Source organism: Pseudorasbora parva, chromosome 9, assembly GCF_024679245.1.
Source record: "Pseudorasbora parva isolate DD20220531a chromosome 9, ASM2467924v1, whole genome shotgun sequence".
In the NCBI taxonomy this organism is placed as follows: Eukaryota; Metazoa; Chordata; class Actinopteri; order Cypriniformes; family Gobionidae; genus Pseudorasbora; species Pseudorasbora parva.
In genome coordinates this window covers 35,391,384-35,670,748 of record NC_090180.1, presented here as the reverse complement: position 1 = coordinate 35,670,748, position 279,365 = coordinate 35,391,384, and the positions used below count along the sequence as shown (strand labels likewise).

The window sequence follows — 279,365 nt, the reverse complement described above, 5'->3', positions numbered from 1 at the left end:
TAGATAGATCTTTGTGAAAAGAAGTTAACTTAAATGTGCACTTGAACATTTTGAAGGGTTGACTAACATTCTGATTATACTTTTAAGTGTATAGTGTGTTAGTTGATATTATATTTAAAGTTAACATATTTTAAATATACTAAACAGCAACTCCATAATTACAAATGTGTAATCCAAACAATACGTTTAAAATGACTTGTGATTTTGCATTCACATTTAATCTGCTTTGAATCTTTTAAAGGTTATTATTTCCGTAGAAAGTACTCTGTAACACTTTACAATACAGGTTTTCTAATATGCATTAATTCATGCTTAACTAATGCACATTTACACACACCGCTAGTTACAGTTAATGTATGACCCATGAAGAAGAGTCCAGCGTGTTAGAGATATGTTCTGTTAGACACGTACACATAATCAAAATTATCTAAATGCAATACTATTACATATAAAAAAACACATTTTACTCAACTAATGTGCTGCACCATTCCTGTCGGATCAATATAGAAGAAACAGCGTTGAGTTTGAAAGTCCTCATGAAATCCTAATTGACCATATTTACTTTGTTAGCGCAAATTGCTAGTTTTGTGGTGAACAGTCCATCCGTGCAAGTCAATCCGCATCAAAACATTATTAGGCTTCGTTATCTATAATCAAAATCTGAAAATGCTCCTCCCCTTTAGCCTGATAAGTCAGACTCACATCAAGATGTTAGGTCTGGAAACTCACCATTGACAGGGCTCAATCCGAGGGGCGGGATAAACGGTTGTCTTTCAAACTCCCTCTGCACACAATAGGATAGAGCTACAACCAACCAGAGCAACGTGAAGCGGAGTTGACAGATTAAACTTTCTCCGTATCCGGTTGGCAAAACTCCGAACACATCTTCCCTTCTTAAGAATGACGTTCTTTGTTCTTTTCTCAGAGAAAAGCTTAACTCCAAGTCCTCCAGAGTCACGGTCAAAGCCGATTCGAAAGACCGCCGTTCGCCAGCTTCTGTTTAGTAACATGCAAGCGCAACTCTGCTGTCATTATGTTAAGCCCCGCCCACCGATTCTATACACAATGGCCCTCATTTATCAATCTTGCGTAGAAACGGGTGTATATGTTGGCGTAAGATTATGCTTACACTCCTCTCACCGCCTGATTTATGAAACTGTGCGCACCTCTGCAATTCAGGTGTACGCAATACTTGCCCTTGATAAATCCCGCGGCTGAAAACGATTGTCATTAGAATAACACGCCCCTATATATTCAAGTCTCTGCCTCCCGCACGCCCTCATTTTACGCCATTGACAAACAGAAGACGGCAAAGAAACGAAACTTCTCCGACGTGGAGATCGGGCGCGTCTCAATCATCTCACTAGTCCACTAGTCAGGGCACTGATTAGGACATAAGTCAATGGGCTGACTCCCTGATCAGTGCTCTGACTACTGAACTTTTGAGATGATTGAGACGCGCCCATCGAGATCACCAGGGAAGTGGAAAAAAAAAACCCGAAATTGTTTTATTTGGGAGTTTAAAGAGTGGGATTAAAGGCGCTCACAAAAACAAAATATGGACCCAAATTACGAGTAGCTACTGTTAGTGTGGGGGTTGAGAAGCGCACTCCAGCAGTTTAAATAGCTGTTTGGATGATAAATTACCATCACACTGCATTATTTTACAGCACGTTTTGAAACAATTAGCATTTAATTTCGTATCACGGCACATGTATTGGGGTGTACAATAGTGATGATGTATTGTGGAGTAAGATTCATTCACATTAATAATTACATGACAATTTGTAAGATTCTTCTTATTATTATTATGATTATTATTCTTAATGACGCTTGTTATTTAGAATAAGAATGCCGTTTTTATTGATTTTATTATTATTTAAAAGAAGAAGGCCATTTTTATTATTTTGTCAGTCTGAATTATTTTAGTCCCAGTCCGTGCGCAGCTGCTGGGCCAGGCGCGGGCCTGAACCGTCAGGTAAAGCGCACAGGCTCGCGACTGGAGGAATACATATGCCTAAAAATCAAACGCTTTGGTAAAGTCACACAAATTAAACATTGACGTTCATGTTGCACAAAAATAAACACTAAATGTTGTTGTTGTGGTTTTTAACAGTGGGTCATAATATAGCATATCTTGTCAGTGCGTTTTGTGGTGTTAGGAATTGTTTTTCTGCGCATTTTCCCACTAACTCAAACGTGCGTACACCACCTCCTGAGCTGGCGTAGGATTTGAGCGTGCCGTACGCCAACGTCCATATTGATAAATCTCAAAGTCACCGTGGGTTTGGGTGTACGCAAGGTGTACGCTGGAAATTTGGTGTACGCACTTTTGATAAATGAGGGCCATTGTGATTGGCCTGACCAGAGTTTGGTTTTTACAGTTTAGAAGTATATTGAGAGTTGCTTGAGGACACTCGCGGCAAATTAGATTTGCTGCCGCTAGGGTGCGTCTAGATTTCTAGGCTACCTCCCCTCTACATTGGTAGCCCTTTTCTGATGACGCCTGTTTGAACGCTTAGGCTTTCGACATGCCATCATTAAACACGCCCATCCAACTGACAGTCTGCTGCCCGAAACACTTTTTCCAATCCCGAAATAACCCTAGGTCGCGGTTGCATTCTAAGCACTTCACTCGAGAATCCTTCAGAAACTGGACTCAGCACGAGATGGGATTTGTGCGATATCTGTCGTTAACAGATACGGCAGATATTAACAAATCCCATCAGTGTACACTGGTGGCACATCTAATAACACACCACAAAGTTGGATGGTAAGTGGAACTAGCTACAACCAACAAGCTCTTTAGACGTTGGATATGTCAAATCACTGAAATAAAGTCGGTTGCAACTTCCGGTTCACTGGGACTTTAATCTCAATGGCCCTCATTTATCAAAAGTGCGTACACCAAATTTCCAGCGTACACCTTGCGTACACCCAAACCCACGGTGACTTTGAGATTTATCAATATGGACGTTGGCGTACGGCACGCTCAAATCCTACGCCAGCTCAGGAGGTGGTGTACGCACGTTTTGAGTTAGAGCGAAAATGCGCAGAAAAGCAATTCCTAACACCACAAAACGCACTGACAAGATATGCTATATTATGACCCACTGTTAAAAACCACAACAACAACATTTAGTGTTTATTTTTGTGCAACATGAACGTCAATGTTTAATTTGTGTGACTTTACCAAAGCGTTTGATCTTTAGGCATATGTATTCCTCCAGTCGCGAGCCTGTGCGCTTTATCTGACGTTTCAGGCCCGCCTGGCTCAGCAGCTGCGCACGGACTGGGACGAAAATAATTCAGACTGACAAAATAATAAAAATGGCCTTCTTCTTTTAAATAATAATAAAATCAATAAAAACAACATTCTTCTTCTAAATAACAAGCGTCATTAAGAATAATAATCATAATAATAAGAAGAAGAATCTTACAAATTGTCATGTAATTATTAATGTGAATGAATCTTACTCCACAATACATCATCACTATTGTACACCCCAATACATGTGCCGTGATACGAAATTAAATGCTAATTGTTTCAAAACGTGCTGTAAAATAATGCATTGTGATGGTAATTTATCATCCAAACAGCTATTTAAACTGCTGGAGTGCGCGTCTCAACCCCCACACTAACAGTAGCTACTCGTAATTTGGGTCCATATTTTGTTTTTGTGAGCGCCTTTAATCTCACTCTTTAAACTCCCAAATAAAACAATTTCGGGTTTTTTTTTCAACTTCCCTGGTGATGGTCTCGATGGGCTCGTCTCAATCATCTCAATAGTTCAGTAGTCAGAGCACTGATCAGGGAGTCAGCCCATTGACTTATGTCCTAATCAGTGCCCTGACTAGTGGACTAGTGAGATGATTGAGCGCGCCCGATCTCCACGTCGGAGAAGTTTCGTTTCTTTGCCGTCTTCTGTTTGTCCATGGCGTAAAATGAGGGCGTGCGGGAGGCGGAGACTTGAATATATAGGGGCGTGTTATTCTAATGACGATCGTTTTCAGCCGTGGGATTTATCAAGGGCAAGTATTGCGTACACCTGGATTGCAGAGGTGCGCACAGTTTCATAAATCAGGCGGTGAGAGGAGTGTAAGCATAATCTTACGCCAACATATACGCCTGTTTCTACGCAAGATTGATAAATGAGGGCCAATATGTCTGAAAATCCAGCATCGACCTGAGAATAGTTTACAAATGATTCCGCAGTGAAATGAAGCGAACACACGAGTGACTTCCCCACATGAGCTGGAACTTCACTAAAAATAAAGTTCAACCACAGATTCCTAATTTTAGAATCCAAAAGAAGCTTATGCAGTAACCAGGAACAGAGCAATATCTTGCTATCTTCTTCAGCATGTTTATTGCTGCTGTATATCGCGATCCGAACAGCTCCATGAATCAGTGGGCGGGGCTACTGAATTAGACGTGCTTATTATTCTGTAGAGGCGGTGTTTCGCCACACGATGACATAAGGATGAAGGCCACGATCGTTTTCTGATCCTGGTGTCTATAAAAGCTTTTCTTTGACTAACAAGGAAGTTTTAATTTCTGAAACTTACAGGATATTCTTATATTACCATGACCTTTTATATATCAAAAGCTCAGGGAAAAGTTGATTTCTCAATTCGTCACCCCTTTAAGCATGAATGAATCATATTAGTGCACCTGTATTGAAAAGTTTTACCAAGTGCTCTTTTTTAACTATGGTAAAGTGCACTTTTTGCACATGGTGATGGTGTTTTTAAATGTTAAAACAAAATTCACTTGTAGCAGACATACTGAATGCATTTCAAATTTACAGTCTTTCTCTGTCCAAAAATATTAATGATTCATCCTGCAATATGCAAATTTTTGTCCTGACAAATGCCATCTAGAACATGTAGGTCCTTCCTCCAAGACCATCTGCAAAGACTAGCAACAAAATAAGTCTATTAAAACAAAAAACAACGCCAAGCCATTTAATATATCCTGCCCAAACTTCTCATTTCAATAGGAAATGCATTTATGCTAGAAATAGAACTCATGTGTATTCAACAACAACTTACTCTAAGAGAGAGTCACCTTTTTAGCAGTAAGAGTGACAGACCTTGGCATCAGCCTGCTGGGTAATGGAAGGAGTTTGTGACTAGTGTTTTTAGTCTATATGACTCAGTATTTAAGAACGGGTATTTATAGAGACTAGTGTCAGTGTCCTTGGCAGTGAGAGAAATGGATTCTTTCATTATAGAGTATTTTAAAATCCCTGTCACTCATAAAAGGATAAAAAGGCAGCAAATGATGTCTATGATTGGACAGAATTGTAAGCGGTTTCCCTGAAGACCATGGCACACGCACTCTCTCTCTATGATGTTCTCTATTAGTGCCTATCCTTCCCTCTACACACATTTCCTGTGCTTCACTGTTGCTCTGGCATTGCTTGCTCTGTTGAAACCGTGTCTGCCCTGCACTTACCCCTAGGCTGATTCTGTGTTTGGAAGGGTGGGTAGCAGGGGGGAGGGCAGGAGGCGACTGGGTTTAGTGTTGTCCCTTGTACCAACCCTCCGGGCCTCATATCTACTCAATGAGATGATGCAAGTGTGTGTGAGTATTTGCATTAGTGTGGTTTAAGGGAGAAAAGGAGACCATGTATTTGTTGGGACAGTGAAAGAATGCACCCTGAAGGAAACATGACAGGAGTGACGGACTAATGCATGAAGAAGGCAAGAATGTAAGGACAGTGATAACAGGAATAGACTGCTTATGTGGATGTGGTTGAAGGATTGGAGTCTGTTTACACAACATCGTGTTCAACTAAAAATGGAAAACTTTTTATGCATTTTGGCCATTAATTCTCACAACAACGGCATTTTGGGGGTGTGAAAATGTGAATTTTTGAAAATGGGTTTCAAAGTGCAAATTTTTAGAAACAAAACTGTTATTGTCTCCGTTAAAAATTACAAAAATAAGAATTTGTGAAAATCTCGATTTAATGTATATTACGTGTTCAGTCTCATAGTTTTACTTTACAAAGTTACCTCGCCAACTACTAACCTGGCATGCATGATACAGCATTTTTAATTGTTATTGCAGGTCCGCATGAACAAGGATCATTTTGACATTGTTGTGCCAAGTGTGCCGCACAAGTCTTGCCTGGTCCTACCAGACTCGTACATTTCATTTGTACAGAGTCTGGCCACTCTCAGTTGACAAACGTTAACTTCCTTGAAGGCGAGAAGGCCTACTCTGTTGAAGATTTAAACTATTGGATCTGCCCAGAGCCACTTTGGATCTGCCATAACCAATAGTCATAACGTATGTCATCTCCAACTAGCGCACAACATTAATGTCATGGTTCTCAGCCCAATATCATCCAACTGTGGCCACAAATGGGCGTTATCGTGCTGGTGGGGGTTACCGTTTTCGCAGACTGAAACGCCCCCTTCTTCTTCTGCTGAACTGCTAGCTGTCCATCCGGATTAACATGTTCAACATTCACCTCTAGTTAATTTTTCTCAAACAGAAGCTTCAAAATAAGATCTAGAATCTTGCAACATGACATCATGACTTTGCGTAAACATACACGCCACTTTCTAAAGCCAAGTGGCGTGTTATATGTACACATTTTGAGCTATCCGTGTGATGCCGTGTGAATGTCTACGCCTAAATGAACCATCATCCCCGCATGTGATTCCGCGTGAATGTCTACACCTAAACGGACCATCATCCATGTGATGACCATGTGACCATGTGATTCTGCGGGAATGTCTACACCTAAATCGACCATCATCCCCGCATGTGATTCTGCAGGGAATGTCTACACCTAAACGGACCATCATCCATGTGATGACCATGTGACCATGTGATTCTGCGGGAATGTCTACACCTAAATCGACCATCATCCCCGCATGTGATTCTGCAGGGATGTCTACACCTAAACGGACCATCATCCCTGCATGTGATTCTGCGGGAATGTCTATACCTAAACGGACCATCATCCCCGCATGTGATTCTGCAGGGATGTCTACACCTAAACGGACCATCATCCCTGCATGTGATTCTGCGGGAATGTCTATACCTAAACGGACCATCATCCCCGCATGTGATTCTGCGGGGATGTCTACACCTAAATGGACCATCATCCCTGCATGTGATTCTGCGTGTATGCCCTACGCCGAAATAAACCATTTTGTGTGTGTGTGTGTGTGTGTGTGCATGTTTTTGTGAAATATGAGGACTCAAATGTGTACAATGACATGGGTATGACACAGGTATTAAAAGGAGAGGTTGAAATATGTGGACATTGGCCATCTTCCCATTCAAAATGCTTAGAAATCATACAGGATGAGGTTTTTTTTAGAAAATTAAAATGCAGAATGTTTCCTGTGATGGGTAGGTTTGTGTGTGTGTGTGTGTGTGTGTGTGTGTGTGTGTGTGTGTGTGTGTGTGTGTGTGTGTGTGTGTGTGTGTGTGTGTGTGTGTGTGTGAGCCTGTTTATGTGGTTTATGAGGACACAAATTTGTATAACTACATGGGTATTACACTGGTATTACACTATAAATGTGGTTTATGAGGACATATCAAATGTCCTCATAATTCAAATGGCCTTAAAAACATACTAAATGATGTTTTTTTGAGAAAGTAAAAATGCAGAATGTTTCCTGTGATGGGTAGGTTTAGGGGTAGGGGCAGTGTAAGGGGATAGAAAATTCGGTTTGTACAGTATAAAAACCATTACGCCTATGGAGAGCCCCTGTAGACCACATAGACCAACATGTGTGTGTGTGTGTGTGTGTGTGTGTGTGTGTGTGTGTGTGTGTGTGTGTGTGTGTGTGTGTGTGTGTGTGTGTGTGTGTGTGTGTGTGTGTGTGTGTGTGTGTGTGCTTGTTTTTGTGACATATCAGGACAAAAATGTGTATAATAACATGTGTATGACACAGGTATTACAGAAAATGGTGACATATCAGGACATTACCCCATGTCCCCACTTTTCAAAATGCTTATAAATCACACAGGAGGAGTTTTTTTGAAAAAGTAAAAATGCAGAATGTTTCCTGTGATGGGTAGGTTTAGGGATAGGGGCAGTGTAAGGGGATAGACAATATGGTTTGTACAGTATAAAACCCATTACGCCTATGGAATGTCCCCACAATTCACAAAAACAAACATGTGTGTGTGTGTGTGTGTCCACAATGTAAAAGGATTTATAAACGTACTAAATGATTTTTTTGAAAATGTAAAAATGCAGAATGTTTCTTGTGATGGGTAGGTTTAGGGATCAGGGTTGGGTGTAGCCAATCGTTATTGTGATTGACATGTGATTGATTATTTGGGGGAAAAATCATGCATATGGAAGGGGAAATTACATCAAAACCAGTGTGCCTTGAGAAACTCATCGCGATTGGTCAATGAAATCAGGAACACCAAATAGGCGTTCTTGTTTCATGATGGGAATGCCCAAGCCGCAGCTGGACCCTTCTCTCTCAGCCACTCCCTCTTTTCACTGTTTGGACTGGTTAAAATTTGATTTGAGAAAACCAGAGAATATACTGCACTCCCAGACGGAGGACTTAAGGAAAATGAAAATTTAGCGGATGTATGTAGGAGGGCGGAGCCAGGCTAATACAAGCTAAAAAAAGTGAAGCCAAAAAAATCACCCAGTATAGGTCATAAACCCCGGCCTTTCCATGTAATCTAATGGGACGTGAGACAAACTAAATCAGATTTCACCTCAAATACATTTTTTCCAAAGATAGTTTCTGTCATTTTAGGTAGTTTTATAATGCTGATGTTAGTTCAAGTGTTAGTTTTTATTATATATATATATATATATATATATTTTTTTTTTTTTAAATCGGGACTGTGACATCATGATTGACAGCTTCTTTGAGCTAAGTAGTCACCAACTGATTTTTTTCCTTTTTTTGGGGAGGAGATTAAAGCTTTAAAGGTAGGTAGAACTTTGAGCGTTATAATTTTACAGGTATTATTTATGCTCCAACAGCAACATTTCACACTAAATGATGTTTCTTAAAAAACTAAGTTCGGGAGAAGCACGTTCAAATGATCTACCTAATCATGATGTCATTCCAACCAGCTGTCAACAATCAGTAATCAACATGTCTACCAATCAGCTCAAGTGGAGGATCACATAAATACCCAGTCAACTCACCAATGTTCCTTGACAAAGTTTGCAGCATCCCTCCACCACCCCTTCTACCTCACACGCACCTGGTTACTTTCCTAACCAGAAATACGGGGGGAGTACTCTGGGTTCGGGCCAAATACCGAGCTCGGAGCCCTCTCCTCGGACAGCACGCCAAATACGCATACCATTTATTCTATCTGAATTATTTGTACGTGTGAACTCGTGAACTAAAGTTTGAAAGATGGAATCGCGAAGAACAGGACCTTTAACTTTTAATTTCTACATGTCCATAACTGTTTATTTCACAACGATATAATGAGTTTATTTAGCAGTGAACTGTACTAACCGATTCTGCAGGAGTGTGGGCGGGGCCTCAATACCACGGCTCCACTTCACAAACTCTGTTTTGGGCTACGTTCCAATCCACATTTTTTATGCCCTTTACTCACTAACCTCTATCCATCTCGTGGACTCGGATGTGCGTCATTGCTTATATTGCATGAGTTCCCACTACTAGCGTAACTCATGCATAAGGTTTAAATTAAATGCACTAAGACCTTGATCACTTGAGCTGATTTATTATTTAAACCCTTTTTTAACAAATGAAATTGTTTTATGTACCATTCTATATGCATAGTTGTTTGAGAAAATATAAAAAAATCTATATATATGTATATGAGCTGTTGGAGAAAAATAAAACAAATTCACACACACACACACACACACACACACACACACACACACACACACACACACACACACACACACACACACACACACACACACACACACACACACACACACACACACACACACACACAAATGAATAGTATAAACGTTGACTGTGAACATGAGGGAATTATTAATTATGCAATTCATTCTCAAAATCATTCGTATATCATACACTTCAGTTAAGTGTGATCTGCTGTGACAAGTTGAATTGTGGGATAGAGCTGCTTAAAGTGTACATCGAAGTAGTATCGCTCCCTCGGTCCAAATCGGGGGGCAGACGAGGGTTTGTCCTTACAAACTTTCCGCCGTCCACTTCACGAAGTGGAACGCACTTCAATATGGTGGCGGAGTGCTTAAGGAAGTTTGCGAGTGCGTGTCTGAAAGTGGAGTGGAATGCAGCCTTGGGTCCCATATTGGGACTTTGGTGGCTTCAATAAGACATCCGTTCATTTTTGGAACACAAATATGATATTTTTGTTGAAATACGATGGCTCAGACGGGCCTTCATTGACACCAATGTAATTTCCTCTCTCAAGACCCATAAAAGGCACTTAAGATGTCGTTACAAAGCCCATCTCACTACAGTGGTTCTACAATCATTTTATGAAGCGAAAATAATTGTTTTTGTGCACAATAAAAAATAAATCATGAAATAACGTCTTTTGAGGCAATTTCAAAAGAAAGCTTCCCGAAGCTTCAAACCGTCATGAATCAGTGTATCAATTCATGATTCGGATCGCCAAAGTCACGTGATTTCAGCAGTTTGGCAGGTGATCGGAATCATGAATTGATACACTGATTCATAAAGCTCTGAGGCTTCGGGAAGCAGTTTTTTTAAATCGGCCATCACTATATAAGTTGTTATTTAGTTGTTTTTTTGCGCGCAAAAACTATTTTTGCCGCTTCATAAAATTATTGTAGAGCCACTGTAGTGAGATGGGCTTTGTAACGACATCTTTAGTGCCTTTATGGGTCTCGAGAGAGGAAATGACATTGGTGTCAATGAAGGGCTGTCTGAGCCATCGGTTTTCAACAAAAATATCTTCATTTGTGTTCCGAAGATGAACAGAGGTCTCACAGGTGTCGAACGACATGAGGGTGAATAATTAAAGGAAGTGTATGTAAGATTGTGGCCCAAACTGGTACTGCAGTCACTTTCAAATGACTGTAGACCGGTGTATCCCCCTCCCCCCGGATGCCGAATCACCACTGACTTCGTGATTGGTAGATAGGTGGAGGGTGGAGCTTAAGCGTAAACACAACATGACAACATCTACATCAGTGTAGGGCTGCAACAACAACTTTTAAATGGCAATATCCTGGCCAGACTACTGTTGTCAGTGATATAAGTATTTGAAATGAACATGATGAACATGCATTGAAATACATTTCTTACATACAGTACCTAAAATGACAGAATTTTCATTTTTGGGCGAACTAACCCTTTAAGTGAAGTGAAGTCGTCCTGTTTTTACAGTCTGTGCATTATCCTCTGTACGCAAAAAAAAAAAAAAAAAAAAAAAAAATGTTTGGGTTGTTGTTACCTCAACCCGAGAACTACAAAAACTACCCAAAGGAAAACCGCAGACTTTGCAACACTAAATAGACCCTAAACAGACACACAATGGATTACTAGAAAGCTACAGGCAGGGATGGAGATAAACTCTGCAGGACAGTGGATTATAGAGTGGTGCACTGTGTTTAAAAAATATTCAATAATCATGCAATAATTCATAAAATACAAAACGTTTTTTTTTTTTCACTCGAAACACAAACCATCCTCTGTTATTCTTGACTAAACTTGTGTTGTCCCTATAACAGATGCTGAGAAAAAAGATTGATTTTAAAACTTATCTAGTGCTGCCACCAAGTGTCTACATGCAAAAAAGGCATTCTTCCTTTGAATCCCGATTAATTATTACAAATAACCAAATTCAGGTTTTACAGACAGGGCTTAGATGAAGCCAGGAATAGGCTTTAGTTCAATTAGGGCATTTAAGTAACTTTAACTTTATAACATGCCTAAAAAAAATATATATTACTGGTGTGCATCTTGAGACAAAACAATGGCACTGATAAATTTTAAGATATGTCAGTTAAAACAGCTTAACATACATTTTAGTCTGGGACTAGTGTAAACCTTGTCTGTGAAACTAGGGGTTAAATTTGCAAACTGGCAAACTTAAATGGAGAAGAAAGGGGCATCTTAGTCTCATTATTCACTGGATCACAAAGTCTCACATAGGAACCTTTCCCAGCCAGTCCGAACCCAGGATAAACAGGCTCTCTAAAAACAGATTGGTGCTTATAAATGAGACTCATGTTGTCGGAAACATTGTAAAACGACAAGATTCCAGCCCTGTAGTTCAAATACACTCCTATTTTGGAGCACTGCGATTGATACTTCGAAAATGTTGTCTTATTGTCGTGCCAAAATTCAAAATGGACACGGTTACAGCGTAGTCCCCATGAGTGTGAGTTTCTCCCAAACAGAGTACGCTGCTTGCCTTTCCTACGGATCCCTTGGTATGACACAGCAATGCAGACCCAGGTGCCTCCGCCAAACTCCACCTCCCAATATTTAGGGTTCCCTCTAAGACCTTCATTGCAAAGGATCTGTGCCCTGCAGTTAAACCTCTGAGTCTGTTCGGGATAGTCCTGGATCTGGTGCGAGGCCATCACCTCTCTGTCGTCATTTCTCAAGACGAGACTTCCATGTGCTGTGTTGGTATTAAAAGTGAGCTTTGACGCATCTGAGGTGAACGGATGGACAGATGAAAAGATGCAATATTAGGGGATGCATTGCATATCTTTTCCAATTGCCAAAATATAAGACAAAACATTTGCTGCACATTCAGATCAATACTAGAAACTTACACTGTAGAAACTCCTCTCGGGTCTTTGGTGGCGGGGATGTTACGATTCTAGTGTTTTTCACTGCAAAGAAAAATAGTTAAGGTGAATTGAAGGCATATTATAATCATACAATATGTATTTAAATAAAAATTTCTGACCTTTTCTGGAAATGGTGATTAAACTCAACTTGCTGGTCATGCTTAGCTTTTCTGTGAGTTCATTAACTGCCATGGAGTCACGCTCAAAAGAATTGTATGGATGCACGTGGAAGACGAATGGTTTTTTATACTCGGGCAGCAAAGGCAGAGACACAGCGCTCTAGAGAGTAGAAAATACTTTAAATGCACTTGAGAAGTGAATGATCATTTTGCAAGGCAATCCAGCAAGCATCCAATTCTCTTTCACAGCCATTTCCACTTGCCTGTACCTCAAGAAATCGAACATTATTGTTTGCATGAGAGAGCAGCTCCAGGTGTTGTAGATCAGCACCTAAGGTCTTCATGTTACTGATCTCCTGGTGTAGAGTCTTTATGAATCCATCTGCCTGCTTCACTGCAATTTGCGTCTGACCTTGGATCAGCTCTGTCACTTTGGTTTGATTGTCCTTCAAAAACTGGATCAGCTCAGTGAACTCTCTCTTATTCTTCTCCAGCGCCCTACTTGCTGAAGCCTAATAACGAAGAGGGAGCAGAGTGGATGTCTTAAAATTTTCTACACTGTAAAAAAAATTGATTGTTTTTTGTTGGCTTAACTTAAAAAAAGTAAGTAACCTGGTTGCCTTAAAATTGTGAGTTTATTGAAATTAAAACTTTGAGTTGATACAATAAAGAAAATTTGTTTAATAAATAGAAACTCAAAATATTATTGACTCGAACCACATAAAAAAATTAATAAATCATGAAAATAGCACTATTTAGCATGTTTCACTGCATCATCAGAAATAAAACACACACAAAACCCAATATGCTTACAAAATCTTTTAATAATATTTTAATAAAGGTTGTCGAATCTCAAAAAATTTCTTTAACTCAAAATTTTAATTTCAATGAACTCAAAATTTTAAGGCAAACAGGTAACTTTTTTTCTAAATAATTTTTTACAGTGTACACAAGCAATACCACACCATAAAAAATGAAGAGAGTTACGGGTTCAAAGTTAAGTTGAATGCCTTCTAACCCTGAAATTCTCAACAGCTTGTCTCAGCTCTTCCACATCTTTCTCCTTTGCTTCAATTATGCCAAGGGTCTGCTTCTGCAACTCCCCCAACTTAACCTTAAAACGAAACAGGATTGCAATTAAATTCAGTAGAACCCATTCCTTTTATCACTTTTATAGGCACTGATAGTACAAAAAAACTACATGGGCCAGACTCAAATTCATTCCACCCACATAAGCAATGTGTTGAGCTTGTGTTAAAGGGTTACTTCACTGCTTTTTCGTATTAAACTATGTTATTCCCTTAACTAAAACGAGTTGATACATACCTCTCTCGTCTGAGTGCATGGACTTAATCTCTTTGACTTCTGAGAGTATTTCGACTCGGCGCAGTAAAAAGTAAAAAGGACTTTTTACTGTGAAACAGGATTATTATTAAAGTATGTTGAAATAGTGCTCACAGATGGTTTCAACAAAAGCAAATACCGTGAATTAACAAACTCTGAGCTCATAGTATGTCTGTCTTTAAACAATTCCAAGTACTTGTTAAAAATCTATTTCCCCATGCAGATAATTAATATGAGATTTTGTAAAGAGTTTTTTACTTGACTGTTGCACTTTTCTGCCTTTTTGGGTGTGACTTTAAGGTGGGATAAGTGATATCTGGTCACCGTTGTTGATATTTCAAATCACCAAAACAAACACGCCCCTACCCCCAAAAAGGGTCTCGGCCCTATTTTAATAGCTCCGCCCCACACATACGAAACCCAGGCAATGACTATGGCAGAATCTGTGTGTAACTAATCCAGGTTGAATATTCAATGAAAAAGTCACGCCTTCCATCACAAAAACACAAACCGTTCTCATGAACAACTTGATAGAACACGAGCCGACGGTCCAACTAACAACATATTACAATTATGACAAGATTAGAGTTATAGCGATCACAAAACACAAACCGTTCTCATGAACAACTCGATAGAACATGAGCCGACAGTCCAGCTAACGACATATTACAATTATGACAAGATTAGAGTTATAGCGATCATAAAACACAAACCGTTCTCATGAACAACTCGATAGAGCATGAGCCGACAGTCCAGCTAACGACATATTACAATTATGACAAGATTAGAGTTATAGCGATCACAAAACACAAACAGTTCTCATGAACAACTTGAAAACGTTAGTATTCAAGCTTGATAGTCCAGCTAACAACATTTAGATGCTTCTTATGATGTGGAAATGAATGGGTTTTTATCATCGTTGAAGTGAGTGACAATACGATCGCAAATGGACAAACAAGCGAACATGATACACGTGCATATTCAAGTAAAAGCCAGCATATTTTAGTTCTTTCTTGACTTTTCTTGTGTGACTCGTTTGTTTTGAATAATGTTGTGCACTGAGCCTCTCTTCTCACCATAGACACGCCCCTTACCTGCTGATTGGCTACAAGTTGGTTATTCCACTCGGCTCGAGTCCTTTTTCGAAAACAGTTTTGAAATAACACTTACCCCACCTTTAATGAACGGGGGCAGGGAATCCTAGTTCCCTTAGTGACCTTTCATTAAGGTGAAAGTTAAGAGAAATATTCAAAGGATTTTGCTTTATTTTGGGAAAGGGGTTAATGCCCTTTTGTTAGGGACACTGGGCCTGCACCTCCCATCACAAAAATATCATATTATAGTGCACACATCGCTCAAGTATCGTTTATTACATAACCAACATTAGCATACTAAACACCAAGTCCTGGCTAAGAATTCTATTCTGCATTGTAAGTCACATTTCTGACCTGTTTATTGGCCACCTCCACTTCTATTGCAATGACATTATGACCCCTGTGCTGATCAATAATGCACAGGTGACAGATGCAGCGTTGGTCCGTGTGGCAGTACACCTCCAGCATCCTGCCATGATCGGGGCAGATGTTCTCTTGCAACGTTGCACTCGGCTCCACCAATCTGTGCCTCTTTCCCGCATGCAAAGTGTTATGCAAGTCTAGATGAATATCACAGTATGATGCCACACACTCCAGGCAGGCCTGTTCAGCTTTTCGCTTCCTCCCAACGCACGCATTGCACTCCACATCTGCGGATCCACTTGAATGAAGAGCTGGAGCTGTTTCCTCCATGATTGTTGATGTGCTGGCACTGGCAGTACTTGACTGAGTTTCGTTTCTGTGGAAGTATGATTATGGCACTGGCAATGCAGAATTCAAATGTCAAGGATAAGGGTGTGGTTTCAGCCCCGGAGCTAGGGCAATGAGTCAGAGGACTGCTATTGACAAAACTACTGAAAGGAGCTGAGCCATATATCCTTTCACAATTAATAAATATAATAGTCTAACAGAGAAAGCAACAACTCTACAACACTATATATACCTTTTCCCCCATGCTCAGGGCATGAAAGCAACACGGCAATATTAATATGAGCTTCCGTTTTAGGAATATGTAATGTATTTGTGTCGTTTGCTTTGGCTGAACCCTTAGGACAATATTGGATTACAGGACTTCAAACAACGATTCTGTGTTGCAGACTTCACAACGCTGTTACTCTAACACAGGACACAAATATATTGATGTCAGTGTATGACAACTCATGAGCTGTGTGCAAAATCAAATACTAACTTATATGTATGATACTATCTAATTCATCCTGTTTTTTTTAACAGAATTAAATGGAACTATAAAAGTTCATCAGTACATTGTTCTCACATGAGCTTGCAGGTTATGTGGTGGGAGTCTATGGCTTGTTGTGTGGGACATGTGTCAACTGTTGCTAGGGCGGTTTTGTCCCTTCTACTTGAAACAGTTTCTGGCAAAGAATAGTGAAATGAGAAGTAGTTGAAGCTGTAGTAAAATGAGTGCTGGAATCTGTTTTTTTTTATGTTTTGCTGTGTGATTGTTATGGCTGCCGCAATTGACCTATCGGTAAGCCCCTCCCCCCTTAGTTACTGTTGCTAACTCGGACAAACAAATGGATTTGCTATGTCTTACAATGGCAGCTGTCAGTGTGAAAAGCTCATCCCAAGATATTTTTGGACAGAAAATGTAGTTTACCCAATGATGACTTAACTTTACTGATGGTTTATGAAGTTTATTTCATATTTTTAACTCCGAAAAAAAATCACAGTAAGAGTGAAAAATCTGCGTTCGAGGGGAGGGGCTTACCGATAGGTCAATTGGTGGAGCGCAACGGAAGGTGTTAAGTTCTCTCACGTACAGATGGATTCTTCATTCTAGTGAAATTACAAAATAAATGGTAGCAAACTGGTGCTTCTCAAACGGAGCGCTGCCACATCAACAAACTTTGTCAAAGGCCATCCCAGTTTGAAAGATCTTTGGAAGGCTGACTTTGTTTTGCATCCTTCATTCAGCTCATTTTGAAGGATGCATCATGTATATCCTTCACGACCTTCAGTTCTTTTAGATCCACAATCCTTTGCACACCAATTCACAAAAAAGAACTGACGGAAAACAAGTTGGCACTGGGGAGTTCAGTTTGCCTCCATTACATCTATTTTTCACTATCCTTGCAAAGCCTTGCTTGAGTGTCACTGCAATTCTAAGCAGTCTTCGTTGTCATTGTTTGCCCTGGTTTTGAACTGTCAGCGTTTTTTTCTTGGATCATGGAATTAGATTTTTTGCTGGATCTTATCTAGTCTGACTCTGACTCCAGGCACTTGTCTCTATGAATTTTAACGACTTCCTTCATCATGGCCTATAGTGGTTTTAGAACTGTACCAGATGCTTTACAACAAGTTCTGACCGAGCAAATTTCACAAATGAGTCACAAATTATGTTTTATTTAGTGTTTTGTCCAAAGAGAACCCATTAAAAAAATGACTGAAATTACTATTATTATCAATAATTATTATTTTAATAAAAAGTTGCAATTCCTTATCAAATAATGTATTTTATATCTATTCCTTATGTACTACACTTGTCATATGTCAGCCTTTATTAATATCCTTTAATCTTACATCCCTGTTCTCTTATCTTTAGTTTCATTTTCCCGTTATTTCATTTTCATTTTATGGCTTATCATTTCACATCTCTGCTTCTGCTCAATTCCATAAACAGATTTGCTCATATGGCCTGCTGTAAATCAGTTCAAGGTTCATTAATGTGTCTTTCTTCTTTTGACTTAAATTGGTGAATTTGTAGATGAGCTGCTGAAGCAGTATAATCAGAGGTTTTTGAAGTGTTTTCATCAATCACAGCGAAAGCTAGTTTTTCAGTTTCCTCATCCAACATCAATCCTAATGTGAAACCTGTAGACACCTAGAACAAAATCATGTTGACACCTGGTTAAAAATCATTGCAAAAATGTCTCATAACAGTAAAGCATCATTTGTTTTGCAGATGGCCTTGCTTTGCCATCTAACATTCATACATTTTAAATCTGTTTTTTCCACATACTTTTTAGGCCATTCTGCTATATTTCACTTCCAATAAAGAATGGGACAATTATAAAGTAAGAAGGGTTGGTGGCTTAGAGCAATAATGTATAACCTCATGACTGACTGTTTCATCTGTAACATCATGACTGACTGACACATATTTACTGTAACGTTACCTGACAAATCCCTTCCTTGTGTTTAAAATAGCCAGCTGGAATTCAGTGCAGAGTTGAACTGATAAGCCTATAAGGAAAGTCTTTCTCAAAACACACAGGCCTACAACAGTGAAATAAATCAACCAATCAAACAAACAAACAAACAAGTCAGCTAAATAACATGTAATTCCTACCTATATCCTAGCTTTTATCTCTGTTTCCGGTATTTGTACATCGGAACTTCTCAGTATATAGTTCTGGCCATACCCTATTTGACGCTGTGGAATAAAAGTGAAACTATCTATACAATTTGTCATCTTCTGCTACACTGCCGTGGAGGTAGGTTGGTTATTTTGTTATGCTTAAATCCGCCTTATTATTGTAAAGGTGATATATATTGTCAGAACACACACACACACACACACACACACACACACACACACACACACACACACACACACACACACACACACACACACACACACAGTATATATAATATTATAAGACAATAATACTCAAAATATCAAAGGTAGTTTTTTTAGTTTCACTTTAGTAAAGCTATTTTTACATGTTCTGAAGTCTCTGTAAAAGTGTTCTTTCAAATACAGATATTTACTATAGGAAAATTGCTAATTATGGGGAAATCAAATAGAACAATGTGTTAAAATGATATGGACTGTGTTGTGTTTAACAAATTCAGTCTACATACTTTTCCTCGTGACTTGCTTCCAGTCTCCAGTGGAACAAATCAATCAATCAATCAATCAATCAATCAATCAATCTATCTATCTATCTATCTATCTATCTATCTATCTATCTATCTATCTATCTATCTATCTATCTATCTATCTATCTATCTATCTATCTATCTATCTATCTATCTCTCTCTCTCTCTCTCTCTCTCTCTCTCTCTCTCTCTCTCTCTCTCTCTCTTTCTTTCTTTCTTTCTTTCTTTCTTTCATGGCATATTTTAGACCCCACTAAATTGCACTGTATGCAGAAAATCAGTATATGCATTCTTTAAAAATATATTAATTTGTGTTCCACAGTAAAAGATAAAAATACAGGTTTCAATTGACATACAATTGAATGACAGAATTTTTATTTTGGAAGTATCCCTTTAAGCCAGGGGTGTTCATTCCTTCATTGTCCTGAAGAGTTCAGCTCCAGCCCTAATTAAACACACCTGAACCAGCTAATCAATGGCTGCATCTGAAATCACGTACTTCCCTACTATATATATTAAGCAAAAAACAGTACAGTTCATATTTTAATGATCTGAGCGCATGGTCTGAAGTGTAAGGCACAGGTGCACTTAGGGCGTGTCCGAATCCACTTTTACTAGTTTAACAATGGAAAAAAAATGTACCTGGTTGCTGTGCCAGGTACATGGTCCAAAAGTTTGTACCTAGTCATAGGTGTGTTTAAGCCATCTTCCCATTCCCTTTAAAAGCCAGTTGCGCTTGCACCATGGTGGATTCGTTATTTACATGGTGGAATTTGCCAGCCTAAAGACTGAACGCTTTTCCAAAGCAGAATCCCTTTATATTTTCTATATAATGATGTTTGTATGCTGCTGCGCAACGTTGTGTGTGTAATAAGCAGTAGGCCCTACGAGCATTGTGCACCCGCCTATAGGTGCATATTTCTAACAAGCCCTTTAAATAACACAAAAATACTGCGCTATTGACTTTAGACCAGGCACGAGTGCATTAGCTATTTAAACAACATGCTATACATGAAAATGATAACTGCGCTAGGCTGAAACTAACAAAGCACAGTTGCGTCGTGCCTGATGTCACATTGGGCCGTATGATAGGTATGTGACAAAGAAGTCTGAATTCACAGTATACTCAGATAAAGAGTATAGGGAAAATTACCTGCATTACCTACTGCTTCCAGCGAGATTCTGAAGTGTGCATATGGACACTTTACCATCCCGTGAGGCCACGGGAGGATAAGTGAATGGCAGTGGAGACACGCAACTGGGTAGGATAATGACAATATGTAGTACATCCAGATTACATTCACTACACACAATCAGACTACAGAGAATGCACTATTTTAGTGGTTGCAAAGTAATTACTTGTTCAAAATAAGTACCTAGAGAATATGCAATTTCGGACGTCACCAAGCCAAGGTCTTACAAGCATACTAGAAACTTCCTAAAAATTCCAGGCAGGTTTGCTGAAGCAAGTTGGAGCTGAATTCTCCAGGACCGAGTTTGGACACCCCTGCTTTGAGCAAACCACAAAAATAACTAACGTATTTCAACATTTATCTGAAGGTTTGTTTACCAGACGTCTGTACTGTCGTGGGAATACAGCAGCAAGATGTTTCGGACATCTGTGTTTGTAAACTCTTCTTATTCTTGTTGTATGTGCCCTGAGTGCTTCTTTCTTGACACTCAACCAAATTGGCACAGAGGCAAACGATCCTACATAATGTATCATGGCACTACAATGTTGAATGCGATGAGGATCATGAGCGAGGGCTTCTCTCCTTCCGCTGATGGCATGCTGGGTCCCGGAGTCTATGTCACTAGAAGCTTTGAAAAAGCCTCCCGTTACCCTCTGCGTTCAAATGGGGAGAGGCTTGCTGTTCTCAGACTCAGCGTAAGAGTGGGCATGGTGAAGAGGATCCACTACCAGGGTCATCCTTTACAGAAGACCTGGTATGAACATGGATATGACAGCGTGGGTTCCTCCTTACTGTGGCATGGTGAACAGTGGCCTAGAGGAGAACTGTGTGTATGATCCAAGCCGAATCACAGTGCTGGATGTCATTCCAAACCTCAGATTCTGCTAGATTTTCTGAAACATAATGAACACTTCTATATGAAATGACTGGAAAATTAATTTATGGTTACAATGAAATTATGGTTACAATGAATTTATGATAACCGAATATACTTACCTTTTGTTTAATTTTTACATAACGCATAATCAATTATTGGCAATTTTAACAATAGTTTATTTAAAAAAAAAAAATTTTTTTTACACATTCATAATGTGCATTAGAGCTTTTGAGCTAAATCTCAAGAATGGGCCATAAAATGGTCATAAAATCCCAGAATGCACCAGCAGCAGCAAACTGGCTGCTTACCACTGGATCATCATTGTCACTGATCGAGAGCACCTGTTAAGACATGGAGGTTCTCAGTAAGTCACTCAGACACAGAAACTTCAAAGAGAAAACACTCCAAGTTCACTGAAAGGTTCAGTCCAAAGACTCCAATGGTCGATGAAATGTTTTATTAAGTTTCATGGTGCTTGAAATGCTGCATTTTGTTAAATCAGTTTGTGCTAAATGTTAGATAACCACCTGTCTAGGGCCGGTAGTCAGTAACAATAAAACAAAAATAAAAGTAAAAGTTAAATAATGAAAAGAAATCTTGGAGAGAAAACTAAGATTATTCAACCTCCTGTCCCAGAATCAACACAACCAGTTCAAATCTCTTAATTTGAAAAGATAAAAAGTAATAATGAATCCCATCAAAGGGGTCCAGAAACACAACTCAACGAATATCAGATACAGGGGATAATACTTCAGGGGAGAGCTAGGCCAAAATAACAAAACGTAAGATAACTAACCCAATAATATCAATAAGTACCCAAGAAAAAGATCATAGAGATAAAAGACATCAAACTTCCCTTACTCCCTACCTACCCATGAACAGGAGAAAAAAAGAGAAGTACAAACATAAATGGCACCCTACCCCTACAATTCCCAAATTACAAATGAATTAAAGAGACAAACATACTTAATATAAGACATAAAATATTTAAGTCAACAATAACACTTTAGTTCTCTTTCCACTAAAGAACTCACAACAAGATCCTGAGTAGTGATGTTACGTCTGACACCTATGCTCCGAAGCTTGCTTCAAACTCGAACGGTCCTTGAAATGAACCACTGCTTCGGAGCTTGTATCATTACGTGAAAATGCCTTCTGAAGCAAACAAACTGCTTCACTCCTGTAGTGAACCACCTGACTGCTTTCACAGCCCAATCAGTGTTGACAGGTTTGAAACCTGACGGCTGTATTTCTTATGTGCTTTCACACATGATACTGCCATGCTAAAAAAATATATAAATAAATAAAACAAAAAATAAATTAATTAAAAACACTTTTACTGAAATTATATTGCATTTAATGGTTTTCATGGGAATTTTATTGGTTGTAATGGGAATTATTGTGGTCTCTGCGGGTCTCTTCTAATATGTGTTGGGTTCTATTGGTGGGGGCGTCACATCCTAATGGAATATGTCCCACACACAAAGAAAAAAAAATCTGTAGTGGTTTAAATTGTAAAAGCCAACGGTTCCTATTGGTATTTTAATAGAAACCAATAGAATTTCTGTGATGGTTTCCAGCTTTTTAAAGCTGGTCTGATCTTCTGTCCTTGTCTAAAGAAATAATTACACACGCACACATCATTAATGTCTTATTATCAATGTGAACACATGAAATTCCTCAGTATCTGTAAAAAGTACCTACATAAATGAGTTTCACAGCACTAACACTGTTTCAGCTTCGATCGCCTCGGTAATCACGTAATAAACGGGGCGTGAACATAAGCCTACTTGCATTTTATGGTTGTCAGCTTTGTTGCATTACATTTACTTCACCAGGAGATGGTGCTGCAATTTCTATCTGAATGAAGCTTCGAGTAACGAACCATTTTCGACACAATTGTATCAGAAAGCAATAATGCTTTGAAACGCTTCATTTGGCCATCACTAATCCTGAGCTCACTCAATCAGAATCAAAGCAATAACAGAGTCTGGGCAGACAGGAGGAAGAATTCATCCTGGCAAAAGGAAGTCTCTCCTTCTCAGTCCAGCCACTTCTGGTTATATCTCGGCTCCTCCCCTTCATTCTCCAATCACGGCAAGCATCATTAGATTGAATGCAGCTGGTCATTATACCTGTTGGAATGACGAGAGAGAGAACACCCAAGCACATACACAAATGCATGACACACTGGAATAAATAAAGATTTCATTTTGAGTTTAATTTTTTTAATTTTTATTAATTAATAAATGTATAAGGTACAAAAGGACAGTACAAGTTTAAATGTTAAAATTCTGTTAAATGTTAAAACTTTACTAAAACATTTGAAAATGTTTCATTAAGATGTTAGTTAAAATTTTAACTTTTTTGTTTTTCTGTCTTTAAAGGTTTACAACCTAATTTACTTAGCCAACTGACAAAGGAAAAAAGAAAAGTTGATTGAGTCAGAAATTTGAGTTGTCCTTGTGTCCTTTGGATGTTGAACAAGGGGAGGACTTAAATAACCTATATATAAGTCCTATATAAAGTGTTTTTGTTTTGTTTTTTCCGCAAATAAAGCACTTTCATCACTTCATTAAAATTGTGGTTAAAAATCTGGAGTCACATGGATAACTTTAATGATGTCTTTTCTACCTTTCTGGGGCTTGGTAGTTTTATGGACTGTCAATAGAAGGACAGAAAGCTCTCAGATTTCATTATAAAGATCTTAATTGTGTTCAACCAAAGTCTTACGAGTTTGTAATGACACAAGGGTGAGTAATTAATGGCATCATTTTCATTCTTGGGTGAACTAACCCTTAAAATGTTCATTTTTGACTTCCTAATTTGTCAGTCAGTTCAACCTGATCAACACCAGAGGTCACCATTACTTGTTTTATGGCATGGACTTCATTTCAGGGGTTTTCTAAGATTCACACAGTGGATTTCCCCTCTGACAAAACTTACAGACACTTCAGTGCTGCATTCCAGTTTGTTTCCCCAATGGACTGAACTGGAACGTCCTAAGCCCTTGAACACTTGGAATCCACTATGGCGATGATTTATTGTTTCCTTTAAAAAATTGTTTAATGCAGCTTTCTATATGTACAGGTGCTGGTCCTATATAGATAGAATATCATCCAAAAGTTGATTTTTTTCAGTAATTCCATTTAAGAATCTAAAGTTTATTAGTATTAGTTTATTAATCTAACTATTATTTTTATTCATACACATAGACTGATATTTCAAATGTGTAATTATTTTAATTCCCAAATAACAGTGTATTAGAATATTGCGAAAAGGTTACAATATTGAAGACCCCTGGTGCAACACTCTAATCAGCCAATTAACAAAAAAAAAAAAAAAAAGGCCTTTAAATGGTCTCTCAGACTAGTTCTCTGGGATACACAATCATGGGGAAGACTGCTGACTTGACAGTTGTCCAAAAGACGACCATTGATACCTTGCAGTAGGAGGGCAAGACACAAAAGGTCATTGCAAACGAGGCTGGCTATTCACAGAGCTCTGTGTCCAAGCACATTAATAGAGAGGTAAAGGGAAGGAAGATGTGATAGAAAAAAACTGTACAAGTCATAGGGATTACCACGCCCTGGAGAGGATTGTGAAACAAAACCCATTCAAAAATGTGTGGGAGATTAACAAAGAGCGGGCTGCAGCTGGAGTCAGTGCTTCAAGAACCACTACACACAGATGTACGCAAGTCATGGGTTTCAGCTGTCGCATTCCTTGTGTCAAGCCACTCTTGAACAACAGACAGCATCAGAAGCATGTTGCCTGGGCTAAAGAAAAATAGGATTGGACTGCTACTGAGTGGTCCAAGTTATGTTCTCTGATGAAAGTAAATTTTGCATTTCCTTTGAAATTCAGGGTCCCGGAGTCTGGGGGAAGAGAGGAGAGACACACAATCCACGTTGCTTGAGGTCCAGTGTAATGTTTCCACAGTCAGTGATGGTTTGGGATGCCATGTCATTTGCTGGTGTTGGTCCACTGTGTTTTCTGAGGTCTAAGGTCAAGGCAGCCGTATACCAGGAAGTTTTAGAGCACTTCATGCTTCTGCTGCTGATCAACTTCATGGAGATGCAGATTTAATTTCCCAACAGGACTTGGCACCTGCACACAGTGCCAAAGCAATCTGCGACGATCGTTTCCGCACCGGAAGCATTGTTTGCAATAAAATAAACATGTATTGAAGTGAAAATCTGGTTATTTCACCACAAATGCATATAATTTAAAGTCTAATCTGTTTAAAGTCAACACATGACTTTTTGCCTCAGAGAAATACACATTTAGGTAAATAGGGAGGCATAATGGAGAGCACTCAACCTTTCTTGAAGGTGGAGAAACAAAGTTCTTTATGACCTACAGGATTTCTTAAAAGATTAAAACATTTAAGAAATTAAAGACTAGATTTTTTTCTATTGTAAGTTTTAATGTAAATTATTTTTGATTTTAACATAGGCCTGTTTAAATGTTTTGCCACTTGCGTGAGCAACATAATATATAATAAATATAAAGTAAATATAAAGTGATTAATTGGATAAAACATTTAAATGTAGGCCTAGTGTGTTTAAACGTGACATTTTTGAAAGGGTGTATTGCAATGCTAACAATAATCTGTAGGGGGGGGGGGGGGATTGACGAGAAGGGAGGGGGGAGAGGAAGGGAGCATCTAAATTTATCCCAGGCAGGGACGTGCACAGGATTTTTGAGGGGCAGTTGCTCTGACCTAAAAAAGGGAATTCAAAATGCAACAGTGTAAAAATTGCCACACCGAATAAAGTAACTGTTCAAGATCCATTGGTAACTTATAAAAATAATATCATATTTGCATAAACTGTTACTACCAAATATCCCGACACTAGCACATTAAGATAAGCTATGAAAAAAATCATGTTCCTCTGCCTCTTTCTGGTTAAATAATGTTTATAATAATAGTTAATGCTATATTAACTATTCCAGGTTATTTATGCATAGCATAAAAATAGTTAGTATAGCATGAGAGAGTTATACCCTGGACATCCTGTCACTTTGATTTATGACCCCCCAATAAAACAGTGTTTTATTGCCCTTAATGAGCATATCAGATGTTTTGACGTTTATGACCGGAAGTCCCAAACTTTTACAGCCATTTTATGAGAACAGGAAGGGAATCTGTTTACTTAGGGGTTCATGTGTTTTTATGAGAACAGGAAGGGAATCTGTTCACTTAGGTGGTTATATGTTTTTATGTGATCAGGAAGTAATGTGCTGGACTGTTTTGATCTTTGTCACTGTAGATTCAAGCTCTGATTTCAGGACTCTAGCTGGTTCAAGCACAGCAGATCCTTGGGGTTTTGAGCATTTTGTCTGTGAATGAGACAAATCGGTTTAAGAAAAGCAGTAATAAAACATTGAGGATGAAATAAGCTTAAATAATATTTTAATATAGTGTCAAGAGAGCATACATGTCCTTAAAAAGGTGATTGAACTCAGTTGATTTCCCAATTCCCCAAAACGTGCATATATAAGTTCACTTGGCGTGATGCTAACTAGGGCTGGACAATAATTCAATATCAATATATATCGCGATATAATTTTTTTCAATAACGGTGATATGATTTTTAAACACATTTCCGATATTTCGATATGACTGACGTTCAGGGCGCATGCCATCAGAAAGAGCAGAACACGATTGGCTTCTTGCGTGATGACGTACACCACGGACACGCAGCCAGTGCTCTGCTCAGCAGTAGTAGGCTGATAGATCCAACGCAGCACGTTTTAGCTACAAAAAGAGTTTCCCTGACCGCAACACAAATGTGACTGAACGAGCTTCCACAAGTAAGGAGAAATAAATAGTTGATAAGAGAAGAAAGACTAACTTTCTTTAGTGGCGTGGAAGTGGTTCGTCTATCTAAAGCACGTATTCGCACGGGATTAGTATTATCTAGGGACCTCTGTGATTTAGAAATGACTCCTCCACATCTGAGTTTTGCGTGGCGCATTCGCATGGGATAAGCAAAGCCTGTGATTTTACTCGAATTTACTGACTTCTCCCGGATATCATGTCAAGTCTTCGTTATAGATAGGTGTATGAAATCATAAACAGGCATCGATATCGTTTTGATTATTTTACAGTAGCCTAATAAATAAATATAATTTCGTTCAGTCGGCAGGAATCAGATTTCATTTATCACGAGGAGAAGCTGACAATATACGGCGGAAGATTCAGTTTCAAAACTAAATGTAAAAGCGCCTATTTAAACAAGATTGTCATTGTACTGTTCTGTTATGTTTTTCATTAAGAACAGTATTGATGTTAATATTAAACACACCATTCAATCAGATTACTCTCAAATTGATACTCATTCTAAAGTGAAAGTATAATCCGTGTGGGCGCGGCTGCACGGGAATGACTGACGGTGCGCATTATGAATGCAGACTTTATTCTTCGTGAAAGATAAAGATAGAAATGCTCACAGGAAGAAAAAAAGCTTGCAAAAAGTATATACAATCCGCCTAATCCTGGCCAAATCACAGATGTCGATTCGCACGGGACTAATGTTATCACAGGACCTCGGTGTTCGCCGAAATATGGTAGGTAGGCTAATTTGCGGGGGAGTTTTTACTTTACAAATTACAGACATGGCTGATTCGCACAGGATTAAGATCACAGACATTCTCTGCAATTATTACAAATCACCAGAGGTCCCCAGATAATACGAATCCCGTGCGAATGGGGCTGATATTAAACTTCAGGTTTCAGTGTGCTGCAAAATGTGCCGGAGAGGTGCCGACTAGGGGTGTAACAATCGACATAGATGCATCAATCTAATGTCTAACAATACGATGCCAAGCGTTAAAAATAATCCATGTAGACTATTTATGTAAGAGGCAAGTGGCACATTTGTTTTAATACTTTCCACATTTGTACACAATGTCATGTATTAACACCAATGCATTTATTCTCGTTTAAATTACCTTTCAAAGCTTGTGAAAGACGGTCAGACATGGCTTCACGAAAATGTATCATTTGCTCCTGTTAAAGCCTTGCAAAAAGCAGCGTGCACTCATCTCAAACAGAGCACAAATAGGCCACTGAATTGAGTCTTCTTTTATTTATTTTGTGTGCATCAGTAGATAAAGGAGAATATAGCGCTATGAATCCTTCTTCACTGAAATTTAAAACTTAAAAGAAAATGCTCAATAAACTGCGTCTGCGAATTAAGTGAGAGTCTTATGTTTATTTGAAGGTGATTTCACATTTCTTGTTCGTATAAAGGCTAAATACAAATAAAAGGTGAACATTAACTTATTTGTACCGTTTTTATTTCTAAAATATTATATAGTTTTATAGGAGGAGGTTTCATAGACTTGGCAAATTCATTTTTCAGAAGTTTGTAGGTACAGACATCCTTTGTGGCAGTTCTTGTTAGTTTTTCTAAAGCTTTTATATAGTTCATATCGATATCGAAATTATATCGTATCGACCAAAATTAAGAAATATATCGTGATATAAATTTTGGCCATATCGTCCAGCCCTAATGCTAACGTTGACTGTACTTAAACTATTAGGTTCACCAAACATGGTGTTTATATACTTTACTTAAACTATTAAGTTCACCAAACTTGGTGTTTATATCCTTTACTTAAACTATTAAGTTCACCAAACTTGGTGTTTATATCCTTTACTTAAACTATTAAGTTCACCAAACTTGGTGTTTATATACTTTACTTAAACTATTAAGATCACCAAACTTGGTGTTTATATACTTTACTTAAACTATTAAGATCACCAAACTTGGTGTTTATATCCTTAACTTAAACTATTAGGTTCACCAAACTTGGTGTTTATATACTTTACTTAAACTATTAAGATCACCAAACTTGGTGTTTATATACTTTACTTAAACTATTAAGATCACCAAACTTGGTGTTTATATACTTTACTTAAACTATTAAGATCACCAAACTTGGTGTTTATATACTTTACTTAAACTATTAAGTTCACCAAACTTGGTGTTTATATACTTTACTTAAACTATTAAGTTTGATTTACTTAACTTTTTACATCAACAGGTTCCGCCAGTTTGCAGATATATAACCGTGAGACTCAGACCTTTCCGACGATATGTGTTTTGTCAAGATTAGAAAAGGGTTTTATTATAAAGTAGTTAAATAAATATGAAACATGACGACGCCACTTGGGGAGGAGCCCGCTGGAATAATTTAGGGCACCGTTACTATGGTAACCCAAGGTCCGATATCAAAACGGTTTTCACAGGATGAATCTTGAGTTCGTAAGCTTTCGAATGATATATAGTTTGTCAACATTAGATCAGGATAAATATAGGATATAATTGTTTTAAACATGCAGTGGCAAATGGGGCCCACCGGTGGGCCAGTGACAGTTAACAGGTTAAACTATTAAGTTCACCAAACTTGGTGTTATATACTTTACTTAAACTATTAAGTTTGATTTACTTAACTTTTTATTTATTTTATTTTATTTTATTTTTTTATACATAACCAACGATTAATTCAATACCGTTAAGTTAAATCAGGTTAACATTCTTAATTTTGTACAAACCTATTAAGCTCAATTATTCTAATAAGATTAAATTATATTTTAATGTTAGGTTTAAGAGAGCATGCATGTCCTTACTAAGTCGATTGAACTCAAATAATTTAAGTAAACTTGTATATTTATACTTGTTCATGTTTCCCAAAACTTGTATATTTAAATTCACCAAAAAATTGGCATTTATATAACGTACTTAAATTAAGTTCACCAAACTATCTCTTTATATACTGTACTTAAACTATTTAGTTGGTTTTACTTCTAACTGGGTTATGTTGAAATTAATTAACATGGTTTGTTTCAGTAAACTTAAACTCCAGTAAGTTAAATCAGGTTAACATTCTTAATGTTATACAAAACTATTAAGTTCAATTATTCAAAAATGAATATCAAACAAAAACCAAAACAAGTAATCTGGTTTAATTTATTTTATTTTTTTAGTGAAATACAATTTTTGCAAATGAAATCTAACATTAAAACCTGTTACAAAATCGTATTGGCTAGCCAGGATATAGTCACATGCCCCAAAGTAGATGTTTTTATTATTAAAACAACTTTATTTGTTATTAGCAGGTCCTTACTCTAAGCGCATCCTCTACACTTCACCACGACGGTAACCTGCAAAACATTAACATAATACAACCTTTTAAATAACATAACAAAACATTAAAATCTCCATTTTCTCAGTGTGTTAAAAAATGTATAAATAACACAAAACTCACCAAACTCAGTCCCTCTGCTGTGCGTAATGAACAGCATCAGCATCTTTAGTATACTTACATATTTAACTCAACATGGAAATTAAACTGAAATTAGAAATTATTGAGAATTACAAAGTGCTTATTTTTGAATGTAATTTTTTTTTGCAAACATACCAACCAGAAAGGGGAAAAACCCACTTAACAGCATATTGAATGTCTTTATACACACTGCTGTAATGGAATTGAGTCACAACCACACTGTACAGCACTGTAAAGGTAGTATAGCAATATCCCAGCGTCAACTAATGCATTGCATAAATTGTGGATCTCTGGGCACTTTATTTAAATATTACACCTTTAGCTTGACAATTATGCTAATATAGTAAGCATTTAAATGCAATGATAACTATGTTTGACTGTTTAAGCTTTGTGGAGCCATACTGGGCTGAAATAAAACATACTGAACAACATATTCTATGTCTCTGATAAAAAAATTCCCAATACTAATGAAATAACAGTGACTTACACACTATACTGTAATGGCAATGTAACTCTGTTACAACCACAACAACCAGCCTACCTATGTCAATTGTACACTTAATTTAAACATGCGTTTATCCTTTATTAATGACTGCAAGTCTGCAACAATTTGTCTAGGCCAAAAAGCTGGTTTGCCAAAGACTGTAGCTTCGTTTCTAGGGCATTCTGCCCTATTGACATCAAGGCTACACACTGAGTTCTCAATCACACGGTCAGCAAATTTATGAAAATATTGTTATTGAAGTGAAGGGACAACATCCCTAACTGGCCTCAGAAATAGTTGAATGTTGTTTTGTTTTGTTTTCACACAGAAACGCCCGATTACACTATCTTTAAGTGTATTAACTATTATGTTACAAAATCAAATAAAGAATAATTTGCTCAGTTATCCTACCATCACAACCCTTCAATATTTTACTATAGCAACGTACCATTAGGATTTAAAAAAAAAAAAAAAAAAATCGCACCAACATAACTTTATATCTACAGATTTTTACTTACCGAGTTTAAGATGCACTCGATGGAAAAGCCCCGTACTAGTTTGAATTAGCCGCAGCAGCAGAGGAGGAGGCGACAAGACAGCCTTTTGCAAATATCCACCAATCAGTGCAATGGTTTTCTTGTCGCCAGGCAGAACGCCTTGCACGGCCAATCACATCAAAGGAAGGCCAGAGTGTCAGAAAGTGTATTTTGTTTTATGGGGAGTTGGCGCATATCAAACAATTAAAAGTTAGCCATATGTCCTCCTCTTTTATTATCATGTAATCAGAGCTAAAAAGCTTCCTTCCTTCCTTCCTTCCTTCCTTCCTTCCTTCCTTCCTTCCTTCCTTCCTTTCTGCCTTCCTTCCATCCTTCATGTATTCCTTCCTGTCTTTCTGTGAGGAAGGTTGTGATAGACCTATTCATTGTTTTCAGGGGAAATTACGTCTGTATTATATTGTAGGGCCAACACCTCTACACTGCCTGTACTTGTAAAAGATCAATTGGCTACGCGTTAGTCTCCCAGTCTTGAGTAAGCGGAAACTGTCTGTGACCCGTGCTGCAAAACTACAAAATAGTTTTCTACATCACTCAAAGCTATAGCAGCAGCACTTGACGTTCATTTAGAAAACAGCCCTTTAAATTCCACAATCTTTTACTGATTACTGTTTTAGAAAACACTTTTAGATTACATGACCACTCAGAAAATAAAAACTCTGTGTTTACAGAAAGAAATACATTTATTTTTAACCCTCTTGCATTTCTGTTTATAGTATCAATACCTAATTTGATGACTTGGAAATCAAAAGCCAATGTTTTGAGGAACAAATGCAATTTTCACCCATGCCTTTCTGTTTAGTTCTGTAAATATATACTGGACATACATAAGCCGTCACCTTTATTCCTGTAACATTTATATAATACAACTAGTTGAGCATATTCAATTTCTGCTCTAATGCCGCTCTAACATTTTTCAGCTCAAGTCAGTTCAGTCTGCGTTGATAACTGTAAAGTACATCAATTGGCCATGCATACTGCACTCACTGTATTTGTGTGCACATACATGTACACCATGCACTCAACAAACAAAAGACACAATAATGTTGTACATTTTCCACATCCCTGGGCTTTATCGTGTATTTGACTAATCATTTGAGGTTTATGTCTAGTCACAAAAACAATTTTACAAGAGTTTTGAATGAAGCGGTTGCATTTGTATGAAATGTTGACTTTTGTCTTTAGACAAAACTTTTGTTTTATTCTTTAATTTATTTAAAACAGCCTGGTAACTAATTTTGGTGTATTTTTCTCACCTGAAACAACATCTAGGCTACTCATACCAAACACATTTGGGCTATTTGACTATTTTTCTAGAAGGATTTACTCAAATAATAAATGCACCAGAATCACAATGGTTATGATTTATTCATATTTAGTCAGATTTCTTATGGCCATTTTGTCTGTTGGATTTTTTTTTTTTTTTTTTTTTGACAGATTCTTCTTTGAGAGCTATCAACATTATAGGAATAAATTAAGAAATCAAGTGATAGTCTTTCTATTTGACAGTGTTTGACTAAATTGATATTTCTTTTAGATTAAAGTTCCATCTGTATATGAAAAAACATTCAACAGCAATTGTGAAAGTATGTCAAATTTGGACTTCTTAGTACAATTGTACTAAGAAAAGGCCCTGGTGTACATCACACCAGTTGTAATAAACATTTTACAAAGCTATAATCATAATAAGCACAACATCAGTCTGATGTGACCATACATTAACACAATCAGAGCGTTGCGTGTTCACACAATATGCAGTCTGTTAAAACGATTCTAAAATGCGTTGTTTTTCTTTTCATTCAGGCTTATCCAATGCCAAAATCATGGATTCTTATCTACAAATGCTTAAACACAGTATGTCACAAATGAAGACCTAATGTTCCTTTCTTTTAATATAGTATAAAGCCTCTACTTCCGCAACATCCCCAGCAGCTCAAACTTGTTGAACAATATATATAAAAGAAAGACTGAAACAACGAATAAGCATTTCAAGTAGTAGATCTCTGAAATATTTGATACTTATTTAAAATAAATATTTTAACATATTTTTATTTTATTGTTTTTACTTGCTTTTGCAACTGGAGAACTGTAACCTTGAGAAACGTCCAAAATGTTCATTATGTGCAGCCTTATTTGCATCATGCGCATCTCATATTAAAACAACAGAGAGGATAATGAAGGTCATAATCATATGAGGAATGTTTTGAAAAATATGTTACATTTAGAAATTTCAGAATTTGTATTCCACGTTTTTGATGGTTTAAAAGGCTTTCCAAATGAATTGATACTGAGATTAAGCTATCCATGCATATAACTGTTCATTTAGAGTTCTGCAATGCGTTTAATATTGAACAGGGCTGTTTATCATAGCTTCAAGCTCCTTAAACCTTTAAAGTGATTATAGGATTCTGTAATTTATTTATAACAGCAACATTTAATTATATACCAGCGCTGCATAAAACAAGTAAAATGTATTTAAAAGATCAAATGATTTTACGTAATTATATTAATTACATCAGATTTGTAAGTAAAATTACTCAATATACAAAAAAATTATAAAACAAAAACTGAAACAACATGGAATATTTTATCTTGTAAAACGTGTGTGGTGTTGGAAATCATTGTTGATTTTCTTGGACATACATTAAATTGGGTTACTGTTTCTTTAAATATTTAAGAACATATTTCTTTAAATTTTAGAAGAAAATGAGCTGAATCTTTTATAGCTTTAAAAAGTTGAAAATTGCTTAACTTATTTTGACGAGTTAAAGCAGTGTAAAACATATGATGTCATAACATATTGATCATATAATTTGTTACAGTGTACACTCGAGAAGAGTAGTTAGATCAGGGCAATGGGAGAAGGGGGTGGTAATGTGTGCATTATTGGCCACGCTGCAAACATCTAAAAGTGAACGAGTCATTGAACACATTCGACAAAATTGTAGAATGGCTTACAGTAATACTCACATTGTCTACATGTATACGGACTATGTGTTCTGTCTGCAGTTTTTCATAATGCCATCAATTGTTAGTATTTTGCTAGAGTTTTGACAGGATGATTACATTTTGAATCGGGTTTGCTGTGTTTTAATTACATTGGTTACATTTAGTTTTTAACAAAATATGCAAATATGACTTTGGACAGAGGCTTAACTATGATGTATAATTGTGTTGCGGTGTTAAGAGTTTAGAAAAGGTACTTTAAAGGGTTAGTTCCCCCCAAAAATCAAGATTCTGTCACACCCCGCAAGACTTCCGTTCATCTTCGGAACACAAATTAAGATATTTTTGTTGAAATCCGATGGCTCAGAATTGTTTGTATGAAAATTTGTGTATGAGAATTGTCTTGTTATGAAATGATAACTGATAACTTGAAAAATGATAACTTCTCTCTGGTGACATATGTAGGGCTTTTGCATACGGATACTTCCGTCACATCGTGACTTTAAAGTTCGTTTTTGCTATCATCCCTTTGTCCAATCTGTAGTTACATTTTCAAAAAGCACTATACACAATAAACACAACTTTTGTCTGTTGTGTATAAAAGAAGACAGAAACAATCAGTAAGCGTTTTTAAGTAGCAAATCTCTGAAATAGCTTGCAGTGCTTGAAAGCATTTAAGATTATTGTACTATTGTTATTTACCTCCTAAAGTATCAGAGTTGCAAGCCGTGTATTACTGTTTGTAGACATGTCCATAAAATAACAAATGATTCAACAAGTGATTTACATATATTTATTTATTTCAACAATGTATTGTTGTATATACAATCATTAATTGAAGTATTGAAGAAGTGTATTGCATTACATACATAAAGTAATACATTAATAATGACATTAGAGGTGATCTAGCCAGAAAAGAAAATCTCTGCACACTATCATGTTTTGCTCTAGGGTATAGTTGACCAGCGTTTCCACTATTTCATCAATGTCGGTTTTCTCATTTTTTGACATCAGTGACACACACAGATCTGTTACAAATGTATACATACAAAGAACCTCAGTAACTCCTAACTCATCGCTACAATCAGCCAACACATTCAGAACTGTTCTGAGGATCTCCGAGATAGGCTCTTTGGTGTAAATAAACAAACTTGTAACGTCAGGCCATGAATTTTTCAGATCTCTTACGACATCCATTTCATTTTTTAGATTTTTCACACGTATGGGATCCCCAGCACAATCATCATTTGAATCACATGCATCGTCGATGATTTTACGCATCAAGCGGACCATCTGGCCTCTAAAATAATCTTTAAACATGCCGCCTAACATAGCTTTTACATGACACTCGTTCCCAATGGCACATTCGCACTCCTCAGGTTGCTTGTGCACGGCATCGTCAGAACTCAGCAGGCAGTCGCTCTCCATCAGCTTCTGTGTAGCCATTCCAGAAATATGTAGCGTTGAAGATGTCTTCTTCTTCAGAACTCAAATTTGTGCACGGTAAAAACGTTCTTCCAGTCCAGAAAGACTATAATAGCTCCTGGCATAAGAGTCCTTTTGTCCTGGCATAAGTTAGGGTCAATCCCCCAAAGTGTGCGTCGCAGAAGAGATGTCAGGCTCAGACAAACAGGTATGCTAAAGCTGGCTTTGAGGGTCCGCACGACAACCGTACAATGCTCTGACTCGAGGCCTTCAACTTTTTGATCAATGAGTTGTTGTACAGCAGTCTTTGCGTTGAAGCGGATGTCAAATCCAGTACTGTTTCGTTAGTAGAGTTAGGAAACCCCAGTTTGCAAAGCAAGAACTGAGTGAGCACTGTAGAGTTTATCAGGATCGACAGATTGGGGACGCCCTCACCCCCTGTTGTGATGGGTTGTCGCCAGGAAGTCATAAAAAACTATTATGTAATTTATTATTTAGCAAAGCTGATTGGACCATTAGGTCTTTATTTGTGACATACTGTCTTTAAGCATTTGTAAATGAGAATCCATGATTTTCATACGAGATCTCGTATGAAAAGAAAAATGCAGGCATTTTTGATTAATTTTAACCGACTGCATATTGTGTAAAACAGCATGTATGGTAACAACAGACAAAAGTTGTGTTTATTGTGTATAGTGCTTTTTGAAAATGTAACTACAGATTGGACAAAGGGATGATAGCAAAAACGAACTTTAAAGTCACGATGTGACGGAAGTATCCGTATGCAAAAGCCCTACATATGTCACCAGAGAGAAGTTATCATTTTTCAAGTTATCAGTTATCATTTCATAACAAGACAATTCTCATACACAAATTTTCATACAAACAATTCTGAGCCATCGGATTTCAACAAAAATATCTTAATTTGTGTTCCGAAGATGAACGGAAGTCTTGCGGGGTGTGACAGAATCTTGATTTTTTGGGGGAACTAACCCTTTAAAGTACCTTTTCTAAACTCTTAACACCGCAACACAATTATACATCATAGTTAAGCCTCTGTCCAAAGTCATATTTGCATATTTTGTTAAAAACTAAATGTAACCAATGTAATTAAAACACAGCAAACCCGATTCAAAATGTAATCATCCTGTCAAAACTCTAGCAAAATACTAACAATTGATGGCATTATGAAAAACTGCAGACAGAACACATAGTCCGTATACATGTAGACAATGTGAGTATTACTGTAAGCCATTCTACAATTTTGTCGAATGTGTTCAATGACTCGTTCACTTTTAGATGTTTGCAGCGTGGCCAATAATGCACACATTACCACCCCCTTCTCCCATTGCCCTGATCTAACTACTCTTCTCTAGTGTACACTGTAACAAATTATATGATCAATATGTTATGACATCATATGTTTTACACTGCTTTAACTCGTCAAAATAAGTTAAGCAATTTTCAACTTTTTAAAGCTATAAAAGATTCAGCTCATTTTCTTCTAAAATTTAAAGAAATATGTTCTTAAATATTTAAAGAAACAGTAACCCAATTTAATGTATGTCCAAGAAAATCAACAATGATTTCCAACACCACACACGTTTTACAAGATAAAATATTCCATGTTGTTTCAGTTTTTGTTTTATAATTTTTTTTGTATATTGAGTAATTTTACTTACAAATCTGATGTAATTAATATAATTACGTAAAATCATTTGATCTTTTAAATACATTTTACTTGTTTTATGCAGCGCTGGTATATAATTAAATGTTGCTGTTATAAATAAATTACAGAATCCTATAATCACTTTAAAGGTTTAAGGAGCTTGAAGCTATGATAAACAGCCCTGTTCAATATTAAACGCATTGCAGAACTCTAAATGAACAGTTATATGCATGGATAGCTTAATCTCAGTATCAATTCATTTGGAAAGCCTTTTAAACCATCAAAAACGTGGAATACAAATTCTGAAATTTCTAAATGTAACATATTTTTCAAAACATTCCTCATATGATTATGACCTTCATTATCCTCTCTGTTGTTTTAATATGAGATGCGCATGATGCAAATAAGGCTGCACATAATGAACATTTTGGACGTTTCTCAAGGTTACAGTTCTCCAGTTGCAAAAGCAAGTAAAAACAATAAAATAAAAATATGTTAAAATATTTATTTTAAATAAGTATCAAATATTTCAGAGATCTACTACTTGAAATGCTTATTCGTTGTTTCAGTCTTTCTTTTATATATATTGTTCAACAAGTTTGAGCTGCTGGGGATGTTGCGGAAGTAGAGGCTTTATACTATATTAAAAGAAAGGAACATTAGGTCTTCATTTGTGACATACTGTGTTTAAGCATTTGTAGATAAGAATCCATGATTTTGGCATTGGATAAGCCTGAATGAAAAGAAAAACAACGCATTTTAGAATCGTTTTAACAGACTGCATATTGTGTGAACACGCAACGCTCTGATTGTGTTAATGTATGGTCACATCAGACTGATGTTGTGCTTATTATGATTATAGCTTTGTAAAATGTTTATTACAACTGGTGTGATGTACACCAGGGCCTTTTCTTAGTACAATTGTACTAAGAAGTCCAAATTTGACATACTTTCACAATTGCTGTTGAATGTTTTTTCATATACAGATGGAACTTTAATCTAAAAGAAATATCAATTTAGTCAAACACTGTCAAATAGAAAGACTATCACTTGATTTCTTAATTTATTCCTATAATGTTGATAGCTCTCAAAGAAGAATCTGTCAAAAAAAAAAAAAAAAAAAAAATCCAACAGACAAAATGGCCATAAGAAATCTGACTAAATATGAATAAATCATAACCATTGTGATTCTGGTGCATTTATTATTTGAGTAAATCCTTCTAGAAAAATAGTCAAATAGCCCAAATGTGTTTGGTATGAGTAGCCTAGATGTTGTTTCAGGTGAGAAAAATACACCAAAATTAGTTACCAGGCTGTTTTAAATAAATTAAAGAATAAAACAAAAGTTTTGTCTAAAGACAAAAGTCAACATTTCATACAAATGCAACCGCTTCATTCAAAACTCTTGTAAAATTGTTTTTGTGACTAGACATAAACCTCAAATGATTAGTCAAATACACGATAAAGCCCAGGGATGTGGAAAATGTACAACATTATTGTGTCTTTTGTTTGTTGAGTGCATGGTGTACATGTATGTGCACACAAATACAGTGAGTGCAGTATGCATGGCCAATTGATGTACTTTACAGTTATCAACGCAGACTGAACTGACTTGAGCTGAAAAATGTTAGAGCGGCATTAGAGCAGAAATTGAATATGCTCAACTAGTTGTATTATATAAATGTTACAGGAATAAAGGTGACGGCTTATGTATGTCCAGTATATATTTACAGAACTAAACAGAAAGGCATGGGTGAAAATTGCATTTGTTCCTCAAAACATTGGCTTTTGATTTCCAAGTCATCAAATTAGGTATTGATACTATAAACAGAAATGCAAGAGGGTTAAAAATAAATGTATTTCTTTCTGTAAACACAGAGTTTTTATTTTCTGAGTGGTCATGTAATCTAAAAGTGTTTTCTAAAACAGTAATCAGTAAAAGATTGTGGAATTTAAAGGGCTGTTTTCTAAATGAACGTCAAGTGCTGCTGCTATAGCTTTGAGTGATGTAGAAAACTATTTTGTAGTTTTGCAGCACGGGTCACAGACAGTTTCCGCTTACTCAAGACTGGGAGACTAACGCGTAGCCAATTGATCTTTTACAAGTACAGGCAGTGTAGAGGTGTTGGCCCTACAATATAATACAGACGTAATTTCCCCTGAAAACAATGAATAGGTCTATCACAACCTTCCTCACAGAAAGACAGGAAGGAATACATGAAGGATGGAAGGAAGGCAGAAAGGAAGGAAGGAAGGAAGGAAGGAAGGAAGGAAGGAAGGAAGGAAGGAAGGAAGGAAGGAAGGAAGGAAGGAAGGAAGCTTTTTAGCTCTGATTACATGATAATAAAAGAGGAGGACATATGGCTAACTTTTAATTGTTTGATATGCGCCAACTCCCCATAAAACAAAATACACTTTCTGACACTCTGGCCTTCCTTTGATGTGATTGGCCGTGCAAGGCGTTCTGCCTGGCGACAAGAAAACCATTGCACTGATTGGTGGATATTTGCAAAAGGCTGTCTTGTCGCCTCCTCCTCTGCTGCTGCGGCTAATTCAAACTAGTACGGGGCTTTTCCATCGAGTGCATCTTAAACTCGGTAAGTAAAAATCTGTAGATATAAAGTTATGTTGGTGCGATTTTTTTTTTTTTTTTTTTAAATCCTAATGGTACGTTGCTATAGTAAAATATTGAAGGGTTGTGATGGTAGGATAACTGAGCAAATTATTCTTTATTTGATTTTGTAACATAATAGTTAATACACTTAAAGATAGTGTAATCGGGCGTTTCTGTGTGAAAACAAAACAAAACAACATTCAACTATTTCTGAGGCCAGTTAGGGATGTTGTCCCTTCACTTCAATAACAATATTTTCATAAATTTGCTGACCGTGTGATTGAGAACTCAGTGTGTAGCCTTGATGTCAATAGGGCAGAATGCCCTAGAAACGAAGCTACAGTCTTTGGCAAACCAGCTTTTTGGCCTAGACAAATTGTTGCAGACTTGCAGTCATTAATAAAGGATAAACGCATGTTTAAATTAAGTGTACAATTGACATAGGTAGGCTGGTTGTTGTGGTTGTAACAGAGTTACATTGCCATTACAGTATAGTGTGTAAGTCACTGTTATTTCATTAGTATTGGGAATTTTTTTATCAGAGACATAGAATATGTTGTTCAGTATGTTTTATTTCAGCCCAGTATGGCTCCACAAAGCTTAAACAGTCAAACATAGTTATCATTGCATTTAAATGCTTACTATATTAGCATAATTGTCAAGCTAAAGGTGTAATATTTAAATAAAGTGCCCAGAGATCCACAATTTATGCAATGCATTAGTTGACGCTGGGATATTGCTATACTACCTTTACAGTGCTGTACAGTGTGGTTGTGACTCAATTCCATTACAGCAGTGTGTATAAAGACATTCAATATGCTGTTAAGTGGGTTTTTCCCCTTTCTGGTTGGTATGTTTGCAAAAAAAAATTACATTCAAAAATAAGCACTTTGTAATTCTCAATAATTTCTAATTTCAGTTTAATTTCCATGTTGAGTTAAATATGTAAGTATACTAAAGATGCTGATGCTGTTCATTACGCACAGCAGAGGGACTGAGTTTGGTGAGTTTTGTGTTATTTATACATTTTTTAACACACTGAGAAAATGGAGATTTTAATGTTTTGTTATGTTATTTAAAAGGTTGTATTATGTTAATGTTTTGCAGGTTACCGTCGTGGTGAAGTGTAGAGGATGCGCTTAGAGTAAGGACCTGCTAATAACAAATAAAGTTGTTTTAATAATAAAAACATCTACTTTGGGGCATGTGACTATATCCTGGCTAGCCAATACGATTTTGTAACAGGTTTTAATGTTAGATTTCATTTGCAAAAATTGTATTTCACTAAAAAAATAAAATAAATTAAACCAGATTACTTGTTTTGGTTTTTGTTTGATATTCATTTTTGAATAATTGAACTTAATAGTTTTGTATAACATTAAGAATGTTAACCTGATTTAACTTACTGGAGTTTAAGTTTACTGAAACAAACCATGTTAATTAATTTCAACATAACCCAGTTAGAAGTAAAACCAACTAAATAGTTTAAGTACAGTATATAAAGAGATAGTTTGGTGAACTTAATTTAAGTACGTTATATAAATGCCAATTTTTTGGTGAATTTAAATATACAAGTTTTGGGAAACATGAACAAGTATAAATATACAAGTTTACTTAAATTATTTGAGTTCAATCGACTTAGTAAGGACATGCATGCTCTCTTAAACCTAACATTAAAATATAATTTAATCTTATTAGAATAATTGAGCTTAATAGGTTTGTACAAAATTAAGAATGTTAACCTGATTTAACTTAACGGTATTGAATTAATCGTTGGTTATGTATAAAAAAATAAAATAAAATAAAATAAATAAAAAGTTAAGTAAATCAAACTTAATAGTTTAAGTAAAGTATATAACACCAAGTTTGGTGAACTTAATAGTTTAACCTGTTAACTGTCACTGGCCCACCGGTGGGCCCCATTTGCCACTGCATGTTTAAAACAATTATATCCTATATTTATCCTGATCTAATGTTGACAAACTATATATCATTCGAAAGCTTACGAACTCAAGATTCATCCTGTGAAAACCGTTTTGATATCGGACCTTGGGTTACCATAGTAACGGTGCCCTAAATTATTCCAGCGGGCTCCTCCCCAAGTGGCGTCGTCATGTTTCATATTTATTTAACTACTTTATAATAAAACCCTTTTCTAATCTTGACAAAACACATATCGTCGGAAAGGTCTGAGTCTCACGGTTATATATCTGCAAACTGGCGGAACCTGTTGATGTAAAAAGTTAAGTAAATCAAACTTAATAGTTTAAGTAAAGTATATAAACACCAAGTTTGGTGAACTTAATAGTTTAAGTAAAGTATATAAACACCAAGTTTGGTGATCTTAATAGTTTAAGTAAAGTATATAAACACCAAGTTTGGTGATCTTAATAGTTTAAGTAAAGTATATAAACACCAAGTTTGGTGATCTTAATAGTTTAAGTAAAGTATATAAACACCAAGTTTGGTGAACCTAATAGTTTAAGTTAAGGATATAAACACCAAGTTTGGTGATCTTAATAGTTTAAGTAAAGTATATAAACACCAAGTTTGGTGATCTTAATAGTTTAAGTAAAGTATATAAACACCAAGTTTGGTGAACTTAATAGTTTAAGTAAAGGATATAAACACCAAGTTTGGTGAACTTAATAGTTTAAGTAAAGGATATAAACACCAAGTTTGGTGAACTTAATAGTTTAAGTAAAGTATATAAACACCAAGTTTGGTGAACCTAATAGTTTAAGTACAGTCAACGTTAGCATCACGCCAAGTGAACTTATATATGCACGTTTTGGGGAATTGGGAAATCAACTGAGTTCAATCACCTTTTTAAGGACATGTATGCTCTCTTGACACTATATTAAAATATTATTTAAGCTTATTTCATCCTCAATGTTTTATTACTGCTTTTCTTAAACCGATTTGTCTCATTCACAGACAAAATGCTCAAAACCCCAAGGATCTGCTGTGCTTGAACCAGCTAGAGTCCTGAAATCAGAGCTTGAATCTACAGTGACAAAGATCAAAACAGTCCAGCACATTACTTCCTGATCACATAAAAACATATAACCACCTAAGTGAACAGATTCCCTTCCTGTTCTCATAAAAACACATGAACCCCTAAGTAAACAGATTCCCTTCCTGTTCTCATAAAATGGCTGTAAAAGTTTGGGACTTCCGGTCATAAACGTCAAAACATCTGATATGCTCATTAAGGGCAATAAAACACTGTTTTATTGGGGGGTCATAAATCAAAGTGACAGGATGTCCAGGGTATAACTCTCTAGCATGCTATGCCACTTTCATCAAAACCTATTACAAAGCTATAGCAATTTTATGTCATTAAATACGATAAACAGTTATTCTGGAACAGATCTGCTTCTTCCTTATCCCGTTTAAAAAAAAAAAAACATATTACAGTAAGTAACCATATTCCACCTGTTCGAAAAAAAAAGTTGCACTAACTGTTCGTTACAAGCAGCATTTGCCAGGCAGGTAACGTTAGCTAACATAAACATATTTTTGCTAGCCTACCTGCTGCAAAATTACACCATTTTTGTACAAATAAAGCTATTTTATATAGTGTAATTTATCACTTACCACTATCTTGTTTTTTCTCTTTTTTCTTTTCTGGCTTCCTAAAGCATAATTCCGCTTCATGATCGCCGGGGAGGTTTTGTATTTTGCCGGCAGTAGAGATTGCGTGGTTGGGTGGCTGTTGTCAGCGACGACTGAGAGGGCCCCCTTGAGGGGGATTCCGATAACAGTGTCAATGCACTTTACTGCATTGGCTATCAAAGGGGCGCTCAAGCAGTTTGTCGTTGCATTTTATTCTTAACCTGTCGCTGTCTTGAGGCCCCAGGCCAGCTCGGTGCCCCAAGCAATTGCTTGACTTTCACTTTCGGACGGGTACCCGAATATGGAAGTGAACGAGGCTTTGCGATTTTTTTTTTTTTTTTGTATCTAGGCCTACGTGAAATTCTGCATCCATTGTATGATTTTTTTATTTATTTTTTTCCACCTCGGAAGGGCAACGTGAGTCGAGAAGGGCATATGGGCAGTTGCCCGGGCAACCTGAGCAACCCCCCTGTGCACGTCCCTGATCCCAGGGCCCCATAAAGGCTTAACACTAGCCTGACAAGCCAGACCCACATCAAGATGTTTGGTCTGGAAACTCACCATAGACAGGGCTCAATCCAAGGGGCGGGATAAACGGTTGTCTTTCAAAGTCCCTCTGCACGCGATAGGATAGCGCTACACCAACCAGAGCAACGAAGGTGAAACAGAGGTTGTTGATAGATTAAACATTCACCGTATCCGGTCGGCTAAACTCCGAACACATCTTCCCTTTTTAAGAATGACTTCAGTGCCGTTCTTTGTTCTTTTTTCAGAGAAAAGCTTAACTCCAAGTCTTCCAGAGTCGCGGTCAAAGCTGATTCGAAAGACTGCCGCCGTTCTGCAGTTTCTGTGTTTACTAGAAGCACGCAAATGCAACTCGGCCGTCGTCATTATGGCCCAGCCCGCCGACTCTATACACGATGTGATTGGCCCGTCCAGATTGTGAGGAATACAGCTCAGAAGGGTATTGAGAGTTCCTAGACGCCACTTGCGGGCAGATTAAATTTGCTGCCGCTAGGGTGCATCTAGATTTCTAGGCTAGCTTAACACGGCACTGTCCATGCCACGCCACATTGCTGCAGTAATTCAGGCAAAAGGAGCCCCACCAACTATTGTGTGCTGTACATGCTCATACTTTTCATGTTCATACTTTTCAGTTGGTCAAGATTTCTAAAGGTTCCTTTATTTGTATTGGTCTAAATCAAAAGAAATAAACATTTTAACTATCAGTCTGTGTGCAATGAATGAATATAATATGCCATTTTCACTTTTTGAACGAAATTAGTGAAATAAAACTAACATTTTGATGATATTCTATGACCAGCAACTGTATACAGGTGTGTTTGGGTTGTTTTAAAATGTTTTTTTTTAAATAATTAAAATATAGTTGTTTGTGGTGGGGTAAATTAAACGCGATATGTGGTGACGGTGTTGCACTGTGGAAGCTGCCTGAAGTGTGCATATGAAGTAGACTCCCTCTGTCAAAATCGAGGGAGCAAGGAGGATCCATATCAATTTCCCTTGTCCATGCACTTCACAAAATGGAACGGACTTCAAAATGCCTGCTGGGATTCCCCCGAGGGGAAGTGCGGGAAGTTCACAAGTGCTAAAAGTGGAGTGGAATGCAGCACGGCTGCCCAATCCTCCTAACCTCCAGTCATTAAATAACAAATTTTCAAGTTGTTCGGATGTGTGTCATGGCAAATCTAAGCATCCTGCCTTTGTCATCAAGAAATAAAAACAACATACCGTAGTTACATGAATTGTTAGGAGGTAACTTATGCTTTAATGTTTCACTATCTTTATCTAGAATACACGTCTTATTGATTCCTTCAACATAGCATGCTGAGCAACATTAAATTATGCTTTAATGTAACTTATGCTTTAATGTTTCACTATCTTTATCTAGAATACACGTCTTATTGATTCCTTCAACATAGCATGCTGAGCAATCATTAAATAAACAATGCTAAACTAACTTTTTATTTAGTTTAGCATTGTTTATTTAATGATTACATACACACAGAAGTGATTGCTCACACTGAACTGCATTTATATGATATTTGGTCATAAGAGAGTAGGAAACCCCGTCCTTACCCACCACCCCCATTTCTCCCCTTTAGCTCCACCCAATATCCAAATTGAAAGTGAAACCAAAATTCTGTTAAGATTTCCATTTTTTCTAGGGACTCTTTGGTGACTAGGACTCCTGAGCGTGTAAGTTAAATTAAAACAATTTAACTGAATTAAACCAAACTAATTCAGCTAAATTAAATTAATCTCTTTAAGCTGTTTAATGATGCTGAAATGATGTAAAAAGAAAACTTCACAGCATAATTTGTTGTTTAGTGTTAACTAGGTCCCTTCATCAAAACTTTCATAATGTAAACTGCATTTTTATATTATTATACAAATATTGTCTTTAATTATTCTCTAATTATCAAATTTTTCAAAGTGCTTTGGTTACTGTAACTGCCATGGGGGACAATGGTTATGACACTGGAATACAGAAGTATCCTGGACGGAGAACATACATCATGTATCACGGAACTACCATGATAAACGCACAGAAGATCAAATGGGAAGGATTCATACCTTCATCTGGTGGCATGCTCGGTCCAGGAGTCTACGTGAGTCGGAGTAAAGAGAAAGCTTCTCATTACCCTGCAAATGCCGGAGGACAACAGCTGGCCATTCTTAAACTAAGTGTCCGGGTGGGGAAAGTGAAGAAGATTGATCGCCAGGGTCATCCCTTACAGAAAACCTGGCATCAAAATGGTTATGACACTGCGTGGGTCCCTGCAAACTGTGGAATGGTACCGAGTGGATTAGAAGAGGACTGTGTTTATGATCCAAGCCGGATCAAGGTTCTAGAGATTATTCCAAACTTTAAAAACTGTCCTTTTCTTATTAAACTTTGTATATATATATATGTTAAGGAAAAAGAGGAAAGATACCCATAAAAAACATTGCCATTGTTTTGTTGTTAAAGATTAAGGATTTGTTTTCTTTATTATATTTAATTCTCCTTATTGTTGTGAAAATGTAGGAATGAAATGCTAATAATCAAAATCAATGGAACATTTTTAAATGGAAATCTGAACATAAAGTTTTGATTTGTTTGCTCTTGCTCATTTTTAATAACCAATTTTATTAAAAACATCCCAACATGAATGTAACTACATTTCTGCTGTACACCTTATTTGTTTAAATTTCAGTTTCTTAAAATAAATGAGCATTTACAAGAATTGAGTGTTGAGAGTCACGCACAGATTCTATTGCAGGAAGTAATCACAGCATTGAGGGTTTACCAACTTACTTACAGTAAAGGCTCACACTATGCATACTAAAAAATTGCGTGATATGTGATCCTAATTTTGACAGTTTACTTGCAATACTTGGCATTTAATCATTAAGCAAATTGTAAATAATTATGACTACATATGTTTATACCAAGAAACTGAACAGCACTGATAATGAATGTAATGTCTTACAGGTTACCACATTTAACCCCCCCCCCCCCCCCCCCCCCTTTGGCCTCAACCAACTTACAAACAAAAATGAAACCAAAGTTATTTTCAGGATTATGCTAATTTAGTTGCCCTTGTGATCCCATGGGTTTGTCTCTTGTGTCATGAGTTCAAGTTTAGTTTTGATGAATCTTTAGTTAGTTCCCATAGTTACTAATTACATTAACCTGTAAATCAATATGTCTTAGTTAAGCCCTTAGTTTCCTCAGTTCTTTGTTTGGTCTTGTTTTTGTATTATGTGGTAGCTATGCTTTATTACTGACAGTAATATAACTTTATTACAGACAGTTTTGGTTTCTACTCCTGCGTCTTGCGGTACATCCCAGCCACAACGTGACAGTTGTACGTAGTTTCTTTCTTTTAGAGGATATTTGGAGCCAAAAGACTTGAGCACGTAAGTTAAATTAAAACCTTTTAAATAGTTTATTTATTATTATTTAAGAATTGTATTATTTTGAGCTAAAGTTAACATTTTAAAATTATGCATGTTTTATAGAAACTACACAAACATTTAATTAATTTAGTCAGAACTGCATATTTTGTTAATATAATAATTATCTTTGGTTGTTTACTAATTATTATTTATATATATATATTATATACATAAACCTTTCAAAGTGTTTTGGCTACTGTTAATGCCATGGGAAATCATAGCAGCTCTGAAGAAGAGGAGAACCGGTATCCTGGACGGAGAACATACATCATGTATCACGGCACTACGAAAGTAAATGCACAGAAGATCAAACGTGAAGGATTCATTCCTTCATCTGGTGGCATGCTCGGTCCAGGAGTCTACGTGAGTCGGAGTAAAGAGAAAGCTTCTCATTACCCTTTAAATGCCGGAGGACAAAAGCTGGCCATTCTTAAACTAAGTGTCCGGGTGGGGAAAGTGAAGAAGATTGATCGCCAGGGTCATCCCTTACAGAAAACCTGGAATCAACATGGTTATGACACTGCGTTTGTCCCTCCAAACTGTGGAATGGTACCGAGTGGATTAGAAGAGGACTGTGTTTATGACCCAAGCCGGATCAAGGTTCTAGAGATTATTCCAAACTTTAAAAACAGTTAGAAGTTTTGACAGCTTTATTTTGAAAGAAAGAATTTATCTTTCTACAAACATCAGTGAGGACATAGAGAAACATATTATTGTCAATGTCCTTTTCTTATTAAAGATTTATTTATTTTATTTTATTCTGTTTATTATTGAGAAAATGTAGAGATAACATGGGAAAACCTACATTTAAAGGGGGAAAACATTTACATTTTTGTTTTCTATTGCTCATTTTAAAAAAACATTTTTATTAAAAGCATTCTTTTATTAACTAAACTATACACTTCTGCAGTAAGTCATATATCTTTATTTTATAATTGTTTCAACATAAATCTGCTCTGAATTAAACTGAATGCTTCTGCATAGCAACCTTTTGAGAAACGGCACAAGTCACATGAGTCATACAGTGATTCATTTCAGGAAGCAATCGCTGCATGTGGGGTTTACAAACTATTACTGTAAAGTCTCAAACCACACATGCTCAAAAGTTATGGGATAAATGATGCTTCTAATTTTTACAGGATACTTGCATTAATTGGTATTTAATAATCAAACCAAAATGTGTAAAATAGTAAACAAAAAATAATTTACAAAAAAAGTTCATTTTATTAAGTAAACTTAAATAAAGTCAAATTTTCCAAGTAGTCAATGCTAGAGCTGATGAAAACTACAGACCAGTCTCCTTTTTTTTTCCTTCTCAGAATGACCTACTTGAAGGCCACTGGCTTCAAAAGTTTACACTTTATAAATCACACTGCACGAGCTAACTCAAAATCATGTTCTTATCTATTGACCTGTCTGCTGCCTTTTACACTGTAAACCATACAAATGTATTCTCAAAACATCTAAAAGCTAAAACTCCTAACTTGCCAATTTAGCAGAAACTCTTAAAAATAAGTCCATGCAAAACCATATACCTTTATCTACTGAAGCACAAAAATAAAATAAAATAAAATTCAATTCAGTGGCCTATTTGTGTTCTGTTTGAGATGAGTGTGCAATACTTTTTGCAAGGCTTCAGCAATTTTTACAAACAGATGTGCCTCTTAAATACATAAATAGCCTATAGGTATCGGTTTCAACGCTTGTCATCTATGCATTGTCACATTAGACATTATGCATCAATCTATATCCCTAACTTTGCTGTGTAAACTGTATATACAGTATGCCTTCAAAATGAACTAGAGTAAACGTACCTATTAAGTTCATCAAAGTCTACACTGAGACATTTTAGCACACATGGTGTTGGTTTCAGTATAAGAAGTTATGTTAAAATAAAATATTAATCTCTCTCACAATAATATTTTGTTTTATTTTAAAAGACAAAAGCATTTCAGTTAAGATGTACATCATTAAATGCAAAAAGTCTGGCTGTGCTTAATGGGTATGTTTTTTACCCTTTAAGCACACCCCTGTTCCCATTAGGCTGTTTATTTTAAACAACTTTTAAAGAAAAATTTTAAAGTGACAACCATCAGTTAATATTTAACGTCTGTTTATTATGCAGGCTATTTACAGGGAGCACTGAGCTTAACTGGAACTGGAACTGGAACAGCAACATTGATATTAAATATTACTACATTTAATTTAAAATGGCAATTTCGCTAAATAAATAATCTAGGTCATATATTTTAATATGAACAGTTGAATCTGTGATTTTCATAGTTCACCCTTTAAGCTAACCTTACAATAATATTAATCTACAAAAACCTCAGAACATCAATAAACTGTAAATTTATAATATAATGGATTTAAAAGTACAAGCCAGTACCTGTGAAGTAATATATTAGTGTAGCACACAATATTATACAGCTAAGCTAACAATGTTCTGTAGCATCTGCGCTATGTTGCTAAAACTATATTTTGGATCTAAATTATTTCCCACATCCAGAATCCAGGTAAGAACATACAAAAGTCTAAACATTATTCTGTTAAATTTGCAGTAAGAAGCTTATCTAAAATAAAGGCTTAAACATTTTTTTTAAAATGCACATTAAGAAGCTTTTACTCTTGTAAAAGTTTTCAGCCATCTTTCAAAATGGCTGCCAGACAGTCTCAATCAGCTCCCTAGTTCAGTAGTCAGGGCACTGATCAGGGAGTCAGCCCATTGACTTATGTCCTGATCAGTGCCCTCACTAGTGAAATAGAGAGCTGATTGAGACGCAGGGATGGATACCCATATCTCAGTGTGGAATGGTCTGATTGGCTTGAAATTACAGGAGGTATATAGTAACAAACACATCAATTGGTTAAGACATCAAGTAGGATGATACATTTTTTTTTCTTTTTATAATCTTTGCTCCAAGATAGTAGTTCATATAGTAGTAGTAGATAGTAGTGTGAAAAGATAGTTTTCTGCAACATCATTTTAAAGGTAGGGCAGGCAATATCGGACAGGCTAGCAAAACCAAGCTAGCTTTAAAAGCATAAGATCCCACCCTCCCTTCAGACCCTGCGTCTCAATCAGCTCCCTAGTTCACTAGTCAGGGCACTGATCAGGACATAAGTCAATGGGCTGATTCCTTGATCAGTGCCCTGACAACTGAACAATGGAGCTGATTGAGACGCACCCAGAGTGTCTCTAAAGCCACACTTCTTCCAAAACACACAGCATAGTCATGAGATATGGCATTAAATTACCTTGTGTCAAAGCACATACTATACAATAATAATGAACATAAACAACTTAGAGAACTCTTACTTGTAGAATACACACTTCAGCTCCGGCCCAATTAAACACACCTGAACCAGCTAATCAAGAACTGCATCCGAATGTACATATTTCCCTACTATATAGAGTGTATGCATCGACGTCACTTTCCCGCCGGAACATGCCCCCTCAGCCGGTTTAAATTACACACTATTATCAAGTCCATCTACAAGTCCGGAACAGCGATCTCTGGCTCCGGGCCTGGTTTTGTGTGTTTTCGATGTATTCACACTCCAAACTAGTGCTGCCTCTCAGTCTTCACAGTACAGAATTCACAGTACACTCATAAAATAGTAGGCACAAAAAAAAAAAAAAAAAAACCTGGATGACCTACTGCTTCCAGCGAGACTCTGAATTGTGCATACAATGGACACTTTATTATCCCATGGGGCCAAGGGAGAGGATTTGTGAATGTCAGTGAAGTGACAGAACTGGTGCTGGTAGGTTTCATGATGATAACAACATGTCGAATGTATGTAAAAGTACAAATGTATTAAATTACATTAATTCGTAAAACACTCATTTAAACTAACATGCTTTTTAAGCAGTTGCAAAGTAATTATTTATTTAAAATTAGAGTTTTTCCTTGATAAGCAGATGGAGTGGATGGGTTAAAGACAAAGATCTATTGGGGCTACCCCATACAATTAAATCAATACTGGGGCTGACGTGAACTTTGATTTGGATTGGAGGAAGAGACTTTTAGCACACTGGTCCCAGTAAAGACAGTCACATTGGATGGCCTAGAGGAAGGCTCGTCTGCTTATCAGTTCCAAGCCACTGTAGTCTACAAGGAGAAGTCTTACACATTCTCTGCCTATGTGGTCCGTGAACATAACGTAAATATCCTGCTTAGTCACTCTCTATCAGCTGACATGAACCTCATAAGGAGAGCGGAGGAGGCTACAGAGTGTCTTAAGATCAATATGCTGCATTTGGTGAGCTTGGCACTCTCAAAACTGACCCCATCAAAATACAGCTTAAAGATTCAGCGCAGCCACATGCGATGCACACAACAAGGTGTGTTCCCATACTGATGCTGCAAAAAAGGTGAAAGAAGAGTTGCAGCCAATGGACAGCAATGGTTTCAGAGCAGGTAACACAACCAACTGCAAGGTGTGTGCCTATGGTGAAAAACGGCAAAAGACTCAGGAAGTAAAGCGAGAACATTATGTGCTACCCACTGCTGACAAGATCATTGCTAAGTTTAGCAGTGCAAAAAGCAGCAGACATTCCACTTTATTACACCATTTGGAATATACTGTTTCAGGAGACTTCCCTTTGGCATTACGAGTGCCCCAGAAATCTTCCAGAGGAAAATGTTGGAGGTGGAGGTCTTTATGGATGACATACTTGCCTATGGGTCCTTCCTGGAACAGCATGATACTCTGGAACAGGTGCTGCAGAGAGGGGAGCCAACAGGGTTTAAACTAAATTGTAAGAAATGCTCATACAGACCAAATCTACTTCAGTTCCTGAGTACCCTATTAACGAGATAGGGGTGCAGGCAGATCGAGACAAGGTGGATGCCATTTGACCGCTGCCACCACCACAAAATGCAGGAACTGAAAAGGCTGCTTGGCATGGTGAATTATTTAGGGCGGTTCATTCCCAACCTCTCGACATTCAGCCAACCACTGTACAAACGTCTCCCCCAGAAAAGTATATGGATGTGGGGACATACACAGCAAACAGCTTTTGAAAACATCAAAGGGTTGCTCATGACTGCACCTCCTCACATATCATGATGTCACTAAAACCACGTCTGTCTCAGCAGATGCAAGCAGCTATAAACTTTGAGATGTTCCTTCTGCTACACACAGAAGGGTAGAAACTGGTAGCATATTGCTCCAGGCGGCTCACTGATGCAGAAACTTGATATGCAAACACTGAGAAGTAGTGTCTGGCCAGTTAGTGGGTGTGTGAGAAGTTTGAAAAATACCTGTATGGCTTGGATAAGTTTAAGCTGGTGACAGATCACAAGCCCCTGGTGCCTTTCATCAGTAGCAGGAGTCTAGATAATGTCCCAGTACAATGCCAGAGACTTCTAATGTGCCTAATGATGTTTAAGCCCATACAGTAACTGCAAGCTTTAATCAAGCTGATCAGGGCCTCATGGCCACAACATAGAAGCCAAGTTCCAGCAGCAGCAAGGGAGTTCATGGATGCAAAAACAGAGCATAAGGCCTTAGTGAATATGAGAAGGAGAATTGTTGTGCCGAGGGCGATGAGAAAGGAGATCCTGGAAATTATTAATGAGGGTCAACAGGGCCGTAAAAATAATCTAGAGAGAGAGAGAGAATGCACAGTAGTCATTGTGGGGGCCAGGAATTTCAGTGGAAATAAAAAATACAGTGATGTCATGTCAGATATGCCGTGAGTTGAGAAATACCCAGCACACTGAGCCACTGATCTCCACACCACTACCAAACAGACCTGGGAAAGGATTGCAGTTGACCTTTGTAAGTATAGGAGACAAATTATTTAAGTGTATCCAACTACTAGTCTGGATCCCTGGAGATGCTGCACTTACCTTTGACATCTCACGTCACCCAAGAGTTGAAACCCCTTTGCCAGGTTTGGGATTCCGGAGTTAAAATGGTCCTTAGTTCTCCAGCTCAGGATTTCAGTAGCTGGACAAGCAACTGGATTTCAGACACATTACATCAAGCCCTCACCATCCTCAGGACAACGGATACACTGAAAGGGCAGTGCAGATTACAAAAAGTATCCTGAAGCAAACAGGCCTCTCATGACTCTCATGTGCTACCGAATGGATTCCTGTGCCACCACAGAAGTTAGCCAAGCAGAGCTTCTTAGGAAAATCAGAACAACTAGGCAACGTGGGGGAGAGGACGCTGGCGTCGTCTGTTCGCCGCTTCTCCACCCACAAATGATCATGTTAATGTACTATTAGATTTAGATTTTATTTTATTTCCTTATGTTTGTGACTAGTCTAACAGTCAGAGCTACAATTGGGGCTGTTGCTGATTGCTGGCAGCCACTGAGAGGACGTTGTTCCTCGTTTCGCCGTTTTCCACCGCTTCTAATGTTTACGTTTGAATTGCTGCGGTTGGTTGGTTCTGGTTTGGAGGACTTTTGATGTTTCTCGTCGCGACTGCTCACTGGTGGTCTCCCTTGGGCTTAAGCTGCATGGTGGCTGAAGTTTGCACCGGGCTAGCGTCATCTGGGCCATCGTAATCGGCGTCCGGCATGATGTTGGGATGTTCCGCTTCTCGGCTGCGCCGCTGTTCTGTCCTGCATTGCGGCCGTGGAGCGGCTTGGACTTCTGCGCCGACCCCGGTGTGTCCACAGAAGTGCCCGAAAAAATGTTCTGCCTCCTGCATGGTGCTGCGGCGATCCCCATCGTTTGAATCGTCATGAAGACCCATCATCTGGTCTTCAGCTGTCCTGCCTCGGCGATGTCATTGGGACACTGCCGCTGGGAGAAATCTGAAACATGGAGTGGACCACAGTGTGCTGCGGAGCTAACAGAGACTTCCACCATCAGCTGTTTTCTGTTCACCATCAGCTCTGTTTCTGTTCACCATCAGCTCTGTTTTCTGTTTGTTTTCTGTGTTGGTTGATTGTTTGTAGTATTCTATATTTTTACTTGTTATTCATTTTTTGTTGTTATCCCCCCCCCCCCCTTGTTGCACTTTGAGATTCTTCGGAATGAAAAGTGCATTATAAATAAAATCTATTATTATTATTATTATTAACTCTGCCTATCCTAGAAAAGAATCTTCAACCCAGGTGGCCAAGCAGAAGGTTCTGCCATGCTGAAAGACAGCATAGAGAAAGACAGACAGGCCATCTGTCTACACTGAGAACTGGCAAGCAAATTTAAACTACGCTGAACTATGAGGTCTGGGCATCATTTGCAGTGATAAGGCAAGAAAATGTGACATCTCACTCATTAAAATGGAACAAGGGGCAGTACTGCGATAGAACCGATGGCACCTTTAAGAGGTACCAACAACAGAGACTGAACATACACACTGACTACAAACAAATGGTTCTGTTGACATTCAGCCTGTACTGACCCAACAGAGACTGTTCCAACCCACACATGCAGGGAAACATTCCCTCCTAAGCACAGACTTATTTACCAGGTCTGGAAGAGTCAGCAAGCCTGTTGTCACAATATAGACTAAGAGACTAGTTGTGGGATTTGGTCGGGGGGACTGCGTGCAGTCTTATGAAAATGTTAAATGTTTGTTCCATTCATTAGAACAGTAAAAGCTTATATTGCTTGATGGCTTCTCTACTTCCGCTGATGGCATGCTGGGTCCTGGAGTCTATGTCACTAGAAGCTTTGAAAAAGCCTTCCATTACCATCTGCGTTCAAATGGGGAGAGGCTTGCTGTTCTCAGACTCACAGAAGACCTGGCATTAACATGGATATGACACAGCGTGGGTTCCTCCTAACTGTGGCATGGTGAACAGTGGCCTAGAGGAGAACTGTGTGCACGATCCAAGCCGAATCACAGTGCTGGATGTCATTCCAAACCTCAGATTCTGGTAGATTCTGTGGTTTCACTTTATTTTGATGGTCCATTTAACATTTTCTGTTAACTACACGTATAGTATTAGACTAGTAGGGTCAAGGTTAGAATAAGTTCATTTTTGACTTTCTAATAAGGTGTCAGTCATTTATACCATCTAGCGTCAGTTCCACCTGATCAACACCAGAGGTCACCATTACTTGCTTTATGACATGGACTTCATTTCAGGAGTTTTCAAAGATTCACACAGTGGATTTCCCCTCTGACAAAACTTACAAAGAGTTCCGGTGCCCAATCCACAAAGGATTATTACTCTTTTAACATTGTGCTACCCTCCAGTCATAAATTAACAACATCTTGAATATACCTTAACAATAAATAAATGTACCTGCCCTGGTCTTTTCTGCATAGGTGTCAACATTTCAAGTTTTTTGGACATGTCATTGCAATTCTAAACACCCTGCCTTGTCAGTAAGAATAAAAGAAAGAAAAGACAATCTCATCTTTCCAGATTTTTTTCTTGGATTGAGTAATTTAATTTGTTGTCTCTTCTCACACTGCATTTTAGGACTAAATATTTTATTACTAAACGTACATACCTTGTTAGGAGGTAACCTATGCCTTGAATGTTTCGGTACCAATGTGAACTAGAATTTATACACGTCTTACTGATTCCTTAAACCTAGCTTTTTGAGCAACTGCTGTTTCAACTTCTTTTGTTGAAGGTACGGTAGGCAATGTTGGACAGGCTAGCAATAGCAAGCTAGCTTTTAAATCATAAGAGCCCACCCTCCCTTCAGAGTGTCTCCAAAGCCACGCTTCCTCCAAAACACATGAACGCCCACAGCAGAGTCTGCAAAGTGTCACAAGATGTCTCAAAGAGCATAATTTTACAATAATAATGAACATAAACAACTTTCAGAGCTCTAGTTGTACCACCTGATTGCTGCAGATTCATTTCGGCATTGACAGTGTTGACATAGAAATGAACAAATCCGAGTCTGAGGACATTAACAACTCCTTGTAGAAAGTCCAGGTAGAAACAGGTTACAGTCTCGTAATTAAAGTTATAACACGGCGTGAAAGCAGCATACGCTTGTTTTGGCTCAAGAGGAACTGTAAAATGTGGCTGCTGTTTGCTTTGTGGCACTCTGTGATGTCTGTCTACATCTCTGCGTAACCTTACGGAACATACTCATGATGTGTGATGTCAATGCGAGCAGAGTGCACGGAAGAGTTGCTCGGAATGGAAATGCAAATGTTCACAGGCAGGTAGGACATAGACTATCACCGAAGATTAATGTCACACAGACATTATATCACAGAACCTATCATTTATTGCTATCAGGATGTGAAGAGAGTTTCAACCAATATAGTAAAAATGTTTATAAAACAAATTGCCTACGCTAACTTTAAAGACAAAAATCTGAAAATGCTCTGGAGTTCTGTTTGTTTAATGATTACATACACACAGGTGTGATTGCTCACGCTGAACTACACTGATAAGATATTTGGTCTCTGAGTAAGTGTATAGGCGACCACATCCTTAACTACCGCCCCCATCTCCTCCCTTTAACTCCACCCAATATCCAAATTAAAAGTAAAACCAAAGTTCTACAAAAAAATCAAATTTCTCAAGAGACTGTTTGGTGGCAAAAACACTCCTGAGCATGTAAGTTAAATTAAAACGCATTTTTAATTAAACACATTTTATTCAGCTAAATTTAAATAAAGCTCTTTAAGCTTTCAAATGATGTCGAACAGTTTGATGTAGAAAGAACGTTTCACAGCATAATTTGTGTATTGTTCACAAGGTCCCTTCATTATAACTATCCTATTGCAAACTGCATATTTTTGTTAAATATTGTCTTTTGTTATTCACTAATTATCAAATTTTTCAAAGTGCTTTGGCTACTGTGACTGCCATGGGGGACAATGGTTATGGCACTCGAATACAGAAGTATTCTAGAGGGAGAACATACATCATGTATCACGGCACTACGATGATAAACGCACAGAAGATCAAACGTGAAGGGTTCATACCTTCATCTGGTGGCATGCTCGGTCCAGGAGTCTACGTGAGTCGGAGTAAAGAGAAAGCTTCTCATTACCCTTTAAATACTGGAGGACAACAGCTGGCCATTCTTAAACTAAGTGTTCGAGTGGGGAAAGTGAAGAAGATTGATCGCCAGGGTCATCCCTTACAGAAAACCTGGAATCAAAATCGTTATGACACTGCGTGGGTCCAAACTGTGGAATGGTACCGAGTGGATTAGAAGAGGACTGTGTTTATGATCCAAGCCGGATCAAGGTTCTAGAGATTATTCCAAACTAAAACTTTTGTCAGCTATATTTTGGTGCCTTAATTTGTCTGGAAACTAAAAAAGTAAGTTTAAATAAATAATTTTCCAAATTGTTTAGCTTCAAAAACCTTGTTCAAATGAACAAATGAATCAATCCATCATAAAATATCTAGATATAAATAGGCCTATAGCTGGATGCTTGTATGTCACCATATGCTTTAAATCTATTTTAAGAAGACGTGGAATAATCAGACTTCGATATTTAATAAAAACGTATCTGCATGTCTCATCACTTCTTCAGGTTTACTGGGTTGCACTGCAGTTTTGTGGGTCTCTAAAGAAAAGCACTCAACAAGCCTTTCTAAAAAAACAGAAAGTTGTTTCTCAAACAAATAGTGCTATTTTACTGTCATTATCACTCAAATATTAATTTATTTTCTTTCATTCAATGTATTGTCAAAAATCACAAGGAAAATCTAGATGAAAATTTGGACGTACTTTTTATTTTGCTTGATGTTGCTCCTTTTTATTGCTATTTTAATACAAACTTCCTATCATGTATGGACCTGTATAGCGTAAATCTGTGCTTACAAGAACAGAGAAACATCATAAGTGTGAGGAATACCATCTACTCTGGCAAGCATGTTTAATTTAAGTCATGTGACTTCTACTTCTGTGCAGATTATGTGTGCCAGGTTTATAAGTAACTTCCTGTGTTTTACAACTGAAGATGGTGTTTGCATGAAACAACAAAATGTCTTGCGAACTTGTTTTTATGTAGTCCAATGACTTTTAATAAGGATGTTTTTTGAACAAGAACAGAGGGGAATTTGTGTGCGTGTTTATCTGAATCCTTCTGCATGTTAAGAAACTGCATAAGTCACATATATTCACACATACATTATATCACACAATCTATCACAGCATTGAGAGTTTGCTAACTACAAAACTTCACTTGTTGTTCACGTGTTTAACCTGCCAATATATAATACAGTCTGCGATTGGTTCCTGCAAAAGTATAACAGAAGAAGTAGAAATGAATGTACAGGTTTTCAGACTGTACACTGTGTTGCAGGGCAAAATAAAATTGCCAGCAGAACAGGCTGGGTTGTTCTGCAATCCAGTTCCAGCTCCAGTCCCTCATACTACGTCCTAAAAGTATATACTCTTAAGTGTGTAGCAGAAAAGTAAGCAAGCTTCGGGACATACTACTTCGCCATCTTTAATGGACTCTGTCGCTTAGTTACGTGCATCCCGTCACCGTTTAACTGCCCTGTCCATCATCGTCAGATTCGTCACAGTTAAAATCCTCCACATTCAGTTTAATCTCCTACCGTATGGGAGAGAAATGTAGCCGCACGTTGATCTGCCATTTGTGGGTCTTAAATGCAGAGACTCTCCTCATGTGTTTGCAGTTGAAATGTAATGATGCATTTAAAAGTTAATGGCCAAACGTGTCATTACAAAAGTTCACAATGCTGCTGCAGGTGAAATATAATGTGGACAACACTGAATAAATATATTTTTGTCAGGTTAAATATTGATAGTCGGTCACTCAAACCCCTTTATCTAAACTCCTCTACTTAACCGTCTGACTCGCACATCGGTCATGTTTGTAGTTTTTAACGCTTTTTATCCGCGTTTGTTGTTCTAATCGAATCCTCGTCCAACTCGCAATTGGTTGTGGGCAATATCAGCCGTTAGAGTGCCCATCGATCTATACTTCAAATTCAGACCGGAAATAGTAAACCATCCGGGTGTCTTTGGAATACTCTTTTCAACATACTACGATTTGGGACATACTAATTCTATTTTTCGAATACTATTTAGTATGGATAGTATGCGAATTGGGATGCAGGGCTAGTACACACTGATTAGCTGATTCAAGTGTGTTTATTTGGGGTTGGAGCTAAACTCTGCAGGACATTGGCCCTCCAGGACCGAGTTTAGAGATCCCTGCTCTATATCAAAATATCTGAATGTTTTTGAAAACAAAGCAACTATACGTTTAACCCCAAATAAACTTTTGAATCATCATGCATGAAACTTCAATGTTGAATTAAACGTCATATCTCTTCTATAATTTAAATAATGGCATTTATCAATTTATGTACATAGCAAACGTACTTAAAGGAAGTGTATGTAAGATTGTGGCCAAAAGTGTAACTTCAATCACTTTCAAATTACTGTAGAGAGGTGTATCCCCCTTCTCCCTCGCCCCTGACTTGAGGTTGTCAGATCGGCTGCAGGATCCAGCAGGAACGTTTGTAGCTGCAGCTGTGGTAACTAAAGCAGAGCTGGCAACCCGGAGGCCGAAACACTGCTGACTTCGTTATTGGTCGATATGGAGGGTGGCGCTTCAGGCCAAAACACAACATGACAATATCTACATCAGTTGAGGACAGCAAAAACAACTTTTAAATGACAATATCCTGGACGGACTACTGTCTTTGAAATTTACATGATTTCTTAATGTCTAGTGACATATCAGCCATTTTATGATTAATTGAAATACATTTCATACATACAGTTCCTTTAAGTATTCAGTAATACAACTGTACATGCCAATATATTTAGATTATCAACATTTGTATTGACAGTAGACCATACTATACAGAATATTCTGTGACATTTAGGGAGTCTCTCAAAGAGCCTGCAATCAAATGATACGGGTAAACATTTGAACGCTACAATATAAACAATGCTGAAGAATTCTCATGCTGTTGCCTGCCAATGGAACATATTTTAGGCTTTGTGTGGGACATCCTGCACTTAATCAGCATGGGCACAAGATTAGACATGTAATAACCCTGAATAAGAGAAAGTGAAAGTGACATAATGTGAAGGCCAAATACTCAGAATACCCATACTCGGAATTTGTCCTCTGCATTTAACCCATTCATGTTTATGCACAAAAATTAGAAGCACTGAGTAATGAACACACACATATTGTTTTTGTGACATATGGGGACATTTCATAGGCATAATGGTTTTTATACCGTACAAACCATATTTTATATCCCCTTACACTGCCCCTGCCCCTAAACCTACCCATAACAGGAAACATTTTGCATTTTTACTTTCTAAAAAAAAAAAAATCATCCTGTATGATTTATAAGCATTTTGCAAAAAGTGGGGACATGGCTAATGTCCTCATATTTCAGCCTCTCCTTGTAATACCTATGTCATACCCATGTCATTATACACATTTGGGTCCTCATATGTCACAAAAAACATGCCTACTAAACCATGGACACACACACCCAGAGCAGTGGACAGACATTTTTGCTGTGGAACGATTGGGGGATAGGTGGCAGTCATTTCCAGCCAGTATTAAGAATCAAACACACAACCTTCGGGTTACCAGTCTGACTAACCATAACCTTTGAATCTAACAGTGACACTGTCCATTGAAAATCATTTTATTACATCTACAACACAATTGTCACAATCTGTGCCCACAAAGAATGACAAAGAGGAAGGTTTAGAGTAAATAGTTGGCCTAGCATTAGCTTTTATTCTGCAAAATAACTTAAAAAAAACTTTAAAAAAACAGCATGTCTCACACAAACAATACAAGACAATGAACAGATGAAACTGAAGGGCTTAAATACACAGGATGAATGTGACAACTAAACACAAGTGGAAACACAGGAAACAGGAAAACAAAGAGAAGCAAAGTCCTTGATAAAAGAAAAATGCTCTAAGACAGGCAATGACAACTACTAAGTTGATCTAGTGTGGTTGATTTTCCTTCACAGCTCGCACAGAAAAGGTCTTTGCCCACTGAGTTCAACATTTTTGTTTGCATTTTTTCATATTCGTCATCCGTAGCTCTGAATTGTCAAAACCCCTCTCAAAATGCTTGCTACGGATGCAAAAAATGCAGAAAATCGAACCCGGTCAGACTTTTTTTTTTTTTTATGATGAATGGAAGTTTCTGAGGTTGTGTAAACATGATTGACACAATGTGAGGTCATCTTTATGTTTTAACACACACAAATTTCAGACTCAGTGTGCAAGGATCTTAAAGTATGGAGGCTCTTTTTCACCACGAAAAAAAGGTTATTGCGATTTTTTATCTTTTTATCTACTTTTTTTCCTCAAAATTGCATGATATAAACTCGCAAATGCAAGTTATAAAGTCAGAATTGCGTGATATAGAGTCACAATAGATCGTTTTAAAGCCAGATTTTTTCCCCCTCAGAACTTCCAAAGTCAGAACTGCAAGGTATAAACTCGCAGTTCTGAGGAAATAAAAAATGCATGCCAAATTCAGGAGCCTTGAATACATACTAGCCTCTCTTTTTTCTTTACTGTCTACCAGTTGTTTGCCTTTTTCTCTCACGGAATGACCTACTCAACGAAAGCCAGTCTGGGAGCTGATATGCAGCTTTGTCTTTTGAACCTTTCAGCTCATTTCACAAGTTCACACTTACAGTAATTGGATAGAGTAAAAGAGTATGCTTAATTGGTGAGCTGTCTGAGGGACTGGGTAGGGTTCTGAGCTCAGAATGTGGCCCAAACACTCCTTATCCCTGGCTAGGATAGGAGCCAGCTGACAGTGAGATGTATATGTCTCCTCTTGTGCTGATTGGATTGATCATTTGGACGTGTTCCTCCCAAACTTTGTTAATAAACATTCCAAATGTATTGCCAAATGTTTTGGGATGTCTGCCTTAACATGCACGTGAACTTTAATGGCATCCCATTCTTAATCTGTAGGGTTTAATATGGAGTTAGCTCAACCTTTCCAGCTGACAGCTCCAACTCGTCTAGGAAGTCTTTCCACAAGATTTAGGAGTGTGTTTATGGGAATGTTCGACCATTCTTCTAGAAGCGCATTAGTGAGGTCAGGCACTGATGTTGGATGAGAAGGCCAGGCCATACATGGAACATACTCTACAAGAACAAAAAATATTTTCGCTTTCTCGGGGTGGCAAGAACAAGAACAAAGTTTGTTCTTGCCAGTGCATTCCATACTTCACGAGAAAAGCAGATCATCTGCGTTTCTCCGCATTAACCACACCCACTTCAATGTCTGACCAATCACATGATAGTTCTCGGACACCCGCAAGAAAAAAGTTCTGTTCAGGCGATGTGTTGAGAACAAGCTGTGAGAACTCTCAAACCAGGGCTGCGAAAACAAAATGACGTAATTATTCTCTGTTCTTGTGGAGTATGTCGAAGCCTTCAGATGCAGCTGCTTGGCCATGGAAACCCATTCCATGAAGCTCTCTAAGCACTGTTCTTGAGCTAATCTGAAGGCCACACGAAGTTTGGAGAACTGTTGCTATTGACTCTGCAGAAAGTTGGCGACTTCTGCGCACTGTGTGCCGCTCTGTAATTTTACGTGGCCTACCACTTGGTGGCTGAGTTGCAGTCATTCCCAATTGCTTTCACTTTGTTTTAATACTACTAACAGCTGACCGTGGAATATTTAGTATTGAGGAAATGTCACAAATGGACTTGCACAGTACCACGCTTGAATTCACAGAGCTCCCAAGAGTGACCCGTTTTTTACAAATGTTTGTAGAAGCAGTCTGCATGCTTAGGTGCTTGATTTTATACACCTTTAGCCATGGAAGTGATTGGAACACCTGAATTCATTTATTTGGTGTCCCAGTTCTTGACAATATATTTCTGCCTGCCTTTCAAATATCTCTGGATGAAGAATCATCAACAGCTTAACCTTCCGAAGACAGACCTCCATGTAATTCCTGGAAACCTGTCAGTTGACCACATCATTGTATTATTGGGGTCTTAAGCACTAACTGCATGTTTGACAACCATGTTTTTACACCCATATTTCTCTTTCTTATTTCTCTTCACACATTTATATCTAGCAAAATCTTTCTTTAAAAAAAATGCCTGGTGATACAAGAATGTGCATGCCTGATTCACCCCTGCCAGGCATGGAGATGTAATAACAAAAATAAAGCACTATGCTGTCTAATAGTTTGAAATGGTTTCATTTTAATAACTTTCTTTTAATACTGTCCGTGAATGCATTTTACATTTTTCAGTAGAAAACAATCTAGATTAGTGACATTTTTCTGACTGTCTGTCAAGGAACTACTACTGTATTGATCCTCATCTACATTACCCATTAGGAATTCCCAAGTATTCTTTCTTAAAGTAGTTACAGACACCACCAAACTTGTTACAGGTACAGACACAGTATATACTGTACTTCAGCAATGCCCTTATGAATGTTGATATTTAAATAGTCAAACTAAATTATTATTGCCTATAAACTGCAGGCCTATAGAATACTCTAGAGCCCCTTTCACACTGCGATTCCGGCAAATACACGGATAATGCGACCCGGCATTTGTTCCCAGGCCGCTAGATTTGGTCCATTCACACTGCCAGCGAAATACCGTAATATGTGCGCTTTCACACACAACGCTTAACGGTCCCGGGTCGAGTTGACACGTGACATCCAGATGTGACGTATAATGGCGAGCGATCTCAGCTTCAGCGTGGATAGTAAGGCGCTCCGTGATCTCGTCTTGTGTCCAGTTTGCACACATTTCTGCTCGTTTAATTTTAGTTTCTTTTGTATACGAACTCTCGCTGCGTTTAAAACACCGACTAGTTCTTCTGGCACTGCAGGGTTGTATTATTGAAAAAACAAGCTCTAAGAGTCGCACGATAACTACGTACACGTTGCGGCATTAGTTTTGGCTTTTGTTCACACAGCGCTCGTCCCGGGTCGAATACCGCAATATTACTAGGTCCCCGACCCGGGTCGAATTCGGTAATCAATCCCGGGATGTGGTTGCTTTCACACAGAAGGCGACCCGGCAATGTTCCGGGAATATTGCGGGTCCGACGTGCAGTGGGAAAGGGGCTTAGGACAATACCACCGCTGGCTATGCAGACTATGCAACCTGCATAGGACACACACTATCAAGCGGGGCACCATCTTGTCCCAACCGAGTTGGGATGTCTAGCTGATTTGTTTGATCATTTACATTTAATCTTATTTAAATCTAAATGGTCTAATACTCTTAACCATTATACATTTATTTAAATTAATTTAAAAAAAAAAATCTGAATCTGCACTGCATTGTCTCTCAATACAATAAGTATTCTACTATTAAAGGAATAGTTCCTTTTAAAAATAAAAATTCTGTCAATTTCCTCGTCCTCATGTCATTCCAAACATGTATAAATGCACAAGAATGTGACAGCAGAAGCATCAACAATATTACATCCTGTTTATTCATATTGTGCCCATAAGATGGCAGCACTAGATTTTATTCTAGTCTAAACAATTCTGATTTGTCTTGCCATAGTTGTTGCCAAAGTCTTCTGTTACTGTTTTCAGCCTACAGCCTTAACCCAGAGACCCTTTACTGCTCCTAAATGGATTTCTTTTGTTGACTATTTGGGAGATCGAACACTAATTAAGATTGTTAATGAAGATTTTATTTACCACTTCAAACTTAAACACATTGCACAACACATCACAATCTGCCAGTCCAGCTTCAAGTATATGTACAAACACACTCACACATGGGGAGGCCAGGAAAGTTATGAAGAACATTAAAGAAGAGAATTAGCGAATGCTAATTTTTCTTAAATGACCAAATGAGGGACAAACCATAGACCTCTATAGTTTAAGATAATTAAGCAAAATCTCCACAAGCAAGGATTTTGTTTGAGCTGTACTTCAGCTAGATGCACAAGGTCGCATGGCAATCAACCATGTAAATTGTAGGCCTACTCGTTTTGCGTGTGTGATGTTGCTTTTATAACTCAAAAGTACAAACCCTATTCCAAAAGAGTTGGGACACTGTAAAAAATTGTGAATAAAAAAAGGAATGCAATAATTTACAAATCTCATAAACTTATATTTTATTTACAATGGAATATAGATAACATATCAAATGTTGAAAGTGACATATTTTGAAATGCCAAATATTGGCACATTTTGGATTTCATGAAAGCTACAACATTCCAAAAAAGTTGGGAAAGGTAGCAATAAGAGGCCGGAAAAGTTAAACGTGCATATATAGGGAACAGCTAAAGCATATATTTTATTCACAATATAGTATAATATAATATTTATTATATTATATTATATATATATATATATATATATATATATATATATATATATATATATATATATATATATATATATATATATATATATATATACCATATCAAAAGTGGAAAGTGAGACATTTTGAAATGGCATGCCAAATATTGACACATTCCAAAAAAGTTGGGACAAGTAGCAATAAGAGGTTGGAAAAGTTAAATGTACATATAAGGAACAGCTGGAGGACCAATTTGCAACTTATTAGGTCAATTGGAAACATGATTGGGTATAAAAAGAGCCTCTCAGAGTGGCAGTGTCTCTCAGAAGTCAAGATGGGCAGAGGATCACCTATTCCCCTAATGCTGCGGCAAAAAATAGTGGAGCAATATCAGAAAGAGAGTTTCTCAGAAGAAAATTGCAAAGGGTTTGAAGTTATCATCATCTACAGTGCATAATATCATCCAAAGATTCAGAGAATCTGGAACAATCTCTGTACGTAATGGTCAAGGCCGGAAAACCATACTGGATGGCCGTGATCTTTGGGACCTTAGACGGCACAGCATCACATACAGGAATGCTACTGTAATGGAAATCACAACATGGGCTCAGGAATACTTCCAGAAAACATTGTCGGTGAACACAATCCACCGTGACATTCACCGTTGCCGGCTAAAACTCTATAGGCCAAAAAAGAAGCCATATCTAAACATGATCCAGAAGCTCAGGCATTTACCCTGGGCCAAGGATCATTTAAAATGGACTGTGGTAAAGTGGAAAAATTTAAATTGGAAGTTCTTTTTGGAAAACTGGGACGGCATGTCATCTGGACTAAAGAGGACAAGGACAACCCATGCTGTTATCAGCGCTCAGTTCAGAAGCCTGCATCTCTGTTGGTATGAGTTGAGTGCATGTGGCATGGGCAGCTTACACATCTGGAAAGGCACCATCAATGCTGAAAGGTATATCCAAGTTCTAGAACAATATCATTCTCCCATCCACCTTTATTAACCCATCAGACTCGTATGGATTACTTTTATAATGGATGGATACACTTTTTGGGGCTTTTTGGGACATTTAAAAAAAAAAAAATATAACACTGATTTTATTTCTCTGAAAGAAGAAAGTCCTATACACCTGATCCCTTAGGGGTGAGTAATTCATGGGCTAATTTTCATTTTGGGGTGAACTATCCTTTTAAATGCTGTAGTCTAACATAAAACTGCATTTTTATAATGACTTTATCTATAAAATGTTCTTTATAAAACGTTGTGGAAGATCTCCAAAAGGAGGTTTTTATCTTCTAAACCTAAACCAACATAAAACGTGGTTTGCATTAGGGCAACTTTCAACTCCGGGGAATTTTTACGTTTATCTTGATCGTTATATCTTTGTGAGTACAGTCTATAGAAAAAAAAAAAAACAAAACAGATTGGTGCTTGCAATACGGAACTATTACAGTTAATACCCAGAGACCCCACTCATCTAAAACAGCAGTTATGGGGGCATACGTAAAGGGTTTCTTTGTGCCTCTTAGCAGACACAAAATGCAATTAAAATGTCTGTCCAACATGAACAGGCCCTTACATGACAACGAGATGCGTTTAGCCACTTAGCCATTTTTTTTAACTTCGCCTAAATAGATGGCTAGATCTAGTCTCACGCTTAAGTCCCGTGCATGGGAACGCAGTTGTAGCCGGAAAAAAAGAAAACAGTCCAGTTGGGAAGAGCGTTGTGTGTATAAAGCATGATTATTTTATTACTGCACATCTTTCCTCAAGCCGTGTGTGCCCAAATACGGGCGAACCATTTCACCAAATCGGTCTGAACTGTTCTAAAAGGTTCGCGTCTCAAATCAGCGCTGATCCCACAAGTTACTTTAGTTGCTCACTTTCTCACATGAGTGGCAGTCCCTCTGAATAGAAATAAACTAATGCCTTGAATTATATGTTGTAACTCCAACCATTCACTGAACTGAGACATATTTTGCTGAGAGAACTGATAAACTCACGAGCAGCTGATACTGAGCATCCGTGTGTAACTGAACGAGCAGCGGTTCTCGGATCAGCAGTACAGAATAGAAAACCGTTTATTTCGGACACGTTCAATACTAAGGACCAACAAGCTGATGAGCAGAGCCTCTTCATACACACAACGCTCTTCCCAACTGAACTATTTTCCTTTTTTCTGGCTACAACTGCGTTCCCACTGGACTTTAGCGCGAGACTACAGCTAGCCGTATAAAACAGGTGAATTTAAACAATGACTGAGTGGCTAAACGCATCTCGTTGTCATGCAAGGGCCCTGTTCATGTTGGACAGACATTTTAATAGCATTTTGTGTCTGCTAAGAGGCACAAAGACACCCTTTACGTTTATGCCCCCATAACTGCCGTTTTAGCTAAGTGGGGGCACTGGGCATTATCTGTAACAGCCCATTAAGATATAACGATCAAGATAAACTTAAAAATTCACTGGTAGTTGTCCTTTAAGGCATTTCCTCTTGTTCACCAGTCACCACAATGTTTTATTACTCTTGTAAATGTAGGCAAAGCCACCTTACCCCATACATATTGCCTTACAGTCTGCAGTAATGCAAAGCTAAATATGGCATGTATACCACCAGGTAGTCTTGTTGTTTCACCCACTGCCTCAGTGGGCCAGATATTTAGTAGTTTAATTATCAAGGTTAGTGGAAGTGGAGATATTTTAATCTTAATGATCCTTAGAAAGCATAGAAAATACAAAACTGAGAAACACTTCACATACCTCTACTCCAGATGTCTTGTGGTTGAGCATACTAATGATCTAAAGCGGAGTAATGCATGATTACAGGGCAATTCACCAAAATAATCTTTAATGAGGACATTTTGCAGTGAATTAAAGTATTAATAGCAATTTATTTATTTTTCTTATCTGTGTACTTCTGTGCTCCATGTGTTCTGTAAGAAATGTGTTCCTGTCTATGAAAAACTAAATCTTCTGATACTACTTTTAGAAATAACCCATCTGTGGTTATCACGCTGCTTCATAAAACATGCCCAGGAGCCATCTTATTTGTTTGCATAAGATCTGAGAAAATTATTTGTAGTTTTAGCTGAAAACTCTTGATACTTCTTCTGTATGTGCATGTGTGACAGGTTCTCACACCCACATTTAGATATACAGTATATTGCGTAATATTCTGCGCATCAATTCATTATGTAACTCAAGGACCGAGCGTGCATTCATAATCTCACATTCCCCAAATCATTTTGAATCTTTCTTCTGCTCTAAGTGAATTTTGAAGCAATCACACTCTCTCTTTGTCTCTCTCATTCTGCTATTTCCTACATCAAGCTTTGCAAATGTAATTAAACCAAATTTAATCTAACAGGATGTGCTCTGGAGCTCATGAATAATTAACCAGCCTTGAATCAAAAAGGTGGCTGTGGCTTGTTTATTTGCCAGCGCATGTGGGTACACGCTAGTTTAAACACAATCACACACATATTGCAGGATTGAAGTGTACGATAAGCAGGGCTGACTTACAGGTGCAGTGGTTTGAAACAACCTTTATTTTCTCCACTTTCATCAGATCAACTAAGGCATGTCAGGCCCACTAATAAATCTCACAATTTTTACGTAACCCAGACTTCAAATAAAACAATTTTCAAGGAGAACCTTGCGGTTAACTTTTGTCTGTCTTAAAGTGCAACCTAAAACTCTCAGTTCCCATTATTGACCTTGGGTTGTAAGTCTGTCACATAGCTTGGGAGTAAGTGGACCAGACACTGTGTTTACTCCCTGCCAACTCTGTCCCAGTTTGAAGGGCCTCTATGGACATCTCCAAAGCAAGCACTTTCATTTACTCAGCAGAGGCAAACACGGACTAGAACAAGAGTCAAATGTCAATTCAGTCAAGAGTTTCTCTAAAAAAAAAAAAAAAATGTGCATATACACATCAGGTCGCGCACACATCACCTCAAAACATACTGTCTTTATTCAAATTTACAAAAAAGAAAAGGAAAAAATACAACAGAATAAATACATTTTTAGTACAAGCCATCGCGAGATCTCAGTACCAACAGGGGCCACAACAATGCAGTAATAGGAAGGCAGAAACCAGGATAAATGCAGTAACTCCACACCCAGTTCACAGTTGACCTAATCTACCTGAAAAATATGGAATGAAACGGGAGGCATTCAATTATTTAAACTTACAACAGGTCACAACAGTTTGAGGCTGTCTACACTGGACGAAGCGAAAGTTACGAATCCATTTGTACTGTTGTCAGAAGTTCCCCGTTTCCGCCGCTAAATAAAAAATAAAAATAAAAAGAGTAATTGCAACTTTTTATCTAAGAATTTTCTCATAACTGCGAGTTATAAAGTCACAATTCTGACTTTTTTCTCTCACAATTGTTAGTTTTAAAGTCTGAGTTCTAAGACATAAACTCAAAATTGCATGATATAAAGTCAATATTCTGACTTTTTTCTCACAATTGTGTGATTAAACTTATACTTATTTCACGCAATTGCTTAGCCTGACAAGTCAGCCCCACATCAAGATGTTGGGTCTGGAAACTCACCATTGACAGGGCTCAATCCGAGGGGCGGGATAAAGGGTTGTCTTTCAAACTCCCTCTGCACGCGATAGGATAGCGCTACAACCAACCAGAGCAACGAAGGTGAAACGGAGCTCGTTGATTGATTAAACATTCACTGTATCCGGACGGCAAAACTCAGAACACATCTTCCCTTTTTAAAATGACTTCAGTGCCGTTCTTTGTTCTTTTCTCAGAGAAAAGCTTAACTCCAAGTCTTCCAGAGTCACGGTCAAAGCTGATTCGAAAGACCGCCGTTCGCCAGCTTCTGTGTTTTCTAAAAGCACGCAAGCAACTCGGCAGTCATTATGTTAAGCCCCACCCACCGACTCTATACACAATATGATTGGCCCGACCAGAGTTTGCCGTTTACAGCTCAGAAGTGTATTGAGAGTTGCTAGACGACACTCGCGGGCAGATTAGATTTGGTGCCGCTAGGGTTCGTCTAGATTTCTAGGCTAGCAATTGCTAGTTTATATCTCAGAATCCTGACTTCAAATCATGCAATTGCAAGTTTATATCTCAGAATACTGACTTTATATGACAATTGGGAGAGAAAAAAGTCATATTTCTGAGATAAAAAGTCGCAATTCCTCTTTTTTTTAAATTTAGTGGCAGAAACAGGCTTCCATAAGAGTTGTCCATCTGTAAACGCCCGCCGCATCCAGTGTAGACAGTATGACTGATTATAATAGGCTAATAATATGCTTGTCACGTCACACCGCTTGCGTCCAGTGTAGACACTGATCAAATAAGCTCCAGAGGGATTTTTTTTCTTTTATTATACTTATACAATAACATTTACATGAATATTTCATATAATTCTTTTAGGCTCACTTTTATTACAGAGCCCGATTTTGGGTTGTTTAACAAGGTGTGGGTGTGTACTGCATAAAGCCCCCTGGTATTGGTGCGCATGAATGTGCAGTGATACAGTGGTTCTGGTTCAGTCCAGTCACAGTGAGTCCTTGTGGCCAAAAACAGTGTGAATAATCGGGATATCAATGCAGTGTGTGTGCTCAAACCAGAAAAAAAAGAATTTATTTGGACCTTTCACATTGAAAAAATAAAAAATGTTCCGTTAGCGACACATCCGAATCCGACATCACACTGTAAATGGTAGGGTTTAATCTGCTTCAGTCAATCCAGTGTCTTCCAGTTTTATCCAGTGGATTTCAATGTGACATTATATATAATATTCTCTTCGGTTTTCATTTGATTATTCTATGATTTTTTGTTGCTTGAAGACTACAGTACTGTTGTCACTTTTCACAATGGCATTCAGTGATATTTACATTTAAATGCATTTACATAGAACATTTTTTCATGTTTTTTTTTTTCTCCAGTAGAAAAAAACAACAACACCATTTGTAATCTATTTGAACATCATGTATAAAAGTGCATTCTAGCTGAAGCAGACCTGTCAGCTGTCGTATATCAACTTCACTTTTTAAATGTGGGATTTTTTTTGACAAGTAATGGTTGTTTTGCACAATTTTAGCATCACTACATTTTAATTTTGTCAAACATTGTTTTTTTTTTTCTTGAGCAACTTTGTATACAATCCGTTCTTGGCAAAAACGTAAGTCATTTTGAACCCTGACAACGAAGCATCCGCAAATCAGAATTTCCAAGCAGGGTTTAAAATTGATGCGTGTTTGTTTTTTTGTGTGTATGTGTAAACACCGAGAACCTTTGTGCAGACACTTATTCAGGACTTAACTGTAATATTCAGTGCTTTCTTTTGAATAATTCAGTTCTCTTGCTTTTGTGAATGTATAAACAATTTCTGTACAAACATTAATTTTCCTACTCCCTTGTGTGTTGCCGTAACTTTTCATCTGTTATTCCGGCCTTGCATTTCTCACTCCCCCGTGGTGCTCACTGCCACAGAAATCCGAATTCAAATCTCTTTCTTTCTCTGTCATAATTAAATGTGATCTGGTATACAGTGAACTTTGCTTTTCGCTCACTGCCAAACACACTTAAGGAATGTTAAATGCTGGCTAAAGAAACACGGCTCTGACTGTGCTCACACATCAGCTTTTCAGCACTTATTGCTTCAAATTGCATCAATCACTCTCTCCACTGCCTCTGCTCTCTCTGTTCATTTCTCCCTGTCTTCCCTTATTACCTTTTCTCTTAGTCTCTCCCTCCTCACCCTTCACTTTTCATTATTCCATCTCTTGTTGCCTTTTAATCACTGTCTCACCCAACCCCTCTCCTTTTTCGCTCTCTTTCTCTCAGACGTTCGCCTGCTCCTCGTCACCAGACTGCTCCTCCATCTCTTTCCATTCCCTGTCCTTGTGCATTTTATGGGCCTCTGCATCTCTTTCTTTATCTTCTTCGTTCTCCTTCTCCCTTTCCCTAAAAAGCTGAGCTAATTTCTGGAACTGTGGGCCCCAATCTTCCAGACCCGCTCCCCACACTTCCTTCTCGGCGTCTTTGCTGCCTTCGCTGTCCAGGGAACTGAGGGAGCCGGCGCGCGAGCCTGTGCCCTCCAGCCCGTACACCTGCACCGAGTCGTACGGCGGCTGCGAGGGGTCAAAGGTCACCTGCGCCAGACGCAGACGCAGGAACTCGCCGACCCTCAAGGCGAGCGAGTGAGCCCCTCCGATGGGCGCCCCTCTTCCTGATGCCTCAGGTGCCGAGGGCCACGCGCCTCCATAACCCAGGATTCCCCCAAAAGCTCCCCGGCCTTGGCCAGGATATGGAAGCAGCTGGGGTGTCATATCTCTCCTGCCCAGCGGATACGCGGCTATGCCCACCCGTTCGTGCCAGTCTCCTATGAACCCGCTACCCTCCGGATACATCCCGGTGCTCAGTGGAATGCTGGCCTCTCTCTCGGGCCTGCCCACCACAAATCCGCCGCCCATCTCCAGCCCTCGCCGTCCCAGAGTCCCCGGGTAGTCCCTCTGCTGCTCGCCCTGCAGGATGGTGGCGTAATTGCCGCTGACCGACTGCATTTCTGTGCTTCCGTTAGCAGAGTCAGCCACTACAGGGTGGTTGGACTCGGCAGGCCCTGCACCGCTCCTACTTAGGGAAAGACTGCCCCGTGAGGAGTGCCGTCCAGCTCGTGGGAGCGTGGCCGAGTCGCACACCCACCCTCCGGTGTTGCCCGGCCCAGCGACCGAACCGGAACGGGTCAGTACCAGCTCTCGTTCACGGGGGGCCATGTCCGGCTGGACCTGTATGGGACGGGGAGGAGCAGGAGGGTTAGAGCGGGAGGTAAGAATGAGTTTATTCTTCTGTTATTCAACAGAGGGACATGTGAGGAGAGAGGGAAGAGAAAGCAGAGAGATAATTCAGACACGATGAGCAGGTGAAAACAGAGAAAAATGTGATAACAGTGAAGTGAGAGGAAGTTATTAGCAAGTAGAGGAAGGAAGTGACAAAGTTGGACATATGGAGAAATGTTGACAGCAGCTGAAACAGGTTAATTGAGCTCTAAAAAGAGCTAACACTGCACTGTGAGATAAGATGAGGATGAAGAGAAAGAGAGACAATGAAAGACATGTGAAAACACACCATCATCAAACTGTTTGGCACCAACAACAAAAAACAAGCAAAAACTAACTTCGGATGTGGAAAACATATTTTCACACATGGCATGTCCTCGCTTTTATTAAAACTAAAATTAGTCTTTCTCAGCGTGAAAATACATTTTGTGTTTCACCGGATAAACACGTATGTGCAACATTAAAAATCATTGGTTGGGCTCTTAAGATGTGCAACAGTATTCTTTAGAGTTAATGCCTTTCATTTGCAACTGAATCTGTGCCTGACAACTGTCCCAGAGCAACATGCATTATAAAAAAAAATTAATATTCATTTCACAGTTGTTTCCAAGTCTCCGGTTCAATGAATGTTTATTAGACATATTCCATTAATACTGATTCAATGCTGTCAGAGTGTGACTGAGAAGTGCATCTATGAATTAAAATTAGCCATTCAGTTTATTTTTTCTTAGATGTTGTGTTCATGTTCGGTTTGCTAACGCTGTTTAACTCATCCAGCCTTAAGCAGTGAGTGTTTTTTTTTAATTGTCTTGTCAGTATTGCTGTTTGTTCAAAAGTCCATTACTTATTAAACAATAATGTATTATTTAAAGACCTCTGGAGAATGAAATTAATAAATTCAATGTACTCCATTTGGGTCTACCCCAAATATTGCTAATTAAAGCAGCTTTGTGATTTTGAACATGATGTTTCTGGATTTAAGACTTAAGAAGTATGTTGCTTTACCCAATCCAGATCCTGGCTTTGACTCTGACTCTGCTGGGCATCACTGCTTGCGTCATCCTTTGAGTTATTTTTCCTTGGCGTTCCTCCCTCGGATGTGGTAGCTCCGTCCTGAGATGCTGTCCCTTCTTTAGAGCAGTGACCGGCCTCTGCTCTTGCCACGTAAATCGCCCCGGGATCCAGAGGACCAACTACAGCTGCCTGATTTTGAATGACTAGAGAGTGGTCTGGTTGATTCCCAGGAAAACGGTAAGCCAGCTCGGATAAACCGGGCTCATAGGGGCCCTGTGCACGACGCAGCACTGGGAGGGTGTGGCTACTGTAGCAAAACCGCCCGTATAGAGGGGCTCCTTGACTGGTGTACTGCCCGGGGTCAAGCGCTGCAGCCTGAGCCCAGCTGCTATACGAACGAGCCTTGTCCTGATTTTGTTGTGAATAACGTCTGAGGGAACACAGAATATTTTATGAATGGAAGTTGTGTGCAGCCTGACAAATAAATAATAAAATACACTCACCTAAAGGATTATTAGGAAAACCATACTAATACTGTGTTTGAACCCCTTTCGCCTTCAGAACTGCCTTAATTCTACCTGGCATTGATTCAACAAGGTGCTTAAAGCATTTTTTAGAAATGTTGGCCCATATTGATAGGATAGCATCTTGCAGATGATGGAGATTTGTGGGATGCACATCCAGGGCACGAAGCTCCCGTTCCACCACATCCCAAAGATGCTCTATTGGGTTGAGATCTGCTGACTGTGGAGGCCATTTTAGTACAGTGAACTCATGTTCAAGAAACCAATTTAAAATGATTCGAGCTTTGTGACATGGTGCATTATTCTGCTGGAAGTAGCCATCAGAGGATGGGTACATGGTGATCATACAGGGATGGACATGGTCAGAAACAATGCTCAGGTAGGCCGTGGCATTTAAACGATGCCCAATTGGCACTAAAGGGCCTAAAGTGTGCCAAGAAAACATCCCCCACACCATTACACCACCACCACCAGCACCAGCCTGCACAGTGGTAACAAGGCATGATGGATCCATGTTCTCATTCTATTTATGCCAAATTCTGACTCTACCATCTAAATGTCACAATAGACCAGGAAACATTTTTCCAGTCTTCAACTGTCCAATTTTGGTGAGCTTGTGCAAATTGTAGCCTCTTTTTCTTATTTGTAGTGGAGATGAGTGGTACCCCGTGGGATTAGTTTAAAACTAATTCTGTAGTTCTTTAAAATATAACCATTGTAGAAATTAAACTTAAAAATGTGCAATTCATTGTAACATTTCATCATTAAAATAAACAAAGATCAACTCAAACCATTCACCATAGACAATGGGATTCCCTAAATAAGCATTTAAATCTCCCATAGTTCTGGCTAAAAAGACAATGATTTATTAAAATAGTGACTACAAATAAGATGAATTTTGGAGATGATTTGAAGCAGAATGCATGATTCAAAGAAAAATGTAAAAATATATTTTTTTTCTAAGCAGCTCTAGGTTTTTGTCCAATTTTTTTTCCATGTTGTTATTTTATATAAATATGACAATAAAATTATAATTAAAATATTTGTTTATTAATAGTATTATTGCAAAAAAAAATCTAACATAAAAAGAAATGTAACAAATATACAGCAAAATGAAGAAAAGGGATTAACGAAAAGTTATATTTTTTGTAAAATTACAATAAAAAATATGTATTGGCTTATTGTTCTCCAAAATAAGAAAATTCTGTCATAATTTATGTTTAATTTATTGCTATGACAACTTTTTATAATTTGTCAAATCAACTTAGGTTCAGATAACATAATATTTTGAGTTTCTGTTTATTAAACCAATATATTTTGTTGTATTAACTCAACTTTTGGCCCCATATTATATTAGGTGGTCTTAACTACTATGTACTTACATTAATGTACTTATTGTGTTCATAATTGTATTGCAAGACATGATATTGAGGTGAATACGGGTAAAGTTAGGGACAGGTTTGGTATAGGTAAGTTTAAGGGTGAGGTTAGATGTAAGGCAAGTGTAAACAGTATAAATGTAAAAACAGAAATTAATTACAAATGCAGGTATTTTTAGAAATGTAAGTACCATGCAAAAACATCTATGTACACAATAAGTGAATTGTGCAACTGCAAATTATCAATTAAAATGTTAGTACATAGTAGTTAAGGCCACCTAATATAAAGTGGGTTCCAAATTTATAATTTCAATTAACTCAAAATTTTAAGGCAACCATGCAGGTAACTTTTTTTTTAAAAGTTAAACCAACAATACATTTTTTACAATGTATTAATTTCTTTGTTCTGCTGAACACAAAATATATTTTAAAGAATGTTGGTAACCAAACAGAGATTTGTTCCATTGTATTTTCCCCCATACTATGGAAGTCAATGGGGCCCATCAACAGTTTTGGTTACCCATGTTCCTTAAAATATCTTCTTTTATGTTGAGCAGAAGACAGCAATTCACACAGGTTTGGAATAACATGAGGGTCCGTAAATTATGACAGAATTTTTGGATGAACTATACCTTTAATACACTTTCAAAAAAGTTATCTACGGAGTATGGAGCATGGAGCGGAACAGTCAGGACATTCCGCTAAACATCTCCTTTTGTGTTCCATAGGAAGAAAAACAAAACAAAATATACTTGAAATTACATGAGAGTGAGTAAATGATGCCATCATTTTCATTTTGGGGTAAACTATTCCTTTAAAGGGTTAGTTCACCCAAAAACGTAAATTATGTCATTAATGACTCAATCTAATATTGTTCCACACCCGTAAGACCTCCGTTCATCTTCGGAACACAATTTAAGATATTTTATATTTAGTCTGAGAGCTTTTCTGTTCCTCCAATGAAAGTGTATGCACACTATACTGTCCATGTCTAGAGAGGGAATAAAAATCATCATCAGAGTAGTCCATATGTGACATCAGTTAGTTCATTAGAATCTCCTGAATCGAAAATACATTTTGGTCCAAAAATAATAAAAACTACAACTTTATTCAGCATCAGTCTTCTCTTCCCTATTTGTTTTCAATCCGCAAACAAAGATTAAAATGGTTATACATCAGAGTATTGATTCATGATTCGGATCGCCAATGTCACGTGATTTCAGCAGTTTGGATTGAAAAAAAAAAAAAGGAAGACAATGCTGAATAAAGTCGTAGTTTTTGTTATTTTTGGACCAAAATGTATTTTCGATGCTTCAAGAGATTCTAATGAACTAACTGATGTCACATATGGACTACTTTGATGATGGTTTTATTCCCTTTCTGGACATGGAGGGTATAGTGTGCAAACATTTGGATACGCTCTACTAAACATAAAATATCTTAACCTGTGTTCTTACAGGTGAGGAACGACATTTTTGGGTGAACTAACCCTTTAATTGCATTCAGGAAATGTTTATCAACGTGCAGGAGGAGTGAGTTGATGTAACAGATGTAACCACACTCACATGTTCCTGCTGTCCAGGGTGCGGTACCCCCTGCGTGCGTTATGTGGGGCGCTCTGCAGCGCTGTGATGTCGAACGCAGCCGTGTCGGCCTCCCCCCCTCCTTCATCATCATACGTGATGATGTTCTCTCTTACATCATCCTCCTCTAAAGGCGAGAGCGAGTCCCTTTTCTGCCTGCGCAGAGACAGAGACAAAGCACTGACAGCTAGAGAGAGAGAAGAAAGACAGAGGAAAAGAAAACAGTGAGAGATGAAGAGGAAAAGAGTGAGCGTTTTATGATTCCATTTATAAAAATGGAGGACATGTGTGTTTGTTCTGGGTGACAAATTTTTTCAATACAATTGCAGGGTGATACAAAAAGACTAACACTTACACAGACTGATGCCCCTTAAATACATTTATTACACAACCCTGGGGAATACTCGATTCTGATTGGTCAATCATTGTATCCAGTGGTCTGATTTTTTTCTAATATTAACCGTTTTCTGTGACAATGCTGTTTATCAGACCACCCATCCGGGTGACTGAATTTGGCACTACTTTCACGTCTTTCATATCACACTGCACCTTTTTATATCACTCATACTTTATTGTTTCATATAAAACTATTGACAGTGTTGACAATGACCTCAGAGACTTCAGTATTTATGTTAGATATTGTTTTGCACACTGCAGTGGACTATTTTTCCTATTTCCTTAGCGGAAGCTTTAAAGGTGCACTATGTAAATTTTCCGTCCGCTAGAGGGCGCCTTTTTAAAACAATGGCATAGTTTGATGATGCCAAGTTTGAGCTCAGAATCTTTTGTCACATGTGGTCTTCACCTCACAGCCAGTGGAAAAGAATCGGGATAGGTCTCGGGCAGAAATCATGTTCACGGATGGGATTATTAACGTTCCTGTAGGATGAGGCAGAGCAGGACCGAATGTTGTGGGAGCTGAGCAAAGCCGCTGGAGCAATTGTTAATAAGATGAACGCAACACACGGCTCGCGAGTAGCTGGACCGCCATTTCCGCTTTTACGGTCATAAATAAGGTAATGCATAAGGTAATGCAGCTCTGTTTATCATATTAGATACATTTGAGTGTGCTGAAAATGTTATGACGTCACTCTGTGCGTATGCTCGGCGGCTGCTGTGACACTTTTTGCACACTGCAGTAAGAGTGAGTAAAGCATTTCTGGAAAATAAAACCGGAAACTGATGTTAACGCAGATATGACGAATTGATAGGCGACTCCATCACACATCCCGATTCATTGGTTAAAATAGCAATTTTCTCACAATTTTTACTAATAGTTGGAAACATTTGAACAAAATATAAAATACTTAACACTGGCCTAGTAGTTTTGGGATATTTTACTGAAAAAATGTTGCATAGTGCACCTTTAAGATACTAAAGGTAAGTATTATTTATATACTAAAAAATGTATTAATATTATGCATTAGATTATTTTCATTTTTATTATTTTGTTTTTAATAATATTTATATTCAGCTTTAAATAAATTTTATTTCCGTTAGTTGCCAAGACAACATTTCTAAATTTTGTTGAATTTTTTTAATTTCATTTAATAAATGAAAATGATTTTTAATAGCTTTGTATTTAGTTTAAGTTAACAAAAACAACACCGACTGACCATCTGAATGTACATGATACCTTACTATATGAAAGTTAACACTAAACTTACCCAAAAGAGTGGCCACACAGGCTAAAATTGCCAGCAGGGCGGCGGTGCTGAGTCCGGGGGAGGGCAAGGAGGAGTGCTGGGGCAAACAAACCGTCTCTCTGTCCCACTCCGCCTCACTTTGCTTCTCTTTCTCTCCGGCCCGAGCTCCTCCCCTCAGACAGGGACATACGGACACTGTGACTGTCCCAGTGCTGGTCAACCCAGAGACCCCGTCCCTCAGGATCAGCGGGACGTAGAGTGTGAGGGAGGAAGAACTAGAGCGGGACAGTGTCTGCAAAGGTGATGCCAACACCAAACTAGCAGTGGGGCCTATAAAATGAAAATAATAGCAAATAAATGGAGATACAGAGGAAAAATGGGAGCTTTTAGATCAAATTGAGCTCGATGGAACTGTAATTTAATTGAACTCAAATCGAGTGCACTTTAATTCCTTCGCTGCTCATATAACATTTGTACAGACCAGTGAGTCCAAATGCAGCATAAATGCCAGAGCACATTTCGTCTGTGTGTGCCGGGAGAAGATAGATGTGGCAGAGAAGCAAAAGCAAACAATGGGGGAAAACAAAGGAGCGGGGCACAAAGCAACCACACAATGTGGTTGCAGACACAGACTAACGGATCAAGAGAGACTCCGATGCACACGACTGCATGGGAGAAACAAATTGTGGAAGAAACTGCAGACCTCCACTTTCCCTGACGCTGAAGTTGAGGGCAGCGTTGGAGTCCGGAGGGATGTTGAAATGGACGGTGCTGTCATTTCCTCCCTCGTCTCTATCAATCGCCCGCAACACCTGCACCACCTGAGAAAATGAGATAGGAGAAAGATGGAGCGAGAGAAACAAAAAAAGGGGCAGAGCCAAAAGGGAGAAAGAAGAGAGGAGAGCGAAAGAATAATGGTGAGATTATAAAACAAAAACAACCTGATGCACATTTTAATCTCAGATATCAGCACTGACCTCGCCAGCACCTTTGCAAATAGCTGACATGAGACTGATTAGCCCACACTGTGCAGTCAAACAATAATTGACTCTGACCGAGTAGCGAGCCTTGGGGAGCACCCAAACATAGACGCAGCTTTAGCATGTGCTCTGAAAAGGAGGCGTCGACTCCAGAGATCCACTTAAACTAGAAATAATCACTCGATGGGCCTCTTTTTGCAATGCTCCCCCCACACATTAGGGAAAAAGTTAAAACAAAAATGAGCCGTGTGATGCAGATCAGAGCTGCGGGTTAGACGGTTGTGCTGAGGCATGAAAAGGGGATTTTTTTTTCTCCATATTTCAGTACTGCACTGAGATTATGTCAAGTCACATTAGTAGTTTCAGAGTTGTAAGGGTCACCAAACTTTCCTCCCCATAATGAGACTTGTGGTAGGAAGTTATGCAAGCTTCCAGTTGAGTAAGCAAGCAGACATTTAGTAAAAGATTTTATCAAAAGTAAATTACAAAAGATAGATCAATAATACAATCTCAGTCAGTTTTTGTCATAACCAGTTGCAATCATGACAACAAGCAAGATAACAGTTTGTTGGTCATTCGGTTGATACTGTATGTCTGTTGGAACTCTAAAAATCAATGTTTTTTTTTGTTTGTGTGTTTTTTAATTAACGATTATATTAAAGATTTGAAGACTGGAGTAATGTTGCTGAAAATTCAGCTTTGCCATTACAGGAATATTTTAAATGGTAACAATATTTCACAAGTTAGCTGATTTGTTTTACTGTACTTTTTTTTTTTTTTTACTTTTTTACTTTTTTTAAAAAACATTAAAAGAACAGACATCAAACTGTAGTGAAAATAGTGTAGTGCTCATCAAACATGAACTAGAAAATACTGACCGATAGTTTTGATTTTAAAGCTGCACTATGTCATTTTTTCGTCTACTAAAGGGGTGCCTATTCAAAACAAAGGCATAGTTTGATGAAGCCAAGTTTGAGCTCAGAATCTTGGGACATGTGATCTCCACCTCACAGCCAGTGAAAAAGAATCGGGATAGGTTACTCATGTTAATGGATGCGGTTATTAACGTTACTATAGTATGAAGCAGAGCAGGACAGTGTGTTGAGGAAGCTGAACAAGGCCGCTGAAGCTGTTTACACAAACACACGGCTCGCCAGCAGCAGGACTTTTATTATGACGGGACACAATCGCGGGCACCATTTCCACTTTTCCATGAGTATGAGGTAACGCAGCTCCATTTATCATATTAGATACATTTAAGCGTGTTTAAAATTATGTTTTGACGTTACTGTGTGCATTTGCTCGGCGGCTGCTGTGACACTTGTTGCACACTGCTAAGAGTAAAGCATGAATAAAACCGTTAAAGCTAAATCAAATCGTAAACTGAGGGAAACGTAGATATGGCATAATTGACAGGTCGACTCTTTCGGCTCCTTGGTCTTGCTCCTTTACAAATAGTTGGAAACATTTGGGATATTGTAAGAACCACATTATATTGAACAGACACGTTCAGTTTTTAATTGTAGCGTCTGTTTTCTAACTGAACTGATTTTATGAAGATGAACGTGGTGGGAAAATGATCCAGTAATCTATAGCGGTGGCTTTGGGAGTGGCCAAAGCCAAAGTTAAAAAAGCAGCAAAGAATTTTGGGAATTGTTGTCTTTCATCCCCATGAGACAAAAATACATTTTCTGTCTTTTCTCAGTCTAGAAAGCACCAAATTCAAAAATAATTTCACATTTCTACTACATTAATGACCCAGTTTAAATACAGATTCATCGTTCCAGCACTGAAGCACCCCTTTAACTGAACAAAATATATAACACTGGCCTAATGGTTTTTGGATATTTTACTGCAAAAATACTACATAGTAGCCTAGAAATCTAGACGCACCCTAGCGGCAGCAAATCTAATTTGCCGCGAGTGTCGTCTAGCAACTCTCAATACACTTCTGAGCTGTAAACGGCAAATTCTGGTCGGGCCAATCACATCGTGTATAGAGTCGGTGAGCGGGGCTTAACATAATGACGGCCGAGTTGCACTTGCGTGCTTCTAGTAAAAACAAAAACTGGCGATCTGAACGGTCTTTCGAATCAGCTTTGAATCACTGAACGGTCTTTCGAATCAGCTTTAAACGCGACTCTGGAAGACTTGGAGTTAAGCTTTTCTCTGAGAAAAGAAGATGTGTTCGGAGTTTTGCCGACCGGATACGGCGAAAGTTTAATCTGTCAACGAGCTCTGCTTCACCTTTGTTGCTCTGGTTGGTTGTAGCGATATCCAATTGTGTGCACGCCGTGCAGAGGGAGTTTGAAAGACAACCGTTTATCCCGCTCCTCGGATTGAGCCCTGTCAATGGTGAGTTTCCAGACCAAACATCTTGATGTGGGTCTGACTTGTCAGGCTCACTACATAGTGCACCTTTAAATCAATAAATGAAATTGATGAAACAGACTTTATTGTTGTTATAAATCTGCCTATTTATATAATAGCATTAATTAACATGAATTTAATGGTAATTCATCGTGATTAATCAAATTAAACATCATATAGTTCTGTATATTTTTATATTGTAATAATTTCCCAGTAGCTCTCCAAATTAATATAGAAACAACTTAAAGACACTATTTTAAAATATTTGTTTAAAGCCTTCTTTTTATGAATGAAGGCAGTATCACTGATACTAATACTGCTACTGATGTCTTTATGAAATAGATTTTTTTAAACATTAATGATAGACATTCAATATTACAGTATAATTGAAAACATTTTTAAAATGTATTAGGCTTTAACTTTTAATAAGTGAACTTAAACCAATCTTCACATAAACCCACTATAATAAATGTTATATTTACCTGTGGCCTTAATACCTGTCTAACAGAATTTGAATAGAGTTATCAAACAGTCTGCGCTGCATGAATAATAGATTAAATATAGATGAATCCTTAATAAAGCTACAGTTTTCCCTGTTGCCTTTGTTCTTTGATGAAAATTAACGACAGACATCACAGCAACTGGTTTATTAGGCTACTGTCACTTTAATAATTTTAATTTTAGACTGCTCTTGTGAGAATACTCAACAAAATGAGCCTTTTGGCATAATTCTGTGTGTTATTGTTCCTTTAAGTGCGAAAGAGAACTAGAGAATTCTAGCGCTTCTCTTTTGACTTGTCGCACTTGAATTGTTTAAAAGCATTTGTGTGAATGACAGCATGATCATATAATGTAACACTAGGCCAAGGATGACAGGAAAAAACGATGCTGTGTTAATTGCGTTAAATATTTTTAACGTGTTAAATTGAATAAAACAATTATTTTGACAGCACTAAAAAACATTTTAAAAAACAATTAACACTATCTGGTGAAGCATCATGGAAAACAATAAAATACCAGCTACGTGTTCTTCGTTTTATACTCTTCAGCTGCAGGACATTGCGAGTGAGAAAGTGCACAAAAGTGTCTACATCACAGAAAAAATCCGGGATATGAAACTTGCATGTAAGCACATCCAATGTTGTTTCAGGACCAGCAAAGTTGATAATAACATTGATCCAGGAACTACTTGTCCTATTTGGCAAATCACAATAAGCTTTCACAATGACCGCAAGCTGGGAAGACAGCAGAATGATGAAGACAGGAGAAAGGACACAAGCTATGACAGCTTAACAGATGCACACCATCCAATTAAGAACTGAAGAAAAAACATGAGTCAGGCGAAAGAAGGAAAAAAGGACAAAATCGTGGAAAGACAGGCACTCGAAATGAATGAGAGGCAAAATGGATGAAAGCCAACAGACCAAAAGATGAGCAGATAATAATGTATATCTATAGAGAGGAGAGGAGGAAAGCGTGAAGCATCCTCTAAATGGGAACAGAAGTGATTCAGCTGCAGGGTTACGGCAGAACTAATCAATCAGCGTGCAGGCTGTATAAATGGACATACTCACAGATGTGCAAAAAAAAAATTCATGCACCACCAAATCTATACGAACACAAAGCGTGCGAGTCAGTGAGTCTAAAGGCCTGAAGTCTTGAGAGAAGGTAATTAATCACCCATAATTCATCTGTGACAATTACCTAATTGCGGAGCTTAACAAAAGGACTCTTATTAGAGCACTTCCTGTGCCTTTACATTTCGCCGGAATAACAAACGAACAAGTCAACGGAGACAGGTACGACCTTCCTTGCACCCATAATAACGTGGCTCTTTCTCTCACCTGTCCAGTGGAGGCGGAGTCACACATGGCTGTGCTGTACTGCCTGTCTAGCTCTGGAGCGTTGTCATTCAAATCCAGCGTTTCTATGGCAACAACCACTCTGGACACCTGGCTGGGGTTATCTGAGGCAATTGAGAGAGCAGAGAAAGCAAGTCACCAAAAATACACACGCGTGACACAGCCTGAGTGACTTCTTGAGGCGTGCGAGCCACGAGCCTCTGCCACTGAAGGCAAACCGTCCTCTTGTAAAGTTTATCACACACTTCCATGTGCACGTCCACCCGGAGAAATCATATGCTGAATGGCGACAATTTTCACACACTCATGCCCTTTTACAATCCCTAGTGAGTTGCCTACGGAGGCAGTATTTTAAGGAGTATTTCTGCCGAAGGTAGCAGCATCACATGCATCGTTTGCAGACAATCCGATTTCATATTGCAGCAAACCACTGAATAATTTTTTTATTTTATTTTATCCAAGATAGAAGAACTGTTAAATATAAATACATTTATATTTCATTTTAAACAGGAAAGAATTCATAAATAAACAATGGATCTTTTTACCAACTTGTGCACACAGAGAAAGAGGGTGTCAAAATTGTACCTTTAGGGGTACAACATTTTGTCGCTATGGCAGTAACCTTAAAAAGAAATATTTGTACTTTTTTTACCATAAAAAGGTTCAGAGTAGTACCTTAAAGGTACGTATTTGTACAAATATGCACCTTTTAGGATTAGGACAATTACAAACATGTCCTTTTAAGTTTGCTGCCCCAGCAGCAAGCTGTTGTACCCCTAAAGGTACAATGTTGACACCCTTTTTCTGTAAATAAAAAATATGGTAACACTTTACAATAAGGTTGTGAATTAACCATGAACAACCCCTTTGTTCAGCATTAGGTAATCTTTGTTAACGTTAGTTAATAAAAATCCAGCTGTTCATGTTAGTTCACAGTGCTAATAATGCATTAGTAAATGTTGAGATTAACATTAACAAAGATAAATAAATGCTTTAAAGTGCAGTTCATTATTAGTTAATGTAGTTAACTAATAAATAAATGCTTTAAAAGTGCAGTTCATTCTTAGTTAATGTAGTTAACTAATAAATAAATGCTTTAAAAGTGCAGTTCATTCTTAGCTAACTAATGTTAGCTAATGAACCTTATTGTAAAGTGTTAGCAAAAATATTGTATTGTCCTACACACAGAAAAATAGGGTGTCAAAATTGTACCTTTAGGGGTACAACAGTTTGTCGCTAGGGCAGAACCCTTAAAAGAACAACGTTGTACCATTTTTACCACAAAAAGGTTCATAGTAGTACCTTAAGGTACGCATTTGTACTCAAAGGTACTAATATGCACCTTTTAGCAGTAAAAAAGGTACAAAGATGTCCTTTTAAGGGTACTGCCCCAGCGACAAGCTAAAGGTACAATTTTGACACCCTATTTTTCTGTGTGTATAACACTGAACACTCAATTCTTATGATTTTAGTATTTGCAGTATATTAATCCTCGTTCATATCATGTTTTTGTTTTCATCACTATTGATTTTCTATTTTGTACCCGTGACATTTTTTTTTTATTATTGTTGTAATTTAATTTTGGTTCTATTTTTATTTGCTCAATTTTAGTGAACTTTTTTTTTTTTTTAACTTCATTGATTTGGTTTGGAAAAGCGCTATATAAATAAAATAAGATTTCAGCAGTTACTTTTCGTATTCCTGAGAAGAATGTCTTATCGTGATGAACAAATAGCCTTCAATAGCTTTTCATTTGGAATAGATTTCGGTCGGCATATTGGTACAGTATAGGCTGAACAAACTTAATGTCTTGGTGTGAGCCTTAAGAGAAACTGAAGCATTCTGTTTTTCTCGCTATAATTCAGTCCCACACACTTGCCTGTGGTTTTTGGACTGCTTTCACACAAATGTCTTGGACTGCATCCACACACACACTCACACACACACACAGGCTTGTGACATGATGTTGTGGATTAGTGCCCACTGCTTCACATTACTGGGAAGAGGCTTTGCCTACAATAGCCATCAGGCCTCCCTGAAGCTGCTTAGACCTACTTTCCATACAGTAACACAGCACCATAGATCCTTTCTCTGAGCAGTACAAATTCAATGCATGTTTAAACCATGTTTAATCCATACATGCATAACGATCATATAGGATAAGAAACACAAATCCATTAAGTATCTGTTACTAATTTTGAATATAAAATTATATATTGCATTTTTATATGAATGTGATCAGGAATATTGCAAGCCAGATTTGTACTTGTTAGCAACACCAAACATGGTGGCATGGACATTTTCAACCAGAATTATGAATTATTGACATAATGAACAGTGTGTATCAGTGGCGGTGACCTATAAATAACAATGCTAACATTTTCCAGTGGTGTGACAGTAGCTCAGCTGTTTCCAAAATAGTTCAGCTTTTCCAGTAACAAGCTACCTTTGAAACATGTAGCTGGGCACCATGACAAATCACTGTTTTAATGTCAAATGTCACTGTTATTGTTATGTGCTCTCCTGTATTCTCTCTTAAATGTGGTCATTTAAGTGAATTAAATTATTTTTATAACTACTTGAATTTAACTGTGAAATAAAAAGATAAAAGTGATTAAAAGATGCAGTGATTTCCACACAAGCACATGAATCAGTCAAACGTTTCAAACAAGCCAATTCAAAAAGAAATAAATCACTTATTTATGCCTCTGTGCAGCAGGGCTGTTATTGTTAACTAAAAGGTTTCGATTTATTAAAAATGAAGTGGAAATAATAAAAGTACTAGAAAATTATAAACGTTGTCTTGGGCCTTGGAAAATAACTGAAATTAAAATAAAATAAATAAATGCTATGAAATAATAGAATAAAATAAAAATATGAATAAATAGAAATATAAAAATAAAAATCAAAGCTATTCAAAAATATATTACTACATACTAAAATGCATAAATCACAAGTACATAAATAATACTGCTGTGCAGAAGTCATTTTTTAAATTTAGAAATATTTAGCAATATTCTAGTTATATTAAGCTTTATTCTCCTTTTTGTATTAAACTATTTTTAAAAGGGTTCCCACTCCTTTTCATCAATCATTTTCCAGGACATTATACATTTTACTATGCCGAGAATAAAAGACAAGGATCACGGCCTAAAGTAATATACTGCTCTCTAAGTCTTCAAAAGGCATACAGTTTTATAGGCATACTATAAAATCAGTTTTTAATATGTGCTCTTAATCATACATTATGACTATTGGAAGCTTGTTTGCACCATTTTATCTCGCTAGTCTGATTATTTTCTTGCAATTGCAAGTTTTAATATCTATTCTGAGAAGAAAAAAAAGTCATCAAAATTGCAAGTACAAACTGGCAATTGTGAGAAAGTCAGAATTCTTAATTTTTTACTTTATAACATAATTGGGAGTTTATACCACGCAATTCTGACTTTATATCACATAATTCTGGCTTTATAACACAATTGCAAGTTTCAATCAATCGATGAGGCTGGCTACACTGCACAATGAATATTTTATTGAGCTTATACCGCATCAAAATGATTAGTTAGCTTGTTACTGAATTAGGCAGCTGCTTACCAGTTAAAATTCACTGCATACATTTGAGCGGTTAATAACATTAGCTGTAACTCCTACTGCTTCTGCTACTCTCGCGTGTCAAAACTCAGCATTCCTGAACATTGCACTTTATGCAACCAAATGTAATTGTTTTGGGCCAGTGATAAACTCTTCGTTCTCTGTGAAGGGAATAAAAAAAAATCCAGGACAACAAGAAACATTTGACATCTCTAATTTTCCATGTGTTTTCCATAACTGGAAAATGTGTTGACCGGGACGAGTGGGAACCCTGGTTTAAGTGTAATGCTGTCAATCTAAACAAGATTCATTAATTTACCAACTTCTGAGCTCTGATTAAATTATAAAAATGGATATTGATACATGGTTATTTATCCAAAAAGCTATATTGCTATATAGTTACCTAGCTTCACTACAGTTAACTAACATTACTTGTAGTGTAGTTAACTGCTTCCCTGACACTGTGACTATGTGTGTTTACCTCTCTGTGTGGCAATGATGGTGATATTATGCCACTGCTCGTGCTCTCGGTCCAGCTCAGTCACTGTAGTGATGAGCCCAGTGTCTGGAGTGATCCTGAACAGAGCTTCTGGGTCAGACTGAGGATCGATGGAGAACCTGAGGGAGATACAAGACAAAAAAGACAGAGTTTAGCAGATGCATAAAGCCCCAGGTAAATCAGAAAATCTGTCATTCAGGAGTCGTTTTAAGCCCAGCTGCGGGAAACAAAAGAGCCGTAATTGGCACAGTACAAATCCTCAGATCCCTAACTAGGCACTGTTGAAATTCCTGTAGCTCACTGGGATGGATCTTGATCATTGGGCTTTTCCATGTGGAAGCAAGCAAATGTGCTTTGTAGCATGAATACCTTGATTTCATTGATAATGTTGATACAACACAGAATGGCATACAACCATAACTAATTAATGACATAATGGCTCTGTTCCAAACCCTAATGAGCTGCCTACCCAAACGTCTGATTTAGGTATTTCAGGCATGTTCCTGATGGGAAGGTTGTTCCAAACAACAGGCAGAACAATTATGATGCCTTTTTAGATTCCTGATTAGAGCCAACATTTAAGGCTTTGTTTTTTTGTTTTGTTTTTTGAGGGAAATAAACTGTAATGAGCTTAGCGAATATTTTCAGATGGTGCATTCACCTGCACGTTCAGTGTATTGATGAAATGTAGCTCGTACACCAGTCGTTCACAACCGGGGCCCGGGGCCAAGGGGGCCTTAAGTTGACTTAAAATAATATTAAAGGGTTATTTCACCCAAAAAATTGTCATTATTACATATAACAACCCAAACTCTGTCATTATTTACTCACCTTCATGTCATTCCAAACCTGTAAGACCTTTGTTCGTCTTCGGAACACAAAAATTAAAATATTTTGGATATAATCCGAGAGCATTTCCGACCCCACATCCACTGCGACGCAATTAGCACTTTTAAAACCCTTTTAAAAGAAAGTAAAGACATCATTAAAAGTCGGAGACTGACACAAAAGAGAAGAAATTGTTGAATAAAGTCTTTTTTTTTCACAAAAAATATTCTCATCGCTTTATAAAATTAAGGTTGAACCACTGGTATCACATGGACTATTTTAACGATGTCTTTAACATCTTTCTGAGCCTTGAAAATGTTAATAACGTTGCAATCTATGTGGGGTCAGAAAGCTCTCGGATTTCATCAAAAATATCTTAATTTGTGTTCTGAAGAGGAACGAAGGTCTTACGGGTTTGGAACGACATGAGGGTGAGTAATTAATGACAGAATTTTAATTTTTGGGCGAACTAACCTTTTAAATAAGTTAAAATGACTACAAGTCAAGATATTTCTCATTTTAATTCAGTCCCTTAACAGTAGGTTTTATTTTCCCATCTCTGAAGGAACAGGATTCCCATAGTCTTGAAAACCCTTGATTATATGAAGTGGCTTCATTTAAAAGTGTGATTTGCACAATCCAATCAATCCAATCTTCCCTGTGGGCAATTTTATAGTGAATATATATATATATATATATATATATATATATATATATATATATATATATATATATATAAAACGATACTGATAGCGATACTGTGTGAATGCTCTCCACACATAGTATACATTTATAAAATACTTTTACTTCAAACCCACTAAATCCCAGCCTCAGTCCATTCAAGTACCAGTACTTATCTATAGGTACCTATCTGTCTATATATATATATATATATTGTGACAAGTGTCCCGAGCGCTCATCAGCGTCGCCCTGGAAACAAGGCGGGAACACCTGCACCCGCTCATCACAGGCTGAGCCGTCACAGCTGCAACTCATCAGCGGGCGGCTTTATAAGCCTGCCCGCCGCCCAAAGAGGTGAGAGATGTCTCCAGAAGACTCGGCTAACTGTTGTCTCCATTCTCCCTCCAGAGAGCAACGTGTGACGGCCAGCACTCACTCTAAGCACGGATCCAGATCACCGCGAGCACCGAGGACGCAAGAGAGACCACACCGAGCACGGAGCACCGCACTCAACGCACTTTCACTTTCACCTTTGTCAATAAATCCATCCTTCGGGGAAATTCACCTGCCCTCCTGTGTCGTGTACTTCTTCACCCCGTCACACTGGTGGAGAATGCGGGCAAGAGTGTGAAGAAGTACCGACATCAGGTTCACTTGGAGTGGTTCCCGTTTCCCCGAGACTTTTTCCCTGGATTTATTTTTTCCCCACACTTATTGGTTTTTTCCCTCTGTTTCCCCAGGTGGCGCTCCTCCCTGCAACGATGGAGGAACTGTTGAAACACCTCACCGAGGTGAGCATCCGCCAGCAGCAAATTATGGAGCATATGGCCTCTCGACAAGACACTACAGAGCGGGAGCTGCTCACACTGCGGGCGGCCGCTGCCCAACGCGCTCCGCTGCCTGACCCTCGCGCCCAAGCAACCCAACTCATGCCACGGATGACTGAGCACGACGATGTCGCCATATACCTGGAGATGTTTGAGACCATCGCTACCCGCGAGGCGTGGCCAGAGGATGAGTGGGCTCGCATCGTCGCCCCGCTGTTGACCGGGGATGCGCAGCGGGCGTACTTCGCGCTTCCCCCTGCGCAAAGCACTTCGTATGCGGTGTTGAAGAAAGAGATCCTGGGCCGCGTCGGGCTATCCGCGATCAGCGCTGCACAACTCTTCCATGACTGGTCCTATGACCCACGGCGCCCACCCAGACTCCAAGCCGCGGATCTCTCTCGCCTGGCACAACACTGGTTGCTGGCCGAGGGTTCCACCGCCATCCAGGTAGCGGAGCGCGTCGTCATTGACCGCCTCCTGCGCGCGCTCCCGCGCCACCTCCGTCAAGCCGTGGGGATGCGGAAGCCCACCACCAAGGATGAGCTGGTCGAGGCTATTGAGCTGGCGGATGCCACCTTCCACCGGGAGGTCGGGGAGCGAGCGTCGCCTTTTCCCCGAAGGGTGGTCCAGGAGCGACGCACGCCGGAGGGTACCTCGCGACCAGTAGGCAGGCCGGCGGTTCCCGGGCCTCCGGACGAGCCCATGCCCACCGAAGCCCCGCGATCCCCTGGACGAGCATGGCTGGCAGGCTGCGCCGTGCACACAGAGAACGCGCCCCGGGCGGAGGTGAAGATTAACGGCCGGCCCTTCCTGGCTCTCCTGGACTCCGGCAGCGCCATCAGCCTCGTACAGGCGGCAATCCTGCCGCCGCGAGGAGATTCGAAGACCTCCGTCCCCATTGTGTGTGTGCACGGCGATACCCGAGAAGTCCCCGCACGTCAAGTGTCCATCGAGGCCGCCCCGGGCACCTGGGCCATCGAAGTCGGAATCGTCAAGGATCTGCCGGTCCCCGTGTTGCTCGGAAGGGACTGGCCGGGGTTCGACCGTCTCCTCACCGCCGCCACTCAGCCTGTCAGCCAGCCCGGGAGCCGCCCAAAGCGCCGGACCGCGCGGAGACCCAGACGGCGTCCTGTGCTGCTGGCTTCCGACAGCCCCCGAGACGGTGAGTAACCTAAGCTGCCCCCAAGCTGCTAACCTATTCTATGATCTCTTCCAGCAGGTCTCGGGGGCCGGGGCGTTCGCCCGCGAGCAGCACGAGGACGACCGTCTGAAGCACTGCTGGGCTCAGGTACGGGTCGCGGAGGGGAAGGACCTACAGCCCGCGCCGCACCCTACGCCCCACTTCAAAATTGAACAAGGCCTGCTCTACTGTGTCGCTCAGCGAAGGGGGGAGGAAAAAAACCTGCTCGTCGTGCCCCGCAGCAAGATCGAGGCAGTGATGGAGATCGCCCACGCACACCCCATGGCAGGCCACCTCGGGGCTCAGAATACCATCCAACGGATCCGAGATCGCTTCCACTGGCCCGGCCTGGAGGCCGAGGTGAAGCGCTTCTGCCAAGCCTGCCCCACCTGCCAGCGGACATCGCCACGAGTTCCTCCCCCCAGCCCGCTGATTCCGCTGCCCATCATAGAGGTGCCCTTCGAGCGAATCGGAATGGATCTGGTGGGACCGCTGCCGAAGTCCGCCCGGGGGTTCGAACACATCCTCGTCATCGTGGACTATGCCACCCGCTACCCAGAGGCCATTCCCCTCCAGCCCGATTGTGATGGTCCCAAAGCCCGATGGCACCTTCCGCTTCTGCAACGACTTCCGCCGGCTCAACGAGGTCTCGGAGTTTAACGGCTATCCCATGCCCCGCGTAGATGAGCTGCTGGACCGCCTGGGGAGGGCGCGGTACATCTCCACCCTCGACCTCACGAAAGGGTATTGGCAGGTACCCCTCTCCACTCAGGCCAAGCCAAAGACAGCCTTCTCCACTCCGAGCGGCCACTGGCAATACCGCGTCCTCCCTTTCGGCCTGCACGGAGCACCCGCCACCTTCCAGCGGCTCATGGACATCCTGCTCCGACCCCACCAAGCCTACGCGGCAGCCTACTTGGATGACGTGGTGGTACACTCCGAGACCTGGGAGGACCGCCTGGACCGGCTGCGGAAGGTGCTGTCGGAGTTACGTCGGGCTGGGCTGACCGCCAACCCCCGGAAATGCCACCTAGGACTCGCAGAGGCCAAGTACCTCGGCTACCAGGTGGGACGGGGCCTGATCCGACCCCAGGAGGGGTCGGAAGGTCTCGGCGATTCTCTCCGCTCCCCGTCCCACCACGAAGACGCAGGTACGAGCCTTTTTGGGGTTGGCGGGTTACTATCGGTGCTTTATCCCTGACTTCTCCTCCTTAGCCTCTCCCCTGACAGACCTGACCAGGAAGGGGCAGCCAGAGAAGACCCAGTGGAGCACCGAGGCGGAGGCGGCGTTCCACCGCATCAAGTCGGCCCTCACCTCGGCACCGGTCCTACGAGCGCCCGACTTCAATAGCCCCTTCCTGCTGCAAACGGACGCCTCCGACACCGGGTTGGGAGCCGTCCTTTCCCAGGTCACCGACGGCGAGGAACACCCGGTGATCTACATCAGCCGAAAGCTGACCCCAGCAGAACAGCGCTACGCAACCGTGGAACGGGAGGCGTTGGCCGTCAAGTGGGCAGTCCTGGAGCTCCGGTATTACCTCCTGGGCCGCCACTTCACCCTGACCACTGACCACGCACCACTGCAATGGATGGCCCGGGCCAAGGAGACGAATGCCAGGGTGACGCGGTGGTTCCTGGCGCTCCAGGACTTCAACTTCACCGTCCAACATCGTGCCGGGACGGCCAACGCCAACGCCGATGGTCTTTCCCGGATGTGGTCAGCTTTCGCAGGTCTGTCAGGCTCCACTCCCCAACCCCCCCCAGTTTCCCCGCTTCTCCGCAGGACCAGGACGTCGCTTGGGGGGGGGAGTGTGACAAGTGTCCCGAGCGCTCATCAGCGTCGCCCTGGAAACAAGGCAGGAACACCTGCACCCGCTCATCACAGGCTGAGCCGTCACAGCTGCAACTCATCAGCGGGCGGCTTTATAAGCCTGCCCGCCGCCCAAAGAGGTGAGAGATGTCTCCAGAAGACTCGGCTAACTGTTGTCTCCATTCTCCCTCCAGAGAGCAGCGTGTGACGGCCAGCACTCACTCTGAGCACGGATCCAGATCACCGCGAGCACCGAGGACGCAAGAGAGACCACACCGAGCACGGAGCACCGCACACAACGCACTTTCACTTTCACCTCTGTCAATAAATCCACCCTTTGGGGAAATTCACCTGCCCTCCTGTGTCGTGTACTTCTTGCCAACTTTTGTATTTCAGGAAGAAATGGTGAGTTAAAATATTCTTAAAAATCATTAAAATCCAGAAAAATTATGAACAATTGGCAAAGTCATGGGGCCTATGAATATGTTTGTGGACAATGGGGGAGCCTTGTAGTCAAAAATGTTAAGAACCACTGTTGTTCACAGAAAATTATTTTCTCTAGAAACTATTTCCTCTCAGAAATCACTAGTATATTTCACAAATAATTACAGCAAATTAACACAATTAATTATTTTAATTTTTTTAAGGTAGAATAACTGAAATAGTATTTCTTTTAAAATATACACCGATAATAAATAACATCTTCCTGATCATTTTTACTACCTGATGTTGTTTGTGAGCCCCGTATCTGGGTCCACGGCACTGATCCGCCCCACTGTGCACGCCGGCGGGCAGTTCTCAGACACATCCATTCGATAACGTGCCCGTGAGAAGCGAGGCGGCTCATCTGCATCTAGCACAGCCACTCTGATCGAGGCACGGTCTTTGAAAGGCCCACGCCGCAGGAATCGAGGGTCAACGATGGGATTCAGAACCTCCACTGAGAAAGCGTAGGAGCTTCGGCTCTCATAGTCCACCGCCTGTAGATCAAACAGAAACATCAATATGAGCATAAACCTAATGACAAGACCGCATTGCTCACACCTTCCCAGATGAGCAGCACAGCTCAACATAGCACACACTAACTAATCACTGAAGGATTATTAAATGCATGCGTCTATAGGACATCTGCTCAAACTACTAACAGAAACAGCAACGTTGTTATTGTTAACTAAAAATGTAAAAATTTCTTAATTGAAATAAAATACATGTGAAAAACGTGGCTTTGCTGAAGAGACACAGTCGTTTTTATGATGAACAGATATAATTTAGGCTTTTATATGTGTGACTAGGGATGTAATATACACTCATGTCACAATTACAAATCACAATACTGAACTCATGATACTATAGAAACGTGATATGTGTCCCTGGAGCACAAAGCCAGTCATAAGTCACATGGGTATATGTGTGACAATAGCAAACAATACATGGGTCAAAATTATACATTTTTCTTTTATGCCAAAAATCAGTAAGATATTAAGTAAAGATCAAGTTCCATGAAGATACTATGTAAATTTCCCACTGTAAAATTATTATTAGTAGTAGTAGTAATGTGCATTGCTAAGGACTTAATTTGGACAACTTAAAGGCGATTTTTTTAATATTTCGATTTTTTTGCACTCTTAAAAAAAATTGGGTTGTTTGAACCCAGTGAATAGACCCATTCAAACAACCCAATATCTGGGTTTGTCCATTTTAAACCCAAATTTTGAAGCATCAAAGTGGTATTTGCATGGACTGTCAGTGGAGGGACAGAAATTTCTCAGGTTTTATCTCTCGTGTTCCTAAGATATACTAACTTACTACGGGTTTGAGGGTGAGTAGCTGATGACAGAATTTTCATTTTTGGTTGAACTAACCAGTTAAATGTCTTTAAATTTTCAACGTGAAGTAATAAAAGAAACCCATCTGCTACGATAATACCTATTCAAATTGATATGCTGTTGGTGATGTTGTTGCTTGTGCTCATATGTTTCTGTGACCGCAATTGTGTGACCTGAAAAGGCTGTTAAATTACAGTGGCTAGACGCTGAGTTGATAGTAAATAATAAACAGGCCGGTTTTCTGGGCGAGCGTAAAAAATACAATGCTGTTGAAAATGAGGTGCTGGTGGATCTTTGACATCCAATTTAAACTTGGAATGAGCAGTAAATAAAAGTAGATCGCTCTGACTATAATCAATGAAGCTGTCTACATAGCAAGATAGTGTTGTCAGGTTGCTTCCTACAATAATCCACGTCCAGGGCATGTCAATGTCATACTGCTTCTCTGCCGACAATGACTTTGCTTTTGAACAACAAGCCACTGTGTGGTATTTCAAGAACAGCATCGTTTGACAGACTTTAATTAATCTTTGATGAGGTTGGCCATGCTAATGCAGTAGCAAGGTCCAGCATTTATTGTATTGTGACAAGTCATGGGAGCTGAATCTGGATCTGGCACTGGGAGGGTTGTGTGGGAAGCTGGCACACCAGAAATAGGTAATGGGCTTGTTTTGGCAAGAGTAGCTAGGCAGGGGCTGAAGGAAGTCAGAAAGGACTGGCTCATTAAAACGCTCAGTTTTGCCATAAATGTTCTCCATTCATCGGCTCCTCGCTATACTACAGTCTCTTCCTAATGCGAGACCAAGCTGAGGTTGGAAGAAGTCAATGGGGCACACAATGTGCTTGGCCTCGGTTTTCTCGTGCAGGCTGAAGGACAGACTGAAATGAGCTGAATTAAATTGAGCTGACTGAAGGACATCGGGTCACTGCGGACACTACAAATGCCTGCCACTTTCTGTCTCACCAGAGTTGGACTCTTGATCTTGAGGACTCTCAAACATGGTCTGGGACTCATTACTTGACATCTTGGCATGGGTCTCAAAACTACAGCAAATTTGGTTTATGGTCAAGAGACCTCAAGATGTCATTTCATAGGGGTGATAATTATCTCAACTGAAGGTCACTGAAGTAAACAAAGAATGTTTTATAGCGTTTAAGTTTAGGTGTTGTAGAAAAAGGTCGTGGAGAATTAGGCATTAATACATAAAATTAATAACCAAAAATTGTTGGTTTAACTTAAAAAAGTAAGTAACCTGCTTGCCTTAAAATTTTGAGTTCATTGAAATAAAAAAATTGAGTTGATACAATGAATTGGTTGAATAAATAGAAAATCTAAATATTATTGTATCGGAACCACATAAAAATTTGATATATCATGAAAATAGCTCAATTTGGCTATTTGTTTCACCGCGTCATCAAAAATAAAACACACAAAATTACCCAATATGCTCACAAAATCATTTAATAATATTTGAATAAAGGTTGTCGAGTCTCAAAAATATTAATTGAATTAACTAAAAAATATATATATTTCGATGAACTCAAAATAATAAGGCAAGCAGGTAACTTATTTTTTTTAAAAATTTTACAGTGTATGTGCTTCATAAGTACTAATAAACAGAGAATGTCCTAGTAATATGCATTTTAAAACTAGTTAAAGCCACAATATGTAATTTTTCGCCGCTAGAGGTCGCTTATTCAAAGCAAAGGTATAGCTTGAGGATGCAAAGCTTTTATCATGCCACATATGTGGGATAAATCAGCGCTGTTTTATCACATACATACACACACATAGATACATTATTTGAGTGTGGTGAAAGTTATAATGCTACTCTGTGTGTTCGCTCTGCGGCTACTACACTTGTTGCACACTACAGCTAGCTCGATATTAGGAATGGCAAAACATGGTACTCACGGTAAATCAAGAAAATGAGATATAAACAATAAGACTTACTGTGTTGAGCAATATAACAACGATTCGTTTTCTTTGGATTATTGTATCCAAACAGTTGCTCAACTGTCTAATAAAACACGTAATATATTAAAGCCTCTTTGGTGTTTCCATGTTTCTACAAAAATTCATAGTTTTAGTTGTGAATCCTTGGAGGGCAAAACCGCAATAGAACTCCATAACTAGCACAAACCTGTCAAAATTACCATCTTAAAACAAAAATATGTGAACGAGATGCAGGTTTTGGGCACTTATGATCCATATACAGCACCTGCTGCTACTAAAAATAGCGGGACATTTTTACAGCGCTAAACGTGAAAACACTATGAGTTGCACCGATAAGGATTCAATTAAGCAATGTTTACAAGATTTTAAACATTTTGACAAAATGTATATATAAAATAAAAATAATATATATATATATATATATATATATATATATATATATATATATATATATATATATATATATATATATATATATATATATATATATATATATATATATATATATATATTCATTCAGAGGCTCTGAATAAATTTGTTTTTTTTATTTTTCTGATTCTCTTGTTATTTAAATCAAGATGTCACTATATGTCTTCTAATAATATGTCTTAGTAAAATGACATTTAAATGCATAGTGTTATGATCAAATTTGTTTTATTTTTTATTATGGAAGCAATGATAATACAATGATAATTGAGAGATAAACATTCCTAAAAAGCCTGATGTATCAAATTTGATACTCACTTTTTTTTTATTAAAAAAAAAAAAAAATACTATTAAAAAAAATACTAGTAATCAGGTAAATCTAAGTTGCAATATAAAACATATTCATACATTTACTTTTACAAAAAAGGCACATGTAGTATGGCCTGAATATGGACATACATCCCCCCCTCCCCCCACCTCCTGATTATAGGATCAATCATTTATTACACTTCCAGGCATTAATCGCTCACTTTTCTGCTAAAACAGCTTCTCTGAACTCTTTTCACTAGATGTACCAGGTGGCTGCAGGCATTTGCTCCTATTGTAAGGTCATGCACGGATTTTGGGCAGTAAGGTCTGGCACACAGTCTGCGTTTCAATTAATCTCCAAGGCGTTCAGTTGGGTTCATGTCTGGTCTTTGTGCAAGTCAGTCAGGTTCATCCACACCACCAGACACAGAAAATCATTCTTTATGCACTTTGTGCACAGTGACATTGTCATTCTGGAGCAATAAAGTGTGGCTCTCCCCAAACTATTGCCACAAAGCTGGAAGCATACAACTGTTTGAAATGTCATTGTATGCTATAGCATTAAGATTTGCCTGCATTGCAACTATATATACAAAGCTCAACATTTTGGGGTCAGCTAGCTTAAAATAAAACATTATTAGGATGCATTAAAGGTAGCCTGACAAGCCAGACCCACATCAAGATGTTTGGTCTGGAAACTCATAGACAGTTTCCATTGTTCTTTTCTCAGAGAAAAGCTTAACTCCAAGTCTTCCAGAGTCGCGGTCAAAGCTGATTCCAAAGACCGCCGCCGTTCGCCAGTTTCTGTGTTTACTAGAAGCACGCAAACGCAACTCGGCCGTTGTCATTATGGCCCCGCCCACCGACTCTATGCACGATGTGATTGGTCCGGCAAGAGTTAGGCGAATACAGCTTAGAAGGGTATTGAGAGTTGCTACACGATACTTGCGGGCAGATTAAATTTGCTGCCGCTAGGGTGCGTCTAGATTTCTAGGCTACATTAAAGGGTTATTTCACCCAAAAATTAAAATGAGTCCATCTCACCCTCAAGTCATCCTAGGTGTATATGACTTTCAGACAAATAAAATCTGAGTGATATTTAAAAAAGTCCTGGCTAATCCAAGTTTAATAATGGCAGTGAATTGTTGATTCGTTTATGAAGCCCATAAAAGTGTATCTATCCACCATTTAACTGCTCCACACGGCTCCGGGGCGTTAATAAAGTAATAAATACGTTATTTATTTTAGTCTATAAAGTTTTAAACATGGATATTTGTCTTATACACAAATGCATCACACTTCAGAAGGCCTTTATTAACCCCCCAGAGCCATGTGGAGCAGTTATATGATGGATAGATGCACTTTTATGGACTTCATAAGCGAGGCAAGAATTCACTGCCATTATAATGCTTGGATAAGACAGGACTTTTTTCAATATTACTCAGATTTTATTAGTCTGAAAGAAGACAGTCATATACACCTAGGATGAGGGTTAGTAAATCATGGCCTAATTTTCATTTTTGGGTGAACTAGCCCTTTAAAGGATACATTCAATTAATTTAAAAGAGACAGTAAATACATTTATGTTACCAAAAAAAGTATATTTAAAATAAATGCTGTTTGTTTGAACTTTATATTCATCAAATAATCCTGGGAAAATGTATCAGTTTACACAAAAATATTAAGCAGCAAAACTTTCTTTTAACAGTAATAATAAGAAATGTTTCCTAAGCAGCAAATAAGCAAATTCAACTTTCTCAAAACGGTCATGTGACACTGAAGACTGGAGTAATAATGCTGAAAATTCAGCTTTGCCATCAGGAATAAATTACATTTTTAAATATATTCACATTATGCATTTTCAATTGTAATAATGTGTCGGTTTTTATTACATTTTTATCAAATGAATGCAGCCTCAGTAAGCATAACGAGACCTCTTTCAAAAACATTTAAAGTTTTTGAATCTGACTGACCCCAAAATGTTTTATGATAATGTACAGCATATGCTCACATCATTAGGTCCATTACACATTCTGCTATGAATCTATAACACGAAATATTTAAAATTACTCAGAGGGTAGAGGACAGTTGAAGGACACTGATATTCAAATACAAACACGACATGAAAAAAACAAAAACAAAAACAGAAACGAAGGTGAGGAAGAGACCAAAAAGGGATGGAGAGTCGAGCCAAGAGAGGGGAGGAGGGATAAATGGAGAGAAAAGGTTCCTAACAGGATCCCATTAGAGGCAGAGAGAGACAATCTGTCTGAGGAGGAGAGATGTCACTTACACTGTGAGCACACACTCATCACGCTATCCCTTCCTCTCTCACATACTCAATCACTCACTCTCCCTCCCTCCCTCCTTCTATTCCTTGCTCTCCCATTACTCCATCACACGCACTACGCCCCTCCGAGTGAGCGGCGGTCTGATCCACCTGTTTATAATAACCCTGGCTGAAAAGACTGGACTGTGCTTGATTCACAGGCCGGTGTTTCACGCTGGTCTAGCTATGGAACTATACTTACTTTTATTTGTTTATTTGTGAGATGCTTTTATCCAAAGTTTAGTTGAGAGCGGAATCTCCTCCTTTCTATCTTGTTCCACTTTCCAGTTTTTCTTTTAAATGGCTCTCCAGTGGAATAGCAATTATGAGAAATTAATTAGACTCTCTATATGGTCCACTGTTCGGCTGTACTACATTACGCTATATTCCATAATGCCATATGGCAGATCATATAACTTTTCAAGCATTTGATCTTTGGAGAGATCTGAAATGGGTCGGTAAGATTTTTTCACGTTTTTAAAATGTAAGTATTTTATGCTCACCAGGGCAGCATTTATTTGATGAAAAAAATACAGTAAAAACTTACATTTAAAAATGTAAAATAACTGTTTACTAATGTAATATATTTTAAAATGTGATTCATTCATGTGATGCCAAAGCAGAATTTTCTTCAGTGTCACATGCTCCTTCAGAAATCATTCTAATATGCAGAGCTGCTGCTCAAAATCATTTCTTATTATTATTATCAATGTTAAAAACAGTTTGCTTATGATTTTTGTGGAAACGATGATTCCAGAATTATCTGAGGAATAAAAATAAAAAAAGTTTTTCAAATTTAATTATTCTTTATTGCCACTTTAGTTCAGTTTAATGCATTCTACTCAATAAAAGTTTTGGCCCCACTTTATATTTGGTGGCCTTAAGTACTATGTACTTATATCAAAAAATAAGTACAATGTACTTACTGTGTTCAAATTGTATTGTAAAACACCTTTGCTGATACTGAGGTGGGATACGGGTAGAGTTAGGGACAAGTGTGGTGGTGTGGGTCAGTTTAAGGGTAGGATTAGGGGTAAGGGAAGTGCCAACTGTGTAATTACAAATGTAACTACAGAAATTAATTACAGACCAATTGCATGAAGACATTTTTTAAAATGTAAGTGTAAAAACATGTATGTACACAATAAGTGCATTGTATCAAATAATTAATTACAATGTTAGTACATAGTAGTTAAGGCCACCTAATATAAAGTGGGTCCAAAGTTTTAATGAAGAAGAAGAAAAAAGAATCTTACTAAGATTATTTAATTAAAATAATTTACTGACCACAAACTACAATATGAAAAACTTACTACAAAAAAAAAAAAAAAAAAAAAAAAAAAACATGAGGGTAAAAACATGACTGTAAATAGAATAAAATGAATGTATTTACATTTTAAATGGTATGGTTTATATAAATAATAATAATAATAATAATAATAATAATAATAATAATAATAATAATAATAATAATAAACTGTAAAAAATATTGTTAGTTTAACTTAAAAAAGTAAGTAACCTGGCTGCCTTAAAATTTTGAGTTAATTGAAATTAAAAATTTGAGTTGATACAATGAAGGAAAATGGTTTAGAGAAACTCAAAATATTATTGTATCTAAACCACATTAAAAATGTGATAAATCATGAAAATAGCACAATGTTGAATGTTCACTGCATCTTCACAAATAAACACACAATTACCCAATATGCATACAAAATTCTTTAATAATATTTAAATAAAGTTTGTAGATTCTCAAAAATGTTCATTGTATTAACTCAAATATTTAATTTCAATGAACTCAAAATTTTAAGGCAACCAACTTATTTTTCAAATATTTTTACAGTGTAATAATAATAATAATAATAATAATAATAATAATAATAATAATAATATTAATAATAATAATAATAATAACAATGCTATTTAAAATGCATCTCTCATAACCAAAGTGCTACAAAACAAAATTATATAAAACATCAACAACAATAATAATACGTGTATTATTATTGTTGTAGATGTATTTTATTTTTATTTAAAAAAAAAAAAAAAATGAATGCACCTTTCTCATAGTCAAAGCACTACAACACAATTATTTATAAATAAATAAAGCACAAAATGAAACCACCAAGAGGAAAATGGCTAAATTGCTACAGACAATGAGATGGTTAAATTGCTCAACAAAACAACAACAAAAACACTATCACTCTGTCTTCATGCCATTTCACCCTGATACAAACGGTAATGAATGCCATCAATACTTGTGGGTAAGATGCTCCAGATTGGTGAAACGCCACTGCACATATATTTGTGTATGTATGTGTGTGTGTGTGTGTGTGTGTGTGTGTGTGTGTGTGTGTGTGTGTGTGTGTGTGTGTGTGTGTGTGTGTGTGTGTGTGTGTGTGTGTGTGTGTGTGTGTGTGTGTGTGTGTGTGTGTGTGTGTGTGTGTGTTTGGGGGGTTGGTCTTTTGATCTATTCTCTTTGTGAATTCCTGATTTCTCCGTTTCTCGTTCTGTGCGTAAACATGTTGGCTCTGTTCGTCACTCGTCCTCTGCATGTCTTTTGCGTGCACGTGTACGTGCACACGTCCATGCATTCAAAGGTGACAGGCAGTCTTGAATCAGGTTGTCTGCCTGACACCTGATTCACAGCTGCTCCCTCTCTCTTCTGTTTTAATACGACTCTGGGATGTTAAACCCAGATAATCCTCTGAAGTAATACATTATAACAACGTACTGCTTTCCATTGCTCGCGCTCTCATTCATTTCTTACGCTCTTAAACCTTACAAGCCCACATTTCCGAGTCCAAAAAACAGGTTTTATTCAAAATTCCACCTTTGTATCAATCCTGGTTCAAAAAAATCCCATCTCTCTCTCTTCTTTCTCACTATAATTCCTTCTCCTTTACCCACATTCCTTCTTCGCACCCTCAATCACAATCTATTTTCTCTCTCTCTCTCTCTCTCTCTCTCTCTCTCTCTCTCTCTCTCTCTCTCTCTCTCTCTCTCTCTCTCTCTCTCTCTCTCTCTCTCTCTCTCTCTCTCTCTCTCTCTCTCTCTCTCTCTCTCTCTCTCTCTCTCTCAGAGAAGATTAACACAATCTCTCCTCTCAGAGAGAAAACAAACACAGATAATCCGGACACCACCACAGGTTGATGACCGTGGATTATCTCCTCGGTTAAAGTGAGAATACATGGAAATAACAGAGGTAAAATAGATTTACCCCTCCAGATGTTTCTAAGTCAACTGGCATAATGACACACAGCATCAAGGTCATGATTCTCAGAAATCACAAATTCAGATAACATTTAGCCCAATTAAGTTGCAAATATAATGCAAGATTTGAACCTGCAATCCAATATTCTGTATTGATAAACAAAACCATGCCCATGGAGCTATGTTTAGCATCACAGCTTCCTATTCATTTGCACCCGCGAGAAAATGTCAATCACTCCAATCAAACTCCTCAAATCATGTTGCACCACTAGGTGGCAATGTTGGAAAGCTGTATCGGACTGTAGCGCTACAGTTACAAAAAGGTGTTTAATGCTACATTAGCATCAGTCACTTTAAGGACAGGTTGTACAACACTGCCACAAGAGATCACAAATGCGGATTTATTGCCGGCATATTAAATATTCAAATGTACACAGACCTCTTCCATTACAGTCCTGTGTAATGCATCTCTCTCTCACACACACACACACACTCAAACTCAAACGCATAAACACAGACTTTCCGCAATCTGCATACGCTTAATCAGAGCAGCATGCCACCCACCAGCCCACACAAACACACACACGCCGTTCTGTCTGGATAATTATGCCTCTGAAAATTCACTTTGTGTTGATTAGTCTAAGAAGAGTGAATAATGCTGTGTAATGCCAGCGTGAGGAAAAAGTGTTAAATGAATAGTTCACCCAAAGATTAAAATTCTGTCATCATTTACTCACCCTCATGCCATTCTAAGCTGTAAGATTTACTTTCTGCCGTGGAATACATAAAAAAAAAATATTCTGAAGAATGTCTAAGCTGGGCACTGTAAGCAAATGTGAGTTTGGTGAGTGTGAACAGGGCCTGTTAAAGGGATAGTTCACCTAAAAATGAAAATGCTGTAATCATTTACTCACCCTCAAAGAGGGTTTGTAACCAAAGAGTTGATTGAGGTTGTATGGAGGGAAAAAAATGACTATGAAAGTCAATGGGGTCCGTAAAATCATTCACAGACAATCTTGACATAGTTTATAACTCTTGAAACAGAGCTATTGTATTTATTTAATCAATTTACGATTAAATAAATACAATAGCCCAATTCAGAGGACAATGTATAGCATCATTATATATAGTCATAACGCCCAGCCCATGTTCAATTACGGCATTTTAAACATAACAGTATGGCATTTTATAAAGCTATGTATTGTGAAAAGCACTATACAAATATGTTTGATTTGACATATGATATTTTTAGTGAATCGGTTGATCCAAAACAGGCCTGAATGCTTAGTTCACGAATTGGACTGATTCTCTAGTACAATTATTTTATCATGTGGTCAAGCTCTCTGGAGAGAGGTTTGTAGTGAGTAGTGAATAAATCAATCAATCAATATTTCAATGTAAATATTGAAATATTGAAATAATTCAAAATTTTCTTCTTTGTATGGCCTAGAAATCTAGACGCACCCTAGCGGGAGCAAATTTAATCTGCTGCAAAAACCAAACTCTGGTCAGGCCAATCACATCGTGTATAGAGTCGGTGGGCGGGGCTTAAAATAATGAAAGCAGAGTTGTGTGCTACTTGTAAACAAAGAAGCTGGCGAACGGCGGTCTTTCGAATCGGCTTTGGCCGCGACTCTTGGAGTTAAGCTTTTCTCTGAGAAAAGAACAAAGAACAGCACTGAAGTCATTCTTAAGAAGGGAAGATGTGTTCTGAGTTTTGCCGACTGGATACAGCGAAATTTTAATCTGTCAACTAGCTCCGCTTCAACTTCTTTATTGCTCTGGTTGGTTGTAGTGCTATCCTATTGCATGCAAATGGAGTTTGAAAGACAACCGTTTATCCCGCCCCTCGGATTGAGCCCTGCCAAGGGTGAGTATCCAGACCCAACATCTATGTGTGTCTGGCTTGTCAGTCTACCTTTTGTGTTTACTGGAAGAAAAGTCATATGGGGTTTGGAACCGAGTTTTGAACTGAGACTTTAAATGCTCACTAAATTCAAATCCAGACATATAGAGTGGAATCATCGCCTCAAAACTGAAACCTACAGATTTACACTTTGTTCCTAACCTTAATCCCCAGTTCAAAGCTTTTTTTTTTTCCTCAAGGACAAATAGTTTTTGCACTGTTTGAGAATCAATGAATTTCTAAAGCGTCGCTCCACACACTTTTTAAAGCGCTGAAATGACCGCAGCACATAACTAACATCCCCCAGGGGAGAGAGAGGGAGCGAGGGAAACTCTGCAGAGAGAAACCCAGCACTGCCTGCACACCGTGGAGATGAGGGGGGGAGAGAGAGAGAGAGAGCAAGAGAGGGGAAGAGAGGTCGCAGTGCATATTTACATGGAAACAGTTTCTCCTCAGACAAGCAGGCATGACCTAGCTTACCAAAAAGGGCCCTGACTGACCCATTCACACACTCAGCCTTAGGCTTTGTCCTCTTTATCCGCACATCAAAGGTCTCTTCTCTTATCAGCAAGAGGCTTCTCTCTTCAGTACCTTTCACTTTTATAATGTGCTTCGTTTTTTATCATCACATAGTTTGTAATTCAGGGCAAAATTAACAGAAGGTCATGTGTAAATGAGGGTGGCCTGTATGTGTAAAATAAAGAAAGGGTTTATACTTGTCACTGTCAAAATGATCAGCTTAGACTGGTTCTTGCTGGTTTAGCAGGTTGATCTTGCTGGTTATAAAGAAAATGCATCTTTCTAAATGTATATGACTTCCTTCCTTCCTTCCTTTGTAACTTCTGAATGCAGATGTCCAAGCTGGTCTTTTCGATATTTAAATATGACTGATCAAAATGTACAGTGCCTTGCGAAATTATTCAGCCCCCTTGAACTTTGCGACTTTTTGCCAAATTTCAGGCAAAAGATATAAAACTGTAATTTTTTGTAAAGAATCAACAACAAGTGGGACACAATCATGAAGTGGAATAAAATGTATTGGATATTTCAAACTTTTTTAAGAAATCAAAAACTGAAAAATTGACCGTGCAAAATTATTCCACAGATTCTCGATTGGATTCAGGTCTGGACTTTGACTTGGCCATTCTAACACCTGGATATGTTCATTTTTGAACCATTCCATTGTAGATTTTGCTTTATGTTTTGGATCATTGTCTTGTTGGAAGACAAATCTCTGTCCCAGTCTGAGGTCTTTTGCAGACTCCATCAGGTTTTTTTCCAGAATGGTCCTGTATTTGGCTCTATCCATCTTCCCATCAATTATAACCATCTTCCCTGTCCCGGCTGAAGAAAAGCAGGCCCAAACCATGATGCTGCCACCACCATGTTTGACAGTGGGATGGTGTGTTCAGGGTGATGAGCTGTGTTGCTTTTACGCCAAACCTAACATTTTGCATTGTTGCCAAAAAGTTTGGTTTCATCTGACCAGAGCACCTTCTTCCACATGTTTGGTGTGTCTCCCAGGTGGCGTGTGGCAAACTTTAAACAACACTTTTTATGGATATCTTTAAGAAATGGCTTTCTTCTTGCCACTCTCCATAAAAGCCAGATTTGTGCAGTATATGACTGATTGTTGTCCTATGGACAGAGTCTCCCACCTCAGCTGTAGATCTCTGCAGTTCATCCAGAGTGATCATGGGCCTCTTGGCTGCATCTCTGATCAGTCTTCTCCTTGTATGAGCTGAAAGTTTAGAGGCACAGCCAGGTCTTGGTAGATTTGCAGTGGTCTGATACTCCTTCCATTTCAATATTATCACTTGCACAGTGCTCCTTGGGATGTTTAAAGCTTGGGAAATCTTTTTGTATCCAAATCCGGCTTTAAACTTCTCCACAACAGTATCTCTGACCTGCCTGGTGTGTTCCTTGTTCTTCATGATGCTCTCTGCGCTTTAAACGGACCTCTGAGACTATCACAGTGCAGGTGCATTTATAAAGAGACTTGATTACACACACGTGGATTCTATTTATCATCATTAGTCATTTAGGTCAAAATTTGATCATTCAGAGATCCTCACTGAACTTCTGGAGAGAGTTTGCTGCACTGCAGGAGGTAAAGAAGCAGTATAATTTTGCACGGCCAATTTTTCAGTTTTTGATTTGTTAAAATAGTCTGAAAAATCCAATAAATTTCATTCCACTTTATGATTGTGTCCCACTTGTTGTTGATTCTTCACAAAAAATTACAGTTTTATATCTTTATGTTTGAAGCCTGAAATGTAGCAAAAGGTCGCAAAGTTCAAGGGGGCCGAATACTTTCGCAAGGCACTGTACCATCAAAAAGGTCCGGATCATTTTTTGACATCATTGATTTCTGCACATAAAGCGACATCAGTGATGTCAAGCGATATTCCAATATTTTTTCTATTTAAACTTCACTTAGAACACAACCTATTAAGGCTGCACCCCGTTTTTGAAAAAATCCTAAGAAATGACTCAAAATAAATATTTAAATGACTTCAGAAGATGAAGAATTCAGTGACTGCTTTAATGTCTTTTTGTACTTTTAGGAGCACTACAACCCCAGTGCTGATTCATTTTTGTTTAAAAAGAGCAACATTTATCAAAATATCTTCTTGTTTCATGGACAAAAATTCAAAAAGGTTTGAGGGGAACAACATGAGGAGTTTAATTTTGGGTTGAACTATTATGTCTTTAAGCGTCCATGCTGCTAACGGTCATCTGTCTTTTCACGGATGTATTTTATGAGGTTGTTTGCATGCCTGCGCATGTACACGTATGTGTGTGTGTGTATCTCCTCTAAGCAAAAAGCGACCACGCTTTAAGCTCTGTGGGTTCCTGAGAGGTCATGGCGGGCATTGTGATGACAGAAATTGCTCCTATTGGAAACACTTTCCTCCCTGGGGCGAGCTCTTCCTCTCTCTATGCTGCTTTCTTTTCTTTTCACTATCTCTTGCTCTCCCTCTGTTTCAAAGAAATCTTCAACTTTAGTCTTTCTGATATGGAGCGAAATAAACAAGAGGCAGGCATGACGTTCGGCTGTTCTGAATGAGATAGGCAGGTGGCCAAACTAGAGCGGGATCCTGTAAACACAAACACAAACATGGCAAATAATGTTCAGCAGTTTTTTTTATTTTTGTTTAATGGGCCGGAAACCAAAGGGGAGCTTAGTGCTAATTTTACGCTTTGTTTATTCTAATTCTATTAGAGTGGTATCTTTCATGTTTTCTATTAGTTGCGCGTGGGTTCTCTGGCTAAATCCCCTTTTAACCTCTTCAATCTTTGTCTTCAGATACTCCCACCTGCATATCCTCACTCATTGTTCTCTTTGTCTGTCTTTGTCTTGTTCTCCATCATTGTATCTCCATCGTTTTGTCTTACAGCGCAGCCAGGAGTCCTGGCCAGAATTCCGAGCCCCGATGGGCAATGAAACTGTCTCTGTGTGGATTTGACAGGAATATTAGAGAGAACTGTAACACAGGAGCAATTTTAGAAAATATGATTGGGCGAATAAAGCGTCGGTGCAGTGGAGGATGAAGTAGGAATTCAAGGAGAGACATGGGAGGAGTTCATTTGTTTACCCATTATTCCCCCTTTTCATTTCCTCCTTCACTAAGCATTAGAAGACTGAAGAGTTCCCTTTTTTCTTGCTTTATAGTACTTCTCGACTACTTCATCATAGTACTGAGACTGCTCTCATCAGCAAGTGATTTACTCTTATCATCTGATCGTGGTTGTATCTCTCTTTTAGTTTTACTCGATCTTAGCGCTGCAATCGATACTATTGACCACAAAAATCTTTTGAATAGAATCGAAATTTATGTTGGCATTAGTGGAATTGTACTGGCATGGTTAAACATCATACTTATCTGACAGTTTTCAGTTTGTAGCAGTAAACTACAATGTTAGACCGATCATAAGTTCAGTATGAAGTACCACAAGGCTCAGTGTTAGGACCGTTGCAGAGGTTGTGAGTAAGTGCAGAGGCTTTGTGGTGCATGAAGCACTTTGAAGCATGACGGTTATTGTAGTTCTAAACTAAATTTGCACAAGCATTTAATCACTGCACAAAATGAATACAATGAATAAAAACAGCAAAATGCAAACTCAGAATTTTATGCAAACCTGCCATAATAAAATGTTAAATAATACAAATATATTTTCCCTTCATTTTCACCGACAAGGATTACGTTAGTCCCAGACTAAAATGCATGTTTGAGCTATTTTAACCGAATGCAACTTGCACTGATGTATATCTTAAAATATATCAGTACCTTTTTTTTCTCCGAAGATGCACACCAGTAATGTTTTTTTCTAAGCCATGTATATAAAAGTGTACTTAATACTTAAATGTCCTAATTAAACTAAGGCCTAATCCTGGCTTTATCTAAGATCTGTCTGTGAAAGCAGGGCTTTATGTATTTAATCTCATTTTATTAACCAATGTCTTTGCTGAAGACTTTTGATGATCTGATTCAACAATATGAACAAGCAAAAATGAATGGCAGCCCAGCTTAAAGGTATGTTTGAGCTGCACCCGCTAATGTACGATTTTTTTCAGCCTGAGGCCTTTTCATTTTACTTTTGGTGTAAAAAGGGTCTTTATATTTGCCAAAAATGGTTACTAGCTAAAGCAATTACTTTTTAAATACTTTTTTAGAGAATAATACAATATTATAAAAGGTAACCTTTAAAAGTAACTTTTCCCAACAGTTATACAGATGGGCAAAAAAGTATTTAGTCAGCCACCAATTGTGCAAGTTCTCCCACAAAGATGAGAGAGGCCTGTAATTTTCATCTTAGGTACACTTTAACTATGAAAAAAATCCAGAAAATCACATTGTCTGATTTTTAAAGATTTTATTTCAAAATAATGGTGGAAAATAAGTATTTGGTCAATAACAAAAGTTAAATTCCAATACTTTGTTATATAGCATTTATTGGCACTGACAGGGGTCAACCGTTTTTTGTAAACCACTCCTTCGTTGCCCGGGCGTTGTGTTAAGGCTCATTGTCATGCTGAAAGACCCTGGCACGTTTCAACTTTAATTCCCTTGCTGATGGAAGTAGGTTTTTACTTAAAATCTTATGATACATGGCCCTATTCATTATTTCCTTTAAACAGATCCCTTTGCAGAAAGACAGCCCCAAAGCATGATGCTGCCTTTCTACCAATCCTCTTCTGGACCATCCAAATGCTCTCTAGCAAACTTCAGGCCCGGACATGTACTGCTGTACTCCTTCGGAAGTCTTCGGAGTCCCTGGCAGCGTAGTGTGTTACTGATGGTAGCCTTTATTACTTTGGTCCCAGCTCTCTACAGGTAATCCACTAGGTCTTCCCGTGTGGCTCTGGGATTTTTGCTCACTGTTCTTGTGATCATTTTGACCCCACGGGGTGAGATCTTGCATGGAGCCCCAGATCGAGGGAGATTATGTATGTCTTCCATTTTCTAATGCTTGCTCCCACAGTTGATTTCTTCACACCAAGCTGCTTACCTATTGCAGATTCAGTCTTCCCAGTCCCGGTTCAGGTCTACGATTTTGTTTATGGTGTCCTTTGACAGCTCTTTGGTCTTGACCATAGTGGAGTTTCGAGTCTGACTGTTTGAGGTGGTGGACAGATGTCTTTTATACTGATAACGAGTTAAATCAGGTGCCATTAATACAGGTAATGAGTGGAGGACAGAGGAGCCTCTTAAAGAAGAAGTTACAGGTCTGTGAGAGCCAGAAATCGTGCTTTTTTTGTAGGTGACCAAATACTTATTTTCAACCATAATTTGCAAATAAATTGCAAATGAACCTCTATGAAATTTTTACCTACTATACTGTAGTAATGCATCTCAAACCAGGAAATGTAAAAAGGGTCCAGATTTGTAATTAGTTCAAATTTTCAGTTAGTTACTTGAATGAGTTAGTTAGACTTGTAACATCTTCAGTATGCCTAGCAATATTGATGCAGGTCTGCAATGCAAATTCTGCCTACATGATAATTTATCTTATGGGTTCTGTCTTTTTCTTTCGATTTCCTCTGACTTTACATTTTTATCTTTAATACTGCCTGGCCTAGTGTATGTCTTACTTCCACATCTCTGTATCTCTCTGTATACTGTCTCCTCTCTCTGGCCACTCGTTTAATCTCCCTGCTCCTTTCTGTCGGTTTCCCGTTTCCAGTTTTCCCTTATCGCAGTAACACATCCCTGGCCTAAAATCCCTCCCAGACTCACCTGCAGCCAAAGCTTTTTTTAACACTGACTTCCCCAGACCTGCCAGGACTGTCACAGCGGCAAACCCTCTCACTTTATCCACACACACACTCGCACAAACTTGCATGGTCGCAGTAGCGACCTGACGCACACACAAGCGAGTCCAGGAAGCTGGATTGGCATCAGTAAAACTGTGCTGGCTTTTCCCAGTGTCTGATCACATCCAGATCTGAACAGAAAATGAACACAAACAACTGGCCACCCAGCAGCTTGGAAATGTGGCTTCAAGCCTTTTAACTGTAATAGGCAACATGAAGTGCACATCACTGCCAAACCTGATTAGTTGAGATTATTTTATATATAAAATGAGCCTGTTGATTCCATTAAAGAGACTGTTCACACACCAAAAAATGGTAACGATTAAGCGATGATCGATTAATTGATTAAATGCTGAGACCAGAAGAAATTGTTGAATGAAGTCGTTATTTTTGTTAGATTTTTGCACACTAAAAGTATTCTTTGACGCTTCATAAAATTAAGGTTGAAGCACGGAAGTCACATGGACTATTTTAATGACGTCTTTACCTTCTTTCTGACCCTTAAAAGTGTTAATTAAATAGTGCACTGTAAAAAAAAATTGGTTGTTTTTTGTTGGTTTAACTTAAAAAAGTAAGTAACCTGGTTGCCTTAAAATTTTGAGTTTATTGAAATTAAAAACTTGAGTTGATACAATGAAGGAAACTTGTTTAATAAATAGAAACTCAAAATATGATTGTATCTGAACCACATAAAAAATTTGATAAATCATGAAAATAGCACAATTTGCCATGTTTCACTGCTTCATCAAAAATAAAACACACACAATTACCCAATATGCGTACAAAATCTTTTAATAATATTTTAATAAAGGTTGTTGAATCTCAAAAAATGTTCATTGTATTAACTTAAAATTTTAATTTCAATGAACTTAAAATTAAGGCAACCAGGTAACTTTTTTTCTACAGTGTGGTCTATAGAGAGGTCAGAAATCTCTTGGATTTCATTAAAAATATCTTAATTTGTGTTCCGAAGATAAACAAAGGTCTTATGGGTTTGGAACGACATGAGGGATAGTAGTGACATAATTTTTGGATGATCTAACCTTTTAATGCAATAAGGTGAAATATGTGTTTTCACATAAGCAGTTATATGTGTTGAACTATTTGTGCAGGAAGGAGGTGGAAGCAACAAGGAGCGACAGCTTTCTTATAAATAACTCAGAAGAATTTAACCTCACATTGAGTCAGAACAGAGGGAGATATTTAGAGACTGGTACTAATATTATCTATGAATAAGACTTAAATTTTGTTCTGTTCTTTTCTCAAACCTTATATAGTTTTGTAATGTAACGCATGAGCCACTTTTTCTGTGTGTTTTTTTATTTTCAATTTCTTTTTTTGTCCTGTTTGGAGCTTGGCAGCCCCTGGTGACTATGAACTGTCACTGTATGACAACAGCTTCTAAAAAAAAACTTCTACTTTTGTGTTGTATGGAGAGAGAAAAAACAGCATATGGGCCTGGAATGACATGTGTGTGAGTAAACAAATGACAAAATTGTAATTTTTGAGCACACTATTCCTTTAATTTACTAATGCATCTTGTGCCGTTTTGGGTGATGTGAAGACGCCCTCAGGCGAACAGTGACACGTAGAATCTTTATCAGTGAAGAAACGGGATATCAGAGATGAGTGGCATCTCATGGGGCTCCTGCATGTGGCATGCACCACACGGCATGCCAGCGTAAATCACGCTCTTTTCTCTCGCAGCCTGTCTGATCAGTGTCTCACGCACACACGAGTGTGAGAGGCAGCACAGACTGCGATGGGGCTGATTCAGCATTGACTCACTTCGCCTATATAGCACCGACACTCATTTTGGTCTTTTGTTGTTGTTGTTTTTTTTTTCTTCCACTGGAGCAGATCTTCTCACGGCACCTGGCAGAATGAGTAACCTGCCCCTCCTACACTGGAACATCATCTGCTCTATGAGGCGTCTTCTGATCTCTTCCCACCTTCTATGAACCCATGCCCACACACACCCATACACTATTCCCAGAATGAAAAGATCAGCGTAGATGTTTTTTGGATGCAGGTCACCATTATTGTGCAGGCTTCTTAACTAGCTTAGCCAGCAAGACATTCTTGGTCAGCCTGCTTCAAACAGAAAGACCATGCTGGTCAACAACCTTCACTGCTGTAGCCATATTTAGCTGACAGCCAGCAACCGAATTTGTGTCCACATATTTTCTTGGGAAAAAATCTGCTCATTTGAGGTGGATAAACCTGCACCAATCAGCAACAAACTAGAAATTCATGCTGGCTTCAGCTGGGCTTTTCAGCAAGGTTTTTTCTATTTCCCATATGTCCATATGGACATTCTTCCCACCTTGTTCAGAATGATCACGGCCTCTTGGTTGGCTCCGGTGATGTTAAAGGTGTCCCCTGACTCTCCATCCAGGATGGTATACTCCAGCTTGGCATTGTCTCCCAAGTCAGCATCTGTTGCTGAGATCCGACCCACCTCCGCCCCTGGCACGGCCAACTCTGACACAGAAAACAGCCAGGAACCTGAGAAAGAAAAAAGATTTGGACAAAAAGTCGGGATGAGAAGAGAGACATGGAGAGAGAGAGAGAGAATGAAACATTTAGCATCCTCATAAGCAGTATCAGTTTTCAGTTTTAGAAAAGAGAAAATAAAAGTTTTTAGAAAAACTTTTAGAAAAGTTTCTTTTTTTGACTTTGGCTATTGATTGATTTCATAAAAATGGTTGTTAGCAAAGATTTTTCATCAACGATAACAAAAATGCACATCACGATGATAAATAATTAGGTAAACTTTACATGTTAACATTAGTTAACTACATTACAGTGCCTTCCACTAATATTGGCACCCTTAATAAATAGACTGAAAAAGATGATTTTTTATGCTTGTTCAAATGGCTTAATTAAAATGAGCTAAAGCAACACGATTGCTATACATTTTGTAATGACTTCATTTGATTATGTTCAATCCACTTAAATATAAGTCAAATTAAAGTCAAACTTAATCCATTTGTGGTGTGTTACATGAATGATTTGTGTTGCATTGACTGAAACTGGGTAGGGCTTGTTAGTTCCCAGCTTGCTTTGCATATGGCTAAATCAAGAGAGAATAAATGTTATTTTAATATGTAAAAGTGTTATTTTATGTATTTTTGAGCAAGATGAAAAGAATAAAGGGAGAGGCTTGATTATGTTTTAGTGTTTAATATCCAATTAGGTCGAAATGATTAGAACAATTTCAATGGGTTACCATTGTGCAGAAGAGTGGAGCATTTGCTTTGACTGTGGACTAATACAACGAATGTAAAAAACTTCTTTGCTGAAAGAGCTTTTGATGCCTAGCATTTAAGATGCTAATGTGTGTTATTGCTAGCTAAAAGTTTGTCACCTATCTAGAGAAGTACTACAATTCAGTTGTGTAACATTAAAGGGATAGTTCACATTAAAATGAAAATTCTGTCATCCTTTACTCACCCTCAAGTTGTTTCAAACCTGTATGAATTTCTTTCTTCAGCTGAACACAAGGGAAGATATTTTGAAGAATGTCAGTAACCAAACAGGTAACTGGAGCCATTGACTTCCATAGTAGGAAAAAAAAAATACTATGGAAGTCAATGGCTCCAGTTACCTGTTTGGTTACTGACATTCTTCAAAATATCTTCCCTTGTGTTCAGCTGAAGAAAGAAATTCATACAGGTTTGAAACAACTTGAGGGTGAGTAAAGGATGACAGAATTTTCATTTTAATGTGAACTATCCCTTTAAAAAATACATGTAACTTAACTGGTTGAATGAATATATGATTTTGAATGCCTGAATCATGTAAGGGAACCATTTAAAATCAATATGAAATTACTTAATTGGATCACTTAAAATGTGTTCATTCTATTATGTTGAAGTTACATGAACAAAATATGTTTTCTCCAATACATGTTATGCATTTCTCAATTATTGGCACCACTTGAAATTCTTATGAGTAAAATATCTCTGAAGTATATTCCCATACTTATGTTTTTTTTAGTACAGCAGGTTGACTAGAAACATGAAGTTGTCTAAGCATGACTTCCTGTTCCACACAAAGGTCAAATTCCCTTAATCATTCATCACAATGAGTAAAACCACAGAATATAGTTCTGGTGTGCAGCAAAAGATTGTTGAGCTTCAAAAAATAGAAAGTGGCTGTTAGAAAATAGCTAAAGCATTGAAAATCCACATCAGGGCAATAATTTAAAAGTTCCAATCAACTAAAGATGGTACAAATCTGCCTGGAAGAGAACAAATGTCTATATTGCCCTATTAATGCACAGAGAGGAGGAGAGTCTGAGTGGCCAAAGACTCTCCAAGGATCACAACTGGAGAACGTATTAATTGATTGAGTCTTGGGGTCAGAAAGCCAAAAAAAAAAAAAGATCAAACACATCAAGTACATCACCACAAGTTGTTTAGGAGGGTTCCAAGAAAAATCCTCCTTGCTCATCCAAACACAAACTCCAGCATATTCGGTTGTCAGACACGAATGGAACTTCAAAAGGGACCTGGTTCTATGGTCAGATGAAACTAAATCAAGAGCTTTTGGAAAATGAAGCTTCTGTATGGCCGTCCCAGTTTTCTGACCTGAACCCTATAGAAAACGAGTGGGGTGAACTGAAGAGAAGAAGGCCCCACATGGATCCGAGAATCTGAAGGATCTGGAGAGATTCTGTATGAAAGAATGATCTCTGATCTCGGCATTATAAAAGAAGACTCAGAGCTTTTATCTTGAGAAAAGGGTGTTACGATAATTGGGTGTCAATTATGGACAACGTGAATTAGAAAAAAATAACATTTATTTCATAATGAGATTTTCACCCCACTTTTAATTGTTTTATTTCCATGAAAGGTTAGAATTTTGTGATTTTTTTTTTTAAATGAAAGATCAAAAGGATAAACAATGGGGTTTCAGGGGTTAAATCAAGGGGTTTCAAACTGGGCTCCAGGGACCCCCACACTGTAAAAAATCCAATTTATATATATATATATATATATATATATATATATATATATATATATATATATATATATATATGTATGTAAATTATATTTTATTAATCCATAAGTCACCTGGTTGTCTTATAATTTTGAGTTAATAAAATGACATTTTTTTAGAATCAAAAACCGTTATTCAAATATTATTAAAATATATATATTTTTAAAGAAGCATATTGGGTAATTGTGTGTTTTATTTGTGATGATGCAGTGAAACATTGCCAAATTGTGCTATTTTCGTGATTTATCACTTTTTTATGTGGTTCAGATACAATAACATTCTGAGTTTCTATGTTTTAAACCAGTTTATTTCAATGTATCAACTCAAAGTTAGTATTTATCCTCTTAGTGTGAACAGGCCTTAAAACTGACAAAGACAATGAATGTCACAAAAACTGACTAAATGAAATAAGCCGCAGACAACAAGCAACATTTCAAACACAAAGGCAGAGTATATGTTAAAAAAAAAAAACGCAATGGTAGAATTTCATTTTGACATTTATATACTAAGAAAAGTCAAGGCTGAAGGAAAGATAAAGAAGAGTGATGGTCTAAAACATAATATCTTCCTTCATCAGAGTTGTTTATATAGTGAACATTAGTTCCAAATGTCACAACCCAGGACATTACATGCAGTACATCTCCATTAGACACAATGTATCTTTGACACAACAGAACAACAGCCTGTGATGAAAGTCAAAGCTAATCACCATGTCTGTATATCAACTAAATGCACCTAAATGTGCAGAAATATAACACCAGCCTTTCAAATCACTCCCTCAATAGTGTGCATCAGTTCTGCATCTGAAGGCCTCCGAGCACAGACTGGCACGTAGTCGATGTCCTGCTGTTCTTCAGTGAGGGAGAGGTGGCTGATGGGGAAAAGGTCTACGGTACAACAAGTGTTTGAGGATTCATTTACGGAGTGGCCACCATGTCATTGCTCGGACTTTGAAACACTCTGTCACTTCTGTCAAGTAAATGCACAAACTTCCATTTCGAAGAGGTCGTCTGCTATTCAATACACTAGAGACAAAATCAAGGAGAGCTGTTTGCGTTAGGATTTAAGGATTTGGCACAACAGGAAGTCAAACACACGAAGACACACATAATTGAATGCTCAAGGTTGTGCACTTAAAAGACAAGTTGTCTTTTACTTTTCTTTTAAGTGCACAACCATAAGCATTTGATTATGTGTGTATGTCTGTGTTTGCCTTCCTGTCTAATCCTTAAATATTCATGTCTATATATATATATATATATATATATATATATATATATATATATATATATATATATATATATATATATATATATATATATATATATATATATATATATATATATATATATATATATATATATATATATATATATATATACCCAGTCCTCTAGCCATCTCAATTTGGCCTTTGTCAAACTCACTCAAATCCTTAAGCTTGCCCTTTTTCTTCTAACACATCAACTTTGAGGTGTTCACTCAATGTTCACTCGCTGCCTAATATAACCCACCCACTAACAGATGCTGTGATGAAGAGTTATTGTGATGTGTTGTTCACTTTACCTGTCAGTAGTCATAATATTATGCCTGATCTGAATATATGCACTGTTCATGTGGACATTTTTTATAATTATTTTTTATTACATTCTCATACCACGAACTACAACAGAAAATCATTTAATAAATAAATTCCTAGATTTAATTGTTCAGAGAAGAGTCTTGAAACACAATTGGACTGACATGTAAAAGGTTAATTTCTGCCATTTTCTTTTAGACAGAAATCTAATTATAAATACAATAATCGTACATCATAAACTGCTGGCGAGATGGGCTTTTAATATATTTCACTGTCTACTTAGTAGAAAGGTGATTTTAAGTCGGTGCTACATGTCTAGAGGAAATGGAGAGAGAAAGCTGTAGGGTTCCAAAACGGTAATGAAACAAAATCATTTGTCATTTTCCATGCCTTAACACTGAGCAAACTCTCTTCAAACAAGCAAACACACAATGACAGCTACCTGTCACCTCATAAATCACAAATCAGAACAGAAGAAATGCAGGAAAGCAACTCATCTTTTTCCGGAGCAGCTTTAGTCGGCCAATCAAACAGCATGAAGGGACAAAATCAATGTTCTGTGACTTAGGGATATAGCACTTCACACTGGGTCACTGTAAATGTGTTCAGAAGGGACAAGCAAAGTGCAACCGCAGCGCCTGCTCGAACTCACCTCAAAGCACTATCTTTACTCTCAGTCTCACCTCTGCAATGAAAGAGCCTGCTGGTTTGATTCTTTTAATTCATTAAAAGCCACTCTAATGGGGCTGGCCTTCACAGGGAAAGAGAAGGGATTGGCTGGTATGAGTCATTGCCCAATGGGAGATTAAGAGGAGAGTATTTAGAGCTTTTCAATGATAGGCAGATGGAGTTAATTAGCAGGTCTGTGGCTGAATGCAGGCTCAGCTCAGTAAATAACATGGACAATTACCTCAGGTCCACCGAGCGAGATGTGTGAGACTCAATGTGGGCAAGACTACATGTGGGCAAGCAAAAATGGATTTTGAAAGAAACCGATTTAAATGGTACAAAGAGTTCTCGATGGATGAATAGATACAGAGGACTGTATTGTTTGTAAATGACGGGAAATCAGCTTGATCCAAAGATGTAGCGATTACAGAGCTGAACAGAAATGCAAAGGAAATGTTAAAAGAGAGAACAGTCGGGAGGCAAATAGAAAGGAAAAATAAGAGAGAGTAAGAGAAGGAAAAGAGAAAATAGGCCTTATCTATGGATGAGGCTTTATGTTGCTGGAGAAATGAGACCTCTGAGATGGGAGAGTCATTAAAAAAGTGTCTAGCTGGCTAAAGCTCAAGCGCTGGTTGAAAATTAGATTGAATAAAATCTGCATCCTTTTAAGACGTCCATCACTGTGGCACTTATGGAGGCAGGATATGGAGTGAGAATAGTCACAAAGAATTCTGCCTACACTTGCCTTGCTCTGGGGTGCGTTTCGCAAAAGCATCGTTAGCCATGGTCGCAAGTTCCGTCGTTATCAACATTTAACGAGTTCAACGAGTCAGCGTTTCCCGAAAACCATCGTTCCAACGAACGTTCGCAAACAGCGACGCAAACTTGCGTGGTTACAACGACAGATCTCGACCTGTGGTTAGAAGCATAGTTTCTTGTTTGCGTGACATCTGGACTTAATAAATCCTTTTCGAGCAAAATAAGCAAGCTGACATTTAGTACAATCTATATCTTTTATGTCAAATGCATACAAATGTCATTAATGTCTTTTAGTTTGTTAAGAGATGTGTGTGCATGTGCGTATAGGTGCTCTAGTAGTACATAAGAACGAGCCTGGGATTGAATCTGGAAATAAAGCAAAAGATTAGTAAATAAAAATTAGTTCTCAGATGCCATGTTTACAGCAAAAAATCGAACATTAATTCGATCTCAAACTAATGAATTAAAAGCAGTTATAACTCTACCACTTGCGTGACATCATTAACCAATGTGGCAACATATCATAAGTGAAAAATAAGCGTGGACTCCAACCAATGGCGGAGCCAGAGGGGTATCCAGGGTGGTACTTTCTATTGAAAGCAGAATTTATTTTGACGTGTAGCGGTGTGGCACATATTAACCCTTAAATGCATGACTGTTTCGCCAAACATTCTTACATATTCGGGTCGTTAGCAACCCGGATCTATATTTAACATGGATAGACCTCTACCTGTCGTGATAATAATAATATATAAAACTCCTGATATTAGAGTAACACTTACAGAAGAATAAAATAAAACCTTTTTCGTTACCTTTTGGAGCTTGGAAGGATTCAGTTTTAGCAGATGTTTATATATTCAGCATCTGCCTCATACTCGCGATCTCGACCATATTCTTCAAACTCATTTTCAATGTCTTCAAAATCAATATTTTTATCACTGACAGCTTCTTGAGCACATCCATCATCAAGAGACAGTGACACTAATATTTGATTGTGCTTAGTACTTGCTCTCTACTGTAAATCACTGAGCCATTTCAAGTTTTGCAGATTATAATTATTATTGTTTCCTTTTCTGTCAGAGGTAACTATGAGTGAAACGTCACTTCATCATTGTGTATCAGACATTGCCTTATCCTTGTGGAATAAAGGTGAATTGCGGTATTATAGATTTTTTTTTTTGGTGCAAAAAAAATATACGTACAATCCAACACACCTCGGGTCGTTAGCGACCGTATACAATTTTGACAAAAAAACTAGTGAAAAAACAGGCCTTCAGTTATAATTCTATTATTTTTTCTTGTTATATTGTTTAAAATGGATTGATTGAGGAATACTAAGAAGGATGATGTCTAACTTTAAAAAATGAATGAGGAGCAGGGTAGTGAATGACGTGTCGGGTCGCTAACGACCCGAGGTATGCATTTAAGGGTTAAGAGAATATTTAAGGTGGGGTAAGTGTTATTTCAAAACTGTTTCACAAAACAGACTCGGGCCGAGTGCAATAACAAACTCGTAGCCAATAAACAGGTAAGGGGTGTGTCTACTAATGATGGTGAGAAGAGAGCGCTCAGTGCACTTAATTATTCAAAACACACAACACACATGATGGACATTAGCCAAGAACTAATATATGCTGGCTTTTGGTTGAATATGCCTCTGTGTCATGTTCACTTGTTTGTTCATTTGCAATCGTATTGTGTCTCACTTCAGCGATGATAAAGGCATCTAAATCTCCTCACTATTTCAAGCGTCAGCTCACAAAATGTGTCCGACAAGTGAGAAACTATACTTCTAATATATATTTGTTTCCTATTTTCATGATCTATATAACCCTTATCCAGTCATAATTGTAATATGTCGTTAGATGGACTTGTGCTCGTGAGCATCGTACCAAACACAGTTGGCTGAGTATTAACTGAATGGAAGCAGTTGACAAATAAAATCGGATGCGTGTCAGTATTCAATATTGAGCATTTGGTCTTAAAGACACAGCAGCATAATAGTCTCCTGCCGTCTGTGATTAAAGTTAATCAAAGAACAAAAGAAAAATCACCCACTGATCTTGACTGAATGACTTATGTTGCTAGTTTTAACATGCATATTTAATTTATACAGTAAAGATTAGGCAATGTTATTAAACTTTGATTATTACATTCCTGTACCTGAATTAGCCTAAAACCTTAATAACTTTAAGCACTTATTAGCACTGTTCTTACTTTATTGCTGACTGTTCAATTGTATTCAGTAATGTTCTAAATGTATATTATTAGGCTCATAGTTTTTGCTGTGGAATTTAACTGGTATCTACAATTTTGGTTCCTTATAATACAATGTTACATGGGTCAGAACGATGGAAAGAAATCAGTATTACACATGATATTCTTTTACGTTTTATGGAACCCCTAAAGTAGCCTTGATCTAAAATGGTGCTTTGCGGAAAGTGCAACAACAGAGGCTCTATGCACAAAATGGACCATTCAAAAGTAGTCATATATTCTGATGAAATAAAGAGCTGTCAACCATTAAGGAGGGACAAAGACCAAGAAATAGAGAGACGCTGTTCATCAAAAGGGCAAAGAAATCAATAGAGACCTACTGAGATGATATGATTACGCAGGAGTTTTAACATAATATTTGCATCCAGGTCCTGCTGCAAGGCTTAGCTCACGTCCTGTGAATGAGGGCACAGCATCATGAGATTTTGAGAGTGTTAACACTGCTCACTAGTGCCAAAAGGATAGTTTCAGCACAGCAAGAATTCAGCACAGGGGGAGTTAGCTAACTGTGTATGAATACATCAAAAGACTAACTGGAGAAACACCGAAAGTGAGAACGAGAGGGAGAGATAAAGAAATTGGCGTGGCGGCAGTGAATGAGGACTCAGAGAGAGACAGAGAAGCGGGGGAGATGGACAGTTAGACCTAGTGTATACTGTTCCTCAGAATGAAAGGACTGAAAACGCAGGAGTGCAAAAGCTAAAGGGAGGGAAAGGGAAGTCAGAGGAGGTGAATTCATGAAAGACAAAAGGTGAAGACGGACGCAAGAGAGATGACAAGAGGCCAAGCACTTGTGTGTGAATGCGCATCTGTCTTCCATGAGTTTGTGCTATCACATTCGAGACTCAGACTAAGCCATCAATTAAAGCAGAAAGCACCGAACATTAGATAAAATATTAATAAATAGAGCAAAAATAAGCAAGCAAAGAAAATGAATAAGGATTAAAAGGAGGCTAATATTAACTATTTTAATTACACACTTTGAGGACGTGGAGCTTAATTAGAGAAGACAATTACTGGAATTATTTCTATTATCGAACTCCTTCAATATTATTTGAATCACTATTTTCTGCCATTCTTCCAGGGAGTTTAATTTGTGCTAAATAAGGATGACTTGGCTTGAAACCTCCATTTACACAGCATGCAACAGACTAGGACAGACGGGTCTAGATCACCTTAATTAAAACTGGATGGCTCTACAATCACAGGGTAAGAGAGAAGCTTACACACTCTGTCTAAACTGTGCCTGCTATAACCCTGAAACCCATTTTAATTTTTGAAGGCTAACCTATGTACATGCTACAGCTAAATATGGTTGTCAGAGAGCAGACTGCTTAAAAACAGCATGGATCACACAGCAAAAAAGAAGAGGAAAAAGAACAATGGCTCAGTATGGAGGGTATGCATTGATGTCACTTTCCCTCCGCAACACACTCCCCCTCAGCTGGGCTTGAGTGGCAGAAGAACCTGCAGTGCGACTAGATTTAATAGGGGAAACTGCAAAAACATGAGTGTAACACACTTTTATCAGTTTAAACTAAAGGTTGGGCTCAATGTTCTTTACTATTTACCCAACATCCATTGATCCATGGATATTGGATAACAATCTTCTTCTTTAAGAAAAAAAACCTTGAGATGCATCATCTCGTTTTCAAAGAGGTCCTCAATTGACATACAGCCTGGAATCGTGTTTCCATATATATATATATATTAATTACAAAAAAAGAAGTCATTTGTGTGTATGGTTTAGCTAAATTATTAAAGGTCAGCAGCAAGTACTGGTTCATAAAGTGAGACGGAATGCATAAAAATATTTGATTTATTTCACATATTTAATTATTAGAGGTTTGAATTGTATTCTGATTTTGCATTTCACAGATTGTATTGATTTTGAGGAATACTGAATCTTTTGGGGTTTTTTTGCAAATAAGATTAGTAAATGCACACTGACACACAATGACTTTACACACAATGGCCCTCATTTATCAAAAGTGCGTACACCAAATTTCCAGCGTACACCTTGCGTACACCCAAACCCACGGTGACTTTGAGATTTATCAATATGGACGTTGGCGTACGGCACGCTCAAATCCTACGCCAGCTCAGGAGGTGGTGTACGCACGTTTGAGTTAGTGGGAAAATGCGCAGAAAAGCAATTCCTAACACTACAAAACGCACTGACAAGATATGCTATATGGCCCACTGTTAAAAACCACAAAAACAACATTCATAGTTTATTTTTGTGCAACATGAACGTCAATGTTTAATTTTTGTGACTTTACCAAAGCGTTTGATTTGTAGGCATATGTATTCCTCCAGTCGCGAGCCTGTGCGCTTTATCTGACGGTTCAGGCCCGTCTGGCCCGGCAGCTGCGCACGGACTGGGACTAAAATAATTCAGACTGACAAAATAATAAAAATGACCTTCTTCTTTTAAATAATAATAAAATCAATAAAAACGACATTCTTCTTCTAAATAACAAGCGTCATTAAGAATAATAATCATAATAATAAAAAGAAGAATCTTACAAATTGTCAAGTAATTATTAATGTGAATGAATCTTACTCCACATCACATCATCATCACTATTGTACACCCCAATACATGTGCCGTGATACGAAATTAAATGCTAGGCTAATTTTTTCAAAACGTGCTGTAAAATAATGCAGTGATGGTAATTTATCATCCAAACAGCTTTAAACTGCTGGAGTGCGCTTCTCAACCTCCACACTATTAACAGTACTCGTAATTTGTGTCCATATTTTGTTTTTGTAGGTGCCTTTAATTCCACTCTTTAAACTCCCAAATAAAACAATTTCGTTTTTTTTTTCCACTTCCCTGGTGATCTCGATGGGCGCGCGTCTCAATCATCTCAATATCGCAGTGATCAGGGAGTCAGCCCATTGACTTATGTCCTAATCAGTGCCCTGACTAGTGGACTAGTGAGATGATTGAGCGCGCCCGATCTCCACGTCGGAGAAGTTTCGCTTCTTTGCCGTCTTCTGTTTGTCCATGGCGTAAAATGAGGGCGTGGGGGAGGCGGAGACTTGAATATATAGGGGCGTGTTATTCTAATGACGATCGTTTTCAGCCGCCGCATTTATCAAGGGCAAGTATTGCGTACACCTGGATTGCAGGGGTACGCACAGCTTCATAAATCAGGCGGTGAGAGGAGTGTAAGCATAATCTTACGCCAACATATACACCAGTTTCTACGCAAGATTGATAAATGAGGGCCAATGACTCTGCACTTACGATTTGTCTCAACATTGGGCCAAGAGAGCTGTCAGTCAATGGGAAAACAAAGTAACTTGCGTTACGGTAACACTTTACTTGAAGGGGTGTGCATAAGACTGACATGACACCTTCATAATCATGACATGACACGTGTCATGAATATGAAGGAGTTTTTATGCATGTTTATGACAACTGTCATTAAGTGTCATTCGCTTAATTGTGTCATTTTTAATGCAATGATGACATTTCGGAGTTGTCTTTGTTATGACAACTTGACATAAACCAATACATCATAACCTGTCAGTGTCTTTGTCATGACAACTTGACATTACCAAGACAACATAACCTGTCATAAACAGACATGAAATGACATAGCAGATTAATTATTAAATTTAAGAAACTACTTAGCTTTTTGGGTTTACGTTACATTAGTTGCTAGGCAACGTGGGGGAGAGGATGCTGGCGTTGTCTGTTCGCCGCTTCTCCACCCACAAATCATGTTAACTTTACTATTAAATTTAGATGTTATTTTATTTTCTTATGTTTGTGACTAGTCTAACAGAGCTACTATTGGGACTGTTGCTGATTGGTGGCAGCCACTGAGAGGATGTTGTTTTTTCACCGCTTCTCTTCTGTTTTTGTTTGAATTTGTGGTTGGTTTTGGTTTGAAGGACATTTGATGTTGCTCGCTGCGGCTGCTCTCTCTTCTGGGTGTCAGCTGCTCACTGGTGGTCTCCCTCGGGCATGAACTGCATGGTGGCTGAAGTTTGCTCCATGCTACATCAACGTCCGGCATGATGTTGAGATGTAATTTTTACTTGTTATTCATGTATTGTTATTTTTTCCCTTTGTTGCACTTTGAGATTCTTCGGAATGAAAAGTGCGTTATAAATAAAATCTATTATTATTATTATTATTATTATTATTATTATTATTAATAAACTGTCATGTGGTTGGTTTTGACGTTGGCTGTCATTAGGCTATTATAATGTCATGATTTTTTTATAGATTTAATTTGTCATTTACATGTCATTAAGTGTCAATACTCTGTCAAAATATTTTATAACATTGTCATGAATATATTTCTTGACCTAAACTACAGTGGTACAAGTTGAATTTGTCATTAACATGTCATTAAGTGTCAATACTGTGTCAAATTATTTCATAACATTGTCATGAATATATTTCTTGACCTAAACTACAGTGGTAAAAGTTGAATTTGTCATTAACATGTCATTAAGTGTCAATACTGTGTCAAAATATTTCATAACATTGTCATGAATATATTTCTTGACCTAAACTACAGTGGTACAAGTTGAATTTGTCATTAACATGTCATTAAGTGTCAATACTCTGTCAAATTATTTTATAACAGTGTCATGAATATTTAGCTTGACCTGAAATATGGCATCATAGAGGAAATCGTACAGAGTCATTAAAAACTATTAATATAACTCAAAATGATAGCGTGGCATAGACATATAAACCTGGTGGCACCACTGGTAATGTGTACGCTGTAACAGTTGTTGACAGAGCCTCAGTCAGGTTAGTTTGTTTAGGTGTTTAATGTCAATTTAGTTTGCAGTAAGTAAAAACAATTCACAACAACGTTATTTTGGGTTTAATATACTTTATTTAAACTTTCGCTCACTCTTTAATGAATAGTTTGAGTTTATTCTCACCATTCCGTTTGTTATGGTGGAGTCCCGTGTGCTGGTGCACCGTCAAAAGGGGCGGAAACGTTGGCCCTATATATAATGTTCCGGCCTAGGCTCTAGCCGCAAACATTCCTTGTTCATCCCGGGGTGGGGCTCTAAAGACTATTTCTCTTATTTTTATACATCGGAAGATAATTTATAAAGTGAAGTCATTTGACAAAGTGTTATTTTTCTGTGTTTGTTTATGTGTGTATATGATGTTGATATATATATGTTTATTTTGTGTAATGGCCATTATTTGTGTACGTGTTTTCCCCTTTTTGCGTTAATTGGTGCTGGTCACCTGTGTATAAATTCATGCCTTGTGTTTTTAAGAGTCAGTTCTGTGAGAGGGCAGGTCTTAAAAATTAAATGATTGATTTTATTTCTCGAACTCCTTTTCATATTTTTAAGACATTTGAAATTGTCTATTATCTAACCTTCTGTTGAAGCTGGTGGAGGAAACTTAAAAAATAAAATAAAACATTGTGAACTGAAAAATACTAATGATGCTGTTATTAAAAAATAATTTGACAGCGTATTAACACCTAATTACATTTTACTGACAAATTAAACTTTTGCCACTGAAAAAAATGTATGACATTATAATGGCCTCAGTCAACATCAAAACCAACCACATAACAGTTTAAGGTTAACCCTATAAGCTAAGTAAGTTTCTTAAATTTGATAATCTGTTATGTTATGTTTATGACAGGTTATGTTGTCTTGGTAATGTCAAGTTGTCATGACAAAGACACTGACAGGTTATGATGTATTGGTTTATGTCAAGTTGTCATAACAAAGACAACTCCGAAATGTCATCATTGCATAAAAAATGACATAATTAAGCAAATGACACTTAATGACAGTTGTCAAAAACATGCATAAAAACTCCCTTCATATTCATGACACGTGTCATGTCATGATTATGAAGGTGTCATGTCAGTCTTATGCACACCCCTTCAAGTAAAGTGTTACCTGCGTTACTTATTTGAAAAAGTAATTCAGATATTTTGTTTTGAATTTTAAAAGTAATGCATTACTTATAGTTACTTGAAAAAGTAATCTGATTAGTTACTTGTAATGAGTTACCCCCAACACTGTTCATGGATAACTTAGGGAATGGTGATATAGGGTATAATATTTTAGTATTCATATATCTGTAATGAGTGTGTTGCAGGTCTGTGTTTTATTGGCTGTCTCCTCACAGCATCATTTTGTGGGGCTTTGTAAACCTGTATAACCTCTAGTGTGGAATTTTTCTACAATATTCACTTGTCATAACAGTAAAATTGGGCATTCTAGTCCAACTACTGCAGTATTTCCTCTCTAAATCGTTAGAAAATGTGGTTAACACCATGCATAGGAGAAAAAAATACCGTCATTTACCTCGAAACCGGTATAATTTTGAAAAATACGCGATATAAATTTTTGGTTATTATTGCACAGCACTAGTTTCTGTGAACTGCCTTGATCCATTTGCTTCTCTTTTCAGAAGCTTTCGGCAGTCTGTAAAAATATATCTCAGATTTCTTGTCAAATCGATTTGTACAGTCAATCTTAAAGCACGCAGTCTTTTTAGGTGTTCCGCAGTAACGGCGTCTAGCGGTGACGTCACAAGCACCTCTAGATGGAGGTTCACCATTACAGTTTTCTCAGTCGCTTTAGTAAATTTCTCTGAACAGAATTGAAATTCTCAAAACTACCTGTTCAATCTTCACATCATTGTGTCACTTGTGCACATCAAAAAAGCAAATGCTTTGGTACATTCATGCTAATGACTATGTACAATTCTCTGCTGTTTCCGACATTATCATTGGCTTATGTCATGATGATCAAAATGTATTATAATGGGTCTCTGTTGAATAATCTCACTCCCACAACATTTAGGCATTAATTCATAGTATAAGTCTTTTTATGCAAAAAGGTTGAACAATTTGTCATAATGTGTCAAGCATATTTCTATAGTTTCCATCTGATGATATTTTCGTTGTAATGTGGATGAGAATTTGTGGCCCTACAGACAGGAACGTCAGGAGGTGTGGGAAGACTGTAGACTTTAGTTTAGACTGTCTTTTCCTTTCGGTGTCACATTTAAGCTCTTACAAACAGTAAGAGCATAAATGTGAATCTTGTCCTGTATCTTGCAATCAAACTCCCACATACACTAAGGTGTAACTTACAATTTACAATAATTGTCATCAAACCTTTAGCCATAGTTTACATCCCTCCAGACTGTTATATTGACAACATGACTATGCAATCTTAATTGTCTTATCCATATACAACGACACAAGGACGTTTCATTCTGATGGCAGTGACATGTCATTCTGATGGCAGCGACTGCTAGGTGATGATATGTATTTTGCTAATATTACATTGTTAAAAAAATATCTAACTTCCAAACAGATCGAAGTGAAATAAATAATTAAATAAATGTATTTTTTATTTATGACATTGTTTGACGTAAATCTATTTGATGAATACATACATTTATCAGAAATGACAGTAAAGGCATTTATATAAAAAAAAATGTACAAACAAATATATTTCCAATAAATATTGTTCTTTTGAACTTTCCATTCATCAAAGAATCCTGAAAAAAAACATCTACCAGGGTTCCTAGAAAATGATCAAGCAGCATAACTGTTTTCAACATTGATACTAATAAAAAAGGTTTTTTGAAGGGTCATGTGACACTCAAGAAGTAGTGATGCTGATTCTGTCATTGCCATCACAGAAATAAATTACATTTGACTGACTGACTGACTGACTGATTGATTGACTGACTGACTGACTGACATAGATTCTTGCAGTTGCCAGACCCAAACTTTGCAGTATGTGGACAACAAGTTTCTTAGAAGAAGAGAAAAATTATGGAAAAAGAGAAAGCAGACTGGGAATGGTGACCGATATTGCTTTGAGGAGGAGAGTGGATGTGGGAGGGGGGGGGGGGGGGGGTGTAGACAGAAAATGAGAAGGAGAAGGGACAGAGATTGTGTTTATGTCAATATGGGCTGCACTGTTTCTGTGGAGAAATACAGGTGGTTAAATCAGTGTTGTGTGGTTGCTTCAGGGTGTTAATACCTCCAGAGGACTCTCACTCTATTTCTCTCACTCTAAGACCACTGGGGCTGTGGGGTAATCAAAACAAACCCACACCCTCAGCTCAAAATGGCTTTAATATCAAATCCCTCCCTTCATAATTCCACTTTAATAACCGCGACAATTGTGTCCAGGCCTCCTGGTGTATATTGTCAGGCTGTGTCTGACTCCCCCAGGACACCTCAGGTCAAGGCATCATTTAAAAACCCAGGTTAGACTAACGTGCTGCAATATTTCAGTACTAACTGTAAGAATTAGATCATTGTATGCTGACCTCTATCGACAATGCCCTTAAAGAGCCCTGGCAAATTGTGCTGTATAACTAAATTGGTCCTATGATTCATTGTGCCTGTAATCTAAAAAGTAAAAAAAAAAAAAAAACTTCCCCAGAGCACTGTTTCTTTAAATACTTAATTCTCCAATTACTCACCATCATGTATATTATGGCATGTTAAATAATAAAAGACGTCAATGCACAGGCCAGTGTCCAGAAGCAGTGAAACTTCAAAGAAATAATCTAGAAATTGACTAGTTTATGGAGCCAGAGCTCAGGGTCCGCACTCCCTTTCAGTTCTATGCGAGCCCCCACTTCACTTTCTTTTCAGCATCGTGCGTGAGAGAGGAAGTTGCGAGTTCACGGTTTGGTGCGAGACCCCCGTCGCGCTGGCAGTCCGACGGCTGCATTCATCATAGAGACATAGGCGCAGACAGAAAGGCCTGCCGGGAACATTCCCATTAGCATGGAAATCACTTCCCTCTTACCTACCCCCACCACCCCCTCCACATCACTCGTTCTCTGCCTCCATACAAGAAGAATGGCTCTAACTCCTATTATTCTGCGTGAAGGCACTCTGCCAGGGTAGATGACAAGAAAAGCGAAATCGTTGACCATTTTCCCGCACTCCACTCTCACTGTCGCCGATAGAACAACGGCCAACCTCCTGATTGATTCCATTGCTGACGTTTGGCTCTGGGTTATTCCTCAAAAACTCACACAATGAACCAACACTCACCTAAAAAGTTTCCCCTACAGCTCATGTCGCTATCCACCTGCTCGGAAGTTAGAAAATAACCGAATTTTGTCACCCTTGTGTCAGATTCAAGAGCTTCTTTTGTTGATGGAATATCTACAGTGGCGGGTTGTCTTAGCAAAAGAGCAGTGCTCAATGCAAATAATAAAATGCAAATCACTGCATAAAAATGCAAAATTAGGACAGCAAAATAAATAGGCTTATCAACTTTTGCTTCTCATATTCTTTTGTTAATGTTATGAGACAACCTTTTAAAAGTTTTAAAGGCTGATAGGAAAATGACACATAATGACACGTTGCACATCATAAGTTCATCCTGGAAAACCAGGCAGCTACTGTTTATATATTAATTTATAAATACCCATTATACAAAAAGATTTTGTCATGACATCTCTCTGAGGGATTGACATGGTAATGGACATGACAGTGTTAATGTATTTGGCTTGCTACAGCTAACATGTTCACAGACATTGCTGTGAGCATGTAAGACATGCTGCTGTACATGTAACATAAATGCAGTAACCCCGTAGCAGATCTATACAGGTGGAGCTGGGGAAGGTGGAGGGTTTCTGAAAGCGTGCTGCAGACTGCTAACAGCAAACTACCAGTATTTAAAGGTTGAACCGCAGCTCATTGAACACTGATGCAACCGCAACCAATCATCTGCGCTATGTATTGTAGATAATGATGTGATTGCTACCAAATGAGTAAAGGGTCTGACTCTGTCAGCCTGCGCGATCTAAAGGTTTTTGCTAGAACTAGGTAATAATTAGAAATAAATACTGAATGAAAAAAAAAAAAAAACGAATTAAAGAATATATACAAATAAATATGATTTAATAATAACACTTAATATACAGTAATACACACTAAATAATAATCTATATTTATAGTAATATATACAGTAGCCTGACAAGCCAGACCCACATCAAGATGTTTGGTCTGGAAACTCACCATTGACGGGGCTCAATCCGAGGGGCGGGATAAACGGTTGTCTTTCAAACTTCCTCTGCACGCGATAGGATAGAGCTACCAGTGCTAAAACCAACCAGAGCTATGAAGAAGGTGAAGTGGAGATCGTTGACAGATTAAACTTTCGATGTATCCGGTCAGCAAAACTCCGAACACATCTTCCCTTTTTAAGAATGACTTCAGTGCCGTTCTTTGTTCTTTTCTCAGAGAAAAGCTTAACTCCAAGTCTTCCAGATTCGTGGTCAAAGCTGAATCGAAAGACCGCCGTTCCCCAGCCTCTGTGTTTACTAGTAGAACGCAAGCGCAACTCTGCCATCATCATGTTAAGCCCCGCCCACCGACTCTATACACATTGGCCCTCATTTATCAATCTTTTGTAGAAACGGGCGTATATGTTGGCGTAAGATTATGCTTACACGCTTACCGGCTCATTTATGAAGTTGTGCGCACCTCTGCAAACCAGGTGTACGCAATACTTGCCCTTGATACATGCCGCGGCTGAAAACGATCGTCATTAGAATAACACGCCCCTATATATTCAAGTCTCTGCCTCCCCCACACCCTCATTTTACACCATGGACACACGGAAGACGGCAAAGAAGCAAAACTTCGACGTGGAGATCGAGACAATCACCAGCAGGTGGAAAAAAACGAAATTGTTTTATTTGGGAGTTTAAAGAGTGGGATTAAAGGCACCCACAAAAACAAAATATGGACCCAAATTACGAGTATTGTTAATAGTGTGGGGGTTGAGAAGCGCACTCCAGCAGTTTAAATAGCTGTTTGGATTTTTTGAAGCAATTATTATTTCATATCACGTCACCTGTATTGGGGTGTACAATAGTGATGATGGTGTGATGTGGAGTACCATTCATTTTTATTATTTTATTAAGAAGAATGTAATTTTTATTATTTTGTCTGTCTGAATTATTTTCAGTCCCAGTCTGTGCGCAGCTGCCGGGCCTAACCCTGAAACGTCAGGTAAAGCGAATGGGCTCGCAACTGGAGGAACATGCCTACAAATCAAATGCTTTGGTAAAGTCACACGAATTAAACGTTGAACTCCATGTTGCACAAAAATAAACACTGAAGTTTAAAACTATGTTGTTGTTTTTGTTTTTTTCAGTGGGTCATAATATAGCATATCTTTGTCAGTGGTAATAGGAATTGTTTTTCTGCACATTTTCGCACTAACTCAAAACGTGCGTACACCACCTCCTGAGCTGGCGTAGAATTTAATGTGTGCCGTACGCCAACGTCGAAATTGATAAATCTCAAAGTCACCGTGGTTTTGGTTGTACACCAGGTGTACGTTGAAAATTTGGTGTACGCACTTTTGATAAATGAGGGTCAATGTGATTGGCCTGACCAGAGTTTGGTTTTTACAGCTGAGAGAAAGTATTCAGAGTTGCTAGACGACACTCGCGGTAGATTAGATTTGCTGCCGCTAGGGTGCGTCTAGATTTCTAGGCTAATAAATATACACTATATTACCAAAAGTATTGGGACACCAGCACTGCTCCAAATCATTGAATTCGGGTGTTCCAATCACTTACATAGCCAGATGTGTATAAAATCAAGCACCTAGGCATACAGAATGCTTTTATAAACATTTGTGAAAGAATGGGTCGCCCTCAGGAGAATTCAAGCGTGGTACCGTGATAGGTTGCCACCTGTGCAATAAGACCATTCAGGAAATGTCCTCACTACTAAATAATCCACGGTGAACTGTTAGTGGTATTATAACAAATTGTAAGCAATTGGGAACAACAGCAACTCAACCACAAAGTCGTGCCCAGAAAAAATTACATAGTGGGGTCAGCGCATACTAAGGTGCACAGTGTGCAGAAGTCGCCAACTTTCTGCCAATAACTATAGACCTCCGAACTTCGTGTGGCCTTTAGATCAGTTTAAGAACAGTGAGTAGAGAGCTTCATGGAATGGGTTTCCATGGCCAAGCAGCTGCATCCAAGCCTTACATCACCAAGTGCAATGCAAAGCGTCGGATGCAGTGGTGAATCAGACAGTGGATGGAGGCCCCTTAGTTCCAGTTAAAGGAACTCTTAGACATTTTGGACAATTTCATGCTCCCAACTTTGTGAGAACCATTTGGGGAAGGCCCCTTCCGGTTTCAACATGACTGCGCACAAGTGCACAAACCAAGATCCATAAGTAGTTTGGTGAGTTTGGTGTGGAGGAACTTGACTGGCCTGTACAGTCCTGACCTCAACCTGACAGAACCACTTTGGGATTATTTAGAGCGGAGACTGCAAACCAGGCCTTCTAATTCAGCATCAGTGCCTGACCTTACAAATGCGCTTATAGAAGAATAGCTAAAAATCCCCATAAACACACTCTTAAATCTTGTGGAAAGCCTTCGCATAGGAGTTGAAGCTGTTATAGCTGCAAAGCTGTTATAGATCCAACTCCATATTTAACTCTAAGGAAGTTAATGTGAAGTTAATAGTAATGTAAAGGGAGGCGTCCAAAAACTATTGGCATTATAGTGTTTAATAAATAAACAAATAAATAAACAAAAATATGAAAAATTACATCCATTTTCCAAAATTAAGTAAAAATGTTTACCATTAAAGGTCTGTCAGATGTCCAGGCTACCTAAAGAGATAAAACTCTGCCTGTTAAAATAATAAAATAATTGTGATTTCCAACTAGTCTGTAGAAAACTTAATAAAACAGTAATGGTTTTGAGTTCTGTAGCAAAACCAGCAGAGAACTACTGATGCAGGAAGCTTAGTATTGCACAAGAAAAAGTAAAGGTTCTTTTGCAGATAATTTGGCCTCTTGAGAAAAGACTGGATAGGTCTTTTTGATCTGTCGTATTGCTAGTGATTGAAACCTCAAAAAGGCTTTTCAGTGCTACTCTACTATAGTTTTCTCTCATTAATGACAGTAAAACAGTGTACAGCCAGTCACTCCCGGATGCCTTTGACGTTTCACCTCAAATACACTCTACTCGAGATCTGGACCTGCACATAAAGTGCAAGGGGGCAGACGCAAAGCTGCAGTAATCACCACAAATGACCGCAGTGCTACCAGTGCCTCATGTGGAACCATGGGCCATCCAATCCCAGCTCTAATTGGGCGTTGTGATATGACGGAGCGATTTCAGGGACGTTTTCATGCCCCACTGCTGTCTATAGCCCCCTGAGGAGACCCCACAGGCAGCCGCCAAGTCAGAAGCGCGTTGCCTGCTTGCCTTTTTCATACCAAACCCAATCAGCCGAATCAGTCAACAAATTATCCGATCAGAACACATGGCTGAGTACCTCTCCAGCAAAACTGACTCGAGGAAATGGACAAAGACCAGACTACGCGTCACAGATAAGGAGCCACAAGCTCACCGGCTACCGGAAAAAGGCACATCTTCTGCAGTGTTTTTGAGCACAGCGTGAGATGAAAACGACTCAGACTTCTGTGATTACAGCGGGCTGGTATGGCCAAGATGAGGCTATTAGTGTTCCTCTCATCCCTTCCTTCCTTCATCCCTCCTTCACGCTTGAAGAAGTCGCCCTAGGGCCGCATCTTTACGGATTCAGACACGCATTTCGCGTCTTTATCGCGTCATGCACAGCGAAAACACAGATATTTAACCTTATGGGATTGGACAAGACTCGCAAATACAAATAGCCATAGAAGCTCGCTGATGGTGGGAGGCCACACTGAATAGAATTAATTGTGAAGGTACTTTCATTTTAATTTAGTGTTCAGGACCCGGAAGCCCATATCCCACTACCAAGAGAGAAAGCGCTTAAACCACTCCCACACATATGAATTTATTGGGAAAAGTCACAAGGGATGCGTTTTTGGCCGTGCATAAAACCTCTTTGCTCTCACTACAGACAACATCAGACAAAACTGGTGAGACGCCAGGCAACTAATTCTTTGCATTTTCTGCTTCCTTTACTTTTGAAATGGATTCCAGCGGAGGCTGAGATGAGTTTACAGGGTGCATAGTTACATCCAAACTGTGGCGTGTTATTGCCATTATACACAAAAGAACATATGCATCAGTCCTAATGGCCTGTTGAACTTGACTGCATGAATCCATAATGCAAATCTAGAAGGCTAAATGAGCTTTATGCTTTGATGAGAGTGTAAATAAACAGGCTTTATGATCTGCTAAGAGCACACAGTAAGTGTTATGATGAACAGTATTTTATTGTCTGTGTGCACTACTGACCAACGAAGAGCCTTTAAATGCAATGCCAGCTGAGGGCAGAAGGGCAAGGGGGGCTGAAGAAGATGAAACTGACTTATCAAGGAGACACACAGAAAGCCAACGAGAGAAAGGATGCAGAATGAAAATTAGCCCTTAAGGGTTGATGACAAAGCTTGTCACCTACGAGTTTCTCCATCTCCAGCCATCCTCTCTCCTCCCTCAGCCTGATGAACTGTCGAAGATGTGTATGTGACATGAATGTGTATGTGCGTGCGACACAGAAGCTGATGTGTATTCCTGTGAGCACACACGTGAGTCTCCTCTCATGAGCCAGTCGGTGAGTGTGTAAATGGCATGTGTGAGAAATGGAGAGAGAGAGAGGGAGAGAGGGAGGGAGGGAAGACATGAGAAGAGACAGATGGAAAAACACTGTGTCTACACTGAACACGAGCAGCAAAACATAAACATATTAAAAACGATGACAGTGTTGGTTGTATCATGCTTTATATTGAAGAATTGCTTCTTTTTTTTTAATGCACTGCAGAGCTATTCCAGTCCTGTTTTTCTGTTCATCTGAAATATATGTATGAATATACACTCACCTAAAGGATTATTACACCTGTTTAATTTATCATTAATGCAATTAACCTATATATAATCAACCAATCACATGGCAGTTGCTTTAATGCATTTAGGGGTGCGGTCCTGGTCAAGACAATCTCCTGAACTCCAAACTGAATATCAGAATGGGAAAGAAAGGTGATTTAAGCAATTTTGAGCGTGGCATAATTGTTGGTTCCAGACGGGCCGGTCTGAGTATTTTAAAATCTGCTCAGTTACTGGGATTTTCATGCACAATCATTTCTAGGGTTTACAAAGAATGGTGTGAAAAGGGAAAAACATCCAGTATGCGGCAGTCCTGTGGGCGAAAATGCCTTGTTGATGCCTGGTCTGGTCAGAGGAGAATGGGTCGACTGATTCAAGCTGATAGAAGAGCAACTTTGACTGAAATAACCACTTGTCACAACCGAAGTATGCAGCAAAGCATTTGTGAAGCCACAACACGCACAACCTTGAGGCGGATGGGCTACAACAGCAGAAGACCCCACCGGGCACCACTCATCTCCACTACAAATAGGAAAAAGAGGCTACAATTTGCACGAGCTCACCAAAATTGAACAGACGAAGACTGGAAAAATGTTGCCTGATGAGTCTCGATTTCTGTTGAGATATTCAGATGGTAGAGTCATAATTTGGCGTAAACAAAATGAGAACATGGATCCATCATGCCTTGATACCACTGTGCTGGCTGGTGGTGGTGGTGTAATGGTGTGGGGGATGTTTCATGTTTCCATGAAAGGGTGTCCATGGTCTGGCAGGACCCAAGGTTTCCCAGCAGAAAATTGCCCAAAGCATTACACAGCCTCCGCCAGCTTTCCTTCTTCCCATTGGCACCCTGACTGGTCTGCAGCTATGCAGGCCCATACGGAACAAGCTTTCTATCAGAACCAACAAAGCTTGAGCAATTTGAGCTACAATGGCTGTTTGATCAGACCCCACAGGCCAGCCTTCACTCCCCACATACATCATTGAGCCTTGGCCGCCTCTGGTTCACCACTGTACCTTCCTTGGACCACTTTTGATAGATAGTGACCACTGCAGACCGGGAATACGCCACAAGAGCTGCAGTTTTGGAGATGCTCTGAGCCAGTCGTCTACCGATCACAATTTGGCCTAACGCAATCAAATCCTTACGCTTGCCTATTTTTCCTGCTTCTAACACATTACCTTTGAGGACAAAATGTTCACTTGCTAGCTAATATATCCCACCAAAAAACAGGTGCCATCATGTTATGCCTTACTGTTGTATAAATATTAACATAGTTAACCAATTTAACTCTGCACCCCACCCGTAGGTCCAATATTGCATCCATCATAATCATTCAAAATATGCTGCAGAGCTGATGTGTGTAAAAAGACAAAAAAAAGTTTATTTATTATTAAATTTGTAGCTGAAATTTTTGACTTTAATTATTTTAACACCAATTTGTTTCAGTTTAATGCCCAATTAAATCAGGCATGGTTCATTTGATTGCTGCACCCTATATTTGGACATTTATGCCAACTCAAGAGCTAGTGCATGCAAAAGATTAATCAGAATAAAATGAAAAAATATAAGTTTAATTTAAAAAGATGACAAATACATTTTAAATTATTAACATGATAATTAAATAAACTTTTTTAATTAACTGGAATCGTTTAATTTAAAAATGAAAATGCAAATAAAATAATGTCTATGAATACTTTGGTCCCAATGAATACTTTAAATATTCAATTTTTAATAATTTTACTCAAGTTGCTTAAGTGTAGCCTGCAGCTGATTAGTATATTCAACATTGCTGGCGTGCAGCTTTGATGCTTTCAGTGTAGACAGGATGTAATAGATGATTTACAGGTGTGAGTGGGCGCAGAGACACACATACAGGCAGACACACACTCCCATAAATAAAATTGATTCCATTCTCGGAGCGGAGTTAAGCTGTCCTTTTTCTTGTGTCACCATCACCTCTCCTCTCCTTTCCATCTCCATCTCCCTGTCAGTCCTTTTTTCTTGTTTTTGCTTTCTCACCATGGACAAATTATGGTGATTATCATTTGGTTTCTCTATTCTTAAACTCCCTCTCTTCTCTTTTTTCATCTTTCCCCCTCTCTTTCTCTTTTGTTCTCTCGCTCTCTTCATCTGTATCCAGCAGTAAGACTCAGGGGAAATAAATTAGTAATATTTATGATGAAACCTTTTCTGTATCGTTGCTTCTTATCTCGTCGCCTCATAAAAAAGACACTGATCTTAACAGGCGTACCTATGTAGTCATCCGTCAAACAATCTACCCATCCATCCATCACGGGCACAGTGCACTGCTCAGCTCCTCTCGGCTGCCCAACACAGCAGCCAAGGCTGTTAAAAGCAGAAACCACCTCAACTCCCCCTGCACCTGAGTCTGCATCTATTATACCAAGTGATGCATCAGCCTCCCCGCAACATTCTTCAAACGTAATTGCAATGGTCAAAACAGCTCCCAAAACGCCTGTAATTTGTTTGCTTTTATCTGAAGTGAATTCCCAGAGAGATTTCTAAATCGGCTTTCAAATACGAGGAGATTTACCCAGCCTTGCCCAGTGAACCTGAACGTCTACCTGGGTGAGACTTTGATATATTTTCCCCACACACCCTCTCTTCAGTCTTTAGATAATCTCACCCCGGCTCACCCCGGTAAAAAAAACATGAGAAAGAGAAGGGCAGAGCTGACGTCGGGAGAGAAAGAATCCTGCTTTGACCATTCTAATAAAGGGCTGGTATGCAATTGAGCAGAACTGGAGGGTGGCTCCATTTGATAGTGTTAAGGCCCTTATGCAGGCACAGTTAAACAGCTGGCAGTGAGCACTAGATAAGGCTCTTTCTTAAAACCAACCTATAACTCTAGTTCTCCTGCCTCCTGTATTTAGAAATAGGAAAAACAAAATGACACAAATGAAATGTTGTGGGATTTTTCCACTCTTATTGAGGGAAACAACAGGAAGGGGATGGGAAAATGGGAGAGTGATATGATTTATACCTGTCTTCTCTTCACAGCTCAACATGTTTAGATAATATGCACTACTGTACCATATTATGATGTATTTAAATTTACCATGGCAACGATAGTTTCCAACAAAAATCCCAAAGTAATGTAAAATCTGCTGGATGTACTCAATGTCATTGTTTAACTTCTGTTTTTGATGGCAATGGTGGCTTATGTCGAGCTTTAAATGACTGCTAACCCTTAAAAATACTTTTATTCAAGTGTTCTAATAGTATACTTATTTTAAATGAAAAATAAGAAAGAAGGAATTATGCTTTCAGTCTACTTTTTATATACTTCTCAGAGATATATTTAAAATTGCACTTAAGTATACTTGACTTATACTGACAGAAACAACGAATTATATTTGTCCTGTACTTGTACTCAATCTTTTGATCGGAAAATATTTTAAAAGCTATAATTAAGTATTCAAATTCAAACTTTAATTTTAAAATTGAGTTTAAAATTGAGTTTAATTTTTTGATTGAGTAGCCTGTTAAATATACCTTTTTTTTTACATAGTTTTACATATACAGTCTTATGAACTTACATTGTTTGAAAATACTAATTGTAATATAAAACAGATATGTTTCTAATTCTGCATTTCTGCATCTGAATTTTTATGTTGTCTACTCCACTGGTAGTGTAAATGTAAAAAATCAACTCTTTCCCTTGTCTGGCTATCACCAGACCAAGCTCAATTTAAGATTGAACATTGGTTTGGGTAGTCTGCTCTGTATTTTATACAAGAAGCGTGATCAACAAGTATATTCAAATTACTCTGTATGCAAATGGCTGTCCTTCAACCAGTCAGACCACAAGAGGCGTGATCAAAAAAACAAAAGTGTAAGACTGAGTTTCAGGGTGAAATCAAATCACCGGCAGATCAGATTAGAGTTTCCCTAAACTATCCATGTTTTCACTATTATATGGCAGGGGGTGCTATTGCGAATCTTCTTGTACAGAATCTTCAGCTAAAAACACAGACAAGGAAGAAGCAGAAACAAGTGATAGAATATTGTTTACGCTGTGAACTGTAAAATAATGGCGATCATCAAACATTAAACAGCATGTAAATCAAAACTGCCTAATGTTACTGAATGAAAAGTATAAAATATAATATACTTGAACATTACTTAAGTATACTTCATAAAATAAACTTGAAGTTACTTATTAGTTACTAGCACTTATTTTCATAAGGGAAATCATGACATTAAAGCCCCCCTGGTGTATATATATATTATAACTAAAAGCTAATATATATATATATATATATATATATATATATATATATATATATATATATATATATATATATATATATATATATATATATATATATATATATATATATATATATATATATATATATATATATATATATATATATATATAAGCTTTTAGTATGAATATGTTAGCCTTAAGGTTATGGATAAGCTGGTATGTTCCAAAACAATGGCAAAATTCACATTGAGAAGATATAATATATTTTTTTACATTTATATAGTGCTTTTCTAGGCATTAAAAGCACTTTACATGGAAGGGGGAAATCTCCTTAACCACCACCAATGTGCAGATGCATGATGCAACAGCAGCCATTTTGCACCAGAATGCCACCACACACCAGCTGATTGGTGGAGAGGAGATGGAGTGATTAAGCCAATTAGGATATGGGGATGATTGGAAGGCCATGATACACAGAGGCTAATGGGCAAATTTGGCAAAAATGCCGAAGTTACACCCCTACCCCACAGGAAAGATGGACCGAAGGACCGTGCTTTTTTACGTCTCATCCGAAGGACCGTGCTTTTTGACAGTATAGTGTCCCCATCACTAAACTAGGGCGTTAGGACCCACACAGCCCACAGGGTGAGCGCCCACTACTGGCCTCACTAACACCTCTTTCAGCAGCTACCTGTTTTTCCCAGCTGGTCTCCCATCCAGGCTCAGCCCTGCTTAGCTTCAGTGGGAAGTCTCTCACTTCTGCTAAAATAAATCACGGATCTTTATGATATTAAAAGCTTTTCATCACAGCATCTAAATAGACGCTGATGTTGCGGCTGAATTCGGTCACTTGTTCACACAATTACTATTTTCAACATTCTCTGAATGGCACATAGTGCACTATAAAGGCAATAGGGAATGATTCAGAAAGATTTGCTTTCAGTTGAGGCAAATGAAGTCTGGTTTCACATTAGTGTCACGCACACCTCCGAAGCACACAGTCTGCTCCGGTCCAGAGACACGATAGCACAGAGCAGATCACATGTGCGAGTCAGCACAGACAACAAAACATCAAATCCGTTTGAATTGTGCACAGAATGCTGTATTTCAAAGCAATATGCAAGACATTATGAAAAGAAACGGTTAGCAATTAGGAGGAAACTGTGGCTTTACCGAGCTGAAAAGGTCTAGTCAAACTGTGATATATAAACGGAATGCTATTTGATGTTTTAAAAAAGAGGAGTAGGAACTGCTTGCTATATCCCACTCTGTCTTCATGTTTCAGGGGAAATTATGTCAACACATTGAATAATGTTGCGCCTTTCAAGGTACTTCAGTGGGCCGTTAGGTTGAAGGCTAACCTAGAATGTTAACTTGCCAATCTGGTTTTATTACAAGCTGTTAGAATTGGTGAAATCATAAGAATTGACACACAAATATATGATCAAACCTAACTCTGAAACAAAATCACTAAAGTCATGACAGTCACACAAACTCATGAAAGTATGTTATAATTCGCCATTGGTTTCCTCTGAAACTTCAAATGTTTTTAGAATTTCAGTTTTGATCTCAACCATTTCTGTGGCGAACATCACTTAAAGAGACTTTCATTAAAAATACAGTAAAAGAGTAATATTGTAAAATATTAACATGTAAAGTAATTGTGTTCTATTTAAATGTATTTTAAAATGTCATAGATTCCTATGATTGCAAAAATGATTTTTCAGCATCATTACTCTAGTTTTCAATGTAACATGATCGATCAGTAATCATTCTAATATGCTGATTGATCTCAAAAAACATTAGACATTAGATACATTCAGATACTATTATAATATTATCAATGTTAAAAACAGTTGTGCTGCTTAATGCTTTTTTGGGGAAACAGACTTCTTGTGTAACAAAGTCTTTACTGTCACTGTCAATTTACACTTTCTTTTAAATAATTTAAACTGACCCCAAACTTTTGAATGGTACTGAAAGTAGCACAAGAATAAGACAACCATTTTAGTCCTTATTTAATAACATGTTATTAAACTCATGCTGTTAAAGCACATCACTTAAAAAACTGTGTTTGATTGTGCATAATTTATGTTGTGAAAATGTGAAAGTTAATTTGAATTCACTTTAAACTAAAAACTACCATTCTAAAAACTCCCTGTAATTCCTGTGGGAACCCATAGATTTAAAAAAGGGTGAATTCTCATGCGGGTTTTAGGAGCACAAACAGCTCTACATGGGATGTACTTCAAAGAGTGTATTTTTTCAAACATGGCTTTTATTGTCGCTACTATGGTAATTTGACAGACACTACTGGCAGCCTGGAAAACTTCTGTAAGGGACATAGACTTGATGTGACACGTTAAAAGTTACTCACTTTGTATGAAGCGTGGAGGGTTGTCGTTGACATCCGTCAATCGTACAGTCACTGTAGTGGTTCCTGACAGGCCACCAAGATGTCCGCCCATGTCTTTAGCTTGCAGGACTACCAGATACTGATCCTGCGCTTCTCTATCCAGATCAGGAACTGCAGTGCGCAGGATGCCTGAGGGAGAATGAGAGACAAAGTGAGAAGCGCCTCACAAATTCAATCATCTCCTTAAATCAAATAACCATGTGTTCTCTGACTGTAAACTTGTAGAAAAGCGTCCCATCGGACAAGGTCACCCATGCGAGACTCCTGCCATTCGACAACAGTCTACAATGGAAGATTATTCAAATATCTCAAGGAAGTTTAACTATGGATACACACTATACTCCATATAGGACGAGACCTTTCAAAGTGCTACGGTTCAGAATGCTAATTCCTGCTAATGAGTAAAAAAGAATGCCATGCAATGCATACACGACAGAATTAGGTTAATATCCTTGATTAGCATTCACAAACCTCCAGGAGAAAAAGCCCTCTCGTTCATATCAGCGTGGGGTCCACAAATGTCAACAAAATTAATTAGGTTTCATTAGACGGCCAAATGGAATCAAAACACGAAGGAAGTCCATTATCCACATAGACAGAGAGACAATACACAGACTGCTACACAAACATTCGCACAATAGATCCGTGCGTGTGGTAAAATTCATCTTTCACTCTCTCGCTCCTTCTCTCTGCCTCATTCTTTCTAGCCTGTCATACACACAAATACCCATCATTCTATTCTCAAACCTTACGCTCACACATAGAGATTGGCCACACAGTCCCCACTGTGTGTAGAATCGCCCTGTGCTCACTTCACAATTCCACTCTACGGCACAAAGAAGCAGGAGTGATTTTTTCAAATGACTACAGCCCCCCTGTAACCCTGAATGAAAGCCTCTCACAAGCCTCTGGGTCACAAACCAGACCCTCCGACAGGCACAGAGTCAGAGCGCAGAGGCCGGTGCGTTGTCATTTAAGCTTGCAATTTAAAAGAAAAGTTCACCCAGAAATTCTATCATCATTTACTGACCCTGATGTCATTGCGCAACCATGCGCTGTAATTTTGAGATATTTTAATATTTTTTTAGATATTATATGTAACTACGCTAAAACTTTGGGGTTGGTAAGATTTTTTATTTAACTGAAAGTCTCTTATACTCACCAAGGCTGCATTTATTTGATTACAAAAATACACACTGTAAAGAAATGTTGTTGGTTTTTGTTGGTTTAACTTAAAAAAGTAAGTAACCTGGTTGCCTTACAATTGTGAGTTTATTGAAATTAAAAATTTGAGTTGATACAATAAAGGAAATTTGTTTATTAATAAATAGAAACTCAAAATATTTTTTGTATATGAACCACATAAAAATGTGATAAATCATAAAAATAGCACTATTTGGCATGTTTCATTGCGTCATCAGAAATAAAACACACAATTACCCAATATGCTTTCAAAATCTTTTAATAAAGGTTGTCCAATCTCAAAAATGTTCATTGTATTAACTCAAACATTTTATTTCAATGAACTCAAAATTTTAAGGCAACCAGGTTACTTTTTTGATAAATAATTTTTTACAGTGAAATCAATGTTGTGAAATTCTTCTATTTTGATAAATTTGAACATGTGTTCCTGTGTAGCAAAGGTAAACTTTCAGCAACCATTTCTTCAGTTTCACACAGGATTTGTTACTACAACTTTTTATCTTTTGTCAAATCAACAAAATGTCTTGAGTGTTCTTAAGTTTCTATTTATTAAACCAATCTACTTTGTTGTATTAACTCAAATGTTTAATTTCAATGAACTCAAAATTTTAAAGTGACCAGGTAACTTACTTTTTTTAAGTTAAGCCAACAATATTTTTTACAGTGCATGATCTTGCAGAAAATTGCTACTCAATAAATGTTTGTATTATTATATATGTTTTAAAAGCAGCCACACTCCTTAATATTTTGATGGAAACTGATAATTTTTTTCAGGATTCTTTAGTCGTGTCTTTACTGTCACTTGAGATCAGATCTTGTATATCAATTTCTTAAATGTTACTGAAATATTAATTCAAATGAAAAAAAATCTGACATCAAACATTTGAATGGTTGTATATATAATGGAAGTACGCAAGAAAAAAAATACACTATAAAAGTATCATAAAACTCATGAAGTACAATACTTTTATGTGACAAACAGACTGACATGTAAGTCAAAAGACTGCAAGAATGTTTCCTCAACCAATTAACTGTTCCCAAAGAACAAACATAATTTTATATTTACTCACTACGCCTTCTTTGAGACAATTTATCATCAGTTAAAAATGTCAGAATCAGCATTGAATCTGGAGATGCAAGCTAGATGAGCTTTGGTGGCATCAGTGAAAAATGACTCATGCAAAGCTATGACTTCAGAAGACTTGGAATATGACGCACAAGACATATGAACCACTTTTATGATGCTTTTATGGTAATTTATGTCTTTTTTTGGAGCTTGGTAACTGAATTGTCATAGTATGGAAAGAGCTACGCAAAACCTTTTACTTTGTATTCCACTGAAAACATAAGACCACACAGGTTTGGAACGACATTAAGGTGAGTAAATGATGGCAGAATTTAACTATTCACAAACCTGTGGTGGCGTCCCACTTTGAAGCATTTCTCTTTTTTCACAGCCCTCAGAAGTGCCATTTGAGTTAGTGTTTGCAGCATTTGTTAGAAGTGCAGCAGCTCAGCCGGTATGAATACATTTCTGCCAAGTCAGTCTGGATTAACGAGCATTGAAGAGAGGGAGGGAAGAACCAGAAAAGGAGGGAGGAGAAAAGAACCAGAGAGACGAAGGGATGACAGAGTGAGGGGGAACTGATCAGGGCTTTGAAGGGAGAGTGTGGCAGTGGTGCTAATGGCTGATCAGGGACTGAGACCAGCCTTAAGACATTATAATATAAAATTAAAGCTCTCTATTCCACAAAAGCATTTTGTTGTATTTTTCAATGATTTTTAGTGACTTCACTTGAGGTTTAGTGACTTTACTTGTCCCTCAAGGCTGAAGGATGGTGGAATCTTATTAAGAACTTGTTCTCTATGGACGACTGGGATTAAAATGTAAGTCAAACACTTGAAGCGGTTCTTCAAACAGTTTTTCATAAATGTTTTAGATCCTCTCATGTTAGTGGTATCTACTGTTATTGTGTTGCTGTTATTTCACACTCGGCAGTCAGAGACCTTTATTTTTTTTTCTCCCTTTTACTGACAGCACAGTAGAATGAAGATGGGAAAAAGAAAAGGGAACGAGATTAGAAAAAGATGCAAGCCCGAATCAAAGTCACACTGACCGCATGAACACCACAGAACATGTAAAAAAAAAAAAAAAAAAAAAAAAAAAAAAAAAATACGGTGCTATAGCCTTTAAATTCTGACTTGTGATGCAGCCTGAATCATAATGACACAGTGTTCATTCGTTTGCCAGAGGAGAACTGGCCCCCCAAGTGAGCCTAATTTCTCCCAAGGTTTGTTCTCCATTCTGTCACCGGATGGAGTTTGGGTTCCTTCTTCCTTGCCACTGTCATCTCTAGCTTACTTAGTTAGGGACACAATATTATCAGTATTCAACAATATTATTGATCTGACTGTACTGACACTGTTGTATGAGAATTTAACTAAACTGGAGGATGAGATAATTTTGTGCAGAACTGTTTTATAGATTAAATTAACTATTAACAACTGATAATCTATACAATTTAACTGAACCGAATAAAAACTGAATAAAAGCCGAAATATTCCTGTATTTTTTATCCATATTGTATAAGTGCTATATAAAAAAGGTGAACTGACTTGACAACCCTTCTGAAAACATAACTGGTTTATGATTGTTAGTGCTGGTTTGATGTTGGTATAGCTGGTTGTAACCGTTCTGGTCACAAGCAGTATTATGAAACTGGTTGACAAGTGGTGTTGAAATTTTACCATTACCGCCATCTCATCCAAGATGTTCATGTCTTTCTTTTTTTCAGTCAAAAATAAATTAAGTTTTTGAGGAAAACATTCCAGGATTTTTCTTCACACAATGATTTTCAATGATCTTCGTAGGCAGAAGTACAGCCTTAAGCGTATTAGTCTGTATTGTATGTATTAGTCTACGTACTTCTACGTACTTCTAGATATAACAGTAGATACCACAATCTACATTTATGAACGTACTTCTGCCTATGTATAGCATGACCTTTCCGGTGTGATTGCGCAATCCGTGGTGTGTCGCAGAGCAGCGAAAGATTAGCAATTTAGGTTCAAACGCATAAATGTTTTTTCCACTAGATAAGACACTATTCCTCATCTGGGATCGTGCAGAACCCTCTGAAGCCCTTAAAAGTGCTTTAAAACGGCATTGATTTGGACCTTTCACATTTTAGTTGCCATTGAAGTACACTGAGTGCAGAAAAATCCTGAAAAGTTTTCCTCAAAAAAATTTACTTTTATTTTTACTAAAGAAAGAAAGACATGAACATCTTGGATGGCATGAGGGTTAGTAAATGATCAGGAAACTTTCCTTTTGAAGTGAACTAATCCTTTGAGTATTTCTGGAATATTATGTTGAACTCCTTTGTATTGCTAAAGCTAATTTCATAACTAGCATTTCATGCTTTGCTAAACACAGTAAAAACATATCATTTTTGCAAAGTTTATTTCTTATAATTGAAATGATGAACAAAAGAATTGTGAAAAATGATGTTTACAGATGATCAGTGATGTTCACAATTTTCATGTTAAGAATGTTTCACTGACACTTTGGTGGATTTTCATAGTTTAATAGGAATGTTCATCTAAAAATTCAAATAGTTTCATCAGTTACTTTATTTAATGTGCTCTATGTCCATTGATCAATATGTGAATAAATGCTTAAATTAAATCTTACAAAGCAATTGTGTCTCTTCAGAAGACTTGAATTTGACTGCTCAAGTCAGGGTTTGTTGATGGACTCACAGTTTCCAATCTGTGATCTCCCTTTGATTGTCGCTTTGAATCTGGATGAAGTCTTTGACGAAAATGCTTTTTGCTCAAAAATGTTGCTTTTTATGAAATCTACATTTATGAACATTTTTTGAAAATGATTGGTGGTGACTGGCAACTTTATTAAAAAAAAAAAAATCACAGATGGGGAAATAGAAAATTAAATTTTAAAAGTAGAATAAGCAGTCATGCTGTGAAGTTTGCAATGTAACATTCTTAGAATATTTTTTTCCCCTCTTTTTTTCACTTTTAACAAAAATCCTGGGAGGAAAAAAACCCACCTGTCTGAGGGTCCACTGAGAAGTGTGGCTGCCCCTGAACTAGCGTGTACACCAGCCTTGCGCTGTTCCCATATGTGGGATCGTCTGCATCCGAAGCCGTCACCTGGATGATGGAGGTCCCTGAGGAAGAGTTTCAGGGAGAAAGACAATAAGCTATGGTCAATACGGCACATATAAACACAGGTCATCACAGGACAAGCACATTAAATGGAGAGAGCCGTATTAAGACTGACAGATTCTCTCCCTCTCTCCTTTCTTTCTCTCTCTCTCTCTCCCCTGCTGCAGTGTGACAAATACAGTATTCACTTTCTCTTCTCCCCAGCCGTACACCTTCTTTCAGTCGCGCCTCTGACTGTCTCACTTCATTTCTCTTCATCTCCTTCTCCAATTCCCCATTTGCTCCCTCTCTCAATCTCTACGCCAGTTTCTGCGGCCACCCTCCCCTGTTCCCATAACTCCCTCACGTCTCGAATCTCTCCTGCGTTCCTGACAGATATGGACTTTTTTTTCAACCAAATAAATCAAAGAGCTTCACGCGAAGGACTGAAACGGTTTGAAAAGAACATATATATGTACAATGGAAAGAGAACTACGTTTCCCATGGGGCAACGGCTGACAAGCTCAGTGGGACGAAGGGATTTGTGGGAGCAGCTGTTGCTGTTTTCAGACATCAAAGGCCTGACAGCGTGGGTTGGGGAGAGGGTGCCGTCTGATTACAGATCTTTCGCAGGTAGTTAAGAAGTGGCAAATGGAAGATGGTAGGAGAAAGGGAGCAAGAGAGATTGTCACTGTAAACGAACAATCAGATAGGCAGATCAAAAATACAGACGTGACTGCCGGGTTGATGCAACATGCACCGGCTCAGAGAAATCTATTCATATTCAATTTGAGTGGAACTGAAGAAACACGGCACAATTTAGACTGATAACGCATTCACACTGCTGGAATATTAGATCTGAATGGCGCTCGGGTTACGTTTACCCCAGCAAGGGTTCAAGCATTCAGATGCAGCCCGGAATATTTCTTGTTTGCGGATGGGATCCTTTGAAATTAATTAAACCCATTTCAGGCAAAACAAAACAACCGTGACTGTCGAGGGGTAATATTTTGAGCCTGCCTCAAACGGACGTAAAATCGATAAATACGAGAGGTTATTTCAACGAATGAGCACCATTACCATTTAAAAGGGCGCAAATTACAGAGAGCGTTTCCTCAGCTTTTCATCAGATGATTTCTGGGACAGCGTGAATCCTGCATTATTCAAAAATCATTGACATTCACAGAGAAAAAATATGCTAGCGGGGATGAGCATATGTCGTCTTCCGCTACCTATGTTCGCCATCTCGGGTACTGTGGCGCTGTAGGGTCCGTCCTCGAAGACAGGTGGGTTGTCGTTGATATCTTGCACTCTAATGATGAACTGGGAGGAGGGCTCCAGGGCACGCTCTGTCTGACTGTCTGTTGCCGTGGCAATCAGCCGGTATTCGTCCTTCTCCTCCCGGTCCAAGGGCTTGGTTACGTGGATGTTGCCCGTCTTCTCGTCAATCACGAACACTGACCCAGCCCCCTCACCCCGCAGCACGTACTTAGTGCGTCCATCACCTCTGTCCATGTCAGTGTGAAGCTGATGAGGAGAAAAAGAGAGGAAAAGGATGAGACAGAACGATTACAAGAGACTGAAGTGTTTAGAAGGACAAATATATAGTATACCGAGGTCAAAACTTTATAAAAAACAGTCATTTGCATCAAGCGAAACAGTCAACTAGATGATTAATCTTGAAAAATAGACGCCACTGTGATGTGGAAGACTTCGGGGGCTCATTCGCAGACAGTACAGATGGGCGGTAATGATCACACAGCCTTGCGTGAAGCGCTCGTACTCGAGGCGTTGATTGCGGGCGGAGTCTGGTTACCGGATCAGCAGCAGTCTGCGGCTAAGGAGCCTTCATGCAGTGCGCAAAGCCCGGGCTGCTATGGGAGCGCATGATGCTCAGAAAGAAGAGTGTGGAGAACGCATCAGCATTCATCCTCATTACCGCTTCTACGTGGCCAGAATACGGCTGCTTAAAAAGACCCCATAACAGCACAACTTCTACAAAAAGTGCCACACAGCAAGTTCGGAAGACAAATGGGAGCGTGTCCTATGTTTGCAGGCATTCGAGTGTGGAAAGAGCTGAGTACGTTCCCTCAATGGAATCAAAATGGAGATTTTTCTGAAATCAGAATATTCATCGGCTTTTCCAGATTGAATTCTGAGACGAAACATGTGGTTGAGTTAGATGTTAAATCCCCAAAGAATGTCTTGAAACTCTGGGAGCAGTGATGAGGAAAACTCTAAGAAAGAACATTCTGCTCAGTCACACATTTTTGTGTACAGTATCCAGGCGTAATGCAACAAGTTGGCAAGTGATAAAACAGTTTTTTCCATGTCAAGGGGTGTTCACATTGAGGTCTCCGGGTCACTGTACTGTTGGTTGATGGTAGGCGTTCCTACTCAGATAGCTTTACCAGGAAGGATTCCACAGTGTGTTCATATGCAGTTTAAAAGTTCAGCTTCAATCAGACTAAAGCAATACTTTTTTCTTTTTTAAAATGTCAAGTGAAAGATATAGACAAAATGAAAAACTAGTCTGATTTTTGCACAGTGGGACTAACAGACCACTTTAGCTTAAAGGGATACTTCACCGTTTTTTCAGATTAAACTATGTTATTCCCTTAACTAAGATGAGTTGATACATACCTCTGTCGTCTGAGTGCGTGCACTTAATCTCTCTGACGCGGGGTGACATTCTGATAGCATTTAGCTTAGCACACTAATCACAGTTCATTCCTATGGAACCAAACAGAGATCAAGTTAGAAGCAACCAATTAACTCCACGTTTCCCCTATTTAAATACAGTTACACGAATAGTTGGACGATCAAGTATGGTGACACAAAATAAAACGTGGCGCTTTTTTAACCGAGTTAAAAAGGAGAACTATAATGTATGGCGGAATAGCACTTCTGAGAGTACTTCAACTCGGCGCAGTAAAAAGTCCCGGCCGAAACATCCTCCCTCACATCTCCCCCTCCCTCTCTCATTTCCGTAAATAGAACCAACGTGATCTGCACGCCTGCATCAGTAGTAGTTTGAGCAGAGTTGACGAAGTACCAGTTTGTAGGAAGATAGTTTGAACAATCATGGGTATAATGTGCGTCGTAAAGAGTTGTGAGAACAAGGCGAAGGTATTTAGTGCCGTCATGTTTTACCGATTTCGGCGGAAAACTTGGTTAGCTGCTTTGAACATTGATGCAACAACATCGCTGGAGATTCTGAAGAAATGGCGTGTTTGCTCCGAGCATGTCACACAGGCGGACTATACCTCCACAGGATTACGCCTAAAGGATTCTGCCACACCGACAATAATCAAAGCAAGAACACAACAAAGTGGATCATCACCTAACACTGTAAGTGTCCGTTTGCATGGTATTTGGTTGTCCTGAAGTGCAGGTGGCAGTAACCTTAGCTTATCAAACTTTTGTGGTGTTTAACCTAGTAAACACAAGTAACTTTGCTGCGAAATCAGTGCGCTTGTGAGACAGGCAATATAGAGTTTTTGACTGTTTGATGTACTTGAGAAGTGAGCTCAGAAATAAAAATGAAGTATAAGCCTAAGCCCGTAGTGTAACGTTATAACTTAGTGTCACCAAATCAACAGGCACTGTGTCAGCTTTCCAAGTGATCTTAAGTAAAAGACAAAAGCCAATATTAGTATACTTTAACATAGCAACGTTTAATATTACAGATGGAACATTCACGAGAACATCATAAAAACAAACAAACAGATTTTATGAGATGAACCTCTCAATATAGAAACCTGCAACCGCAGTGAGAAAATAAACATAAAAACTCCCCTTACACTATAAGCTTTAATGTCAATATGGTAATATGTGAAATGCTCGGAGCAAACACGCCATTTCTTCAGAATCTCCAGCGATGTTGTTGCATCAGTGTTCAAAGCAGCTAACCAAGCTTTCCGCCGAAATCGGTGAAACATGACGGCACTAAATACCTTCGCCGTGTTCTCACAACCCTTTACGACGCACATTATACCCATGATTGTTCAAACTATCTTCCTACAAACTGGTACTTCGTCAACTCTGCTCAAACTACTACTGATGCAGGCGTGCAGATCACGTTGGTTCTATTTACGGAAATGAGAGAGGGAGGGGGAGATGTGAGGGAGGATGTTTCGGCCGGGACTTTTTACTGCGCCGAGTTGAAGTACTCTCAGAAGTGCTATTCCGCCATACATTATAGTTCTCCTTTTTAACTCGGTTAAAAAAGCGCCACGTATTATTTTGTGTCACCATACTTGATCGTCCAACTATTCGTGTAACTGTATTTAAATAGGGGAAACGTGGAGTTGATTGGTTGCTTCTAACTTGATCTCTGTTTGGTTCCATAGGAATGAACTTTGATTAGTGTGCTAAGCTAAATGCTATCAGAATGTCACCCCGCGTCAGAGAGATTAAGTGCACGCAATCAGACGACAGAGGTATGTATCCACTCATCTTAGTTAAGGGAATAACATAGTTTAATATGAAAAAACGGTGAAGTATCCCTTTAACATTATCCACCTAATAAAAAAATGACATTATTTTATTAATACATTTTAATATGACAAGAACTAGTAAATATTAACCATATTTTCCTGAAGCCAAAAACAACAGATAAATGAATAAAACCTTGCCCTTCTCTAGACTTTCGGCAAAACTCAGAACACATCTTCCTTTTTTAAGAATGACTTTAGTGCAGTTCTTTGTTCTTTTCTCAAAGAAAAGCTTAACTCCAAGTCTTCCAGAGTCGTGGCCAAATCCGATTCGAAAGGCCGCTGTTCGCCAGCTTCTTTGTTTTCAAGTTGCACACAGAACCATCACAACTTTGCCTTCATTATGTTAAGCCCGCACACCGACTCTATACACAATGTGATTGGCCTGACTAGTTTGGTTTTTCAAGCTCGCAAGCCATTGGAGAGTTGCTGGACGACCCTGCAAATTACATTTGCTGCCGCTAGGGTGTGTCTTGATTTCTAGCATAATAGTCTGTGTTATTTAGCCTAGATTTTATATAGTAGAAAAATAATTTGGTTAAATTAGAGGGCAGACCAGACGCGCTGGAAGCCGTTTCATTGAAAGTTGGGTCGGAAAATGTGTGACGTCACTATGCTGTCGGTGGCGACCAGACAGGTGTTGTCATAGATATGTACACATACGTATACATATCTATGGGTGTTGTAGTAAAACCACCCTTTAGCGTCAAAGAGCACAGACGGACCCACCACCCCAGATTATTGTTGTTTAAAATTAATTACTTGTTAAAACTTGATAATACCATTGGCGTCGGAAGCAAAACTATGGGTGGTCTCAGAATTTGTTTTTGCTGGAGTAATGTTAGATACAATACAGCTTACTAAACAATTGATTGCGCCAGACAAAATTACGGAAATCACTGAGTTATTTGCTCTGACTATAGAATAGGAGTTAAAGATGGATGGCATCAAGTTTTGACGCAAATCGATCAGAGGTTCGAATCCGCCTTTTGCCGAACTCGCTCTACTCCATTTTCACATCACATATCAGATCGGAAAGGCATTTATTTTCAATAAAAATTGAGAAAATATTAGAAAAGTGGGGGGGGAGGAGTCAAACACCTAATACATTTTCTCGGTTAGGGGTAGGTAAATAGACATGTGTTGAATTAGTGACGATAAAAGTGAGTGGGTCCAATATCATTGGTCTTAAAACGTGGGTGGGTCTTGTCCTCACGACACACACAATGGTTCCGACGCACCTGGATCTTACTCAGACACACGTTAATCATCACTCATAAAGAATTTTTTTTTATTTGCAGCCCTCGCAGCCCCCTTCCCATGCTACTGGGACAAACACTACAATTTGAAACTGAACATGTCTGCTCAATTCAGCGTGACACGAACAAGAGTCGCAGCATAGATCACCAGCAGAAGTCAGATTTCATTTATCACGATGGGAGTGAGGTGAGCTGACAAGTCGATGGCGGAATATTTGGTTTCAAAGCGAAATGTAAAAGCACCTATTTGGCAATGTTTTAGATTTAAACCCAATGCTAATAGGGAACTTGCAAACATTAATGAGGCAATATGTAACCTTTGCCTGATGTTTACAGATATATATGTACCGACATTACCGGTGTTGTCACACGTCGATTAACCAGTAAGAAAATGTATCCACCTTCACAGCCCTAGTATTTTCCAATACTACTCAAAGCATTTTATAGCACGGTGGATCTCCTCAAACAGCATCCACCAGGATGATGCTACACCAGTTATCAGTGGAGAGGAGACAGTTTGAAGTAGCCAATTATATGTGTATGATTAGGACGCAGTGATGGAGAGAGACCAATTTGACCAGGGCACAGGAGTTACATGTGTACTCCTTTCAAAAAGCACCCTGAGATTTTGAATAACCACCAACAGTATTTACCCTTGTTATTAAATCCATTTTGGGTGAACACAAGTGGTCAGCCAAGACAAACCGCTGTTTAGACCTGCAAGTCTCAAATGAGTCTTGTGTGACCACTTGTGAACAAACAGGATTACATACATCACTTACGACATAAGAGTGATACTACATGTTTGCATGTACAAAAAAAGTGGTGAGTCAGCACATTATTGATAATTGCATAAAAATAATTTTGCAAACATTATGTTTTGAATCAAATGCTCATTTGTTATTTTAGCTCCTATTTAAAGTCATTTTTGGTGCATTTTACATGATCTGTCATTTCACACCGTCGTGCATGTATATGCAAATGTTATCTCATTAGTAATCATACATATTCATAGGTAAAATGTGGTTCTGGCACACATTCATTTTAGCATAGACACCGAAGCATAAATTATTAATGTATATGAACAACTTGAGAGAAGTATAAATGTTTACAAATCATGGGGTTGGGATATTTAAAAAAAAAACTATCTATATAATATTTACACTTCTATTCAAAAGTTTGAGGTCTGTAAGATGTTTTATGTAATAACTTTATGATTATGGTAGAGAGAGAATTTTCTCTCCCCCCTCAGCACTTGGTGCCTCACGCGCAGCGCGTGGTGGGAGCGGCGGCACTGAGTGTTGTTGCCGCAATCCCGACAAACGCTGTTATTTTCACCTGGATTGCAGGTCCACTTTGTTCAGCCTTCCTAGGGTAGGGGGAGTTATAGGATCAATGGTTACAATTTATTTTTAACTCTGCCCCTCATAATTATTACCCAAATCTCGCTCTCTGTGCTGCACATTTTACGGAGGAAAGCTTCCACAATCTTCGCGAGTTCAATGCAGGATTTGCACAATGGCTTGTCCTGAAAGATGGAGCAGTTCCAACCTAAAAAATGGACCACAACCTGTAAGTATTATTTCGTTTTCGTTGATGTGTTTTCCTGTAATAGTTTGTGTTGTTAATTGTACGTTGTAGCAAGGAAGTAAACAAAACGACAACGCTGTTTGGCTCTGCAAACCAGTTTAATAAATGCTCATTGATACTTACCATTATCCGACAAACACCTAACGTTACAAACTTTTTTTAAATCTCAACAGCGAACTTGGAATTAGTGTAAATTATTCTTTGATTAGAGCTTTTATGTATTGTTTATCTACATGCTTGTTTATCTTCAGGGATGCTAAACATGGTTCTGTGTTTGATTTGGCTACTATAGTAAAGCCAGTGTTTGTGTTTGTTTAGGGTTAATAGTTCTTGCGACAGATATTTGGCTATAATCGTTCTAAAAATGCAAAAGGTGCCATTCAATAGCAATCACTATAGATCCGCAGTCTTTACAGACTACTGGTAAAGGTAAGGGTTTTCCGAAAAATGTGCACTAGGTGGTTAGGGAATCACAACACAATAGGCCAAGCTAACCAATCTGAGCCCATTGCATATTTTTAAGGGACCGGCTCCATAGAACCCAGAAGCCATCAGTTTGTTTTTACAAGGAGGGATAGAGCAGAGTAGAATAAAGCTAAAATATATAAAAAAATTATAATAAATTTTTTTAAACGAAGCATGAACACATTACAGTGCACCCCACAAACACAATCAAGCCTTCGAAAGAATGTGTTTTACCACCCCTTTAATACCAGGGGTAATGCTGCATTCACTTGCTATCGGAATTATCGTAAATAAGAGTTTCCTAGGTAAAAAAAAATAAAAATGCACATGAACGACCTCTGATGTTGTGTTTACCACTGGGAAGTTAATTCTAATTCATTACAGTATAATTTTAATACTCAAATTCCCAGTTGGCGGGGAGAACTCCTGTGGTGACAGGTATGATTTATTAAGTTTTTTCCCCCAAAACAGCTAGATCATCTTGTCTTTAATGTAGTGAATATTTACATATGGAAGTAAGCATTTGAAGCGTATTGTATGTTTTATACACAGTGAAAATAGCCTGAATTTGACAGAAATTAAAGAAAGCGGACCATCTGGAAAGCATCGTAAATTTTTATATGGTTGTCAGTGCATGTGACACTGCATATCGTTTTGTTTTTAGTAAGATTTTCTCAATAAATTATGTCCTTTATGATTCCTATTCATTCCAACAACAAAGCACTTGAATGCAACAAGCTTGTAGTCACGACTTCTGAAGTGGGAATTATGACATTTCCGATAGCACGTGAAGGCTGCATTAGTAATAAGTCGAGGGATATATGTGGCTGCCAGTCCAGGTGTCGAGTGTCGTTGCTAGGGAGAGCGGACAGCTACGAAGCTGTTGCTGTGATATGGCTTTGGAATTCCTGATTCCATCCATTAATTCCGCCTTGAGCTCTCGGTCAGTCAAGCCTGCCAGCAGTTTGCCGTTCCAAGCCCGGGGTTCTTAACGAAGGGCCTTAATGACCCGCCTTAACGACAGGCCTTAACGACAAGACTTAACGAGGCCCTTAATGAAGCTGCCGCTATCGTTAAGGCTGGGGATGGCGGGATGATGAAAGAGACAGAGAAACCCCTCTGTGTAGTCACGGAGAATGAGAGGAGCGTGTCCCTTTGTCCCTGGCATTGACCTGATCGATGTGACCTCCGCCAAACACTCCTTGTGATTTACACATCCAATAACACAGACGTAGTGACACGGCTCAAAACAAACACTCAAACACACGCTCCGACTCAAGGACAGACACACCGCGTGATGTACAACCACATACACAAACACACACTTCTAAGCAGATGCCTGACCACATTAGTAGGGAAAAAAAACAGGCATGAATTTAAAGTCACACTATTATTGGCCCTACTGAGATTTGAATATCCGTACTAAATGAAGTATAATAGCTATACAGCTGAAGCCGGCTGATACCTTAATAAAGGATTTATCAGAAAAGCCGTTGATTCAAAAACAAGACATTTTAAAAAGCAACTGCATTATACATGAAACCGAATCAGAAAGGTCTAATTTATGCATTGACACCCAGCTGACCATAATATGTATTCAAATTAGCCATGACAATTCCTGCCAGATATCCTGTTTCAAGGACAGATTCTCAGCTGCCTTTGTATTCATGGGCATTATATCATTAGGCCTCTAAATCAACTAAATTACTTATATTATAAAGTAATGTTCTTATACTCATATAGTCAATTTCATATTTTTGCAATAACCATAAATCATAAACTGTGGGAAAAAAATATTCAGTGTCAACCTCTAAATCACTTAAATAACTTATTCGGGTATACTCAATTTCACATTCCTGCAGCACAATAAATCATAAAACATTGGGAGTGAAGAAAAAAAAAACATTTCGCATCTGTGCATTAACCTAATGAATGTGTTTTCCTGGGCAGATTTATTTAGCGCCCTGTGAGTTGAGAGAAACAGTGTTTGAGAAAATGGCACTTCAGCCATCATGTGAAATGGGTTTTGACTGCTCTAAACAGCAATGCGGTGGCCTGGATACCAAGAGGCCATCTACACACATAACCATTACAGAAACACACACTCTGATACACACAGATCTCAGCGTGTTATGAGTTTCAATCCCCCTTTGCGCCCAGGGAATCTTATCAAAGGCTTTAAGGCTGATGGGAGAGAATCCTCGGCTCCTTCACGTCTGAGTGAGGAAGATGAAGCTCACACGCTTCTCCTCAGAGGACCCTAGCCTCACATGACTCACTAGCCATGTTGATAAATTTATATATAAATTAAACAAGTATTTATTATAAAGTATTTATTATGTTATCATATTTATTTATGTATAAACCGATCAGGCAATAGCATTATTAAGAGAGTGACAAGTGAACTGAATAACACTGATTATCTCTTCATTATGGCACCTGTTAGTGGATAAAGTGAACATTTTGTCCTCAAAGTTGATGTGTTAGAAGCAGGGAAAATGTAGCCTGGATGCCAGCCGAACTTAGCCCCGCCCACAATTTTTTTAGGTCGAGCAGTTCGGTCTGGCCTTGCTCCATAGAGGAGTTATTATCCCTGAACAGAAACTGTTCGGACCAATGAAATCATCAAGGCGGGCTTCAGCCGATGACGGACAGATATTAAACAGTAACGTAATCATGCACAGGCTTGGAATATATTTGTTTGAATCCTAAATGGAGAGCTTGTTTGTATATGCATTCACCTTCACAATTTCTCTCAAAAATGATGATCATGTTGGGTAAGTACTCTGTGTATCATTAAATTATGTTATTTTTTTACAACATTTTACATTTTTCAAATTGTGGTTACCGATTATGCTACCGTAATTCTGACCCAAATTGCTTGGTCGCCTTTCTGGCTGTTGTTGTAAGGTGATATTTTTGCAAATGTTTCATAAAAAATCAATGATATTTGTCCACTGGAATGATCGCTTTAAATTTAAAACGGTTTATTTAAAGCAATTAATTTTCAAACAGGAATTAGAAATACAGGCCTGCCCCTAATAAAAGCCTGCTTCAAATAAAAGTTGGTTCCCATCAACAGTTTAGGTAAATAAAGGCCCGTCTTCATTTGAGGAATAACTGTATATATTATTCACAAAAAAAAAATATTATTTTAAATATTACCCTAATCATAAAGCAAAATAAAGTGAATGTTTCTGCAAAGACAAGTGACTGTCTTTATAATTACGATCATTCATGCAAACAATTTGTTCAAAAACTCATTGACTCATTTGGGAACAAAACTCTTTGAAAAATTGAGAAATTGAATCACTAACTCTGGACATTAATTATTTCAGAAGGGAAATTTAAACTTAAAAAAGTAAGTAACCTAGTTGCCTTAAAATGTTGAGTTTATTAACATTAAAAATCTGAGTTGATACAATGAAGGACATTAGTTTAATAAATAGAAACTCAAAATATTATTGTATCTGAACAACATAAAAAATTTGATAAATCATGAAAATAGCCCTATTCGATGCTTCACTGCGTCATCAGAAATAAAACACACACAATTACCCGATATGCTTACAAAATCTTTTAATAATATTTTAATAAAGGTTGTCGAATCTCAAAAAAAATTCATTGTATTAACTCAAAATTTTAATTTCAATGAACTCAAAATTTGAGGGCAACCAGGTAACTTTTTTTCTAAATAATTTTTTACAGTGTGTGCGAGTAAACCTCACTCTTCTGACCTCAAGAGACACTCATGCCGGCAGACCCGGGTTCTGGGTTTTAATTTTAAAATTAAAATTAAAATATATATTTAAAAAGAATGAACTGAGTCAAATAACATATATATTGTCACAAATCAGGTTACTTACAAAATGTAATCTGAGTACATGAAATGTTACACCAATCACTGTCCATGACCATGAAAAAAAAGACTACCAGAAATTGTGTCAATATTGAAAATCTGTTATATAGCTTCATAATGACTTCAGGGCATATCTCGCAAACCAAGACGAATGACAGAACCAGACAATCTATTACACATCTATGTTATTTCTGATCTGGCAAAGTGACAGGTCTCTCTCACAGGTGCCGTGTGGGAGAATTCCAAATCGGGATGACCTTGCTTGGTTAAATCGCCACTCTTGGCCCTGCTGCATGACTAAGAGCAGGCGTGACTGTGTCTTGTCACCCAGACTGACCTTCCATCTGTCTGGCCCGCAGCTAGAAGCAACCTCGCATCCCTCACTGGATCTCCTCTGCCAGGCGGCTCCGCACCTGGAGCCCGAGGGCCCAGCTAAGAGTCCACGACTGTGGGGCCGACACAGAGCCTTAGCGGCACCCTTAATTATCCACTGACACATAATTAACATCAGCCCTGCCAGCCCAGATGCTCTGACCGCATTATTAAAGCTGTTTACCCTGGAAGAGGCTGACACTGTAACACCAAAGTGCCAGAGGAAGTTCAGCGCTGTGAACTACAGAACACAAAGGTTTGATTCTTCGGCACGGCTCAATCTGATTTGAAACAGTCGTGTGAGACCACTGTGAGAACTAGGTGAGAATGGTTTCCTGCAGTTGATTTCACAAGTGGAGTTGAGTTGAGTCGCAGTTACAGATCAGTGGAGTTACAGCGCAGCCTGGTTTCACCCACACTATTACACTAATGCTCCTAGCAAGTTAGTAGGGGTGCCGAGGTTTATTGCTGGTGCCGAGTATGAAAATTGAGGTGTTGTTTTTGTCTGTGTTGTTTTTGTCAGGCTGAGTCGAAACTGATGTAATGCCATCTGACTCAGCTTGGCCAAACACCCGACAATGTCCATCACTCAAATGCCCACGTTTGACGGTCACATGAGTAGTTGCTTTACATCATAAGCAAGTATTTTTCCAATTTGCTGCTGTTGTTCAGCCTCCTTCATGCATCATTTATGATCAAAACCATCTTTATTTGGCACAAGTTTATGCAAATACCAGTGGTTATTAGCATAATCAGCTGAAATATGAAGAAAGAGCATGTGGTTGTTTTTATGAATAGTGTTTAACTTTAATGGGTCAGCTTTGAGGCCGACACTATCTACTTTAGCTTTATTTACTTTAATATTTTCAACAGGGGACATGTAGGCTGAAAAAGGGCAACTATATCTAGATGCAAATCTCTTTTGCGCATTTAATGGACAGTTTGTTCACTTCTATGCCACTGTCTGACAGTGCCAAGACGAGCAACCCTGTGCCAAAACTATACATCACTAAATAGCAAAAGACAGAGCTTCTTTTTTTAATTGTTCTGAGCATGACTTAGAGTAGGCTGTATTGTTTTCTGTATATAAAAACAATACTATCTTGGTGCTTTTCCAAAACGCTTTGCATAAAAAGTGCCATGCAGTTCAAAAGTAGCAAGATTCAGTCTCTCTGGAGAAACATTAAGCGTGTTTATTAACCATTAGGGCACAGTCCATTTGAAAGTGGGCACCTCTATGCCTTATGCCCTGTTGAGGAGAAAAAACAGTTGAAGAAGTAACTCTTTGAGATGTTTGTCGGGAACAGAGATCACAATTTTCAGTGGTCTGGTTACTGGTATCTAATGTCTCTTGAGGGAGAAGGAAGGCAATGTATCACTATGTTGTTTATGAGCAACATTACATGAGCAAATGCCATGAGTACGTAGATTTAGCATAGATTTTAATATAAATTATATTAGGCTATTGAGTATAATAATAGTGTATATATATATATATATATATATATATATATATATATATATATATATATATATATATATATATATATATATATATATATATATATATATATATAATATTCAAATGTAAGTTTAATTTTATTTTAAATATTACCCTAATCGTAACATTACGCTAAATAAGTGAATATTTCTACTAAATCACTGAACTTGTCAATCAGTTATTTGTTTAAAAACACTGTTCATTGCATATGTTACGGAGGCCAGCTAGTAGTCGCTGTGCGAGTAAACCTCACTCCTCTGACCTCAAGAGACACTCATGCCGGCAGACCCGGGTTCGAGTCCCGTTTGGAGCAGGAAGTTCAAGCAGGAGGGGTTACATTGGTGCCGTGACCCGGGTGGGAGTAAGGTTTAGGGGGCTGAGCGTAGGAGGGGTTACACATACTAATTGCATACTTCTTACTTTTCCACTATATAATTATATTTAGAAATAGAGTGATATTCTAGTAAGCAATTCTGAATTCAACCAGATTCATTCAGGAACAAAACAAGTGACTCTTTGAATCATCTCTTAATTGACTCATTCAAAATGCAGATTTATATGGGAATGCAACTACTATTGCTGCTCAGATACATGCAACAGTTAATTCTGCTTTCTTAGAAACTATTTTTGCTGGTGGAATTAAAAATTGTGTCTAAAATGTAAGATGCTCAATGTTAACTTCATGGTTTGTTTACTGAAGTGTTGTGTAAAAATAATATCACATTCATGACAGGTTTTTCCAGTCCCATCTAAAAAGCCACTATTGAATGGTTTACTCATTTGTAACAATAATGTCTTTTATATACCAGATATGAGAGAATTTAATCAATTCATAGATTAATTTGATGACATTTTTTGAATTGATTTACAGCCATAATATAAACATTTTGCAGCTCGAGCAGTTCAAAGACTCTGACTGTAGCCTCAGGCTTCACACTATAATATTAATGATGTGCCTTCACAGTTCACAGGTTGTTAAAATGCACATCTGAAAAATACACATGTATTCTTTCATACCTGCATAAATCTGCACCTTTGTATATTCATGCATGTTTTACCAGTATGGGGCACAGGTCAATTCCCCTCCCCTAACGCTTCACCCTATTCAATAATGCCATCTCTCTCTCTCTCTCTCTCTCTCTCTCTCTCTCTCTCTCTCTCTCTCTCTCTCTCTCTCTCTCTCTCTCTCTCTCTCTCTCTCTCTCTCTCTCTCTCTCTCTCTCTCTCTCTCTCTCTCTCTCTCTCTCTCTCTCTCTCTCTCAGTGGCACTGCCCTCATTCAGGGGCAGTGGGCATGGTAAAGTAAAGCGGACGGCCAGTCTCAGCTGAGAGGATTCAGAATAAATATTAGCTCAAGGTCATGCACTGTATTCACTCTGGTCTATGCATAATCATGAGTTAACCCTCCACATGACCATCCCCTGTCTGAGCATGAGCAAAGCTTTACAGTCCTCCAGCTGCAAATCACTGACAGTGAATTACCTCTAAAGTCTTTATACAAGCCAGACATGTGAGAACTGTTGAAACTTGCCCATACCAGGGATTACCAACCTGTGGGTCACCCCATACAAAATGATTTTACTCTGAACCATAATCATAATCTAAAAATAAATAAGTCATTATACATTATAGAATGTACAGTAGAAAACGAAGAAGAAGAAAGTAACAGAGTTGCTTAGAGCAACCACTGGTCAAATGGGTCCCATATGCAGAATTTTAGTTGCCACCTCTGTTGAAATTGCTTTCTAGGGGTAGGGTGTTGTTGGTGCCCCCATAAAGGGTAGGATGGTGCCCCCTTATTGCCCTACACAGACTGCATATTCTGCATATATGGAACAGTTGTATATGGAAGTGTTGTAAAAGCTTTACAGTACACGAAAACCTGAAACTGCTGCCATTGATCAACAACAAACCCTTTTTCATTGTGACAGGAGAACAAAATATTTTTGGCAGGAGAATAATTTCCCTCTGAAATATAAACTATGAATGGAGAAAAAAAAGAATTGTGAAATAAAAAGTCACATTACCTTTTGTGTTTTCTATTCCATGGCAGATATATGCTTGCTTTCATAGGTTCCACATGGGGAAAACATAAAGTACACAGTTCCTCCTCTCCCCTACCTCTTCTTCTCCCTTGTCCTGATCCAACTGCCCATTTTCTACTTCAACTCTTCCTTTCTTTCACCCAGATTTTTCTCTCTGCTTCTCTAAGTTGTTCAGCATCCACACTGAACAAAACCAAAAATCTTTTTTCTATTGTGTATGTCCAAGTAATAAAAAGAACTTAACACCTGAATAAGATTGGATACAGCTATTTCCTGTTACCTAAATGCTTATCAGCTGTTTAAAAAAAAAAAAAAAAAATATATATATATATATATATATATATATATATATATATATATATATATATATATATATATATATATATATATATATATATATATATATATATATACATACATACACGTGCTGCGTCCCAATTCGCCTGCTATACTACATCCTTAAAGTATGTATTCTTTTTGTGAAGAAAAAGTATATACTTTTGAGTGTGTAGCAGAAAAGTAAGCAAGCTTCGGGACATACTACTTTGCCATCTTTAACCGGCTATGTTGCTTAGTTACGAGAATACCGTCACCGTTTAACTGCCCTCACTGTAAGGCATCGTCAGATTTGTCACAGTTAAAATCCTCCACATTCAGTTTAATCTCCTACCGTATGGGAGAGAAATGTAGCTGCTCGTTGATCTGCCATTTGTGGGTCTTTAATGCAGAGACTCTCCTCATGTGTTTGCATTTGAAATATAATGATGCATTTAAAAGTTAATGGCCAAACGTGTCATTACAAAAGTTCACAATGCTGCTGCAGGTGAAATATAATGTGGACAACACTGAATAAATATATTTTTGTCAGGTTAAATATTGATAGTTGGTCACTCAAACCCCTTTATCTAAACTCCTCTACTTAACCTGTCGGACTCGCACATCCGTCATGTTTGTAGTTTTTTAACGCTTTTTATCCGTGTTTGTAGTTCTAATCGAATCCTCGTCCAACTCCCAATGGTTTGTGGGCAATATCAGCCGTTAGAGTGCCCATCGATCCATACTTCGAGTTCGGACCGAAAATAGTAAACCATTCGGGTATCTTTGGAATACTCTTTTCAACATACTACGATTTGGAACATACTAATTCTATTTTCGAATACTATTTAGTATGGATAGTATGCGAATTGGGATGCAGGAACACACTCACCTAAAGGATTATTAGGAACACCTGTTTAGTTTCTCATTAATGCAATTATCTAATCAACCAATCACATGGCAGTTGCTTCAATGCATTTAGGGGTGCGGTCCTGGTCAAGACAATCTCCTGAACTCCAAACTGAATATCAGAATGGGAAAGAAAGGGGATTTAAGGAGATTTGAGCGTGGCATGGTTGTTGGTGCCAAACGGGCCGGTCTGAGTATTTCACAATCTGCAGTTACTGGGATTTTCATGCACAACCATTTCTAGGGTTTACAAAGAATGGTGTGAAAAGGAAAAAACATGCCTTGTTGATGCTAGAGGTCAGAGGAGACTGGGCTGACTGATTCAAGCTGATAGAAGAGCAACTTAAGACTGAAATAACTTGTTACCACCGAGGTATGCAGCAAAGCATTTGTGAAGCCACAACACGCACAACCTTGAGGCGGATGGACTACAACAGCAGAAGACCCCACCGAGTACCACTCATCTCCACTATAAATAGGAAAAAGAGGCTACAATTTGCACAAGCTCACCAAAATTGGACAGTTGAAGACTGGAAAATGTTGCCTGGTCTAATGAGTCTCGATATCTGTTGTTACATTTAGATGGTAGAGTCAGAATTAGGCATAAACAGAATGAGAGCATGGATCCATCATGCCTTGTTACCACTGTGCAGGCTGGTGGTGGTGGTGTAATGGTGTGGGGGATGCTTTCTTGGCACACTTTAGGCCCCTTAGTGCCAATTGGGCATCATTTAAATGCCACGGCCTATCTAAGCATTGTTTCTGACCATGTCCATCCCTTTATGTCCACCATGTACGCATCCTCTGATGGCTACTTCCAGCAGGATAATGCACCATGTCACAAAGCTCGAATCATTTCAAATTGGTTTCTTGTAACATGAGTTCACTGTACCAAAATGGCCTCCACAGTCAGCAGATCTCAACCCAAAAGAGCATCTTTGAGATGTGGTGGAAAGGGAGCTTCATGCCCTGGATGTGCATCCCACAAATCTCCATCAACTGCAAGATGCTATCCTATCAATATGGGCTAACATTTCTAAAGAATGCTTTCAGCACCTTGTTGAATCAATGCCGTGTAGAATTAAGGCAGTTCTGAAGGCGAAAGGGAGGAGTCAAAAACAGTATTAGTATGGTGTTCCTAATAATCCTTTAAGTGTGTGTGTGTGTGTGTGTGTGTGTGTGTGTGTGTGTGTGTGTGTGTGTGTGTGTGTGTGTGTGTGTGTGTGTGTGTGTGTGTGTGTGTGTGTGTGTGTGTGTGTGTGTGTGTGTGTGTGTGTGTGTGTGTGTGTGTGTGTGTGTGTGTGTGTGTGTGTGTGTGTGTATATATAAGGTCTTCATTTCTAACATGATGTTTCATAAGCATTTGTAAATAAGAGCAAGAAGATCTATGATTTTGGTTTTGGGTAAGCTTGAATGAAAATAGAATTTAAGCATTTTAGAAACGTCTGCTTTTTGTGTGAAAATGGCATGAATTGTGTTAATGGTATGGTTACAACAGATGGCAAGTTTCGCAAATTGTGTTTAGAGTTTTAACTACATGTGTATGTTACTTCAGTGTGTTACTTCAGATTGGACAAAAGTATGAAAATAAAAAACAATTGTAAACGCCAAGGGTAAATACCATATAAAATATAGTTTGGGCCAAAAAAAAACAATCCTTGTTTCTTGTGAAGATTCTCAGCCTTTAGTGAAATAGGCGCAATCAAAAGAAAGCCAACTTATTGAAAATGTGCAGTGATTCATATGCCAATCACTAAAAACACTCCTGATGGAACTAAACAAATGTGGGCTCAAGATGATATAGCAGGTAATTTGGTCCATTTTTATGAACTGCTCACAGATGAGGATAGGGACTTTTGATATCATTTGTGTTTTTTGTTTTGTTTTTATAAAAAAAAAAAAAAAAAAAAAGTTTTATTTGTTAGAAAAGGGTTGGGAAACACTGATCTAGACAGTCACAGTAGATGAAAGACTTTCACTGTATCATAAACAAGAGCAATGCAACAAGTAATTTGTCTGTCCAAGCTGAATTTGAAACAGCTGCCCGGTGTGACACAATCACTATGGGGCACCAAGTGTAACCTGACTAATTTCATGCACCGTATGAATTGCATGACACAAAATGCAGTATTTCATGATAAAATGCTGCCACACCATAATGTGTTTCATACGCCGAATGACAAAAGCTTTATTTTGTCAGTGGAACCTCTTCTCTTCTTTTAGTCTGCAAAAGGAACGTACTTGTATAAATTCCATGCATGAAATGACTGGTTCGGAATTTGAATAGATGAATAGCGGATTTTACATTTGACAAAATAACTGGCTTTTATGTTTATGTGCATGAAATGCAGTAAAGTGTAACTCCATTTTGTAATCAGATTGATATTGCATTTGTCACATATTTCATTTGGTTTACAAAATTAGTTTACATTTTATACAGATTACATTACGTTTAATACCGTTTACCGTACCAGAAGGTTGGGGCTGGTAAGATTTAGTTTTTATGTTTTTGAAAGAAATCTCTTATGCTCACGCAGGCTGCCTTTATTTGATCAGCATCATTACTCCAGTCTTCAGTGTTATATGATCCTTCAGAAATCATTCTAATAGACCATTTTTGAGCGGACGTCACAGTTACGTCATTTGTAGCTGTACTCCTATTGTGGTAGCAGAAAAACATTGGAGGAAAATGGGCAAATCCACAAAATTGCCATGCCTTTGGATGTCAGAAACAGAATGCAAAAAAAGATGCTTCATATTTATAGAAAACCTTCGTCGAAAACACTCTGTGAAGCTAAACAGAGACATTTATGGTTGCAAGCGGACTGATGAAACCTGTAATGATTAGTCTAAGTATGGATTTGAAGTTGCAAGCTATCACAGAGGGGGAAAATAGTGCGATTTGGCAGAGATAAACCTGCAAGTCTGAGGGGGAAAAGACATAATATTGAGTATATCTTGAAATTCTGATATTTCTTCTTAGAATGGTGAGATGCACAACTGGAAATGTGAGAAAACATTTTTTATTCAATTTTTATTGTTTTATTATGTGGCTGCCACAGAACGCAACTGTGAATTTCTGCCACAAGGTAGGCTCCACCCACAAAACGCATCTTCAATGTTTGCAAACAGCCAAATTGGTCTATATGCTGATTTGTTGCTCAAGAAACATATCACATTATTATCAATGTTGAAAAAACTTTTGTTACATTGCGCCTGCTCCACCCATAGTACTGCAGCAAAGTTCCCTGATTATTACGCAGAAATGAGAGTAGTCAAATCGAACTAGAAAATCTCAACTTTTCATTTTCCATCAGTCTTAGTAACTATGTGTTACAGTGTAACTATACACATCACATGTAAGGAAAATGTTGGCGTTATTTTGTCACTTATTGAGCAGTAGGCTAGATGGAGCCGTTTACCTCCAGTCTTTGAGCTAAGATGACAGATACAGAAGTAATGGGTTGTTGCCCGTTGATCACGTCTCTTGTGGTCTGATTGGTTGAGGGACTATCCAACTGCGTACAATTTGAATAATGCTCGTTTATCATGCCTCTTGTGCAGTAGAGCACATGTTCAATCTTAAATTAAGCTTGTTCTGGTGACAGACCGATAACTTAGCAAGCACAACCATACAGAAATACACATAAAGCAGCCATGAAAACCTGTTGCTTACTGCAGTCACGACTGGTAAAGGAAAAATCTACAAAGATTCACATGCGAGTAATCGCTTTCATCGCATATTTGCATCATGTTACGCAGGGTGTTTCTCTGTCGTGAGAGAGAATAACAGTCAAAGTTATTCAGGAATCAGAAAATATCAAAATGTCATGTGATAGCACCAGTTGTTAGCTAAATGACAAAAAGTTCACCTTTACATGTGATGAAAGTGTGGGTAAAAGAAGAAAAAAGCTCAAAAAGCACTTGTGTGTGGCATTATCTTGATTTGAAAGATACACAGGGAGAGGCAGGGAATAGAATAAAGAGAGGGGAGAGAAGAGAATGGCTTAGACATGTTCTCTTTGAATTTCACTTATAATAGACTCTCCAGATCCTCCCCCTTCCCTCTCTCCTCTCCTCCACTTCTCCTACTCTCAGAACAGAAACACGTTTGAATTTCTTCTCCACAGGGGTTTATAATAAAATGGTATTTAACCACGCTCTCTCTCTCTCTCTCTCTCTCTCTCTCTCTCTCTCTCTCTCTCTCTCTCTCTCTCTCTCTCTCTCTCTCTCTCTCTCTCTCTCTCTCTCTCTCTCTCTCTCTCTCTCTCTCTCTCTCTCTCTCTCTCTCAGCCCTCCTTCTCTCTCGCATACTATCTACTTGTTTACTGTGCTTCATCTCCTTTTTTAAAATAAAAATATCCTTATTTTGCAAGATTCCCTCTCACTGTTTCAAGGTCACAGTTTTTCAGTGTCTGAAGGTAATTTAATTTTTAAAATTTTAGTATGTACCCTGTCGACCTTTATGCTATTCCAAGCCTTAACGACTTTCTTTCATTTGCGGAACACAAAGATGATGTTGTGAAGATATTTGTATATAGTTTTATTTAAGGGGTTGTGTACACCCTTGCTTTATAATGTAAATATGGACCAGCCCGGTCGGCTCACATATTATGAAGTGTCTAGCCCATGCATTGCTAGAGTGCAAAAGTTTTTACAGTGCTTAAATGGGCCTTTTTTCCCCATTCCACAGCTCATTTTTTAATGCAGAAACACATTCGTGTAACTATTATGAATTTTCATTTTTGGGTGAACTATCACATTAAAAGGACATAAATGTATTAGTGTTTGAAAAATTATGTTATAATGAAAACATTTATAATTATTCCAGCACTATCCAGCACTGACCATTTGACCACAGTCCAATTCGATTAAAAATGTTTTTTTCTTCCATTAAAGGGTTACTTCAGTGATTTAGCATATGGCTTTGTATAGAAACCCGGGAGTATATTCGAATGATTATGTGTTTTTAATTGTAGTGTCTGTTCTCTAACTGAACTGATTTTTTTGAAAATAAACGCAGTGGGAAAGTGATCCAGTAATCTTGTAGCGGTGGCTTTGGGAGTGGCCTTGTAGGGCAGCGAAGCAAGTGCATTGTGGGAGTTGTTGTCTTTTATCCCCATGAGACAAACGTACATTTTCTGTCTTTTCACAGTCTAGAAGGCACCAAATTAAAAAAATAATTAGAAATTTTTACTTTAATACAAAGTTTAATGCTAAATCACTGAAGTAACCTCTCAAATCTCGCTGGAGAACACGATCATCCGGTTTGACAAACTTGCGCCATTCATGCAGCTCCAATGCTTCTGTCATTAGCGCAAAAGACAGACAAAACCAAATACTAAGACATTCTAGAAAAAGCACTTTTCACTATTATTATGCTGATCATTTTCACTAATGATCTCAGACTTTTGGACCCCACTGTTTGTGTTTTCCGCGTTGACCCTCTCTTCCCCTCTTGCGTGCATTTCCAGCTCATTTGCTCCGCAGCATTAACCTTCCGACATTTTCTCATTCCTAGCCCATCTCTCTGTCCATCCGTCATCTCCGCCACCCACCCCATCGCTCACCTCGGCATCTCAGCATCATTCCCGCGTCTTCCTTTATCATTTACCTGTGTGCCCCTCCTTTCCGTCTCTCCCTCTTTCTCTCTCTAATTGCTCTCTCTTTCCTGCTGAGCTCCAGCCTGGAGGCTAAATGATTTTCACTGCAAGAGACAGAGTGAAAGAAAACACAAAGCTGTTCCGAAAGAGACATTCCACAATTATTACTGATGATCTCTTTCGCAGCGTGTGTGTGCTGTAACTGTTGCCCTCTGCATGCTCCCTTTTCTGTCGCTCACCCTCTGTCTTATTCTCACTTTATTCTCATTTTTACTCATCCCCCCTCCCTTGCTTTGTAGTGATTTTTAATTCTATTTGGATGTGCTGTGTTTTAGAACAGCTTGTTGGCCATGTTTTTAGGAATGAGAATAGACAAGCCGCCTGTGGATGTGTGTGTGTGTGTGTGTGTGTGTGTGTGTGTGTGTGTGTGTGTGTGTGTGTGTGTGTGTGTGTGTGTGTGTGTGTGTGTGTGTGTGTGTGTGTGTGTGTGTGTGTGTGTGTGTGTGTGTGTGTGTGTGTGTGTGTGGTCAGATCACACACGCTTCACCATATTGGCCCCCAAGAGAAGCACCCCATTAAAATGCCAGTGACAGCCACCATCTACCCCTGCCAACACCTAACATATTCAAAACGCTCCCCGAGTGCTGGAGAAATGAGAAATATAATAACCCAGTGTGCCAGAGCAGCAAACGCGTACGCAGCACGAAATTTGCACATGCTCCAAGGTTACTCAATTTCACCAGCTTGGAGCTCCACGGTGGCATCCTAACCTCATCTTTTTCATCCCAAAATGACGTTTTGTGCTACAAACGTGCTCCTGTTGAATTCGGTTATAGGTTTTATCAACAGATTGTCTCAGATCTTGGAGTGTTTCGTACAAGCAGCACAGGTGGATTCGCTGAGAATCTGCGAAGATTCCCTTGTGACAGTCGGGGCCCTGGAGCTTGCGGAAAGAGCGCAGGGGTTGAGGCAGCTGGTTGCTGCTGCAGTGTGTCGTTCCTCGAAGCAACAGCTTGAAAGGAGGGCGTATTACATTACAGGTTGCTTGTAGTAGCCACCAGCACCGGAGCATACGGTAAGAACACAAGGGCATCAACACTAACATAAAAGCGAAGCGCTTTTTCACTTCAGAGGACAAACTAAATTGGCAATTGTAAGTTACATTTTGAAAAGAAAGAAATGCATAATTGTGAGATATAACGCCAGATTACGAGATTGTCACACCTGTTCAAAACAACAACAGCTTTTCAGATATCAATTCACACTACGCAATATAAACTCACATTGTGAGAAGTCAAAATATGAGATATAAGGTAAATTCACAGCTGTGATATATATCAGCACATTTTCAGATATAATCTCACATTGTGATGATTTATATGATGATATATACACAGACAGTAGTGGAGCATGATATATAATGTCATATTTTTTACTGCTTCATGAATAAAAGTTGTTGTTTTCTTACCTTTAATACTTAATTACATTAAAAATGTAGTACTTTCTACCTTGTACTCAAGTAAAAGTTTGAATACTTTTACTTGACTAAGGGTGCGTTCACACTTGTCATGTTTGGTTTGATTAAAACGAACCCTGGTGCGATTGCTCAGTTAGTGTGGTTCATTTGAACATATAGCCACGTTTCCACCAAAAATACCCGGAACAATTTGTACCAGGAACCTTTTTTACAGGATTTTTTCTCCCCCCAGACCTGCAACTGTCTGCGTTTCCACCGCGATCTAAAGTTCCGTGAAGATTAGGCAATTTGGTCCGGTGATGTAGGACTGCGCACGACTGCTCCTCCAAGTCAGTGACGGACAGTAATCATTTTTGCGCGACACCAGCCGCGTTTACAAGCACACTTTTTTTGTCATTCCAATTGAAAGATTTAGTGGACTGTTTACATGAGACGTTATCTAAACCAATCTGGTGTTTACATGTGATGACTTTCAATTACAATCATTTTGTGACATGCAGTTTGTCTGCCGCATCAAAAATGTCAACGCTGTTTTCTCCACCAGCTGAAATGTGTTAACTGTAGCCATAGCAACTCTTAACGGCCACCAGGACTAATACAGTATTATATAAGCTATTTATTTGTTGTAAAGTGTAATAATCATCTCAGAAAAAAAATATTTTTTCTGTCAGGCGCAGTTAAAGTAAAAACTGCCTGGGGCAGCATACGCTGTGTCATTATTCCAACATTATCTTCATAACTTACGAAATTAAAAGTTTACCCTTCAGAAAAATGAACTTTCCTCTCTTGTCACGTCATGTAAGGACGCACACTTAAAAGTAATCGGTCAGGTCGGTTACATGGTGAAAAATAGACTGTAAAAAAATGTATAACGAGAATGGAAGAGATTCAAGCTGTGCTGCTTTTGCTGGTTATGCAAAAGTTCTCTAACAACAACAGAAAAGAGCACAAGCATATTCAGAAAGCTTATAAAGCTAGATTTAAAATGACAATGTATATTATTATCAGCTATTACGGACATTGAACGTGAGATGGCTGAGACGAACGTGCGCCATCAGACAGAGAGCAAGACTGATATATACGGAACGCAGAACAAACCTTGCAAAAGACTTTTAAAAATGCCAGTTGAAATAAAATGCTAAACCAATCAGCATGTTCAGCGCCCAACTCCCGCCCTCGAAAGTTCCTGAACTTGAAAAAGTACTACCTCGCGAGCAGGGCCGTTTGGAGGGGGAAATATTTACTCGGAATATTTACCTTAATTTAGACCCTGGTTCCTGCGGTCAAAACACACAGAGTACCACCCCAAAGTTCCTGGTTCCTGGGTAAAGTTTCTGCGGTGGAAACGCAGCTTATGTGAACGCTGCCATCCGAACCCTGGTGCGCACCAAACAAGCGGACCAAGACCGCTAAAAAGATGGGTCTCGGTCTGCTTCCAAACGAACTCTGGTGCGGTTCGATTGATATATGAACGCAACACGGACCAAAAAATACAGTTACCGTGTAAACAAACCAAAAACCGGACGTAATGTCAAAAGATGCAACGCATAGTCAGCTGATTTGACAACGTGGAAAGATCGGTGTATCCAAAATGAATCATTTTAACGTTAGGGGACAAACATAGAGCAACGAGAAAGTGCCTCATCAATATTTGGTCCGACGAGCATGCTTCGAAAATGCTAGAAAAAACGCACAAAAAGCATACCTGGTTCTTCTCATCAAAGGACCTGTGTTGCCCATTTGAAGGTACAGACGACGGAATTGCCGTCTCTTCTGGATAAGAGATGCCCGTCTCTTTTCTGTATACAACGGAGGAAATCCTAGTGCTGTTTTGAATGTTTTGAACATTTTATGAGCTCTTCATGAGTTCTCAGTGGGTAAAAAATAATGCCACATGTACACGCATAAAATGATCACGTTTAATCAAGCACACAGCATTGTTTTGAATGTTCGGTAAGCAAGCTCCTACGTCATATAAGCTGACCAATCAGGTTGTGAGTGTCTCCCCATGCTTTTGGTTCGGTAACTTTAGGTTCGCTTTTAAAAATGCCAGTATGAACGCTAAGCGGACCAGGACTATATGTTTTTTTTTTTTTTTTTTTTGGCCCGGACCCTGTGTGAACGCACCCTAAAAGTATACAGTACTACATTTTTAATGTAATTAAGTATTAAATGATATTCAATATGAAATGTATTCCTGTAAAAACTACAATATTGTGTTTTGGAATGTTGTGCAGTAAAAGTTTTCCAAAGAAGAACACTGATAAAGTACATATACTTGAAAACAAAATGACTTGGAAAGTAAAAATACTTCAATACTGTGCACCTCTGGATATACAACTGTGAGCTATAATGGCACATTTTAGGGCACTCATATGAAGAAATATTGTGACATAACTTCCCAATCTTGGGAAAATAAGACGCTATTGTGAGCCACATTATAAATTCTAGATCTTGAAAAATAAAGTCACAGATGAGAGATATAAAAGAGACAATATGGGAAATAAACTTCTGTAAGATATAGCCTACTGTAAAGCGATATTGCGCAAAGTCATAATATGAGATATTAATTCATAACTATGAGGTGTAATGGCACATTTACAGATATAAAGTCACATTGTGAGCTATAAAGCCATTACGATGTCATATTATGAGATATAAATTCACAGCTGTGATATACCGGCACATTTTCAGACATAGTCACATTATGCAATATAAAGTCATATTGTGAAGTTAAAACTCGCAATTTAGAGATGTTAAGTCAAAATTATTTTGAGGTGTCATATGCAAAAAGGGTAATATTGTAAGATATAAAGTCACATTTGAGATATTAAAACACTCAATTTCATAAAAAGTAAAGTCAGAATTACCTTTTAATGCATTTCATTTGGAACCAAGATTCCAAAATCACATCCATAACACAAACTTGTTTGATATTACCTACATTTCCAGAGATTTAATGTGACCCTTTAAACACCACTTTATAAAATGATTTTCAGTGTATTTAAAGTCTTATATAGCCTTTTACATTGCAAAGGCAGCAAAAAAATATGATAAATTAAATATACTAGGCCTATCTGATCGGATTTTCGATAGACAGGATACCTTTTAACAAATTACGAACTCTCGTATTTGAACAATTGTTCAATAAACTAGTATAGGATTGGATTGCTTTCATGATGTGCTTTGACTGACTTTATTCCTCTGACCTGTACTGTACAGTGCTATTAATATAACACCATACCCCCACTCACCACGTTTGGCCTCTAGCAGGTGAGGAGACTCATGGACAGACAAATAGCAGCAGAAGAGCGATGGGGCAGCCAGCGGCAGGAAAGAAAGTATAACACCCTGCGGTAAGTCAATGAATGACGCCTGGTGGTAACATCACGGTGCGCTACAAGGTCACTTTCAAAAAACGTAACACGAAACAAACTCCTAACCATTAACCAGGATCCAGGGAATTCCTCAAGACAAACCTCTTTCGAATACACTTAGCTATGTGAATGCATGAAACCGTAGCAGTGGATATGAGACCCCAATCGGAAATATCAAAATACTATTGGAGCAAAAGATTTCAAAACCTACCCGACTGGAGATAGCTGAGCTGCCATGAAATTACAGAAATCAAGTGTTTGTGAGTGCTTTTAAATGGATTTCATAAAGCATTTGCAACACATTTTATGGTGTTTTGATGTACTTGCCATGAGAGGATTTAGAAATACGAAATGAAGAAAGTGAAAGATCAAAGCTCAAAATGCTGTTTAGAGATTCTCCTGGACAGAGCGTTATTATGGTGGTCTGAGGAGATTGAAGACCTAAGTGAATTTGTTATAATTAAAAAAATATTTATTTAGGACTAATCGATGTGCTACCTCTCATTTCAGCTATCTGTTAGAATCTCATTAGTGCATTCAGCTGGGGGAATTACATGAAAATAATCTCAGCTGCTTGCGTATAGTTAAATCAACAATATGTATTTTTTTGCCGCAAGAGGTCGCTTATTCAAAACAAAGGTGTAGCTTGATGATGCCTTGACTTTGCAGAGCTTTTATTATGTCGTAGACGAACGCTTCCACTTCTTATGCCTACATTGTAACAAGATATTGATGGTTTAACTTAAAAAGTAAGTAACCTGGTTGCCTTAAAATTTTTAGTTTATTGAAATAAAAAATTTGAGTTGATACAATGAAGCAAATTGGTTTAATAAACAGAAACTCAAAATATTATTGTATCTCAACCACATAAAAAAAATGGATAAATCATTAAAATAGATTTGGCATGTTTAACCGTGTCTTCACAAATAAAACACACACAATTACCTAATATGCTTCTTTTAAAAAATTAAATATTTTAATAATTTTTGAATAAAGGTTGTCGATTCTCAAAAATGTTCATTGTATTAACTCAAATTTTTAATTTCAATGAACTCAACATTTTAAGGCACACATGTAACTTTTGTTTTAAATAATTGTTTACAGTGTATGTCTAACGCAGCTCTGTTTTATCATATTAGATACATTATTTGAGTGTGTAGTTATAATGGTACTCTGTGCATGGTAACATGCCTAAAAGTTAGATGGTAAACAAAGTTAGGCATAGTAAAACATGTTATGGTACATGCCAACTTACGGTAAATATAGAAAATGAGATTTAAAGGGGTGTTTCCGTGGGGTTTTTCTAGGCTGTGTTTATGGGGTGCAGTATAACATGTCTTAATACTTTTTTTTCTTTTGCATATTTTTGACCTCTTTATTCCACACTGCTGTCTCCACTGTCTTTTGAACGGCTCGTCTGCTTCCCGCTTCTATGAAGCCCATCCCTCCGAAAAACGCAATGTCTTAGATTGGTTATATGGCCAAATGTAGTTTCATGTATTTTTATTGGCTGAAGGGCCAAGCACAGGTTGCCAGAAACGTCCCTTACCATTACAGGCAGAGTTCACATTAGCAGTGTAAATAATGGCGTCAATATTGCCATACCAATTTGAGCCTGAATCAGACCCAAATAGCGGGGATGAAAGTCAAGCAGAACCTCTGCAAGCAAGGCTTTTAATGGATGTTAGTGAATGATAAGCATTTTCGTATTTCAAGTATTTTTGTAGAGTCACTTTCACTGCTTTTCATACTCTGGTTAAAGTTTTACTGTATCCGAATACACGACTGAGTAGTAGCTTGTTTGTAAAGGTAATATTTTATTTGTAGCATGAAAATCTTGTTTATATAATATATTTTAGATAAATAAACAATGTTCGCAGGTGTGATTACTAGGGATGCAACAATACAGTTAGTCCACGGTTCAATACATACCTCGGTTTTTAACCACAGTTTTCGGTTTGTTTTTTTGCTATTCTATTCTAAAGCCACAGGAACAGCAACAAGTTGAGGTGAAAAAAAAAAAATTTTTGATTGCAATACACTTTCTTTATTTTACTTAAAATACTTGAAAAACTTACTTAAACTTAGAACGTTACTTAAAAAAAAAAAAACTTGTACACATTCCTAGTGTATTGTATAATAAAGAATACATATAAAGATTTACACTGGCAGCTCAGAGCTGTACAGTAGCATTTAAGTGTGAAATTGAATGAATAAATGAAAAAATAAAACACTACATAGACTTCACTATAAAATATACATTGATTCTTAGCTACTGCATTAGTTTTTCAGCATCATTTAACATCATTTGTTGTTGTATTAACATTAAAGGGATAGTTTACTCAAAAATGAAAACTCTGTCATCAAGAAATGAATACAGGTTTTGAACAATATTAGAATGCGTAAATAATGACAATTTCAGAGGTAAACTGCCTCTTTAAAGACAGCATGTTCAGGCTGCGCTGCTGTCAATTGAAGACCTGCTTTCATCTAATATACACTCCTGAACAAAATCTTAAGACCAGGGGATTCATTGCAAGTTTTACACATTTCGCACTTGTGGATCATAACCGGGTTGTAAGTGCTGCTTCAAAATGCCAAAAGAAGAAACAGGAGCAAGAGACGAAAAATAGAGAGTAGGCAATTTATTGAAAACTGCATTTAAACTGAAACAGGCCGGTCATCAGCTGATCAAAAGTTTAAGACCATAATCATAAAAAGGTAAAATCTTCACAAAAATATGTCTTTCATGTCATTGTCCTTCAAGCAGTCATACTGTCAAGATCTTCTGATGGCAAAGGAAAAAAGGCTTTCTCTCTTTGAATGTGGCAGGATTGTTGAGCTGCACAAGCAAGGCCTTTCGCAACGCGCCATCGCTGCTGAGGTTGGATGCAGTAAGACAGTCATTTTACATTCCTTAAAAAAATCCTGAGAGTTATGGGACAAAAAAGTAGTGGTAGACCCAAAAAGATTTCACCTGCACTGAGCCGCAGGATCCGACGGGTTGTCTGTGAAGACACAGGTCGATCCTCAACCCAAATTAAGGCCCTTAGTGATGCTGACAGCAGCCCAATAACCATAAGACGTCATCTGCTAGAGAAGGGCTTCAAGAACAAAAAACGTCCTCAAAGGTCACGTCTCCTCCCACGACACAAACTTGCCCGTTTAGAATTTGCAAGGGAGCACCAAACATGAGACATTGAAAAGTGGAAGAAAGTTTTATTCTCTGACAAGAAATTTTTTTACCTGGACGTCCTGATGGCTACCAACGTTACAGGCATGACAAGGAGATCCCACCTGAGATGTTTTCTACGCGGCACAGTGGAGGAGGCTCCATCATGATCTGGGGTGCTTTTTCCTTCAATGGGAAAATGGAGCTTCAGGTTGTGCAGGGCCGTCAAACGGCGACTGGCTATGTAGATCTGTTGCAGCGGGCATCCCTCTTGACCGAGGGCCCCCGTCTGTGCAGTAATGACTGGGTCTTTCAACAGGACAACGCTGCAATTCACAAAGCCCGCCTGATAAAGGACTTCTTCCAGGAGAATAACGTTGCTCTTTTGGGCCATTCTGCGTGTTCCCCTGATCTTAATCCCATTGAGAACATTTGGGGATGGATGGCAAGGGAAGTTTACAAAAATGGACGTTAGTTACAGACCGTGGATGCCCTTCGTGAAGCCATCTTCACCACATGGAGCAACGTTCCCACCAGCCTCCTGGAAACAGTCGCATCAAGCATGTCGAAACGAGTTTTTGAAGTGATCAACAAGAACGGTGGGGCTACTCACTACTGAGTCCTTTTTTGACACTTTTAGTACTGTTGTGCGTTTATTTTTGGGCTACGGTCTTAAACTTTTGATCAGCTGATGAACAGCCTGTTTCAGTTTAAATGCAGTTCCCTTTCGGGGAACTCGAGCTGCGTCGAAACGCTGTGAGAACGCCTCTGCGTTAATGCGTCGTGAAGCGCCTGTAGAACCATTCCATCGGAAAAAAGATCGATCGTCGGCGTGATGACGTCATCGACCGGAAGCTATAAAACGTCCGTGAAAACAAACAGGAACTAGCTTCTGAGCCTTCAGCAAGCGATCTGTGTGAACCTGTCTGTCTATTTGGTGTTTTTGTCTGTCTATTTGAAAGAGTTTTTCCACCCTTTGTTAAATATTCCTATATATTTACAAAAAAGAGAAAATAAATAGATAGAAAAATGGCGAGTGAAAGCAGTCAGTTCAAGAGGTGTGTACATCCCTGCCCACGCTACATCACGAGTGGGGATACACACTCTCTTTGTGTTGCCTGCTTGGGAGCGCAGCATGCCCAGGCAGCCCTCGAGGGGGCTGCTTGCGAGCACTGTGAGCGTATGCCACTGAGAACGCTGCGCTCCCGCCGGGCACTCTTCGAGGAGGGTGCCTCGGCTCGTGTTCCCCGCGGCTCTGGTCCCGCTGCTGCCGAGGCAGAGCGGAGGCTGCAGTCGTGGGGTTCACAATTGGATGTTGCAGAGGGGTTTGAGACGGGCGCTGCCTTATCTCTGCCCTCACCTGCTCCATCCAGCGGCTCTTCTCGGGGCTTGGAAGCACGCATTGCGGTTTCTTCCCCCCCGAGAGAGTCGCCGGTGCTCCAACTATCCAGCTCCGAGGAGGTGGACGTTGAGAGCATCGCGACTGAAGATTCGCCACTTCAGTCCCCTGCGAGTGAGGAGCTCGTTGAGGTTCTAACGCGAGCTGTGGCCAGACTAAATATTGACTGGCCCATAGAAAGATCTGAGGCAGGAAGAAAGAGATCTAGTAAATTAGATGAAAGATTCCTGCCCGCTCGCGCTTCAGAACCTCAGCGGCGGGGCCTGCCATTCTTCCATGATTTGCACACCGAGGTGGCAAAGTCATGGAGGAGACCGGCATCATACCGTGTGTTCAGCCCTCAGACTTCGGTCTACAGCAACATCATGGGGCTGAAGCACTACGGTTATGGGGCGATGCCAAAGGTAGAAGAGACGCTCGCGAGCCATCTCTCGCCTTCCTCGGCATCGTCCCTGAAGGCCCCGACTTTGCCCACCAGACCATTAAAAACAACGTCGGCACTGGTGGGCAAAGCGTACTCGGCGGCAGGTCAGGCTGCTGCATGCCTGCATACTATGGCTATAATGCAGGCTTATCAGGCTGACCTGCTCAGGGACTTAGATGGACGTGATGAAGTGGGGGGTGATGTCATAAATGAGCTAAGAACATCAGCTGATCTTGCTCTCCGGGCCACCAAAGAGACGGCCAGATGTGTTGGCCGCTCTATGGCAGCATTGGTGGCTACGGAGAGGCATTTATGGCTCAACCCCACTGAAATCAAGGAGAGGGAGAAAAGCTTCCTGCTCGACGCGCCGCTGTCTCCTGGTGGCCTCTTCGGTGACGCAGTACACACTGTCACCGAGAGGTTCCAGGAGTCAAAGAAGCAAGCTGCGGCGCTAAAGCAGTTTCTCCCTCTCCGGGTCCAGGTCCCTGGGGCTGCCGCTGACATCAGGCAGCCTAAGCCGAGTACGAGCTCCGCTCACAGGGCGCAACAAAAGCAGAGCGTCGCCGCTCGAGCTCCCCCTCAGCGCGGGGACGAGGGGCGGCGCTCTCAGGCGAGGCCTTCGAGGGGCAGGGCTGATCTGCGGACAGTCCTGATCGCCAAGAAGGCCTCGTCGAAGCGTTCCTGACGCCAGAAGCGCCAGGACGCTGAGGGTGGTTCCCCCCGTAGGGAAGCGGTGTTTACCCCTGCCAACGGTACCCGCTTCCCTACGGCACCCTCGGGGGGCCGCGCTGCCAACCCCGCCGCAATGCCGGGGCGCAGTCGGTCTCCGCGGGCCACCCGAGGGTGGTCCGCACCCCCTCCGGGGGGTCCCCGAGCAGTCAAGTCAGTTGTTCCCTGCCGGTCCGCCGCTTCAGGGCACTGCGCTTGTTGCTCAAAATACACCAGAGGCCAGCCTCGAGAGGCTGGTTCCCTTAGTAGATTTTCTAGACGAATGGAAACGTCTATCAAATATATGTCGTTGGGTCCTGCAGATAGTAGAAAAGGGGTACGCCATTCAATTCAAAAGTCGGCCACCTCCTTTCTGCGGTGTCCTACCTACAGAGGTGGGCCCGGAGCAGGCTCTGGTAATGGCACAGGAAGTAGAGACACTCCTGCAAAAAGGGGCTATAGAGAGGGTTCCCCCTCCCAGCAGGGAGTCAGGCTTTTACAGCCGTTACTTCATCGTGCCGAAGAAGGATGGGGGCTTACGCCCGATATTAGATCTGCGGCTATTGAATTGCTCGGTGGCCAAGCTCAAATTCAAGATGCTTACACTCAGACAGATTGTAGCGCAGGTCAAATCGGAGGATTGGTTTGTCACCATAGACCTCAAAGATGCGTATTTTCATGTCTCCATCCTTCCACATCACAGGAAGTTCCTGAGGTTTGCCTTCGGGGGAGAGGCATACCAATATCGGGTACTTCCCTTCGGTCTAGCACTGTCACCCCGCACGTTCACCAAGTGTGTGGATGCAGCTCTGGCGCCGCTGCGTCTACAGGGCATCCGCATACTGAACTATATCGACGACTGGCTGATTCTAGCGAATACAGAACAGATGGCGGTTCAGCATCGAGATGCTGTTCTCACCCACATGTCGAAGCTGGGGTTGAGGCTGAACGCCAAGAAGAGTGTGCTTTCTCCGGCTCAGAGAACCACTTTTCTGGGTGTGAACTGGGACTCGGTAATAATGCGGGTGCAATTATCGCCAACACGCATAGCATCGATCCTGGCAGCCGCCAAAGAACAGAAGCTAGGCCGAGCCGTCACTGTGAAACAGTTCCAGAAACTGTTAGGTCTCATGGCAGCAGCGTCCAACGTGATACCTTTTGGCCTACTGTACATGAGGCCACTGCAGTGGTGGCTCAAAACAAAAGGGTTCTCCCCGAGGGGAAATCCGCTCCGCACGATCAAAGTCACGCGGCGATGCCTACGTGCTCTGGTCATGTGGAAAAACCCGGGGTTTTTATCTCAGGGTCCCGTGTTGGGGGCTCATGTTCGTCGCGTAACGCTAACGACAGATGCCTCTCTCGCGGGCTGGGGGGCGACCATGAGTGGTCGCTCATCCCAGGGTCTATGGCAGGAACATCAGCGGCACTGGCACATAAATCGGCTAGAGATGCTCGCAGTGTTTCTTGCATTGAAACAGTTCCTGCCCGACCTCAGGGGCCACCACGTACTAGTCAGAACAGACAACACGTCCGTGGTGGCCTATATAAATCACCAGGGGGGTCTGAGGTCTCGTCCGTTGGACAAATTGGCACATCGGATCCTTCTGTGGGCCCAAGGGAAATTGCTGTCAATCAGGGCAGTATATATCCCGGGGGCCCTGAATCAGGAAGCAGACAGCCTGTCGAGACAGGGGCCGAGGCCCGGGGAATGGAGACTCCACCCAGAGGTGGTGGAGCTCCTTTGGAAGGTTTATGGGAAAGCAGAGATAGACCTGTTCGCTTCGGCGGAGAATTCTCACTGCCCGCAGTGGTTTTCTCTGACCCATCCGGCCCCGCTGGGGCTGGATGCCATGGTACAGGAGTGGCCGAGGCTGCCTCTGTACGCCTTCCCCCCGATTGTCTTGCTTCCAGGAGTTCTGGAGAGGGTACGCCGGGACGGGGCCCAGGTACTTCTAGTGGCTCCGAACTGGCCGACCCGAGTATGGTTTTCGGACCTGATATCTCTCCTGGAAGGCTCTCCGATGGAGATTCCGACCAGGAGGGATCTACTCTCTCAGGCGGGCGAGAGATTCCTGCACCCACGCCCGGAGATGTGGAAACTGTGGGCCTGGCCTCTGAGGGGGCTAGGCTCATAGAGGAAGGTCTCTCGGCCGAGGTCGTAGAGACCATCCTACACTCCAGAGCTCCGTCCACAAGGAAGCTGTACGCTTTGAAATGGAGACTTTTCTCAGCATGGTGCAGAGAACGCCAGTGGGACCCAGTTAACTACCCGGTTGGTACAGTGCTGGAGTTCCTGCAGGCAAGGTTCTCGGCAGGGTTGACCCCCTCCACACTTAAGGTGTACGTGGCGGCCTTGGGTGCCTTCCACGTCCCTTGCAGTGGAGTGTCTTTGGGAAGACACCCTCTAATTACACGCTTCCTTCGTGGCACTTTAAGGTTGAAGCCAGTTATGCACTCGAGGGTCCCAGCATGGGACTTGGCCATTGTTTTGAGGGGCTTGTCCGGACCTCCGTTCGAACCTCTGGAGGAGGTTTCGGATAAGTTCCTCACCTTAAAAACCATCTTCCTTTTGGCCATTTCATCTCTTAAAAGAATAGGAGATATTCAGTCCCTGTCAGTAGGGCCCTCATGTTTAGAGTTTGCGCCAGGGATGGTGAAAGCATTTCTGCATCCCAGGCCGGGTTATGTCCCCAAGGTTCCTACGAGCCCACGGGGCCCCATCACTCTACAAGCCTTCTGTCCTCCTCCGTTTATGACGTCAGACCAGGAAAGGTTAAATCTGCTGTGTCCTGTAAGGGCACTGGATACTTATGTCCACAGAGCTGCCCTGTGGAGGAAATCTGAACAATTGTTTGTTTGCTTTGGACCCCCTAAGAAGGGGGCCCCAGTATCCAAGCAGAGGATGAGCAAGTGGGTGGTCGAGGCCATCTCACTTGCTTATGAAGCTACCGGGCAGCCATCTCCACTGGCTGTCCGGGCGCACTCAACCAGGGGTATGGCTGCTTCTAAAGCACTCTTGTCGGGGGCTTCCCTCCACGATATCTGCAACGCGGCCGGTTGGTCGTCTCCTTCTACCTTCGTCAGGTTCTACGAACTAGACCTGGCATCTACAGTAGGGGCACAGGTACTCTCGTAACCGTGTGCGCTTCGGCTTCACACATACGAGACACTTGGTCCTATGGAGATGTGGGTATAAGCGTTCTCACAGCGTTTCGACGCAGCTCGAGTTCCCCGAAAGGGAACGTCTCAGGTTACGTATGTAATCCTAGTTCCCTGAGGGAACGAGACGCTGCGTCGCTCTGCCATACTCCCGGGGTGTCCGTGATCACTTACTTCAGGCTTTATCAGAAGTTAGTTCCTGTTTGTTTTCACGGACGTTTTATAGCTTCCGGTCGATGACGTCATCACGCCGACGATCGATCTTTTTTCCGATGGAATGGTTCTACAGGCGCTTCACGACGCATTAACGCAGAGGCGTTCTCACAGCGTTTCGACGCAGCGTCTCGTTCCCTCAGGGAACTAGGGTTACATACGTAACCTGAGACGTTTTCAATAAATTGCCTACTCTCTATTTTTTGTCTCTTGCTCCTGTTTCTTCTTTTGGCATTTTGAAGCAGCACTTACAACCCGGTTATGATCCACAAATGCAAAATGTGTAAAACTTGCAATGCCTCCCCTGGTCTTAAGATTTTGTTCAGGAGTGTATAGACAAGCCGATTTTACTTTCACTTTAGACATAACCGACTGTGTTGATGTAAACCTTGTGTGTATTTGACAGTATTAATGTAGTAAGATGACTACTTAGTCCAGTAATTACGTTTGACAGGCGTTTAGTGTGCACGCTGGAAAAAGCGCATATTAAAACGTGGATAAGCACGCGAATGAAATGTTTAATCAGCAAGGCTATATAACACATGCAAATAGTGATCTTTCGTGATTGTGAATAACTATAGTGTTAGTGTATAGTGAGTATAACTCTACCACTAACGTGTGATGTGAATGTATGTCGCGTTGTTCAGTATATTGGGATGGAGGCAAATTATCGAATTTGAAGATTTTTTTTTTTAATTAACTGCAAAACCGAAAAAACGCAATTCACCTGCGTGTATTGAACCGTGAATGCCGTACTGAATGGTTCAATATTATATTGAGTATTGTGGCATCCCTAGTGATTACATAAAAGTTTGTTGGTGTTTGTAGCCGTTTGTTGGAGAAGTATGAAACTATTTAGTTAACTGCCTCGCGTAGCCAAACCGCGTTGGTCTTGATGCAACCAAAACACACACAGAAATTAAACATTTAAAAGACATGTACTTACAGGTTTAGGCCCATAAACAGCAGCTTCTGCCTTTAAAGTGGGAACTGCTTCATCTTTTAGTATGAGCCTTTGAGCAAATCCAATATTAAACTCGTGAAGATTCTTGAAACTGTCTTCCGTGAAATGTGCAGCACAGATCAATAATATCTGTCTGCAGAGCCGCAGAGCCACAGTTTCACCCCAGCCACGCAGTTTCACCACAGCGGAGATACATTTGATTTTTAAATCTTAATTCTGTCCTCTATTGAATCTATTGATTATTATTGCTCCTGCTGTTATTTTTTTGCATCTGCTGTTGCCCGGAGGCCTTCAGGCTCCTTTACTGATGTAAAACAATGCTGTCATGAACACTTTCTTTTACGTTTTTTTCCCCAAAAAACAAACAGCCCAGTATAATAAACACACAATGTATTTTAAATGCCTGGTAAAAAAAAAAAAAAGAACTTTCGAATAGACATTTGAAAGGTTTTTATAATTATTAAATTATTAGTCTAAAGTCAAGATAACTAATTCCTCAAGTTGATTAATTCTGCCTGGGGTAAATGCATAAACTTGAACACAAATAAAACGTACTTTTAAACAGGCTGAAAGTGTGACAATATTATTAATTTGTTGGAGACATAACCAAGAAACTAATTTAATTTACATGTATTTATTACATTTACAATTTACATTTTAAACATGTCATTGTTTTACCACTACAGTTGATCACTAACTAATAACTATAAAATCAAACAAGTGCAATTACAATAAATAAAAAATAAATAAAATTGTAGTTTTATTCCCTTCCAGTGCCGTAACATGCATCTCGAAGACATAACGGCGCAATGCGGAGGCGCGGTCAAAACTGCTGTGGTAAAACTGTGGCTCTGCGGCTCAGCACTCAGACCCTTCTTGCACAGATGGCTAAATTTAAAATTCATGGAAACATTTGGGATGATGTAAGTACACAAGTTAACAAGATATATAACATTGTTCAGTAACACTTTACTTGAAGGGGTGTGTATACGACTGACATGACACCTTCATAATCATGACATGACACATTCCATGAATATGGAGTTTTATGCATGTTTATGACAACTGTCATTAAGTGTCATTCGGTCAATTATGTCATTTTGAATGCAAAGATGACATTATGTTAGATGTCTGTTATGACAACTTGACATAAACCAATACATCATAACCTGTCAGTGTCTTTGTCATGACAACTTGACATTACCAAGACAACATAACCTGTCATAAACATAAGAAACTACTTAGCTTTATAGGGTAACATTAAACTGTCATGTGGTTGGTTTTGATTTTGACTGAGGCCATTATATTTTTTTGTCATATCATGATTATGAAGGTGTCATGTCAGTTGTTTGCACACCCCTTCAAGTAAAGTGTTACCCATTGTTCTAGTGTTTTTTGTTGTTGTTGTTGTTGTTGTTGTTGTTGTTGTTGTTTTTAAATCCAAAAATCTTACATATTGTGCCTTTACTTACATTATTGTTTCCAGTCCTCCTCACCTAATACTTTCAGCTCTATCAGTGCTTGAAGTGGGAAAAGCAGATTTAAATTTGCTTTACAAAATGGTACTGCCCCCTAGACAGACATCTACCCATCTATCCTATTCAGAATTTAATTGAAAAACAACAGACAGACTGTTTGATGGAATAATAGACGGACAGACAGATGGATAAACCAGATAAATAGATTCCAAGCAAGTTGCCGACAAAACAACTGTGGAATTCTAAATCAGATTTGTAAACGACAACATTTCAAATCAAAGCCAATCAAACACAACTCAGAGGAGGGTAAAGGGCTGAGACATAATCAAGAGACCCCAAGCACCACAACATCACTTCCACAAACACAAAACCATAGAGGAAGGATGGTGTTTGCAAGCATTTCAAGTACCAAATCTCAGTCATGCCACTTTTATTTTGTAAATCCAAATTATGCCTGTTAGGAACAGCCTAAAAAGACCCACGGCTTTACTAGACCATTGTTCTGATAGGCTCATACGATTGCACATTTGTTTCCCCCGTACGTCACACCCTGCCACTGCTTTTGAATGCAAAAGATGTGCTAATTTATGTCCATACATTAAGATCAAGAAGGAAATGCATTCATTATGGAATTAGAGAGGAGCATATATTGTTATCATAAAGCCCCTGCATATGCTCACGGGCAATAAGTCCTCTGACATAAACATATGGATGCTTGTTATGCCAACCCCCCAATTTGATTATCATTTAACGCAACCATAATTGCGTATAATTGATGTTACCTACCATAAAATATGTTAAAAGGCATAATGGGCCAGTGCTGTATTTATAGACGCCGTAATGAGAACATGCGCTCCAAATGCTGAATCTGTGCTTAGCATCACGCTGTAGATTGAGTACGCAGTGGCACTTGGCACGTTTGCCGCGGGGCTACATAGTTCACTTCAGCCCTTTATTAAATCATAATCATCTCAGTTATAAGGCGCAGAAAACACGTCCCCATTGATTCAACAGACAGCAGTGCAAGCGGCTCCGCATAGGGCCGAAGCAGCAAGATTAAGCACCCGTAAGAGCATTAGGACACATAAGAGCATTAGGTGTGTACGTACACACACAACACATGCTCAGGCTCTGAACAGGTTCAGCCGCAGTGTTAGATACCGTGGAGGATGCTCAGAGAGCCGGGAACTATCAGTGATAGCCCTGCCACCTGTTAAGCACACCATATTGGCTCTAATGACATGCAGGACTGTCCATCTGTAGTAATGGTCAACAGCACCTAAGGCATTTTCAGTCTCATAATTCCCCATTCCTTCATTCTGCGGCTTTCTCTCGCGCCCTTTTATTCTTTCTGCTGTCCACGAGCCCCTAATGAAGATCAATGCTTGTCTTCTTAGCCACTCTAAACAGTCGTCCCGTTTGAGTGCCGTGATCAAATGTGTCTAAAACTATTGGGTGGATGTGTCTGGCTCTGGAGCTGGATATTAACAGCACGGGGTTCCATTAAATGCTGCAGTAGCCAACTCAAAGACAGGAAGACGTCCCAGAAGAGAACGCAAGAGGGGGTTTTTATATCCCACAGTGCCGTCTGACTGCCTCAGGCAGACACGCAGAATCATCCTCATTCATTTACTCAACGTGTATTACCCCACCGCATTCCCTTGCCACTCAAACTGCAGCTCAGGGAGACGGTAGACAAGTGACGTAAAGAGAGAGGAGGAGACTGAAATATACAGTGCCAGTCAAAGTTTTGATCTGATTGAATGCATGTTTCTCATCATAAGACTTTTTCATCTAGAGGCTTGGAATTAAATATACTTTTGTCCACTGCGACAATCTTTTTCTTTGTTTTCAAAACAAGTTAAATTTGCCTGAGCTAAAATAAAAATGATAAATGCTAATAAATTGATTAATTATATAAATCATTTTTACTGATCTCATTGACACTTTTTGTTGTTTTTAATCTAAACCTCAAAAACCTAAATAAAATTGTCCGTATTCAAGGGGTCAGATGTTGTTTTGTGTTTTACCTTATTGTAGCTTCTCAATGTCCAGTCTTTCTGAAGGGCATCCATTTCTACAAAGCCCCTCCTTCCGAAAAGCGCAGTGTGCTCTGATTGGCCAGCTGACCCAAATGCGCTGTGATTGGCTGGACACCTCAAGCATGTGTCAGAAATGGAATGCCCCTAACCATAATCACGCAGCCTAGAAATCTAGATGCACCCTAGCGCCAGCAAATCTAATCTGCCCGCGAGTGTCGTCTAGCAACTCTCAGTATACCCTTCTGAGCTGTAATCGCCAAACTCTTGCCGGGCCAATCACATCGTGTATAGAGTCGGTCAGGGGCGTGGGACTGGGGGGATAAAGGGTACTGAGTAACCAGGGCCCGAGGCAGGGGGGGGCCTAATGCTGCGTTCACACCGCACGCGAATGACGCGATTCGCGCGAGTGATTTACATGTTAAGTCAATGCAGAGACGCGAATAGGCATTCTGCGGCGCGATTCGCGCGAATGAGGCGGTGCGAATGGCGCGATTCGCGCGAATGAAGCGGCAATGATCACGCGAATTGAACGTTTTGAACGCGTGATTCGCGCGAACCGCGCGAAACACGCGAATCGCTCAAGTTGAAAAATCTGAACTTTGGCGGATATTCGCGTCGCGTTAACCAATGAGGAGCCTGCTTACTGCGGTCACGTGGTGAAGTGACGGATGGGAAACCCATAGGGGAACCCCGAGGCCAGAGTAATTTAAAAATACTACTCTATTGTGTCACAAAAAGTACTTTTAATAGTTTTTCAGGCGAGAATGTAGTTGTTTAAAGCTCAAATATGTGATTTATTTATTAAGAGAGCTCCTATTTGAAAATTTGATCTGGTGTTTTCGGAGATGTGAGACCCAGGCGATCACCGGAGCTCAGCGCTCATCAACCCCGGTGAGAGCAGCCTTAACTCGGATAGTCTTTCTGCCGACTGCCGCTGCCTGGCAGAACCCACTCCCATGACGCGAATTCGCGTCTGTTGTGTAGTGAATGTCACACGCGAATGAGCACTTTTTGTATAAAAAAAACACAGATTTGAGCATTAAACAACAATATTATCGCCTGAAAAAGTCTTCAAACTACGTTGTCACACATTAACAGTAGTATTTTTTACAGAAAAGAAGTCAAGTGACCCAGTCAAAATGACTAGCAGAAACCCCTCCCATGACGCGAATTCGCGTCTGTTGTGTAGGGAATGTCACACGCGAATGAAGCGAATTAGACACGCGAATGAAGCGAATGGATTCAAAATGTTCACGCGTCCAACTTCGCGCGAATAGCGCGATTTATTCGCGTCATTCGCGTGCGGTGTGAACGCAGCATTAGAAGTCAGTTTTCTATACATACAAATACATGGTACGGGGGCCCAGCAAGATGGTTTGTACCCAGGGCCCAAAATTTGGTGCTACGCCCCTGGAGTCGGTGGGCGGGGCCATAATGACGACGGCCGAGTTGCGTTTGCGTGCTTCTACTAAACACAGAAACTGGTGAACGGCGGTCTTTCGAATCAGCTTTGACCGCGACTCTGGAAGACTTGAGTTAAGCTTTTCTCTGAGAAAAGAACAAAGAACGGCACTGAAGTCATTCTTAAGAGAAGATGTGTTCTGAGTTTTGCCGACCGGATACGGCGAATGTTTAATCTATCAACAAGCTCTGTTTTACCTTCGTTGCTCTGGTTGGTGGTAGCGATATCCTATAGCGTGCAGAGTGAGTTTGAAAGACAACCGTTTATCCCGCCCCTCGGATTGAGCCCTGTCAATGGTGAGTTTCCAGACCAAACATCTTGATGTGGGTCTGACTTGTCAGGCTAATAAACACGAGCTTCAGCTTTCAAAGCAATTATAAAGACATTGAATAATGTCGCCAGTTTTACCATATCCGTTCGAGCACGAGACGGATTCAAGACGGATTTTAAGATTACAAGCGTGACTTCAGAATAACATTGTACTCTCACAGGTTCACGAAATCGTCCTCCGTAAAATGAGCTGCACCCACATGAACATCTGGGTTGAACTGTTCTGGAAGAGTTCATCTTAAACACTGATTCCTTATTGCGTCCACTTTTGCTTTTTACATAGAAACTAAAGTCTCCATGACATGGCAGCATCAACACTACTACAACAACTTAAGCCATGCCTTCTATCTTTGCATATGCATTTGGCCAGCATTATGCAAATATTTTCACATAGTGACATACCTAAAGGAGAATTTGATCGATGCATTTAATCTATGTCTGGATCTGCCTTCTCTTTTAGATAGAATAAATCCTTTTCTGGAAGACTTTAAGCTTTGTAACTTTGCAGATCTTATACATGCACAAACGGCCACATAATGAATTAATAAAACATGAAAATACAACATATGACCCATTTAAAAGGGAAAAAAACATTCACTTAATTGACTTTTTTAGTATTAAGCTTAGAGGTGCAGTGTTCAGTATTTATGAGGATCTATTGACTTAAGTACAATATAATAGCCAAGCCAGAGCAAAGCCAGACCTAGCTTGCCTTGGCTTGGCTTTTCAACTAAAGATCCAAATAAAATGAATTACTAAATTAACTGTATCAACTATATCACTGAATTTCCCACATTGTCGCTATATTTTAAATTAAAATGAGCTGATAACATCACTGTTGTCTCCAGAGCGACAGTGTATTTTCGACTGTGTACGACTGTGTATTTGTTTAACACTGTGAAGCTGCTTTGAAACAATCGTCATTGTAAAAGTGCTTTAAAAATAAAGTTGACTTGACTATATACATAACTATCTTTTCAGTGGTGTATAAAGACCTTACATAATGAACCATTATGTTTTTATTACTTTAGAATGAGCCATTTCTGTCTACATACACTGCAGGTCCCATTACAGTAAAGTCACCATTTTACACTGTCATGCTTCTACAGTATCCCTAAACAGACAAACTGCTTTACAGAGTCTCTGCTGTCTCAGACGAGGACATTTTTGCCCTGTGTGGGCCACCTTAGCTTCTCTATCTGCTTCGAAAGGGAGGGGTGAGTGGTGGGCAGTTGCAATTCACAACCTCACCACTAGATGTCACTGAAATGTACACTATGCTTCTCTAAATGCCTGAATTTAATATCTAACACAAAAAGCAAAGGAAGATGTTTAAATATTTTTACTGGATAATAGGACAAAAATATTAATAAAAAAAATATTAGGCAGTATCTGTGTTAATTCATACTGTATGAGACTTATAAATAATTTTTAAATTATTTTTAGAAAATAAATTACAATAAAATGTATGAATAAAAAATATGAATAAAAAAACTATTAAAAAAATCACAAATTAATATACAAAATAATATATTTACAATTTGTATTTAAAATTATAATGAATGGTTGAGTTTGCAAAGCTGTTATCAAGGCAAATGATGGCAAAAATCAAATATAGTTTAGTATAGATAGTTTTGCTTGCATAATTCCAATATATCCATTTGTGTTATTTCATCATTTTGATACATTAATAATTATTCAGGGGATTATAATAAAGAATGTATATGTCTGAAACGTGATTGGCCATGCACACAGTCCAACACTTTGATCCCCAAACTGGGTCAGTAACGGAGAGGGCAGGTAACGTAAAGTTTTTCTGCTCCACCAACGGGCTTTTGATATTCTGATGAGAAGAGCAATTGTTCATCACAGCACACACTGTAGCATTAACAAAGTCAAATCAGCGGCTGATTAAGAGGCTGATTGAAACATTATTCTGTGACCTGCAGAGCTCGTCTTCCTCAATCCTCAGGATTCAAACAGAGAAAGATAGCAAGAAAAAAAGACTGGGATAATGTGGCTAATGCTATTTAGATCAGTGATGTGATAAATGTTCAGACACGGTGTTCTGTGGGAGACGTCTTTCAGTCTCAGTGTGAGTTTTTTTTTATTTTATTCGCTGTGTAGAGGGTCATAGTGGTTGGTGATCTTTGATTTTCCTGTGCCAAATGGATTAATCTTAGCTCATTATTTAATTAGGATAAGTGGTTATTTAGATATATACAAAATCAATGTCTATTAAAGGTGGGGTAAGTGTTATTTCTAAACTGTTTTCCAAAACGGACTCGGACTGAGTCCAATAACAAACTTGTAGCCAATCAGCAGGTAAGGGGCGTGTTTAATAATGATGGTGACAAGAGACCGTCATTATTGTCATTATTCAAAACACACAACACAGATGACGAACATTAGCTGAGAACTAACATATGCTGGCTTTTGCTTGAATGTACTCGCGTGTCATGTTTGCTTGTTTGTCCACTTGCGATCGTATTGTTGTTCACTTCAGCGATGATAAAGACCCGTTCATTTCAACACCGTATGGAGCATCTTAATCTTCTCACTGTTTCAAGCGTCAGCTCACAAAATGTGGTTCAAGTTGTCATGAGAACTGTTTGTGTTTTTGTGATCGCTATAACTCTAATTTGGTCATAATTGTAATAGGGTATGTATTTAGTTGGATATGTGCTCGTGTACTGTAGAGGTGGTCATGAGAACAGTTTGTGTTTTTTTGATAGAAGAGGTGACTTTTTCATTGAATATTCAGCCTGGATTAGTAACACACAGATTCTGCTGTAGTCGTTGCCTGGGTTACGTATGTGTGGGGCGGAGCTATCAAAATAGGGGCGAGACACTTTTGGAGGTAGGGGCGTGTTTGTGTTGGTGATTTGAAATGTCAACGGTTACCAGAAAGCTAATAGCAAAAGTTGATCAAAGTTAAAAGTTGATAGCAATGAGTTTCAATTTAGGAAAGTTCAACCAAAAGTCAACATCAAGTCAATTACAGAAGAATGTAATGGGGTCCAAAACAACACTGGGCCCCAATCTTCTGTTGTAGTAAAAACAAAGACAAACAAACAAAAAACTTACTTTATGAAATAAAGTCAAACTAGTCTTCAAATGTTGGGGTCAGAAAGGTAATAATAATACTAATGATAACTTAGTTTTATTTTTGATCAAATAAATGTAGCCTTGAAAGGCATAAGAGACTGACCCCAAACTTTTGAACATTAGTTAACATGCCTTTATTGACAAGGCATAAATGAATATTTCATTTTTAAATGAAAACAATCCCTTTAATGGAATCATAATAATTTCTCTTCTTACCCTTCCAATGAGCACTGGTTCTGGACCAGCATACTCCTCGATGACAAAGAACTGGTTCCAGATCCAGCTTCGTCGACTTCTGGATCGAGAGATTTCCCCTTTTTGTTGATTCCGGACCTCGTCTTCATCCTCGTCCATTTCCTGGAAAACAAGGCCCTGTCCACCTCTGCCAAGGCGAGAGTCTGCAGTCATCTCTCCGCTCTCCTCCACCTCCTTCCTTCCCCATTCTGGGTCTGGTGGAAGTTTTAGGATGTGACTGCTGTCGATGGGTTCTGAAATTTTAATCAACGGATTCTGAGTGACACTGAATGGCAGAAGAGTGCTCTGATCTGATTCCTCTTTAACATCAAGACTCCTCTCAGTCAGTGAGCTGAAAACGTCAGGCCGAGGACCTGAGTCGATCTGAGACGGTGTGTGTGATGTGCCCATATCTCTCTGACCAGCGAAGGGATTCGTCTCGCTGCTGGGCATGATCTCACTTTGGGGAGTTGATGCTATGTGAGTCGTGAAATGTTTGTACTTCCATGAAGCAGTGACTGGCACACCTCTCACCTCCGTTTTTCTGTCCTCCTCTCCTAGGTCCATACTGAATTCGCTAAATTGTTTATATAGAGTGTGAACGGTCTGATCTGAATTTAGACTCGCATTTGTAAAAGTGCTTGAATGTAGCTCTGCAGTCTGGTTTTCCGCGTTATAAAGTTCAGGAGCGCCTGTCCTGTCCTGTTTTTTCAATTTGAGCGCCTCCATCTGACTGTGATCCATGTTGATCAGATCCCTTTTCCTGCTGTGACTCATTTTGCCTGGAATATTTAGACCTGGAACACTCTGAAGCTGAGAATTCACAATCCTTACAAGGTTTTCTTTAGATATTAGTTTTAATAGGCTTCCAGTGAGATTCAATTTTCGAGGCAAATCTGGAGTGACTACCTTTGTACCTGCTGTAGTGTGAATGGCAAAATTTGAACTCGATCTGGATCTTGAAGGGATTTTGAATCTTGTTCTATTGAAGTGCATGCCAGAGGTTGTTCTGTGGTGCTTTGGGATCCATTTGTCAACTCTTCCACCTTTCCTTGTGTTATTTCTGCTCCTTTTTAACTCTAAAATGTCTCTAGAGTCATCAATTGGTGCTTGTACCTTAAAATCCATTTGATCTGTGTCTTCATTTATTTGTACAGGCGGTTTGGCATTGAACCCAACAAAGTTTTCCTTGGTGAAGACAGGAGAAGCTCCATGGCTCTGGTGAGTTGTAATCTGCTCTTCAATTTCCTCAGGAGCAATCAGTTCTTTGAGTCTTGTCATTGTATTTCCATTCCTCTCCAAACTTGTATCCCATTGGTCAGTTGCTCCATTTCCTGTATGCTGCGTCTGAATTGAGCTCACCCCTCTTCTCCGAACAATCTTACTGACACAGGCTCCTCCTACAAAACAGAGGGACACCAATAGGAGCAGCCTCCTGTCAATCATGTCGTCTTCTTGTGATGTATTAATTTAAACAACAACTGATGAAAAGACGGGTTCGCTTTCCAGTTGTCTTCATTCTTTCGTTCTTCTCTTCTCACTCTCCTTCACTTAGTCCTCCATCGCACCACCTTCATCCAGCTCTGGAGAGTGTACGTCAGTCACTGTTGTGTTCAGTTTATGTATTTCCCTCTATCTAGCAGAGCTTCTGTGTTTTGGTGCCAGTGAAACGTTTTACTCAGATTCCCACAGAGGGTTGAATGCCCTGAGAGAAAAGATAAAGATAATTAAGTTAAAACTTTAATCATTGCAGTATGTTAATTAAAAGTGGAACGACAAGGCAAGGTAGCAGAACACACAGCCATGCTCATTCATTAACGTATGAGTAATCGCAAGACAGTAACATCATTACAATTCAATATGAGCCAAGATGGCTGATATTTTTTGTACTGTCAGATGTCTAAGGCATCATCAGAAGGCTTATAGAAAAATTGTGTTATGGCATTTCATTTGTGCTTATCTGAGACAGGTCTAGTTGGCAGCACATACAGTTATACCTGCTGTAGTGTGTAATAACAGCAAAACTGACTACTGTAGCAGGCGGAGCCAGAGGGGCACTGTGGGACTATGGATGATGTGGTATATAGAAAAAGACATTCAGTTACAGAAGTGCAAGCCAAATATAGCTACATTTAGACCTTTGAAGATTATATATATATATATATATATATATATATATATATATATATATATATATATATATATATATATATATATATATATATATATATATATATATATATATATATATATATATAAGAACACATATATATCAATAAATACATATACCTAAATAATTGATGCTCTTATTGTATTGTATTGTATATGTGTTCAATCACTTTCACATGAGTGGTGCTTTGATATATATTGGGTCAAATAACAAGATGGCTTCAAATAATTTAAAATAAAACAAAACAAGCTTGAAAACAGACAGACCAGGAATCTCATATATGAAGGAATTTTAAAAGTGTGATTTTTTAAGACCTTGAAAAAGTCCCTGAAATCCAAAAACTTATAAAGCAGACTGCGGTAGCCTGTCTCAATGAGAACAGGTAAGGTGGAATTAACACCAGTTATCATGAAGTGCCTGGAAAAACTGGTCCTCAAGTGCATCAAGACTGCTCTCCCCCAAACGTATGGTTATCACCAATGATGGTATATTGCGACACCCCAAATTAACACAATACATTTTTTAAAAATGTTTAAATATCACAATTATCACCTATATTGGAATATCATGACACCTATTGTGTGCAGTAACATATAATGACGATAAAATGAATCTTAGTCTATAAATCTTAAAGTTATTGAAAATGTTCTAATGAACAAATTCCTCTTGTAATTTTTCTCATGTCAGGCACTTTGGGAGTAGAAAATGCTATTTGTGAGTAAAACCACGAAATCACAAACGACTAGAAAAGACACACAAGTGGTAATAAAAAAGGTGTACACACTGAAAAGCATTCAGTTATTGAAACGTCTGGAATGTAATTATTTCACAGATTATCTTTATATAATGCCACTCTTAAGTTCCTGTAAATAAAAAGGTTTTAAAATGAGCAATTTTTTATTACCGTAGAAGTACCAGAAATATCTTACGAGGACTTCAAATATCGTCTGTTTTTAAATATTGTAGCCTATTTATTTTTTTAACCCAACGGGTGGCTTTGTCCATATTTGACCCAAAATTGGGTTAAAATAACCCCACATTTTTTAGAGTGAGTGATTTACTTTATACATTTTTTGGTAACCTATGTGCATTTTAAAGCCCAAATTATATTTCTGTATCGAGTGTACGCCATAGCTATGTTGATGTGCATCTCTCCCCAAAAAACAGTCCAATTCTACATGGACCGCAAGCGCTGTGATTGGTTTACCAGAACCCTGCCTCAGGGATACACATGTTCCCTCTGCACGTGTAACTGCATGTCAGTGTGGACAAGGATCCAGAAGTAGTAAATGAAAATCGATGCATAGCCCACGACATAGAGGCTACGCCGCAGGTCCGACGCAGAAGTAGAAATCAGCCTTAATGCAATCAACTGAGGGGATTTTTAAATTTTGAGCCTTCCTTTGTGTCAACACTTCTAATTCAAGTGTTTGTTTGTTTTTTGTTTTTTTGAGCAAGCAAGATAAGATTGGTAAAAATCTATTCAAGCGTGTCCTTACTGAGGTCATCCATTTTCCTTCAGTGAATGCAACTTATTACCTAAAAAAAACACCAAACATTTCAGTATATTTTTGCTGAAACGAATGACAGACTTCTCAAGCATTCAAGCTTGCAGTCTCCTTCTCTAATAGAAGCTCCTAGTTGGTGATGCATCATTTCACAGGTTGATTTTTGCAATTACCTAGAAACGAAGCTGTTTCAACCACAATACATTAGGAACTGCGCAATTTTACAGTTTAAGTGTGATGTTGAATGAGGCTGTCTGATTTGTGTAGACATGAACAATGAGGCACTGCAGTGTGAGTTGTGTTTATGAAGAGTAATGAACAGTAAGTTGAATGATGGTAATGGTAAAACTGCATAACATTCCATGGTGGGCTGTGTATGTGCAAAGAGATGCCCTGCGGGACATATAATTGCAAAACAAAGGACTGTGGACTAGCTACAGAACTACTTTAACCCAAGAGCAGTGTTTTGTGATTATAGTCCTGGAAAGTGCATAAAGCCATCCAATCAGATGGAAACTGGTGATTTCAGCCATTCATTTAGCCAAAAAAAAAAGTAGAGCTAGCAAACGGATGGTTTTATAGATTAAACTGCAGAGGAATGCATAAGGGCTTCTACACTACACTTAACCTTAGGTTAATGTCTTTTTAAACACCAGGTAAAGGCCACTTTTAACCCTGGGTTAAGTATCATTTCAGACTTGTTGAATTTTGAAAGGGATTTGGCACTGATTTTGCAAGTTAAACCACAAATTACAGCACCAAATGCATACAACGTGATGTTAGAATATCATGGGGAGCTGTTTTGCAACAGATAACCATTCATAACCAGCCTTCGTACTTGCCTCCTTAAATATTCATGTGCTTTGTACAAAGAAAATATCCACACCCCCATATGATGGTGGGTAAGGCAAACACTGTATAGAAATGTGTTTAAGTCAGCTGTTAATCTGTTTTTGTTTAATCTCTAACGTTTTTATTGGGAATTATTCATTCATGCATTTATTTAATTTTTCTCTTGACCTCATCATTTTTAATTAAAACGTCACAACTTGATAGTTTATACTCCACAACAGAAGAAAAGTTCTGTCCCGACTTCTGCTTTATCACAACTCTAACTGGTCAGATAAAGAGACACTATTATTTTGAGGTATGACATAAGACAACCAGAGCAGAGACACAACGAGATTCCTATAAATAGACAAGCAGTTATTAAAACAGGTCATCTCGTGTCAATTAATGTGAATGACCTCATGAATATGCAAATAAGAACTTTAACCCAGCATTAACAAACAGTGCAGTGTGAAATCTATGAATTACTAAACACAAATAAAGTATGCAGTGTTACCAAGTCGGCGGTTTTCCTGTGGAATTGGGCTACTTTTACACTATGTTTGTGGGTTGAAGCGACACCCCACAACCAAAACACGACTGGACCAGTTCTGGCTGTGATGGGGATAGTTTTGTTTAGCAATTGGCTGGTTTTGTTGTGCAAACCTGGCAACTCTGAAAGTATGAATAGTGTGAAACATGAATAAAATAACCAAGGATTACATTAACTGAGTGTAAGAAGCCCAACTGTGATAATTGCAGAGTAATGCGTAGTGCGTTATGCATGTTGTTTTAGTTTTACGTCCGCTGCAAACGTTGTGACATGCGAGTACAGTAGCGGCGCTCTTGGTCTTGTCAACATTCCCACTGAAGTATAACAGAGTCCTGCGTATCTTTACACCATCCCCAAAATTCCTGGTTCCATCTCCCTCCTGATTATTCGCACAAGCCTTCATTCTTTAACAAATATTCCTCCCGTCTCCTAAAAGCTTTTTTGTTCATGTTATATTTTCTCTTTCATCACCTCCTCCCACTCACCACCTGTCTCTCTCTGCCTCTCTCTTTCCATTTCACAGCATTGTTTTAATATGTTATCCTCTGCTTCTCTCCTTTTCTTCGGCTACCTCCACGTCAATCATGATTGTTCTTTAACCTCCCTCACCTTCTGTGCTTTGACTCGCTTCGATCAATCAGCCAATCTCCGCATTGACATTGGGATTGACGGCTGTCTGGCACCTGCGCTGATTCCTAAGCTAAATGAACCTGAAGCTGAAAGCCTTACCGGTGATTCTTATAGATTATACAAATGAAAACACGCTAACATGCTACAATGGGATCCAAGTCTGCCCAGCAGAAGATTTATACAATGAACAAACTAAACAGCTGTTTGCGGGTACATGGCAGTTAAGGTTCATACAAAAAATGTATTTGTTTTTGCTTAAACAACAGATGAATATGTGCCAAACAAATCATTCATGCAGATAGAGTTGATAGGAAACTGCTGATAGATTGTTGTGCTGTGAATTTAACAAGCTTGAAAACAATGGCGAGGGAAAGAATTGCAGAGGCAGTGAAATTTTCTTGCCAGCAGTGACAGTTTCTTTAGATTAGATTCATTAGATAGGAACTTTTTTTCACACTGGCTGACTTATTATTGATGGCTAGACGGTCACAACTTGGGTGCAGATTTGGATATGGACATTAGATACAAGTTTCTAGTTAATAGACTGTAGAATAGAGTATAAGAATATTTGTAGTGCTGTTAGCTGAATATAATGTATTGAATGCAATTAAAGTCTGCTGTGTCATTTTTCATAAGACACAACAGATGTTTCTTTATATAAACCATATAAAGATACAGAACAGATGTTACATTTAAAGTAATTTAATGAACTCGAACTGCCTTTATACATAATTAAATTAAATTATATAGTTATTTTGCAATGTAGAAAATAAAGAACGAGAACAGGGATTCTTTAAAATAAAATCATCAAACACCAGTGTATTATTTGGACATTTAACTCGTTCCTGTCAGCGTATTTTTACCTTTTTTTAAGTTGCCAGCCACCGCCCGTGTTTTTGGTCATTTTCACAAAAATGTAACAGCCCCCAGAATATTTTTGTTATGTGAATATCTGAGCATACAATATATATCAATATAAAATGCACCATAAAAGAAAGAACAGACCCTCTGATTTTAAATGAAACAGAGTTTCATGCATTCTTTGAACACTTGAATGTGGGTAAGTTACATTTTTATTTTTATTTTTTTAAACCATTTTGAGCAAAAAACTGTGAAAATCGTGTTTGGATCAGAATCAGTACGACGAGCAAAACGGATGGGGTAGATCGTCCATCGACACCCCCAAAGCTTGCACAGTCCTAACCACTTCCTGGGTCGAAATTTCAGTTGGTAGCATGCTGTTTATTGTTGATGATCACATTATTTTTCATATGCATCTGTTTGCGTATGAGATCGCTCGTTTCTGCTTCTTTTTCCCTGTGTTTTGACAAAGGCTTTATAGGAAGACAGTGCAGTATGATTACTTATCAATGGGAGAAAGTACAACGGGCAATATGGCAAATAAGCCCCGCCTTCCAAATGAAAGAGCCAATCATTGATTAGTAAAGTAATCACGTCACTGCAGCTGTGATTAGACGCTCTGGTTGCTATACAGCCTGTGTTCTGAGACTAGGGGTGTTCGATTCCAGGTTTTTTGTAGTCGACTCAGATTCGACTTGAGTTGATGGAATTGACTCCTTGACTCAATTTACTTTACATCAAAACAGGGTCTGACATAAGACAAGATGGCAGTCATTACACACTTAATTTATTTCTTTAACCCTGAAAAAAGTCTTAAAATCCCCTTATTAAAACAACAGACTTTTATTTGTGAATGTTCAAATTAGTCTAATATAGCGATGACTTGATTGAGTAGCTATCAAAGTTGCTATCACCTAATTTTACAGACAAACAGCAGTGGTCTAATGTCAGAATTACAAAAATGAGAAAGAAATTATTCTTTAAAGGGGGGGTGAAACACTCAGTTTCAGTCAATCTCATGTCAATCTTGAGTACCTATAGAGTAGTATTGCATCCTTCATATCTCCGAAAAGTCTTTAGTTTTATCATATTTATAAAAGAAATATGGGCTGTACCGAGTCTTTCCGGAAAAAACCGAGCGCCTGGAGGCGTATCGTGTGGGCGGAGTTAAAGAATCACAAGCGCGCAAAGCGGTGACGTCCTCAAGCGTGGAGAAACCCATCTATCTCAGCTAATACAGATAATGATCCACAATCAAATCTGAGGCTGAAATAAACTGAACAGGAGAAACGGCAACATCAGGACGTCCGTCTCTGTGGTATGTAAGTTACTGTATTTAATGGCCTCTCCACATTTCTGTGTCTTTACTCGCAGTGTATGAGGACATGATTCGGTTTATGGACTATTGTATGCGACTAGACCTTAGAAGTAGCAAGCAGAACGGTTTTGCACGTCAGACTAGTGTAACGTTATACAGAACAACAATGGAGTAACCGTTAGCGCATTTGAATGACGAAGCACGCGATCGTATCGTTTACTGATGTTTCCTCATGCGACGGTAGCCAATAGCAGAGACATTTGAAGTTGATTTACTCACCGGCATCTTCCAAAGCAGGACCGCTCTGTCAAAAACACACTTCTTTGGTATGATTTGGTGAAGTCCTGTGACAGCAGTGACCGTGGAAATCCACTTTGCGACGCGACTGAAGCGATGCCTTGAAGCTTCCCGTCATTTCTGCGTTCAAATCGGTTCAAATGCAGCGTTGCCTTCCCGGGGCGCGACATAAGTGTTCACGGAGGACTGGATCTGCACCTGAGAGACTGTTTACAGCGTGCATTTCCTCTCTCTCCCTCTAGTTACGCGCGCGCGCACCCTTCCGGGAGAAGAGCCCGTACAGCCCATACAAGGACCTTCCGCTCTATTTAACGTCAATTAGACCCATACTCGAAAAAAACTCGCCGAAACTTGTGAGAAACCGGAAGGAGTATTTTTAACACAGAAATACTCCATCAAACGTCCAACATTAGTTTTTGAAACTTTGTCTATGTTTAGGATGGGAATCCAAGTCTTTAAAGGTGTAGAAAGCTCAGTATGCATGAAACAGCATTTCACCCCCCCTTTAATGAATTATACTAATTGGCTAATGGTCGGGTGATGGTGCTAAACACACATGATCATTGTCTTAAAAGATGCTTGGACAGAAGAGTTAAACGTACTAAAACTGTACACAATACATCCGATAATGTACTTTTTTATGATTTATAGCTAGTTTAATGATTATGAACACAAGGTTAACCATGGAAAAGCAAATCTCTGGCACGAGGTAAACTTAAGTCTCTATGGATGTTATTTATTTCTAAAGTCAGCTTAAGTACATGTAGGATAAATGTATGTGACAAAGTTTCTGTGACAGCTTTCTGATGCGGTGTAATATATCAGTGTGTAATATAACTAATGGTGTTTAGTTTTACATGGGATCATGGAACCTCTCTATTCATATTCAAATTTCGGCTCTAGCCAGGTAGGAAATGTGTTAAAATGACGACAAGCTAGATTATGGAATAGTTTGGTCAAACTATTCTTAGCATGAATATGAAGATTCTGTTTTTAGTATTATTTAAGCATGAAGATTTACCAATAACTTCAAATTCATTATTCTTTGTAGATGGATCGTTCACAATAGCAAAGCAACTGCTGATATTCATCTTGGAAAGATCTTATAATTATCACGTATGGACAGACATCAATATACCGGTACTTAACATACAGAACAGCAAAGGTGACACTCAACAAATAAAAACATTTATACAACACAAACCAACATTACAAAAGAAACCAACAACACAAACTGCTAAAAAAGAAGCAAAATAAGTTCAGCAGCACAGATAAAACCAACAAGATGAAGAAACTCCACAGCATAACCTATTCATGCTCCACTGGGTACCTTCACAGTACATATACACTGTAGAAATACAGTATGATGTTGTCTGTTTACAGTAAAGTGTGTTTTCCAATACTATAACCTGTAAAACTGCACTTTTTTAGTGCAAGAAAAGTCCGACTGTGAAATTACTGTGAAGGTAATGCAATTATATACTGTAATTACACACTAAAATGTTCAACAGTGAACATCATTATGTCATATTCTATTTAGTAGCTCCAGACATCAAATAAATAACCTATTCTAATGCAATCTTAGGTGGGAAAGAAGTCTACAAAGATCCAGGTTGCTAACACAAAGGTCGTTGGTGTATTTCCGGGAAGGTGTTTCCCACTGGAGAGGTTCTGTGACAGCACTCTTGCTCTACCACTGTTGTGCTCCTGAGTGAGACACTTAACCTCGCTCTGCCCCTGACTAAGGCTCTTAACACCAGCTTGTTTAAGTGCCTCTCCTCCAGGCAGACTGTCCCTCCAATTACAGTGTTACTTTAAATAAAATGTCAGCAAAATGACAAGTAACCATGCTGGATACATTAAGCTGCGTATCTTAATAACGCCGTTTTCATGCTCCAGTCCACCAAAATATGCACACCGAGAATTATAAGTGGCACAAATTGTCTTTGCTTATTTCGCTCAAGCCTATTTACTCACCCATCTACGGTATACAAATGTACATCAATCTGGACGTTGTGGGGGGAAAAAGCTCCCATTTGTGATTCAAAATTCTGCCCTGAATTAACCTACACAGTGCTTACACAAGTAACATGTCTTAGTTCAGCAGAAAAAAAGGCTATCCATTACAATATTTCTGAAATATTTGGTTTTTCATTAGGTGTTCTGATGCAGCTCAGCCAGCGCTCCACTTATGGAACCAAGTGACAAAAAAAAGAGGAATTTCTTAAGGCTAAAAAAAGCTACGAAGAGCCCTTCTAGGGCAGAAATCAATAAAGCTATTGCCAACTTGAAGAATGAAGAGGAATTAAGCAGTAAAGTAAGCAAACTCAGCAAACTAATAGCTCTGCTAAACGTTAATCACTCTTAGGCCCATGGGTAGCATTTTATATGAAATGTGGATGGGGTGGTGGCATCTGAACAACAAAACATGCTGGTTGTAAGGTCATGGAGACAGCTCATGAATATTAATAAGATTATGCTAAAATACTTTAAAACTGTAAATCTGGTAACTCTCAGCTTAAAGCCTTTATGTATAATGCATTATAGAAGTATTTTTAATGCAGTAATTATGCCTTCTAATGTACTTCATAATGCAGTGTATGGTCTCATGAATAATTGTAACCACATTTATTATACACTGCCCAGCCCAAAAAAGTTGCTATTTGGATTTAAATAGGCAAATGCTTAATAGTCTATAATTGGATCATTTTTGCAGTGTTTTTTTTTATGTTTCTAGCATGTTATATGTTTGGCAACAGTTCTTTTAACCTTTAAATGCATGACTGTTTCGCCAATCATTCTTACATATCCGGGTCTTTCGTGACTCAGATCTATATTTAACACAATAGTGATAATATAAAACTCTCCTGAAATTAGTGTAAAAATTACAGCAGAATAAAATAAAGCATTTTTGTTACCTTTTGGAGCTTTGAAGGTTTCAGTTTGTGCAGATGTTTTATACCATCATCGCTGTCCCTGTCAGAGCTCATTTCCCAGTACATTCAGCATCTGGCTCATATTCGAGGCCTCAAACATAATTCTCAAAACTATAAATTTCAACAAAATCTAAATTTTGATCACTAACAGCTTCTTCACCAGATCCAACATCAAGTGACAGTGACACTAATATTTGATTGTGCTCTAAATCTCCGAGCCATGTGAAAAGACATAATGCTTAATAATAATAAGACATAATAATGTAGGCTACATTATGGACATTATTGGCCTTTAAGTAAAGTGTTACCAAATATTTGTTCAATTAAAAAAAGAAATGTAAATAATTTAAAATTGAATGATTTAAACAACTGCCACGCATGCTGAGTAGTAATTCAACACAAAACTAAATTCACATGATTTGAAAAAGTGATCATTCATGTTGACCAATTCAAGTGTTTATTTTCAACTTGTGATATATTTATATGAAAACCATGGAAACAGTTTTGCATGGGCCCTAATACATAGGCCCTAATGTTAGTTTTTGTTTATATATATACATATATATATATATATATATATACACTGTATATATTTTAGTGATGTCCATTTAACCTCCAGTTAGTGTGGTTATTTATTAAGAAAGTACGTGAAAAAGAATAAATGCAATTCATCATGCCCCCTGACCTGTATGTAAATGTCATAATAAAAAAATTCCATTAAAGCCAGTCAAGCTTGAAGAAGACTACCATCTTCTTCTCTTTTTCTCTTCTACAGACAAACTGCCACAAAGCACACTTAGAGCAAACAGGAAAATATTGATACAATAAATCAATTAATTAATCAATCAGAATATAATTTTATATTATATGATATTATATAATAAATTAATATATAGAAAAGCAAAACTGAAGTGATAAATAAGCATTGTGCCACACAACTGTGTGTAAATGACACATTTAATGCTATCCTTGCATATTCCTCCATTGTATTAAACATATACCTGTTAAAAGCTATTTCATAAAGTGGTGGGACACGTAATGATGCTTATTCCTGTCTAATAAGGGCTCAGTGCTTGTGCCCATGCGAAGGTGGTTGATATTAGGTTGTATTTTGTTATTGTCATGGGCACCAGAGCAACATGCTGAGAGCGTATAGTAAACCAGCGTATCAACACTTTCACATCAGCGGTGGGAATGTACTCTTGCTTGACACGAACAGCACATGTGGGGGACAGACTGAGCATAATGTCCCCGTCACTATGTGGTCTCTCTGATGCTGAATCAAAGCAGGGTAAAGGTGTACGGCTGAAGGTGTCGGGAGCAATCGCTCTTTAAGCTGGAGTACGTGTGAGTGTGAACAGCAGAACGTGACAGCATCCGATCACTTTGAGACTTCTCTTTCACTTCATGCAACATGCATCCATACGCCCCCCAGGACAATCAGAGTATCTCACTGAACTGATTAATTGGGACCATAAATATTTTTAATTAATTTTTCTTTTCCCCTGGGCTTCGGAATCTCTTGGTTCGTTAGTATTGGAGGCAGATCTTTTTTCATCGATCGCCGAAAACCCGTGGCGCAGTGAAGGCTGTCACCAACTTAACGAGACTGAAAATTTTAATTACGATTCTCTTCCATACTCCTTACTCACCATTTATTTCTCACTCACACACATAACACCTACCCACAAAACACAGTTCTCAACCAGAAAGCCAGAAACACATTCATGCGGATATTGTATACCCTCCGTTCCAAAACGTGATTTGGGCATCAAGACATATTAAGCAAGCTCTCAAAGTGTTGTTCAAAAAAGTAGGCAGCTTAATTACACTTCTCTCAAAAAAGCCTTGCTTTGACAAAATTTTAAGAAACATCACATGTATCTTTCCCAAATCATTTGATGCACTATGAGAAGTTCAGGGGGAAGTGGGACAGATGACAGTAAGAAAAAAAGAAATAGGGATACACTCATATTATTCTACCCAATAACGAGCAATTATTTTCATGTTTCAGCTGATATTAAAATTGTAATAAAATAAAAACTACATTTTTAAACACTACAAATATCTTCAGGCATCACAGAATTATAATGCACATAATAAATATCGGAAATTCATTTTGAGATAGGTTAAAGAGTACATTTAACAGTTTTATTAAATAATTACTGTAAGATTAACATTAAGTGAGTGTTAGATGTCAGATAGCTAATCTTGAGCTTAAAAATTAGAGAAGATTGATGAAAAGACATCAATATCTGGCAACAAAATGTAATCATAAAAATGTTTAATCCCTAAAAAAAATACAAAAATAAATTCTTATATCAGCCAATAACTGATCTGGTACCAATATACTGTGCATCCCTAAAGAAAAATGTACACATGTGGGGATTGCATATATTTATAAACTGATAAGGTGACAGGTGAAGTGAATAACACTGATTATCTCTACAATAGTAGGTGGGAACATTTTGTCCTCAAAGTTGATATGTTAGAAGCAGAAAAAATGTGCAACCATAAGGATTTGAGCAAGTTTGACAAGGGCCAATTTGTGATGGCTAGATGACTGGGTCAGAGCATCTTCAAAACTGCAGCTCGTGTGGGGTGTTCCCTGGTCAGTATCTATCAAAGCAGTCCAAGGAAGAAACAGTGGTGAACCGGGGACAGGGTCACGGGCGACCAAGGCTCACTGATGCTCGTGGGGAGCGAAGCCTGGCAGTGTGATGCTTTGGGCGATATTTTGCTGGGAAACCTTCGGTTCTGCCATCCATGTGGATAAGACTTTGACACGTACCACCTACCTAAGAATTGTTGCAGACCATGTACACCCTTTCATGAAAATGGTATTCCCTGGTGGCTATGGCCTCTTCTGCAGGATAATGTGCCCTGCCACAAAGCAAAAATCAAGACTTTTTTTTTTTTTTAAGTGTTGGCTTGGCCTCCAAATTCCGCAGATCTCAATCCAAACAATCATCTGCGGGATGTGCTGAACAAACAAGTCTATCTATGGAGGCCCCACCTCGCACCTTACCGGACTTAAAGGATCTGCTACTAACATCTTGGTGAAGGAAACCACAGCACATCTTTCAGGGGTCTAGTGAATTCCATGCCTCAAAGGGCAAGGGCTGTTTTGGCAGTAAAAGGGAGGCCAAGAATTTTTTTTTTTCAGCTGATAAACAATAAAAATATTGACAGCCAATCAGAATCTGTCCTGCTTTTAAAAACATTTAAAGTGGCAGGTGGCATATCTGCAGCATGCTTAGAGTAAACAGAACAATATCGGGACACTAATCTGGATACTAATAGAGTTATTGCTAGTAATTGTTCAAGCTATGAATGGGCCTTTAATGGACCCTATTCACAGACTGTGATGATGTGTTTTAGTTTATTATTATTTTATTTAAAAAACATTTACAAAACTATACCTTGTATTATATTAACTTGGCATCAAATTACAAAAAAACTAGTTAACGCTGCTGTGAGGATGTTTCTAATACAGCGCCTAAGGGAGTGAGAGTAAAATGTACATCTTTCTCTCTTCTGACTGCTGTTATCAATCTCTCTCTATTTTTCCTCTTTGTAAAGCTTTGAAAAGACTATTGTGGAGTTTTTTATTTTCTATTTGAATATTTTATATTTTAATGTAGTCTCCCACTTAATGTCAACTTCCGCTTTGGAGAAACCCAGATATGTGAAAAAGGTCTGTGTACGTTTATAATGGAATAACAGAGTGCTATTTGTATGATGCACATAGTTGCTGCCTACGTTAAAGCGCTTCAAATCAGTCACTTATGAAGCTGTATTTCGGTTAGTATGTAGGCAGCAAGGCTGCTTCTATGGTGTTCGTGAAAATAACATCTCTTCATAATACACATTCCGCAGTTGATTTCAGATCAGAAATACACAGCTCACTCTCACTCTAGGAAACATTATCCCACACATGGCAAGGGAAATAAATAAAGCTATAGCTTTATGGGTTTTTTCACCTTTCCTGCAGTAGTGCTCTAGGGAAGAGCCTTCTGAACCAAAGGGGGAAAAAGAAAAGAAAAAGCCTCTTTATTTCCCCTGTAGAGTAGAAAGAAAAAAAAACACAACTTCACCTAAAAATATAGGCAAACTAATGCTGTGCAGAGTGTATAGTGACTGCAGGTGCTCCCTGCTGCGAGACCTTCACCGGCACAAAAGTACAAAAATGACTTTGAGAGATTCGGTCTTCCCTCCTTCACAAAAGCTTGAGTGAGAAACAAGAGATCTGAGAGGAACAGCAGTGGGGGAAATCTGCCAAAGCGCTGAGGGATAATGCATGAGGCATTCTGTTTGCAAAAGGAGGACGTATCTAAATCTAAATGGACAAAATCCATCCTCCTACATTTGTATTTTACCTGAGGTGAAATCGCTAAACTGCTGATCAGTATGCTGTGACTACGCCAGGGTGTCGGCGGGGGGCCGGTGTTTTTTAAAATGTCGGCTCTCTCGGGACACTCGTGAAACAAGCTGGAAGGGGCGAAAAACAACATGATCGTCGATAGAAAAGGACAGAGAGAGCATAATCTAGATGGTTTTCTGTTCCGATAAGTGCCAAGGATAAGTCCACTTCAGGGTGGTTCCCGTCTGGAGGATTAATATAAAAGGATCATTTTAACACAAAAGACAAAAAGGGGCTTAAAACCACGCGGGCCTCGGCACGCTGCGAGCGATTCCGTCGGGGCGAGCGGAGGAGAGGAAATGAAAACTCAGCAATCGGCAGATGAAACGGGACAAGAGTGAGGGAGATAAACAATCTCTGAGCCCTCTGTTACAAAACAGCCTATAAAAGACAATCAATCTGCCTCCCACACCACAAGCCAACTGGAGAAATCTCGCCATTGGTAATCTGATTACGGTTGATGGCGCTAAATGTACAGTGGAAAAACGGTGAACGTGGCCTCCCTTTGACCCCAGTGTCATAAGCACCTCATTAATAACATAATCAGTATTCACACGCATTACCGAGCTTTTAATAATTCATAAACAGCAACAAGCGATGCAATGGGGTTAGCAAAAAGAGCAAGAGGTACGATAAGAGACCTTTTGGTATTTGAAGAGTTTGCAGTTGGAAATGAACCTTTTGCCAATGCCAGGATATGGATACAGTTATATAAATATTTAGGGGCAAAAACTGCATTTCGCATTATTTTTTAAAGTATTTTTTATCTGTAACGAGCCCCAGCCCACTTCCATAAATCTGAAATCTCTCACTTAATAAATGCGCTAATGGCCCACCTTAAATTAACCACTTTCTTATTAGCATAAAATAACAGATTCAAAGATTTTAAACACTTTCATATCTGTTTACATTTCAAATCTGTTTACTGTTTACAAAGGTAAATGGTTATGAAAAAAGCTGTTAGAAGATGTGCGAGTCACAACAGCTCGCAGTGTTTACTTTTTTAGCAATCATTTGTGTCATTGATTCAAAAGGCTTGTGTCATTTACATTGCGGTTTTTCCATTCGCCTCTGTGTTTGCCTTATCCTTTTAATGATTCTAACAGAGTCGATCGTGATAGATGATGATGAGTTACAATTTCATTTTTATGCTGCACTATACACTGGAAAATGGACTTTCAAGCTGTCTAGTTATATCTTATAATGATAACTTCTGCCCAGTCATTGGTTTTAGCAGCTCATGTATGCCAGTGTTTCAAAGACAGTTGCCAGAGAAGATTTGCTGGTGAGTCAGAAAGTGCGGAAACATTTGCTGAAATTACACCTGATGCCCATCAAGAGTCTTTCTTCTTCTTCTGCCTCAGTGGCTCTTGACATCAAAAAGCTATCTGATCCCTTCAGAACAGCGCCTGACATTTTACAGAATGGCCTGCAATCTTTACCTCTCTCCGCTCAGCAAAAGCTTTATGTATTCGCGTGTTTGTGTGGATTCACTACAAGGCAAATATGTCAAGATGATGTTAACTGATTACATTTTAATTGAATTATTTATATGTGTCACATGCCTGTCCTGTCGTGTGTGCACTTGTGGGTTTTGTTATGTTGAGCATGTGCTCGTGTCCCTGTCAGTTCCCTCCCCCTTGTTATCTGATTATTGGTTAATTTGCCCCACCTGTTCTCCCTCATTATCTGCCTTGTTTGTTCCCTTTATAATCTCCTTGTGTTTGTCAGTCTGTGTTGGATCCTTGTGTAATGTCTGCGTCTCCCGTTCCCCCAGTGACTTCTGTTGGTATGTTTTGAGTTTTAGTTTATGTTCTATTATGTGTTTTGCCCCCTCGTGGGTGTTTGTTTTGTATTTATGTTTTATTTGTTATAAATATATATCCTTTTCTGCACTTGAGTCCTCGCACCATTTCCTTTGTCTGTAACGTGACAGAAGGATCCAACCATACAATGAGGACTCAGCAGAGAAGTTCTCCCTCGGTGCCAGTCCCGGGGGTCCCGAGTCCGGGAATCCCGAGTCCAGACATGGCCTGGAGGGCTGTTATGGGAGGCTTTGTGGTGGCAGTCCTGCATGCTTGGGAGAAGCACAGGGTGTCATCCACAACTCCGGTGGTCCCAGTTCCGGTGGATCGTGTTCCGGTGGTCCCAGTTCCGGTGGTCCCTGTGCCGGTGGATCGTGTTCCGGTGGATCGTGTTCCGGTGGTCCCTGTGCCGGTGGATCGTGTTCCGGTGGTCCCTGTGCCGGTGGATCGTGTTCCGGTGGTCCCTGTGCCGGTGGATCGTTTTCCGGTGGTCCCTGTGCCGGTGGACTCCGTTCCGGTGGTCCCGAGTCCGGAAACGGCCTGGAGGGCTGTGATGGGATGCTTTGTGGTGGCAGTCCTGCATGCGTGGAAGGAGCACAGGGCTTTATCCGAAGCCCCGGAGGCAGTTCCGGTGGTCCCAGTTCCGGCGGATCGTGTTCCGGTGGTCCCTGTGCCGGTGGATCGTGTTCCGGTGGTCCCTGTGCTGGTGGATCGTGTTCCGGTGGTCCCAGTTCCGGCAGATCATGTTCCGGTGGTCCCAATGCCAGCAGATCGTATTCCGGTGGTCCCAGTGCTGGTGGATACTGCTGGACTGGAGAAGTTTCCCAAACGCCCTGCCTGCGCCGCTGAGGCGTCCTGCTCTCCCTGCGCCGCTGAGGCGTCCTGCTCTCCGTGCGCCGCTGAGGCGTCCTGCTCTCCGTGCGCCGCTGAGGCGTCCTGCTCTCCGTGCGCCGCTGAGGCGTCCTGCTCTCCGTGCGCCGCTGAGGCGTCCTGCTCTCCGTTCGCCGCTGAGGCGTCCTGCTCTCCGTGCGCCGCTGAGGCGTCCTGCTCTCCGTGCGCCGCTGAGGCGTCCTGCTCTCCGTTCGCCGCTGAGGCGTCCTGCTCTCCGTGCGCCGCTGAGGCGTCCTGCTCTCCGTGCGCCGCTGAGGCGTCCTGCTCTCCGTGCGCTGCTGAGGCGTCCTGCTCTCCGTGCGCCGCTGAGGCGTCCTGCTCTCCGTGCGCCGCTGAGGCGTCCTGCTCTCCGTGCGCCGCTGAGGCGTCCTGCTCTCCGTGCGCCGCTGAGGCGTCCTGCTCTCCGTGCGCCGCTGAGGCGTCCTGCTCTCCGTGCGCCGCTGAGGCGTCCTGCTCTCCGTGCGCCGCTGAGGCGTCCTGCTCTCCGTGCGCCGCTGAGGCGTCCTGCTCTCCGTGCGCCGCTGAGGCGTCCTGCTCTCCGTGCGCCGCTGAGGCGTCCTGCTCTCCGTGCGCCGCTGAGGCGTCCTGCTCTCCGTGCGCCGCTGAGGCGTCCTGCTCTCCGTGCGCCGCTGAGGCGTCCTGCTCTCCGTGCGCCGCTGAGGCGTCCTGCTCTCCGTGCGCCGCTGAGGCGTCCTGCTCTCCGTGCGCCGCTGAGGCGTCCTGCTCTCCGTGCGCCGCTGAGGCGTCCTGCTCTCCGTGCGCCGCTGAGGCGTCCTGCTCTCCGTGCGCCGCTGAGGCGTCCTGCTCTCCGTGCGCCGCTGAGGCGTCCTGCTCTCCGTGCGCCGCTGAGGCGTCCTGCTCTCCGTGCGCCGCTGAGGCGTCCTGCTCTCACCGCGCCTCCCTGGCGCTCCCTGCACTGACCGCACCACCCAGGAGTCCTGCTCTCACCGCGCCTCCCTGGCGCCCTGCTCTACCCATGCCGCCCTGGCCGCCTGAACTCTGCGGGCCGCCCCGGCCACCTGAACTCGATGGGCCTCCCGACTTCGGCGGGCCACCCTGGTCATTCGAACTTTGTGTGCCACCATGGCCTCCTGAACTTTTTGTTTTCCTCGTTCCTCCCTTGTTTACCCCTCCCTTGTCTGTACCTTCTTTGTCTGTCCCTCCCGTGCCCCCCTGGTCTGTCCCTCCCGTGCCCCCCTGGTCTGTCCCTCCCGTGCCCCCCTGGTCTGTCCCTGGCGTGCCCCCCTGGTCTGTTCCTCCCGTGCCTCCCTGGTCTGTCCCTCCCGTCCCTCCCTGGTCTGTCCCTCCCGTCCCTCCCTGGTCTGTCCCTCCCGTCCCTCCCTGGTCTGTCCCTCCCGTCCCGCCCGGGTCTGTCCCTCCCGTCCCTAGTGGAGCGTCTGGTAGCCGCTCCTTAAGGAGGGGGTAATGTCACATGCCTGTCCTGTCGTGTGTGCACTTGTGGGTTTTGTTATGTTGAGCATGTGCTCGTGTCCCTGTCAGTTCCCTCCCCCTTGTTATCTGATTATTGGTTAATTTGCCCCACCTGTTCTCCCTCATTATCTGCCTTGTTTGTTCCCTTTATAATCTCCTTGTGTTTGTCAGTCTGTGTTGGATCCTTGTGTAATGTCTGCGTCTCCCGTTCCCCCAGTGACTTCTGTTGGTATGTTTTGAGTTTTAGTTTATGTTCTATTATGTGTTTTGCCCCCTCGTGGGTGTTTGTTTTGTATTTATGTTTTATTTGTTATAAATATATATCCTTTTCTGCACTTGAGTCCTCGCACCATTTCCTTTGTCTGTAACGTGACAATATGGCATGGTTAATCAAATGCAGTGCAATTTGTATATCAATATTTGCTGAGAAAAACTCACCCATGAAGACAATTCAAAGACTTTATTTAGATGAATCCACTGAATAAACAATCTGATATCATGAGAAAATGTAATTGTTTTATTAGGTGGCAATTTCGTATCAACTTCTTAGATGTAAATCATTCTGAAACGTGCACATTTTCAGAAAAAAATGCATTAATTTTAGGGAGAAAAATGTCCATGCGAATCTGCTGGAATAGGACAAAACTTGGGCTTGGGAAGAAGAAAAAACAGCTTCAACTAGACTAAAATGATCTAGTTTAAAGGTGCTGTATGTAAGAATGACAGCTAGTGGTTGAAATAGGTACTGCAGTCCAAATTCAAAATAAAGTTTGCCCCACCCCCTCCTCCTCCTCAGTCTTGATGCTCACGCAGGTTGCCAGTTTGAGGACACGCAACAGGAAAGAGCGCAATTGACAATGGAAGATGAGGAGACTTACTTAAAAATGAGGATTTTAGATGGATGCCGAGGCTTTTTAGGTTGGGTAGAATCTGCGATCTCTAAACCAGTTTGTTTGCTGGCTTCCATGGCAGCAATACGCTGTTTTGTCCTCCAACTGGCAACCTGTGGTGTTGAAATACTATTGAAAAAATTGGCAATGTGCGTTATCGCACAGGCCAAAACAAAAACAGACATTCCGACACAGAACGCACATTTTAAAGTAGAATAACTGGCTGTAGAATTGTTTTTCAGAGAAACGAGTATGTGAACTCAGCATGTTTTCTATATCTGCAAATATATTACGGTATTTTTATGCTTAAGTACAGTCAAAAACTTACATACATCAACTTTAAGCTGGTCTCCTAGCCTTGCAGAGCTGGTCTTCTGCTAATCTATCTGAAATCCCAGTCTGGCCATCTAAAAAATGTCCAAAATCTCTCTAAAACCATCCTATGGTCAGGTTGGAGACCATGCAGTTAAATTAACAGAACCAGCTTAGGCTGATTTAAGATGCTTTATAAGGTACAGTATCTTTAAACTTTTGAACATTCTCTGTATTTGTAGGGCCGTGCACAGACATTTTGAGGGGCAGTGGCCCAAACCAAAAAAAGGGACACTATAAGGGGGTTGAGTATAATCTTAATATAGAGAATGAATAACAAACCTTTTACAATCATACTGTAAATACAATTGTTAGGCTTTAGTGCTAATAACATTAATGCTGTTCTAATTATTCTTCCAAAAAGTTGATTCTGGGCTAGTTTGATCTCTTTTCTATTTTAATTTTTTATTGGAGATTTAAGTAGCAAATGAGAATCACTAAAATTATTGAATATATTTTGAGACAAAGGTCTTGTTTATGATTTATGTAAATCATACGCAACAGTTATGTAAAACTATGGTTTTGGGGTAAAAGGGATATTTAACATGATAATAAACAGCTGACTGGCGTCCATTATTTGACATGACATGGTTAATATTCTGGTAAATATCTTAAGTTGGGTGTCTATCTTAGAGGTTACATCATATTTATAATAAAAATCATATTATACAAATATATTTAGTTGTTACAAAAATAAAACTTTATTACCGTAAATTATTATGGGGATCTCATTCATTCAATGTTTTTAGATTTACTTAAATAGTTTTTTGTATTATAAAAATATTTTTATATTAACATTTTAATATTTACTGAACAATAATTAATTATTTTATTCATCAAAATAAACAGATAATACTGCAACTGTTGCTAGAGATTTTTTGCACAAATATAAACTTTTTTGAAAAATGAGCAAATTTTTTCTTAGGGTGTGCTTTAGCCCCACTGTACCCTGATACAACTCAATTTATATATATAATAGCCTTTATTACCTTTTTTTTATTAGTTTCAATGGTCTAAATAAAATATTATAAATATGACGTAGCCTATGTCATAGATACTAGTATTAACTCGTAAAATTGATCATGATCGGAAATCTATTTTACAGGAGTTAAAGAGTGACAAACTGTCAGCTAAATATTCAGTATAAAGTATATGGCGATTTACCCACTGGCATGCTGGAGCTTTGAGTCCATGTTTGCACTGTTGAAACAAACAAACTACTAATTCAGCGGATCAACCACTGTCTGTAATGTGGATTGTAGTTTGTAATATACCTGAAGAAAAAAATGTTGACTAACTGTCATCTCCACAGAGAGCAGACACAGCCACAGACTGTGAGCGATGCTGCGGAGCAAGCGGGAAAACACAGAACGGATGAGCGGAATTCGTGGATTTTTAGCGGAACAGAATGCTTTTATGGGAATCTTCTGGGGGTGAGGGAGGGAAGGGGGCAAGAAGGGCACCTCAGCCGATGATGGCAGAGGGGCAGTGGCTCTAGCCACCAGGCCACCCCCCTGTGCACGGCCCTGGTAGTAAACACTGCAAAAACCTGAAGATGGTACTTTAAATTGAATCGCTCTGGTGTTTTTAAAATGTATAATGTAAACAAAATTATTATTAGTATTACTTATTTATATTTTCACTCAAACCTAATTAAATATGAATGGCTGCAGTCTCTCACACTGCCGTATTTTATAAAATACTTGACACATCCTCTCAACAGGATATAAAACTGCTTCAACATTCTGTTTATTTCACTCCACTCACAACAACCTTCTGAGAGAACATAAACTGTCTTGCTTACTGTAAGTGTTCTTGTAGAAGCTCAACTGGACAGGCAGAAAACATCTGAAGACAAATACATCCTAGCCTCGGGTTAACCAATACATTGTAACATTTCCAACACGACAATCCCTATAAGAAAAAGACAAGACCTCTCTCATAAAGCCTGAAAGAGAGTAATGGCCCTTAATAGCTCATTTTACTAATTACTACTCGTTTGTCATTAAGCTGATGGTTTCATCCAGAGCAATTTACAATACGCTTATTATGGAAGATTCCCCGTGGTGCGACTTGGGGTAAAGTGTCTTGCTCAAGGGCACGATCCATTGATCAATCCTTACAAGGTTTGAACCTACAACTTTTTTGATTACCATCCAAGATCTTTAACCCCAAGGCTACGCAAACCTTTTCTTAAAACTGCTCAAGTAAGTCCATACAACAACACATGCTTCCATTGTTGCTTATAGTTACAATCTAGTCTCTGAAGCTTCTATGAAAAGAGCAAAAAAGAAGCAGTACAGTATCTCCACAGGGCACATCCTCTAGCTGAATGACAATAAAATGAACTTCTTCAGCAAACACAGATCGATTGGCTTTGTTCGAGCTGTCTGCTGGATAACCTTGCTATCAACGCTCAGAACTGACATCTTACATGAACCCAAATACACACACTCTCTCACTATTTCACATTTAAGTTGTGAGGGGTTCTGTAGCCTAGGGCGGGTTTTTGCTACGTCATTAAACTACCTTTGCTTAATAGGCTTTAGGGATCTGTGATGGCTGCAGGTACTGAATAAGCTAACAAGCTCAGAGCAGTGCTAGCTGAATGCTAGTTGTGATGGGTGTGAAAGAATAGGACTTCAAGTTTGTTGTGGGGTTTTGTGAGACGTCTGAGGCGTTTCTGTTTTGCTAAATCCGCCCCTGCCCCACAAACCACCAGCTCCTGTGTGTGGCAGGTTGCATGATTATATTTGTTGCTCAGGTTTCGGCTGGAGCGGGCAGTCTGAACCTGAGTCTATGAATAAATTGGGAGTTTGAAAAGAAGAAAAATAGAAGAAGAAAGTATTTCTCAGCTATGTGTTGGGAAGGCAAACACATATGAACGATCCAGTTGGTTTGTCTTATGAAACAAAAAATATTCTGTAATACGTTAAAATGATCATAGCACAAAAGTGTCCACAGAAATAATATCTGTTTTTTAGTATTATTTTTGACTATTATAGTATGTATTAATATATTGAATTAGTATGTATTAATATTTTGAATTGAATAAGTTCATAAGACAAATTTTATTTTTACATTTCCATTTTTTTTGCTTACATTTTAGTGATTGTTATGTGCTTGTCATTTTTATGTTTGTTTTGTTCTATTTAGCTTACATTTTTGTATTTCAATTTTAGCATTTCAACTTCAACTTAATGCTAAACATTTATAATACTTTTTTTAAATATCAGTTATGTTTTTTTCATCCAATATGTATAATTTTATTTCAAAAATTTTCAATAAATTATTTTTTAATAGTTCTAGTTTTAGTTAACAATACCCTAGCCCTCACTCTTTTTTCAAAATAGTGTTTTGTGTCAGAATCATTAGTAAACATAATGGTTTGCAGATGGTTGTTCAAATTGGTTAATTTCTAGGAATATTATTTACATTTAGGCTAGAGCTTCTATATTTACATACCAATTTTGCTATCTAATGTATAAGAGGGAGCCATTTTGTGTTTGTGGTGCTTAAAGAAAAAAGTGCATCAATAAAAATGCTTATATGCCCATACCATATTATGACCATACCCATTTTTATGGTATCATTAAAAAGATTATGCAGCTTTCTGATAGCAGGGGGAAAATATAACCAACAAAAAATGCAAATTTAGATAGACCCGACTTGAACCATGCAGGAGCGTGTGGGAAGAAAACCATTATAGGTCCGGAACGGATGGACACAGAGTAAAAAATTGGGAGCGGGTGGGTGTGGAATGAAACTCACAGGAGCAGGAAAACAAAATCAGTCTCACGCGGACCTCTAGGCTGGTGCTAACGCTCTCTAAAATGGAATGTTAGCATACTTGTGTGTTGACAATCCTGCAGCGTCAGCTACAGTGGAGTGCTAGTTACTAAATATCTGCAGTGCTTTCACATCAGATGTTAAAGCTAAAAGTCTGAGCCGAGACACCTCTTTAGTTCTTTTAAAACCTTCCATTCAACTGTCACGTTATGCAAGATGTGGAACTTCGGAGCAATACGCTCAGTAACAGAGAGAATTAGACCCATTAAAAGGGAAAGTGCAGCTTTATGAAGTGTCATACTGGTGATTGCTGATGCACATGGTCCTTTGTACCTACACAAAAGCTTACACAAGCAACGCGGTGATATATGCCAAGCAAAAGGACGCTAGGATTATGTTATACATTCATAAATGTACAATTGCTACAGTGGTGCTTTCTATACTAGGTACACAGTGCAGCATAGAGCCGCAGCAGCATGCAGGACTGTAAAACTCATCTGCTTTCACTTTTTAATCCCCCTGGTTGGAGTCACAGTGCGCCCTGCCTCATTAGCATATCTCCCTGTACGGGTGACTTTCATTCTCTCTGGTCCTCTTGTGCTTTAGCAAGCTGTTGACAGTTATTTTTGTAATTCTAATGAGTTTGCCCCAATCTCAAATGCATTTCCTGGAGGTACAGTCTTCTTCTGTGAGGCAGTGTGGCACAATTCATTATCTTAATCAGTATTTTTCCCTTGTTTTATCTAAACATCCTTAAAACAAGACTAATGTACTGTACAAGACTTATTGTTTTCAGAAAATATATATTTTTGCCAACGGCAAATAGTTTTCTCTTGCCTTGAGCATTAACCCCATTGTTTATGCAAAACATTGTCAAACAGGGTATAAGAAAAAATATTATTAATACAACAGTACTGTATATTCTCAAATGTACTCTCATTATCTACTCAGGTAAACTTATTTTGCTTTAAAGAGATATTTGCATTAGACTGATTCAACATTATGTTTGGCATAAAAAACAGCAGGAGAGCAGATTATAATTTCATGCATTTTTTTCAAAAGGAGAAAAGGATTCACAGAAAAGCAGAAAAAGAAACACAAGACATCTAAAAAAAGATTTTGATTAGCGAAACAGCAGATACAATCAATAATCTCGCATTTAAGTAAAAGCTCTTTTGAAGGTAAAAGCTCCCTTGGTTTGGTTTGCGCAGATGTAAGTTTGCCGAATGATCCGGCTTGCTCTTTGTCGTTATATTTTGATGTATTCCTTTGTGGTGTATTGAGCCTCGGGACAGGTTTGGCCGGGCTGTGTGTTACTGCTGATGTGCTTTGCAGTGAACTATGCTATGAGTCATTCTAATAGCCTACTGGGTTTATTTGGATGCTTTTACATCTTTAGTAGTTTTATTTGTGGGCAGATATAATACATTGTGCAGGGCAAGGCTTGTTCTTTTTTTTTGCATCAATCTGACACACATTTGCATGATGTTGCGCTGCACAACCCGAGCGTTCGACTCAATAAAGTACAGTTCTGTTTCTTTGGTTAGTGTAGCATTTTTATTGAGTTATTTTGATAGAGATTTAAAAGCCTATATGGGAGCCGAGTAGCGCTTGTATGGGGTTTTGTGGGGGATAGATTAATTTTTATGTAGTGCTCTGCTGTCCAAGTTATGCTGATATACTTTCCCACAACCTTCTCCAACAGCAATTCAGTTTAGCAAGACCACGGCAGCCTTAGTTGCCGTTCGGTTGTATTTCAGGGTCGTTGTCATAGAGTCGCCTTTGCGTAGTCTGGCTCGGCTTTAGCAAGAGGTAGTAACTCTGCCGTAGACGTCCAGACAGTGTCCTCCTCCTCCTCCTCCTCATCGTTTTCTAATTTTCTCCCGGCCCTATAGAGCGACTATCTCAGACCACACAAGGTCGTTCCCAAGCGCAAAGGGCAGCGGTTGATAAGAGATATAGAGCAGCCGGCGGTCACATGGCGGGACACATACCGCGTACTGCACAACTAAAGGCTCTTTGATGAGGAGATTCCCCACTCGGGAGCACAGAGACCACGTCCTATTTTTCTGAAATCCCTGTGCTTTGTTTAGCCTTCCTTCGTTTTTTTCTTGTATATAAAACCACCTCCATTACTGCGGAGAAGCTTACCCAATAATCCCGTATAATGGATTGACTCTGCCATTCCTTTTGATGGATCCCCCTTTAATTTTAATGTGTGTGCTCTCGCCCGCTCGGACAGGTATTCGGCACGCTTATGGCTGTAGCTTATGGATGGGCAACACAAGAGCTTTGTTTTTAGGCCCCTCTCTCTCCGTGCGCATATCAATAAGGGCATTATAGCAAGCAGGGTACGCTTCTTTTTAGCACACCGCTGCCATTAAGAGTCTTTGGAGTCAGCTTTTCTCTACTTCTCTAGATCCATCCCTTCATCCCTTTATCGCCCGTATATTCCATCTCTCCCTCTCTCGGCGTATTAGCTATTCAAAGATCTCTCTCTATGGCATGCAGTAAAAGTTATCACTCCATCTCTCCTGCCCTTGCTCTATCTCTCTAATCTTCCTTAATCTTCCAGCCCAGAGTGAAGTGAGAATTAGTTTCTCACTCTCTCTCATCAATCTCTCACACCCTTCCTTTTCCTTCCATCCAGCTCTGTACCTCTCTTGCCATCTAACTTTACCCTCCCTCCCTCCCTCATTTTTACTTTTTCGTACCGTTATTCCTTTGGTCTTGACTCTTTCTCCACCTTTTCAGGTTCTCACCCAGATCAGAGATCTTTCTCTCCTTGAAACATTCACATCCATTATTTCTCCCTTTCTTTCTTGCACTCACAATTGCTTTAATTTTTTGTCCTTACCGACAACCAAAAGTTCTGAAGAAACATGTTCATCTAATCCTGTCAATCACAATACAAGGGCATATGAGGGTGTATCTTTAACTAGATCAGTTTTGGCCCTGTGGGCTAAATAAACAAACATCATGAACATTTTCAACAGTGTTGCTTCAATCACATCTCTAAATGTCTATCGCGTTTAACACATTAAATACAATTCATATTCATTAAATTGTATCAATTTAACTGTACTTGACTATTGAAAACAGAATAAGTCAACTGAATTAAGGTGAAGAATGATATTATATAGTTTGTGTTTTTACTTCTCTTTTTTATGGATAATTTCATATACTGTATGTTCCCTAAATACACACCATTAAACAATATTTTTCAGTTAACTGCCTTAATCTATGTGGCATTGATTCAACAAGGTGCTGAACGCATTCTTTAGAAATGTTGGCCCATATTAATAGAATAGCATCTTGCAGTTGATGGAGATTTGTGGGATGCCCATCCAGAACAAGAAGCTCCCGTTCCACCACATCCCAAAGATGCTCTATTGGGTTGAGATCTGGTAACTGTGGGGGCCATTTTAGTACAGTGGAATCATTGTCATGTTCAAGAAACCAATTTAAAAAATTCGAGCTTTGTGACATTGTGCATTATCCTTCTAGAAGTAGCCATCAGAGGATGAGTACATGGGGGTCATAAAGGGATGGACATGGTCAGAAACAATGCTCAGGTAGGCCGTGGCATTTAAACAATGCCCAATTGGCACTAAAGGGCCTAAAGTGTGCCAAGAAAACATCCCCCACACCATTACACCACCACCACTAGCCTGCACAGTGGTAACAAGGCATGATGGATCCATGTTCTCATTCTGTTTATGCCAAATTCTGACTCTACCATCTCAATGTCTCAATTGTAGCCTCTTTTTCCTATTTGTAGTAGAGATGAGTGGCACCCGGTGGGGTCTTCTTCTGTTGTAGCCCATCCGCCTCAAGGTTGTGCGTGTTGTGGCTTCACAAATGCTTTGCTGCATACCTCGGTTGTAACAAGTGGTTATTTCAGTCAAAGTTGCTCTTCTATCAGCTTGAATCAGTCGGCCCATTCTCCTCTGACCTCTAGCATCAACAAGGCATTTTCGCCCACAGGACTGCCGCATACTGGATGTTTTTTTCACTTTTCACACCATTCTTTGTAAACCCTAGAAATGGTTGTGTGTGAAAATCCCAGTAACTGAGCAGATTGTGAAATACTCAGACCGGACTGTCTGGCGCCAACAACCATGCCATGCTCAAAATTGCTTAAATACCCTTTCTTTCCCATTCTGACATTCAGTTTGGATTTCAGGAGATTGTCTTGACCAGGACCACACCCCTAAATGCATTGAAGCAACTGCCATGTGACTGGTTGATTAGATAATTGCATTCATGAGAAATTGAACAGCTGTTCCTATAATCCTTTAGGTGAGTACATTTTATGTACACACAAAGATAATCAATTTTAAAAGAACTAATTATTAAAATAAACTTTGTTAGAAGCCTGTAGTGTAACTAACTACTATTTAACTATAAGCTTTCCAGATTGGCTTTAAAACTCAAAAGGAAGATTAACTTTAAACAAACTACTTTGAGTATTTCGTTTTCAAGTTGCTTCCTGCACAACATTTTGCACAATACTTGCAGAACTTTGCGAAATACACCAGAATTGCAAAGAATTACACAGAATTTCAAATAATGAAAAATTACAAAACTTTTTAAACAAAAGCAAGTTGAAGCTACTCTATCTCTTTAATTAAAAATCTGACAAATGTCAATGTTTTTACAAAGTACACTACAATGACAAGAACTCAAATGCTGACGAGAACTCAAAAGCTCCATGTCCTTTTATTAGACAATCCAACCTGCACAGTCCCACTAAAGGGACTTCAAATAAATACAAACCTGGCTTATATCCCAGGAAAGCTATCATATCACTGTACTTTCTTCTCTGTGCACATTTTTGTTGAGTTTACAATTGTGGCCTGGATTGAAGGTACAGAGGTGACAGACAGCATCTTTGATGTGCGCAGACATTTCTTTTACAAATGCCTATGCTGAATGAATACACAATGTGCTCAGCAGCAGGTATACAGATGGAAACAGACAGAGGAATAGATAGAGAAAGTCAAAGACAGAGAGATGGGAGGCATGAGAGGTATAGACCGGCACAGGAGAAAGTATAAGAGAAAGTAAGAGAGCGGACAAAATAAAAAGAAATCAAGATTGGAGGAAGAAAAGACATTAATGCAACGCGCCGGAGAAAGAAGATGAAGATTAGAGGTTTAAGGATAAATAGATAAGGAGAGAAAGCACGTGGCAGGCGATGAAGCAAAGTAAAAATAAATAAATAAATAAATAAGATAGAGAGATGAGATGAGAGACTGGCAGATGATAAGACGTAATCCCCCCTTTTTCTGTCATTCAAAAGAAAGCAGAAAGCACAGAAGAAAGAGAGAGAAAAATGTGAAGCCCCCTCATTTACCTTGGCACTCACGTGATCCTTCCATTCTCAGCGGTCTGGTGATTAAACGTAACTCGCTTCCCTTCACCCAAGAAATCGAAGAAAAACAGCAGCTACGAAATATAATTTGGAACAATTTCTCTCCTCAAGCTCCCCCTTGCTGCTTGTACAGACACACGCAACCTCCTGTTACTGCCGTAAAATAAAGATGTGGCAGGAATAAAATAATATGAGAAGCATATTGCATCGTATTGCATCGGGATTTCAAGTCGAGAGTCTGCTCCCCAAATACTTGTCAGAGTAGAGCTGTAAGGATGTACCTGGGATGAACTGCTACTTTAAATGCTACTGAGAGTCTATGAACAGAATGTGAGGGGACCTTCCAAACGCTCTCTGGCTTCTAGTGACTACAGGAAACAGGGGCAAGTTGTACACGATTTGTAGTTTCAATGTCGGTAGTATATGCTAATGGACAAAAAAAACTCATTCTCTTTCAAACGTCATACCCACGAACCGTTGGCTGAACTTCTGCCATCAGTCTTTAGGTCTGTCTGACCGTATATATATATATATATATATATATATATATATATATATATATATATATATATATATATATATATATATATATCCATGGGTCTGACTATGCAAACATAGACCTAGAAATTCATGTTTAATTGTCAGCAAAAGTCATCACGATTTTTGACAGCTCCAGGGGCTTTTGTGAAAACTACAGATTATACTTCCACATATTTGTATCCACGTCCACGAATAATCTGAGCAACAGAGAAAAACATGTAAGGGTAGGTTTATCACTGAAATTATATAACACTTTGTCCACTCTTTAAACAGCATTAAAGGTGCCCTAGAATGAAAAATTAAATTAACCTTGCCATAGTTAAATAACAAGAGTTCAGTACATGGACATCCCATACTGTGAGTCTCAAACACCATTGTCTCCTCCTTCATATGTAAATCTTGTTTGTGAAAAACACCACGGAAAAACAGCCGATTCTCGACATAATGCCACCTGTGACACAATCGCTGGGGTCATTAATATGTACACCCCCAACATTTGCATGCCAGCCAATGTTCATTGTCAGACGGAACTGCACACCCGAGTCATCGGGAGTTCAGCAGGCAAACAAGCGTCACATGAGGATAGCGAAAACGGCAGATCATGGAAATAAATGTTATGTTCCAGGCTGTGCAGGGGATGTGAGCACTTTTCATACCCTTCCCACAGATAAAAAATGTCAACAGTCATGGTTTATGTTTATTTACAATCGGATACCGCAACAATTTAATTCAAAGTTGTTCGTTTGCTCGGCCCATTTCAACACGGACAGTTTTTCTAAACTGGGACAATATCAAGCAGGATTTGCTCAGCGTCTAAAACTGAAGAAAGGACTGTTTCCAACCATATTCCTGCAAGCAGCAAGTAGTGATTTTATCCACTTCTTGACTGTCGAACCCATTTCTGATTAAATAGAATGTTTCTTAGTAAGACAGCATTAACGTTAATATCCCCTGTTTTGTCTAGATCCAAAGCAAAATGCTAAAGTAACAATTGGAAACTCCAAGTAGCTCACATAACAGTTTGCCAAATGACAAAGGTTAATATTATTTCCTGCCAATGTTGTCATAAAATACAACAGTAGATACTTATGTCAATCCCTTTTGATGGATCGAAATCTAAATTAGCCTAAATTTCATCATCAACACATAACTCAGAAGCTAACTACGTTTACTACTACTGTTTAGTTGCTCACAGTTCGCTCAGTCGAGCCTTGTAGCTAACGTCGCCTTCTCCACCATCTAAGTTAAACGATAGTCATTTGGCAAGGCTTCTTTTGGCAACAAATTCTAGTCAATTTGTTAAATAAATATAAATTTTTGAGAACTGAAGTATGATTATCTTGCAGCGGGTGAGTAGTAAACATGACACTGACTATTTTGAGTGGCTTCTACATTATTTTGTTTGGCTAAATCGACTTTTAAATCAGTACTCTACTGTCAAACTGTAACGTTACTGTGCAAACAACATATTTACGCGCTACTCAGTTCAGTTCGTGATTCAAAGTTAAGAAGCTATCATTGTAAAAAATCATTGCCATGACAGATGGTATAGATTTGTTAGCTGTCGTTGAGCCATGCAGTGAAACAACCAATCAGAGCAGAACTCTGCATTAATATTCACGACCCTTCTAAATAAGGCAAAAACAGAGCATTTCATCCTAGGGACAATTTCTAGGGTTGTAAATGGACCTGTAAAACCGTATCTGGACAATTTTTGACCTTAAATAAGCCACATACCCTCTATGTAGATATCAGAGAAAAATTTAAAATATGGTGTCAAATCATTCTAGGGCACCTTTAAGATAAAAAAAACTATGGCAACTATTTTTTAACCGGTACCGTTACGTATTTGCTTAGAGGGTTTGGGCCAACTGGCAGAATGGCAGTTTGTTTCAGTTTTTCCCCTCCGTTTGGCCTAAAGCAGCGTTCGTAGTCATACAGCTTGAAAGACAGATGTTTTTAGATTTTCCTTTGTGAAGTTCTATCAATATTTACGATTGTTCTCAGCCTTTAGCCGCTGACATTGCGCTTCACTAGAAACCAAAATAACTCAGTCCCGCTAAACGTTTACTCTTTGAACATTTTTGCAAAGTAATGCATTATGACTAAAAGTTTACTAAGAAGTATTTGCTACAAAAGCAAAGCATGATTTTGATATGGTAAGCGTATCACAGGCTGCTGGGAGTGGGCGCTGAGAGCAACATGCCCTATCTAAGTTTCCCTACCTATCTAACAAAAGTGAATGCAACAGTCTTTTTCTTTGTTAGGTAAAACTGATTTTAAAAAGTCTACATTTCTACTGTATAATCAAGGCAGCCACGTTTTATTGAAAGCTCATTTTGCCAGCGATGCAGTACCTCTTTAACGTTTGCTCCCACACGAAATTAAACATACCCTCAGAAAAATTCTCTAAAATTAAAAGTGTGACAACTAACCCCAGTCTTGTTTTATATAATCGATTGCATTTGATTGGGAGAGTTCATCATAAATGACCCCTATTCGCATTAAGAATATAACCTAATTACAGAGAATTTAAAACAGCGGTTTTAGACTTTTTATGTTTGATATATATAAACAAATAATCAAGCCAAAAGGGGGGAAACCAATGCGAAGAAGATAACAGAAAATAATTGCACATCATAAAAAGAAACCAACAAAAAAAACCATACTGGCTGGTGTAAGTGAAGTCGGTATTAAGCTCACGCTGGAGATGCAGATCTGTGATCTGAGCAATTAACCTGAATTTCTCTGGTGAAATCCCCAGCTGTGCAAGCAGGGCACGTGTAAAGATGTAACCTACAAAACGTCTCCATGGCTAAGGGCATCTGCCAACAAAATAAGCAAAGCACTGTAATCAAAATGAGCTAATCACTTCAGCCTAATTTACCATAGCCACAAAAAAAGCTTCTCCAGAAGAAAACGAGTGAATAGAAAGAGATTGAGGCAGTGGGGCAGAAACCGGGCTGCATCAGACATATCAGAGACTCAAATCACAGATAAATATTCATGTACAATGTGTAAAAAGAAAAAAAACCTGCTTAAAAATTATAAAAGCATTATAAAAGTAGTTTTGTATGAGGAACATTCTTTATTCTGATAATATCTTGGTTGTATGGTAAAGAGCAGCTTGACATCCTGCTGTAAATAACTCTTTTTGCGTTCCACAAAAGAGGAAAAAAAAGTCATCCAGCTTCGAAAGTCATGAGAGAACACAAACAATGACAGAATTTTCATTTTTGGCCTAGAAGAAAAGAGAAGTGAGAAGAAGGAAAGACAGAGATCTACGAGGGAAATGATGGGGGGAACCACAGGAGGTGCAGGCAGAGAGAACGCTGGAGGCAGAAAGGAGACTGGCAACGCTATACGTCTCGTGGAACTCCACTGCTTCTAAGCTCACTAATTCAATCTCTTGCAATCCTGGTGAGTGACTGAACCCCCCGCCCTTCCCATTCCTCAGCTCCCACGTGCTAATCCGATGCCTGCATCCACTATATACGCAACATAACATGACAGAAAAGACAGGGAGGGGAGGCCGAATTGAAGGAGAAAGATGAAGAGAGGAAGTGAGTGAAGTGACGTTCGTGTCACATATGAACCAACAGTTATGCTAGTCCTAATAAATTTGTCTAATTAAAACTCTAAATCCCTCACACTTTAAAGCCATTTTTATAATTAACACTCTGATCTCCCCCTCCTAAATATAAAACAAGAAAACAATTAAAACTTTTATGATTTTTTGCTTCAAAATCTATTAATTAAAAATGCAAACGAACAATGGCAAGATATTGAGACGAACCCCTCTTTGCTCATTAACTTGTGGCTAATTGATCTAAACCAGAATGTTTACCATAGGGAAGGCAAATAATAAAATGCTTTCATTTTATTCACCTAATTGCATTTTTTTTTTTTTTTTTTTTTTTGCATTTCTCCTTTTTTGAAGATTAAAGATTTGTTGAAATAACATAAAAAGGTTTTCTTTTAATCTCTAAGCTCTCTAATATTTAGCCTAGGTTTCTCTAAATATTAAGTCCAGACTTTAAAGTGCCTGATGAAGGATTGAAGAATGACGCACAAGTGTTTTTTGTTGGAAAAGAAGATTCTTTGAGTGCTGTATGTAAGTGGTGTTCGGCATTTGGAGCCTTCACTGTGACCCTGAGAAAGAAATGATGGGAGTCATCCATCAAAACTACAATACCCAAGATCCATCAGTGCACGCACAGATAGCAAACAGACATCGCCTTAAGACACACACGCCATTGCGATGGCAAATAAGCAATGAACTCACTCATCCTTTCTCCTACTCCTCCTTTGCATGCACTTCATTTCTTCTCTCTCCTCAAGGCAAGAGGAACTTTTAATAAAAAAAGCCTTTTAGCCAAGAACATGGGTGTTATAAAAATGAGCGAGAGAAGGCCATCTCGCCTTAACATGGTTGTGAATAATTTAACGACAGAGATGCTACGTGCCAACCTGCCAAAAGCCTAGGGATTTTTTTTTACTATCATTTAAATAATTCTTTCCTCCAAAAGTATAAGGTCCAAAGTAATGGCCAGGCCTCTTCCATTCTTTTTCTCAACAGCACTTAAACAACATACATTATCACATTCTCATCAATATTCATCAGTCGGCCCCTTTTCCTGTGTCACCTGACCTCTTCCACAAACTCTGTTAACATCTCCATCTTTCTCATAATAGTCTGACTCCTCCATAAAGCTTTTACTTTTCAACTTTATGTCGTCTCACCAACACCTTGTTTTCCTCCCTCTTTTTCTCTCATCTGCTCAGTGCACATATTGATTTCTGGCAATACGATGCAGTTTTTATTACGATATATGTCCCCCAATCAAAAACAAGTACGCAGGCTATATTTCATATTTTATTGAACCTATATTTTGGTTTATTAAAAAAAGAGTATCCGTTAAAGAGAGTACCAATATACCATTTATAATGTTTACTTTACTCAGTGAATTTCTAAACTTATATAATCGGCATCATTTTTATACAGAACTTATCCCAGGTCAAACTATATAAAGCACTTTTTTTTGGGGGGGGGGGGGGGGGATATATATAAATAAACTAATCTTAGCACATTTCATATTTTTAAGGCCAACAGTTTTGTAGAGTACATGTGGTTTGAGTTGGCTCAAAATTGCATCCAAAACTGAGGGGGAAAAATATGCTAACTTATTAATAAATTCATGATTTCTGCATTACAATATTTGCAAACAGTGTTATGCACCAATGTGCATATGGTTAGTAAATGAAACCTAATTAGATGTTGTTTACATGCCCTCTCTTATTTTAAGTTCATTTTAAGTATTAGTTCAAGTATATTTTAAGTATACTTTATGTAGCTAGCAAGTATACTGTTTCAATACTACTTGGAACAAAATTGGCCCACTTTTTAGTGTATAAAAATATACTTTATGTGTAACAGTAGTTTACTATTTATATATTTTTGCTCTTTAAGTATATGTTCCTATTATATAAAAAATATATATATATTATCCTATTTTTTCTTGAAATATACATTAAATAGTTATTTTGCATTTGTGTAATCAATCTTCTATCACTTGTTTCTGCTGCTTCTTTACCTCTACTGTATAACAGTGAAAACATGGATAGCTTTAAAAGTTCAGTATGTAAAACTATGTGGGGGAAAATGTATTTAATCGCTTAATCGATTAAAAGAATAACAACTACAAGCCAAGTATACTTACTTATTCTTTTAAGTATATCTACATTGTTAAATCTAATTTGTTAGACTTAATTTAAAAAAAACCTGTAAACTGATTGCTGATTGCTGAAAAAACAAGTGAAATAGGAGTAGCATTGTACTGACAAAAGCTTAGTTTCATTTACACAGGAGTTCTAGTAACAAAAAGAACTGTATCACTTCCCTTCCATTGAAATCAAATAACTGATTTATTGTTGCATCGCTGCATCAGTAGGAAGATAATTACAATAATATAAATGAAGTTTCAAAGGACAAACCAAAAGGGAACACTGATCACCATAATGATCAGTTCAAAAAATAAACATTTAAGGAAAATCAACATCAATTTATGAGTTAATGTGATGTTCTCTCAAATTTTTCTGTTATATTGTATTGATAATTTAAAAATGGCAAGATGGCCACCACAGCAGAGCCCCCAGGCAAGACGGTCACCATGCCAGTCTCTAATCCCAGAGTCATCTTCAGAGTGTGCAGCGCTGACCATTGTGGCCATGGTGACGTGGTGTGTGTGGGCAGGACACACATCAATAATGCCCGCCCCTGCCCCAATTCCAGAGAGGACACCGTCTCCTGTCCTGAGTCCTTCGACATCTCCAGTCTACCTCCAGAGTCCAGCAACGCCTCCTGTCCACATCCACAGTCCAGCAAAGTCTCCCATCCATGTCCAGAAGCCAGAGAAGGCTCCAGCTCATGACCAGTGTTCAGAGAAGACTCCAGTTTCTGACCTGCATCCAGAGATGCTCCAGCCTCTGACCAGCATCCAAAGATGGCTCGAGGCCATGACCCCATAGCTCTGCCCAAGAAAAATTTGGGGGCAGTAGGGGGGCAGAAGGTACCTGGAAAAGGCCACGGAAGCCTCGCCTCTGTGGTCCCTTAAACATCCTATGCTGCCATGGTCCCTTGAACTTCCTGCAGGTCTACCCATGCTCCATGGTCCTGGTCCGCCAATTCTCCACGACCTAGGCCTGCCATGCCACGGTCCTAGTCATGTTCCCCTGCACGGGCCTGGGCCGCCATCCCTCCCCCAAGACCGCCCTCCTGGCCTGAAATCCGCTCCTTAAAGGGGGGCTCTGTCACATGTGCTCTTTTCTGACCTCTGACTTTTATGCTAAAGTGTTTCCTTCTCACCAGGTGTTTCCTATTTACAACACCTCCTTGTTATTTTGTTAAACTTTTCTGCCTATGTGTGTGTGTGTGTGTATATATATATATATATATATATATATATATATATATATATATATATATATATATATTTTTTTTTTTTTTTTTTTTTTTTTTTTTTTTTTGATTTCTATAGTCTTTTGCTGGTCATTGTTTGCTTTTAACCTGTTCGTGTCTTGGTTCTTGAGTTATTGGATGTTCCATTGTTTATTTATGGAACAGTTTCATTAAAGTTGTGTTTGCAAGTGGATTCCATCGCTCTGCCTTGTCTCTCAGCAATTCCTAACAATAGCACACTTACTTGAACGAACTTCTTTTTCATAAGGACTGATAACTAGTGGTGGCTTCAGAAACGTTGTGCACATAAATCTAGGAAAATATAGAAATAAATCTATGGTACAGCTTAGAGATCAGTGCCACCAATTTGAGGTGCAGTTAGTTATAGTTGTCTTAAAACTGGCCCTGGATGATATAAACCATCCATTCCATCCCATCCGTCTTTTGATTTAACACTTTCTGCTATTTTCCTCCCCCAAAACGATGTCGGCTTTTCCTCATATCTCACTCAAAAAAGACCAATTTTAACAATTTCGTCAGCCACTCAAGCTTAATCTGTCCTTCACACTCGGACACACCAATCATTTTTTTTTCATCTGTTTATGAGCCAGACTAATTATAAATGTCCTATTTTCCTGTGCCCTTCCACCATCGCCCCAAAAGGTCAGATCTTGTCCCCTCACACCCGCGTTCGGTTTTGCACGCGTCTGATCTCTCAGTCCCTGTCATCAGGTCGCGTTGCCGCGGGCACTTCTCATTCAATTACGGCTTCCACTGTTGTTGTTATTGTCCTCACTAATAATAGAGCACCTCTGTCTTTGCTGTCATGCAAGAAGCCATCAATAGTGCCAACCCTTATCTCCATCTCAGCAATCAGCCATAGCAGCGCCACCCTAGACTAGAGGAAAGATCGAGGGGGAGGGTGGAGAAAGGACAGGCAAACAGCGTAACTGTCATAAATGAGAGAGGGAAGAGATGAATGGAGACCCTGGAGTCCTGGAGAGAGAGAGAGATGAGGGTGGGCTAGCGTGTGAGTGTTGGTGTGTGTCATTATGGGCTCTGTGTGCGTGTGTATGTTTACAAGACTTAGAAGATAGAGGCAGAGGAAAATGAGGAGGAATGGAAGAAGCCGTGTAGCCACACAAAGATTCAGAGATGAATAAGGGTGTGACAGACAGAAGTGCCCGAAGGCTCAGGTTAGATTTGGAATTGAGGACACACAGTGACATGGATGTAATTGGTGGAAACTAGCTTAAGAAGAGGGGACCGGCCACTTGTGAACGAAGGCCAAAGAGGCCCCTGTTGCATCACTAGCAATCCCAGCTCTCTCCCTTTTCATCTCTTAGGTTTAGTCATATTTTTACTCTGTCATCACAAATCCACACGTGCTTATTTGACCTCTATGTTTAGTGTTGTAATCACACTTTAGCTCCTCTTCAGATTTTTCTTTGCCTACTCGAGCTCATTAATGTGAATATAAAGCTCTATCAAGGTCAAATTATAACACTAATTTAAAAAATACTATTTTCAGTTTAACATTATATTTTCAGTTTTAAATAGCACTACAGAACACAATAAACCCCATTAAAATTATATATATATATATATATATATATATATATATATATATATATATATATATATATATATATATATATATATATATATATATAGTTGCAAGTTACTTATAGTCAACAGAATATTCAAAAGGGACCATCAAAATAAAGTGTATTCATTACATTTTATATATTCAATACTTCAAGTCAAGATTCATCAAGCTATCCACAAACGTTCTAGCCTGACTCTGCCTTCCTACGTACTTTCGCTCAGTTTTCATTTTCCTTCAGTACTAGGTCTGGGACTGCGGTGTATTCTTAGGTTTTCTCCTAAAACAAATTTTTACCGGTCCAATCAGCGAACAGAGGGAGTGGCTGAGAACGATGACGTTGATGTCATGCACTATGTGCGCTTTGCTGTTTTTTGGATGCATTTCTAAACTTGTATTTCTTTAAAATGGTGGTATTTACAAGTATTTACAAGAGCAATATATTTCATCACCGCTCAAACAAAGTCAAATAAAATCACGTAAAAATTTGAATTGGTCCGCAGCATTTATTAACATACCAAGCATATGACATTTTATTTACAGCACAGACCACGTGTGCGGCTTGTTCCCGATCACAAAACTGTCCCCTCCACCGTGGAGTGAATAAATCACAATCCGAATGCACGAGTTTTAGGTTTATCACTGAGGCGGCATGCACAAGTGCACATTTACTTTGACGGATTTCCATGTTGCGAAGGGCGCATGACATACGTCATGACCAAGCGTTAGCGATTGGTTATGGCAGATCCAGTAGTTTTAAACTTCAACAGAGTACCCGCCTTCGCGGAAATAAACGCTGGTCAATGGAGAGTGGCCAGACTCTATGTACAAATGAAATGTACGAGAATCTGGTAAGACCAGGCTACAAACGTTCGACCATAATTATACATTTTTCAGCCATGAGTGATATGTAAACCAATACTGATTAAACCAATAAATGACTGTTGTATTGCGTATGTTTGCTAAAAAATATTCTCCAGCACACAGATGTCTCTGATAAGTTCAAATAGTCATGTATAGTTAATACATATAGTCCTGTTGTTCAGTCTCATTTGTTTTAGGTGCTTCAAAAACATATCATTGTTTCTCTGCGCCTGTTGAGAAAAAAATCTTACTCCTTACTCCAAGTTGAATCAGACACCTCCGCACCATCCCATTTGGCCTTATGAGAGTCTCGGACCTTTCTGCAGTACAAGATCATGGTGAGCTCTGTAATTGTAGTGAAGCCTTTATAATGTCTGATAGACAGATGGCCAGCAGGGCTGCTGAGATTAATCTGTACAAAAGCAAAAGCTTTCACACCATGTGGTCACAGCAAGAAACTGGATTTCACCGACACCCGGTAATAACATTTCTAAATCTCTCTGAGTTAACAAAGTTGTTCAGGGCCAAAGCCGAAGTCAGCAGGAGTGTGAACCTTCGGCCTTGCACTGGTAGCACATGGCTTGGCAAAGGTGGTGTTCTTACCTTAGGGAGCAGAGGAACCCAGACTGAAAATAAGGCTTTTAATGCCTGAAGTTAACTACAATTTGTGCATTTTACATTCAATTACCTTTGTTTAACATTTCCCCTCTGCCTCGCAACAGCCTCAAGGCCAATGTATCCAAAGCACTAGTCTTGCATACCAAAGAATTTCAGAGTGCCTAAATCCGTACCGAAAGATCCATTTATTTGGCAGAGATTCACAAAGTAACAGTCAGGGTTTTGATTTGTTTGTTTTTTTCACCACAGCCACAGAGAATAAAAAGAGGCTAATTTACTTGCATATCCCTATCTGTAAGGAAGTTTGTGGTTAAGTCGATTGATTGAGTGGGAATTTTAATTCATGAAATTGCAGGAACTCTTCAATTATAAAAAAAGAAAGGGAGAGAAAGTGTGTAATTTGAGAGAAAGCAGAGCTTTCAACCAGACCAAGGTCATTAGCGAAAATGAGACGGTCTCTGCGTGTTACGTTATTCGATTACTTAATACATTAGACTACTAAATCTGAAGAAAGGAAAATTAAGGACTAAAGAAACCATAGAGCTCTAAAACGGTTTGCCTATTTTATTTTGTGGAAAATATATATATATTTTGAGAAAAGAAACTTTACTTTTATACTTCATACTATGAAGGTCAAATGTTGTTTTGGACCACACTGAATTTCATTATATGGAAACAGTTGAAACATTCATCCACCAACATGAACCTTTTTCCTCGATGCCAAAGAGAGAACCAATTGTGTTATACTACCGAGCAAACCCTGCAAACACAAAACAATTTCTCTGCCCCACATGCACACCTACTCACTCTTCATCATCAGCTGTGCACATATAATATAAACCTGAGCCCGCGCACACAACCCCGAAACCTCTGCTGTAATGGAGTAGATTTGAGCGGGAGAGAGTTCGCTGTCTGCATTGAAATGAATCTAGCGTTAAAAATACACACAGGCACTTGGGTTCTCAAAGTGGGAAAAAAAGAAGGGAGCTAAAAAAGAAGCATTTTTCATTTAACTTTTCCCCTTTCCCCTATGGTCCTTTGAGGCCGTGTGGATTAAACCTTTTTGTAAGTCAAGGAAGTTACTGCCGCCAAGATTTCTAAACGAAGGGGGCGTCTTAATTGGAAAAGGCTTTAGATATTCCTGAGTCTGATTAAACAGCTCTGCACAACAGAGATGGATGGAGGGAGTGAGGGAGGGAGGGATGGATAAGAAGAGAGGGGGAAGGAAAGAGACAAAGGAGTGAAGCAAAGAAGGAGATGTAGAAGAAAGAGAGCGAGTCAAGTAGGATGTAAAGGACTGCGTGTTCACTGAAGTAAGGGAAATAGATGTGAGTTATCCTCCGGGCTTCAAGTGGTCAGAGTGGAGCTGAGCTCTCCACAGCACTCTTAATGTCATTATTCACTGGAAATCTTACTCTCTGCAGACCCACTGTAATAAACAAGTCATATGGACTATAAAAATGGTAAGTCAACACTACCGCTGCCAAACATCATTAGGTTTTTCACTCAATGCTATCATATGACATATGAATCAGAATATTGCTCATGAATCATATGGACGACTCTATGATAACATTTGGAGGCTTATTAATCAGGGTTTGAGATTGATGATAGAATTGTTTTTGTTTATTCTAAATATACTGCTGTATAGTTTGAATTTACCAATGGTTACATTGCAGACTAAACTATACCTGATGACCCCCTTTATGACAACACCACAGCGCCATGAGTACAAGTAGGCCAAATGGAACATCATCTTTTTTTTTTGTTAGTCAAAAATATTAATCAATACTTTCCTAGAATCTTTCACCTCTCGTGATGCTGGAATACTCATGATTCTCAGAAATTGACTGCAGTTGTTTTAGCACATCTCCACTATCTGTGTGTTTAGATGTTTCCGTATGTATTTATGCAAAATTTCCAACTTCTAATCATGCTGATTTTGATGGTGCCTAAGCATGCACGCACATGTCTTATTAGCAAATAGTTAGTGCTCATAATTAAGAGAGTGTGTGTGTTGACACGATACACATGTGGATAAAAAGATCTGTCCGTGCTCTTCCAAACCTCCAGGCCCGATTAGCCTTCCCTCTCCTTCTTTTCCAAAGAGCCCTTAGGTGGGCTTTAGTGCAGCAGATTATTCACCCTCCCTAAGCTTACCCCTGGGCCGGCTGGCTGGATGACTGGCTGGCAGGCTGGCTGGCTGGCTGGGCACGAAGGCCAGGTTGTGGCCGCTGGAGGGTGGGGGCTGCTCTATCCTGTGGAGGTTCTGTTGGAGCATCACCCAGCTGGTGTGGATAGATCAGCGATTACCTCAGGCAGACGGTTAACACAAAACGAACATGCTGAGACTCAACAAAGAACAACTACAACTGTATCTGGCTGCGGTCTTTTTCCACAATGCAGTATTCTGAACAACACTGAATCTAGAAGCTTGGGACTTTACGACTGTTGAACACTTAAAAACAAAAACATTTTTTGAGTTTTTATATATTGAAATAAAAAAGACTACCATAGCTGTGCCATAAACATGTCGCTATTTAGTTGTTGTGGTTTTAAAATACTAAAATTACAATAAAATTAAAAATCCACTGAAACTGTAAAATTCTACAAAAAAATTACACTAAACAGTGATAGAGTGAAAACTACCAAAAAAAAATCTCCAAATAAAATTAAAAATAGCAAATTGCACTTAACATATGGTACCATTTTTGGGATTTCTGCCTGGATTTGGCCTACCCAAATTGAAAAGCTTCCCATACACACATACAGTGGTCTAAGTTAAAAAAGTTGGTGTCATTTTACAGGAAACCCTTTGAAGTTACATAAAACACTGCTAAAAGTCATAATCATGTAAGTATATTTTGTCTAAGCTGTAATTCCCCGCCCCCAAAAAATAGGCGCTTTTTGATTATTATTTTTTATAAATTCAATTTTGAAAGTGTGTAACTCAGGCCCTGTGTACTCTAGGACCCTGCAGACAGTTTGGGCAGTTTCCACTAAATTCCAGAAAATAGAGGAAACATTTTTTTTTTGCTGTGTCATGTTGTATGCAAGATTTATTCAGATGGATCTGAAGGGAGGACCCCCCTTTTCCTGTCCGTGGATTTTAAGTGGATAAATAAATAGATAGATAAATAAATAAATAAATAAATAAATAAATAAATAAATAAATAAATAAATAAATAAATAAATAAATAAATAAAGGGCATAATGGTGCCGTTCATGGCTCATTCCTTGAGATCAGACTGGTAGCAGTTACAATCAAAGATCTTTAGCCAAAAGACCATGCCCCCCCTCATCTAATATTGGGATCGGCGGCTCAGTACACACTGAGCTGGCAGGATCAGGCTTTTACAGCGTGGTTTAACAAAGTGTGACTTGATAAAGTGACAAGCGATAAATCCTTCCGCATCCACGTCCTAACCAGCCATGACTGCAACATGTGACGCTTGACAAGACATTCTGTCAATCACTTGGTTTCTATTTTTGCTGACTAGCTCCATCCACAGTAAAATCTCCTGACTTAAAGTTCCGCTCGACACAGCTGCATATTAAATATTTTTTTAATTTTGATTGTTATTTTGTCGCTTCACAAAGTATGTCACATTCAGTGCTTGTTGTCGCTTCACTCCTGTTTAGGAAAACTTATTTGAAAAGGGAGGGTGTACAGTATAGTGTAGTACACATAAGTGTAGTGCACATATATTCAAGTTTCTGGTCTTAGGATGCTTTCAAGAAGACCACCTAAACTAGAACTAAACTGAGACCAAGACAAGACCAAGATATTGTGGGATTGAGACCAAGACCAAGACCAGATCAGCACTCCTCTAATTCATCTAAAAGATCTGTATCTACTGTCTGAAAAATGTCTAAACTTTAATCAGTAAATACAATTAAAATAACAAGACGTTACCAATCAAATAACTAACAATAAAACATATCTTTGTGTTGCAGAGGTTGCTTCTTAATTGATACAATTACACCATGAATGATAAAAATAATGCATAAATAATGTTTAGAATAATTTAACATTAAATGGGGGGTGAAATGCTGTTTCATGCATACTGAGCTTTTTACACTGTTAAAGACTAGGATTCCCATCCTAAACATGGACAAAGTTTCAAAAACCTATTTGATGGAGTATTCATGTGTCAAAAATACTCCTTCCGGTTTCCCACAAGTTTCGGAGAGTTTTTTTCGAGTATGAGTCCGCTTGATGTCAACAGGGCGGAATGTTCTTGTATGGGCCATACCGACTCTTCTCCCGGAAGGGTGCGCGCGCGCGCGAGCGACCAGAGCAAGAGAACAAATGAACGCCCATAAACACTGCTCTCAAGCTGCAGATCCCCTGCAGAAAGCGAAAGACTTCTGTCCCGCTGCGCTCCACTTTATTCCTTTGGATGATGTCAAGCGACTTTAACGCGTCCGCATAGCATTCCGGGAAGGCAGCGCTGCATTTGAACCGATTTGAACGCAGTAATGACGGGAAGCGTCACAGCATCATGCTTCATTCACGTCGCAAAAGTGGATCTCCACGGTCACTGCTGTCACAGGACTTCACAAAATCAACAATGTTACCAAAGAAGTGTGTTTTTGACGGAGCGGTCCCAACAATAAAGGTTCGGTCCTGCTTTGGAAGCAGCCGGTGAGTAAAATTGCTTCAAATGTCTATGTAGTTGGCTAACGTCGCATAAATAAACATCAGTAAACAACACAATCGTGTATAGGATAAGCACCGTTTTGCTTGCTATTGCTAAGGTTTAGCCGCATACAATAGTCCATAAACCAAATCATGTCATCATAAACCACAAGTAAACCCACACAAATGTTGACAGGCCACTAAATACAGTACATCCCACAGAGACGGACGTCCTGCTGTTGCTATTTCTCCTGTTCAATTTATTTCAGCCTCCGGATCTGATTCTGAATCATATATGTATTAGTTGAATCTGATTGATAGCCATGGTTTATTTAGGATAACATTTTCTTTTCCACGCTTGAGGATGTCACATTTTTCAGACGCTCTCATGCAATATCTGCACACGATACGCCTCCGCCCACACGATACGCCTCCATCTGCTCGTTTTTTTCCGAGAAAGACTCGGTACAGCCTATCTTTCTTTTATAAATATAATAAAACTAAAGAATTTTCGGAGATATGAAGGACGCAATACTACTCTATAGGTACTCAAGATTGACATGAGATTGACTGAAACGGAGCGTTTCACTCCCCCTTTAAAACATTAACAGTATTTAACAGTCACGGAATCATTTATTCAACCAACTTGAAAGCAGCATTTCATAACAAAACACATTGCCAATGTGTTTTGTTATGAAGCAAAAACTAAAAATGAGTCACTTTACTTTTTGTTTATTGACCGTTTGTTTAAAATCAATATTGCATTTACAATTGTGCTCATATTGATGAAAACAGCTCTCTTACTCTTGTGATATTGCTTAATTATATATTATGCTACATAAAAAAACAAGATCTCATACAGGTAAGTTTTTGCAATATTTTGAATATTCATATATATTGATTTGGGCATTTTTGATACAGTCCTGCTTTGATTTTGAAACCGGCAGCACAATAACAAATGAAATCACATTAGAAAAAAGATATTGATTGCGTTTTAAGCAGTACGTTTTAATGAAACTTACTTTCAAATGAATTAGACAATGCACCGGTAATTTAGTGACATTCTCGCAGTTGTAGTCTTGAACAGTCCTCTTAGTCCGAGCCCAAGACAAGGCCGAGTGCAAATGCGGTCGAGACCAAGACCCTCAAAAAATAGTTTTTTAGGCCGATCTCGAGACCAAGACCGGTTTTGAGTACTACAACACTAGCTTTGTTCTATTGCCTTGTCCGAACCTGAGTTAAATTGCTCCCCCCTAAGTATATAATGGCACGAATGCTGCAGATGCTCTAAAGAACACTAAAGGTGAGCAGAAATTAGATATACAGCTCTCAGCTTGAGGCACGCCAGTCACACTCATCAGGAAAGTGAGGGACAAACACACACAAAGTTTATCAAATCATACACCATTGATAATGATACACTTCCGCAAATCAGTACGATTGCGTTCATATCAGAAGCGAACAGTACCAGAGTTCACGTGAACTGTCCACCCTTTATAAGTGAACTCAGGTACGGTTCACAGGTGTGCACCCGAGTTCAGAAGACAGCATTCACATCCTCCATTTTGCTGCATATGTGTTTCTATATATGAATTTCTAATACAAGACTAAAATGTATTCAAAAAAATGTATGAGGAGTGAAATTGGACTGGAATAGGAAAGAAAGTCTCAAGCAGGCATGTGAACTCCTTCAATAATATTTCAAGCACGTTATGGAGTTGAAAATGTTTAACTTCAATAACTGGGAAAATGGAGACTAAACAAAAATACATTTTTATGACTCCCAAAAATAGCTACACTAAACTAACATAAATAAAGTAAGAAACTCAAAACTCAAAATAGACAGTGAAAACTGAAAAGGCATTCATAAACACATATAAGACATTAAACATTATTTGGAACAACGTTAATACTTAATGAGTATTAAACAAAATAAGTTGTATTATATTATTTCGTGTTTGATTGTATCTTTATGTGTTTGCTTATGCTTAGTTTTGATCCCATTGCAAACACAGACTCAATGACAGCTTGTTAATTGCTGTCACAGTTTCGCATGTCTTGATTTTGCAGAGTTTTATGCATTCCTGGGTCTATTTTGTTGATCTTGGAACAACATTCCTGTCCAAAAATGTAATCCTACCATATCCCTACCCCTAATCCTATCCCTACCATATTAAATTATGCCTAAAATCAGATGTAAATGATAGGTGAATAACACTGCAAGCACCTAACCTTGGTTGTAAGCCTAAACTTGACAAAAACTTTAAACTTCAAATCTGATTGTAGGACTGGAATGTTGTTCCAGAAATAACAAAGATGTTCTTCAAATCAAGTTCTGGCACAGTGCAATGCCAGTATAAAGCACGATTTCAGTCTAGAACCAAGCTATGTGGAAAAAGAAAAAAACATAGTTCAATGAAGCGGACTCATATACCGAGGACGACGTCGCTTATTAAAAGGCCTCTCATGGCAAGGCCTCAATGTTCGGAAATTCTTTACAGTGTGTTAATGGAAGGTCATGCCATTATTCTACACTGAAAACCAAGGCGCGTCAGGGTGAGGGGAACCAGTCGGGCCTTGACACACATAAGTGTGCAGTCAGAGAAATTATGAGTGAAACGGATAAAGGGAAGCTGAGCCTGAGAGAGGAAGAGGTGGAGGGGTGGGGTGGGGGTGGAAATAAATAGGGGAAGGGAGTGAAAGTGAGGGCGACGGAAACGAACAAAGAGAACGGTAGAGAGTAGGAAGGGAAAGGAAGAAAAGTGCCACAGATCAGCAAACGAGAAAAGAACATACAGGCAGATTGATTCGCAAATGGTTTGATTTCAGAGACAGTCAGCGGCTGAATTACACCTTAAGCGGAACCGAGAGGATTGACGGGGTGAGAGAGGGAGAGAAATCGAAGGGAATGATAAATTATAAAGCGCTATGAAAGTACAACTGCGAATGCAGCGGGCCAGGAAGAGAAGAGAGGGATTAGAAAAGGAACAAATTAAGGCCAGGGGAAGTTAAAGAGAGAGCGAAAGACTGAGCGAGCGCAACAACGTGAGAGAGCGGAGGGAGAGATTGAGATGATGATGGTGGTTGATTCGCCGATGTTATCTCAGTGCAGGGAGATGTGTGTGACACAATCTCAAATTGGAAATCGCTGTTTCAATCTCTCCTCACTCTTTGCTCGCCGCTCCACTGATAACGAGACGAGCTTAATTCTATTAAAAATAGCCCGGTATGTGTGGCAGGAACAAAACCTGCCCAGGCTGCTGAAAGATGCAGAGCCCCTTTTACTGACAGCCAGCATTATAGCTCACTTTAACAATCCCCCCTACCAGAGCCCCTGCTGGACTAACTTTCATCTAGATCTCGGCATCGCCATCTCTCAGCATACATCTATCTATCTAATTATCCATCTGTCCCTCTATCACTCTCACCCATCTGCTCCGCTCTATCTCTTTCTTCCAGACTAAGACCAGCTCTAGGGATCCTTTCGTTTCTTGCTTTTTCCGTTCTCTCTTTTCTGCGAGTGTTTGCTTTGCTGAGCCTAGTGTTTTCTTTAAACCGCTCTTTCTTCGTCTCGCTTTCTCGCTCTGTGTCTTCCAGGCCGTCCTAATCTCTGCACGCTCCAGCTCCTCTTTTTTCTCTCCTTTGCTCTTTCTTTAGGGCAAGCGGTACATTTCCGTCATTCCTGTGCATTGAGTCGCCCCTCCGTTCGGGAGCTTGAGTGACATTTGGAGCATTCTCTCACCCCTCAACTTCTGACCCTGGCGACACAGCCAAGCCACTCTCATGAATGCTAATACCGCCAACCAATCATGTGTCAGCGGGTAGCCGAATGGCCAATCAGATCACGGTGCTCCATCGCACAGCGGGAAGGTGAAATGAGGCTCATTAAATTAGCAAGGGATGTTTTTTTTAGAACGTGTATCAGAGGAACCAGCTCTCTTCAGCGAACTTTCCCAGCTGGAAAATAAATAACACAAAATCATAATGAGCCTTGATATTAGATCCGTACAGAGATTCAGCTTGACAGGGGAGAGACAAGGGGGGAAAATGTAGATTGTACTTTTTTCTAAAAGTTGACTATCAAGAATACCTCTGTGTGAATAGTTTTAAAGACCCATAAAAACAAAATGAACATCTGTCAGCTTTGATGCTAATACTAGTGTACTCCTGAAACATTGGAAAAAACATAAACAACATTCACTTTTCAGTAGATAAATGCATTTAAATCTTCCTGGGAAATGGACCAAAAATATTGATGACTACATCCTGCACTACACATTTGTTGTCCAATAAGGCTCTCTAAAACAAGTCCCTCCCTCTTGTACCACCTCGCAATTAGCAAATGATTCGTGGTTGTGATATTACTAAAGGGTTAGTTCACCCAAAAATGAAAATTCTGTCAATAATTACTTACCCTAATGCCGTTCGACAACCATAAGACCTCCGTTCATCATCGGAACACAAATAAAGATTTGTGTTGAAATTTGTGTGGAAATGTTTTTGTTGAAATCCGTTAGCTCATACAGGCCTTCATCGACACTAATGTAATATATATATATATATATGTAACCCCTACTGTTCGGACCGGGACTCAAACCCGGTCAGAGAGTCGGACGCTCTAACAAGGAGGCTAAAGGCTGCAACCTCTAGCGTCAGTCGTTAGAGCGTCTCTTGAGGTCAGAGGAGTGAGGTTTACTTGCACAGCAACTACTACTAGCTGGCCTCTGTTACACTCACCCCCCTAAACCTCACTCCCATCCGGGTCATGGCACCAATGTAACCCCTACTGTTCGGACCGGGACTCAAACCCGGGTCCGCCGGTATGAGAGTCGGACGCTCTAACAAGGAGGCTAAAGGCTGCAACATCTAGCGTCAGTCGTTAGAGCGTCTCTTGAGGTCAGAGGAGTGAGGTTTACTTGCACAGCAACTACTACTAGCTGGCCTCTGTTACACTCACCCCCCTAAACCTCACTCCCATCCGGGTCACGGCACCAATGTAACCCCTACTGTTCGGACCGGGACTCAAACCCGGGTCCGCCGGTATGAGAGTCGGACGCTCTAACAAGGAGGCTAAAGGCTGCAACCTCTAGCGTCAGTCGTTAGAGCGTCTCTTGAGGTCAGAGGAGTGAGGTTTACTTGCACAGCAACTACACAGCAAATTACTGAGGGATAAAAACCTGGTGTTGGGCATCTAGTGATAAAATCTGGTGTTAATTTACAAATATTATATGCTTTATCACTTGTTTAGTAATAAAGCACAGTGTTTCCTTTGGGTGTTAAAACACAGTGTTTCCTTTGGGTGTTAACAATCAACATCTGCGCATGTGCAGAGCATTTTAAATTTCCCAGCTCATCCTTCGGTCTCTCTTTATGGATTTCCCTGCACACACAACGGTTACAAGGACAAGGTATAGTATAGTATTATTATCTTATCAACTTGTGATTTATTAATGAGCTTGTATAATGAGTAACGTAGCCGATGTGGTTGACTTAACTCTGTTAGCGTTTTTTTTTTTTTTTACCTCAGTTTAAATTTAGCGCGCTTTTGATCCGCCATTCAGTTTAACATAACTGAATAACCCCCACTAACACACTAAATTCGTTAATGGAGGACGAGATTTACGTAAGTGACTTAATTTCGTTGTACTAATTTTGTAATAATGTAGCAGCATTAACATTATGTGTCATTTTTTAACTCACTGGACTTGGATAGTTATTTCTTCTCATTTGGCATAACGTTAAGTATCTTTAGGGCTTCCAACCTTTATAAGACCGTTTATATCTTTCACCCCGTAACTACGAGTTAATTCTGGTGTTTTGAAATGTCATTCAAATGAGAAAGCAGACGTTAATCGAATGAATTAATTGCTCTTAATTTTTTGTTTCTTGTGTGACGCCGGGGCTCGATCCCTTGCCGAGCACCCACGGATAGCACGGTCCATCATTGTCGGCGCTGCGCATACTGATCGGCCTGCAACATTTTGCGATTGAAATGCTCTGTGTGTTCTAGCAATCTTCTCGTGGTACTTTGATAACATACGCCGACCATTCTGTACAGCGCTCCAAAATGTCGAAAACATGTCGTAGGACACGCTTTTCTTCATGAACTGCTTCAGTCAATATATAGAAACTCAAGATCGAGTACGAGTGTGCAATGTCGTGGAATGTATGATACGCTGTTTTTTGCGTGCATATGAGACGCAATTTATGGCGTATTATACATACGAACCCCCCACCCCACTACCCTAAACCTACCCAAGAGAGCGTATCATATGCACGCCGAAATGAGTTTTGGCGTATACATTCCACGACATTGCACACTCGTACTATTTGACATTTTTCGTCTTATTTTGTATTAGTTGAGCAGACATGCATTAGTGCCCTTCCATGTGCGATTTTTTCTGTACTAGCCTTTTCTAGTTGTAGCATTGTAAATCTGTAACAGTAGTGCTTATGTTTTGAATATAACTTTTTTCTTGCTATGTGTTGGTATAAAAATAACCTGAAGTAAATCACAAAGTGACCTGATAATTTTGAGTCTTTTTTTTTTTTTGCTTTCTGCTTTGGAGGATTTTTGTTTCATGGAATATTGTTTATTATTGCAGAAGGAAACCACTTAAGGCCACAATCTATGTATGCCCTTGGCATTATTACTCTACAAACCTAAACGATCCTGAAAGGAAGACAGGCTATGTAAGTATCTCTGCTTGTTGATTGAAGATGTTTGAAACTTTATATCTTAGATTTTTTTAATGTGTTTGTTTTAACCAAATTTGTCTCTTTAACAGGAACGATACTATGTGTTTGGATCATTTTGAGGAGCGATATCAACGCCAAGATCGTGGGATCGATGAATTGGGAAAGCAAGAACTGACAAAATGTAAAAATGCGTACATTGAATGCAATGTAAGTCGCTTTGGATAAAATTATCTGCCAAATGTAAATGTATTAATTTATAAAGGAATAGTATTTTTTATCAGAATGAATTACAAACCAGACAGTTTTTTAACATTAAGGTTGATTTAATATATACAATGTTGAATTTTTGTATTTTCAATTAAAACATTACTTTTAAGATATTATAGCATTGGAGTATAACAAGAAATTGTTTTATTCAATTGTATGTGTGACAACAATGGCTTTACTGTAGCGATTCCCGGCGAAAGCAAAACTGACAAAAATGTTTTTTTTTTAATTAAAAATGGTATTGAATGCAGTGTAAGTGGCATTGGATAAAAGTGTCTGCCAAATACATAAATGTAATGGAATTGATATATTACAATTTCAATAAATATTCAAATAAATTTGTAGTCACTTGATTTTTTTGGGGAAAAAATAAAATAATATATATAAATTGTTTTAAATTTCATTCACAGTGCCATTTTAGTATTTAAGTATTTACATTAAATACACTGGGTGTGTGAGATTAATCACCATAAAGTGTTAAATGTACACTTATGAGTAATACATTTCTCAACACCTTGAGTGACTAAAAAGAAACACTAACACAGTGTTTGTATAACGAACACTTTCGTCAGTGTTGTTTTAACACTAGCAAAGACGGACCTGTATGTTCACCCGGAAAGTGATAATTTTAACACCCGTGGTGATAAATCTCCCAACATGTTTTTTGCTGTGTACTAATAGCTAGCCTCTGTTACATATATAATCTATATAAATATAAATCACTATATAATCACTATATAAATCGTTTAGTTTTTTTGCACACAAAAACTATTCTTGTCGCTTCATAAAATTATTGTAGAGCCACTGTAGTGAGATGGGCTTTGTAACGACGTCTTTAGTGCCTTTTATGGGTCTTGAGAAAGGAAATGACATTAGTGTCAATGAAGGCCTGTCTGAGCCATCGTATTTCACCACAAATATCTTCATTTGTGTTCCGAAGATGAACATGAAGGTCTTACGGGTGTTGAAGAACATCAGGGTAAGTAATTAATGACATCATTTTCATTTTTGTGTGAACTAACCCTTTAAAGCCTAACAAAGATTATCAACCCAGGATGTGCCTGTGGCCACATTTCTTTTAAATGACATTATGTGGTTCTTGCACGTTTTGCGACACTTTAAAAAAATTCCCAGTGTTTAGTTTTATCCAAACCATCAGAAAGTGAATCTGGCAATGTTTTATTATGTATCATGGCAGTTTGGAAATAAAATATGTCCAGTTAGGCTATTTCTCTTTGTCCAAATCTACAAATCTTTCAGCTCTGTTCTTATGACTCATTTTTCTTGAGAAGCGTACCCGAACTTTCTGCATTAGTTCGGGTACGCTTGCTGTATGTGCAATGCTGTATGTACGTTTAGAAAAGCCGCAAATATGGAGCTGTTCATGTAACCTAATGTAAACTTCAAAATATATGGTAAACGTGTTTTGAGGCATACTATGGTGCCATTGGTGTTTGTCCAGTAAGCCAACGAGTAGAAAACTATTTGTGGATTTAAAAAGAGCCCTTCAATTGGTCTCACCCAAATGTCCTGCTTCAACTGGAAAAACTTCAACAAATTAGCCAAAAAGACAAAAAAAACTGGACTCTTCGAGCAATTTCATAGAGAGAGGGCTATTTTTCCCAGAATGCCCTGCTTTTGGATTGAAGTAGTGATGGGTAAATGGGTTTGCCCACATGAAAGAGTAAGGAGAGTGTCAGACTAATGAATTAATCAGGCGGTCATTAGTTTATATCTACTGCAGCCGCAACGAGCCCTTTTTTTCCACACAGAAGGAATAGAGCATAGAGAACGAAGAAGGCAAATCATTCAGGCGTGAGAGTGAGGTTTTCTACAGTATGTGTGTGTCTGTATGTGTGTGTGGAAGGGACACGGGGAGACCAAAACGAAAGAGCGATGGAGAGAATGAAAGAGTTACGAGCATGTGTAAAAGCGTGCTCTTTCATTCCCCTTAGCTAACTGTGTTCATTTCCCATCATGCCAATAAAGCCAAACTTGATTTGAAATTAAATTGGGTGAAGGGATGTATGACTTTAGCAAGGGCAGACAGATAAAGAGTTTGAGGGAGGCTGAAGAAAGACTAAAGGAGAGGAGCATGAACAAGTCTAGAGGACAGGGGAGGTTATGCAATCATAAATTAAAACATTCGCTTTGCATGGTCGTACAAGTTGGATGCTCCAGCTACTGTTATAAACACAATAGAAATGAAGTTCGATACAAGTTAAGCCAACAGAGTGTCTGGCATAAATGTCAATTACCATAGAAATATATTTCAACTTATACTTCTTTTTTTATGCAAAAATCTGGTTACAGAAAGGTCAAATACACACTTAAAGACTGAAGTCATTCTGTACACATTTAAAGCAGTTGTGCTGGTGCTCATTTTCCTGAATTCTTTCTCAAACAAAGTCACATACTCACAGACTTTAAAAAATAATAAACAGCAGAAGCAGAATGAATATTTATTAGTAGTAGTATTATTAGATTAATGTGTTATGAGTTATAATAATATTACTTTAATCATATTTATATAATTCTCATTCCTATATATTGTTGACAATGACAATATTATGATAAAATAATTGTAGGAAAAATATAATAACAATAATAACATATTTATTATTATTGTTGTTGTTTTTGTTGTTGTTGTTGTTGACAATATTTTAATAATAATAATAATAATTATTATTATTATTATTATTATTATTATTATTATTATTATTAATAATAATAATAATAATAATGTTACCAATTGTGCTCGTAGAGAAGCTCACAGAGACGAAGGAGAACGGGAAACATGGATTTTAATAGTAAACTCAGGGAAACATGAAACACAGCTATACATGAACGAGTACCGACCAACACTGAGGGCAAACTGAGGGATTAAATACACCGGATAACTGAGGATAATGAGGAGCAGGTGAATGACAAGGCACAGGTGATTGACATGACTAATTAACTGAACAGGGGAGAAACACAAGCTAAACTAAAGCCTAGTTCAGACTGCACGATTTTCAAACTCGTCGGGTCACTGCTCGACTGGGGTATTATTCAGTCACTGCTGTGTTCACACTGCACGATGGTTTGATGACAGAGGAGTTCACACTGCATGACTGAACAAGGAAGAATCGCCGTCAACTCTCTCTCTCTCTGGTGCGCAAACTACGTTTCCCAAACACACGTGCGATGTGACAAGTAAACAACGCGAGATCACACGTGCGGCAGAGCAGACCGGAGTTCTCGCGCGAGACTTGGAATTGTTATTAAAAATGATAAACTGCACAAAGTTTGCTTCAAATTGTATGTGCGCTGATTTGTGGAGAAAAAGAAAAAAGATTATGGCGGAAGAAATTGTTGGAGAGACAGAGGGAGCCAGGATTGCGTTCTGCAAAGACAGTTTGAGGTAAATAAACAATTTTGTAATGCTGTGGCTGGATGTGCAAATGTTTGGCCTTTGTTTCTGTTTGATAGAATTGTAAATATGTCTATTAAAATACTGAAATTCTGCTCTATAACTCCTCCCTGAACCTCCCGCTGCCCTGTATCTCAGTCTCTCATTGGCTGTCGGTGTAATTTTCAGTCAGAACGCAGTTCACACAGCAGGAGTTTGAATCGCCGACAGGTCCAGATATTTAGCATGCCAAATATCTCCCCGGCGTCGGCGACTCGTCAGCGATTCTCTCTGATCGCGTCTTTGATTATTCACACTGCGTGATTGTCACTCGCGTGCACGAGCGCCGATTTGCCTGTGATCTCGGGCATTTGTTGGTGATTTCACAAAACCTGTCGGCGACTCAAAATCGGGGCAAAAATCGGGCAGTGTGAACTAGGCTTAAAGAAGATCTGCAATAGGTAAGCAGCTTGGTGTGAAGAAATCAACTGAGGGAGCAAGTATTAAAAGAAAAAAGCTATAAGTATAAAAGAAAATGGAAGACATAAAAGACCACTGATTAATCTCCCTCGATCTCACCCTGTGGGGTCAAAATGATCACAAGAACGATGAGCAAAAATCCCAGAACCACACGGGGGGACTTCATCCAACCAGGACGACTGATCCGTGTAAAGGAAAAAATGAATGGGGCCATGTATCGTGAGATTTTGAGTAAAAACCTTCTTCCATCAGCAAGGGCATTGAAAATGAAACGTGGCTGGGTCTTACCGCATCTTTCAGGTCTTTCATCACAATTGTTGGCTGACTAGATACTTTTTTGCCCCACTGCATGCTATTTTAATAATGATTGTTATTATTGTTAGTATTATTATTGTTGTTAATATATTGTTGACAAATCAATAATGATAAAAACAAATATTAGAAACATGCCTTTAATTATAATAATAACAATATTATTAAACATTTTTTGCCAATTATCAGCCATAAGGAATCAATTGAGTAAAAAATCTAGAATCTAGATAGATTTTCTAGATCTCAATAGATTTTCTAATCTATTGTGTAGAAAACCATAAATATCGCAACAAGCTTTAGTCTTGTAGTGCACACTTTCCTTTAATCAATTGTGTAACATCTGGGTGACATGTATATGTACACACAAGCATTTTCTAGCATTCATTCTTCACTTTCAGACTCAGAAGTGCCAGAGCTCCACTGGCTCTGGGTTCCCTCCAGGTGCACATCCTCAGGTCCCAGAAAGTAACCTGATCGATGCTTTGAATCTTTCCTATAGTCCTTAGGGGGAGATGCAACTGGAAATCAGGCTTATATCAGCATGTTCAGGCCAAGAGCTAAACTGTATCAACATAGAACTCTTGCAGCCAGTGATGTGCTCCAAATAGAAGGCACCCTAAACCCACACAATTTTAAGACAGTGACCTAAAAGCTCCAGAAATAGTGTTCCATTCTTTCTGGACAGACAGCCTGTAACCAAAGTAAAAGTGGTGTGATGCCCAGTGAATGAATTTGTCGATGCATTAAAGAATTCGCTTTGAGAGAAGATAAGGCTGCTGCAATCTGTTTTAGTGAAAAGTGGTGCATTAAAGATGATCTGAAAACCACTCAACATGCAGGTGTCAAGATTTGTCACCACCTGTTCTGGATCAAAACATGTGTGCTGCCACATAGCAAGCAACCACGGTTCTTGGTGTATGTGATGGATATAAGCAACTACGGTTCTTATGATCTGCAACTGTTCGGACCAATGAAATCATAAGGGCGGGCTTTAGACGATGATTGACAGATGATCAACAGTAACGAAATCATGCACGTCATCAAAGGGGCTTGGATTATATTTTTTCGAATCCTAAACGGAGAGCTTGCTTGTATATGCATTCACCTTCACAATTTCTCTCAGAAATGATCATCATCTTGGGTAAGTACTCTGTGTATCATTAAATTATTTTATTTTTTTACAACACCGGCAAAGATTGTGTATTCCAGCCTGATACCAGCGCACGTGCAGACAGGGTTGCCAAGTTTTTACAACAAAACCCGCCAACTACTAGACCTAAACAACAGCATCTCAGGGGGTTCTCAGGCGGGGAAATGGCGTTTGGGGTAAAATGTGTGTTATTTTGGCAAGGCTGCCTGCTAAAATTCGCACTCATGGGTCTACATATCACATAATAGTCGCTTTAACCCGCAGACATAGAAAACTACCCGCGGGTGGAAAAACGCGGACTTGGCAACACAGTGCAGTTGAACTATGTTGACATTTGTCAATGCGTCGCTTCGTTGCTCTGATTGGTTGTAGGTCTATCCAATTGATGTCTTTCCTGGTTCGGTTAAAACACGCCCAATGATCACAGCCCAATGGAGCAGTTTCAGACTCATATTCTGACTAGAACTGAGTATCACCACGTCAGGCTAGTCAGCTGTGGCAGTGAGGGAAAATTGGGTCTGATTAGAGCATAGAGGGTCATGATGACCAGGGTCCTTCAATTATCATAATTTATTTCAAATCTTGAGTGAAAAAGAAAGCATGTGCATCAGTTCTGCTAAAAAGACTTGTAGCATTAAGCACCCTATTTTAATGATCATGTGACAGGTGCGCTTAGGCCGTGTCCGAATCCAATTTTACTAGTTTAACACGCGCCAGGCACATGGTCAAAAAGGGCTGTGCTTAGTCTCTTAATGAGCCATGAATGTGTTCGAGGCGTAAAGTGCAAAAAAAAAAAAAATCAGAGCTTCATCTTCCATTCCCTTTAAAAACCAGTTGCACTTGCACCATGGCGGATTCTATATTTACATGGTGTAATTTGCGAGCAGAAAGACTGAAAGCTTCTCCAGAAAGGAATCCTCTGTGCATCCCTGTGTGTGTAATAAGCAGAGCATATACACATGTTGTGCTCCCACCTATGGGCCCATATTACTAACACGCCTTTTAAATAACACAAAAAAATACTACGCTATTGTCTTTAGATCAGTTTTTTGTTGGTCAGTGGTGAAGTCGTTTTCAGTTGCCTCAAAATGGCAACGCGCCAACAATGCGCCTGAACACACCTCGTTTTCAGACCAGCACAGCCATGGGTGAACAGATGGGCACGAGAGCATTAGCTAGTTAAACAAAGCAGCGCAGGACATGAAAATGATAACTGCGAAACAAGCAAAAAAACACTTGCGCCGCGCCTCATTGCGCAGGGTGTATGATAGGGCCCTTAGTTTGTTGTGTCATCCATCATGCCAGCATTTGCATATACTTTAATTATCAAGTTATTCAGAATTCTTAGAGTACCAAATCTCTAAGAATGTTTTTTCTCTTCTCCAGGTAAGAGGATGATGACTGTTAGGACGCAAATGATTTTAATGCATAAAAAATTTGGTTCAATCCCCACTTGGGCAAAAACCTACAAAGTTCATTCAGTAACAATACTGGATGCCAGTCTAAAAATGATTAACTGTCAGACACCGAAAAGCTAAACCTCAACCCCCGGCCCTCATGTACGGCACACATCTCTGGAGTTACAGTGCTGTCTATAATGAATCACTCCGGCCTCAGTTTATTGAACCTCAACAGACGCTGTCCGATACAGGCAGAACAGCTTTGGTGAAATGAGAGCCATAAAGTCTTGAGCTTTGATCAATGGATTAACTAAAAAACTGCGGCTGATCGACATTTGCCAAGTGTCTGATTTATCAGGTTAACCTGTGTGTGTGTGTGTGTGTGTGTGTGTGTGTGTGTGTGTGTGTGTGTGTGTGTGTGTGTGTGTGTGTGTGTGTGTGTGTGTGTGTGTGTGTGTTCACGGCGTGATGAAAAGCAAACCGGATCAATGAGGTGATCGATCGTCCAAGGCCCCTCTCGCTCTCCGTCAAGTGACATTAGCAATTGATCAAGTGCGTGCAACTCGGAACATGTGAACTTTAGACTGCTCACGACAGAGAGCGTTCATTCGTGAACTTGTGTTTGCCTGGCTGTATGTTTGTTGAAGGTTAGAGACAAGAGCAGGAAGACATCCCGCTGTGATGAAGAAGGAAGCTCTGAGCTGAAGTGTGGGAAAGCAGCAGTGTGTTAAAAAGGCAGATAAGCAGAGTCGCATCGACAGGAAGCTGTGACAGAGCGGCTATGGTTAAAAGTCAATGGGCATAAAGCTAAGAGGGCAAAGTTGAAGCGACATCAAACCGCGAAGTTGAATGCCGCTTTTGGCACGGGGTACAGATAGTCCTATTTTTCACCACACGGGTCGTCTTTATGCTGCTGACAGAGAAATGAATAGATGTGTGTAAAGACCCAAGAGATTTGCCAGTGGATTAATCCTTTCATTAAGGAAAGCGAGAAGTTAATTGCAGCGACAGCTGCGTTTCTCAGAGTTTACTCGATTGACATTTTAACGCCATCCTTTTAAACGGAAAAAAGCAATTATCAATAAATGCAGGGCAATCTTCACATGATGAATCAGGCAGAAATTAGCTTTTATTTCTCTTTTCTTTGGCCTTGAGGCGTGTTGGCAGCACAGGCCTGGAGTGAGTTTTCGTGCAAACCGTCACACAAACGAAAATAAACCACTCGATAGTGTTGTGATGAAACGCAAGACACGGTTTAAGCGGAAGATCAAAGGTTACGACAGAGCACCATGCTGAAGCCTGATGAAAAAGAGTCGAGAAAAAGATTGATGGAGATGGAGATGGTCCTGGGTAATTACTTTGAGAAGCGGCATTGAACTACTGAAAGGCATATTACGTAGAAAAAGGAAAGATAGGCTTTTAGACTATTCAGAAATGATGCGGATAATAAGATAAATGTGAATGAGTGTCCAGAGATCAGTTATGAAAGAAGACGAGGTGCTGGTGACAATCCAAGAAAGAGACAAAAAAAGAAGAGGAAACCGCTAACTACAATGAAAAGCGCCATGAACCGAGACCAGGTAAGAGCTGTTACTGTTGGTGATCAATCTCCCACTGCCCAATAATAGCTGTGGGCTTGAGCACGGATAGCAGACTTTCTAAATTCAAAAAACAATCTGGCCTTACACATATGGACCCTGAAAGCATACCAGAGCAATTCAATAAAAAAAGAAAATTCACACTTATTATTAGGGCTGTCAATTAACACATTAATTTCATTTTTTTTTTTTTTAAATGAATAAAATTTAAAATTATTAGATTATTAAATTATTTAGAAATGATTTATTTAAACTATACTTTGTTTTTTTTTTGTTTTTTTTAAATAATTATATATATATATATATATATATATATATATATATATATATATATATATATATATATATATATATATATATATATATGTTTATTTATTTTAAATGAATTCAAAAATATATTTGAAACCGTTTTTTAAAATAAACATGGTCATTTAATTTTAATTAATAAAATATTGAATATTAAAAAAGTATATATACGTATGGACCCTGAGAGCATACCAGATTAATTACATTTTTAAAAATTCACAAATTTATTAACACATTCATTTCATTTTTTTAAATGAATAAAACTTTAATTATTACCTTAATTATTAGATTATTAAATTATTTATAAATTATTTATTTCAACTATAATTTGTTTAAAAAACACTCAAACTTAAGTTAAAAAATAATATTAATATTATAATAATATATATATATATATATATATATATATATATATATATATATATATATATATATATATATATATATATATATATATATATATATATAAATATTTTTATTAATGCAATTAATTTGATTAATGTAAAATGTTACAAAATTAATTAAAACATTGTTAATGTTAAAGTTAGTTTTCTTTTAATATTAAATATAATAAATGATCAAATATATAACATTCATGTAAAATACAATAATTGTAAAATGCCATTGCTGTGCATAATACCATCTTAAGCATTCATGTCTTTTCCCCAAAACTCATTCAGCAAAATTGTATACTGTGTGCAATGAATTTGATGACTTTTGTTTAATTAACAATTTTAACAAAACAACAAAATTAATTGACAGCCCTAATATTTGTATACAGCATATACACAGCATGCTCAAAACATGTTCCAAGTAGTCTGTTTGCAAACAGCTGTCTTGCTGTATATTGTCACAACCGTATGGCTGTTAACCAAAACTCACTCAACAATGTGTCATAAAATCTCAGCTGCTCTTTCTCCTTCCCTCACTTCCACCTCGGCTCCCTCTCTTTCTCCATGCTCTGATTCACTCTCTTCTCCTGGTGATGACAGCCATGGCCTGGTGTCACTCGTGCTAATAACAGTACAGTTGTAGATGTACAGCCAACGTGTGGAAAACGGCAGATGACAGGGCACGAAAGCAACGCAAGATTCTTTACCCAGATCTGTCAGAACCACACACCTACCAACCCACATCTGCCACACGACATCTTTTCCACATGCACACAGATGTACGTGTGCATGTGCGCAGGTGTTACTTATAAAACTTTCTGTCATGTGAAAGGAACAAGTTTTGGCTCTCACCGTTGACTAGGATATTGGTTATTGGCGGGCGGAGGCTGGGGAGAGGAGTCTAGTGATTTCACGTCTGACTGGACAGGAGGAGAGGTCTATTTCTCTATTTCAGGACTGCAGCTCAAACTATCCCTTCTCCGAAGGCAGTTTTAACCAAATCAGGCTGCAGCTAACATTCAAATGCAGGCTCTACTCTCACATTTGCAATTACATTTAAATCATTACATTTAGTCGTTTAGCAGATGCCTTTCAAACTAAAGAGAGAAACCACACAAGCAGGTGTCAACAACGCTCGCATTACCTTAGAGCCAAAGTTGTAAAATGCAAGCTTATTTTAATTTGTCTGCATATGTAATGAGTTTTATTTCTGGCTCTAAGTATCTGCACACATCGCCTACATGCAATAAAGAACGTTTATAGTTCAATATTCATGAAATCTGCCTTGCAATTGACAGATCTTCAGCACTTGAACTTTAGCATGTTGCCATGGGTGCATCTTCAGGGTTGAGAGTTGTAATTTCAGGCTAAATGCAAAAAAGAGAACAGCAGAAGGTGAGATGCCATTCTGTAAGACCTTAAAATATGAGAGCAACTAAATGATCGATTTCCAAATGACATGCATAAAGAGTGTTGATCTCTTGACTCTGTTATAGTGGGGGCGTTTGGTCAGGCAAGGAAATTACAGTGGTATTGAAGCACTATAAATGATCTTAACACCATGCATATCTATAGTTATAAAAATGTCATAATATTCTAAATATATTTTTAAGAGATGGTATGACACAGCCTGCCCAATTGCCCACGGAATACTCACTGGACATTCATGATCCAACTAATGCACAATGCATTAGTCAAAAATTGAACGATCTGACAGAAATCCATTCTGATTGGCTGGTTGCTAAAGGAATCTTTTGGAAATCGGGGATGCAAGTTTACATCAGTCCAACAGGTAACAAAGAATCTTTAGAAGTTATAGTTGCAGTTTAATAATAATAATAAAATAGATAATTAATTAATTGAAATACATACAGTACATTAAATGTTTGGATTAAGATTTTGCACTGCATTTTAGAATGATTTAAGGAGGATCATGTGACTGAAGTAATGAAAACAATCAGATTTATTTTTTTTATGTGACCCTGGACCACAAAACCAGTCATAAGGGTCATTTTTTGAAATTGAGATGTATACATCATCTACAAGCTGAAAGAATAAGATGTATGGTTTGCTAGGATAGGACAACATTTGGACTAGATACAACCCTGATAATCTAGAATCTGAGGGAGCAAAAAAATCAGAACAATGAGAAAATTAAGATTAAAGTTTTTTTATATGTGGTAGGAAATGTACAAAATATCTTCATGTAACATGATTTTTACTTAATATTCTAATGATGCCTCAAGGTTGTGCGTGTTGTGGCTTCACAAATGCTTTGCTGCATCCCTCGATTGTAACAAGTGGTTATTTCAGTCAAGAGTTGCTCTTCTATCAGCTTGAATAGGTCAGTCCATTCTCCTTTGACCTCTAGCATCAACAAGGCATTTTCGTCCACAGGACTGCCGCATACTGGATGTTTTTCCCTTTTCACACCATTCTTTGTAAACCCTAGAAATGGTTGTGCGTGAAAATCCCAGTAACTAAGAAGATTGTGAAATACTCAGACCGGCCCGTCTGGCACCAACAACCATGCCATGCTCAAAACTGCTTGAATCACCTTTTTTTCCCATTCTGATATTCAGTTTGGAGCTCAGGAGATTGTCTTGACCAGGACCACGCCACTAAATGCATTGAAGCAACTGCCATGTGATTGGTTGATTAGATAATTGCATTAATGAGAAATTGAACAGGTGTTCCTAATAATCCTTTAGGTGAGTGTATTTCACAATTACAGTATTTTTCCTGAATTTTTTATCAAATAAATGCAGCCTTGGTGAGCATAAGAGTCAATGCATAATTATGCCAGTATTTTGACCGCTCGTGTATACACACATAATGAATGCATATATGGGCAGATACTGTAGAACGAATTCATTAGAAGATGTTGTCAAACATAGTACTTTAAGGCCATGTAGTGTATTAGTTAAAAGAGTCAGTATTATCTAGAAAGCCTGCTTATTCAAACAGCTCATACCTGGACCCCAGGGAGATATTTAAATAGTCCTTTCAACATGTAGCTTATGGCAGTATATGTGTATCGCATTGCATTTAGCAGCTTTTATTGCACTGATGAGATCGATAAGAGTTTTCCGATCTTAAATGGGAAACGAATTCCAATGAGCGTGCGTTTGTGTGGCATTAGGGTTGATGGAAATGATATTGAAACTCTCTGTGATGTATTACTTCTGAGCAAATTTCACCCTCGAGTGATTTGGACAGAGCTTTCTGTGTATGCAACTGTGTACATAACCGCTGGTGTTCTCTGATTCTGATATTATGTTCTGGTTGCATATAAATAGCGGAGAATCAGATGGCTCTGTACTAAGGAAAGCAATGCTTTGCGATTACTAGATCTTTGAGTCAACAAGCACAAGATTTTCTCTCTACATGAAGTCATTCACACTCAGCTTCCTGGAAATTGACTGTAGATGATGATGGTGAAAAAAAGACAACGAAGCACTCAAAATTCAAGACCTCCCTCAGATTAAGGTCACCGCAGAGCTCCACGCTTATGACCATCATAAAAAAATCTGATCCGAAGGCAAGAAATATTTGTCACGCCAAGTCAGTGACCAGGTAAGATGGATCAATCAAACCTTTGAAGTCTAGTCCATTTGCAAGCAAGTGAAAAATAAATGAAAATCCTCTGTGATTCTGAGGCTGTGACTGTGCATTTAACTTGCAAAGGCAAAACAGAGCAAACAAAATTTAGTTACAACTGCATGGGGTCTCTTACACTAGTGGGTCATGCAAAGCATTAGAACTGTGGTGCATTCATGTGGGAAATATGAAAAATGTAAGTTCTCAAATTCAATTAGCAAGTTCATTGGGGGGCATAACTTATATTTACATATTTTACACGTGACACAACTCAGGTGTGACGCAGATCACAGAAATGTTTCCTGCAGTGCTTTTAAAGGAATAACCCGGGAAAATCCTGTCATCATTTAGGCTACTCATCCATCATTTACTCATGTTATTCCAGACCTGTATGACTTTCTTTCTTTTTTTCCCTGTGGAACACAAAATGTATATATTTTGAATAATGTTTGTAAGTAAACTGTTTAGGTTTGACAAATGAGAAGCAAGTGCCAACGATACAAAATTGTAATATGCAAAAGATAAATTTAAATCTTTCCCATATGGGATGAGTTTTATTTCTGGCTTTAAGTATCTGCAAACATCCCCTACATGCAATAAAGAGTGTTTACAGTACAATAATCATGAAGTATGCTTTTCAATTGGCAAATCTTTAGCACTTCAAGCACACGTTTGGCCAGTCACGGAAATTGCAGTGATATTGAAGCACTTAAAACGATCTTAACATTATGCATATTTATAGTTATAAAATGTCACAATATTTAAAATATCTGGTCAATAAACACACAAATGGTATGTCTTAGCTGTTTGTGTTCCTATTGACTTCCATAGTATAGACAAAAAATACTATGTAAGGCAAACCGTTTTCTCACCAACATGATTCATTTTCTTTTGTATAGGAGCTGGAAAGTGTTACAGGTTTGGAACGACAGGATGGAGGAAATGATGACAGAATGTACATTTTTGGGCGAGATATCCCTTTAAGCAATGGAGCTCCTAACCACCTGCAAACACATACAGCAGCCCAAACAATGTAATCCGATTAACAAACAAACTACTGTTATTTGGTCTCATAAACTACTTGCATGTTTGAATCAGTCTGATGAATCCTTCACTAAATGAACTAATAAATCATTCAGAATGGCTACTGAATTAACACATGACTGCAAGGTCGATATTAATGCATCATTACTTCCATCTATAGGCTATGTTCCATTAAAATCTATTTGATTTTATATCCCAATAATTTTTATAGGATCTATAAATTATCCTTTTATATAGTTTGCATTATGCCTTATAATAAGAATGTAGATGTGAAAACTTGACTAGCTTTAATATAACATAGCTCTTGCTGAATGAGGGCAGCAATATAATAACATATCAGTTCTCAAATTTAGCTAATGCTCCACATGTCGTAATGATGGTAACCCTACAAAAACACAAACATAATCTTGCACACACAAAAAAAAATAATATAACACTTCATTTTGGCATTTACTGTTAGAAACAAGTAGGGATGGGTATCATTAAGATTTTAACGGTATTACTACTCTTACCGATACTGCTTATCGGTCCGGTACTTTAACGGTATTCTTATCGGTACTTTTTGAGATTATATATATATATATACACACACACACACACACAATTAACAAAAATACACATTATATAGGCCTATACAGTGCTTTAATTTCAGGAAGAATTCTAGTAAAATAACACTGCATAGTTTATCATAAATAGCCAAAATAATGCGTAATAAAGCTGAAGTTATTAATTAAAGAGCTGTGAGTGATTTTCTCTTTGCATTTGGTTGTTTAATTCGTAGTAATTCATCAGCATGTTTATTAACACCACTGCCTCTTTAAGACAGATGTGCAGCTCTAGGCGACTGATAATAGGCAGATGCACTACACTTTCTCCTGACTATCCATATACCTACGTCCATTTTAGACACAAACTAAACCTGTTAAACTGTTGTGTTTAAGAGACTCTCCAAGCCGGGATTTTGACATAGATGTTTGTGTACATTTGATCCAGAGCCGGCCCAGCCACTAAGCGACCCTTGCAATTGCAAAGGGCCCCGTGGCCTGCAGAGGGCCCCCTAGAGAGCGCACGCACCTCGCCTCATCTGTTTGGGGAGGTGTTTATTATACTCGAAGCGCAGACTGGGTGCAGGCGTGATGAGACGTCATGCTCGGCCAGATTCGCCTCGAGCTTCTTCGGTTGTGGAGCCGCACGCAAAGTTACAAAATTTGACGTGCACACCGCCAAGCGAAATTGGGTCTCGCGCACTCCTCGTTGACGCAATTTTTGCCGCGCTCGTGCGGACGCGTCAAGTATAAACAAGGCTTAAAGCTACACTGAAGTTGGCCGTTTGATAAATGCAAGTTAATTTTTCAGTTCAATATTTGTGTCTAAAAAAGGCACATAAGTTTCTGTAGAGATAGCAATACACATTCTCCTCTTTTTTTGCCAAATAAATGAAAGCATTGTCATCAATGTCTTTCTCTTGCTGTATCAAAATCTCACCTAGCTTTCCTCAGAGATGGTCAAGTTCAGTTTGTGCATGATTACATGATATAACAATTGTGTTAATACTGTATCCTGAATTGTGGATAAGTAAGCTATATATCATATTATGCTGAAGTAAATTTCTGGAGTGTTAACAAGTAAAAGCAAAAACAACAACAACAACCGTACAGAACTTAAAAACCGTGACCCTAAAGCCGTGATACGAACCGAACCGTGGCTTTTGTGAACCGTGCCACTCCTAATGTGTACCTAAAGCAGTTTTCATTAATTTTATTTATTGCTTTTGGTATTTATTCAAGTGTATTTTTTGTTAACAGACTGAGAGTCCATTGCTTTTCTTGTTTTTTGGTTGTTTTGTTAATTTATTGTGGATATTTAAAATGTTTTCCGTATCAGAGTCTTTAGAGATAAAAGTTTATTGATCTTTAAAAAAGGTGTACCTGCATTATTATGCCATTATCATTATTTTAGATGAAAATGGGTTTAGAACGAAAAATCTTATCATTTATCGCAATAATTTCTTGACCAATTTATTGTCCAGCAAAATTTGTTATCGTGTGCTGTTTTTGCCTTTTAAACTCTGGAGTCAATTAAAAATGTTTCTTTGATGGTCAGTGAAAATCACTTTATCAGTCTTTTTATTCAGCAAGTTCATCCGTGTGTGTTCATTGCACTGCACTGCCATTCAGCTCAGTGGTATCATAATTTTCCTGTTAGACACCAAACATGGAACTCAACTCAAGAACTCAAGGTCTTTTATTGACGTTCTGTACATGTTGCCACATAAGAACGAAATACGTACTCAGGACCAGCAGCGTAAAAAAAAGATAATTATCATACAGTAGGCTACATAGAATAATTAAAACATAATTTAATAGACTACAAATTTTTAAAGTAACAGTAGATATATGTACAGTATAGTTATAAGGTAGTCATTGCTTTTCTTTAGGCCTTACTTAAAACGGTCAAGGGCCTCCAACCAAATTTTGCTTAGGGCCCCCAAAGGTCTAGGGCCGGCTCTGATTTGATCGTTTAGACGCGAGTGTGAAACCGAAAGTGTAATTTGCTCGTCTCGTTGCGGGCTGTTTCGGAGGGCGCGCGCCGACTTGGGAACATCCTCTTGCGCACATTTTTGTGCTTAATCGCTCTTTTTATTATTAAAACGCACCCCACAATTTACCAACAGTAGCTAGACTGTATTTTACAACAATCCCTGATCGTGCTGATTCTGTCATTGCGTTTGAGTTTTATGGAGAAATGACAGCGTGGGCTACTGCTGCAAAGGGAATTAGCCTACATAAGTTGCGCTAGACATAAATATTATTTTAATCTTTGGAAGCCAAAATCTAAAATAAAATCAGACTATCACAGATCTAAAGTGTAACCAGGCTATGTTTGACTAGTTCTGCCCTCTGTCGTTTTGCTCGTGGTCTCTCTCTCTCTCTCTCTTTCTCTCTCTCTTTCTCCACACGTGTATTTTCAAAAGTACCGACAGAAGAACCGATAAGGTCCGAGCTTATCGATACAACGGTCTTTCAAAATTCACCCCCGGGGCCCGTTTAATACCGGTTTTCGGTACCCATCCCTAGAAACAAGTTCATTAAACTCAAAACATGCAAAATGTGTCAGTTTTGAGAACACGGGGGAAAAAATTATGTTCTACATACTCATAAAAGTTCATTTGTTTGAACTAATTTGTTTAATTTGAGTTGGCTCTACTCAAACAATTCAATATTTTGACCGTTAAACCTCATGCACATACAGCAGGACGATTATTGCACTTTAAGAGGCTTTTCGACACATATACCCAAGCGATTTTTCACTGGTGATGCCCCGAGTGAACGTGCAAATTCACATACTCTGACAGTGTTGGTGCTTTTGATTTGATTGCAGATCAAATAGGATCAATGGAAACTCACGATCAAATGCTATTTGATCTGCAATTCCTCTCCACAACGACTCCCTCTCATCTAGATTTTTGCTGTCGCTGTGGCGTTTTGTGCTTGAGCGCCACCAAGACGTGTTTTACTGTCCCTTCAGAAGCTCCAGGTATGCCTATTTCATTGGTCGGCCGTTTTTTAACAGATCTGTCCTGCAGCAGACTGGCTCATCTAAAATCAGATTCAGACAAAACGTTTCAGTGGCTCATCTAAACTCAGATTCAGACAAAAAATTTGAGTGTTGTGTAGTTGCAGTATATAACCTTTGTAAGATGCTCCACACAATAAAATAACATCACATGCTACTACCGCCACCACAATAAAACAATTGCAATTACTGTGTGTGAGTCCTTCCAGCACCTATCACTGGTCCTATCACCTCAGCAGCAGCAAAGCCTGATGGGATTGCCCCTTGAGCTTCAGTCTGCCATCTTTCTATCAGCTTCAGTGTCTGTGTAAACTGAAATGGCATTACTGAGTGAATTACTGAGTGGATAGAGAAATGTTCTGAACCCTGTATGTGAGGACACCTTATACATGAGTGTGCCATTCGACCGGCAGGCTTGATCGTTGTGGCGCATTTTTGTTCACCGTGCAAGTTCAAACAACACTTTCCCTTTATCCCCTCTCTCTGTTTGAATCAGTCACCGTCTCAGTGGGACACACAATATAGAGGAACGCAAGCAGATTTCTCCTTTGAACATTTAGAAGTCGTCTGTTTATTGCATCCCTCTTTTCCAAGCAGATCATCAATTATGTATAATATAACAATTTTACGATTAGGCCTCAAAAAAAGAAAAAGCAAGAAACAAGATTTAAGCCTGCCATTGAAAATCAAAACCCACCACCCCCCTCTCTAATTGAAGTGAGTGATGAGCCTTTTTAATAAGAATCAATCTGAGCAAAAAGGAAAATACAGGATTGTGAGACAGGATTAATGCATCAAAAAAGAGCAGGAAAAAAAGACTCAATTAAGACTCTGCCAAACTTTGGCAAGCGATAACGAATTAGCATTAAACACAGCAACCTAGAGACATCAACATTAAATCCGAGCCAAGAATATTTCAGGTATAAAAATTCGAAATGCATATTTATTGATTGGCTTCAGACAATTCACTGCAAATAATCAAGGGCCAGAAACACACACACACATGATATATATATATATATATATATATATATATATATATATATATATATATATATATATATATATATATATATATATATATATATATATATAATATATATATATATATATATAGTCTCACACACACACATACACTAACAGTTCTCGACACCCTATTACAATTAAATTCAGGAGCTCAGCGTTCCCTGGACCCAGGTATTGATGATTCATTTTGCATTGTATCAGAGAAACAGAAATGCTGTTAAAAGGAGATCAGTCAGGCAGCAGACAGAGGGGGACTCTCTCTAATTGCCTATTCATCAAAAGAGTTCCTCAAGTATATCCAGAGCTGAAATATCATGCATGACAACTGAACCGCACTCCATTAATTATGCTCCCAATGAACCAGGTTCACAACACTCCTCTTCTGGTTATTAGAATCTCAGGCTCTCTCCACTGGAGACTCAAATAATCGGAGTCATATTTTAACAAACGAGGGTAATCATTCACACTGGTAAACAGAGCTGTTGGAAAAAATCCTTACACACTCACACTGACAATGCACATTTTCTACATCAAATTGAAAAAAGTGGTGGTGGGGGGGTGTGGTACTTGAACACACTGTTAAACAATGGCGTGGGTGATGCATTTGTGGTTTTGTACACAAACAAAAGACCATACAATAGCACAGAAACTCTGTTGCACTAATGCTCGCTACTAATGTTGGAAAACCAATTAACAATCAATGATCTTTGAGCTTCTAAATGATCAATGGCAATGTTTTAATTAAATGTAGAGTGATACACCTGCTTCAATATGGAAACAAAGTTAACCTTATTTACTTTCTTTATACATGTCCCTCAGTGCATTATATTAAAAACTGTCTTTCATCAAACTGTCACTCCGCCTCTTCAACAACTTTCCTTATGCCACCTCTTTATGTTTCAGTATCTCCAAGTACCCATCATATTCAGTCGCATGTTTTGTTTTTTTTCTCACAGCCGCCATATTTATAATGTCAGGAAGCGAAAGCAATGGTGAAGAATTCTAAAACACCCAAGGAATGATATCAAGAGAAATGTAAATAATTTGTTTTGATCTGTACCAAACCTTAGGAATTATTTATATAGATATGTACGTACAGACATTTCCAAGACATTTTAAATGAAAGTGCTTATGTGAGTATATTTTAAATGTTGCATTTGACTGATGTTATGGATTTAAAAAGTGTTTCTTTGAGGCTTTGATTTATTAGATATTTAAAATATTTAAAAGCTGATAGCCTCGTGGGCAGCGCTCCAACATGTGGCGTGATTGTGCTTCGGGTGACCCAAGTTCAAGTCCCACCTACCCAACATGTTTGTTTTGCAAAATCTAAAGTCTACAACAATCCACATTCTTCAACTTTATGAAATGAAACTAAAAAATGAAGATTAAAAACTTGTATTTGTAATTTAGTGTCAGGTAAGGTAAGTAAAAGGCAGTATCTAAGTATGTTTATAAAGCATATATAGATAAGGCATGTGGATTTTGGTCACAAAATAGAGTACAGTGGCGTCAATTAAGAGTACTTCTCACAATCCCAATCAATTCCTGATCAAACAATCAAAGTACATGTTTTCCCTCAGTATTTTGCCGGGAAATATGTCACATTAAAGGTGTGAAATTGGTTGTAAATTGACTTTAAATGTGTAGAGCAGGGGTGTCCAAATTTTCTCCTGGAGGGCCACTGTCCTGTAGAGTTTAGCTCCAACTCTAATTAGCACACCTAAAACAGCACATCAAGGTCTGTGGGCTGTGTCCAAAATCACCCCTTATACACTTAAATAGGGCTTTTTTTATTTTAATGGATAATTAAAATGTTTAATGAAAGTCCCACTGTGGTGAAAAAAGTTTTTAATGTTGTTTTATGTCTATGTGGTGTTTTAAGATATGCTTTAATACAAACCATGTGCAAATTCACAAGTCAACACCATTGCTGAATATTAAACTGCAGTAAAGGCAGTCTCAAAAACACAGTTTGAAATCACTGGTGGTTCTCACAACTACCTTGTAACCAATAACGTCAACAAGTGGATCTCTGAGCTGGTGTGAGTGGGTGGAGGCGGGGCTAATTTGCATATCCATATAAACATGCTTAATAAATGAGGCAGGGTGTAGAGTTACAGTCAAGCTATCATTTTAGTGATCAAAAATTAGTTTTAAGGGATAAAATTATTGATTACAGGAGGACTTTAAGGTTTATCCATTACCTACTTCAAGAGCTGCAGTTTGCAAAGTTTCAAATAACTATTAAACAGCAAGCACACACTATGCAAAAGCGGCAGCCCTTTCAGCATACTTAGTATTCAAATTCATTCACTTGTTTTCATTCACTCCCTCATATTAGTGGACTAATGTACGGAATAGTGAATAAGGTTACGGGGGGCAATTTCTGACACACGCTCTACCATTGGAGAAAGCATAACGGCCAATTTTGCGGATACCATAGAAATGAATAAGAAGTGCTGAAAACTGAATCCTACCTGTTACTTCTCTAATAAAAAAAAATAAAAAAATCCGGTGTAAACTCTAAAAACAGATCAATCCAAAACAAAACAAATCTTGAGCTAACATGAGCAAACATGTTGAAGATTAGTCAAATAGGCTGTTAATTAATTAAATGATAAATAAACCGTTTTCCAACAAGAGTAGTTTATTCAGTGTAGTAGTGAAGCCTCTCTCATTGACATCCATTTTAAAAACGGCCTCTGGTCTCCTTCCCATGTGTACCGCAACATTTGAAGCAGAAACATCTGGTCTTTTTGCTAACCTTTGAGGCTTGCCTTCTAGTGGATTTGGTAGAAAGTGCAAGTCAAGCAAGTGTGTTGAAGCTGGTTGGAGCTAAACAGTGTAGGATGTTGGTCCGCAGGAGCAGGACTGGACACCCCTGGTGCAGAAGAACTATATTCACCACACTACACTCCACACCAATCTCACTTCAGCACTCTACAGCATCAGTTGCTCCTTTATCTGCTAAATAGTTCCCAATAGTACTACTTGTATTTAACTTGTCTGTGGAAATCAAGCAAACATTACATATTTATTTTCAAAGAAATTAATTTTGCATTGAGAAGTTTTATTTTAATACTCTGCTTCACTTGTTTACGGAACTCTTGCCTTCATAAATGCTGGTGTCTAATTCTATCCCTGCAAGCAGCTGCAACTGCTGACAAACTCATCTGTCATTTGCCAGTGTAAGTGTGTACACGGGATACATTGTGCCTCAGGGCTCTTGATGTTAACTATTTGAGCTCAGGCTTCATTTTTCAAAATTTGGATTTCACTGCATTGAAAGAAATATTCCAGGTTCAGTACAAGCTGAGCTCAGTCGACAGTATTTGTGGTGTAATGTTGATTGCCTTTTTCTAAATCTCTAGGTTACACTGCAGCTCTTGCGATGAAGTTAAATGGGTTAAATGGGGACAAACCTGTATTGTTTGAGCTGATAATTGTTATGGTTGTTTTAGGCTAGTGCTACATTATCATTGGAACAAAGTAGTAACATATTGAAAAAGTATGTATTTTGACATTTATAGATGGGCGCCATTTACAATTGCAAGTGACTACCTGTAACCAAGATTTCTATGTTTTTTGAAAAGGGAAGCATGTGAAAAGTAATTTGTGTTCATCAAAATTATGCCACGAGTGGTGTCTATTGAGCTTAGCTTGTACTGAACTAAAATATTCCTTTAAAGGGTTAAAATGTGCTTGAGTGTACACACACACACACACACACTTATCTAGCGGCTCCTTGAGGCACAAGACTGATGAGAAAAATCTTCAAAGCCATAAACTGAGGCCTGCTCAGTTCGTTTGATGTGGAGATAATGATTAAGGTACATAGCGAGACAACATTTCCATTCGACTGCAAATTGGAAAGATTTTGAGACGGAGGTCTAAAACTCAACAAGGTGAGGAAAGATGATTGTCAGGGTCACTGGAAGTTTGACTCATGGATTCAAATGTGACATAATTGGGACTTCAGGCATGAGAGAAGGCTGGTTGTAGAGGTTGTTATATGCTTTGTTTAGAACATTGTATTTGAAATGCTCAAGCCGTAGCTCTCAGATCTCAAGATCTCAGCTAGGGGGAAAATGCAACAGACTTTTTTTTTTCTTTTCTACTTTCTAATAAGACCAGGTAAATTGGTGGTAACTCTGTTTTGTTCACGACTTGCATGGGTTTATGTAGGAGGACAACAAGTAACTGACAGCAAGTAACAGGATGAAGGTCAACCATCCTTCGATATGAGCCAAAAAGGCAACCAATAATGACATTTCACATTTAAAATTCGCCAAAGCCATCCAGGCAGCCATCTCACTGGTGATTTGTGCTCTTCGAGAGAGGCAGTGCCTGACTGTGTGAGGGAGAATCTGTCTGTCTGTCTGTCTGTCTGACTGACTGTCTGTCTGTCTGATAAAGCGGATGCCAGTCCATTTGCCATCGTACATTCTTCCTCTGCTTCAGGCCCTCCACAGATATCAGTCCATCATTGTCATACAATAATTCTGCGTGTAATACCCATCTGAGTCCCACAGAAACTGACATACTGTGTCTGCAGTGAGAGCGTGTTAAACCCACTCAACATCCTGTAGAACAGACCAATTTAACACAGAAATAAGCCAATTATCTTCGAAGAGTAGGCAAATTTACAATAGGATTTTCACAATTCCTGTTGGACATCCATGTCAGGGGCTGGGCTCTGACACATTAGTCTCTTTCATGACCTCACACATTTTCCTAGACAAAAATCTCCCTTTCACACAATCACAGAGAGAGGCCTCAGCCTAATGCAAACATCACACGCTCACATTTATAGTCAAGCGCAGATCACACGCCACTAAAGAGATGTTGTCAATACAAGTGGTGGTGGAAAAATGGACACTTACTGATGGAGCTTCTGTAATGTCCACATCTCTCTGCATGAAAACTCAGCAATATTCCAGATTAAAGGAATTTCTGGGATCAGTGCATGTTAAACTCAATTATAAAATTGTGTGGGCGTAATGATGATTACCACAGTTATTAATTTCCACATCTTTAAAAGAAGCATAAATCTGGGTTACAGTGAGGTACTGGCATAGAAGTTTCAATAGAACAGCAACAAAACAAACAATATTAGTGTAAAGATGATTTTAGTGTGAAAAAATAGCTTCTAACCTTGTATGACATTCTATCCAGTTTTATAACTTAGTTGTCATTAAGCTTCACAACCTAAAACAACTGCAAATGATGATTAAACAGCTTTGCAAATCAAATTATACAGTGTTACCAGAATAGTAAAGTACATTTATAAAATTATAAGATTCACAGTTCTTTTAATTAAATACTCAAAAATAGGCCCTATTTACCATTGCAAGTACCTCAAATAATATTGATTTATGCTTCTGCTTCTTTTGTAAGGAAACTAAGAACAAATCTGTTTTTGTTTGTCAACTTTGATCAACTTTATGCTACAAATGCTGCAGATTTATATTAACTTGGAATATGTCTTTAAGATACTAGTAGCCTTAGTGTCAAAGAAATCATTTGGATTATAATTCACCATCAAAAGAGACGATACTTCCAGCTGGAAGAGCGACTGATGTTTGAGAGCTGTATTACAGAGTGGCACTAATCATAGTGTAGGATTTATAGTTGTCATTCAAATGTTTGTCTGACTGCTAGAATGGCATAAACCAATAAACCAGATCATTCACATGTTCAGTCCCTGTGAGATTAGGTTTCATAACAGACAGTTTAAGAAGGAAGAGATAGATAAATAAATTCATTTATTATATCCACTTTTTTCTTATGTTGGTCACAGAGGAGTGCTGGAGCCTACTTGTAGATAAATGAATGGGATGCCACAACACTCAATATTTGAGCTAAAGACATAAAGTTTATGATGCCATTGTTGCCAGATTTTATTGCTGATTTTATGTTATTGATGTGCAAACAATTTTGGAGATTTCAGTCTTGCCCCATTCAAGCAGACAAGAGTTGAATTAATCCAATAGAAAATAGCTGCCTGGGGTCGTTGCCAAGAGGGCTGCAGAGTGAAATGTCTTGCCTTGAAAAGGATTTGGCAACATTAAGACAATACCTGGGAACATGGACCAAGGTTTTTAAAGAAATTATTTCATGATCAAACACCGGAGTTGTTCTACAGTTGGTTGGTTGGATGGATGGATGGATGGATGGATGGATGGATGGATGGATGGATGGATGGATGGATGGATGGATGGATGGATGGATGGATGGATGGATATACTGAGTTTACTGAGTATTTTTCAGTAAACAAAGGTGGAAATTAACCTACAACATGAAGAAAACAATCTCACAATTTGTCAATGGACCAAGTGTGGTTAGGTCCATGGGAATAAATAGTTTCAGTTTAATTTCTAGTGCCGAATATTCACTCTCGGTGCCAATAGCACTTCAAGCGATACTTTATTTTTCACTTCAACAGCATACAACAGTCCCACTTACTGCCTATCAGTGAAGACCACTTCCTGCCTTTGGCACAAAAAGCTCCACTGCCTCCCACAATATATTCAGAAAATTATTACAATTACAAAATAATAAAGCTGTTTGAAGTGCATCATAATAATAATATGCAGATTCTTGCTCTACCAGCACAAGGGCTTTTTACTTATCACGGTGAGCTCTCTAAACACCAGAGAGATTGAAAGCATCACCTGATTTGCTCACTTAACCTGATTCTTTCTCATGGTGAACCAAAGAGGTCATTACCTTGAGTCACTCCTATCAAATTGCAGAGGCACACTGTTTCTTTTAGAGAAGTTTCGAAACAACCGTTAAAAGGTTTTTGTGTTTAGTTAGCTGGTTATGTTCCACTTATGAACACATAAAAACAAGCTATTACGCTATGTCGCTGACACTAAATGCCATGTCAGAAAGAGGCACAGCAGTCTGCAAGGATCCAAAGAGACAATCTGCATGATACTAATCTGGGATGGTAAAGAGAGCCCCACGTTAGCTTCAATACTCACTTTAACTTGGTCTCTGAGGGCCTCTCATCTGATAAAGCTTGTCGACTTTATTTTACTCAATAGCCTGCTGTAGATGGAAGCTCTTTAGAGGAACAATTCCCTTTATTTCTGTGGAAACAGAAACACTTGCTTTCCAAATTACTAAGGTTGTGTAGTTGTTGCATAATGGGCCCTTCTCTCAAATTACGGCAGCAGATATTTCAGATTTGGATTTTACAACAAAAACCCATTAACACTCACCATTCCTCCTTTTACTTCTCCTCCTTGCATGTACTCATCGCTGCATCTATTGTAAATTAAAGTAATGCCTGAGGCTGTGAGTCAGACAGTCTTCTCAGTGACAATACCATATTTCTCTTTTGCCATCTCTTGCAAGGAATGCCTTTACCCAACATAAGTCATTGCCAATGTCTTGTGTGTATTTCAGCATGGATGCCTCCTCATTTTCCCCTCACACCATCTCTCCTTCTCCATTTCTCCCTCAGTAAATGCAAGAGCTCTTTGGGTGTAAACAATTACAAGCTTATTGCTGACACAGATTACTGGAGTCGTGTTAAATAAAATCAGAGGAGTGTTCACCCGAACTGCAAGCTGCCTCCTGCCTGGCCCATTTTGTAACACTGAACCTCCCCTTGCTGAAGCTTAGCCAAGCTGAAAGGGATTTTGTGCAACACAAAAACTTTTTTTCCTGCATATACTCACATAAAAACAACAACAACGAAAATCAATTTGTATCTTGCTCCCTTTGATAAAGCAAAATCATCAAAGGGAAAATGCATTTTGTTTGAAGGCACACACAGACAATTACAGTACAAGAAAGGACCAAATGGGGGGATAAAAAAGAAAGGTGTGTACTGTGTAGACATCATAAGCCCATAATACAATGTAAACACCGTTGGAGTGCAAAGACTGTCTGACTAATGTTGACTAATGATTAAACATTAAAGATAAAGTTATGTCTTCTTTTTGGTTCATCTTTAAGCTTCCTTTCTGCTCCTCAAGTATGTTTTAATATACAAGTGTTTCTGTGAGAATTTCTGCCTCTGCTTATTATTTTCTTGGCCCAGCGTGACAAGGGACAAATGGCTTTCAGCTCTTCTGGTGTTCCAAGACTCCCCAAATCTTTTTATTACACAAAAATATCCAATACTACATCCCATGAACTAGTATCCTAAGCAACAGTTTTGGTCCAAAATCAAAATAAATGCCAACAAGTGCAAAAATATAGCCTAATTTACAATCAGGCACTGCATTGCAATGCAATACAACAACAACAAAAAACATCTCCCCACATTTAGAAATATCCAAGTTCATCCCCTCATTTAGAGATGTGTAAAGTATGACTTTCCTGCCTCTAGCGACAACAAACTGAAATGCATTCACTTCATCTGCCAGTGGTCGGACTAAATAGGCTAGTCCCGCCCACAATTCAGATTGTTTGGGTCAATAATCCTCAAACAGTGTAAAACCATTATGTTGTGAAATCCACCATGAATTACTTATTGGACTTACTATAAGTAGGATTACTATAAGAATAGATTTTTTACTTTTAAAATAGAAAAAAAAGTAAGCCTTTTATATAGGTACAAGCACATTACAAATTTAAAGTTGCCATGAAATGGAAATTGAGATAATCTGTTCTTCCCTACCAACTAAAATGGCTTCTCAAACAAGAAAAAAAAAAATGCAAGGCAGGATTTGAGATTATATTCAAACGTTACTTTTGTTTTGTCAATGTACCATACCATACCTTTACGAAAAGTGATCTACCAGCCTGCTGTTGCTATGGTAACCACTTGAAACGAACGCGACTTTTTTGTACTCCCTGACTAACTCTAAATTGTGTGGTTGCGACCACAAAAGTCCTTTTTTGGGACTTTCTTTTCGGTGGTTACGGAGGTCAGACCTATTAAGCACACTCAAACCCAAACACATAGCCTGTACAGGTTATGGCTTCTTCACGCAACCCATGGGTGATGAAAGCAGCAGCAAACTATAGCTAGTACAGCCAACTAATCACTATTACAAATAAACCTGGCAACAACAAAAAAACTGAATCTGACCTGTTAAAAGGGCATTCGCGCTATTAATATATTTAGGGAAACACATGGCACGAGCAGCAGAGCGTATCCAGCGCCTTGCCGCCGAGCGCTCACTCACGCGCAGCCAGACTCACTTAATTTGCGCCTAAAAACATTATTAGGAACACAAATGAGTGCCATCAGTGAAGCCGTCGTTAAGAAAGGACTAACCGTTTAATATGTGCCCCGCGAACACCCGGGGTGTCGGTAAACGTGTAAGCTGCTGCCCCGCGATTCCCTGAACGGTGACAGACAGACAGAAGCGCTCGCGCCATCTGCTTCAACTCCTTCGCGCGCCCAGTAGTGTGGAAGGTCCGCGTTTCCCAAGAGTGACCCACGTATTTAATAACTCATATATCACAAAACCACCGCTTTAATAGGAAGGACGCATGCATGCAGCCTATCACCCAGTTAGTAGCCTACGTCCTGGAGTAGCATATACTGGAGTTTTGGGACACTGTCAATGGGGAACATCGGTAGGCTACTTTGTATTGACTAAGTATTGAATGATCTATAGCCTACATTGGTAAAAACAACAGTGGACTTCATTAATAAAAATTCAAACGGTCACAAACTGAACAAAATACGGTGGTGTTCTTCTTATTCACAGTGGTTTAAAGCCAACATAATATTAGGGAACAAACACAAAAATATATGTAGTATATTTCATTTGAAATTAATACATTTGCAAATAAATCCTTCGTGCGGCGCACCGGGCTGCTTATTCCTTAATCCAAAATTCAAAAAGAGACTAGGCAATAAAATATGAAGAAGACAGAAGCTCTGGCTTTGATAGCTCGCGTTAAATTCCTCCCGAGTGTCAAGTGATCATAGAAAAAAATGAATATTTTACCTTGGTATGTCGATCTTAATGCGTGGACTTTCTTTTCTGCGCCGTGTGAGTCTGTCGGTGTTCAATGACAAGCACTGAGTCAAATATGAACAGGGCAAACGCTGTTATCGCATCTCTCTCTCTCTCTCTCTCTCTCTCTCTCTCTCTCTCTCTCTCTCTCTCTCTCTCTCTCTCTCTCTCTCTCTCTCTCTCTCTCTCTCTCTCTCTCTCTCATATAATAAAACGACTGTTTTAAAATCCCTCATCACGTACTCACTACCCCTCGCTCTCAGCAGTCTGCAGCCTATCACAACAATCATGACAACTATCTCTTACAGAAATCCCATGTATAATAGAAAATAAATTCCTATAATTTTGCAATCATCACAATTTACAACATCATTACTCCCCTATTATGTCCGTAGACTATTGGGTGAGTGCAGTTCTTTGCATCTCCCCCCACATTTATATAATTTCTCTTAGGCAAGACAGCACAACAGAAACATTATGTGAGTCCCATATTAAAAAGAGCATCCATTCTCTATCATAGAAGCAGAAAGGAGCCAGTCAAAGCATAAATGGACGTATTTATCCACGCGGGAATGACTGTTTTCTTTCTGTTTGGTGTTGCTGCCAAGGCATCCTCTGTGTGTGTGTACGTGTGTCTGTGTATCTGTTGGGCTTTGAAGGGCACTGTTTTAAAAAAGTGATGGAGTCTCTGACCCACGTCGTCCTTCAGCTCCAGTATCACCTCCTTTATGCCTGACAGTCGTTTAAAAACATCCTTATGTATTAAAATACTTTTAACTATCTCCTTTGGCACTTATGGTAAAATAGATAGTTCTCCCAAAATTACAAAATCCATCATCATAATACACCCAACCTGTATGAACAGAAAAGACAATATTTTGAAGAGGGTTTTAACTGCTTTTACAATGAAACAATGAAATGACAATGAAAGTCAAAAGAGTGTAAAACAACCCTGGACCACTTTAACTTTCTTTAAAACACCAGTGTAGTCACAAAATGTGGTTAAATTTTTTTGTAAGGTGTCCTTGTTACAGTGCAATTATAATATCTATTGTACTTACTTACTTAGTTCGGAACAGGGTTTCGTTTAGCGTTATTTGCATGTAATTATGCACAATTTAGTTATTATTGTAGTAACATCATGTGTAACAAGGACATTTAAATAAAGTGTTGCCCAAAATTTCAGCAAAATCTTTCACATTAGCACATTTTGTGGGGCACTGCTCAAACAAAAATCAAACCAACCAACTTTCTTTTGGTCAGTGTGGCGAATTTGCGTGACCAACTTGAACTTTTTGCAAAATTTGCAATGGGAATTATTTTGCAAAGTTACTAACTGCATGGATTTCTACTGAAATAACTGGATTTTACCCTCAAAAATTCACCCCTGGCACTGGTACATGTGATCTTCATATCTTAAAGGGATAGTTCACCCAAAAAGGAAAATTGTCCAATAATTTACTCACCCTCAAGTCATCCTAGGTGTTTATGACTTTCTTCTTTCAGCTGAACACAATCAGAGTTATATTAAAAATATACTGGCTCTTCCAAGCTTTATAATGGGAGGGAACAGTAGATTTTGAAGCCCAAAAAAGTGCATCCATTGTAAAAGTGATCCATATAGCTCCAGGGAGTTAATAAAGGCCCTCTGAAGCCAAGCAATGAGTTTTTGTAAGAAAATGATCCGTACGCTTAACTTTATAAAATGTAATCACTGGCTTCCGGTAACATAAATCCATTCAAGTGGTCCTCTCTCGTCTTTAGACAAAACCGGTGTGGCGCGCAGCTGGCGCTCATTAACACTCGCCACCGGCCCGCTCTCACGGCCCCTCACCTTGCTGCTTGCCACAAACATATTTTACTATTTTATATTTTGCTTGGAAACACTTCCAACACGTTTGCATGTCGCGTGAAAAATAGGCGTCAGTTTTATTTCTAGCATGCACGCGCGGCTCGAGCAGGCAGTGTGTACACTCAAACCTGTTGAGGAGCCGAAATAAAAACGGAAACACCACGCAGCCAGTTTGTAGCTGGCCAAAGAGTCATTTGTTTTTCAAATCAACAATGGAGTTTTAAAATTACGACTGATGGACCGACGACGAGGTTCAGTCTTTTTTTAAGTTTATTTGTAGAGGACGAAATCCAGTGGGAACTGTAAAGGTACGTTCACACCAAACGCGAATAGAGTGTCTGGAGTGAATGATTTCCATGTTAAAGCTACACTGTAGCTGTATTTTCCCCCATCTAGTGGTGAAAAGGTATATGACCATCCAGTTTCTGTTCCTCTCAATTCCAATTTCATTTTAACTCATACGGTGGCCGACTTAGTCCAAGTTTAACATGGCACTCCCCTTCTTCACATTCGACACGGTGCCATCGAGTGTTAAAACGCTAAAGGCGAAGCTTGAATTTACGGGTATGTCCCTTTTTGGCTAATATACTTTCAAGATGGAGGGGCAACATGGCGACCGGCATTCGAACTCCTCACCCGTATGTATTTTCAATGGCATATTATAAACGTACAAGAATACTTTATTACTTGAAAGAAGTAAATATACATTAATGAGCACATATATTTTTGAAAGAACTAAGTGTTTTTATGAATGTATTTATGACTGAATGTATGCCGCGAATGTAGTCGCGATTACCTCAGCTCTCATAACGAGAGCTCATCAGCTCATTTATCTCACTCCTGCAGTTACTGCTCAGTGCTGTGATACTCGCGCGGTGACTCACTCATTATATTGAACAGACACGTTCAGTTTTTAATTGTAGTGTCTTCTCCAACTCAGTCACAGTAATCCAGTAGGTTTGGGAATGGCCTCACAGGGCAGCGAAGCATTCTGGGAATTGTAGTCTTTCATCCCCATGAGACAAAAATACATTTTCTGTTTTTTCT

The 279,365-nt window shown here is 39.0% G+C and overlaps 2 protein-coding genes and 1 long non-coding RNA gene across 6 annotated transcripts; 1 reads left to right on the top strand and 2 right to left on the bottom strand.

Moving 5' to 3' along the window:
- Window positions 1-11,947: 11,947 nt before the first annotated feature.
- LOC137089858 (tripartite motif-containing protein 16) lies at window positions 11,948-16,011 on the bottom strand. Its single transcript, XM_067453424.1, has 6 exons — window positions 15,673-16,011; window positions 13,899-13,994; window positions 13,150-13,392; window positions 12,881-13,040; window positions 12,744-12,803; window positions 11,948-12,619 (listed from the first exon to the last, which is right to left on the bottom strand). The coding sequence occupies exons 1-6, from the start codon at window positions 16,009-16,011 to the stop codon at window positions 12,027-12,029; spliced, it is 1,491 nt and encodes a 496-aa protein (XP_067309525.1). The 3' UTR covers window positions 11,948-12,026.
- A 53,951-nt stretch (window positions 16,012-69,962) lies between these two features.
- LOC137089012 (cadherin-7) lies at window positions 69,963-276,589 on the bottom strand. Of its 4 annotated transcripts, none has more exons than XM_067452435.1 (14): window positions 276,458-276,589; window positions 195,966-197,688; window positions 151,256-151,550; window positions 149,927-150,046; window positions 144,615-144,782; window positions 115,209-115,390; window positions 95,321-95,577; window positions 89,254-89,390; window positions 85,164-85,285; window positions 80,673-80,790; window positions 79,991-80,299; window positions 78,306-78,510; window positions 74,829-75,267; window positions 69,963-73,832 (listed from the first exon to the last, which is right to left on the bottom strand). In XM_067452435.1, exons 2-14 carry the CDS (start codon window positions 197,427-197,429, stop codon window positions 72,828-72,830), a joined length of 4,821 nt encoding a protein of 1,606 aa, XP_067308536.1. In that variant the 5' UTR covers window positions 197,430-197,688; window positions 276,458-276,589; the 3' UTR covers window positions 69,963-72,827. The 4 variants fall into 4 exon arrangements, with proteins under 4 accessions (XP_067308536.1, XP_067308538.1, XP_067308537.1 ...); XM_067452437.1 differs by having other exon boundaries at window positions 69,963-73,772; XM_067452436.1 differs by lacking the exon at window positions 276,458-276,589 and adding an exon at window positions 226,045-226,173.
- Window positions 173,250-188,190, top strand: LOC137089014 (uncharacterized). Its single transcript, XR_010907626.1, has 3 exons — window positions 173,250-173,511; window positions 177,187-177,269; window positions 188,104-188,190. It is a non-coding gene; the product is annotated as an uncharacterized lncRNA (long non-coding RNA).
- Window positions 276,590-279,365: the final 2,776 nt, after the last annotated feature.

Coding starts and splice junctions, on each gene's coding strand:
- LOC137089858 (XM_067453424.1), bottom strand. CDS start 16,011: ATGGAGGAAACAGCTCCAGCTCTTCATTCAAGTGGATCCGCAGATGTG. Junction 12,804..12,880: donor AATCACCATTTCCAGAAAAG/GTCAGAAATTTT, acceptor TTTTCTTTGCAG/TGAAAAACACTAGAATCGTA. Junction 12,620..12,743: donor CCGAGAGGAGTTTCTACAGT/GTAAGTTTCTAG, acceptor CGTTCACCTCAG/ATGCGTCAAAGCTCACTTTT.
- LOC137089012 (XM_067452435.1), bottom strand. CDS start 197,429: ATGATTGACAGGAGGCTGCTCCTATTGGTGTCCCTCTGTTTTGTAGGA. Junction 115,391..144,614: donor CCCTCCACGCTTCATACAAA/GTGAGTAACTTT, acceptor TTTCTTTCTCAG/GTTCCTGGCTGTTTTCTGTG. Junction 73,833..74,828: donor AAAGCCAGGATCTGGATTGG/GTAAAGCAACAT, acceptor GTTGAATAACAG/AAGAATAAACTCATTCTTAC.